At 32.2% G+C, this 236813-nt stretch overlaps 30 protein-coding genes, 1 long non-coding RNA gene, 1 other non-coding gene and 2 pseudogenes across 49 annotated transcripts; 16 read left to right on the forward strand and 18 right to left on the reverse strand.

Annotated features, from left to right (window-relative positions):
* Positions 1–2417: 2417 nt before the first annotated feature.
* Positions 2418–2501, forward strand: TRNAL-CAA (transfer RNA leucine (anticodon CAA)). The gene has a single exon. It is a non-coding gene; the product is annotated as a tRNA-Leu (tRNA).
* An 829-nt stretch (positions 2502–3330) lies between these two features.
* On the reverse strand, positions 3331–6832 carry LOC126655812 (uncharacterized). Of its 2 annotated transcripts, none has more exons than XM_050350131.2 (5): positions 6569–6832; positions 5528–5896; positions 4894–4925; positions 3826–4787; positions 3331–3724 (listed from the first exon to the last, which is right to left on the reverse strand). In XM_050350131.2, exons 2-4 carry the CDS (start codon positions 5856–5858, stop codon positions 3849–3851), a joined length of 1302 nt encoding a protein of 433 aa, XP_050206088.1. In that variant the 5' UTR covers positions 5859–5896; positions 6569–6832; the 3' UTR covers positions 3331–3724; positions 3826–3848. The 2 variants fall into 2 exon arrangements, with proteins under 2 accessions (XP_050206088.1, XP_050206083.1); XM_050350126.2 differs by having other exon boundaries at positions 5528–5951.
* A 1488-nt stretch (positions 6833–8320) lies between these two features.
* On the reverse strand, positions 8321–11886 carry LOC126655828 (uncharacterized). Of its 3 annotated transcripts, none has more exons than XM_050350143.2 (8): positions 11337–11886; positions 11143–11235; positions 10991–11060; positions 10826–10904; positions 10428–10467; positions 10216–10350; positions 9888–10025; positions 8321–8774 (listed from the first exon to the last, which is right to left on the reverse strand). In XM_050350143.2, exons 1-8 carry the CDS (start codon positions 11531–11533, stop codon positions 8702–8704), a joined length of 825 nt encoding a protein of 274 aa, XP_050206100.1. In that variant the 5' UTR covers positions 11534–11886; the 3' UTR covers positions 8321–8701. The 3 variants fall into 3 exon arrangements, with proteins under 3 accessions (XP_050206100.1, XP_050206106.1, XP_050206115.1); XM_050350149.2 differs by having other exon boundaries at positions 11139–11235; positions 11337–11498; XM_050350158.2 differs by lacking the exon at positions 8321–8774 and having other exon boundaries at positions 10223–10350; positions 11337–11885.
* LOC126655841 (uncharacterized) lies at positions 9047–9881 on the reverse strand. Its single transcript, XM_050350172.2, has one exon. The coding sequence runs from the start codon at positions 9495–9497 to the stop codon at positions 9159–9161; it is 339 nt and encodes a 112-aa protein (XP_050206129.1). The 5' UTR covers positions 9498–9881; the 3' UTR covers positions 9047–9158.
* A 382-nt stretch (positions 11887–12268) lies between the features above and the next one.
* On the forward strand, positions 12269–15537 carry LOC126665618 (anaphase-promoting complex subunit 1-like). Of its 7 annotated transcripts, none has more exons than XM_050358458.2 (7): positions 12269–13610; positions 13724–13787; positions 13882–13966; positions 14426–14515; positions 14658–14709; positions 14788–14893; positions 15149–15537. In XM_050358458.2, the coding sequence occupies exons 1-5, from the start codon at positions 13387–13389 to the stop codon at positions 14678–14680; spliced, it is 486 nt and encodes a 161-aa protein (XP_050214415.1). In that variant the 5' UTR covers positions 12269–13386; the 3' UTR covers positions 14681–14709; positions 14788–14893; positions 15149–15537. The 7 variants fall into 7 exon arrangements, with proteins under 7 accessions (XP_050214415.1, XP_050214416.1, XP_055960226.1 ...); XM_050358459.2 differs by having other exon boundaries at positions 12270–13610; positions 14804–14893; XM_056104252.1 differs by having other exon boundaries at positions 12278–13130; positions 13226–13610; positions 14426–14709; positions 14804–14893.
* Positions 15538–17326: 1789 nt separating this feature from the next.
* On the forward strand, positions 17327–17902 carry LOC126659227 (18.2 kDa class I heat shock protein-like; annotated as a pseudogene).
* A 70-nt stretch (positions 17903–17972) lies between these two features.
* Positions 17973–20708, forward strand: LOC126659211 (uncharacterized). Its single transcript, XM_050352721.2, has 5 exons — positions 17973–18340; positions 18426–18566; positions 20030–20149; positions 20230–20325; positions 20418–20708. The coding sequence occupies exons 1-5, from the start codon at positions 18122–18124 to the stop codon at positions 20544–20546; spliced, it is 705 nt and encodes a 234-aa protein (XP_050208678.1). The 5' UTR covers positions 17973–18121; the 3' UTR covers positions 20547–20708.
* A 612-nt stretch (positions 20709–21320) lies between these two features.
* On the reverse strand, positions 21321–24968 carry LOC126659243 (26S proteasome regulatory subunit S10B homolog B-like; annotated as a pseudogene).
* Positions 24969–27668: 2700 nt separating this feature from the next.
* Positions 27669–30673, reverse strand: LOC126665294 (uncharacterized). The gene is made up of 7 exons (XM_050358051.2): positions 30207–30673; positions 29966–30108; positions 29576–29847; positions 29336–29490; positions 28380–28642; positions 28240–28302; positions 27669–28136 (listed from the first exon to the last, which is right to left on the reverse strand). The coding sequence occupies exons 1-7, from the start codon at positions 30472–30474 to the stop codon at positions 27891–27893; spliced, it is 1410 nt and encodes a 469-aa protein (XP_050214008.1). The 5' UTR covers positions 30475–30673; the 3' UTR covers positions 27669–27890.
* Positions 30674–31423: 750 nt separating this feature from the next.
* Positions 31424–33607, reverse strand: LOC126666345 (peroxidase 9). Its single transcript, XM_050359370.2, has 4 exons — positions 32820–33607; positions 32278–32469; positions 32033–32198; positions 31424–31923 (listed from the first exon to the last, which is right to left on the reverse strand). The coding sequence occupies exons 1-4, from the start codon at positions 33069–33071 to the stop codon at positions 31511–31513; spliced, it is 1023 nt and encodes a 340-aa protein (XP_050215327.1). The 5' UTR covers positions 33072–33607; the 3' UTR covers positions 31424–31510.
* A 1051-nt stretch (positions 33608–34658) lies between these two features.
* On the reverse strand, positions 34659–39873 carry LOC126664622 (uncharacterized). Its single transcript, XM_050357117.2, has 13 exons — positions 39407–39873; positions 39155–39297; positions 38973–39089; positions 38702–38816; positions 38466–38603; positions 38225–38320; positions 38004–38117; positions 37642–37710; positions 37387–37457; positions 37225–37318; positions 36478–36606; positions 35338–35427; positions 34659–34991 (listed from the first exon to the last, which is right to left on the reverse strand). The coding sequence occupies exons 1-13, from the start codon at positions 39776–39778 to the stop codon at positions 34899–34901; spliced, it is 1641 nt and encodes a 546-aa protein (XP_050213074.1). The 5' UTR covers positions 39779–39873; the 3' UTR covers positions 34659–34898.
* A 3834-nt stretch (positions 39874–43707) lies between these two features.
* LOC126661607 (BEL1-like homeodomain protein 3) lies at positions 43708–48288 on the forward strand. Of its 2 annotated transcripts, none has more exons than XM_050355461.2 (5): positions 43708–44332; positions 44978–46066; positions 46674–47047; positions 47149–47209; positions 47352–48288. In XM_050355461.2, the coding sequence occupies exons 2-5, from the start codon at positions 45113–45115 to the stop codon at positions 48030–48032; spliced, it is 2070 nt and encodes a 689-aa protein (XP_050211418.1). In that variant the 5' UTR covers positions 43708–44332; positions 44978–45112; the 3' UTR covers positions 48033–48288. The 2 variants fall into 2 exon arrangements, with proteins under 2 accessions (XP_050211418.1, XP_050211425.1); XM_050355468.2 differs by lacking the exon at positions 43708–44332 and adding an exon at positions 44388–44534.
* Positions 48289–49716: 1428 nt separating this feature from the next.
* On the forward strand, positions 49717–52430 carry LOC126669595 (BEL1-like homeodomain protein 11). Its single transcript, XM_050363140.2, has 4 exons — positions 49717–51439; positions 51553–51929; positions 52001–52061; positions 52134–52430. Exons 1-4 carry the CDS (start codon positions 50726–50728, stop codon positions 52296–52298), a joined length of 1317 nt encoding a protein of 438 aa, XP_050219097.1. The 5' UTR covers positions 49717–50725; the 3' UTR covers positions 52299–52430.
* A 2013-nt stretch (positions 52431–54443) lies between these two features.
* On the forward strand, positions 54444–57178 carry LOC126666054 (probable ubiquitin-conjugating enzyme E2 16). Its single transcript, XM_050359011.1, has 6 exons — positions 54444–54737; positions 54849–54955; positions 55048–55150; positions 55277–55340; positions 56651–56739; positions 56837–57178. Exons 1-6 carry the CDS (start codon positions 54699–54701, stop codon positions 56930–56932), a joined length of 498 nt encoding a protein of 165 aa, XP_050214968.1. The 5' UTR covers positions 54444–54698; the 3' UTR covers positions 56933–57178.
* A 1522-nt stretch (positions 57179–58700) lies between these two features.
* Positions 58701–62666, forward strand: LOC126664547 (uncharacterized). Of its 2 annotated transcripts, none has more exons than XR_008789799.1 (9): positions 58701–59037; positions 59110–59177; positions 59291–59387; positions 59463–59591; positions 59869–59977; positions 60097–60241; positions 60468–60510; positions 61903–62093; positions 62458–62666. XR_008789799.1 is itself a non-coding variant. In XM_050356980.2 (9 exons), exons 1-9 carry the CDS (start codon positions 58834–58836, stop codon positions 62572–62574), a joined length of 1086 nt encoding a protein of 361 aa, XP_050212937.1. In that variant the 5' UTR covers positions 58717–58833; the 3' UTR covers positions 62575–62666. The 2 variants fall into 2 exon arrangements, 1 of the variants encoding a protein (XP_050212937.1); XM_050356980.2 differs by having other exon boundaries at positions 58717–59037; positions 61920–62093.
* Positions 62667–63006: 340 nt separating this feature from the next.
* On the reverse strand, positions 63007–68278 carry LOC126664467 (cytokinin dehydrogenase 5). Its single transcript, XM_050356859.1, has 5 exons — positions 67348–68278; positions 67049–67176; positions 65982–66251; positions 64583–64845; positions 63007–63819 (listed from the first exon to the last, which is right to left on the reverse strand). Exons 1-5 carry the CDS (start codon positions 67949–67951, stop codon positions 63462–63464), a joined length of 1623 nt encoding a protein of 540 aa, XP_050212816.1. The 5' UTR covers positions 67952–68278; the 3' UTR covers positions 63007–63461.
* Positions 68279–108898: 40620 nt separating this feature from the next.
* On the reverse strand, positions 108899–110148 carry LOC126665058 (uncharacterized). The gene has a single exon (XM_050357741.2). It carries the CDS (start codon positions 109974–109976, stop codon positions 109338–109340), a length of 639 nt encoding a protein of 212 aa, XP_050213698.1. The 5' UTR covers positions 109977–110148; the 3' UTR covers positions 108899–109337.
* A 1614-nt stretch (positions 110149–111762) lies between these two features.
* LOC126665336 (uncharacterized) lies at positions 111763–112925 on the reverse strand. Its single transcript, XM_050358107.2, has one exon. The coding sequence runs from the start codon at positions 112790–112792 to the stop codon at positions 112154–112156; it is 639 nt and encodes a 212-aa protein (XP_050214064.1). The 5' UTR covers positions 112793–112925; the 3' UTR covers positions 111763–112153.
* Positions 112926–127218: 14293 nt separating this feature from the next.
* Positions 127219–132442, forward strand: LOC126677733 (beta-galactosidase 5-like). The gene is made up of 20 exons (XM_050372508.2): positions 127219–127590; positions 127673–127768; positions 127867–127979; positions 128084–128150; positions 128266–128358; positions 128449–128592; positions 128702–128790; positions 128872–128977; positions 129066–129153; positions 129371–129489; positions 129588–129752; positions 129906–130084; positions 130264–130373; positions 130503–130612; positions 130747–130857; positions 130934–131047; positions 131132–131334; positions 131421–131757; positions 131887–131998; positions 132070–132442. The coding sequence occupies exons 1-20, from the start codon at positions 127417–127419 to the stop codon at positions 132090–132092; spliced, it is 2553 nt and encodes an 850-aa protein (XP_050228465.1). The 5' UTR covers positions 127219–127416; the 3' UTR covers positions 132093–132442.
* A 184-nt stretch (positions 132443–132626) lies between these two features.
* Positions 132627–133758, reverse strand: LOC126677744 (thioredoxin H1-like). The gene is made up of 3 exons (XM_050372514.2): positions 133588–133758; positions 133185–133307; positions 132627–132959 (listed from the first exon to the last, which is right to left on the reverse strand). Exons 1-3 carry the CDS (start codon positions 133741–133743, stop codon positions 132762–132764), a joined length of 477 nt encoding a protein of 158 aa, XP_050228471.1. The 5' UTR covers positions 133744–133758; the 3' UTR covers positions 132627–132761.
* Positions 133759–136362: 2604 nt separating this feature from the next.
* LOC126664991 (thioredoxin H-type-like) lies at positions 136363–137172 on the reverse strand. The gene is made up of 3 exons (XM_050357635.2): positions 136991–137172; positions 136712–136834; positions 136363–136617 (listed from the first exon to the last, which is right to left on the reverse strand). The coding sequence occupies exons 1-3, from the start codon at positions 137075–137077 to the stop codon at positions 136486–136488; spliced, it is 342 nt and encodes a 113-aa protein (XP_050213592.1). The 5' UTR covers positions 137078–137172; the 3' UTR covers positions 136363–136485.
* Positions 137173–140947: 3775 nt separating this feature from the next.
* Positions 140948–142144, forward strand: LOC126654646 (uncharacterized). The gene has a single exon (XM_050348583.2). It carries the CDS (start codon positions 141032–141034, stop codon positions 141863–141865), a length of 834 nt encoding a protein of 277 aa, XP_050204540.1. The 5' UTR covers positions 140948–141031; the 3' UTR covers positions 141866–142144.
* A 683-nt stretch (positions 142145–142827) lies between these two features.
* On the reverse strand, positions 142828–145953 carry LOC126654639 (low-temperature-induced cysteine proteinase). The gene is made up of 5 exons (XM_050348571.2): positions 145413–145953; positions 144237–144472; positions 144020–144160; positions 143487–143918; positions 142828–143242 (listed from the first exon to the last, which is right to left on the reverse strand). The coding sequence occupies exons 1-5, from the start codon at positions 145837–145839 to the stop codon at positions 143144–143146; spliced, it is 1335 nt and encodes a 444-aa protein (XP_050204528.1). The 5' UTR covers positions 145840–145953; the 3' UTR covers positions 142828–143143.
* Positions 145954–155427: 9474 nt separating this feature from the next.
* Positions 155428–158445, forward strand: LOC126669138 (uncharacterized). Its single transcript, XM_050362498.2, has 7 exons — positions 155428–155629; positions 155898–156039; positions 156500–156647; positions 156731–156806; positions 156908–157019; positions 157134–157225; positions 157993–158445. Exons 1-7 carry the CDS (start codon positions 155597–155599, stop codon positions 158035–158037), a joined length of 648 nt encoding a protein of 215 aa, XP_050218455.1. The 5' UTR covers positions 155428–155596; the 3' UTR covers positions 158038–158445.
* A 1722-nt stretch (positions 158446–160167) lies between these two features.
* LOC126665212 (probable GTP-binding protein OBGC2) lies at positions 160168–163711 on the forward strand. 2 transcript variants are annotated; one of them, XM_050357934.2, is made up of 11 exons: positions 160168–160307; positions 160394–160872; positions 160959–161050; positions 161270–161353; positions 161611–161688; positions 161864–162064; positions 162142–162249; positions 162447–162521; positions 162638–162694; positions 162763–162859; positions 163308–163711. In XM_050357934.2, the coding sequence occupies exons 1-10, from the start codon at positions 160207–160209 to the stop codon at positions 162814–162816; spliced, it is 1329 nt and encodes a 442-aa protein (XP_050213891.1). In that variant the 5' UTR covers positions 160168–160206; the 3' UTR covers positions 162817–162859; positions 163308–163711. The 2 variants fall into 2 exon arrangements, with proteins under 2 accessions (XP_050213891.1, XP_050213889.1); XM_050357932.2 differs by having other exon boundaries at positions 160169–160307; positions 162783–162859.
* Positions 163712–163865: 154 nt separating this feature from the next.
* LOC126677656 (dehydration-responsive element-binding protein 2D) lies at positions 163866–165803 on the forward strand. The gene has a single exon (XM_050372392.2). It carries the CDS (start codon positions 164774–164776, stop codon positions 165527–165529), a length of 756 nt encoding a protein of 251 aa, XP_050228349.1. The 5' UTR covers positions 163866–164773; the 3' UTR covers positions 165530–165803.
* A 2056-nt stretch (positions 165804–167859) lies between these two features.
* On the reverse strand, positions 167860–170661 carry LOC126677661 (uncharacterized). Its single transcript, XR_007640566.2, has 3 exons — positions 170494–170661; positions 169355–169440; positions 167860–168080 (listed from the first exon to the last, which is right to left on the reverse strand). It is a non-coding gene; the product is annotated as an uncharacterized LOC126677661 (long non-coding RNA).
* Positions 170662–173758: 3097 nt separating this feature from the next.
* Positions 173759–176765, reverse strand: LOC126679797 (purple acid phosphatase 2-like). Its single transcript, XM_050375136.2, has 8 exons — positions 176376–176765; positions 176100–176300; positions 175417–175528; positions 175071–175300; positions 174837–174975; positions 174524–174744; positions 174303–174424; positions 173759–174188 (listed from the first exon to the last, which is right to left on the reverse strand). The coding sequence occupies exons 1-8, from the start codon at positions 176550–176552 to the stop codon at positions 173990–173992; spliced, it is 1401 nt and encodes a 466-aa protein (XP_050231093.1). The 5' UTR covers positions 176553–176765; the 3' UTR covers positions 173759–173989.
* A 4559-nt stretch (positions 176766–181324) lies between these two features.
* LOC126680675 (protein NRT1/ PTR FAMILY 8.1-like) lies at positions 181325–184177 on the forward strand. Its single transcript, XM_050375841.2, has 3 exons — positions 181325–181526; positions 181984–182546; positions 183174–184177. Exons 1-3 carry the CDS (start codon positions 181356–181358, stop codon positions 184039–184041), a joined length of 1602 nt encoding a protein of 533 aa, XP_050231798.2. The 5' UTR covers positions 181325–181355; the 3' UTR covers positions 184042–184177.
* A 1641-nt stretch (positions 184178–185818) lies between these two features.
* Positions 185819–189226, reverse strand: LOC126661392 (protein WALLS ARE THIN 1). The gene is made up of 6 exons (XM_050355239.2): positions 188949–189226; positions 188774–188836; positions 188303–188419; positions 187800–188217; positions 186963–187114; positions 185819–186316 (listed from the first exon to the last, which is right to left on the reverse strand). The coding sequence occupies exons 1-6, from the start codon at positions 189161–189163 to the stop codon at positions 186121–186123; spliced, it is 1161 nt and encodes a 386-aa protein (XP_050211196.1). The 5' UTR covers positions 189164–189226; the 3' UTR covers positions 185819–186120.
* A 20930-nt stretch (positions 189227–210156) lies between these two features.
* Positions 210157–210987, forward strand: LOC126673781 (protein FAR1-RELATED SEQUENCE 5-like). Its single transcript, XM_050368045.1, has one exon. The coding sequence runs from the start codon at positions 210157–210159 to the stop codon at positions 210985–210987; it is 831 nt and encodes a 276-aa protein (XP_050224002.1).
* A 155-nt stretch (positions 210988–211142) lies between these two features.
* On the forward strand, positions 211143–211887 carry LOC126673794 (uncharacterized). Its single transcript, XM_050368069.1, has 2 exons — positions 211143–211349; positions 211462–211887. Exons 1-2 carry the CDS (start codon positions 211143–211145, stop codon positions 211885–211887), a joined length of 633 nt encoding a protein of 210 aa, XP_050224026.1.
* A 7976-nt stretch (positions 211888–219863) lies between these two features.
* Positions 219864–224172, reverse strand: LOC126661979 (uncharacterized). 6 transcript variants are annotated; one of them, XM_050355885.2, is made up of 7 exons: positions 223753–224172; positions 222776–222884; positions 221455–221585; positions 221293–221367; positions 220906–221055; positions 220460–220592; positions 219864–220011 (listed from the first exon to the last, which is right to left on the reverse strand). In XM_050355885.2, the coding sequence occupies exons 1-6, from the start codon at positions 224011–224013 to the stop codon at positions 220473–220475; spliced, it is 846 nt and encodes a 281-aa protein (XP_050211842.1). In that variant the 5' UTR covers positions 224014–224172; the 3' UTR covers positions 219864–220011; positions 220460–220472. The 6 variants fall into 6 exon arrangements, with proteins under 6 accessions (XP_050211842.1, XP_055960230.1, XP_050211838.1 ...); XM_056104255.1 differs by having other exon boundaries at positions 219864–220016; XM_050355881.2 differs by lacking the exon at positions 219864–220011 and adding an exon at positions 220185–220379.
* Positions 224173–232061: 7889 nt separating this feature from the next.
* Positions 232062–232576, reverse strand: LOC126673802 (histone H3.2-like). The gene has a single exon (XM_050368083.2). The coding sequence runs from the start codon at positions 232476–232478 to the stop codon at positions 232062–232064; it is 417 nt and encodes a 138-aa protein (XP_050224040.1). The 5' UTR covers positions 232479–232576.
* Positions 232577–236813: the final 4237 nt, after the last annotated feature.

The raw sequence follows: 236813 nt of genomic DNA on the forward strand, positions 1-236813 counted from the left end.
TTTAATATTTCTTTTACGTGAAATGTATTTGACAATTTATATAATCGAAAATCAACATGATGTGAACCTATATCAACTGAACTACGTCAAATCAATTTTTAATAAAAATTGTCTTACTACTCTTTACAATCTTAACTTACATTTTATATTGACAGAATTTTGAGATTCAATTTAATATACAAATTGAATATCTCTTTTAAGCGAATTGTATTTGACAGTCTATAAAACCGAAAATCAACCTGATGTGAACCTGATGTGAACTTATATCAACTGAATTACCTTAACTCAATTTTTAATAAAAATTGTCATGCTGTTTTACAATCTTAACTGACATTATATTGAAAAAATATTGAGATTTAGTGTCATATACAAATTGCATATCTTTTTTAAGTTATTTGTATTTGATAGTCTATAAAACCGAAAATCAACATGATGTCAACTTGATATAAATTTTATAAAAATTGTTAAAAATTAAATTGACTTGGTCTAATCAAATTAATTACAAATGTATAATGCTTAAAATATAATTATAAATAAAAAATTGAACACAATTTAGTAGTAAATAACAACAAAAACTTTATAGTACTTCAAGTTTCAACAAAAATTTAAAATAAAATTAACAAAAGATATAATCACAAAATAAAATAGAATAAAATTAAGTTATAACTAAAATTGCAATGACAAATTTGAAGAGAAGATATGCGTTTTTTCCAACAAATCACGTAGTAAAAAGATTCTACTATATCAATCGACATCAACTTATATGAAATGGCTAAGGGGTTTCACCCCAATTTGCTGCTACCGTTTTATCCCCTTATAAGAACAAAATTTAGAGCAGATTTAATAGCCTCTACATAGCTGATAATCAACACATTGCATTATAATGGACTCGCCTAAAATACATGTATCTATTTTTAGACTCCCTTTACAATTTCTTTTTTTGCCAAAAACTCAATTTACAATTAAATCTAGTGCATACAGCTCAACAGTCTAGCATTAGTCTCTTAATAAGCATAAACCCAGAAAAATAGTCACTTTTAGAATATGCTAAAAGTTACTGAACTAATTCATTTTTATTTTCCCATTCACCACTTTTACTCTGTAAACGATCCTCATCTCCTCCACCAACATTCAGTGGCCTTGAGCTATGGCTTTATTTCCTGAAAATAGCAGAAAACACTTCAAATAACGACCTGCAATTTGTGATACGGTCTCTCTCTTGTTAAAATCCTTTATTATCTTCTCAAAATCATCATTCAAAAAATTACCATTAATTTTACAACAAATAACTTTTCCGTCATGCTTAGAAACTCGCCGGATCTGTTATCGCAATGAACATCGTTCTTTTACATATTCAAATAAGATTCTCCATTATTGAAGCAGTTTTAACTCCACAGCGCTACTTATTTTTTTTCAAAATGATAGAGTGTGATGCGCACACAATAATTAAGTGTGAGTAGAAGTAGTGAGGGTTAAAAAAGGAAGAAATATATATTTGAGGTAGACATGCAAACAAATTTTTAAAAAAGAGAGATTGTTGCAAAATAATATTGTGTGAGTCACTAACATAAACTTTTTAGATTTTGGGTGATTTGGTGTAATTTTCTCCTCATTTTATACGGGATCCTTTAAAATATAGTACATATTTATGAGATTTTTAACTATATAAATTTATTAGATATTTTAGTAATAAATATTTCGTTTTTATTTTAAAGATTATTTAAATATTTTAATAATTAGAGCCGTAAATTTTAAAGGGCCCCATATTTATATAAAATCTTTTAAAAAATAAATATATGAATCTATTTAAAATATAAATAATTATTGGAGTTTTTTTAGTAATAAGTGTTGTAATTTTTATTTTTAAAAGCTAATTGGACCCGTTGATAAATTATGTTAGTTTTCGACTGATATAAATAAAATAATATATAGTTTATATAACTTTAGCTGTATAGGGAAAATCTCTCTTTATTTTTCTATTTAATAAAAAAAATTGTATACTTTCTTTATAATTCTTTAAACTTTTGCTGAAAAAATGTTTTAATATTTTTTGAAATAAAAAACATTTTTGAAAAATTTATCAAGATTTATCAAAAATCTACTAAAAATCTATTAGGAATAATAATCTACAAAAAGTGTATTTTTTAAGAAAAAAGTGAAAAAGTGTAGTTTATATTCGAAAAAGCTGAGCGTATATTTATAAAATATTCGCTCACGCCTAGAGCCTCATTTCATCTGAGGCCGGCCCTGGCTACAAATATATCCAAATTTCTCTAATCATAGGCATGAAAAGTTGTGTTCCTTTGTCCACAAACAATATTCAAGTTCAGATTATATAATATCTATTCATCAAAAAACGATTATATAATATCTTAACTGTTTATTGTATGTATATGTTCTTCACAAATAATACAATTGTCAGGATGGCCGAGTGGTCTAAGGCGCAAGACTCAAGTTCTGGTCTTCGAAAGAGGGCGTGGGTTCAAATCCCACTTCTGACAACTTTTTTATTTCTAATTTTCGTACCAGGTTGACCTAAAATCACTGTTTAATTAAGCAATTAAATCAGAATTCGAATTTCTGCAAATCCCAGTACTCTTTTTATTTTCTACATCCTGCAATTTTATGAACTAACCTCACGCGGAAGTCTCATTATTTTGCAGGTAGGAGTAGTGAACAAACCGAATTAATCATTCTGTTTCAATTAAATTCAATTAGAAGTCTCAATTAATTAATTTTGTTAGTTCACAGTTCAGTTTTACAATGAGGAATTTTAAATTTACTAACAAAAAAATTCAATTCAATTACAATTAAGAAGTTTGAAAAATGGTTTGACAAAATAAATAATTATTGTTTGCACATCCCTACCCGAAAGTCATCATTTGCAAAAATGGCTTAATCACCAAAAAAACAAGAACCCCACCTTTTAGCGCCTTTTCAAATGCACCCTGACGTTGCAATTTTGTCAGTTGCACCCTAATTCACACCTTTGGTTTTCAATTCCACCCTCAAATACTAAATTGATATCTTTTTCATTTGAAAAAAAGTTAAAATAAGTCATCCATTTTTAACTTTTTATGTGAAAAAGAGTTCAAACGAATACTTTATAAGGGTTTTTATGAATTTTTCCCGAATGAAAAAAGTCCAATTTGATTTTGAGAGTGAAATTAAACCCAAAGGTGCGAATTAGGGTGCAACTGACAAAATTGCAACGTCAAGGTGCAACTGAAAAAGGGCTAAAAGGTGAGAATTTTTTTGGTGATTAAGCCTGCAAAAATTCAATACCTTTAATGAAATCTTTTTCCAATTTTGGACAAGGACATCATATGGTGAGAGCCAAAACAAAACAATTATCTTGCAAATAAAATCAACTGATCCACAACTAATTGACAGCACAATGTGCTATACATTGTCAAAATTAATCAAATTCGAGTCTAGCCCGTGACAACCAAAAAGAAGGGCTACTGACTACTGTTGTCGGATGTATTTCGATAACTACATCTTCTAAGGCCATTGATCAAGTCTAGCTTAGGATTAAGTCTTCGTCCTACCGGCTGCTCAAGCTGCACTAGTTCCATAACCTCATTTTTTTCTATTTTCAAAAACTTACACCAGAACGATAAGTGAGCTCAGTGGAGAGTGGAGACTGCCTTTTTGCTGTCGGCTAAACATTAGCTCAAAGCCTCACCTTCAGGGAGTTCAGATGATTATATCCTCAGCGTTTCTGGTTATTCAAGAGGAAGTGAGGAACACAAAGAAAGCCACTTGGTTAAAAAGACTTCCAAAAATAGCCAATTAAAATGACTAAAAAGGCATTTTTCTGACCTTTTGAGCAGTTAAAAATCTCACTACTTCCGATATCTTGCCCAAAAACCTTTTTTTCTGGTGGAATCGTTCTCCGAGAGGGATCTACTCCACTTGGCCCCAAAAGGGAAGCGCCGCTTCAAAAATTGCTTTGTGGAGGAGCTTGTTGAACTACTACTAGGCTCCATCTTTGAAACTCGACGTGTGATAGCTTTTTGATAGTCACAATCATCGGAATCGGTATCGAGGTAACTGTCTACAACACGATTTCTTGAAATTTTATGACTTCTGGCCTTCAATGCTGCTTCAGATTTCAATGCTTTTGCGGATATCTTCGAGATTTTATTCTCTCCACCCATGCATATTGGGCAAGCTGGATCATACTTGTCAACCTCTAATGTCATGGTTTCCAAACAGTCAGCATGGTATACATGGCCACATACCAGCACAGCAACTGCCGCAAGTTCATTGCTTCTCCAAGAAGATCTCTCCATCAAGAGCTTTGAGCAAGCCCCACAACTTTGGGGATCTAATGAGGGAGAACATGAGAACCTGCTACTACATCCACTTAGTTTGCCAAAACCATAGCCGAAGTGCTCACTGTCAAAAGACCACCTCTCTCTTTGTGAAGAGGCCACTAGCTCGGAAAAGGTTCGCATGGACCAACCATCAGAAGACCCACCAATGGATCCCACTCTTAAACCATTGCTGCAAGTGGATAGCACAAACGATGACCTCCCTTCAGATAAAGAGTGATTGTTTGGCGACTTCAGTCCTAGGATTCGACTATCAGAAATCTGCCTAAACAACCGATGTCCAGGTGAGCGACAAGCCCGTCTTGATGGGGTTGAGTTAGGAGGAAGTGGAAGACCATGGATACGCAAAGGATCAGCAACTGGTGTAGAAAATGACGAATGTGTAGAGAATGAAAGCTTTGGGGCAGATATATCCACAATACCAGGGGATTCTGCTGAGTTCTTTTCCTGAATTAAAGCAGAAAACTTCTGAAGATTTACCTACCAAAGAAAATAAAATATACAGAAACTAAAGCTACAACCCGAAATTTTGTTTCAACTAGCCAAGAATTACCTGTGCAGGGGAATTGCTTTCCAGGGATAAACCTGCAGCAAGAAATATTAGAAAACTTTGCATACTAAATTCTTTTTACATACTAGAAGATCCAATATAATAAGACGAATGCAAACATATAAGGTACAGACACACTGGCCCTGGACATGTTCAATGTCTCCAATGATGAAAACTTAAGAGGTAAAATCTACTAACTACTTCCACCAATCCAAAAGCAAAGACTCCGAAATGTGATAAGATATCTAGTAGGAATCTTAACATTGATGTTTTCTTTTTTTTGTCTCTTACTGTTTTCCCAACTACAATTGTAACTAGACAAACATTCACCCAACATAAGGCCAGGACTTATCCTTAGATCAGGCTAACCGGCTGTAAACCTGTTATAAAACAAGAAAAAAAAAGGAAAAACAGTATCTCATGGATATAGGACTTCTACTTACCATAAATGTAGACAGGAACTAGACATCCAAAAAACGATAAACATCCATCAAAATATAATAAGCTCCATAACTTTATAGACAAGATACCAAACATATATTGCACATAGCTCCAGATAGGCCTAATTATCCCATGTTGTTGCATACGAATAAATTTCCTTAAGAAATGAAAGCAAGATAGTAGTAAAAGATTTCACCTGAAGGTTGAGCTATCAGATTAGTTCCACCCCTTTCGTGACTTGGAGACCTTAAAGAGAATGGTGTGCCAAAACTCTCATGCAAACTTCCTTCATCAGAAAGATTATCTCTATCAGATCCTAGAGGATCCTTCACCTCGACACTAATATCTCTGCTAAGTGCCTGAGACGTTTGGTACGGGGAATCCTCAATTTCACCAGCAACGCGCCTTCGATTTTCCCAACGAAAGCTCCATGTCGGAGAGCATCTTGCATTTCTATGAAAAATGTTACCTCCAGTTGTGTCTGGAAGGTCTTTTTCTCTTGCAGCAATACAGCAAGCAGCTCCCATTATCTCTCAAACACAATAGAAACTACTTAACAATTACACTGCATAGAGAACTTGAGAAGAATTCACTTAGCAGAGAGCAAAACACTAGATGTCCTGCTCAAAATTTAAAGATAACACAAGGCATTATTATCAAAAACTAAGCCAAATCCAAATAACATCACAAATTATCAATATTTCAAAGCCATTTATCAACCTCGAATTACTCCGGGTAGCAATTAGAATCAAAACTAACCAAAAACATAACATTCAAAACTCTGTCATCGATAAAAAAAAAGCATTCAAAGAGATCCAACAAACACACAACTCAATCTCCAGGTAGTGAAGACATCACGTAAATAAATACATAGATTATCACTACTTTAAAGCATCTTTTCACACTAAACACGTTAATACTCACTCGACTACTCAATTCTACAGAAAATCGATAAATGAAGTTCTCATAAATAAATAAAGCAAATATAATACAATACAAGCCGGCAGACACAGAAAAATAAACTCATTAAAATATATAAATAACTCGAATGAGATTCACAAATAAAAATTAAAATTAAATTAAAAGTAACAAATCACACTTAAAATCTATAAAACTTTGACCACTACAGATTTCTAATATGCATCAAGCTAGGGTTTATAGACATTTTAGGCATAATATAAAAAATCAAAAGCACCAGAGCAACAAAACTTACAGAACGGGAATAAGAAATACGCACCGTTTTAAAAGAATTGGATTTAGTGTTAACGAAACCACCGTGCTTCTGCTTCTGCTTCTGCTTCTTCTCCGCTTTAACGAGTGATGGAAAGGAAAAGGAACAGAGGGAGAGGAAATACAAGGATTTATACGGTGTCAACAATAACGGCACAAGGAGGTGCTTCCCCGTTTAATTTGGCGGCCAGATAAAGAAGGATGACGGCCGTTATATATGACGGAGTTATAGAAAAAGAAAACGAAAAGGAAGAGGAAAATGTGTTGGAGTGTGACTGAATTATAGTGAAAGCCCACATGGGGAATTGCGCCACGTCTGAATTTCTGCTTTTTGCCCTTTTCTTTTTCTTTTTTTAATTTTTTCCTCTTTTTCATTTTGTTTTTATGCTTTTGCTTTTGAGTTTGTATTTTATCTCCTGAATACATAAAGGGCACAACAGTAAATGACAGTAAAAGGTTAGCAATACTAAATAAAATAAAATATAAAAATGGCTAACATATTGTACATTTTTTTCTTCTAAAAAAATGTCTTAATAGAAAAAGTTGAGTTAAAAATTTAAACTAACTTAAAATCAGTTAAATTATTAAAATCTACTTTGAAAATTTAAAAAAATATTTAATTATCACAAAATAATGCACAATTATTTAATATTTTAAATTAAATTTAAATCATCATCCTAGTAATAAATTTAATTCAGTTGCAGTGGTTATTCAATAGTTTGAATGCAAAGTATGGAAGGCAATTTTGGCTGTAAGGGCTTATGGGCTTGAATTTGTCATCCTACTGAGCCTAACAGTCCTACATAGGTGCATGAGTAATCTGTTTAAAGTAAGATCAAGCTCAGAAGTTGAAATAAGAGTCTCTGTGTATCGATATTGCATCTGCGGAGATAGGATAGACGATGAGACCTGAAGTTTCAATTTAAGGTAAATCCCCCATTTCTGTCTGCATATTGACTATTTAGTTCTGTTGGTAATTAGACCAGCATTTTCTGTAGCCTACCCGTAATGCTTTTTGCAAGTAATTTCCCCCTTTTAAGCTCAATGTTTTCTTTAGGGATCCAAAACCTACAAATTCACACAAACAGTGAGCTTAATGATAATGCTACGATTTTACTTTCTAGAGAGCGACGTGATATAATAAGCTGTTACTTAATTTAAAATTCGTAAGTAGCTGCTCTTCTTTTTTGTTTTAGTTTTCTCGGCAGTTCAGTTTTAAGTTTTCTCTTGATTTTCATTTTGAAATTGTTTTATTAATTCTATTGGTAAACAGGTATTTCGCTATGATTCTTAATGGATGCACCCTAGCGGCTAAGCCTAGGCCAAACGGTCTGGTTTCTGCAAATGTTCCTCTTGTCAGTGCTAAGCCCGCCCTCTTAAATATCAGGAATTCATGGACTCCAGTGCCGAATCCGGAGTCCAAATCATGGCTATCTAGAGGTATTAGCTATCGAAATTTCTGTTCTTTTGATATACATTGGAAGAGTAATTATTCAAGCATTTGTTGTGTCATGTTATTTGTATAATAAATCAGTAGTTATTCATTGTAGAATATATCTCACTGATGATCCTAATCTTGAATTTATTTTCGATAAAATAGGGTTGCTGTTTCCAAATCTTGCTGCTGCATCAACCACGCTCTTAAGCGGGGATCACGGTAGAATTTGGCACACTGTTCCATTATTACCTAGGCAAAACAAATCTTATATTTGCCCTCGAGCATCGAAAGATGTCCCATACAGTTACCGCTTCCCCCCAATGACCGAGAAGCCAAAATGGTGGTGGAGGACATTAGCTTGTCTCCCATATTTAATGCCGCTTCACGAGACTTGGATGTATGCTGAGACAGCATATCATCTACATCCATTCCTCGAAGACTTTGAATTTCTTACATACCCATTTCTCGGTGCCATCGGGAGGTTGCCGAGCTGGTTCTTGATGGCATATTTTTTTGTTGCATATCTTGGAGTTGTAAGAAGAAAGGAATGGCCTCATTTCTTTAGGTTTCATGTGGTGATGGGGATGTTGTTGGAGATTGCTCTTCAAGTGATCGGAACTGTGAGTCGGTGGATGCCGCTTGCCATCTACTGGGGTAAAGTAGGGATGCATTTTTGGACAGCCATTGCGTTTGCTTATCTCTTCACCGTCTTGGAAAGCATAAGATGTGCTCTTGCTGGTATGTATGCTGATGTACCTTTTGCCTGTGATGCAGCCTACATCCAAATCCCTTATGATTAACATTCAAATAGTGCAAAGATTGAGATTAGTGTTGTCTTTTCAATTTATATTTTGTATCAGCAGCTTCTTTTTATCAAAAATTAATGGCATTATGCCACTTTTAGATAAAAAAAATATAACTGGCTTTATGTTGAAAATAATCCATTCTTGTACTTTTATGACTGTTAATTTGTATAGACTTGAGGTTTCAGTTTCAAGATAAACTAGCTGTATGTTAGAGCATAGACTATGACCATGACCATGACCATGAATGAAATTTTAAATTTCCAAATTATCAATAATATGCATTCCTAAAGATGAAGGCAACTCTTTGATTGCGGAAACCAGTATACTTCCAATTTATCTACAACATAAACAGTCTACTTCTCTGATGATGATGGATATTCCATCTGATCTATAATATTTAGCAAGCCTGATCTGTAACTTGAATGGAGAAGCCTCACTCCTAGTTCTTTTTTAATTCGTTCATTAGAAACACGCTTCTCGCCTCTTTGGTTATATGATATAGCTTTCTCAGTAGATGTATTATGCTCGGCCCAATTTGGCCACTTCTTCTCAACCAATTCTCTAGCATAGGCAAACACCTCGTCACGAGGAGCTGGGTCGTCGTCCACAATATTGTAAATTCTCATGCATTGGCATAATTGAGGAGAATTTGGGATTTTATAATCATTCATAGCACAACAAACAAGAAACATTTTGCAGAAACGAAATTAAGAGAATGAGTAATTGTAAACATGTAGCCACAGCTATGCTCGACATCATCAAACATTCACCAAGAGGCCATTGTCCATATTTACATGCATAAAACAATTCCATTGATTGATGGTTAGGGTAGAGCTTCCTTTTCTTCCCACCAAGCATTGCCTTATTTTACTATCATTAGAGTTCATTAATTTTTGCAAAATCGGAATTTCATTTAAATAAAACTAAAATGTTAGGGGATAACATTGATTTTCAAAATGTAAGACCTAGGTCGGGGGGTTATAGCAATTAACCCTAATTATTATTATTCTGTCATCTTTGTCTCACGACTTTAAAACATACATAAAATGTTAATATCGAGAGACGGCAGGGAGATAGCCTACCGGAAGGGTTGTCGGTTGATGCTAGCCTTTAGTGCTTGACAAATATCGTCAACATGAACTCTGGATGTGTACTTTTTGGATATCCTCATCTTCTGGCTTCTCGAAAAGGGTTCCTGCTTAATTGTTGTGTCAACAGCACTGCAACAAATTGTCATAAACTCGAACTTTGTTACATCATACAGATTAGCCAGAAGTAAAAGATTAACAGCCAAAGCACAATGCATCAAGACTCGGAGACTTTTACAAATCATAAAATGAACAGTCAATCAAGAAAGGGTATTGCTATTAAGACATATGCATACGAGAAAACAGAGAGCACAACCACAACCTCCTACCAGGACCATAGATACCACCAAGTCGAAATACTTGCGTTGAAATCCCAAGACTAGCGCCCAGCTTTAACCATCCTGCCTCAGCAGCTAACCTTGATTTAGCCGACTCACTTGTAGGGCTTGTTGGATAACTGCCATGCCATAACACATCTAGTTAGTAGCATTTGCAAAAGTTGAACAGCAATTCACATCCAAAATGGTTGCTTACTCTTCATCCACCCAAGCACCACCATAGTCACCATAAACACCTACCAATAAGAAGTAGAATCACATAGCTGAAATCAACTGTTTTCAAACATACGAGTGGCAGAGTGTTTAGATTATTGTGAAATCAGTGTACTAGCACTTGATACTTCCCTATCACAGGGTAAGAAGATATTGGAGAACCAAAAATGGAATACAATATGCAGGCTAGCGGAGTTACAATCACAGCATTGCATGATCAAAACTGCCAAAATTCAGCTCGAAGTAATCGTATGCACTGTTTATTTCATAACATGTCCTTATTGATACTGAACCAAAAACCTTATATGCGATTCCAGTATGAATAGCATCATTTATAGCAAAAAGAAATATGTGCAGTAAAAGGAAGAGCAAAAGACATACTAGTGGACGACAGATAGCAGAGCCATTGAAGATTTCCATCCATTAGAGTACTTCTCAATAGTTCTTCATGCTGAAGCAACTAAAAATGACAACATGAAAAAGCAATAATTAAACTATCACACTACCAGGCATTTGACAATGATGAGAAATAAATGGAAAACATACCGGATCGCCAACGCCTACCACAGAAGGGATAGACACTAGTAAGTGTGTATAGCTCTTCAATGTGCTCAATCTGGTGGGCATTTTATAAAATTATACATTCTGATGACATTGGAATAATTGTAGAAATAGCAGAAACGGATTCACTCACTCACTGAGGCTCATTGGTATGGAAAAGGCTAATATGAAATCCTCTCTCCTCAAGCGCCTCCTTTTTGGCCGTGCTTGTGCTCGTTCCAGCAACAGTCCTGATTGTTTATCAACAGAACAATAAAACGACGTCGCATTACTCACTGTTTCAGCGTTACATTTAATCTTGTTTTCGCGAGTTAAAGAGTTAAATAGTTACCAGCCTTCGTTTCTGAGGTTTCTTGCAAAGAATTGACCGACATACCCCATCCCCAGAATAAACATTCGATTGCCATCCTCCGATTCAGTTTTATATCTTGAATTGGTAACCGTAAAGGAAAATGACGGCGACTTTCTCGGCGAAGGATGTATTACCCGAACAGGAAAGGTCTTCGGTAATTGATGGTAGATCTCCATCACGAAACAGCAGGCTTGCCGCTTGCAGATGAAGTATCGGCTCGATCGCTGGTTTGAACGGAAAATGTTAGGTCTGAATTAACGTCGACGGTGTCTCGAACGGGAGATTTAACGTTGACAATATCGTGGTACAGATGGGCCGGGCTGATTTGAACAATTGGATTTGGGCTGATCCTTTTTTATAGGGTAATCCAGGAAGACGTGGCTTATGCCAATAAACCAAAATGAAATGGCGTGTAATCTCCAGGTTGTCACCGTCAAATCACATACTACTATTTGCGATCATTTTGGCAAAATGATTTTGCTGATTGAACATGCCTATCAACTAAAAAAAATGATACAATTTGAAAAGGCAAATATTGGTTAACAAATTGTGCAGTAGAGAGTGGATTTATAAAATGATTCCTACTCCTCAAGATCAGGATTGAGAAGCTTGAAAGTTAAGGGTGAATTATTTATAGTATTTCGTGTACAGTAAATACGTGTTGAATAGTATTTCTCTTAGTAAAATACTAGTATCATATAGTATTATGTAAAATACTAGTATCATATAGTATTATGTAAAATACTACTATTCCGAAATAGATATGAGCTGCTATACCAAACCATTAAGATATGGTGAGTAAATTGATTACTAGTATTATTTTAGGGTCATTCTAGAGTACCACTGAAGTTTAGGTACCACTGACTATGATAACCGTTAGATCATTTTTTGATTAGTTTCCTCCGTTGATTATTTATCAGCTACTTATTCAGTGGGTGACATAATTAAATCACAGTCGTCTCTTATATGCTCAGCACAATTATCTCTAACCTGTTCCACCACCAACAAGAGTTCCACGCCACCACCAACAGCTTCTCCACTTCCACCTCCTCCACTCCTCACCCAACCACCACCACCACTGCAACCGCTCCCTCTCTTCTCTTCTCCCATCAGATCCTCACTTTCCCTTCTCCCTCTATTCACTAGCCGACTCTGATCGTCCCGCCCTCTCATTCCGCTCTTCAATCGACGCTTCGTTTTTAGCTCTCTCAAACCCCGGTTCTGACCCACTCTTCAAATGGCTTTACGAAACGTTTTGTAGATAGGATACCCATCCTCGTTTCATTTTCTTTCTTTTATCCTCTGTTTTTGGGTTTGTTTCCGCCGAGAATTCACTCCTCGGATTCTGCCTCAAGTCCTTCACTTGTTAGGTTTGAAGCTGTTCTTCTTGCTTTTTACTTATCTGAAGCTAAATCCTGCAGCAGTCAGGCGGTTCTTGTGCAAATTCCTGATCTTTCTCAACCTTTTCTTCATCATACTCCTCGTACTAAGGTTAGTTCAACTTGTTGTCAAGTATTAGTCTGTCTGTAGGAGTTTTGTCTCCTCTTAAGCCTCAAATTACTGATAAGTCGACTAAACGCCCCATCATTGTTGGTGTTATTCTTGATTGTTATTTTTTTGGGAGCTCGAAGAACTCTGTACCCATTTGCCAAATTCCTCAGTGTGCTCTCGTGGGTGCGTGGGAAATGTCCATGTATATCGGTCAGTTAGAGTTCTATAACGGGGAAGCACCGGACCGTATGAATAGCTTATGAGGAAGTTCATATTGTGATGGTAAACAATACTTCTATGTCTCTGAGTAAAATATTATGGCTGTTTTAACCGGAATGTAGTAGCGAGTGAGGGAACTGATATATTTCTTGTGTCAGGTTTGGAAGGCATAGTTGGTATTAACTGATTTTTTGTTGCATAAGATGTTTACTTCATCTAAATTTGATGGGATTAGTTCGTTGGAACTCGGTACTGGAACTGTTATGTATCTTTAGACTACATGGTTAATTTATAGCAGAAGTTCTCAATCACCGATTACATGCTTCGCGAACTCACAGTACTCGGAGAATTCAAGCCGTACGGCTTAATAGCTGAAGCTCTCGACGACAAGCCTGAATATAACAATGTCGCCGCTGATAAGTACGACTACTTCCTTTTTGACCCCGAAATCGTCCGAGACCCATGCGAACTCAACGATTCTGATATTTCCGAGTCTCCTTTTGGTGATCAGTGTGATCACGAGCTCTTCATTCGAGGAAACACGTAAGTTACTCTGTGTAGTCTGTATTGATTTGAATTTTATTTAGTTTGCTTGAAATTTAGAATTATTATTTGAGGATTTCATTTTTATGATTTATTATTGTTGGGTGTAACAGGATAATATGGTCGATAGGCTCGCGAGTTTTCAAGAGATTCACGTCTCCCACTCCGGTTAAAATGGTAAGTGTCTTCTATGTTACTTGCGACATGTGCATTATGCTTAATACTTTTTTAATTAATGATATTGAGATTCTATTATTAATTGCTATATTAGGCGTGCTGGTGTCGCCTGGGCGATACATCTGAGGCTTTGCTATGCGTCTTGCAAATTGATTCTCTAACGGTATGCAGCATATCAGGTAAGCTTAGAAGGAAGAATTTGTTGATTATTGAGTTAAGTGATCAAAGTTGTTCTTATTTATTCTCCGGAGACTTGAATTTTTTCCAAATTATATATTGCAATAATGTGTTATTAGGGTAAATTACTGATAGTTTTTTTATATGTGTAATCAAAGTTTTAAATGTAGTGTTATGTTGGTTGTTTGGTATACCATTGTGTGCATGAACTTTCTTCATTTGGACATCAGCTAACTGAGAGCAGCAAATTCTGTGTGATGATCTTGTTATTTTTTGCCTGCTATGCTGTTTATTTTATTTGTATGTTCATTGAAGCAACGTAATTGTTGTTTTTTTAATTCTGGAACTTAGTTCAATTATTTTATTCGTCATTCGGTTTCATGGGGTTGTGCTTGATTCATTTCTGAACTTACCATGCAATCTTCTTAATTTTATTTCTTTTCTTTTTTAACTTTTACCAGGTGAATTAATATCCATTCCCCTTCCCTGTACTATTACTTCGATGTGGCCTCTTCCATTTGATTTGTTACTTCAGTCAGTAGCTGAAGGAGGTACATCAACCCAACCTACATTTTTATCAACAAGTCCTTTATCAGATACGCGTGATATTTTCCGCTCTCGGAAAGATATTAGTCAGAGTCCATAACATAATGTCGCTTTTATGGGTACAATTGATAATTTTAATCAAAGCAGAAACAGCTACATCTCGCATCTGATTCTGAAGGATTTGCTGGAAGAGCCGCAGGTATTTATATGTTCTGCATATCTGGCTTTTAGTAAATTTTAGAGTCAGAAACAATCCATGTTACTAAAACATTGTCAGTCTATTTATATTGAAGAAAGAGGAAAATTGAGCATAATGAAGGATTTTGATGAAAGAACAATTTGAACAAGTGATCAAGCTTCTCTAATGGCTTCATATAACAAAGGTATCTTTTTTTTTGACTTGATACATTACGTATTTTGTTTTCCTCACCTTGCAAAGTATAAAGTTATTCGGATGGTAATTATTGGTGGGATTCTGCTCCAATTTTTTGCAATAGAGAAATTTGTAATGATTTAGATAATCTTTCAAGATATAGATTTGTCTAATGTGGGAAGGGTTTTTTTGATTTTATGTGGTTTGTTGGAATCATCTGTCGGCAGGGCTCTGATATTCTGCATTTTCTATTTTGGGTTCATAGTTGGTGCGTATTTGCTTGGTTTTGGACAGTGCATTGGTGGTTAAAGCTTGGACCTGGTTGCTGCAAATCTGATTTGTCTCTTCATTATTGGTTCATGAAGTGTTTGTTGCTTTCAAAGAAGTCTTCTCAGATTTTGCTCCTTACATGTGTTTTTGGCTCTACAGTTCTTATTGGTTCGTGACGTATTCTAGCTCGTCGAACAAAAGTTGAAATCGATATTTCTGAGAGTTAAATTAAACAAGTAAACCTTATCGTTGTAAATTTTGAAAAGTTAGGTAGTTGAAGCCTTCTACTTGCTTGCAACTACATTTCTGTTGGGAATGTTTCATACAGCAAGACATATATAAATCATTTTTTTATTATTAAATAATTAGTGAATCTTGGAGCAATGAGTTTTTTATATTTATTTTTAAAAATGTATTGAGAAAATAAAGCCATTTAATATAAAATAATATCAATATTTAAATTATATGATATTGTTTAACTCGACCAAATAATCTTTTTTTGAAAATTTATATAAACCGTATTATTTTAGATTTTTTATTGAAAGAAGTAAACTACTAAATAGCTAAACAATTAAAAAAATGAAAAGAAGTATTAAAATAAAGCTAATTAAAATACCAAGAATTAATTATATGTAAAAGGATTAGTTTGTATTATTAATTCTCTGTCAAAGGTTTTTGTATTATCAACTTTGTAATTAATTCATAAAAAAAAACTTAGTGATTAAAAGTAAGACCCACTATTATAAAACTAGGGGTGTAACCGAGTCGAGTCGAAACAAAATGCAAATTTTTGTACATTTCTACATGATTGACAGAGAGTGAAATGCCGAGATCAAACAATTAAATTTGTTATGAAGTGGTAAAAACTAAAAACAAGATGCGGAAAACAACACTCAGAATGTCTTGAACCCCAATATGTCCCATACATCAATCTCTCACAGAACGAGCCTTTTGCCAATGCAATGCACCAACATCCATGATCTTATGCTCCTACAAAAACAGAAGGATTAACCAGGAGTTAGAATTCGATCTTCCAAGACTCCAACATCGATTTTTATTATTTAATCACTCTCTATCTATCTAGCACCAAAACAGAAACGAATATGGGAGATGCCAAATTGATAAACATAAAACAATAATAAGAATATGTTATAAATATAGAATTTGGAAGTTTCACAATCGCTTTTGGAAAAAAAATCAAATACGAAAACGTAGCACCCAAGATTTTATTGTAGCATGACAAGCGCTGCAAGATCAATGTTGAGAAAGTTCATAGCATGACAAGCACCCTCTAATAAAACGACCCAGTAAAATAGAACATTAGAATAAGGAAGAAAGAAAAGCTCCAAATTATTTTAAGAAACCAGCACAAACTAACCTTATGATTATTGACTGGTATTTTCCATATGCATATCATTATGACCAAAGAAACAAAATGAGGAAGAAGGACCTTTGAAAGATAACATACTGAAATGCACAATAAAGAATGCTAAGAATCTGTTACCTTTCATCATCTTATTGTAAGCAGTGTCTGCTATGGCATAAATATGAGGATTGTCCATAAGTTTCTGTTTGTAAGCCTCGATAATTTTACTTCCAAAGAGTGGCACAGGTTTAAAGGGATGGACAGGGATCAATACAGGCCCTGCTTTACTCTGCATGATTAAACACGAGAACGGTTGAGAGGAGTGTAAAGAGATTTATAGCTTACTAACAAGAGCAATAGTAATCTATTGTATAATATCCTCAGAATAACGGTGCTTAAGATTGTAATGAACTCTATGTCAATGGAACCAAATTCTTTGAAAGCAAAATTTGCCAATTTTTGCACATCAGAGGGTTGGCAAACATCACATGCTATTCCAAATCCTTAAACCAACAGCAACTCTATACCCGTAAAACAATTACAATAACCTCATAAGCAACCTAACAAACGACATAATTCAATTTCAACAAAAATAAAGCAAACCTTACGAATGAGGCAGTCCAAGACTGAACTCTTGAGTTCGTCAGTAGTAATACTAGTAGCTCCTGCTGTATAAACTGCTGCTACCACTATTTGGCTTCTCCTCAAACGTTGCTCTTGTCACGAACTTACCAAATTTTGCTGAAAAATACATTTTTCAAATTAGTATAAATTCTTTCAAACTAAAAAGGAAAAGCGAAGAAAACAAATAGAAGAAATGATAACCTAGGGTTTCGATTTCGTAAAAATACAAAGCTCCTCCACCGTCACCTGCATCACAACGAAGAAGAAAACACAATATAATCAACATCTACTAATAACACCAGTTTTAAATTTTACTACAGAGAAAAATGGCAATGATTCCAAGTTTTTTGGGCAATGCACGAAGCAGTATCTTCTATCCTTTCTCATCTTTTGACTTTTCAGATCCATTCAAAGGCTTTCCTTCCTCTTCTTCGCTAATGTCCGGTGAAAATTCGGCCTTCGTTAACAACCGCGTCGACCGGAAGGAGACACTGAAGCCCATGTTTTCAAAGCTGAACTTCCAAGGCTAAAAAAAGAGGAAGTGAAAGTGGAGGTTGAGGATGATAGAGCAGCAGAGAAAGGAGTGTAAAGAAGGAAGACAAGAATGATAAGTGGCAATTAGAAATGGAAACCTAGGGCAGAAAAATAAAATTAACTGGAAAAAAATAAAATTACCTGCTATAGCAGGTTAAAACAGATGAATGACACAAGTGGTACCACAGCCTAAGTGGTACCGTATAACTAGCCATTATTTTAAAAGTAATTTTAAAAAAAAAGTGTGGATGAATTGAAAGGGGGAGGTCACACAATAAATATGCTCAACAAAAAACAGCGAATAATCGGAAATAACGACCAAATCCCAATGCACACTTCACTGCCAAACAAAAAACCCTTAATTTCCCATTTCACTAAACTTTATCAACAAACTTTCACCCAGTTCTTCTTCTCTTCCATATTTTTCTTTAATCGCTACTTATAATGGAAAGCTACGTATGGCAAATATTAATTTTAGGAGTGATTTCATGGACAACGCTATTTCTCTTCATGCGAAAGATTTTACCCAATCGTTCTTTTGATTTCTGCAATCGTCTCGTTTCTACGATCCATGCTATATCCGCTGTCACGTTAGCTTCTCTTTCTGTTCAAAATTGGAGGCGTCCGATTACTCCCTTGGCTTCAGAATGTTCCCCGAGTCAGGTAATTTTGTAAATTCAGCTTCAAATTCCGGAAAAATGATAATGAATTTTATGTAATTTAATTGAATAAGAAAACATATGAGCAGGTTATAACAGTAGCAGTGAGCGTTTCTTATCTGATATATGATCTGGTGTGCTGCCAATTCGACGTGCGATTCAGTTTTGATAATACGCTTCATCATTTGGTTAGCATTCTTGGTTTAGGAGCTGGCCTTGTATATCGAAAGGTAATTTTGGAATTTTAGCTTCATTATTGGATCAGTTAATTGTAAAATTAATTATGATTCCTGATTATTTTTCAAGTTCTTAACTGAGATTTGATACTTATCTTATTTTTAGTTCAAATTCAATTGATTTTAGAATAGAATTATTTAATCTTATCAAAAGTTGAAGTCAATACAACTTTATAAGAGTACAGTCTAATACTAAAAAAAACTAATATAAAAAGAGCTTTTGATTTATGGAGAAATAAATATGTACAGCACACGTTAGATGAACTAATTTTCTACTTTTGGTAGGTCAAACTTGAATGTCAAACTTGAATGTCAATTGATGTTTGTTTTCGAAACAATTATTCAATACAAGTTGTGCAACAGACCAATGAGATATTAGCAATGTTAGGATATTTAATGCTAAATTGATACTCCAGTAATTAATTATTTCAATATCACAAATGCTTATTACTTGTTATAAAAGTGACGTGGCACAACTATTACGTGAAATAAACACTCTTGTTTTCGTTTTTTTTTAATGGAAATTTGGATGAACTTTTAACTGTTCTTTTTTAAATCAGACTAAATTATTGCCCCCAACAATAAGTTGCAGTATGGTTGAATTATGTTCTGTGAATAAAACATAGAGAACGCCAAATATTTCAAATTCAAAGTTCTCTATCTATCAAAATTAAAAAATTCCACTTTTTTATAAGAAGCAAGAACTACTAAAAAGAAAAGAAGTATTTCTTTTATGGAGTCGAATACAATTACTTGTCCCTTTGAATCATTCAAAATAAAAACTCAATATGTTCTTCTATTTGTATAATTTATGAATGGCCGTAAGCATTTGCTGGTGATAAATCTTAAATTACATTCTATATTGTATTAATTGCAGGCAGCACAATATTCTTTTAATAAAATTGGTAATTTGTATTTTAAATTGTCAAAATTTGAAAAGTCGTATCAAAATTTTAATGAATGCTAAAATTTATGATTTATTTTACAATTAGCTCTATAGTATATTATAATTATGAAATTTATAATCCTTTTGTTTTTGAACAAAGGGTCATTGTTGTTTCCAAATTTGTGTATCAAAGTTAATTAATTCGCACTTAGCCATTTTAATCAGTTAAATGTAGTAATATTTTTTTATTTTTAGATCAATTAGGGATAATAATCTATAACTTATGTCAAGTAACTCCCATAATTGGTTATAGTGTTTCTTGAACTCGTTAATTTTGTACAATTTAGGAGTTAATTAAATCTAGAAATAGAGAGTATCATCTTTGATTGATTAAAATGGTTAAGCGTGAGTTAACAGACTCACGCACAAGTCAAGGGACCAAAATGACTTTTTTATATTGTATTATTGTTTACTAGAATAGCTTAAAAAACTAATGAAACAGATACATAGATATGACTAATTTACATCTCCTAATTAAGATAATGAATTTATAAATATGTGCTCAATTTAGAGTGGGACAGAACTAGTTTCAGCTCTGTGGCTAACAGAAATTTCAAGCCCTTTCCTGCACCTAAGGGAACTTCTCAAGGAACTTGGTTACAGGAATACTGACCTTAATTTGGCAGCCGATGTAAGTTAACTTAATCTACTCTTAATTACAGTATGTTAAATGAATTCAGATTTAGTAATTGAACTTCCAATGTTGTACAGATAGCATTTGCCATGATATTCACATTTGGACGAATGATAGTCGGCCCTTATCTCACATATGCCACACTAAGCGCTGATAATCCACTAATTATTCAGGTACTTCATTCATAAACATCACCTTTATGGCGTAATTAATAAAGTGTGATTTTGCGGCGTTACTAATGCACCAAAATGACTACTTTTACTAGGTAATGTCATTTGGATTACAGATGGTGAGTGCTTTCTGGTTCTACAAGATTGTAAGGATGGTGAATTACAAGCTAGCCAGTAGTAAAACCACATCAAAAAAGGTTATGCTTGCTCAAAAGTTGAATTAAGCCGATGATAAATTTCAGGTGGGAAGTGTGCTGGCACAATGTTCATTGCGATTGATCTGCAAGAAACTTATTGTACAGATTTGACCATCTTTTAAGCTTAAATTTCTCTGTACCCTTTATTTTATTTTAATAATTAGTAGTAATAGATTAGCGTGACCATAATTTTCTAGCATTCTCCAATATTCTTTATCAACAAAATATAATAAAATCTTTCAAAATCCATATACTCTATCAAATCTAATTATCAAAAGTACAATAATTAGTAGAAATACAACATGAACAAAGAGTATGAGTTATATCTTCTTAAGCCCTCTGTAAACTAATAAAAAAATCGAAATGGGATAGGAGTATTTATATCAGTCTTGTTCTTAACTTGCTCTAAACCTTATTTTTATCAAAATTTAACGACCTAACAGCCAGCTAGAATATTAAAACAATTTCAAGTGAAACCAATTTATACGCATAGCAAAAATAAAAATAAAAATTCCCACTAACTGAAATGTTTATCATCTCTTTATGATCAAAATCATAAAAGTGGCTGGGCCTAGCTTGAATAGTTAAGCTCTAAGTGCATTAAGAGGTTGTGGTTCGAACCACGCCTCCGTAACTAACAAACTAACAATTGAGACTTGAAAGAGTCGATTTCCATCTTTGACAAAAAAAAATTATAAAAGCAAGCACGGAGTTGGCAACTTGTAGTGGAAATTTCATATGCCATACTTCAAAATCACAACTAGAGGAAAAGACTGGGGATTGATAAGATTTCCAGGTAGATTAATGTGGATAATTAGGCATGCTATTCATTAACAAATGGAACTCACTTTCTACATGTTCAAAGACTCGAGAGGTACAATATTTTTAAAAATTTAAGAGTTAAAATCCATGGATTCAAAGTTTGTAAACTGTGATATATGTCCTCATGATTAAAATGAAAACAATGCATCATAAATATTTGCAAGAAATATAACGCACTGCCCCACATTCCATGGCAACAAAAGAAAGCGTTTCTACTCCTTCCCAAAATCTGCATTATAGTGCGCGCTAGATTCAAGTTTCTTTGCCTCATTCAGCTTCCTCACAGCCTGCAAAATTGGAAAGAAAATGAGTATTTAAGAACATCCAGCAACTTTATAGCAGAAAGCATGTAATCTGAACTCAGTTCCTTGTTTGTACCAATCACAATGTCACACAATGCAATTATTAAACTTTAGAAAGCACATAAACTAAACTTAGGTTCTTGTTCCTACTAATATTGTTGTGAGATACCACATTTAAAAATTAGCATATAGAGAGAGATGAGATCCCATTTGATAATAGAAATCATAGAATTACCTTCATAAAGTCTTCATGAATGACATAATCCCATTCTGCACGAATTGCTGACATTCCAGCTTCCGTGCAAACATTGCGAAGATCGGCTCCGTTAAAACCCTGTGATAGTTGTAAAAATATTATAAGCAATAACTAATAAGGATTAGTAAATCTATAAAACATGCAAAACAATTATTTGGTTTACCTCTGCAAGTTTCACAACAGCTTCATAGTCGATCTCCCCATGCTTTGCGATTCCAGCAGCATGAATCTTAAGAATTTCCATTCTCGATTGTTCATTTGGCAATGGAATCTCTATTTTTCTGTTGCCATTATCATTTTAACCTAATATTCATAAACAAACATAAAATTTAATCATAAAGATTACCATATGGAAGTTGCCAAAAGAGGGGGAAAAAGAGGTTTTACATGGAGAGTAGTCACATGACATGCAGAAAATAACACTTCAATGTACTTAAATAGTCTACTTTAAGAAGCTGCAAAGCTTAACCAATAGTCATGAATACACATTTATTAGCAGGAAGAAATGCTTTTTCTGGAGGCCCAAGAGAATGCAGTTTATTGAAGCTACAGATTTCCAAGTATCAGAAAATGAAAAACATGCAAATTTAATCGCATATATAGCCGAATGTATTCTTCCATTCACAACCAGACCATTCTTAACTTGCCCATCAAAATACTGAACAATGAAATCGTATTGTGGAATATGAATTACCAATGAAGAAAATTCATTAACGTAATCTTTTTTTTTTTTTTTTTTTTGCCTTTTGCTAAATAACTGGGCTTCAATTTAACAGAAAAAACAGACCCTGTACTGCATCATGTATAAGCAAAATGATGGGAAGTAGACAAACACGCACCTACTTTAAAAGAGTAGACTACAAGAATGAAAATGTTCCAAGTGTAAAAAATGTTAGATAAGGTTAAATTTATAGACTAAAGTACCTTCCCAAGCTGATCAAACCCATCGAGCTGATTCAGTAACTCCATTAGTGTTCTCTGAATTTCACGATCAGCACTTGTTCCTTCACTAAATCGGCGTCCACCAATGGCATCAATTTCATCCATGAAAATAATGCAGGGCTGGGCAAACAGAAGCAATCAGTAGCATTATTGGTGGAATCAGGTATGAATGCCACAGAAAATCAAGTCCAAGTTCCATTACTCTTACCTAATGATCACGTGCATATCCAAACATTTCCCTTATCAACCTAGCACTTTCTCCAATATACTTATCAATAATGGCACTTGAAACAACCTTCACAAAAATAAAAGCATGTGTCAAACTAGAGAACCACTCGCAGTCAACAGAATTCAGGAGACATAAAGGATGAGTCAGTAAGATAATAATTTACCTTCAAAAAGTTAGCGTCTATATTACTCGCAATAGCCCTAGCCAATAATGTCTTTCCAGTACCAGGAGGTCCATATAAAAGGACACCATGAAACACAGAGCATATGCAATTGTGAGGAGCACATTAACTAACATCATCGACTTTGGACAAGTTAATGCTGATATGTTTATACGATTAGACAAATGACAAAAAAAAGGGAAAAGAAAACAAGAAATACAAAATAAATGGAATGACCAAATAATCACCTTGGGAGGTTTAATTCCCACTTATGAAAAGCTCAGGGTTCATAAGAGGTAGCTCAATAGATTCCCTCAATTCTCTAATTTGATCAGATAGACCACCCACAGCTGAATAGCTGACATTATCAGGATCTTCATGCAGCATATTATAAACAACTGGATCTACCTGTAAGCCCATGGCACAAAAAGATAAGACCTCGTGAGTTATATAACCAGCATGAACCTCAAGTTGAAAAAGAAAATTGTAAATAAGTGACAGCAGCCTGAAAGCAAATAACTCGCCTCGCGTGGAAGAGCACGCATAATTGTAAGTGTTGTCATATCAAGAACGACTCTAGTTCCTTGAACTAGTTTTTCCTTATCCACCTCGCTGCGGCAACCAACCACATATCGAGGTCCACTGCTTGCTTTAACAATCACTGAAACATAATGCAAATACCTATATTATGCTTTGCTCATCCATTATGCCTTAAAAACAGGTTCCAGAGCAAGAAATTGGGAATCAAGAGAAAAAGTTGAAATCAAAAGAAGCAAGTGCCACATTTACAAAGCTAAGAAAAAAGATATACATGCATTCATAAACCACACCTAATTATAACATGCAATTGAAACAGACATGTAAAAATTAATAAGAAAAAAATAAAAGAATTTTGATAAACTTACAGCGTTCATTGTCAAGAGATCGGAGAACTTCTCCAATGATCTAACCAACACTTTGAAGAGATTTCAAATCATCCTCGGTCTTGTTAAACTCTTTTCTTTGCAGATCTCAAATTTTCCCTCACTGCAACAACATAGCCTCAAAATTAAAGCTTCAATTTTTCAAAACAACAGAACAAAAAAAATTACATACAATTCAAGAGTCCGAAAGCTGACAGTTTTAACCGATGAGCAAAACAAGTTACAAAAACCAGCCATTTGAGTATAAACATAAAAAAGGTACAAAAGTATTGTGATTATCGATCATAATCATAATTAAATATATAAAAGCCAATCTAACAAGCATACAGAACGACTACTGATACAATTTAATTCCAAATTGAGAACCCTAATTTTCAATCTCGAAATCTCCTGTTAACAGCGTGTCAGCTTGACTATAAAACCTAAAATCTATTGAAGCTACCAGAAAAGATCGATTAAACAATAAAAAGCATAACCGAAGCTCGAATTAACTAACCAGTGCGTACTCTAGACTCAAATTCTTTGTGCTGGAGTAGCTTTTTGCGGGAATCGGCAATCGCAGTTCTACGCCGTGCGACATCTTCTTCAGTGCTCATGGTTCAAGTTCTGAGGTAGTTTTCCCCCTCTTTTTCCCTTTTCTTATTACCAAATCTAAAAGTTTTATGAACTACCGATGCTGACTTGCGAGTTGGGTCACCTGCAAGTGGTCGGAATTTTGCAATTACTATAATGAGTATAAACAAATACGTTGTCCTATTTTGTTTAGCTTAGGAAACGACAGCGCCCTCTACCGCGAGGAGGAATGACTACTTACACGATTTAACTCAAACCAAAAATCTGAACTCTTAAGACTTAAGTGGCGATTTGCCACTTCAATTTGTAAGCAGTGGACAATTAATATAGAAATTAATTTTATGGTAAATTAGTTGCAAAATTTGTAAATTATGGACAATTAATTCTATTTTAATAATTTGTCCCTTCAACTTATAAGCTAATTGTTCTATAAATTGTCAATTTACCCATTCAACTTGTAAGCTAATTTTTCCAAACGGAATTAATTGTCATAATTATTAAGTTCGTGATAAATTTACCTAAAAAGTTAATTTATGTATTAATTGTCAATTGCTTATAAGTTGAGGGAGACAAATTGTCATTTAATTCGAACTCTTAATATATCAATGATATCTTAAAAGTTATATTTACCAACCATATGGTGTGAGTGTGAATATCTTTAGGGAAAGAATAAGCCTTGTCCTAAAATATCTCACTATTTCTACTGTTTTTATTTGCGGTTCCACCTCTTAAAATTTCAATTTTAGCCTATATTTCAATTTTCAGTTTAAATAGAGTTGAAAAAGATTTAAATGTATCATTTAATATCGTTTCAATTCGGTACGGTTCTCGGTACGGTTATCTACCTAAGATCCAGAACCGTACCAATAAAATTTTCGGTACTGTTTGATTCGGGAAAAGTCAATGGTAAACGGATATTTTTCGGTCCTGGATATTTTCGGTCCAGTTTTCGGTTCGGTTTTGAGATATTTAGGAACCGTGCACACCCCTACTTGCAACAATAAAAGTTTCATTTGCGAATACATATAAATTAGCCATATAAGTGAATTCATGAAGGTATTATTTGGCTCAACTTTTTTGCTTTTGCTAAAGGATTTCGCTTTAACAGGGACAACAGATGTATTATCTGTATATGCAAAATGATGGCAAGTAGACAAATAAGGATATACTTCCGAAAGAACAACCAACCAAAATGAAAAATCTCCATTGCTTATGTGTGAAACTATGAATGAAATAAAAATGTCAGGCTGGGTTATAATGTGTAAACTAAAAAATACCTTTCCAAGCTGATCAAACCCGTCAAGTTGATTCAGTAACTCCATTAGAGTTCTTTGAATTTCACGATCTGCACTTGTACCCTCACTAAAACGGCGTCCACCAATGACATCAATCTCATCCATAAAAATGATGCAGGGCTAGAAAAAAAAGGAAAATTAATTTAAAAGACCAATGGAGCCATGAACCACACAGAAATAGCAAGTCTAGAAAAAAACCAGGATATGCTTACTTGGTGATCACGTGCATATCCAAACATTTCTCGAATCAACCTAGCACTTTCGCCAATGTATTTATCAATAATGGCACTTGAAACAACCTTCATTCAAATGTAAAGTACATATTAACAAGAGCCAAAAATAAGGGAAGGATGCTTGTTAAAGGAAAAAATATCGACCTTTAAGAAGTTGGCATCTATGTTACTTGCGATAGCCCTATCCAATAGCGTCTTTTCTGTATCAGTAGAATTAGTTTAAAAAGCTGGGTTTGCACTAACTTTTTTATACATTATATAGAATTCAAGAATACATCAAAACTTTATTTTTTTCTATCCAAAATTTAAAAAATTAATTTTTTAATTTTTATTAAGTGGAATTGATTCTTTTACCTTTAGATTATAATAAGAAGATATTATTTTTGAATCTATTTAAGCTAAATAAAAAAATATCTTACTCCATATTTGATCTAAATTAATTTAGTATATAAAATCTTTTAAAAGAATATTATTTATAAACAAAAAGTACTTCAAACAGTTTAAAAAATATATTTTATGTATGACACATATGAGAAATATTTTTGAAAAAAATAATATTTTATCTAAAATAGATTTATTAAAATATAATATCTAGTTAATTTATTTCATTTGAAATAACTCTATATTTATTATTTAGAATACTATATATAAAATTCAATTTGTTAAAAAAATCATTGATAAATTAAATTAGTTAAAACCTATATGTTTGGTAAAATCTGTAATTTGTAAGAAAATTAACTGAAAATATAAGAGAGAAACATAATTTTGTTCTCACAAAACAATCATCTTATTATAGTTTTAATTAAGGTAGATAAACTATAGTCTATATGTGTTCTTAATCTGAAAGACAAGAAAAAAGGAGATTTATGAATTTACGATTTTGACATGGAGTAGAAGATATTGAACATTCTCGAAATTTGTCTAAAAAATATCTTAATATATAAACTTGAACATGATACAGTTAGGCCCTTGAACTTTAAAAAAAAAATGGTGCATATTAGTCGTTTAGACTATTTAGTATTTCCATTACTCTTACCTTTTAAAAATTTGGAGTTGCAACTAAATTTATTTTTAGGAAGTTAGTAGTATTTTTTGAACCAAATTTGAGAATATATCAATTCGTTTTTGCCTTCTCAATTAGTCTGCAACAAAATCTAAATTGACAGTAATTACGACTTCGTAGCTAGCTGAATTGATAATCCTTAACATATACCGTAGTCCCTAAAAACCAATTACAAGGACGAGATTTCAAGCCCCTCCTAGATTTCATTCTGCACCAAGAAACTTTTCAAATAAAATCAAGATTACTGTAAAAAAAAAGTACATTAAAATTGAATTGAAAAAGTTCAAGATTTGAAAAGAAAGTAAACTTATATCTTATATGTACACAAGAAGAATCAAACATTCACCACGAAAAAAAAAAATGATACTGAGCTTCCAAAATAAGCCATTTACATTCCCGCACAGCCACTGTGGTTAGGATCAAAACTAATAAAAAAATCAGAACTCTTTTTGAAGATCTAATAACAACAATATTTGCTGCTTCCGAGCCGAGAAACCTAGATTTTGCCTATGTATAGTACACAGAGTTAGCAAACACATGATATGTGATCAAGAAATACACTGCAATTACAGGCTAAGACTTGGCTTTCCGTAAAACTTCCTTCAAAACCGACGCGATTCTACTCGACATGTGATCTTCCAAAAACCGTTCTTTCACCCGCTTGTATCCTTTCTTTCCCATCGTCAACCTCCTTTCAACGTGCGTGGCTAGTTTCACAATGTTATTTGCAAGCGGAATGACACCTTCTTTACCAGCAGGATGTAACAAACCTGTTGTCCCGTTCACAACAATCTCCATTGTTCCTCCAGCTGCAGTGCCCTGTGTAATTATTAAAGCTGATAATGTGAATCGGAAACAGAAAATAGCAAATTGGTAAACATGTGTTTGCTTACGCAACGTTTAACTATATACTAAGGCTTACCAAAACAGGTAATTGAAAGGCCATTGCTTCAATTGTTATCCGCCCAAAGCACTCACCCCGGGCCTGCACATGTGTAAGTTAATAAATCACGAGGTTACTTACTTCCCGTAAAAATGAAAAGTTCGTTACGCATAACTAACCTGAGAGTTCTGAACAAGAACATCGATGGAAGCCAAATATGGAGCAACAGTCAGAGTTTTGTTTACGAAGTGAACTCTATCTTGAATCTTTTTTTCCTGAACAAATTTACGCAGCTCGGTTTCAAACTTAGTTTGCGCGTTCATGTCACTTCCCACGACAACGGCATGCAATGATGGCACCTCCAGTTTTTTCTGTTGGAACAGTTGCAGACTCTCGTAAAATGAACGAAGAAAGAGATCCTGGCCTTTTCCTCGTGAAACACCTGCAATTACATGAGTCAAATCAAATGCAAAATAAATGGGATGAGTCATAATAGTTGCACATTTACTCTGGGAACATTATAGGTATTATTACAGCCTACCAAAAACCAAATCAAACTTGCAACAGGCACCATTCCACATTATAAGGAATATGAAGTGCATGAAAAATAAATTTACCAGTAAAGGGGTTATCAGCGTCAAATACTTAAAGAAAGAAATTGCACTAAAGGTGTTAAAGAACAAAATACATTGCACATAACATACACTATTCAGGGCAATTTCGCCACTGAAAACTGGATATTCAAAATGAGGATTGAGCTAAATGATAGACTCAATAGTTTGCATTAAGTAAATTATGTCGAACAATACTCAAAAGACTATCAACTGCTATTTGTAGCAGGCTGCATCCTCTAAGAGATGCTTGGAACCAAAGATTAAATTATAAATAAGCAAATTTTGATTTTTGTGAAATTTGACATGTCAGCTTCGGTGCTAATAGCAAGATTGTTAAACAGGCTGCTTTTGTTTAGAGTTCCCAACTACGACATCATAAATGCCAATTTCATTTTTTTCCTAAACATTTAGTTAAATTAAAGAGGGCTATGCTAGCAAAGAAGACGACACACAAGATAACTTATAATTGCTAAAAAATGGTCCAAATGAAATAATTTATCTTAACAACAAGAGGAGCATACTATTTATGATAGCAAAGAGGAGATCGTCATTTCTCACTCCAAGAGACTCCCGAACATGTTCACGGAGAACCCGTTTAGCCACAGTATCTTCGGCCACTTCCATGAGGTCCTTGCTATTTCCAAGGTGCACGACAAAAGTTTCAGGCATTTTAATCCTGCAGAGCAAAGCCAGTGATATTTTAGGTTTAGTATCAACTCCTGTGCATTTAATAAATAAGCTACTGAGACACACAAGAATACCCTAAACGCTCTCGAGTTCTGTTCTTCCAGTATTCAGCAGTTGTATGTGAATCAATCATAGCACCTGCAACAAAAGGGAGGTGCTTAACATACTCTAGTTTGAAATAATGCCCTCGCATTTCATGTATCCACCAAAGAACCTTGGGTAGAACTTGCTTAACATTCTCCTTCAAGACAGCATCCAACCACTTCCCAGCCACAGCCGTATTTAGAACGACCAAGTCAGCCTTAAGAGCTGTATCAATTGCTTTCTGACCTTTCGCAGATAATACCTAACAATGATGCAAAAATACCTAATCATTGTGTGCAGCTGCACAATTTACAATCTGTTTATACTTAATTTTTTATTGCTACGAAATAATAAAAAACACAGTTGAATTTTTTTTTTACCTGAACTCCACGATCCAACATTTTATTTTCCAAACTGTAAATAACCTCATCAGGTTCCGTAGTTTTCTGATTAGTAATCCAAACAACGTGAGCACCAACACCTCTTAACAAAAAAGCCAGCTCCATTAACAGCAATGGTCCACCTGAACATATTTAAAAAAAAAACTCATTTTCACGAGAAACAAACAGAAAACAAGAAAAATAACTAAATTTCAGCAGAGAGAGTTGTTAAGAGAGTTACCAGAAAGAGAAAGCTCGTGAGAAACAAGGAGAACGAGCTTAGACTTCATGAAATCAAGAGGATTTGGAGGTAAACGAGGATGAAATTGAGGGTTTTCAGATTCTTTAGATTCTCCAAAATTGTTTCTAGTAGTAGAGGCTGAATGACAAGAATCGAAGGCGGATCTTATAAAAAACACCATTAGAGTTGATAAAGTGAAGAATGCGAGAATCATCACTGGCCATCTCTTCTTGTGCTTTGTAAGCCATGCGCCTGATTGTTTCGCCATTCTATTTTGCCCTTTTTCTTTTAGGGCTTACGATATGATTCTGAGCTTCTTTGATGGTGAAATGAGTGTTTAGGAACGGAACAACGACGACCGGTAGAGAACCATTGCCGGAATTAACCAAAAACTTACAACTTCACTTCATTCGTCACTGTCATTGCCATTGGCACATGAGAAGAAATGATCTCTGGTTCGATTTAGGTTTACCATCTACTTTTGGGCCTATAATCATTGGGCTTCATTGGGTTACAAAGGGCTTAATAAATTAAACTTTTTTCTTGGAAACTTAATCAATCAGACTCAAATGCCCCTCAATTTGCTTGATTTGTACAATTTAAACATAAATTAATTTTACTTCCTCCCGGTCAGGGTTTAAAAGAGTTGAACTAGTCGTTAGTTAGTCGAGATCGAGTTAAAAAAAACTCAAAATCGATTCGAAAAATTTGAGATGAGCTCGAGTTTCATCTCGAGCCGAGTTCGAGTATCAACTACACTTTCGAGGCTCGCTAGCCAAAGCAGTCTTTCTGTAAATAAATAATAATTATTATTTTTACTATGCTAACTTTTATACTTTTTAAATCTAGGTGTCTATAAGTATAAATTGATTAAACTATATAAAAATACATTTATTTTGAATATTTTTTAAATAATTATCTTTATTTTTATTAAACTCAAACCACTATCAAGTATCACGAATAACAAATTTAATCCTATAAAAGTAACTATTTATAATTTAGATTCCCAAAATTAAAAGCTCGTGTTAAAATTATAAATACGCTAAAATTTATTTTACAAATATATCAAAATTCAAGTATGATAATGTAAATTTTAGGAGTCAAATTAATATTTGAGTTGGAATAGTGAATGAGCTTTCCTAAATTAAGTGCTCAAGTCATTTTCAACATATGAGATGTGGAGTTGGACACCTCCAGCTGAAGTCATCAAGAAAAAATAAACAAACTTCTACAGGATTCGCCATAATTAGAAGTGGCATTACATAATAATTAAGCACATTAACCCGGTTTTACACGTAATGACTTCAGTTAACAGAGCGACAGTTCTTTCTAACTTCACCACTATAACCAGTAAGAGGACGAATGTTGCTCATCTTAATCATGGACTTAGCAAATTGGTCAAAGAAAAGCTGTTCGTCCTCAGCGTAAGTCTTAACCAGATTCATAGTCTTGTCGGCGTTTCCCGTATAAAGAACTTCATCTGATGTAAGCAGCCCTTTTCCCCACAAAATGAGCTTGAAGTAGGTGTTGTCAAATCTCACCGGTGACCCAAAATCTAATGGTGAGATGTTATTGTCGCCGCCGGATTTTGGACACGCTGATTTTAGTCCTCTGTAGTATGTTTTCTCTAGTGTCTCGTCTGGCTCATTGTTTCCGTTTTGGTTGTATAGTCTTTGCTTGAATGTCACGCACCTTGCTACTCCAATTGTGTGCGCTCCTGTAACCATAAAGGAAAAAAGTAATTTAAATCGGTCGGATTTGAACCAAACCGACTGTTTTGTTCACCCTTGGGTCTAATGATGGATAAAAATTGAAATTTTGTTTACCTGAGAGAGCAACAAGATCAACCACGTTAAGGCCTTGACGCTTGAAAAAGGCTATGAGGTTTCCGATGGTGGAGTTGGGCGGTGGAATAAGTTTGTTTGAGCCGCTCAGACTTGCAGTCTTCGAGTCCCTCCTTCCAAGTGGCAGTTCCCAATTGGGTCCGCCGCTCTGAGAAAATGGATCTTTAGTTTCATCAGCAATAAGAACTTGTAGTAATAATACCAATAGATTCTGTTATTATGCTTACGAGTAGAGTTGATCCACGCGCCGCCAAGGCAAGAATATCAGCACAAGAGACAGTCTGAGGGCAAACTTCTTCTAACTTGTTCTTCATCTCATCAATCACATCGAATCCTCTGAGGGAGTTTTTGTTTGGTCCAGAATTCTTTTCACTCACTACTGTTGCACTGTCATCCAGCAATACTGATGCATCACAGCCCTGTAAGATGAGTAGCATTTAAGCTCATTTAAGTCAGAATCCATAAATATGGCAAGAATTGAAGTAAGGGTGTGCGAGGATAAAAAGAAGTAAAGAACCAAACCGACGAATCCCGTTCAGTTTTATTTGACATTATAATAATAGTTGATTTCTGATTCGGTTTAAAACAAAAGAAATTCAGAAAAGTCTTAGTATAAATGAAGCTGAAATAACTGAACCGGACCAAAAATCAACTAAACCGCCTAGCTAGTTCAATCATACCCGCTTTGGAACATTTTAATTTCTTGATCATTTAACTCGGTTTGATTAAAAATAAAATAAAATCTCGGTTCAAACCGAACATATAATACCTGGACAAAGCAATCATGGAAATGGAGCCTAAGCAAAGAAGCAGCCATCCTGGGTTCTCTGGAAATAGCCTCTTGCAGAACAGACATGACTATGTCATTGGCTTGAGGACATGAAAATTCATAAAATGCAGGAAATAAACCAAAAGCACCATTGCCACCCCAGCCAATACCTGGGTGAGCTACAGATATTGTAGCCGATGATGACAGAACTGTAATTATAAATAAACAGAAAGTAATTTTTGATAGAGCCATTGATGCTATACTATACTCAAATTACAAATCTCTGTTATTTATACGATGAATCCAGCCCAACCACTCTTTCTCCAACGCACCTAATATGAACAGTTACGACCTTGTCAACTTGCTGTCTTTTACCCTCTTTTGGCTTCGAACTTGTTCTCAAACATGTGCAACCATTGCCTGTTTCAATGGATTTGGTGGCGAGAGTGTTTCTGGTATTACCTGCTCTCTGTACTTACGTCTAATTTTTCTAGCTTCCTTTGCGTCATAATATTCATATTTTTTACATGTATAGAATAACAAGACCAATAAGGCACTACTGCAACATTTTAGTCAAAAGATTTGTAGGACAGGACAGTCCTGTTAAACAGGTGAGCTTCAAAATTACAATTTTCAGCTTCTCTTCGTCCCCCGTCTTTAATTCCTACTCTAGCAATGAGCTCGTTCCAAAAACAGATTCTGTTATTTACCCCAATTTTCAAGCAACTCGGGTATTCACTGGCTAATAGTGCAAAACAAGGAATAATTATACAACACAACTGTTACGCTATGTCATTCGTGCAACAAATCAATAATACGTTAGCCACATAAAAAAATGAATAATAAAAAAAATCTCTATCGCAAATGCTCATTAACTTGTTGTAAAAATGACGTGGCGCAACAATTGTATGGAATAAACACTCAGCAAAAACAATGAATATGTTTGTCTTTAGCACAACTCCCATAAAAATAAGGATTAATTAGTCCCACTACTAATATTATATTGACATTATTATTTCTCGTTAAATTAAAAATCACTTTTTTCTAATATTGTTATACAGTCGACCCTCTGATAATTAATACATATGGTGGATCAAAAATATATTAATTATTAGAATTATTAATTTATTGAATTTATGTAAATAAAATTAAAAATATTATTTTCAAACATCTACATTAATAGACCTAATATTAATATTATATTATAAAAAAACTAACTAAATACACTTTACAATCACTCAATTTAAAATAACTAATTTTATATTCAATTTAAGAAATATCAATTGATATCAAACTAAAAAATAATTATTAAGAAGTTATATTCATAAAGTAAAATAATTTTTAATATTTTTTATACTAGAGATACTTTACTTATTTTAATTTGTTTATCTAATAACTTCTTATAAAATTTCTCAAAAGAATAAGAAAGTTATAATTTGATGGTATTTTAACTTCCACTTTATGAATTAAGGTTAGTATCGCCTCAAATAAATCATCAATTGTTATATATTTCTTTAAAAAAATCTTTCTAATAATTAATATTCATTTAGAATATATTTTAAATTTTATTAATTATTAAATAATAGAATTATTAATTATCCGACGTGGAACGAAGTTGGTTCTCTCAATTTTTTATTAATTATTAGAATTATTAATTTATAGAATATTAATTATTAGAGGGTCGACTGTATAACTAAAACTCCCTTGGCCTCTTATAAGAAAATTTTAGTTAAAGACAATTAAAATGTTAGAATAACCAATAAAAATTGAAAGGGCCAAAAATTCAGAAGTGACAGTAAGTCACCCTAAAAATAATCAGAACATACAACTATGACCAGGTAAAAAGTAAATAATTATATATCAATTATGGCAAGTTTTCAATTTTTGTTACATTTCAGGAGCTGTTTTATGTACAAAAGGCCTTCGATAGACAAACAATATAACATCTATCCCAATCACTGATCTCTCTCTTTCTGTTTTTTAAGAGAGGGAGAATTAATGTATGAAAAAAGAAGCTCTAATTTTGCTGTTAGATGATACATACAAGATGATAAATGGTAGACATAAGTAGTTGAAAAGTTAAGCTTTACAGAGATGCCTCATAGGAGTAAGGAGTCTTGCAAAACGAAGAGGAACATGTGCCTTGATCAATGTCCCATTCTCCATGTATTCCTGTTCATTGAGGTTTACAACAATTAAAAATGAATCCTAATAATCAGCAACAAATGTTTATTTCGCCCTCCAACTGAGTTAATATTTCGTGCTTTTAGACCGATAAAAAACAACAAAAATTGTCAATTTTTGGTCAGTTCCACCCTAATCTGACGTCAGTCTTGATAGTCAAAGGTGTAAACTGACCCAAAATTTATCAAATGTGGGTGTTTTTGTCCAAAACAACGAACTATACTTTTTGATCTTTTGGGCTAAGTTGGAGGAGAGAAATGAAACTGAATTGTAACAATCGGTTACCATTAGAATAGAGGAAAGTAAAGTCAACCAAAATCTGAATGATACTCACAGTTCTCTCTACCATTCCAACTTGATGTATGGTACTGAGAAGATCTCCTTTGTCAAAAGGTACCAAAGCTTCTATCCATACCATAGAATCCTGTGATAATGCAACTTTTCACTCACTGGTTGTTTGATTTACTAATTTTTGGGGGGAATACCGGAACAGAAACGGGGATATAAATAATTTCAATGAAATTCCCACATCAATTAGAATTTTCCATTCTCACTCTTTCCATGAAAATCAACATCATTCCATTTTTTTTCTTTTATGTTATTATTCTCATTTTATACCAACCAAACATATAAAAATCGACAGATAATTACTAAAAAATCTGAGATTAAAGCAAACTATTGCCCCGACTTACAAAAAGTTAATTATTTCTCGCACAACATTTGAACAAATCCACTACTGCCCCCACCATCAATTAACTATTTTAGTCACTTGCTAAAAGGATTTGATTATCAAAAAAAAATTAATTGAATCCCATACGTATAGTTCTTTCAAAATAACCATAGAATCATGAAAGTATTCAAATGAAATTTAAGTATTAAAAAATAGTTCATAAAATCTTACGTGTATATATAAATTACATTTTTTAATTAAATAAATGAGTATAATATTTTAATTTAAATCTCAGAATAAATGTTACAAAACTTCTTTAGTAATAATAATGATTTTTAAAAATAATACTAAAAATTAGTACAATAATTATTAAAGAATTTTCATTATAAAATAAAAATAATAATAACCATAAACAAATTATGATTTATAAATAATAAATTATTTTTAAATTTATTTGATTATGATGATTTTATAGATTTTTATGAAAGAAAAATAAATTCAGATATCAAACTGAGACCAAGTCAACCAACTGAGTTCTGGGACCTGTTCAAACATAAGAAGAAAATAATTGGACTTTTTAAAAGTTATGGGACCTGGTTATTTCGATCTAACCTCAAATATTTTTTAGCAATTAAACTAAAATCAATCATTCATATTCTCATTCTTATTTTCTTTAGATTCCTGATCTTGAATCAATTGGACCCTTGAAATTTTAAGAACTATGAAATTCAAAGTTAAAAGTTAACAGTAAGAAGAAATCAAGATCTTCATGATCTCAAAAAACAATTTAAAAGCAACATGTACCTTCAGCCTTTCCTGGACTGCAATGCAAAATTCTTGTAAGCCATCACCACTCAAAGCAGATAAGCAAACAACATCTTGTCTTTTCTCTGCTTCCAATTTTATTTTTGAAGGATCACTAACCCTATCAACCTGCCATAAGAAGTAACCGTCATGCTATTATCAACTTTCAGTTCATGTTGCAAATGACAAACATTCAAAGTATAATGCAAGTATATTAAATCATCGGCATGATGCTCAAGCCTAAAACATAAACTGAAAGTCTCCTTTTTTTTCTGGGAAAGCCAGTCTTGGGCAACAACATCATTACAACACTCATTCGCACATTATTCAGGAATTGGGGTTTTGACATAGGCATACTGAATTTATTTCATCACCGTCAAGTTGATTATTGAAAGAGCATAACATGTACTTGCAATTGTGTCTTAATTCCTTCTTGTAGTCAATTGAAATGGTCCGAAATCGGTATGTGGGAAGTGGATTTATTAATTACTGATTTGTTCATCCTCCACCAAATGACCAGAGTAAAATGGAACAAGAAGAAAAGATTTAAATGAAATATAAACCATTTAAAAACAGCAATTATCAACACAGTGATTAGCTTCTAGAAAGTAAAAAAAATGTGAAAATATCCTATGAAGAGAATCTAGTGCGACACTGATATATGGTGGATGAAAGGACATCTATTTTGATGGGTTATTGAAAAGTATAAAATGGCATCACCAACTATCAAAGAAAAATGTCGCATACCTTGTTCCAAACCATTAACTGCGGAATTGATGAGACATCTAATTCTGACAGAACTCTGTCAACTGCATCAATTTGTTGTTGTGCTAGTGGATGGCTGAACTTCACATAGCACAAAGTAAGATATCATACGGAGTGGAAGTTAGATGAATGCCAATGTTATACCTGATGTCTACCACATGAACTAAAAGGCATGACTCTGATATCTCCTCCAATGTTGCTCTGAATGCAGCAACCTGTTAAAATTCATTAATTAGACATGCTGAATAGAACTTGTTTAGCATAACCCAGGGGTGCATACGTGTATTGAAATTCATTCAAAATTGTTCCTTGAGAGTTAGAAGATCAGCAAAACATGAACAAGACATTACGAAAAGTTATCATAACAGGTTCATTTCTAAGCCAGTAAATGAGCCTCACCAGGGTAGTTGGCAACTTCTGAATGAAACCAACAGTATCTGTGAGAAGAAACTCATTTCCATTTTTCATCTGAACAGCAAATAAATGACAAATTAATTCATGTAACCGTGAGTTTAGGAAGGTATTTTGCATATGAACTCATTCAAATACATAGGGAGAAAAAACAAAACATCGTCTAACTAGCATATCAGTTGATCTTACAAGCACAGAATTAATATTTGTAATTACTGAGAGCATATATACTAAGATAGTAAGATTAATTCTGCAAGTACGCAAAAAGTGCGAAAAGTAAAAAGGACCACAAGTATGGTGGCAAACCCACTCTATCTATTAACATAAATTATTTAATACACATGACTGACCTGAACCCTTCTTGTAGTCGGATCAAGGGTTGCAAATAACCGATCTTCAGCCAAGACATTAGCACCAGTCAACTGATTTAGAAGTGTACTTTTTCCAGCATTTGTGTAGCCAACCTAAAAGATCACATACTAAAGATATCAATATCTGCTATAAGCACATCCTTATGCTTTTCCTTTCCTTAAAATTAATCCAAATTTTCAACTTTTAGGCATTTACTTACCAAGGATACTACAGGGACGGGAACAGAGACACGCCTGTTTCTATACTGCTTTCTATGTTTTCTAACAGATTCTAGCTCTTTTTTAAGAACACCAATCTAGCAAAACAAATAGGTCAGAAGAAGGTGGAGCTACTAAAAGCAATAAGCAGCTTTCTCTCACTACTGAAAGAGGAAGCAAGTTTCTGGTGCACAAATAGGGTTTTAAACAAGGAGACATGTAAGTATGAAGAACATAATGTACCTGAGTGCGTAAAATACGCTTGTCAACTTCAATTTGTTTCTCACCCATACCCTTCACCTGTCCTCCAGCCTGACGCTCAAGATGAGTCCACATTCTAGTTAACCGAGGCAATTGATACTCCATTTGAGCCAATGCAACCTATAAAGACCTCATAATTGTCAACACAAATGCATTCCTGAATTCCCCTCCTAAAAAATTAAACATGAGTGTCTCAATAGTTTTATTAGCAAACTTGCCTGCAAAGATGCTTCATGAGTAGCTGCTCGCTGGTTAAAGATATCAAGGATAAGGGCAGTGCGATCACAAACTCTAACATCACCACCAAAAGCCTTTTCCAAGTTGCGCAGTTGCCTGTATTTATTTATTTATTTCATAATGAACACCAAAAAAAAAAGCAAGCAACATATGAAGAAGCATGAGAAGACCCGAGTGGAGATAATACGAAAAACAATCAACATAAATCATTTTTTATACAGATGGTTGTAACAGAAGTTGTGCCAGTCTTACCCTGGAGAGAGCTCATCATCAAATATTACAGTCTCAACATCCAACGCATGTATTGCGCTCTTAATTTCCGCAGCCTTACCAGATCCGATATACGTCCTTGGGTTTGGAGAAGCCAGTCTGCATATTAAAAAGTGAGAAATTCTATCATTGCCAACAAAAGACATGATACGTTAGTATCTCACTTTTGATATGTGGAACCAGCAACCATAAGGCCAGCAGTGTCAGCAAGCTGAGCCAATTCCTTAAGTGATTCTTCAATTCCAAAAGAATCCACCGTATCACTTTTCCGCTCAACACCTACCAGGTAAGCTTTTTCTTCATATATCTACATTATAATTAAATCACAAGTCATTAATTTTAACATTATATACAAATTAAACAACAAAAGCAAATCATCATTCTGATAAAAACTGCCAATTAATTATAAAACAGACCTCTCTTCCATTTCGAAGTTTGAATCTGTTCTCGAAGTTATCCTCGTCGTCTTGTTTCTTCTTCTTAACTTTTGGTGCAGAAACCGCGGCCTTATCCTCTGATACAGTGTCTGCGACTCCATTGACAGGTACGTGAAGCTCCTCTGTAAAATCAATGGTATCGGCGGGAGTTTCTGGAAAAGGAGTATTTACAGGAGATGAAACTTCAACTCCTGGCTGAATAACTCTGGTGGCGAGTCTTGATTTGTTTTTGGTATGAGTGAGAGTGAGAAGGTAATTTGGCCTACTGCTGTTAGGGTTTGAACTCCATGGAAAGTGGTGTTCCTGAAGAAACGAAGGTGGAGTTGGAGAATAGTTATAGCAGGTGATCATGGCGCGATTACAATGATTATCTCTTCTATGGGCTCTTCTCTGCTGAACGCTTTGAATGTTGTTGCATTGGATTCTCGAAGGCTAATACGGGGGCGTTTAAGGGTGATGTATGTCGTTTTGACTGTCGATCTGCTGTTGATATTTTACGCCAAAATGCTTTGGAAGCGTTACACGTGGAACGTTCACAATCTGCCTTCATCCCAGTTAACTGGGAGCGCTCAAATTGTAACTAACCCATGTTATAAATTTAGGTATTTACAAAACAATTCCACCGTTTATTTTTGTAGCCATTTAATCCCAACGTTTAAAACGTTATAAAATAAATGTCAATTATTCTTATTTTTACAATTTGTAGCCTCAACCGTTTTCCGGAAACTTTATACATACGTGGCAGTCTTATTATATACATATATGGGCATATTAAATCCCAATATTTTTAAAAAAATTTAAATAAAATTTTAATTTTTTATGTTTTTGCACTTTATTGCCTAAAAAAGAGATAAAATTGTCAAAAACTGTTTGGAGCTACAAAACAAAAATAAAAAAAGTTGAAATTTGTTTCGTATCGTTTTAAACGTTAGGATTAAATCGCTAAAAAGTGAAATGTTGGAATTTGTTTTGTCAATACTGTAAATTTAATACTAACATGGATGATATTTATTAGCTAAACTAATTAATAATTAATGAGTATTTAGAATAAATCAAACTATAAAGTAAATATTTGAGAAGATTTCATTTTTTATTAGTATTTTTCACTTGCAAAATTTATAAAGATTGAAATCTATTTATAAACAATTTCACCCATCATATAATTAATATATTTTGATGCATGTCAAAAATAAAGAGTTGAGATCTATCACATAAATTAAATAGGTAGTTTTGAATAATTTGTCATCCATAATATTCACACACTATCCATAACACTTCTCTTTAGATGACAAAATATCAATTCTGAATTATGTCATGTCGAACTGCCTCATTAAAAACCTCACTAAAGAAAAATCCAATGAGACAAAAACTTTAGTTGGAAAAAAAAAAGTGTAGTATTTTGCAGATGACGCACTCTAATATTTATGAACATGTTTTTTAAATCTTATTGCGGGAAGTGTCTTGGTGAAGAGATCAAATGAATTATCATTTGATTAACCATATTGGATGTTAATTTTTTACTTTTTTATGAGTTCTTTAGTGTGCGAAAAGAATCTTGGTTCTGTCACTATTGACGTAAACTTCCTTTGTTTGTGCTATACATATAACATTATCTCCATATAAGACAGTTGGACTTACGGACTGAACGACCACATTTTTTTGAATATGTTGTTATTGATTTGAGCCGTACACATTCACTACTTGCTTCATATAATGCAAAAAGTTCAACATGTTTTTAGGAAATGGCTATAAGTGTTTGTTTTTGAGATCGTCAAAAAATTACATTACCTCCGTTTGTAAATACATATTCAATATGAGACATGTAATCTTATGAGAATCAAACAAATAACCTACATTTGTATAACTGTTAGCAAAAACTGCAAGTGACTGTATCACACAAGTGATATAATTTGGAAGACAAAATATCGTTCTTATAGAGACAATCGGCCTAATCACCGATTTCGTTAATTTTTTTATTGGTTAACAATTAAAGATTTTGATTGTAACTAAATTAAACAACTGATTAGAACCAAACTAGCAACTAATTAAGAATGAAATCAATTAACAATGAAAAAATAAATAAATATTAAAGTGTAAAAATAAATAAATATTAATGTAAAAATAAATAAATATTTAATGTAATTTCAAATAATTAATAAAATCATGGACAACAAATTTCTTAATGATATTATCGAGAATCGAACTTTTTCAAACCATTGAATCCCGCTATCTGAAGTCATAGGAACGATAAAACTATAATCTAATTAATTAACTAATTAATAACTCGCTCCCATACTATATCTAGTCCTTTAAAAATGACCTAACTCATTCTCAAGTTCCTATACTTTTCACTTTTTATTTACTTGGTTTTTGGTCTATTTCATTTTTTAGTTAGTCTTTGTTTTTTTCACTTTTTGTTTATCCCTATACAATCAAATTTTGCAGTTATTTAGTCCTTAAAAATTAAACTAGAGATGAAGTAAACAAAAAAATAAAACTTAAAAAAAAAACTAAATAAATAACAAATTTACAAATAAATTAGATGAAAATAAAAATATATAGACTAAATAAATAAAAAGTAAAAAATATAGGGACTATCTAAAAAAAATAAAGTAGAATATGGAACAAGTAAATAAAAAGTGAAAGGGATAATTTTTTTTTTATAAGACTATGAGGTGTCATGAAAAAAGTACAAAAATTTGAGGATGAATTATGTCTTTAAAAATTGCCAACCTATGTAGGACTATCCAAAAACTTAATACATTCAGTTTAATGCCATTTAAAAGTTAATAATCTCATATGATTCATAACCTTATAGGATATAAAAGGAAGCTAATCAACTATCTATTGTTCGAACGATATAAACGTTGGACAGTAAACTGTTAGATTGTGGTTTAAATTTTTCTTAAAAAAAAATTTTAAAAAAATTAGCAATCCAGTAAAACTAGTCAATTATAAATTTAAATCAGTTTTTATTTTTTTAATTAGAATAAAAAATAAATTATCTCTATTTTTTTAGTATTCATTATGATTGAAATGATTTCAATTTTGGACAATAAATCAAGATGTTTCAATAATTAAAACAAAATTATTTAGCGGGAGATACATTAAAGTTTGTACAACAAATTTATTTTCTATTGAATTTTTTATTAAATATTATGAGTGTTTTTTTTAAAAATATTCATCTTTCTGTGTAGAAGTATGTTTTTTTCCCATAAAAATTAAGATGAGCTTAATTTAGATTTACAAAGTATCAAACTCATTGCAAAAACTTAAATATTTTTTTGAAAAATGATTGCAAGTTATACATGTTGCTGTTCCACACCTATATCCTCTACGATGGAATTCAAATTCATAATTTGGTATTAAATTCAAACATTTTAAATTTAATTGTTTTTAATAATCGGAAAGGGGGAGTGCTAGTGGGAGAAAATGAACCCATGATTTTAACACTTTATGTCCAGCGTTTATACTATTTAAGCTACAGCGTTGGTTAAATTTAAATATTTTAAGAACGAAAAATATCAAATTCAAACATTTTAAATTTTCATATTCAAATGCTACCTAATATGCCAAGAAAATAAACAAAATTAGTATTAAAAATTAAAGATATTAAAAAAAGGAAAGAAACTATAGCAACCGTCAGCAGCTAGTAACGTGTAAAACCAGCCACTTGTTAACGCGTGAATTAGTCACTAGCAACTACCCCCGAGCACAGCTAACACAAACAAGCTACCACCACCCAATAAATATTTCTTCCTTCTTCTCCATTAACATTAGTATTAAATAAATAAATAAAAAACATATTGTACTAAAAATTCATTTAAATTTTTATATATATAAACACTTTTTTAAAAATATAAGTTTTTATTGATTTATTTTTATTAATAATTGTCATGTAAAAATACTTTCTCCGTTCTAAAATAATTATTCTCTTTATATTTTCACACATTTAAAAAATACAATTAATATTTTAATTTTTTATTTTTTATTAAATCTTATCAAATATTATAACAAATTTTATTTCCTGTAAATAATAACAATAAATAGTAAATTTTAAATAAAGACAATATTTAATTTAAAAAATTGTGATTTAAAGTATTATAAATGGATAAGTGTTTGAGAAAAAGAAAGTGACAATTTTATTGCGAATGAGGGAGTAATATTTGTTATATTAATAATTTATTTAATAGGAGATGAATTCAATTTTAAATGTTACTACTAAAATAAAAATCCATGGAAGAAATATAATTTAAAAAACCACCAATCAGAAAACGTTTCAGATGCTTCTCAATTCCAATTCAGAAATCAGAGCATCTCTCATTACCAAACACCAAAAACATAGACCAACAAAGGCATAATTATTAGTAGTATGAATATGCATTGAAGGTTGGCTGAAGAGTGAAGCTGTATACCAACTGGTAGTTAGGGTTTTTTAAACTCACTTAAGCAATAAAATTCAAACAACCATCGCAACAAAGTTCAGTTAGTTTCAAATTCAATTCATGTTCCTTGACTTTTTTGTGTCACACGTGAGAAATCTGAAATCAGTACCAGACAAATATTCTTCTTAATTATTCCAACTCTTGCTTTTGGTAATCGGATTCTATTATTATATTATCACCTGTTGCTGTTGCCTGTTGGTCCATTTTTTAAGTTAACAATTTAATGTTTTATTACATAGTCTAAAATTAATAAACTATGGTCTTATAATTAATTAATTAAATTGGGTTGGCGTCGATGTTCCAATGATAAGGGGGTTGGTTGGCTGTGCTTAGTATTAGAGAGTATCTGTATCTCTTGGGATTTGTTTTCTTAATTAAAATAATCCTTTTGTCTTTGGTGAATTTCTACTTCTTTCTTGTTCCCTGTCCTAAGCTCATCATTTCTTCGGGGGGTTTTCAGGTATTTTACTCTCCTTTTTCTTTTTGTCCTTTTTGTCTTTTGAATTGTTGGTAATCATTCATTGCTGGTACTTTGTGTTTTACATGCTGATCATTATCAGAAGCTACAGCAAACTGTTTCTTGAGCTTAATTCTTGAAATTTAAGGATGGTCTTAACCATTCAAGACTTTTTATGTTCATGGGACTTTTAGTTGTTTTGACTGTGAGTATGATTTTTAATGATTTGATGGTGTTTCAGATTTGGGTATTCATGAGGCTGAATTGCTCGTCATAGATGATAATTGTAGCTAAATTCGTTTTATTGGGTTGCTGTAGCTTTGACTTGTTTTTAGTTTTCTTCTTTACAAATTTGGAATTATTTTTTGGATTTTCTTTTGAATTACTGGCCTTTTTGTCTTCATTAATGCAATTTTGACATGGTTCTGATGCAAGTCGAACACTACTGCTGTTGATTTCTTTATGGTTTTATTTCGATTTATAGTTTCCTAGCTAGGGTTCTGGATGTTCATGTATGTGGTTGCACCGTTGTTGATGTTGTCCATGGTTATTTAATGTATTAATGTTTAGAAACCTAGTTCAAACTTGTAAAAGATTCGTATGAATGCAAATTGAGGAATTTGAAAGATCCGGGTTTTCTTTTGCCAGGATTTGTTCGGTAATCACGTTTTTGTTGGGGCATCACATCATTGGCGGTCAGCCCGTTCATGAAGAAGGCTTGGTTGTTTTCTGCTTCATCTTAGAACATTTGACCCGAGGTTTGCCAAAACAATATAAGATACTATGGCTGCTTATTTTGCCGATTTAGGCAGCCAGAGAGAGAATTCGCGAAGTCCATATCCAGGAGACCACAAACTTGCTTCATATTCAGAATTTCCCTCCCACGACAACATGACAGTTTATATGAACCATAATTCTGGCGCTGGATCATATTCAGAATTTTTATCTGGTGGTTCTTTGTCTTCTCACAACTGTGCTGAATTTCCTTCTGCTGGAGACAGAAATGAGATGGTGTTCATTCCACCTACCAATGACGCGATAAATCTGCAATCTATAGATGAACAATTGGACACATCATCAACTAATCCACGGGTGATGTCCAGTACCCAACTTGGGATTGTAGATAATGATCTGACTTTTCAGAGTCAAGGGTTATCTCTGAGCCTTGGTACCGAGATGCAGTCTTCAGCGTCTGTGCCTTCATTCCAATATCAGAATCCAAACTTATTCATGTCTTCGTTCTTAAATCCTCATCAACCTATGCTCGGAAAGTGGACAGTATCCCCTGAAGGTGATGAATGTAATCAGAGTAAGGGGCTGAGGAATTCTCCGTGCATGCTTGCATTTGGTGGAGGCAACCGTGGCTCTATCAAAGCAGAGGTGTATCGGGATCCTCAGTGCCTAGATAACAATAAAGATAATCATTCTGATGCATATACGTATCAACCTTCACCTTATGTTAATCCTATAGTAAACTCTAAATTTCTCAAGGCAACGCAGCAACTGCTTGATGAAGTGGTTAGTCTCAGACAAGCCCTAACGCATCATCAATCTGACAAATGCGATGACACAAGGGAGACTGATGGAAAAGCTAGCAGCCAATCTATACCTCCCTCATCTAGTGGGATGTCAACCGGTCCTAGTGAGTCAATTGCAATTTCCTCTGCTGAGCTATCTCCTGCAGAACGACATGATTTACAAAACAAGAAGACAAAGCTTTTGTCCATGTTAAATGAGGTAACCCCAATTCATGCTGATTCGGTTGTGCTATGTTTTTGTTTTGATGGTCATGTAGAACTAAAATTTTGATCCCTTTATTTGTTCCTGCAATTCACTATATCGATATATATTAGACATTATACTGATGAAAAAGCAGACAGAATTTAGCATATCTATTAGGCGCTTTGAGTTTAAACACTTTGAAAAAAAGCAATTGAAGCAGCATTTATGGTAGCCGGTAGGAGAGTCGATTTTTAAATCGAAGATATGATAAACAAATTGCTACTAATGGTTCTGGTCAGGCCCCTTCCCAGATTATTCCCCTCGAGAACAAAAGAAAGCACGATTCCGACCCGCAGCATACAAGTATTCAGCCTTTGGAAAATACATCATCACATATTTGATTTGGTAGTAGAAACGATCAAATAACTATGGTTCGAGGCATTGAAAAAGGACAAAGAATTTCATCTGTGAATTCAACTTTTTAATCAACAGAAGCTCTTAATCCTTTTTGTTATGCATATCTGTGACTCTTTGCATCATGGAGTTTGCTATTCTTAATTGTGCTCTTATCTTTAGCTGGTTGTGCTTTGTGAAAAACATTCTCTGTTGCCTTTTGCTATAGGTAGATAGAAGATACAGGCAGTATTTCAACCAAATGCAAATGGTGGTGGCATCTTTTGACATGATAGCAGGGCATGGAGCAGCGAAATCATACACGGCACTTGCTCTCCAAACGATTTCTCGTCACTTCCGCTGTTTGCGTGATGCTATCAGCAACCAGATAGAAACAGTGAGGAAAAGACTTGGGGAGGAAGATACTTCAGCTAATGGACAAGGAAGCATACCACGTCTTCGCTATGTGGATCAGAAACTCAGGCAACATAGGGCTCTTCTGCATATTGGTGCAATGCGACATGCCTGGAGACCTCAAAGGGGACTTCCTGAGAGCTCTGTTACGATCCTTCGAGCCTGGCTTTTTGAACATTTCCTTCATCCGTATGTTCATGGAAGCTCCTTTTGTCAGTTGTCTTTTTTCTAATTTAATATTTACTATAGATCATTTAAGGTTTTTCCTTTTCTCTGTATGTCAACAACAGCTACCCTAATGATTCAGAGAAAATAATGCTAGCAAAGCAGACAGGCTTGAGCAGAAACCAGGTAGAGAATTTTTCTTTTCTTCATTTGCCATTCTCTATAGGAACCTCTGAGTCAGTGCTTTATAAGTGTCAAGATCCATATGAGGGGTGGATCTCTTTTTTATTTTTATGTGCCTTAATTATTGATATTTATTTTGAATCAGGTTGCAAATTGGTTCATAAATGCACGTGTTCGGCTTTGGAAACCCATGGTTGAGGAAATATATAAAGAAGAATTTGGTGATTTAGAAGCAAATTCCAAATCTTTTCAGGATGACGATGCAACCAAACCGCGTGGAGAGAATCATTTGGCATCCGACAATCGATTAGATGAGTTGCAGGATAGCTTGACATCTGCAGCTACTGATGGCACCTTCACAGGACAAGTTCATAACTTGAAATCTGATCATAATCAGCTTATAGAAATCAGAAGACCTATAGCCAAAACAATGCTTCAGAATTGCTCTGTTTTTGATACCATAACAGATTCTGGATTTATGAAATTTCAGCATGAATTGAGATATAACATGGATGACTGTAGCTCTTATCAAGACAAGAACATCCCTGAGGATACACATGCTGACGGGAGTCTTATGCCTGGCGCTATTAGGTATGATATATCAGCATTGGATGAATTTGCAATTGGCAGCCAGGTATCACTTGCACTGGGATTACAGCAACACGAAAGTGATGATTTTTCCATGACCGGTGGGAACCATATCCGAAGTAGCAATATAGCAAATTCCTCTATGGGAACCGACTCGGTGGATTATCATTGCATGGATCCTGGAAAGCAACAGGACAGGTTCGGCAACCCCCATCTCTTACATGATTTTGTAGTTTGAAAAAGGACTCCTGGATGTATGTCTCAATAATCAGTCTAGTCGAGAGAGAATTTATTCAATGTTTTGAACAACCGGACACAAAACATAACATGCTATATGTGTGATGTTGCTCTGGTTTCAACATTCGACTCATTTGTGGTTTGAATATAGGAAAACCAGTCCAGGTATAGCTGTACATATGTTTCACTTGTAATATACAGATGGATTGGTGGAATTGTCGATATATTTTATACAATAAAGATGCTTTTCCTCTCTATTTGAAGAAGGAATTTTGTATTATAAAATGTATCTTATGATTCGGAATTCCTAAATAAATGTGACATGAAAATAATCTATGCTTGTGTTTATTAAATGATTTTGCTGAATGAGATTTTGCAGGTTTTGCCTAATTAATGAGACTTAAATGAGAATTACATGGTTCTCATGTTTTGATTTGATTTCAGATGGCATAGTTTTTCTTGTATGTGGTCCTACATTTTAATGCTTCTATTTCCTTGGATTCTATCTTCTGAATCCACTGATGTTTCAGCAGTTTGTCCTTTCCATGACCCACATTGCTCATTGTTGGTTAGATTTATGCATTCTGCTTCCTGTTCTGCATTTACATGCCTTTTGTTTATGCTTCAAGCATTTTAGCTTTCAATTTCTGATGCCATTTTTCTGTATGGCAATAACTTTCTTGATTTTCACGGCGATATGCATATTTGGCCCCTATACTATCACTTAGTTTTGATTTAGACCCCCTACTTTTATACTTTTTGAGGTTTCCTTGCATGTTTATAAGATTAGGGTATTAAGGTGAATGACTAAAAAATATTTTATTCTAAATTTCTCATTGGCAGCTAATCTATCATTACAACCAATAACGGTTAGTTGATGATAAAGTAAGGCACAACAACCAAACAACGAAAAAGAAAACAGCAAAATGATATTTAAAAAAATGTATAGTTTAGAAATTTCAAAAGTAATTTCAGAAATAGAAAGGAAACTTAGGATTACACAAGTTTGCCTGGTATGGTATTGAAAGGCAAAAGGCAGATTTTGGTCTATGTATTTGTCGGTTTTTTAGCATTGAATCCCTACACTTTTATTTATCAATATTAAGTGCTTATAATTTTAATTTTGGAGTCATTAGGTCATTTCGTCCTGGTCTGAACTGATATAGTTTTATGTGACGGATGGGATTTAATGTCCACAAAAGTAAAAATGGAAGGACAAAGAAGTAATGCCAAAAAAAAGGACAAATGTATCTATAAATGTGCTGTGCCGTTTTGAGATGGACTGTTTCATGCATTACAATTAGTGTGAAATTGACTATGTCCAGTCCAAATCAAACATGATTTAGTGATGATTTCTCTGTTAAATGTTAGTAACCAGAAGATATTAATTGATGTAGAGAGAAAAAGAGAGAGGAAGAGCAGAATTTATCTGGTTGAAATTTACTGTGGATAGTTCAGACAAAACAGAGCAGACGCCTTTAATCTTATAAAGGTAGGGCCTCTAAATTTCCTTTCAGATTCTCCTAAAACAACAGGCAACAGCAAACGTTACGGAACCAAAGATAGCAATCATTACTTACTTAACCTATCCAAAAAAATTAACTTAGAATCAGTCCCATCAGCACACAAACTACACCCACAAGACAAAACAGCCTTATTTTTCTGAAGAGTCAAGAAAAAAGGAATCATTTTTTGTTACTGATTCTTTAAAGATTGTGATATTCAGTGTCCTTTCAACATCTCTGTTGTATGATTACAAAACCTAACAGCAAAAAGTTAGATGGTTTTTACAGTCTCATCATAAACAGGCAATCTTAAAACTGGGAGTGCGCAAAAGAAAAGAAAAGATAGCCCACTTTTTATCTTCCTTTTTACTACAGATTACAGCAATCCAAATCCAATGAACAAAGCAAATACAGTTTCACTGTTTTTGAGCTGAATTTCACTTTTGAGTCTCCCAAAGAAATGTTAACTGCACGAACTAAAGCTGAAGGATTGATGCTTTTTGTTCTTGTTTTTTTATATTCAGGCAAAATTTGGGGACCATTTTTTGCTGTCACTTTCTGCTTCTTTGAATAAATATATCACAAGCCTATGTTTTAGCCATTTTTATAGCTTCTGCCTGCTTAATCTTTAGACCTGCTACTTTCTTCTGCTGAATTATTTTATTATAGTATACGCAGAAAACAGTCATGCAGCTATCACAGATTGGTGGGTTTGGTTTCATTTTTTGATTTTTGAAAATTTATGTACAAAAGTTAAAACTTTTACATTGTAGTTTCTAGTGTGTCTTATGAACTTTGTTAGTTCAATCAGGGTTGGAGTTAAGGGCAAAGACTAATTTACATACTATCTTGTCTTGTATTCTGTTCTCCTGGTCTTGTACTTTTACCTCCTTTTTTATGCTTTTCATAAATTCAAACTCTTTGTTTTTCACCTCTTTTCATTTTTTCATCATTTCAATTATCCACTGAACTGGGTTCGTTTTGTTTGAGCAATCAATGAATTATGTGTACAAAAAGCTAGTTGCTTTACATTTGTAGATCACTTTTTCATTGTAGCTTCTTTCTGGGTTTTAGTTTCTTCAATGCTTCATGCATTTTCTTGGACTAATCTTTTAATATTCCTAATGGAGTTATAACGTCTGTTAATTAAATCAGAAATCAAAGCTTAATTTCTTGAAAAGTGGGTGCTATGGTTTCACAAGATTCTCCTCCAAATCCAGCTTCTAGCATGGTCCAACAATTCTTTGTCTCAGAATCTTTTACCAGTCAAAACCAATTTCAAAACCAGAATTTCAATGCTTATGGTTCAGATTGGAGAGGCAACAACAATTCATTCCACCATAACATACAATCATTTGATGGATCTTCATTAATTCCACAAGAATCTGAGATTAGCCACACCAGACATTTGATGGACCTTCTCGGAGCTGCAAATGCAAATAATCATCAAGCTCAAAGTCTGTCTCTGTCTCTCGGTTGTCACATGCTCGTTCCTCAAGTTCATTACAGACAGAGATCAATGAATTCCGATTTCTTCAGTTCCGGAAACCCGGGAATCGAACAAGTAAACGACGACGAATCTTTCTCCGGAAATGCATTTGGTTTGAGTAGATCTTCTTCGACTTCTTACGGAACGGAATCTTTTGGTCTTACTGTCAAGAATTCAAGATATTTGAAACCTGCTCAAATGCTGTTAGAAGAAATTGTTAGTGTAGGGGGCAAGGCAGTTGAAATGAACAATGAAAAGTTTATGGCTAAGTTATTTCCTGGTGGCAGAAGAGGAGCTTCAGGGTTTTCTTCTGAATTGAAAGCACAATTATGCAGTAACAATAATAATAATCTCCCACCTGATAAACAACATCTCCAGGTTAAAATTGCTAAGCTCATAGCTTTACTAGAAGAGGTGGGTTAAAATTTTAATTCTAGAACTTCAAAATTTAAACCGTATAGTTACCAAAAAAATAAATAAAATTAAAACCGTATGGAATTTAATTTTTTCTGTCATGAATTTTTCAGATTGAGGGGAGATATGAAAAATACTGCAATCAAATGGAAGAAGCAGTGTCATCATTTGAGGAGATAGCAGGATTTGGAGCAGCTAAATCTTATACTGCATTAGCACTTCAAGCTATGTCCAGACATTTCTGCAACTTAAGAGATGCTATAGTTTCTCAAATAAACGCAACAAGAAGAAAATTTTCACAGGATTTACCAAAAATCAACACAGGATTGTCGCGACTCAGCTTGTTCGAGGGAGAAAATTCCCACACTCGATCTCTTCAGCAGCTTGGAATGATACAAAGCCAAAGACAAGCTTGGAGACCCATCAGAGGCTTGCCGGAAAACTCCGTCACCATCCTTCGTTCTTGGCTTTTTGAACACTTCTTGCACCCGTAAGTAATTTTACGTTATAGCAATCTGACATATATTTTAGTCTAAATCTGACTGGAACGTCGCCGCTTAGGTATCCGAATGATTCTGAGAAGCTAATGCTGGCATCACAGACGGGGTTGACCAAGAATCAGGTTAGTGCTGCAGAACTTTTCAATATTTCTTTTAAAATTCATGATATTGATTTGATTGATTGATAAGTTCAGGTATCAAATTGGTTTATAAATGCTCGAGTGAGGCTATGGAAGCCAATGATAGAAGAAATGTACAAAGAGGAATTTGCAGGAGATTCATCTGAAGATTCAAATCCATTATTAGGGAGCAGTTCTAAAGCAAGAGGAGGAGGCGATCCAGATCATTCAGAGGATTGATTGAACAACAACTATTCATAGGCTTATTATTATTACTGTATAACTAGATGATTTTTCCTCTGCTGTTTCTTTGATATGGAGAAACTGAAAGAAAAAAAAAATCATTTCTTGAATCAAAGCTGAGGTTTCTTATTTCCAAGTTCTTTTTTCTTCAATTAGTATTAGATTTTTTTTAAAACTGCTATTTTTTTCATTTAATTTTTTCAAAGGTAATATTATAATTTCATAAAAATAGCTCAAATAAGTGATATTAATCATTCTTTTTTGGCCTAATGTCTTAAAAAAACCCGACCTTTTAGCCCCTTTTCAATCATAACCTGATGTTGATAATTTGTCAATTTTACCCTATTTTGCATTTTTGTGTTTCAATTGTACCCTGAAAAATTAAATTAACGTCTTTTGCGTTTGGAAATTTGTTTAAAACATTCTCCATGTCTCGCATATATTGATTGTATATTTTTAAAATTTATTTAAATTTAGTTAAATTAATTAAGAATTTAAATTAGTGTTAATTTGATTATGGTTTTTAGTTAGTTTTTAAAAATAAAGGACTTATTTGTACTTTTTTGAATAAAAAAGAATTTAATTTCATGTTTAAACTTAATTAATTGAATGATTTCATCATTTAAGTAAAAAAATTAACAAAAATTAAAATATTGGGGTACAATTGAAAACGGAAAATTCAAAAGTGGGTAAAATTGACAAATTTTCAATGTCGGGGTGGAATTGAAAAAACGTTTAAAGGTGAGGGGTTTTTGAGTGATTAGGCCTTCTTTTTTTAATAGTCAATCATTGAGCTAAATAATATAATAATTAAGTGTTGATGTTATGTGAAATTAAAATGTCCAATTATTTAAAATTTATTTTCTACTTTAATAATATCTCATGATCGAAAAATAATTAATATATATTAGATATATTTTCAACAAACTAAAATTAATAAAATTAAAAATTCACACATTAAAAAAAAACAATTTTAAGAAGTTCTAATGCTAGCGATATTATATATTGAAATAAAATTCAGCTTCCAGTAGAAGATATTTAGCCCCTCTAGATATAAAAATCAATAGAGTTTTGAGTTTGTAGTTTTGGATAAAAACACCAATAACTTATTAATTTAGGATCAATTTAAACCTTTAATCATATAAACTAGGGGTGTAAATGAACCGAGCCGAGCCGAGCTTTTGAGTGTTCATGTTCGGCTCGTTTAGCGAACAAGGTGTTCATGTTCGTTCGGTTCGTTTAATTTTTATAGTGTTCATGTTCGGTTCGTGTTCAGCTCGTGTTCGTTCGTTTAGCCGCTAAACGAACAAGTTCGCGAACGAGCTCGATAAGTACTAAACAAGCTCGCGAACGAACTTGATAAGTACCAAACGAGCTCGTTCGTGAGCTCGCTCGCTTAGCGGATAAACGAACGAACACGAACTTTTAAACGAACAAACACGAATATAAGCTGAATAAATTAAAAACAATCTAATCGAACTCGTTCACAAATATGAGTTGAATAAATTAGAAACATAATTATACAAATTAATCTAAATATGAATTAGTTCGCGAACACCTAATCGAGTTTCTAAACAAGCTTGTTCGTGAACTAGATACGAGCTCGTTCACGAACTTGTTTACGAACTCTTAATCGAGTTCGTTCACGAGCTTGTTCATGAACTCTTATTCGAGCTGTTCGCGAACATAAACGAGCCGAACACCCCTATGTTCATGTTCGGCTCGTTTATCTAAACGAACATAAAATCAAGTTCGAGCTTGGTTCGTTTAGAATACGAACGAACATGAACCGAGCTCTTATCGAGCCGAACACCGAGCTGCTCGCGAACGGCTCGGTTCATTTACACCCCTAATATAAACTGACCTACAAATACAATCAGGCGTAAATTGGCTCAAAATTAACAGATTGTGAGTTGTTTGCTCAAATTTATGATTTTGAACTCTTTTGATATTTTGTATAAAGTTGAAGGTTCGAAATAAACATTTGTTGATTCAGCCACCGACTGTGATTACTGATTAGGCATCATTATTCGACTATGGATTTACTTTGACCGAAACAAGAAGAAAATCTATGGATTAGGAAATTAAATAACAAAATAAAACGACATTGGTGGTGAAAGAAAACGACGTATGGATTATTTAACTATTGTTGGGGTGAGGTCTGGGGATAATGTACAGATGCAAACGTGTCAAAATCAAGCCGGAGAAGAATTATCCATTAGAAGCCTGCAATTTGATCTTCACGAAACTTTCTCCAATCAATTGATTTATTTTGAAACCCTAGATTTTATTTTGTTGTTTTTTGCTTTCAAATTTCTCACGCAAAATAACTAGATTTTTTTTATTATAAACAAAAACCTCCACCGCCTGATTACACACACAGAGAATAAACGTACGATGGATACCATCACAAGCTCTTCCTCTCCTTCACGCAAGGTCTTAGTCTCGTTTCATGCCCTAATTTTTTGTTTTTTTTATGATTGGGTTTCATGATCAAATTTTTTAACTGTCTTTGACTTTTTTGTTGACTTTTATTCTCTGGCATAGGTAACTTTAGGGAAGATTGCTATTGGCAGACTGCAAAAGGAGCTAGCGGAATGGCAGATGAGTCCTCCACCAGAGTTTAATCACAAATTCACTGATAATCTTCAACGGTATAACTTTACTTAGATTTTATTTCCGTTTGTTTAGTGAAGTTTGTTTGTTAATTCTAGATTATGATGTAAAAATTATTGTGTTGTTTTAGATGGGTGATTGAATTCGATGGAGCCCCTGGAACTTTATATGCCAATGAAAAGTTTCAGCTTCAAGCTGATTTCCCTGAAAATTATCCTATGGAAGCACCTCAAGTTAGTAGTAGTAGTAGTAGTAGTAGTAGTAGAGGTTTCCATTTCAATTCTATCCGACTCACTAACCAAACATTTTTTTTTCTATTTTTACGAATGAATTAAAACATTTCATGATTTGTTGAGCAGGTGATCTTTATTCCACCCGCGCCTATGCATCCTCACATCTATAGCAATGGACATATCTGTTTAGGTATTGCCTTAGCTTTTTGTTTAGTTATTGTTTTTACATTACCTGCTGTAATTTGTAGTTCTGTTCAACTTTGCCATCTTCTTCCACTCGAAATTTGAAATCTATGATAGATATTTCTCTTGGGTTTGGTGATATTCTCATCATTAGGGCGGGCTTTTGAAATAACCTGAACTGAGAAGACAGAGAGATAACATTTCTTAAGGAAAAAACTTTCTCTGTCAAGCATCCTGTACTTTTGCATCTATAATAAGTATAGTTTGATTCATGTGTTGGTGCTTTTGGTGGGGCTGGTGATATCATTTGCTGAAACTTGGACTTCAATATCTTTCCTCATTTCCAGTACTTACGTTTTTTAGTTAATCCTTATTTCTTGCACTTTCAAATGATGTCTTTGTAGCATTTGTGTAAGTGGAATGCTTCCATATGATAATTTCAGGTGCAAAACTAAACAGCTTTTAGCTCTTGCATGCCTAGGGGCGACTTCTCTTGTGTGAAAAGTACAATAAAAAACCACTCAATCTTTCTTAAACCACATTATATATTATGTCTTTAGTCATGTCCATTACCAAATTGTGTTTAGAATAGGTTAACGAACCATGTTATAGAGCTTGGAGTCATTATTTGAAATCTGTCATGGTTTTGAACAAGCAGATTTCTGTATCAGTAACAAATATATATATGGAGAGATGCTGAAAAGTGTAATGTTCTGCAACTAAAATTTGAGCTTAATGATATGTGTAAACCCGCAAAGTGTATATGCCTCTTGTCATGTGCTTACTATAAACAATTTTTTTTATGATGTGATGGGTTCTATATCCTGCTCAGTGTTTGATCTACTTACCCTTCAGAGAATATGCTTAGCAAACATATATTGTGTATCCAGGTTAAATTTCTGGAGAGCATTGCACTTGATCAATCTCTGCCCTTGATTTTTTTTTTGAAACAGCATAATTCTGGTTTATGCTGTTTGATATTTTACTTTAGACATGTTCAATTTTGTCCACAGTTGCATACCACATCTCTTAGCTCTCAAATTATATTGACTGATGTTTGTTGCAAATCCAACAAAATTTGTTGGTTATTTGTCATATTATTATTATATTCAATTGTATGTTCTGCCCAATTGCTTATCAGTTATGTTAAATATTGAGCTTTCCAAGCCAGTGTAACAAGAGTAAATTAATTTACACCAAAAACTGCCATGACAGGGAGTAAAGTTTTTAGTTACTTCTTGCATATGTCAAAGAATTTCGGGCATTTGTCATGTAACAGACATTTTAACATTCTACTTTTGTCATATGTGATTGCAGATATTCTGTACGATTCGTGGTCCCCTGCAATGACGGTCAGTTCTATCTGCATCAGCATCCTCTCCATGTTATCGAGCGCTACTGTGAAGGTTTGTTTCAAATTTTTGAGGAGTTCAAGATTTCTGTTGCTATTTTTCTATACATCCTGAAATCATTTTTCACATGTATACCCTTGTCATTATGCAGCAACGCCCTGCTGATGATGATCGGTACGTGAGGAACTGTAAGAGTGGCAGGTCCCCAAAGGAGACAAGATGGTGGTTCCATGATGATAAAGTGTAATTATCTAACAAGCAATCATCTGTGTACAAAAACGACGTGTCCTATTTTATCATGGGTACCAGATAAAGGGGCATGCAGGACGATGAGCCCAGAAGCTCCGTCAGCCCATTTTACATTGAATGATGAACTCTGCTAGTTTACTTTGAACTTTGTCACCCGCTTTGTTTAGAGATCTGTGTTTATCAATAGGATTATAAAAGATTTCTTCCGCTCTGATAGATGAAAAGGCAATTCAAATTTTAAGTACATACATGCTTACTTAGAGCAACCATTGTCCCAACTGGGCCAGTATTTTAGTGCCGCACGGATTTGTGAAGTTAATTTTGTGTCCTGGAGGCCGGGTATTTAACTCCTCATTTTAATGGACGGACAAGACAATAAACCTCTGCACCGATAATTATATTGACGGAATTATTATTTTGTGGCTAGTGGGAAGGCCGATTTCAAGTGATAAAGGCTTGAATCTTAGGATCATGGCGGCAAGATTATTACCCTACTTGAAATTTTCCGTTGGATATCTAAGTCGTCTCATAATTTATGACTTTTTTGTGGAAAGAGAAAAAATTAGCTTCATAGATTGAATATGTGTTATGGTTACATGGAGAGACGGATTAGAGCAACAAAAGGCTATAACATAGTGAATTGTGGCAGCAAAATTACTCTACCACCTACAATTATCATTTTGTCTATTTAATCCGTCTGCAAAGAATCTAATCCTTCTTCCTATGAAAATTGTATTTTATAGCGGCTCTCGTGGGTGCTTTGAATAATGATATGTGCCTTTGGAGGGCTTAATGGCTTGGTAAGAGAGAGACAAGCGTGTCGTTTTAGGTCCAAATATTGATACATTTAATCGTAATCTAACACTCGGCAACTTCACGTCATTGGTTTTTCAACCAAATGCGATGACAGATTGTGTGAATTAACAAGTCCTCTCGTACGAGATTGAATTACCAATATGACAATGTTGGTAATCTCAGTTCTAGTACTTTTTTATGTAACTGTTGTATTGTATCTAAATTCAGAAATGCACTCTCTTTTAATGAATTTCTCTCACAACGGTTTAAATCGCGTTTAAATTTTCTATTAGGGTTTATTTATTTAATAGATAAAGTTTGAAGGATGGATTGCATGTATTGATTTGCATATATGTTGCTCCGTCCATTTCATAAAAAAATTGACAAATTTTTTATTTTAAGCATCTCTTTGGAATATTTTAAGCATTTTAAAATATAAATAATTACATAATTTTAATTTTAATTTGAATAATCAATAATCAATATTGATATTTTTTTCAATAATATCAACTACTTCTATTATATTTTTTAATTTTTTCAAAAGGGCAAATGACCAAAAAAGGTCAAACCTTTCGTGAAAATTTCACAAAACTCCAAACGTTTCAATCTTATACAATTTGTCATGAAACACATGATTTCATTTCAATTATGTCCAATTATATAATTTTACTCATGTGGCCACATCAACGCCACATAAGCAAAATTATATAGTTAGACAAAATTGAAACGAAATAATGTGTTTCAAGACAAATTGGATAAAATTGAAAGGTTTATACATTTGTGAAACTTTCACGAAAGGTTTGACCTTTTTTAGTCATTTGGCCTTTTCAAAATTTATTTTTAATTTTCTGCTTCTAAAATAATATTGAATATATAATTTATTGACTCAATAAAATTTTAGAAAATTAAAAATTATCATCTGCCAAGAGTAATTACCTTGTGGCTACAGTGCGATTTTTGTTTTGACCGACGGTAGAAAAGAGCCTTTGTTTCATCCTGTTCAACTGTACTCTTTTTCCCTGAGAAGTGAAAACCAAAGGAAGTACTTATTGTGTCCTGTATACTCTTCCATAGTTAAGCTGCCCCCCCTTTCCATTTCTGCAAATGTTACTCCGACGAGTACCTACACTCACAGCAGCTCTTTCATGGCGCTTTCCACCGTACATCTTCTTCCATACTCCACCACACCTCCTCATCTCCTTAAAATCACAATCTTCTTACCCTAAAATTAATTCTCATCTCTTCTGCTCCACCGCTCAGTTATCTTCCTATATCACCGATCCAGTTCCTGAAGAGTCCTCGAAACGTGTATGATAATTTCACTCTTAACAACAATTATTTGCTTATTTTTATACCCTCATTATGTGATTATTTGTGCAGGGTCCTTTAAAACCTGGTTTATATCTAGTAGGAACTCCAATTGGAAACCTTGAAGACATTACATTGAGGTAGTATTATAAACTTTCTCAGCTTCAACAATTTATTTATTTAATTTAATTTTAATTTCTTACGTAGTGTTTGGCTTTGATATTGAGGTAATTGAACCATTTGGCTAATGCAGGGCTCTTCGTGTTCTAAAATCTGCACACGTTATTCTTGCAGAAGACACTAGGCACTCCGGGAAGTTACTTCACCATTATAATATTAAGACTTCCCTTGTGAGTTTCTTTCTTTAACCTAATTCGTTTTATGTTATTATAAATGCATCTGATTTTATTTCTTTAGATTTTCAGCTGAGTTATCATAAATTCAATGAATCTCAAAGAGAATTGTTGGTGTTAAGGAGGTTGAAACAGGGTGAAATTGTTGCTCTGATTAGCGATGCTGGCACGCCTGGCATTAGTGATCCTGGTTCAGAATTGGTAATCTCAGTTCTAGTACTTTTTTATGTAACTGTTGTACTGTATCTAAATCCAGAAATGCACTCTCTTTTAATGAATTTTATCTCCATTTTTGTTGGTTTTGTTTAGTATGTTTCTTGTAATTAGACTATTAGACAATATTTTTCTTTCCCAAATTTATTTTAAAACTGTCTTGAATTTTTAAAGGTTGCAATCCATGTCCCTAGTTCATTGTAACAATGCAAATCTTCTTGTTATCTCAAGTTCCATCAATGCACATTCTGACTTCCGGCTGCAGGCAAAATTATGCGTGGATGAAAATATTCCTGTCGTTCCTATTCCTGGACCTTCAGCTGCAGTAGCTGCTCTTTCTGCTTCAGGACTGCCTACCGATGAGTTTACATTTGGTACTAAATTTTATATATTTTAATACCAAATATGCTTTTAGTTATGCTAAATAGATTAGGCTGTGTTAGCACTTAGCAGCTGCAAGACTTCCATACTTGATACGTTTAAACTGCTGCAGTTGGATTTCTTTCTAACCATAGTAGAACCCGGAGAGAGAGGCTGATGGTGTCCGCAGATGAGGCAAGAACACAAATATTTTATGTTCCGCCACACAAACTCTCCAAGTTTCTTGAAGAGACTTCATCACTCTTTGGTGACTCAAGGTGGATGTTTTTATATTTATTTTTAGTAGTATTTGTTCTAAATATTTCACTTGTGTTGGTCAATAAAGGCGAGCTTTGTGGAGCTATATCACTGTACTATCTCGTCTCTGTTCTAGTATAACTACAGTAGCAATACTTTTCTCCACCATCCTCATTCCCCCATTTTTCTTTACTTTATTGTCGTCCGTTAGGGTTGGCTATGACAATTAAGTTGATTGTCTTGCAGACGTTGTGTAATGGCTCGGGAGGTCACAAAAGTACACGAGGAGGTACGTTGTAACTTATTAGTTTCGCTATTTATGTCGCTCTAGATGGTTGACAATTTAATGATGCTGAGTAGGAAACCTTGAGCTAAGGGCATCATTTCATCTATCACATTTATTAGTGTTAGAATTAAAAAGTAATAAACCATAGTGAAGTTTCACGGAATAGCTTAAGTTCTTGGTTTGTTCAGGTAATTAAAATTCTAACTTTGGCAACCTCCATTTGGCTAACTAAATATTTGAGCGCATGTATAGGAGAATATGTGTTTGTCCACGTTTTTAGTCCGATGGGTATTTGCTTGCAGAGGGGTGTTAGAGATAATAAAACTATAGTTAGAGTCTCACCAAACATTTTAACCTTTTGGTTTGATTAATTATTTCATAATTAGAATTCAGCTATTACTAAGCCTCGGAATCTATTGTTCTACATGTTAATCCATCAGGTCGCTGAATATTGCTTGGCATAATTTTTCACTTTTAAGGACGAAAATCTATTCTCTTGGTCAAAGTACACGAAGAATTAGATAATGTAACAGGTACCAAATTTCTAGGAATTTTCCACAGTAGTATGCCATCACTCACTCTCTTCCGAGGTCATTCTTTGGGTCCTTCCTATCTTGTCTTTGCTTATAGAAAGAAAAAAGAAGTGTCTTACTACTAGGATGTTTATGAAAGGCAGTAGTCTTCTGTTAAAGTCAATCTCAGCAGATCCATTAACTACAGAAAACTTTTGAGTCTCAGCTACATACTCTAAATCATATTGCCATGGCTCAATTGCCTAAGTTAAAGCCTAGAGCTATATTGCTGTAGTAGTTTTTCTTAGTTGACTTCTTCTGTGACAATGCTTTGTTTTCCTCCATAGGAAAAACCTCTAGAATATGTTGACAGATTTACCAAGCTGCCCCGGAAATTGAAAAAATGTGCTCTCATTCCATAGGGAAAACCTCTAGACATGTTAAAATGACGGTGTTTTATCAGCTATATCTTTCACGTTGGCATACCTACAGGGAAACGAAAATTTAAACCAGTAATTGATTAACAGAACTGTTTTAGACAAGAGGAAGATACCTTCACCTATATGAATTATTTAGTAAATTCATGATTTGTGTTATGATTTGATTCCAATGTCTAAGATCAAGATATACTGGTGGGAAAAAAGAGGCCCATTGGCCCTGTAGGTATGCTCGTGATTATAACCACTGTGTGTAATGTACATTTAATACTTAGTAGGGGTTGATTTCATAAATTTTAGGAACCACGCTTACAGTTTTCTAAGAATTCTGGCATATAAAGTGAAAGTAGAATATAGGAGTCTACGTGAGTTCTTATATTGTTAGCATGTGACCAGTTTACATACGGATAGCCTATACATGATTTTTATGTCAATGATTATTATAGTATATGCATATTACCAGTTTTGGCGAGGTACTTTGGGGAAAGCAAAAGATACGTTTTCAGATCACCAACCAAAGGGAGAGATCACACTGTTAATTGAAGGCAAAGCAAATGATATGGTTGAAACTCCTTCAGATAGTCTGCTGGAGGATGAATTGAGACACCTAATCTCTAGTGGGCAAAGTCTATCTATGGTAATGACTTCTTTGATTAGAGCTAAGGTTTTCTTCTAAAAAAAGATTTGTTTACATGCGTGCGGACCTATATAGAGCATATGGTCGGTAATTTCCTACCTTATAAATTTAAATTCTAAAATACTATTAAGATAGGATTTGATATCATAATTTTGCGCGCCTTTATAAAAACATTTTAAAATATGTATTTCATTATATACTTTTGTCCACTTGATAACAAAATTTTGATCCGGCACAATATCTTTTTTCACTTGTACGAACATTTGAGAAATCATTTGTAATGTGCTATATTACTATTATTTTGTTATGCGTTTGGAGGTATACAAACAGTACTGATTGTTGTTTATGTTGAATGTGAATTTAGGCAGTCAAATTGGTAGCTGAAGAAATGTCGGTGAAGAAGAAAACAGTTTATTCACTAGCATTGAAGAAATTTGGGAAGCAATTTGAAGTAGATGATAATTCATCAACATCTGTCTAGAACAATTTTAACTCTTAGAGATGTGTTGTATATTGACGTGTGGCATTGGATAATTGCTCAGTTACATAATGAGACGTTAGATTTAACTGTAAGATTCGTTCTAGTTTAACCGTCCAGAAATATTTTGTTGTAGTCCAGTAGGTGTTGGAATCATGCCTTTTGTAGTCAATCACCTAATTTGATTTATATACTGAAACTTAACAATGCACTTGACCAACTCTGTTTTGCCAAAAGGTAAAGGAAAAAAAATTAAGGCACCATTCACTTATAATGGAATTTATAAATTTAATCATTTAGTAAAAAAAAAAATGAGAAGTTAAAATTTTATTATCTTTTAAAAGAAGTTTAGCTTTTTTTTGTTGAAAATTTTGCTTATTAAATAAGAAAATTAAAATCTATAAGTTTAATTTTATATCCAAATTAAACTATGGATTTAATAAACCAATATTTTTACCAAATTCATAAATTTACAAATGGTGCTAAAAATCTAACACTGATAAACATACTCACGAGTCACAACAAAGCAAATTACATGGTTGTTATTAGATAGCTATTAAACCTAACTTACGGTTAAACCCCCAAAGCAAAATTCTGGCTGTAGGTAAGACGACGGATTGCAGTCTTGAGCAGATGACGGAGCTGCTCTGCTGTCAACATCCTGACATGACATGTGGTCTCCATTGTACCGCGGAACCCAACCCGAACCGGGCCCATCCTACTCCTACCCGCCGTTGGATTATAATCGCACCAAAATTCCCACCAGATGGAATAAGAATAAAGGAAAAACTCCATAGCCAAGAGGACATGGTATGTACAAGAATATTCCTAAATCAGTGCTATTCTATTACTCTGTGGTGTAAAGTATGATATCTACTGTATGCCCGTCATCACGAAGACCCCATTAATGCACTAATTGAAGAAGCAGCAGGATGAGAAAAGGCAGGCGTGAAAATACGTTGGCCAGTTGCTAAAATACGGCGGGGATCAAATTCCATTTTGTTGTGATAAAATGTGGACCACTTATCTCCAAAGTGGTCCATCCAATCTTGTTGAGTGGCGTAATGAGGCAAGTACTGTTTCACTTTGATCCCAGAATCGTCACAGAATCTGAGAATCTGGCGGTTCTGATTGGTCAGATATTGGAGTGTTTGTGTGTGCTCTCCATTATCCAATGCTGATCTTAGCAACGCCACAAGATAAAAGACCTCCTCGTCGGGCGTCACGGCTGAGCTCCTCTGCTCCCACCTGCACAATAATTAAATTAGAATCCCCACCACTTGTTATTGGGTACAGTTGCGACATGATGGTTAAGAAGGAATCAAAAGGGTCCCGTCAAAAGGTGAAGATGATTACTTCATCCAAAGGGACCCGCTTGGAAGATCTCCTGACATGAGAATCTTCCCACTTTGTTTGCTTCATCTTTATCGTCTATTTCTTCAACTAACCCTATGCAAAACTCTTATTCAATCCTACCTGGCATGCTCCTTTTTCTTTTAATTTACTAATTCAGTGCTTAGACTTCTATTTCTTTCAATCTACCTTTTTACAGACAAAAAAAAAAAGTAAAAGAATTACTCCCTCCGTTCTTTTTAGTTGTCCATTTAGCCAAAGATGGTGCTCCTTTGTCTTAACTTATAAAAAAAAATACTAATGTAGCCCTATTAGTTAATAAATGCTTTTTAAATGAAAACATGGAATCATTTATTAGGAATGGGTAAATTTAGAAGATAATAGCTAAAATCACATTGAAATCCTAAATGGACAACTAATTACAGACAAATATATTTTGCTAAATGGACAACTAAAAAAGAACGGAGGGAGTATTACATTATGAGCGAATAATATACTTGTCTAACATCAATCCAAAAGCTTATGTTTGGTCTTAATAGTAGTCCAGAGATCGAAATTTCTACTAGTTAACTTGACATTTTCTTACTATCAATTTCTTCATGATATGTAAGTAAAAGACTAAACATTTAAGAGGTAAATAATTAAGAAAAAGGCTTACTTGTTTCTGTTCATGGGATAAATAAGAATGGGGCCACTAGTTTTATTGCCCAAAATGCCCTTGAAGACAGCTTTATCAAAATCAGCAATTCTTGATTTAGGAACAAAAAGATTGAGCCAAGGGTGAGGCACCTCCCATAAACCCTTTGATCTAAGCTTTAATTCTGCTTTATGAACCCTATCCAAGAAATCCACATACGCCAGATCTGTCGTAAACACTGATGATGGAATATAATTCAGCTTCTTTAACAACCATTCTATTTCCTGACATAATCAAATCAACTCAATCATTAATTAATTCATTAGAATTAAACATCTAATTAGAATATGCTATCAAAGTACACACCCAAAAAAGCAGCTACACGACAGTTGCTTTAGGCAGGATAAGTTTGATTCCAATCAATTTTTTTTAAAATTCTTAATTAATTATTAGAAGATAGATCTTTATTTGATTAAATGGAATAATAAGGTGGGTATGCTATGGTTGGCTTAGATTTACTCATTTCTAATTGAAATATAAATTAATAACCTATATGCCCAGTCTTTAGTTAGGATTAGATGGAGACCATAGATTACACAAGATCTTCCATGTTTTTTTGCATTTATCTTTTAGCAATCTATAGGATAAAATATTTTCTTAGTGTGTAATGTGAGTTATTTAATTGTGGTCCACAATCTATTTGGACTAAATTGTCTAAAAAACAAATTAAAGAAGCTTCTAACTTGCTATAGTAACATATTTTAACTAAATTATGTCATGTAAATTCGGAAAAAAAAGGTTAAGACATATAGGACAAGATGACAGATTGTGAGTAGAGTGTCATAGAGATCAATTGGCTAATTTGTCTCAAACCCTGTTTAACATGTTGGATAGAATTGTGTAGCCAGCTACTTCTAAACAAAAACAAACAATAATAATTATAATACGTAATTGTCGAATATGAGTTGATGTTATCATTATTTATGCTATGTACTTATCCAACAGCACATAATTCATAACCTCCAAAACATTTCTATTATAGCATAATTACACGATTAATGAGGTTGTTGGGGCTGAACTATTAGGTTTGGAAATGGCAATTAGGGGGCACACACAAAAATTAATAGAAAAATCCAAAAATATAGAGCTGAAGATTTTTGGAATAATTATTTAACGCAAGAGTTGTGTCATTGCCATTCGTTCAGTGAATCAATGAGATTTGCAGTATTAGGATATCCAATGATAATATTAAAGAAACATTAAATTCTCCAATATTGCAACATCGCATTGGGTTTGTTGTATAAATGACGTGCGAGAGAATAATTGGACACTTCACACGTTTAGTTAAACATCTTTAATAGATAGGGTGTGTTAAAAACGTATCGTGATTGAATTTTATAAGTTGTGTTCAAATTAATACCTTATCGACGGTATCTACAGTAGAATCATCGTAGTTCTTGGTGATCTCCAAGCAGTAAAGAACACCAGTACCGGAGGCTCCAACAGAAGAAATTTTAACAGGGTTTGATGGAGAAAAGAAAGAGGATCGCCAGTTATTAATAAGGCCTTCATCAGCAATAACAAAACCCTCAACATAGTCGAATTTAGGGTTTTCATGCAACGAGATTAGATATTCTTGGTCTCTAGTAAATGACGAAAAGCTGGAGTAGAGTACTCTGATCCACCTCACCTACAATTATTAAAAATGACTACGTTAATTATGACCGAGACGTCAACATTGCCAGCTTTTGAACAGCCGTTTTAAATTGTTCAAAATAACTTATATGGAATGGACCCGACCCTTTATGGGTCCTGAATAATGATACTAGCTTTTTAGTTTTGTCATTCACTGTGAAGTAATAGACTACTCTTCATATTCAAGAGCATTTTCTATTTTAATTTAAGAGATATTTTATATTATAGGCCTTTTATACTTCGAATACCATTATTTCATAACCAAAGGCCGCTATAGCAATTCCGGTCAATAATTACTCATAACAAAAAAAGTTGGATGCTACATAATTTTCCTTTGGATAAGCGATAATTTGTCGGAATTCTCTAAATAATCCCCTATTATTGAGAAAGTTGAAGTTCGCTTATTTAAACATAAACAATAAAACGATGATAACTGAAATATAAAAAATCTATAGTTCAGTAAACACAAATTTTTTTAAGATTATTTTGCTAAAGCTTCTTGTCTAAATTCCTAGGTTCACAATCGAGCCTTAATAATAAAAAATTATGAAGTAAACTCAGTTTATCGCGTAAAATTATGAACTATAGATTATGACGGACGCATAATATAATTAACTTAAAGTAATCAATTAATATAAACCATATACTATCGATTATGACGGACGCATAATATAATTAACTTAAAGTAACCAATTAATATAAACCATAATAATTAGTGGTACCCAACATATATAATAATAATAATAATAATAATAATAATAATAATAATATAATGAAGATCAAAATTAATACTCTTTGAGGAGCTGGTTCAAGTGCAATTCTAGCTCTAGTGATGATGCCAAATTGACCTAAACCACCAAGAACTGCATGAAACAGCTCTGGATTTTGCTGTTCCGAACATGTCAAAATCTCACCCTTGCCTGACATCAGCAAATAGGTAAATAGTTAGTTACACTATTAATATGAAAAACAAATACGTCAATAATATAAATTTTGAAAATCTAAAAAAAATAAAAAAAATCAACATAACCAAAAATGAGGACGCGTAAAATCAAATAAAAATGAATGCAGTGGAAGAAATTAAATTAAACCTGTAACAACGTCAAGTTCATCAATATTTGTAATCTGAGGACCATGATCAAAAGCTTGTCCACTAATCCCTGCATTAGATAAGGTTCCGCCGACTGAAAGATACAAGTAGTCGGTCCATGATTTTGGTGCGAGTCCATATTCTAGCGTGCTCCTCAGCACATCTATCCATAACTCTCCACCCCAAACGTCGACGTTCATCTCTTTCACCGATACTTTCGGTGAAGCCGGCTTCCCCAAGCCGAGCTGATTTCTCCTCGAGCTGCTACTGCTCATCTCAATCACAACGCCGTTATCATTCGTCTGAGATTGCCCATTTATGGAATGTCCATGACCCCTAGCTGACACCGTGAATCCACGAGCTGAATTGTAAGCAGCTCGAACAAGCCGAGCTATGTCTTGTGCAGAAGTTGGATAGAATACGGCCATAGGCTCGGCTCGGCTAAGTAAGCCAAAATCTAGAGAAGCCATTTCGACGTCTGATGGGTCAACACTGAGATGACCGTCGAGTCCAAGGCGGAGAAGCTCCGCTGGTTCGACGGTGAAGCCAACGGTTATAATTAACCGACAGATAACAAACGTTAAGAGAAGCTTATTAGTTGCCATTTTTTCCTGTTCTTCTACTTATGACTCAATTTTTTAGCGTTTTATAAAAAGAAAAGAAGCGGCGATAGGTCACCGGAATAGAGGCGGTGGAAGATAGAATTATTAAAATTTAAAGAAGAGAAAAGAACAAAATCAGATAAAGATTGATGATTAGAAGATGCAAACAGAGATTTTGTTATTGATTTACGAACAGATTCGATGCTCACTGTAATCTCTTTGTGGTAGCTTTATTTCTTTAGTGTGTTAATTTTGACGCTGTAGAGAGAGAATATGACAAATGTTTAAAGACCAAAGAGCGTTGAGGTTAGAGGTGATTCGTGTCTGGGATATAACATACAGACAGCTTCTCTATTTATAGGACAAAGAGGTTCTACGAGTGAGTGAGGGATGAGAATACGTGCAGCTCACGTGCTTCGGGGTGAGGAGACACGTGCGCAAGTGAGGCCATCTGTGAGAGAGGTTATGGGACCCACTTCTGGATACGGAAAATCTATGTGGGGACTGAGCCAAGGGAAGCATCACGTGGGTGCACCCACTGGACTATGTTTTTCATCTTCTATGCACCCCAACCTTTTTTCTCAATACTACTAACTCTTTTCTCTCTCTCTCTCTCTTTCTCTATCTTCTTTTTTTTAGAAAATTTGCTTTCTATTAATCAGCCAATAGAATTAATAAATTTATCAACCGGAAACAGAATTTCACCAAAAAAATAGATAGTTACGACCAAAAAAACACACTCCACCTAGCAAGGGTATGCGCAGCGCAGCTTAATTACAAACTCTATTATATGCTAAAAGCAAATTGAACGACCACCAACTAACGCCGAACAATCATCAATAATAATTTGTATAGAATCAATAGCAGCTCTAGGTTGCTGCAGCTTGTGAATAACACCAACATAATTAGATTCTACAACTAGATCCGAACGAAAAATGGAGGTTGCAAGGTTCAGACCGAAACACATAGCTAAAACTTCTGCTAACTCTTTTCTTATTACAATGTGTGATTTGGAAAAATATCTCACACTTTATTAATTGCATAAGCTGAGTTTATATACAAGGAAGTAGAACAGTTACAATAACAGAAATGCTAACAAACTATTAACTGTTATCTAACTAACTATTTACACGTGCAAAATACACTAACACACTAAATACATGAAGAAAAGAGAAATACATAAATTAGTGTTGAGTATGTATTCTGTTAGCCCCCCTCAAGGTGGCGTATACAAGCTTTGTATACCCAACTTGATTATAGAAGACTGAAATGCTGGTGCTGGAAGTGGCTTTGTGAAGCAATCAGCAAGCTGCTTTGCTGATGGAACTGGAAATAGCCTGATCAAGTCCTCCTGAATTTTCTGTCGAATCAAGTGACAGTCGATCTCGATGTGCTTTGTTCGTTCATGGAAAACGGGGTTTTCTGCTATCTTGATAGCAGATAAGTTATCACAGTATAGCTTTGCTTTGAATGATTCCAAATGTAGGTCATGTAGGAGATATTGAAGCCATTGAATCTCACATGTGACTGAGGCAATAGCTCTATACTCAGCCTCTGACGAAGAACGAGATATAGTCTGTTGCTTTTTTGATTTCCAGGAGATCAATGCTGGACCAAGAAACACACAGAATCCTGTGACTGATTTGCGTGTGTCTGGACATGAAGCCCAGTCAGAGTCTGAAAATGCTGTGAGCTGCAAATTGTTCTGTGCTGGGAAATATAAGCCTTGACCTGGATTGCCTTTTATGTATCTTAGGACACGATGAACAGCAGAAAGATGATCAGTTGTGGGGCAGTCCAAGTATTGGGAAAGCTGTTGAACAGCAAATGAAATGTCTGGCCTTGTTGTGGTTAAGTAAAGCAGCTTTCCTACAAGCTTTCTGTAGACTTGTATATCTGGTAATGGATCACCAGATGTTTTTGTTAATTTGGTAGATGGGACCATTGGAGTTTGAACAGACTTGGCTCCCAAGAAGTCTGTTTCTGTGAGTAAATCTAGAGTGTATTTACGTTGGCAAAGATTTATACCTGATTTAGATCGTGCAATCTCTAAACCAAGAAAAAACTTTAGTGGTCCCAGGTCTTTTATTTTGAATGCATTATTTAGAAAATGTTTGATGGATGTAATACTGGACATGCAGTTGCCAGTAAGTATTACATCATCAACATAAACTAATAAAACTGTAACAACTGCATTATGTTTCTTGATGAACATAGATGAATCTGAGTTAGCATTTAAAAAACCTTGACTGAGTAATGCAGCTGTTAATTTTGCGTGCCATTGACGGCTAGCCTGCTTCAACCCATATAAGCTTTTATTCAATCTGCACACTTGTTTGGGGTTGCTGCTTTCAAAACCAGGTGGGAGACTCATGTATACCTCCTCTGTCAAATCTCCATGTAAGAACGCGTTGTTGATGTCTAGCTGGTGCAAAAACCAGTTCTGAGAAGCTGCAATGGCTAGGATAGCTCTTATTGTAGTCATCTTTACAACTGGTGAAAAGGTGTCTGTGAAATCAATGCCAGATTTTTGTGTATACCCCTTCGCCACAAGACGAGCTTTATATCTTTCTATTGAGCCATCTGAGTTGTGTTTAACTTTGAAAATCCATTTGCACCCAATGGCTTTCTTGGTAGGAGGAAGAGTAGTTAAACTCCATGTGTTATTGTTTTGAAGTGCTTGAATTTCTGCTTGCATTGCTTGTTTCCAGCAAGAGTGTTGAATTGCTTCAGTGTAGCTTCTGGGTTCAGAAGTTTGAGAAATGGCCAAAGCATAATGTTTATGGTTTTTAGAGATGTTCTTATATGTAAGAACTTGAGAAATGGTATGGGGTGAGGTGTTTCTGGTTAGAGGTTTAGAAAGAACATAATCTTTAAGATGGGTAGGTTGTTGAATTGTCCTAGTTGAGTGTCTGATGGGATTGAAAGTAGGTATGGTGCTTGAACTGGGTGAATTTGTTGGTAAGACTTCATCATCTGGAAGATTAATTGGTATAGTTGAATTTGAATGGTTTGTATCAGTATGCAAACCTGCAGAAAAATCTGTTTCATAATCATAATAAGATGGAACAGTGACATTTGGAAAAACAATGGGAGATGTATTAGGAAAATTGTTATTTTCAGCAAAAGGAAAGATATTTTCTGTAAAAACAACATTTCTAGAAATTATGATGGATTTATTCAATATGTCAAAGACTCTAAAACCTTTGACATTGGAAGGATAACCTAAAAAAATGCATTTAAGAGCTTTAGAATCAAGTTTATGTCTATGAGGACCTACTTTCGAAACAAAACATTGACAACCTAAGATCTTAAGATTATCAAAGCTTGGCTGAGAATTATAGAGCATGAAATAAGGGCTGTGATTATCAAGAATGGGAGTTGGAATCCTATTGATCAAATAGGCTGCATGAAGTATGCAATCTATCCAGAATTTTAGAGGAAGAGAAGCTTGAATCCTTAAAGAGCGAGCTACGTTAAGGATATGTTGATGTTTTCGTTCAACAACACTGTTTTGTTGAGGTGTGTAAACACATGATGTTTGGTGAATTATTCCTTTTGAAGCAAAAAATTCAGTCATGTCAAATTCTTTCCCATTGTCAGATCTTATACACTTTATTTTCTGGGAAAACTGAGTTTCAATGAGGGTTGCAAAATTTTGTATAATGGTTCTTACTTCTGATTTTTGCTTCATTGGATATATCCACAAATATCTGCTTTTATCATCCACTATGGTTAGAAAATAGTGATGTCCATAGATAGAAGGAATTGAGAAAGGACCCCAAATGTCCATATGTACTAAGTCAAAACAGGATTTGCTTACAGTTGAGCTTGTAGGAAATGGAAGTTTTCTTTGTTTTGATAAGTGACATACATCACAATCAAAATCATTGTTTATGCTAATTTGACTATCTAGTCTATGCAAAACACGCATTCTTGGAAATGAAGGGTGGCCAAGCCTACAATGCCACAAATTGGAAGCTGAAACTTTACAAGAATTGACAGCAGAAGACTTTCTAGGTTTTGACACACATTGTGCAGAAATATTATTTGAATTAAAAACAGACTCAACAACAGGTTGAACTAACTGATATAAACCATTGCAAAGCTCAGCTATACCAATCCTCCTCCATCTGATAATATCCTGGATAAAACAGACATTAGATAGAACAATTAAGCAACATTTGTTATTGTGCAGAAGTTTACTGGCAGAAATCAGATTGAAAGTAAATCCTGGAACATATAATGCATTGTGCAGAATGAGTGTGGAGGATAAATGTACATCTCCAATATGAGTTACTTTAACATTTTGTGAATTGGGAAGTTTGATGTGAATATGTGAAACAGGTTTATAATGTTTAAATGAATCAAGAGAGCAGATCACATGATCAGTTGCTCCTGTGTCTATGATCCAAGCATTCTCTGCAATATTATTTCCAGCAACTTTAGAGTTTAAAATGATACCTGAATCCTCAGTGTTATTAAACCTTGCAGAGAGTGTATTGACTTGAGGAGAGTTGTCAATAGCATGAGAATTGTTATAAAATCCATGAGACTGCTGTCCATGAGACTGCTGTCCAGGCATAGCAGTATTGTTGCAGATTCCTTGAGGTTGCTGAGCAGAACTTTGTATCAAGGATATCAATTGATTGTATTGGTCTTTTGTGAGGACCATTGGTGACTCATTCTCTTCAGCATGAATGTAAGACTCATTTGTACTGTTTCCAGTCTCTTGTTGAGAATAGTTGCTGTCCATCTGATTTACAGCTCCATTGAAATTTCTGTTTGGTATTTTGTAACCAGGGGGGTAGCCATGCTTCTTAAAGCATTTCTCCACAGGATGACCATATCCACCACAATATGTACAAGTTGGTTTCTTATTACTGCTATTATTGTATCTTCTAGGAGCATACTGAGTATTCTGATTAAATCCTTGGTTATTAGGTTTACTGTTGTTTGGCTGATTGAAATTTCCTCTACCAGCATAGAGTACATTAGATTCAATCACCTGAGGTTGAACATAACTGCTACCAGTTGCAGTTTCACGTTCTTGTTGTACAACAAGAGCAAAAGCACGGTTGATTGTAGGTAAAGGTTCCATTAACAGAATTTGAGACTTGATCACAGCAAAATTTTCATTCAAACCTTTTAAAAATCTAATCACTAGATCTTGTTCATGATATTTTCTGATTGTTTCAATCAATCCACATTCACACATTGACTGACAGTGACAAGAAGGTATTGGCCTTAAATTGCTCAATTCATCCCAAATTGTTCTCAAATGAGTGAAATAATCATTGATAGAAGAAGTACCTTGTTTCAATGAGTATATTTCATTCTGTAAATCAGAAATACGTATTGCATCTCCTTGAGTAAACCGTTCATGAAGATCATCCCAGATATCTCTTGCGTTGTCAATCCAGATCACACTCTGAGCTATTGTAGGAGACAGAGTCCTCATCAGCCATGACATCACAAGTGTATTGCATCGTTCCCAAACACTGAAGCCAGTATCATCTTTCTTTGGTACCGGGATCGTACCATCTACAAATTTGATTTTGTTTTTAGAAATCAACGCCATGCGCATTGATCTTGACCATGAATGGAAGTTATTTCCAGTTAAGTGACAGGTAGTGAGAACCAGAGATGGATTCTCATTAGGATGCATGTAATAGGGACTTGAAGGCAAATCTTCTGATCTGCTAGTGTTCGCCATTGTTGCAGCAAACTAAAGAACTGAAAATCAGTGAAAAATATCAAGAAATGAGAGAGTTATTGACTGTTTGGCTACTGAGAAAGAGCCAAGAAAGTGGTGAGAAAATTTTTAGAATCAGAGAAACAAAACACGAGCTACTTGCTCTGATACCATATTACAATGTGTGATTTGGAAAAATATCTCACACTTTATTAATTGCATAAGCTGAGTTTATATACAAGGAAGTAGAACAGTTACAATAACAGAAATGCTAACAAACTATTAACTGCTATCTAACTAACTATTTACACGTGCAAAATACACTAACACACTAAATACATGAAGAAAAGAGAAATACATAAATTAGTGTTGAGTATGTATTCTGTTATTTCTCTATTGAGTTCCTTTAATAATTAATATAAATTAAAAATTAAAAATTTAAGAATTAGAATGTTCTTATTCTATTACTTCATCTATTCTAAAATAATAATTTTACTTGTTATTTTTATTTGTTATATAATAATTTTATTTATTTTTTTATTAATTTTATTTATAATTTTTTTTGGTTGCCCATCCGGTTTTTAGGGTTTCGCCCTGAATAATACGGATCTCACCCGTGTCGCGCACCTGGCATGGTGGGTGAATCTGTCAGCGCAGATTTTCTGCATCACAAGACTCGAACCCCAGACCTTATTTAAGGGATATCAAGCCACTTACCACTTGCACCAACCCCGTTGATGTAAATTATTTTTATTTAATTATGGTTATATAAAATATTTAGAAAATTGATTTACATTTTAAACTATGATTAATTTTTCAATCATTAATATAATCTTGTACGTCCTAGTCATCATTTATTTATTTTAATTTTTTATAAAGTCACATTTAATAACAATTAGGAATATAGTAATTATATACTATTTTAATATGTGTTCCAGAAGACTAGAGACGAAATGAGTATTAATTTTATAAAGATATAAAAATAAAGATGGTAAATTACATCACTTAATGACGTGAAATATAATTACTCCCTCCGTTCCAAAACAATAGTCTATTTTCCTTTTTTCACATAGTTTAAGAAATACAATTAATATTTTAAATTTTTACAATTTTCACAATTTTATCTTCATTTTTTCTTATTATTATCCTTATTAAACATTATGGCTAATTTACTTTTTAGGCAAATGACATTAAATGTTACAGTTTAAATAAAAGTTATATGAAATCAACACTCTAAATTGTGATTTACTAACAATATGGACAACTATTTGAGACAAAAAGAAAATATAATCATGGTTAAACATGTCTATTGAAAAAGTATATTAATTTAAAATTATACTTAATTTTTAACTTGTTTGTAAACTGTTTAGCCATTAAAATAAAATAAAAAAACAAATTTAAAATATACTAAAATTATAAATAAGGTTTAATAAATGATTATTGTGAAAATGACAGTATAGTTTTTAAACGGATGAAATGGAGTATTATATTGGTCCATCCATATCTTCTATAGTATGGAAACATCAACGTAAGCAAATACTCGAGTTCATTCAGTTTCTAATTTGTCAATTACTATATAAATATATTTTCGATGAGAAGCCCATCTACTATATATATATAAAGCAGGATGTTTTTTCCCATGCTTTGAAAAATTGACATTTGGCATATTTCTATTCGTCTAGAAAATATTATTTTAATTTCTTTTATTATTCTTCTTGCAATTTGATAGTACTATATTAATTAATTTATTAATTACGTTACCTTATACTTTCTATACTAATTACGTTATAAAATTTCCATAACTAAATACAGAGAAATTCTTATCTATAGATTTTGAATGATTCTGTAGCATTTCCACATGATATCAATTTTGATATAAATGCTATTTATGATTCCTCAATTAATTTAAGATATATGTAATGGTTTTAAGAAAAATCGTTATAAGAGTTTATGTGGCACATTTCTTTTAAATTACTATAATTATAAAAATTAAATGATTCTGAAAATTTATTTTAATTATACTATAATCTATATTTTAAGATTTAAATATCTATTGTTAAAAGCAAAAAATAGAATTATAGAATTAAAAATATTATGTATTGAGCAAAATAAGACAATATTTTATTTATTTTTGTTAACATTAACCTTATTTGTAACGTTTGCATTAATCTTATTATTTATTGCATTTCTATAAATGCAAATTCTAAATAAGCATCTTAATGATATAAAAATTTCTTAAGAATTACGTCACTCAAAATTAAATTCTGAATATTTCTTTTGATGTGAATGACCATAAATTCTCAGTGTCAACTAAAATAAAATACAAATGGCAAATTATTTACAATTTATAATGGTAAAGAAGGAAAGTTAAACTCTGAAATGGCAAAAATCATGCAATTAAATGAGTTTGTAAATTGATTATAAACGGAAGGCAATTTCTTTTTAAATGGAAGGTTACATGTTTTCACAATTATTAGTCTTTATAAATACCCGTATGTTACACTCATATATTTATTTCTTTACATCTATATAACCAGGTATTGTTTTTAAATTATTATTTTTATAGTTTTATTATGTGTTTTTTTTTTTGATAATTTAGGGAGGGGGAGCGCTTGTGGAAGAATTCTAACCCACGACCTCGTAATTTACAGTTTAGCGCTTATACCATTGAGTTATAGCTCATTGGTTGTTTATATTTTTTATTATTTGTTTATTTTATTTTAAACTTTTGTTAATCCGGTCATCCACAAAAGATGGAGTATATAATTTAATTGATAATTAAGTCTAGACATTTCATCGTTTCACAATTTGTTTTTTGATTTAATTTGTAGTGTGCACAAGGAAAAAACTTTGAAGATTTTATTGAGGTTGGCTGTTGAGTGAATGGTAAGTTTGTTCTTTTCCTCTTAATTATATTTTTTCTTTTTAATATTTTTTTTTTGAATATCATCAATTTACATAAATTGCAGCGGAAGAGAAAAAATATGAAGAAATAACGGCGGGACTAAAGAAAAATATTGTTGAGAAACAATAAGAAATTGATAAAAAAAAAATTGTAAATTTTATAGCTAATCAATTAGTGATTCATGATGAAATTCACTGCAAATTTTAGGATTTGTTCATTATTCGTTTTTTGTATAGGTTGATAATTGTTTACTATTGTTTTGTTGTTATTTTAAACTTCATAAAACAGAACTAAAGGAGATAAGTGTAGAATGAGAAAGTGAAGTTTTTCCAAAACAAGCAAGAGTTCCTGAACTAAATAAACAATTAGCAATTGTGGTGGTTCTTCTAAAAAAGATTTGTAGTTTATAAAGTATCATTTTCAATTTAAAGGACAAAGAGAAAGATGAAAAAAAATTCTATAATTGAGTTTAAAGGTTATGGTACTAATTAAAAATGTATGTTTATTGTTTATGTGCATGTTAGAGATTATAGACTAATAGTCTGATTTTTTTTTACCATTTAGCCATTTTCATTTGCATCCTAATATTGTAAATTATCATTTTAGTCAAATGCGCAACTTTCATTTTCAATTGCGCCCTCAAGTGACCTCTTTTCACTTGAAAGAAATTTCAAATCAATATTTTAAAATTTAATTTACATTTTAAATACCACTTATTGTTACATTTAAAATCTATATTAAAGTAAATGTTAAGTAAACATACCTAAGGATCAAAGGACTATATAAAGGTTTTCACAAAGTACAATTGATAAATTTTAAGGTCAAGTTTTTTTATTTTTCTCTTATTCACTATAATTTTTTTGTAATGTTCTTTAGTTGTTTAATTTTTTTAGTTCTATTATTCAAATGATATATTTTAATTAATAATTTTTATGTAGAAATTGAGAAGTTTTTCTCATGGTAGAGAATTATATCATAAAATTTTACCATCAACGCTCTTTCTTAATCTCTAAATTTTAACTTTAATTTTCTATTTTTTATTTTATTTTTTTTCACTGTCAATTTTCTCACAATCGCATTCATATTCGTCTTTTTTACATTCATATTCTATTTTCTTGTTAAATTACTATGGTAAGTCTTACTTGGTTGTTTATCTATTTTTTTTAATTAGTATGGTATAATTTGATAAAATTATTCCATTTTAATTTCTATAACATTTCCTTTTAATTTAAATGGTAAGATTGGTAAATTTAGTGTATTAATTGACCTGCTAATCAAATTTTTAACCTTTTTTTCTTTAAAATTTGTATACTATTTTAGTAACAATTTTTTTAAAATAAAATTCAACGACATATTATTTTCAAATGATATGGTAAAATAGGTGGATTTAAAGTACTACTAATTGATTATCTAATGTAATTTGATAAATTATTTTAATTTTTAATTCCTACATAGTTTTTTTTAATTTGATATGGTAAATTTGGTCATATTTAATGTATTATTGGTTTGTGAATCTTATTTGATAAAATTACTAACATTATTTTTATTTGGTTTCCTTAGCATGATTGCATTATATTAATAAAGTGATAAAATTGAATAATAAAATTTGATAGGAGATAATAATGAAAATCTAGAAATTTATTTATTACAAATTTAATAAAGAAAATTAGTGAAAAAATCAAATAAACACCATGCAGCGCATGGGCCTAATCGCTAGTCTATTTTGAATTTGAACTGAAAAGTAGAATAAATATGCATATTTATATGTTACCGTGCAATTATTGGCTAAACTTGTTAACTCTTGCTCTTCCTTCTCTCTAAAAAAAACCTTCTTCTCATCTTCTTCCTTTAAAGGGTGGGAGGAGGTGATTATTCGGTTTCGATCGAAACTCACATCCTCTCCGCCCATAAATACTAAATAATTTCTAGATCTACTTTTTATTTCAATAAAAGTTCTTCGCTAGGTAGTTTTTCCGAGATGGATCTTATCGTTCTTTCATTGAAATTTTATGTTTTTGTGTTTTTTTATGGTTGTCTTCTTAGATCTATCAAGAATCTATAGCGATTGTTCGGGCTTTATAGTCAATTTCTTGTAGATTTAAGATCTTGAAAGGTTATCTATCTAACTTCGTAGAATTTCATTGACAAGATGATCGGAAATACTAAACTTCAACGGATCTAGCGGTTTGAAGGTGTAATCGGAAGTGTTTCATAATCAAGATCCTCGCACACAACGGGACTTTGTTCATCGTTTGTGTACGAAGTTGGCAACCTTAGCGAGATCCACGGCTTGAATCTTCTCATTTTCGATTAATTTTGCTTGATTCCTTTGTTATTTATTAAATATTTGATAAAAATAGAGTGGAAAGATCATATTGTTAAAGTTTGTCATATGACTTTCTTAATTGTACTTTGATCTTGTTTTAATGGATTCTAATTTAAAAAAAAAAAAAAAGAGAGAGAGAAAGAAATTGTTAAAATATGCTAGTAGTACCTATTAGCAACTACCTTTTTGGTGCCTAATTATATTCCATTTCCCACATTATGAATTACTTTTGCAATGCACCAATTTGACTTATCGAGCTTAGCTTTCCGTAAACAAATTTGTATCCATAGTTTGCTATTGGATACCTAAATTTTAACTCATATATTTAAATTTATGGCCATGTTTGTTTTATGAAATGGACTAGCCATTCTTTACTTTTTAAGAGGAGTACTTAATCCACAAAATAATGGGATAGCAATTCTATGGAATACCTATTTCATGAACCAAAGCAAAGAATTATTATTCTATACGGAATAGTTATTCCATTCCGCACCTATTTCATGAACCAAACATGACCTATATCCAATCTTTAATATTGTTTGGGATATTTTTAGATCAAGTAATCTCTAATTTGTATCTCAACTGATCTGAAACACAAGTTGATATCTAATTGACTAAAAAAGTTGAAAGTGACTTATTTGACTATGAGACATAATTTTTATGATCTAATTAATTAACTAAAAAAAAAATTGACCTTCGAATTGATCATAAAAAATAGGAAATTGGTAAAAAAATTGGACGAAATGACGACTTAGACAATTCGAAAATCTTAAGGGGATTTAGAAATAGGAAATTGGTAAATACCTAAATCTAAGCTGGGGGATTTGAATTGATACTTGTTTGAGATATTTTTCATTTCAAAATCACATCAATATTTGAAAATAACAATCAATTTTTTTATTTATTTCAATATTTTAAGTTTCAAATTGAAAAATCCTCTTGTATTGGGAGGCTAACAAATTTCAGTTAGAAACATGAAGTTAGGTTTCAATAATTCAAATTCTGGGGACAATTGAAAAACCAATTGTTTGATGTGTTCTAAATGAAGAAGAAATAAACATGTAGGGACGTAGATATTAATAATAGACGTGACTTAAAAATTTAATTGGTTGTAGTTCGATTCGACCCTGAGTTTAGCTACTGATCATGTGAATACCCAATAACTCAATTTTCCGGGAGACATGCTCACGTTTTATATTTATATTCATGCATTTTGGAATTAACAGTTGAAATTTCCTTTTCAAGTGCAATTAGTTTTGCAATGATGTTTTAAAAAATCTCATTTTTTTATTCTCTTTTTAATTTTATTAGGACGTTGAAAATCAGTTAAATTTACTTTATTTTATATTTTTTTCATTTTAATTATATTCTAAAACATAAAATTGACTTTTTTTTATTTAACAAAAGTTTAATCAGGAGAAAATCCTGCAGACCCATCTTTTATTAAACAAATGGTTCTATACTTGGACAGAATGTCTTGGCCTAAATAGTTTAATTTGATCTTTACATTAATTTATATAGTGAATTTTGTTTTAATTAACAAGCGGAATTCATAAATTTGAGGCCTAATTACTTAAAAACCACTCAACTTGTAACTTTTTTTCATTTATACCACGACCTAGGAAAATTTTCAATTGTACCCTCTTTTTGATTTTTATGTTTCGTTTGTACCCCAAGAGTAATTTTTTTGATAATTTAATCAATTTAAAAATGAAAATATTAAAAATAAGATACATAAATGATTAACATTAACGTTTTATTAGAATATAAGTTAAAAATGAAGGATTAATTTAAACTTTTTTTTAAAAGAAAATAGGTCAATTCAACTTATTAGTGTAGAGATGAAACATAAAAATCAAAAATATGGTACAATTGAAAATTTTCCTAGGTTATAGTATAAATGAAAAAAAAGTTATAAGATGAGTGGTTTTTAAGTAATTAAGCCTAAATTTAAGATGAAAAGATAGATGGAAAACAACCACAGCCTTTACCTCTAAAAGAAACAAAATTTTACCAATGAACTACGGCCTTACTTGGTTGGGGGTAAATAGACTAGCGAAGTTGTACTTTCCGGAAAGTAGCAATTTTTTTTTGCTTGGTTCAATTTTTACATTTTACTTCCCGGAAAGTTGTATGTTTGACTTTCTTTTGACTAGGGAAGTAACTTCCCTAGCAAAATCCAAGGAAGTAGCACTTGCCTAGCACTTTTGTTGATTTTTCCTAATTTACCTTTAATTCTTTTCTTTTTTTCTTTTAAAATTCATATAAAAATATTTTTATTTATTTCAAAAAATATACGTATATTATTTTATAATTGTTATTTATAATAAATAAATATTTTTATTAAATATTTTATATTATGTAAAATTCAAATAAGAAAATATAATTTTTAAATTTTAATATTTAAAAACTATCCTAAATAGTACTTGAATCGTAAAATAAGAGATAATAAGTAAAAATTAAATTATTTATTGCTCGATTTTTTAATTAAAATTATTTGTTTAACAATATAAAAATTATCAAAGAACATTTATGTCTTTTAGTTAAAAATATACTATATTATATTAAAATTAATTTTGTACTTCCCGGGAAGTAAAAATTGAAACAAGTAATATTTATCAAACTTCCTGGGAAGTTAACTTCCCAGGAACTACACTTCTCGGAAAGTTACTTTCCAGGAATTGCTATAAAACGAATCAAGCGAGGCCTACACATCTTATTTGTAAAAAAAAAATATATATTAGGAGAGATTCTTAATTAGACTTATTCTACCACGTCATCCGTAAACTAGCCTATCATATTATGACACGTCATTAAAATAGTGGCACTATTGTAATTTTATTTGTTATCTTTTTATATTTTTAAATAGTAATATTATAATAGTGCCATTATTTTAATAACATGTCATAATGTGATAGGTTCAGTCCATAGATAACGTGATGAACTGAGTCTACCTTAATAATTTCTCTACATCTTAGATGATATATGTTGGCTAATATGTTTATGTCAGATTTATGGACAATACTCGAATCTAATTGATTAAATTTTAGCAAATTTACATATTTTTATTTAATAGTTTCCGATTAAACTTTTTTATTTAGATTGTACATCTTCCATAAATTAAATTAGAAAAATACATATAGTATATCTAAAAAGAAAAATCTAAAAGTTTGTTATATATATCTGCAAGGCCATAAAAAAAATACCCCTCAATATTTTTTATATTTTTTTATCAAGTATATCACTTTGAAACCTCTCACATATGTTGTAATTTACAGTTTGATACTTTTTTTTTTAAAATTAAATGACTTGATATCTCACTCTCTATTCCATTAATAATAAAAAAAAAAATAATTCCGTTAGCAATTTAGTACTCACTTTTAAACAATTTGACACATTACTTTCAATTTCGTTAACGCTTTTGTACTCCATTTTTAAACGATTTGATACCTCACTTTCAATTTCGTTAACGATTTAGTATAAAAAAAAATCTAACAGAAAGTTGTAATGGTTTGCATGATTGAAAGTGAGATACCAAATCGTTCCTTTTTTAAACATAATGTGTCAAATTGTGAATTATAACATATATGAGGGTCTCACGTAAATTTTTTATTTTTTTATTTACAGACCATCATTTCAATTTTAGCTGTTGTACTCTAATTTTGATAAGTTGTTTATGTTAAATAGTTTTCATTTGCAGATAATTAGTCATATTTATCTATAATAATTTTTTTTAATTACAATTTTTATTTTATTTTTCAATCTAAAAATGCTTATTAAAATTAGACAATTGACAAAATTAAAATATTTGATATTAATAAACAGAAGAGAAGTTGAACAATGATGGTATTTTTAATTATTATGAACATATTTTAAAATTGAAATACATTTATCAAAATTAAACTATAATTTGCAAAATCGAATTGGACGAGTCATAGATGAAAAAACTAAAAGAAAATCAATTTTTTTAAATAATGAAACCTATTTTTAAAAATATGACCAAACCCTCAAAATATGCAAATATAACCCGTTTTTATATATTATGTTTTCCCATTTTTTAATTGATTTGGCTTTTTATTGTGATTAAACCTTTTATTATGACATAACACGCGAATGTTTGATATTCTATTGTGATTAATTTTTTTTAATTTTATATAAATGGCTGTCATATTGATAAAAAAATTAGGTTGATTCGAATTTGACTATAAAAGAAATATAATTTGTCAAAACGAATTATATTTGCAGATTTAATCATAATTAAAAAAATAATAAAGTTTGATACTCCTTCCGTTCTTTTTTAGTTGTCCATTTAGTAAATATTACACATACCAAGATAATGCTCCTTTTATCTTAAATTATGAAAAAAAATACTAATATAGCCCTATTAGTTAATAAATGCTTTTTAAATGAAAACATGGAGTCATTTATTAGGGATGGATAAATTTGGAAGATAATAGCTAAAATTACATTGAAATCTCAAATGGACAACTAATTGAAGACAAATATATTTTCGCTAAATAGACAACTAAAAAAGAATGGAGGGAGTATTTTTTACGAGTTTGGCCTAAAAATATTTATTCTTACTTATTTTGGACACCAGGATGAAATCATTTTTGAATGGCTAAAAGATTGAATTTGGTGAGTCCTTTTTATCGAAGTTGGGGTGCAGTCTGAGTTCCATCTTTTTCCTTTAAGAAAAGGGAGCTGTTATGGTTATTCCACACCTACCTATCTTGCTCTACATTCAGGTGTTATTATTCCATCTTTTTCCTATAATAAATTAAGGCCAAATGTTATAATAAGGTCAAATCTTTTATGAAAGTTTCACAAAAATTCGAACCTTTCAATTTTGTTGATTTTGGCCAAAAACAATTTATTTAGTTTCAATTGTGGCCAACTCTCAATTTGATTTCAATTTGCCTATGTGACGCCTATGTGGCATGCCAAATATTGAAAGGTCAGAATTTTTGTGAAACCAAATAATTCATTTTTGACCAAAATCGATAAAATTAAAAGGTCAGACTTTTGTGAAATTTTTGTGAAAGATTTCGCCTTTTTATAACATTTGGCCATAAATTAATCATCATCTTCTTTTTCAAATTCGCTAATTGATTTGATAATCTTGCATTATTATATACCTGCCTTCATAGTTTATGCATTAATTTTGCTGTTTAATAAAGTTTCCAACAAAATCTATTGGTCGCTACTGCCAAAATTGACATGGGCATTATTTTTTTGGCCAAATATCGTAAAAAGGCCAAACATTTTATAAAAGTTTCACAAAAGTTATGATCTTTCAATTTTGTCGATTTTGACCAAAAATAGATTATTTGGTTTTACAAAAGTCCCGACCTTTCAATAAATGTGTATGCCACATAATGACATATATGCCAAGTCAGCTTCCTTATCCATTCTTGCCACAGAAGATTCAGCTACTGCAACATGAAGGAGCATGCAGATTGTATGTGCAAGCTGTCATCTGCAAGCTGTCATCAAGCTGTCACTCCTGAAGGTTAAGGTTGTTAAAGGTGGTTAGCATGATGCTCTGCGTGTTGGTGAAGTCACTGTTAGGACTGTTAGCTAGAGACAGTTATTATAGCAGTGATAGCATATTCTGTTAAGTATTAGAATATTCTGTTAGGTAGTTATTTTACTTAACTTGATGATTGCTGTGTATATAAAGCATCATCAGTCACAATTGTAATCAATTGATTTCTGTGATTAATAAAGAAGCTGAGATTTTCCTCTCAACATGGTATCAAAGCAGTAGAGAAAATCTCACTGTTTCTTCTTCTTCTTCTTCTTTCTTCATCTTCTTGTTGCTCTCAGTTCTTCATTGATCAACTGAAGTTGCAGAGATCAATCAATGGCAAATCATGCTAATCGAGATATGAGACCAGAGGAGTCTTTATCCAGTCCTTTCTTCCTTCATCCAGGTGAAAACCCTTCCTTAATCTTAGTTTCCAATTTACTGAGTGATGGAAACTATCATTCATGGTTTAGATCCATGCGTATGGCTTTATTGTCAAAGAACAAGTATAAATTTGTAGATGGCACTATACCTGTCATGTCAAGAACAAATCCTATGTATGAAGTGTGGGAGAGATGCAATACAATGGTAGTTTCTTGGTTGACTAGATCTTTGTCACCTACCATTGCTCAGAGCATTTCGTGCTTAGATAATGCATTTGACATCTGGAGAGATCTCAGGGAGAGGTTTTCTCAAGGAGATGCTACCAGAATAGGAGATCTCTATGAAGAGATTTATGCTTTGAAACAGAATAACATGTCTGTAACTGAGTATTTCACATTGCTGAAAACTCTTTGGGATGAATTAACAAATTTGAGGCCTATACCTAGTTGTGTATGCTTAGCAAAATGTGCATGTGGAGTGGGAGATATAGTCAAAAGATATTTTGAGAATGATCATGTAATCAAGTTCATGAAAGGACTTAATGAAAACTTTGCACAAGTTAGATCACAGATCACTATGATGGAGCCATTACCTCCTATAAACAAAGTTTTTTCAATGGTTGCTCAATGTGAGAGACAGCTTGGTTTGAAGCAAGGGAATATGACTGAGTCCAATGCTTTTATGACCAGAGGGAATAACACAGATGATCAGAGTGATAATTACTCAATGATGAATGAAGCAAGTGCTTTCTTTGTTAAGGGAAAGGGAGTTTTAGGAGCTGGACCTAATTTTCAGAAGAAAAACAATTTTATGAACAACAAGAAACAAATGTGTTCTTTCTGTGGTTTTCACAACCATACAGTGGATATATGCTATAAGAAGCATGGATATCCACCTGGATATCAATTCAGGAACAAACAAGTTAATTGTGTGAATCAAGCTGATAATTCGAATTTTCAGTCTTATGGAGGAAATAATAAGATTCAATCTTATTCTGATAACACTCAGTCAGAATACAACAAAGCAGAACACAACAATGTGCCTTTCTCATTCACAGCAGAACAGTATGCTAAGATTCTGTCTATGATACAACTCAATGGAGATAGTAATAATGGTGCTTCATCATCACATGTGAACACAATTTCAGCATCTTTCAAACCAGATTATGAAACAGGTAACACAATACATACTTGTTTTCATACTGCAACTAGTTTGCATAATAATTGGATTGTGGACACTGGTGCCACAGATCATATAATCTGTTCCTTTGATATGTTTACAACTTATAAAACTGTCATTGGATTGATGGTAAATTTACCAAATGGTCAACAAGTTGCTGTTAGTCACATTGGAACTGTTCAATTGACAGATTCCTTGTTACTAGAAAATGTCCTATATGTGCCTGCATTTAGCTTCAACCTGATCTCAGCAAGTCAGCTTACTAATAATCATAAAATTTTCCTTTTATTCCACTCTTCTCTTTGCTACATCCAGGACATATCCAAGTGGAGGATGATTGGACTAGCTAAGAAGAAGAATGGCCTATATCAGTTAGAGATCAAGAACATCCCTCATAGTCATTCTGTTCAAGTCCATAATGTTTCTGTCAAAAACATATGGCATCTGAGATTAGGTCATTTGTCTAATGATAGACTTAGAATGTTGCAGAAAATAGAACCTTTAATCAATAGTTCTATTTCTGATCCTTGTGAAACTTGTCATTTCTCAAAGCAAAAGAGGTTATCTTTCCCTTTAAGTGAATCTGTCACTTCTTGTATTTTTGACCTAATCCATATTGATCTATGGGGTCCATGTCAGTCTACTTCTCTTAAAGGTTTTAGATATTTTTTGACAATAGTTGATGATCACAGTAGATTCACTTGGATATTTCTGTTGAAATCCAAATCTGATGCAAGAGCTCAAATTCAAAGTTTTTGTAAATTTGTTGCCACACAGTTTCAAAAGCAAGTAAAAATTATCAGATCAGACAATGGTTTAGAGTTTGAAATGCCTGTTTTTTATCAAGAACATGGCATAATTCATCAAAAATCTTGTGTTTACACACCTCAGCAAAATAGTATTGTTGAAAGAAAGCATCAACACATACTAAATGTTGCTAGAGCTTTATACTTTCAATCTTCTCTTCCCCTTTATTTGTGGCCAGAATGCATCATGCATGCTGTCTACTTAATTAACAGGACTCCTTCTCCTGTTATTCAAAACAATACTCCTTTTTATAAGTTGCATAATACAAACTGCTCATACTCTCATATTAAAGTATTTGGCTGTCTTACTTTTGCTGCTAATGTTTTATCTCATAAAACCAAGTTTGACACTAGAGCCATTAAAGCAGTCTTTGTAGGATTTCAAACAGGAGTTAAAGGGTACAAACTTTTTAACATCCAAACTAAGACTTTCTTCTTATCTAGGGATGTTCATTTCTATGAAAATGTCTTTCCTTTCTCTGCATCTACAACTGATATAGCTCATTCCTCTTTTCATCCATCTGCATCCACTAATCCTTCTATTTTTGATGATTTTTTATACCATACACAACAACATGCTGAGCCTACAACACTATCACCTGCTACCCCTACACACAATCATTGGTCTCCAGTACCAACTCATACTACACCACTTACATCTCCTGAATCTGTGTTCCAAGAACAGGATTTTCCTGTTTTGAGAAGGTCAACTAGACAAACCACTCTCCCAGTTCACTTCAGAGACTATAACATGTCTTTACCAAAAACAACCACTTCTAAATTTGCTTCCCCTTGCAAATCTTTCAGAACATCACCAGGCTTTTGCTACAGCTATAACCAATATCACAGAACCTTCCACATACAATGAAGCTATCCAACATGACTGTTGGAAAAATGCAATGCAGGTTGAATTTGATGCTTTGGATAAAAATCATACTTGGAAAGTTACAGATTTACCACCTGGCAAACACACAATAGGCTGTAAATGGGTGTATAAAGTCAAATATAAGGCTGATGGCTCAATTGAAAGGTGTAAGGCAAGATTGATAGCAAAGGGCTTTACACAGCAAGCAGGTATTGATTTTTTGGACACCTTCAGTCCAGTAGCAAAGATGACAACAATTAGAACCTTACTTGCTGTTGCAGCTATCAAGAAATGGCATTTGTTCCAGTTAGACATTAATAATGCTTTTCTTCATGGAGACTTGAATGAAGAAGTCTACATGAAACTCCCTCCTGGTTTTGAATCTTCTGATCCAAAGAAAGTATGCAGATTGCAGAAGTCCTTGTATGGTTTAAAACAAGCTAGTAGGCAATGGAATGCCAAGTTAACACAGGCTCTTTTGCAGAAGGGATTCATTACAGCAGATTCTGATCCATCTTTATTCATAAAGCACTCAGGAGACAGTTTTCTTGCTCTGCTCATCTATGTAGATGATGTCATTATAGCCAGTAATGACTTAGATGCTGTACAAGATATCAAGCTTTATCTGGATAAAACTTTCTCTATCAAAGACTTAGGCAATCTCAAATATTTCTTGGGTTTTGAGGTAGCTAGATCTTCATCTGGTATAAACCTATGTCAGAGAAAATATGCTATGGATCTTTTACAAGATACAGGCTTCATTGATGCTAAGCCAGCTCCCACTCCCATGCTCAAGTCCTCAAAATTATCCAAGACTGACAGTGAACTCTTGCCTGACAACACTCTCTATAGAAAGTTGGTTGGCAAACTGCTTTATCTATGCAATACAAGACCAGATCTGTCATTTGCTGTTCAACAGCTTTCTCAATATCTTGATAAGCCTACTCAAGCTCATCTTCTAGCAGTTCACAGAGTATTGAAGTATCTTAAGGGTACTCATGGTCAAGGTCTATTCTTTTCTGCTTCCAGTTCTATTCAGCTTAAAGGATTTACAGATTCAGACTGGGCAGCTTGTGTTGACAGCAGAAAATCCATCTCAGGCATGTGTGTTTTTCTTGGCTCTTCCTTAATTTCTTGGAGGTCCAAGAAGCAAACTACTATTGCTAGATCCAGTTCAGAGGCAGAGTATAGAGCCTTAGCCTCACTGACTTGTGAAATTCAATGGCTGCTCTATCTGCTCAAGGATTTACATTTGTCTCATTCACAATCAGTTTTGGTTTACAGTGATAGTCAATCTGCCATTCAGTTGGCTCACAATCCTGTCTACCATGAAAGAACTAAACATATTGAGATAGATTGTCATCTTATTAGAGACAAGATCACTGCTGGCATTATACATCTTCTCCCTGTGCCCTCTGCTCTTCAATTAGCAGATTGTTTTACCAAACCACTTTCTCCTCTCATGTTTGGTTCTGCTATTTCTAAGCTTGGCATGCATAATATTTACAGTGCCAGCTTACGGGGGGCTAATGACATATATGCCAAGTCAGCTTCCTTATCCATTCTTGCCACAGAAGATTCAGCTACTGCAACATGAAGGAGCATGCAGATTGTATGTGCAAGCTGTCATCTGCAAGCTGTCATCAAGCTGTCACTCCTGAAGGTTAAGGTTGTTAAAGGTGGTTAGCATGATGCTCTGCGTGTTGGTGAAGTCACTGTTAGGACTGTTAGCTAGAGACAGTTATTATAGCAGTGATAGCATATTCTGTTAAGTATTAGAATATTCTGTTAGGTAGTTATTTTACTTAACTTGATGATTGCTGTGTATATAAAGCATCATCAGTCACAATTGTAATCAATTGATTTCTGTGATTAATAAAGAAGCTGAGATTTTCCTCTCAACACCACATAGACGACACATAGACAAATTGAAATAAAATTGAGAGTTGGCCACAATTGAAATCAAATAATTTGTTTTTGGCCAAAATCGACAAAATTGAAAGATCGGGACTTTTGTGAAACTTTTGTGAAAGGTTTGGCCTTTTTATAACATTTGGCCTTATTTTTTCTATTCTAACGGAGTCTAAAATCCCTCCATTTTTCTTAAATCTAGTTAAATGAATAATACGTAAATAAATTTTAATTTAACGTAACCGTTTTTTTATTATTTAGATGCCATTCATCTAAATGGACTTGAAAAAAATAAAGGGGATATTGAATTTAAGGGGAGTCACTCCCATTTTAATATATACTCCCTCCGTACCATTTAAGAAGGGACAAATGAGTTTTGCACAAATATTAATAAAATAAGACAATATTTTATTTTGTCATGTCTATCCCTATTAAATTGTATGGTTTCTCCTAATAATAGAATAAATATATTGTAAATTGAGTTGCATTTAATGCATATTGAAATAACTAAATGGATAAAAGTGGAAGTTCAATATAAATTGGCACAAAAAACACGATATGGCCTTCTTAGATGGGACCAAAAAAAATGGAATATTCCCCCTTTTTAAACGGGATGGAAGGAGTATTATCTTGATCTTAATTAAACTATCATTAAAACCACTAAATTAGGATATATAAATTTGATTTCCTTTCTGTAATAGATGATAGAGTTTTTGTTTTTTTTTATACAAAAAAACTCAATTAAGTGATAAAATCATAATTATAAATTTATTGCAATCATTTAAAAATTGCATTTTCTTTATAGTTGGAGGAATTGCAATTTGCAGGCAGAACTATCATTAAGATCTGAATATCTAATTCCTTTGTTTTTATTAATTGGGTGCCAATCAGCATCGCTAAGGTATTTTGAAATTATAAGTATATGACAATTGGGTATACGTTGTTGATAATTGTGGCAATTATTATATGAAGTACATGACCCATCAACGACCAATTATTTAACCATTCAATCAACCTTCTACCTATGAATTGACACAACAAATGTTGATAGACAAATTTTCATTAATTGCATGTGAATTGGTACATTTTAGGTATTTGTAATTACACATCACCGCAAATTGGATATCTTTTACAAATTTTATTTGATAATTATAAAATATATAAAATATAATATTTTAATTTTAGTTTATTTTTATGATGAATTAGTCCATATAGATAAATTTTTCATAAAATAATCTAGATAATAACATAAAAATGGATATATTAATTCTTATATATTTTATGAGTTATTTCGCAATTAAGAACTAATTTATCATTAATATAAATTAACAAATTAAAAAATATTTTATTTTTATCAATTATACTCTTTAATCTTCAATATCTTTTTTAATATGATTGATACAAGTTATAAAATTATATGGTCAAACCGTCATAATTGTAGATTCATATTTATTAATTTCCTTACAATTGTAGATTTATTTATTTGTTATGAAATGATTATTATTTTTAATCAATTGAAAAATGGTATGATTGATAATTCCATATTTTGAGAATTATGTTTCGAATTTGAGTCTTCAAATTGCCAAATTCCTCCACTTAAATAACATTTATCATTTTATAGTGAGAGTAAGGAAATGACTATACTCATTGTGTAGTTCCATTAAATCTCCGATGAATCAAAAGATTATTCTTTTAATTTTTTTATCGATAAAATATAAGGGATATATAATTATACATGTCAAGACGATCTATAAATTTTTGGTAATTTTTTCTAGTATAGGTTTTGGCATAGTCATAGATAAGATAATTTATGTGCATCACATTTCCACGATTGACCTATATATATATGAATTATTGGCCATGTTTCAATAAGAAACCTGAATAAGAACAAAAAAATTAGGCAATGGTATTGAATTATTCACTCGAAACAACTACCCCAAAGTCAAAAATATGGCCATGCTTTAAAACGTACCACATATTTTATAGTGAATATGTATGAGAATTCAGTGGGTAAGCTACAAAGCGGACATATAAACGTTTGTGTATATTAATTAAAAGGATTATTGTGTTTAAAAAAATCCGACCTTTTAACTTCTTTTTAATCCTATCCTGACGTTAAAAACTGGTTAATTTTATCTTATTTAATATTTTATTATTTCAATTGTCTTAATTTTTGTCAAATTTTTTATTTAAATAATGAAATTATGCAATTAATAAAGTCTAAAAATAAAAATAATTTCATTTTCATTCAAAAAAGTATAAACAAATTCTTTATTTTTAAAAACTAACTAAATACGATAATTAAATTTTTAATTAATTTAACTAAATCGAAATAAATTTTAAACACATATAATTAATATATGCTAAACATGGAGAACGTTTTTGAATTTTTTTTCTAAATAAATAAAATGATCAATTTAATATTTCAGGGTACAATTGAAACGATAAAATGTAAAATAGGGTAAAATTGACCAACTGTCAACGTTAGTGTAGGATAGAAAAGGGGCTAAAAGGTCGGCATTTTTTAAAGCATTAGGTCTAATTTAAATTAGCTATTATATAGCCACTAAAAACATCAATATAGCCTTTTTTCTATTATTTTTTTGTTTGTATCCTCATAATTGTTTTTTAAATTTTAGGGTTGATATTTGAAAGATTATATGTTTAAACCTTGTTATTTGTCTTTTAATTATTTATATTTTAATCATTATCAATGAATTTTATCTTTGGAAGAAAACAAATATTATGAATAGGATGAGAATAAAAAATAATAGACATGTAGTTTAAATCTCACCGAAAGATATATTTGTAGTTTAATTTTGCCGTAAGTATAATTTTTGTCTCAAAAGATAATTCAAGTCTAATCGGACCTATCAATTTGGGCAATGATGATGATCATAAGGGTTTTGCCATGATAGCTTTAAATTATGTTTTAATTTCGCTAACATAATAATTAATTAATTAAACTAACAAAAAGACCGAAGAATTATGCTTTTGGTGTGTCTTCTTTTTTCTCTTTACACCTAATAATATCCAAAGTAGTTAGATTCCTTCTTCCCAAAAAATAATAATTATTGTTGGGATCCTTCTTGCGAAAATATTTTGCTGCATCTTTTTCCATCATCAAAACATCATTTTGTGTTGAAACCCTTCTTTTACTACAAAAAGTTGTGCCTCTCTTCTTTTCTTCTCCAAGTGCAAAAAAGCAGTAGGAAGTAGGGACCTACACAAGTGTCAATTTCTACAAAAGAATAATAATCAATATCCCTAATTTTATTATATTAATTTTAAAAAATCAATTTTTTTTTAATTTTTGATCAAAATTATTACTATATCTTCTATTAGTTAAAGAGCCTGATTATTAAAAATAGATTTAATTTGGCCTTTAAATTAATTAATTTTTTAAATGATTTTGATGATTTTATGGAATAAATAAATACATTTAGAAGTCAAATTAAACTTTATTTTTAATAATTAAACTCTTAATTATATCAACTACTTTTGAAAGTTAGGAACAAAAACTACTAGTTATAATCTAAAGTTACACTTTTGTAATAATTATATCTTCTATAAATTACACAAAGGCAAAACATAACCCACTTTTTGCTACTATATATACAAGAAAGAAATGACCCGCTAATTTTGTACTCGACATATATCAATTATTCCTCAAGTTTAGATTCTTGTTCAATTTCATCCATTTTATAAGATAGTCTTCATCGTTTTTATATAATTTTGTTGCAAGTAATCATTAGTCGATCCAATATATTTGGGCTTTTGAGAAAGGATAGATATAGTGCATTATATGGAATCTGAAAACATAGAAAGATGTATTTAAAAAAAAACATAGAAAGATGTTTTACCTTAATATTTTTGCAGCTCAGCCCTATCTTTAATATTATCATTTTATTTTGAACGATAGTCAATTAACTTTGCAAATTCAGCGTTTTCCCTTTCGGTTAAAGGCTTTTTATAATTATTTTGTGTTTTTTATTACTTGATTAACTCTATCACAATTCTGTAATACCCCATATTTATTCGGCTAGTTTCGTTAAGTTTATTGTTCACTTTGGACTCGTTAGTCTACGTGAAATCGAGGTTGGAGGATTCTATACCTTTTATATGATGTTTTGAGATCTCTTGATTGTGGCCTCGAGTTTCGTAGCGGTTCCGGTCTCATTTTCAAATTTTAAATTTTTCAGAGGCATTAGCTTTTCGCGGGCGCGACAAGCTTGAGTCGCGGCGCAACTTACATATTGTTCAATTCGCTGATTTCTATTTAAATCTAACCTTATTCGACCTAATTCATTTTTTTTTTTAAAATCCTAAAACGACTGTTACTCTTTGATTTTCATTTCCTATTGGTTCCTTATCCTATTTTGATCTTTGGTAAGCCTTTTTCATCATTTCTTTGTGGTTAAATATAAATTTATCATTTCTATCGATTGCAGATTCAATAGCTATTTGTTCATTTATGATTGTAGGCTGATTTGGATTATATTTCTAGGTTTTGTTGTTTTTAATCTATTCAAGAGCTATGTACTCTTAATCTCTTGTATTTTTGCTTTAAGGTTGGGTTGCGGTGCTTGTGGATTCATACTTTGGATATTATTAGTTAAATTATTATTTTGCTTTGATTTAAAAATCTAAAAATGTTGATTTAGTATTGTATTTGACTTATGGATGTAATTGTACTTTGGGTGGATTGAAATATTCGTTTATATTAATGAGTGTACCGAATTGTTGTTATTTTTAAATTGAAATTCTGTTTTATGCTAGATATCAATTATACATTGGGTGAATTATAATATTGAGTTAGATCCAATTGTTATATCAAATTGTGGGTTTGTTGAGATTAATTCGCTATTTTTTTAAGATTATAAAGGTGGCCGGAAATATTATTGAATGACTGATTTTAAATAATTAAATTGTTACTTTAAGTGTCTAATTGATTGTTGGTACAATTGTTGGATTTAGGATGTATTGCCTAAATCGTGTTGTTCACTTTGGGTGGTTTGATAAAGTTTGTATATGGCTGGAAATGGATGGTATAAAACTGTTCTGATGAATGTAGGATGTTAGTTTTAGGGTTAATTACATATAAAATCATGACCTTTGCGCCAATTTTTAAAATAACATAATTTTTGAAACGTGTCAATTATAGACATCACCTTTCATTTTTTTTCAAAAATAACATCGGCGATTTTTAGTGGCATTTTTGCTGACGTGACATGACACGTGGCAAACCCATCAGGCGTCCAAGTTAGCAAAATTTTACCAAAAAATATGCCCATGATGAAATTGAGAAAAAAATGAAAGGTAGTGTCTATAATTGACACGTTTTAAAGGTAATGTTATTTTTGAAACTTGATGCAAATGTCATGATTTTATATGTAATTAACCCTTAGTTTTATTATAGGGTGTTGGTATCGGTGGAATTGTTTACAAGGTATGCTAGCTTTTGCCTTTGTTTTGATTATTATTTTAAAAGGATATTCAGACCTAAATTTAAATTTTTAAAAGGGTTAAATGCAAATTCATACACCAACTTTGACCTAATTTGCAATTACAACATAAACTTTTAAACTTGGCAATGTCGGTAACCAACTTTCATTTCTTGGCAAATTGGTACACCGCCAATCATAAAACGACAAATGGCGGTTTATTACAATATCCACGTTAGTGTTTTTTGAGTTTGGTGTATCGATTTGTCAAAAGTGTAAAGTTGGTTACTGACATTGCCAAGTTTCAAAGTTTATGTTGTAATTGCAAATTAGGTCAAAGTTGGTGTATAAATTTGTATTTAACCCTTTTTAAAAATGATTAAATTCTATTTGGTTTCTTGTTAAGTGACTTATACACGTTGTATATACTTTGGGTGAGATTGCTAAATGTTGGCAATCACTTGACTTGTTATTGGTATTGAACTTTGGTTGAGTTAAGCTTATAATGAGTTCTTCGTTTTCAAATAAATATTGGTTTTGTATTTAAAGACTGTGATTTTACTTTAGATTATACTTGGGTATACGTTTTATTCGGGTTAGACTTGTGTCGACCAACACGTTGTGTTGAGCTATAATGTGGTTAATGCTAACACACTACTTTCAGAAACTCATTTGGTTTTAGAGAATTATATAAGTTATGTAAGAACTCCGGATTTGTTTTAAAAAATAAGAACTCACCTAAACTTAATTTGTTTGTTTGGTTTGTATGGATGTTTACCTTACTTTGACTTGTACATTGGTTGTGATTAAAATATTAGTCCTATATGATGCTTAGTATTCTTAGAGTTAGGGGTTGTATGAATTTTAACTTGTGCCTTATTTTTAGACCCCTCGTCTGCTCGTGTTTCGAAGTCTGCACAGGGTTAGCTTGCTTGCTAATATTTTCACGTGGGTACGCAAGCAGTGAGTTTGTAGTGCTATTACCGCTTTATTAAGTAACACATATTATTTTATAAATATTCTCGAATTGTTTTAATGATTATGGATCTGGATTGGAACGAGTTACTCGATAGGCTTGTATCGAGACTGTGTGCACCGGTAAGTACTATGAGTTCGGCTGACAATATGTCTAGCCTACTTTGAAATTGATGAGGATTTGTTCCCATCTATTTTGAGATTATATTTTGGGTTTCATTTTAATACTGTTATTCCATAATTGAAAGTATATATATTAGTATGAAAGGATTTCATGTTTTAAAGGTTTTTAACTTAATAAATGTAAATAGCATTATGAACTCATCTCAGTATGTTTGACCCCGTTATTTTCCCAATTTTCCAGGTTTATGATTTGAGAGCGTTGGTCAATCTCCGATTTCTTGATTCCTTGAAGGTTCTTTTCTTTTCTTAATAAAACTAGTCAACTGTTTTACACTCTTAGACCGCAGTAGAACTAGTCAGTCTTTATGATTATTATATGTTGGATTACCGGATTGGTCCGACTGTTTTATTATATTGTTGGCATGTCATACTTTGAATTAATTATATATAGGGTATGTTGTTTGAGTCTCGGATTTGAGCCGAGCATTTTGGTTATATTAATTGTTATATAAACTATTAGATTTATGTTGAAGTCTCGGTTGCCCCCGTGCAATAGTTTTTGTGCAGATTTATGTAATTATATATTTATCCACAGATTTTGATATAACTATATCCGTATCCTAGCGCCGGTCGCGATATTTGAATTTGGATCGTGACATAGTGATTCTTTGAGTGATGATAAGTGGACAAAACAATATTATTTTACAAAAAATAAAGTAATTTTAGACTAGTAGTCTTGTGGAATGGCACATTGCTTCACTAATTAACACATAAAAATATTAAAATAATAATAAATATTACTATATTTGATAATAATAAATATATTTTTCTAAATTAATTAATTTTATTTCGATAAATTAGATTTTTTAATATTTATATTTATCCAAATTGCCATTCAATAAACTGTTAGATGATTTACCAAGCCCAATTATACTGAAAGTACACAATTGAGGAATATTTTAAATTACAAATAAGGGAAAATCAAGTAAATTGTAAGTATTGAGTTTCAACCTAAATGGAAGTTGTTTAAACCATTTCTCCTTGGTTTTGATTGAATTCATCTTATTAGCTCTAGATATGATGACCATGCATCAATTATTGATCAGAAGTTTGCGTGCTCAATGGTATAGTATGAAAATTACTCTAACCGCGTCTTATTTGAAAATGATTATTATATATTGACATTCAATAATAATACAAATTAACTTTATATACTATGTAGTACAACTACCTCGGTGAGGACCAGTTTGCATACGTGACTTTTGAGAGTCTACACGTCTCTTCTTATAGGTTTCGGATGATCATCGGTCGGTTCGCAGTCGTCTCGGGGATTCTTCGCACCCGAATATCAATTCGGTTGAATTTTTTTTAGTTTTTTTGGTTTTCGGTTTAGAAAAATTTCAAATCAAACCGTTCTTTACTTAACCAAACACCAAAAAAATTTAGTCGAAAAATTTCAGTCGGTCCGATCGGTCTCTATAATTTTTATCGGTCTGCATTTTTAAAAGCTCATAACTTTTAGTAAAAAAAGTTAAAGTAAAGTTCATAATTTTTAATAAAAAAATTAAAATAAATTTCATAATTTTTAATAAAAAGTTAAAATAAAGCCCATAAATTTAAATTACAAATAAATTATAACATAACAAAACAAAAACTCCATTAACAATTACAAATATCAGAGTTTGTGAGTTAAAAAAGTATACATATATGTTCTTGTCTCTCTACTTAGACGATGTAGTTTTAGTATTTTCGGTTGGTTTGGTTTTTTTGGTCAGTTTGATTTATGAAAGCTACAAACCAAACCAAACACCAAACTCCATACTTTCTCATATTTAACAGCGAAACAAACCATTTTGACCGAAAAACCCACCGAACAATAAATTTCAGTTCGGGTCCGGTTTTTCAGTTTAGTTCGATTTTTATTCACCCCTACTTATAGGTATAGAATTGAGAAATAATTACTATCACTTTTCTAAAATTACATCAAAATTGTTATAAGAGTGATAATACTTAAACATTTAGAAACAAGTTAATAAATTAAAAGACATAAAAGAAGAAATCATAAATTATGACTAGTAATGATAGTAATTTTATTCTAAAATTAATCTTTTGACTTTATTAAATGTTATAGTAACTACTCCCTCCGTCCCGTTTAAGAAGTCCCATATTCTATTTTGGGATGTCCCATTTAAAAAGTCCCATTACTATTTTTAGAATATTTTTGCATTGAATATCCTATTTTACCCTTATTTTAGTTATCTTAAAAGAACTCTATGGAAAATTCCACTATCATTAATAGGGGCAAAACATGAAAAAACATGAAAAGACAAGAATAATTAATGTTTTCTTAATCTGTGTGTAAAGTTAAATGGGACTTTTAAAATGGGACGGAGGGAGTATATATGTTCATGGCCAGATCTAGTTTGGGCTGGATCCAACCGAGTTTTGACTCTTTGAAATACAAATTCAATTCACTCCGAGCTCGGATTGAACCTAATACTCCCTCCATTTCTTTTAGTTGTCCATTTAAAAAAAATTACACATATCAAAACAATGCTCATTTTGTCTTAAATTACAAAGAAAAATACTGATATAACCCCACTAGTTAATAAATGCTTTCTAAAGTAAAATATAGAGTTATTTATTAGGTATGGGTAAATTTGGAAAATTAAAATTAAAATCATCTTAAATCTTTAAATGGACAACTATTGGTGGAAAAATACATTTGCCTAAAGTGACAACTAAAAAAAAAATAGAGGGAGTATTTCTTAATATATTAAATTTACCCCGGATAGAGTCGGATTTTATTAAAATTACATCCAAATACAACTAATGATATAGCCTAAATTTGAATGTAAATAAATAAATGTAATATGGATTTGAATTACAATAATGGCTCCACTTGATATAAAAAAGAGATTTTTAGACAAATACATGTAAAACGCATAAATATTCTCACAGCTACTATAAGAATTTAATTATAACCATAACACCGTTTGACATAAGTTTATTTTGAAAAATACGATTCTTTCTGGCTAACTAAACTGAACACACCACCAGAGGAGACTGTTGCCTAACCACCAACTGGTGCGGCGGAAGCATCTCACCGTCACCTTCCTCCTCGTCCTCATCTATCTAATCAAACTTATTATGCAGTGGAGGAAGGAGGGCCGTTGTGGAGGTGATTTTAGTCCAGCGGAATATGTCGAAGGCGAGATCGGGGTCTGATTGTGCTCGGAGGGCGGTGTTGACGTCGGCTGGAGTAAAGTCTGGTTTGAGATTTTGGGTCCAGGTTTCGGTTGGGTTTTGAGTGGTCTGCTGGGGAGAGTTGGGGGTTTTGGGTGGTAGGTGAAGAGGAGATAATGCGTAATCATCCTTCTCAATGTATTATTGAAATTTCTATTTGCTTAATTTGTTTGATTTTGGTTGTTCACTTACTGGATCGATTGTCGAGTTATTGATGTAGTGATTGTTTGAATGTGTTATATGAATTGGAGAGTGCACACTATGTGTTCGATATAATTACTCAACTAATCTAAATTATATTTAACATTCAGACACTACCAAACTCATATACCTTGCTTTTAGTCAATTCAAATGTCCAGTTGCTTGCTTTGCCAATTAGTGTCATTATATGGAGTTAATTGATAGCCAAAAGTTTCTAATTTCATTGCTCTGTAATTTTGACTAATCATGGACAGAGTAAGAGAATGTGCCTAATGACTTAATAGCTAGCCTTCTTATTGATGTTATGCTTGTTCTAACTCTTTTTGTATTTGCATTTACTGAGTAATTTGTTCTTTTATAACTCAAATTCAGGATCAAATTTTGCTTTGCGCTATTACTCGAACTCGAGATCCAACACATTTCACTTTATATTTAAACAATTTTAAACTTATGATTTATATCGGTTTACTAAATATAAGTTTACCAACGGTTGACTATCAGTTTACTTAAAAAGCAATTTACAATACATAAACTTTTACTTAAAAATGGTCATTACAACTAGTTGCTAATCATCATCCTCCTTGCTTCCCTTCCTCCACTACAAAAAACACTACTCAACAACTTGTTTTATAAATCTTAATTAATTTCATAATCTAATTAGTTCGCTAACGGTTTACTGAATATTTATTCACTATAAGTTCACTAACAATTTACCAACAGTCTATTAACGGTTTACTTAAAAATCAAATTACTATTTTTTATTTTACTAAAATTAAAATGAATTATTACTTAATTTATTAAAATTATTGGTGTTACATTAGTAAACAATTGGATAACCAACAACAAAACCATTATAAATACACAAGTGAAAAAAAATACATACAAAATTAAGAGCATCATCAAAAAATAATTTTAAATTTACCAACAGCTAACTCAAGGTTTACTTATAGTATTATTAAAATTAAATTTATTGCTATATTATTAGTAAACTATTGGTATAACAAAATTATTACAATCCTAAATTAAGACAAAATCACAAAACATAACGGGTTTGACATTTCTCTTTCAGGTGGAGACTCCATTTTTCTTCAAAAATTCAAATATTCTAATAGTTTACCTAAAAGTTTACTTAAAATTCTATTAACAAATAGTAAAAATATCCTTACACAATTTGATTTACTAGTTTAGTTTTTATAAATTCAGTAGTTGTTTAGTAATCTGTTAGTGAACTTGTAGTAAACTACATGTATTTTTCTTTATAGAAAATTATTGGTAACTATTTGGTAACCTGATAGTAAATTTTTAATAAATCTTTATATAATATACTAACAATAGTAGTATCTATTTACTTCAATTTGTTAAATTTACCAATGGTTTACTATTAGTTTATTTAAAAAAAACAATTTACTATTGTTTATTTTTTAAAAATTATAAAATATTAAACTTATGGTTTATATCGGTTTACTAAATATAAGTTTACCAACGGTTGACTATCGGTTTAGTAATGGTTTACTAAATATAAATTTACCAGCGGTTTACTACCAGTTTACTTAAAGAACAATTTACTGTTGCTAATTTTTTTAAAATTATAAAATATTAAACTTATGGTTTATATCTGTTTACTAAATATAAAGTTACCAACGGTTTACTATCAGTTTACTTAAAAAACAATTTATTATTGTTTATTTTTTAAAATTATAAAGTATTAAATTTATGGTTTATCGGTTTATTAAATATAAGTTTACCAACGGTTGACTATGGATTTACTAATGATTACTAAAAAAGATAAACGGTTTACTCATGGTTCACTAACGGTATTCTAAATTATTAAATTACAAAATTAATTAAAATAGACATAGCAATTTTGAAATAAACAAATAAAATAATTAATATTAATTTTCATTCATGAAATTGTAATTTGGACTATTTAACATTAACTGAAAAAAGAAACTAAACAATTAATTTTAATATTAATTGTTCTTTATGTGTCAAGAGTAAATTAAAGGGTCAAGAATGTGCTGCACTTGTGAATTTGAATAGAACTGTTTCCCAAACATGGATGACTAATGCTTTGTAGTACCAAATAAATGAAAATACGTTTTAAATTTCTCCACAAATTTTATAAGATAAACACTAATAAATCAATTATAAATTTGCCATTTCTTACATAAAATATATGCTAAAAACAAAAGCTTGGTCATGATCTGCTGAATTGCATCACTGTCCAATATGCATTTTGTGATAAGAAAAGCCAGCGTGAAATTGGTTAGTTAGTGGCCTAACCACCGCAAACAGTGTGAAAGTGGATCCTTTATTTGCTTCATTTTTGTTATTGTTGCTGCTCCGCAACCTTATATTGTTAGAGGCATTTTCACAAACAGCTGGAGTGCAAGAATAAAATAAATGAATCTAATTGAATATAGAAAAGCATAAGAGTCAATATGAAACATAGGTACACAGACCTCATAAATTACACACATACAAACTAGGCAAAAATGGATGATCAAGCATACCCAGAATTTCCTTCTCCATTTCAGCTCTCTGCAATTTATTCCTTATAACAAGTGCTTCTTTATCAAAAACTTTCATTGCATAAAAACATTGACCTATACCCACTACTGGATTCCTTACTTGGCACAGATACACTCCTTATTTTCGATTTCCTTCTCTTTAATTCAATCACCGGAGCAGTGGCTTCTGCAATCTCTCCTGCGTCACCGGCATTGTTCCAACCTCCCATTCTTTCTCTAGACCATCAATTTCATCAATCGGACGCTGAATCTCGCCGTTAGTATCTCTAGAAATCTTCTCTTGAACAACAAGAATAGGATTAGCATCTTTAGCGGTAGTATTACTGTTATTTTCGTTAACATTAAAAATCCAACAACAAGGTGTGGTGATTGTTGATGGAGAATCGAAGAAAAGAATAATCATATTTTTCAATATAGAACATCAAATAAAAACATAAATAAAGAAAGAAAGATGGAGAATGATGTATCTTTGCAAAGAGATAACGTGTCCGTATGAACGAGAATATTTTGGCTTTTGATAGTGCTGAGTCTAATTTCCACTATTTCATATGGTGATTTTGCAATGAAAGAAATATGGTGGTACGCGTGAGAATATTTTGGCCTATTGTAGTGCTGGGCCTAATTTCCACTATAAAAAATATTGTTCAAGTTGAATGGGCTTGCACATGCCACTGGACAAATATCCGGACCAAGCCGGATCCAGTTCAAGTTCAAGTTCGAGTATGTTATACAGATTATAAACTCAAATGAGTTCAAATTTTTAAATTCGAGTTCGAATAATATCCGAACTATTCGAAATTGAGCATAAAAACAATAAAAATAATTATTAAAAAAATAAACAAATTTAATATATTTTAATTTTTTTATTATAAAATACTCCATATATTTTAACCAATATATATGAAACATGCCTAAATTTGAAGGTATTAAAAATAAATTATTGACATTGATATTGAGTTTCAGCTCAGTAGAGTGAGTCCTCGTCACCAAAAAAAAAAGCTCGTTTAGGTTCGTTTAGGTATGCGAGTTTCACGAGTCTCATTAATTGGTACTCGAGCTCGATTCGAGATGAAACTCGAATAGCTTGAGCTGGATCTCATTCAGATTTTTATCCGGTTTTGAATTATTATTTTTGAGCCAATTTTGAATAAGTCACAATTAGTCTTACACTAATTCCCCTCTAACGAGATCCAGTCCCCCTAATTAGAATATTACTAGCTTAAACAAAAATAGACAACATACTAACAGAGTGCATATGCAGTTTAAACTCATCTAAAGATCGCAACATGACATCATCAGGCAACCCCATTACAGTGGTTTGGTTTGAGGACCATCCATTATACAATCAACTACCTATATGTGTTGCAATAGCCTGCTTTAGTCATATGCCGCTGGAAATTGGCTGTAAGTTGCAATAAACAAAAAATTAAAGCTCCCATTATTTTTATTCAAATTTAGAATGATTTCTATTCGAGCATGATAATTTCTTTTCAAAAATTAAAATTTGACTTTGTGAATATAAATACGGTTTGAATTCGTATTCTCATTTAAGAGTTCCTTTACTAATTCAATTGCGTTTTAGAAAAGGGTGCTATTGCCAAAAAAAATTCCAACGTTTCACATTTTTAGCTATTTAAGTCTAATGTTTAAAATTTTATGAAGCAAATCCTAGTCTTTTCAATTTTTGCATTTTATAGCTCAAACCGTTTTCCAGCAATTATTTGCATACATGGCAGCCATATTATTGGCATATTAAATCTCAATGTTTTAAATTTGGCCAAATCACTCAAAAACCCCTCACCTTTAAACTTTTTTTCAATTCCACCCTTACGTTGAAAATTTGTCAATTTTACCCACTTTTGAATATTCCGTTTTCAATTGTACCCCAATATTTTAATCTAAACATGAAATTAAATTCTTTTTTATTCAAAAAAGTACAAATAAGTCCTTTATTTTTAAAAACTAACTAAAAATCATAATCAAATTAATACTAATTTAAACTCTTAATTAATTTAACTAAATTTAAATAAATTTTAAAAATATACAATTATTATATGCGAGACATTGAGAATGTTTTAAACAAATTTTCAAACGCAAAAGACGTTAATTTGATTTTTCAGGTACAATTGAAACACAAAAATACAAAATAGGGTAAAATTGACAAATTTTCAACGTCAGGGTATGATTGAAAAGGGGCTAAAAGGTCGGGGTTTTTTTAAAGACATTAGACCTTTAAATTTTGCAAATAATATTTCAAAGTTTCGTATTTTTGCACTATATCTTAAAAAAAATATGATAAAATGATTGGAATTTCAAATGAGGTTAGAAAATGCAAAAGTTCAAAATGTGAGAATTGTTTCATAACGTTTTAAACTTTAAGTTTAAATAGCTAGAAAATGCAGAAGTTTAAAAAGTTAGAATTGTTTCGTAACGTTTTAAACGTTAGGTTTAAATAGCTAAAGAAATGAAACGTTTAAATTTATTTTGCGGATACCATTTTTTAGAATTGTTCATACATATTTTTATGAATGATTTTATTACGGAACATATCCCAATCTATATTATAAACATGTCGTTCTAAGAAACAAAAGAAACCCTAGATGAAGACGTGAAAATAGTGGTCACTGGAATGTGGTATGTTTCTCCACGCAAATGGTAGGCCATAAGAATAAAATCTAACACAAAATCTGTAAGGAGATGGTAATGCTATTAATTAATTTGCAATTATCAGTCCTACACATATATTTTATATAGTCTGATTAATACATTATAACAATTTATTTGTATTTTTTTGGATATTTTAAATGATTTTTTCTCCTTTGAAGGCCAACATACCCATCAATTTCCACTCATTACTGTCATAATTATATCAACTTCGAATCAACTAATTTTGCAAATAATCAATTGAGGCTTTCTACAAAAACAAATACTCAAATAGTGTAATTTTTGTATGACTCTATTAACAAAATACAAATATATTTTTATAAAATCTCAACCACTCAATTTTGAAGTACATAAAAATATTATTTTCCATGAAAGTGAAGGAGACAAAAATTCTTCAAAAATAGAAAATATTAAATATATATAGCATCTTTACATATTATTTGAACACCAGCTTACAACAATCAGGGACGGACCTAGAAAGAACTTATAATAAACAGTTGACTGTTTTATTATTTTAAATCTTTAAAAAAATATAAATATATGTGTTAAGTATAGTTTTTTCGCCTTAAAATTTATAGCACTACCCACCTTAAAATTTATATTTTGTCAATTTTGTCTATCTTATAAACTTTCGGTCAAATATTGCATGTTTTATGAAATATTTCAGAGTCCATCACTGACAACAATTAAATAATATCGAGTGGCTAATGACTGTGACCGTCTGTATCGCATGTATAATTTTTTTAATTATTATAGTTTGTTGTTTCTAGTTTTTCAGCCTAATTTTTAAATCAGAGATAATAATGTTACTGAAATCTCATCTAACAATTTAAATAGATTAATTGTTTGAGTACGGAAATTTTCATGATTAAAATTCTTATTATTCTCTGTTTGATTAAAAATGTACAAGTTAAAGTGGATACATTTCAAGATGAAGATGATAATAATAATAATAATAATAATAATAATAATAATAATAATAATAATAAAATTGTTCTTTCACAATTTTAAACTATGAGAATCCTTGCAATTCTTCTTTTTGTTATTTTACTTGTTTTGTTTAGTACATTTGGTGGTTCACCCTATGTTTTTAATCAGTTTGTTGATGGATTTTAAAAAGGCAAACGATCTGAAAAACTACCGACCTTTCAATTTTTTTTAATAGCATCCTCATCTTATAATTTTATCAATAGCACCCTATTTCGTATTTTTCGATTTCAATAGCACCCTAAATTTAAAAAAAAAAGATGATTTTATTATTATAAGCATTAAACTTTTTAAAACAATTAAATTTAAAGGTCATTTTATACTTTTTTCTATTTGGACAAATTGAAATAAGTCTCTTAACTTAAAAATCTTTCAAATAAATCCAAAAAAATAAATAAATATATATTAATAATTTAATTTAAAGAAAAAAAAAAACGAACCCGCTCCGGAGGAAGCCGAGCAGCTTATCTTCCTCGGAAGACCGCTGGTGGTCTTCCTCCATGGAAGACCAGATCTGCTGGTCTTCCATGTGGAAAGACCAGCATCTCGATGGTCTTCCATGAGGGAAGACCAGCAGCTTTAAGCTGTTGGTCTTCCTCCATGGAAGACCAACAAATCTGGTCTTCCGCTATGGAAGACCAGCAGACGCTGGTCTTGGTCTTTCTCCATGAAATACGAGCAGCTCGTCTTCGGATTCGGTCACGGGTTCCGCCACGGGTCTAATTTAATTAAATATTTATTCATATTTTTTTTATTTTGTGAAGAAGAGGGCGTTTATGTATAATTGAAAATATTGTAGAATATTTAGAACTTATGATATATATGAAGGATTTTTTTAACATTAACCAAATGAAAAAAGTTCAATTTGATGCTTTAGGGTGCTATTGAAACTGAAAAATACAAAATAGGGTGCTATTTAAAAAATTATAAGATCAAGGTGCTATTGAAAAATTAAATAAAAAGTGGATAGTTTTTGAGCCCTTTTGCCTTTTAAAAATATGTTTATTGCAGTTCAATGGGTGACAGCCTTCATTTTAACCTATATATGCAAGCTGACTTTGATAATAAGTACTCCCTCCATCCCATTTAAGAAGAGACATATTCTATTTTTATTTGTCCCATTTAAAAAAGTCATATCATGTTTTTTGTATCAATTTATATGAATTTTCTTTTTTTATCCCTTTTTCTTTTTCCATAATTAATGTCTATTAGTCTATGCACAAAATACAACACTATCATAAATAAAGGTAAAATAAGAAAACACTATAATAGTTAATGCTTTCTTAATATGTGTGAAAAACTTATTTGTCCCTTTTTTTACGGGACGGAGGGAGTAATAATTAATTAGGCTCTATGATTATAGTAGTCCAAAATTACACAATAATTGCAGATTATTCAACGTTTGTATGGCTGTATATATCAAACCGAAAAACAGAAAAGGGAAAATAATAGGCCACCCGAACCATATTCCGGACCTATATATTATGTTCATATCTCCAAAAAAAAATTAAAATTAAAATACGTATTTTTTTATATAATTAAAGAAGGAAAAGTGAGGCTCGAACATGAGATCTCTTACCAAAATGCCTGTGACTATTACCACTGTGCTACGAGAGCACTGGCTAGCACACTTATTATATGGTTATATTTCGTTATATTTCTAAATTAAATTAAACTTTGACATTTTTAATAGTTTGCGCGCTATACGATAGTATGCTAAAATTCTGAGATCAAATCCATCCACAAAAACTAAAAACATTTAATGTTCAAATAATAAAGAAAAAATCTTTTTGACTATGCCCGACGTGTATTGTGAAATTTAGATCATTATTGCATGTATGGACATATTTATGAGCCGGGTTCAATCGAACTTGACCCTATTATATGCCAACTGAAATCCTATCTAAATATATATTCCGACCAGTATTTTCTTTAAAATTAAATAAATTATCAAAGTCTAACGCTGCACACAAAAAACTAACTTATTACTACAAATTTGAGCTACAATCCGACTTGAGGTAAAATAAAAAGGTATCCACCAGGCTTAGATGGTTTGGGGTGTGTTTTAAAAACCGGACCGGACCGGCCGGTCGGACCAGTTGAACCATGAACCAGTCAGCGGTTTGGTCTGAAACTGCAAAAATTCGGATTTTTTTGTTGGATTGGGTTGAACCGGGTTGGATCAGATTAAACCGGTAAAAAATCGGACGTTGAACTGGATTGAACCGGTAAAAAAACCGGTGAACCATAATGTTTTTAAATCCCTATGAGAGTGAAATACAGATGAGTTCAAATGGAGAAACAAATATGAAAATAATAGAATCAGAAACCAAAGCATTTACTCTTGAACAAAGGATAAAAAAACTCCCTGAATTTATCATGAAAGATCAAATAGGCCGAAATTTATGAAACCGGATCAAAAAAAATCTATACCTATATCAAACCGGGTCAAACACACCTTTTACGCACCCTCGCCCACTCGCACACCGCGTGTGAAACGCACTCTCCTAATATAAAATCCAAAATAGTTCTTTTTATTTTTTTTAAATTTTCAAATTGGTACCTAAAGTTAAAAAAACAATTCTTTTTTTTTTGGAGGAGGATCCTCCTCCGGCAGCTCCTCGTTGAGGAGTAGTCAGTAGATCTACTCCTCAGGTGAGGAGCACCTGTTCTTCTAGAATTTTAAAATAATAAAAAAAAGAATTATTAGCGGTTTCCGATGGGATACGGCGGTTTCCGATGAATTTGTGGTGGTCGGTGGACGGAATTGAGTGGTTTCCAGTGAATGGAGGGGGTTATTTGATTCGGTTTTTGTATAGTTTAGGGGGGTGGTTTCCCCACTTTCTTTGGTATTTTTGACCCATTTTCGCAACTATTGAACGTTTTTGACCCATTTTTATGATTTTGGACGTATTTGATCATTCGTGCCAAGTTGAGGATTTTTTTTATCCTTTGTTCATTTAATCTCAGGAAAAAAAAAGGCATTGTCAGAAACAGATCAATTGTAGCTCGAATAAAAAAATTTAAATGATCACCATACCATTGAGACAAATACGATCTGTCAGACCATCAAAAACATTGCAAAAACATAAACATGAACAAGTAATGCCGATACAGAAGATAATGTGATAGATGAACAAAAAGAAGTTGGAAAAAGGAAGAGCCATCAAAACCCATATAGCAAATATAAAACGACATCGTTTCTGTTTTTTCTTTTTTCTCCGTTGCTTATAGAAACTGTTCCTGTTAAATGCTGATTTTAACGAAACCCAGTTTCTCCAGATTGCGTAACAGAAACACCAAGCAACACATCAGAAGAAAAAATAGACAATTTCATAACGAAACAAACAAACGTCAATAATTAAACCCCATAAAAGAAGACAAAATTGTAAACCCTAACAGACATCAAATACTGAAATTGAAACTAAAATTACGGTCATTTCTAAACGGATTTTCAAAACCATCCATCTTCTTCCTTCCTAACGTACGTACTTACATCTCCAAAATGGCTAAACCTGCTTCATAATCACAATTCAATTACCTAAAAAAGAAGTTAAAAGTTGTTGTTTTGTGATGATCCATTTCAGAACAAAAAGCTTCACTCAACTGCTTAATCTTCAGAGATTCCAGGCACGCAAGTTCTTACCGATCCTGAAAGCAACATGAGCTTTCACACAAGCTTGGAAAACCTGATCATCAGAAAGAATGTAATCCTCCCATTCACTCGTACTTATGTAAGGATTCAATCTGACTCCCACATACCCCAAACACTCCTCTACAATCCTTTCCACTGAAGCTTGAACAAGACTCTCACCCTCCTCACTCACCACATACCTCCTCAAATCCAACAGCCTGTGGACGCGCAGCTCATGATCACTCCTCATCAACATTATCTCATCAGAACCATTATGTATTCCCACAAACGTGTTCCTCCTATCCGTCAAAAACCTCCGGAGAAGAAGCGGCGACCTCGCGGCTGTAGAGAGCTGGAAGATTAAGCAGCGACAGCCGACGCAGAGCTGGAGAGTGTCGGCACCGGGAGCATCATTTCTATCTTTGTAAGGATTCCATTGGACGCCGACGCCGACGACAAGTCGACCGACATTGCTTCGACGGAGGAAGATAGTGGTGCTAAGCCATTTCTTCACGATATAAGCAGAGGAAGTGACGGTGACGGAGATATGTTTGCCGAAGAAGTTGACCGTATACACACGGTGGTTGCTTGCGTATCCTTCGCAGGTGATTTCTGGTGCCATTGTTCTGTTTGGTGTGTACTGTGTGAGTAGTGCAGGGCAAGCTGCCTGTGTGCACTGTGTGTTTGTGTCTCTCTTCCACCTAAAATAAAGGCCGCATGTGGGGTAGGGTTGGAGGGGGATTCTGCTGCTTTACTTGTATAAATGATGGAGTGGATTTGGACCGTTGGATGAACTGATGTATCATAGACTTGGATGAGTAGACATGTAGTTTTTTGAGCTATAAATTGTAGATCATCATTAGCAGCCTGAAATCCCTGCTCCAAGAACTGCATCGTGCAAACGTGGAAGCATTTGGTGAGGTATATTTCCGCAACAAATACTCCATGGGAACTCTGTTAAAAGAAAAGTAATTTTCCAATTAAATTATATATAGTAGTAGTATAATTTTTTTAGAAATCATCAAATTATAATTTATAGAGTTAAAGTGAATTAAATATTTTTACCCTATTCGCATAAAACTTATACACTATTTTACTTTACAATATTTCAAATTTTTTGTTCACTTTTATAAAATATTATGTATTTAATATTAATTTCTTAATTTTTATCTTTAATTAATTCTCAAATGATGCGATAATCTTATAAAAATAAATTTTTCAATAAAATGGTGATTTTATTAGCTCATCTATAAGAAAGTGGATGGTAAAAATCCTTAAAAAGATTACATATAAATTTATTATGAAAGCAATTTTATAAGTTTACATTAAAAAGAAAAATCTAAAATATAGTTCATATTTTCTGATTTTTTTTAATTATATTTCATACTTTCAAAATTGTCAATTTTATTTCAATCTCAATTTTCAATTTCAATTGTACGCATTTTTTTAAAACAAAATTATTTTCATATCAAAAAAGATTCAGGTAAGTTATTTTTATTTGGCATTAAGACTAACAAATAGCTATTGTGAAAATAGCTAGCCGTTGTAAAATATCAGCTAAGGTAAGTGGAAAATGTACACATTAACTTATAAGCGTAAAAATACAAACACTTTTTTTTTGATACAAGAGAAGAGACAAACGCCTAAACAAAACTACGCACAAATATGCCTACAATAAGAAACGCCATGAAGATCATGCAAAATCCATGGCTCAAGACTCCTTGGCACACTTTCATGCACCATAAACCCTATCGATTCACCATTACCAATAGACGCTAGATGATCCGCTGCGAAATTTCCCTCTCGATAGACATGAGACACTTGAACTACCCAATCTTTAGCTATTAAAGCACGAATAGACATGAGCAGATTAGAATACTGATACAGATATTCATAAAAAACGCCCATTTAGAATGAGCTTGTTAGTTACAGTTTTGACGGTAATGCATGCTACAAATAGCAATTTAGCGACAAATGGTAGCTCAATGCGTTAGTGCAGGATTGCTAACGAAATTTCCCCTCACAAAAAACCTTGATGCTAATCATTAGCGACAGAATGTTGAATATGTTGCTACTCCCGACGAAATTTATGTCCAATGGAAAATGCTAGTTTTTTTCAATAGTCCAATGAATTGGCAACGGAATTTCCAATTTTAAATTTTCAAATTTATCGGAACTAGTCTGCAACTAATTTAAAACCGGTCAATTTCAGTTTTAGTCGGTTGCAAATGAAAAACCAAAATACTAAAATGCCATTGATTTGTGAACTTAAATTTCAAAAAAAAATTAAAATAAACGTAAAGTTTAATACCAATTGACTCACTTTATCACATTAATGACAAATGAGATACTAAAATACCAATATGAATATTGATCACATGCAAGTCACAATAAGCCCATGGATTTGGAGCGAGTGAGTGGGATATGGAAGATTTTTTTAAGTTAGAATTTCCAGTTTGGGATTAGGAAAAACAGGGCTAAAAAGAAACTTTTGCCACTAAAATTCATCGAAAAAGACAAGTTATAAACCCTAACGGAAGTCTAATACTGAAACTGATGCTATAAACCCTAACGGAAGACTAACACTGAAACTGAAGCTAAAATGTAGTGTTAATTTCTAAATTGATTTTCAAAATCATCCATCTTCTTCCTTCCCAACGTACTCACATCTCCAAAAATGGCTAAACCTGCTTCATAATCACAACTGTACCAAAAAAAAAAACATTACCGGATCCAAAAAAGTTAGAGTTGTTGTTTAGTTATGATTCATTCCAAAAGCTTGTGTTATCTTCTTCTTCTTCAGAGATTCCAAGCACGCAAGTCCTTACCAATCCTGAAAGCAACATGAGCTTTCACACAAGCCTGCAAAACCTGATCATCAGAAAGAACATTGTTATCCCATTCACTCATACTTATATCATGATCCAATCCAACTCCATAGTACCCCAAACGCTCCTCTACAATCCTCTCCACAGAAGCTTGAACAAGACTCTCACCGTCCTCACTCTCCACATACCTCCTCAAGTCCAACAGCCTATGGATCTGCAGCGCATGATCACTCCTCATCAACATTACCTCGTCAGAACCGTTATGTATTCCAACAAACGTGTTCCTCCTGTCCATCAAGAACCTCCGGAGAAAACGCGGCACGGTCGTAGCTGCAGTGAGCTGGAAGATTAAGCAACGACATCCGACGCAGAGCTGGAGTGTGTCGGCGCCGGCAGAATCTCTGTTATCTTTGTATGGATACCATTGGACGCCAACGCCGACAACAAGTTTACCGACGTAGCTTCGACGGTGGAAGATAGTGGCGCTAAGCCATTTCCTGACGACAGAAGCAGAGGAAGTGACGGTGACAGAGATATTGTGGCCGAAAAAGTTGACCGTATGCATACGGCGGTTGCCTGCATATTCTTCGTAGGTGATTTCTGGTGCCATTGTTGTGCTTGGCTGTTTCGTTTCTGATTTTACAGTACAGAATGGTTTCTACTGTGTACTGTATGTTTGTCTCTCTCTTCCACCTAATATAAAGGATGCTGGAGCCTGGAGTGGTGGGTAGGGTGGGAGGAGGATTCTAGTGTGTTACTTGTATGTGTAATTGAGAGTACGTGGACCGTTGGATGAGTTGATGTGTCATAGATTTGGATGAGTAGACATGTAGCTTTTGAAGCTATGAATTGTAGATCATCAGCAGCAGCCCGAAATCCCTTCTCCAAGAACTGCATCGTGCAAACGTGGAAACATCTGATGGGGTGTATTTCCACAGCAAATATTGGACCTTCATGGGATAAAATAGTGTACTAAATGTATTTGCGCAACTGCTTTACTGTCTTAAATCATTTTATTTTATTATATAGGAATCAAAAATTATGTGAGTAATTTTTTACATGTTTTTTCCTCATGAGATATACTAGTATTGGAATTAGTGATGGATTTTATTAAAAATTAGCAAAAGTAATAATATTTCATTAGGAATTTTGATTATGTATAAAAAATTGTACATTGTTTATGAAAAATATTGAGAAAATTAGTATCTTTAAAATTCGTTTAAAAAGTGTATGAAAAATGATTCTGATCGATTGCGTAAAGAACGTGACAGCAATGGAACCGGAAAAATAAAAGACAATTCTTTTTTATTCTACTACTTTCTCTGATCCATAATATTTGTCACATTTAAAAATTTCTTTTGGTCTATATTTGTCACTTAGAATTTAAAAAAAATATTAATTACTATTTTACCCCTAATAATAAATAACTTAATAGGGTTAAAATGATTAGTTAAACATAAAAATAGTAGTAAATAATATGAAATTTAATAAAAATATATATAAATCAAAACATATTTATTAGTTTTTTAATTTATGTGAAATGGTCAAATGCAAAAAATATCATGGATAAGAGGGAGTAGTATTTTCTATCGTTCAATTAATTTTGTAATGGTTATAATTAATTATATAACAAATTTTAATAGATTTTACAATGGGTTTGTCTCCTTATAAAAGAAGAATTATTATTAATCAATTCCGCAACAATTTTGTCTCCTAATTAAGGACTAGGAGGGGATTACGATTAATGATTATCGTAATAATTTTATCTCCTAATTAATTAGGGGAGTACGGTTTTATTGGCTATATATAGGCGTGGTTTCCAATACTTTGAGCTAAGGAAAATTTTACTCAATTCCACTTTAATTTTTCTTTATTGATAGATAACCAAATATTTGATTCGTTGCGAACAATATTACTTCCTCCGATTTGATAAATTTTTTGGTCGATAATATTTTTTTTTAACAAAGATAATATTAAAAAAGTATTAATTTTTAAATTTTCATATTTACCTCCCCCAATTAATTTATTGAAAAAATACAATAAACATATACAAATAGTAATTATAAATGTAAACAAATTTTAATGTAAATTAATTTAGTAAAAATATTTACAAATTAAGACATATTAATTGTTTTTTTAATTTTTTTTTCAAAACTAAATGCGATAAATATTATGGACCAGTGGAAGTACGATATTGTGTAGCTCGATCTATCTTGAAAAGCAGTTGCACTTTACAAACCGATGATAAAAGCTATATGACTTGAATTTATTTTATGATTCACAATTATTTTTAATTATTCTTTTATTTAATTAAAATTATTTTATTTTTATTTACGTATTATTTTGACTAACTATTTTAATTGAACATATATAAATATGTAATTCTTTATAAAATTAAAAGAAAACAACTTATTTTAAATAAAATAGATCACACTGCTTATTGTAATGAATAAATTTATTCTTAAATTAAATCAACTGTAGTAATTGGAGATAGAAAAACACTAAATTTTAAAGTTGTTTTAATAAAATTAAATTATGTCAAAAACAATTAAAATTATAGTTAATATTGAAGGATAAATCCTCATAAAAAAATCTAATAATGTACACTTTTTTATTTAAATAAATACTAACTAAATAAAATATTTAAATAAAAATTAAAGTTTTTTGAAATTAAAATTCTAATTAGTCTATGAAATTTTTTTGGGTCGGTGTAGACAAATAGTAAAAAAAATATTTATTGTAAAGTACTATATTAAATCAGAGCAAATTACTTTAAAACCTCTCAAATATGTCAAATCACACTTTAATCTTGAAAATCAAACGATATGGCACTTCATTTTGTTTTCATCAACAGCCAAATGACTTAAAAATAAACTAACTTGTAAATTCGAAGGACGAAATCGTTGACAAAAATAAAATTTAGGGATCACATCGTTGTTTTAAAATCCACTTTTTTAAAAAAAATTAATCCTTTAACTTGGTTGACTAACACAAAAAATGGAATGGATGACTAAATCGTTGACGAAAACAAACACGAGAGACCACATCATTTGATTTTCAAATTGTAGAGACGAAAGTGTAAGTTATGATATATATGAAGGACTCATAGTAATTCCTCGTTAAACCACATAAAAAAATTATTAGGCAAAACTCGCTTTTATACTATATCATTTTTGTTGAGGAGGTTCCTATTCTAAATTTGTTTACGTTCGAGTCCTTATATTTAGTAAAATCCTATTTTGACACCCTCAGTTGGATGTAAATTAGCAAGTGTGTCAAATTCACATTATGTGAAAGTGTGCCTGGCTTTTTAACTTTAATCCTCGTAAATAATATATTAATACGTATAAAGTATAAGGACCTCCAATTATATTTTATCATCATCTTCTTCCTCTAAACCTCTAACTATATTTTACCATCATCTTTCTCCCGTAAAAGTTTTTCTTGAGAAACTTAATTACGCATAAACAGGGGTAATTGATCCTGACAGCCACTGTACTTTAAAAAAAAATTCATTTCAGTCATTAAAGAATTTTTGTTTCATTTCGATCACTCAACTTCAGAAAAATTTCACCGAGAGGTCTTATGTCCTCTTTTTACAGACGTGGCTCTCTTTTCTCAATCGGAATTTACCATGTCATTAATTTTGACACATCTGCAAGCCATGTCAATTAACCCTTCTACCTTAAAATAACAGGTTACTATTTTTTACATTTAATCTTCTTATTTTCTTTTACTTTCTTCACCTCATGCCGTCAACCCTAATTCTACACCCTTTTTTCATATCAAACCAATTCATGGTAGCGGTGAAGTAGATGTAAAAATTTATTGTCCCAGTGAATCAAAGGTTGTCTAGCTTTGGAGGAAAGGAAAATTTGCGATCTTTTTGACGAAAAAATTTGAAGCATAAATTACTCTATGATTATAGACTCGAACTCATAAGAACACATCCTACCTCAACTATTATGTTCAAGCAAGAGAATGGTGTTTTTCAAGGGGTGTATGTTTGCCTTTCACCCCTGCGAGATGGCCCAAGAACGGTTGTAAATCAGTGATTTCTATAGATGGTTGCTGGTTGAAAGGCTTGTACGGAGGTCAACTACTTGCCGTTGTTAGGATGAAAAATCTGGTGCTCCATGGTTTGGACGGTTTGAAGTCTGAAAGTAAAGAAAGATGAAGAAATTAATGACGATAATGAAAGATGAAGCAGGATTAAGAACCTTAAAGAAGAATTAAGGGAAGTCTTGGCGAAATTAAAAGTTTCATCATCTGAATTTATACTTTTGAAAATTAGGGTTATATTTTAGAAAAGAAGAAGAGAATTGGGGAAGTAATATATTTATCCGTTAGTCACCTTCAGAGAGTAGGACCCACGGTGGAAAAAAATTCTAATAGAATATTAGACTGACATGGGTTGTTGATGTGTCAAAAATAATGACATGGCAAATTCCGATTGAGAAAAGAGGGCCACGTTTGCAAAAACAGGACATAAGACCTCTCAGTGAAATTTTTCTGAAGTTGAGTGATCGAAATGAAAAAAAAAAATTAGTGACTGAAATGAATTTTTTTGAAAGTACAGTGACTGTCATGATCAATTATCCCATAAACAGTTAACAATATGACTTCAAGAATCTCCTTTCTCCTCTTTAGTAGTTTCTTAGCTTTTAAATTGTTGTAAATTCAAGCTCACTTCTCGACAGTCTATAATACAAATAAAAATTGAGTCCTCGAAGTCACATATATTTCCATGAAACAAATTTGTTTATGCTATTAATTTAATCTTTTATAATCAGTCATAATTTAGAAACTTTTGAACTCTACCCAATCTTTCATTAAATGAAACTTCTACATATAAAGTAAATTCAAAGATTCAGTCTTTATCACCAATGAGTATCGCCCCTATCTCCAAAATAGCATCCCACTCCTATACTTAACAAAACTACAAAAATAACAAAATTCTTGTAATACCCAAAAACCGGTAATCAACAAAACAAATCGAAAACAAGTAAGAAAGTGATGAATCTAACCTATAATCGCATTGCTTAGTGTCACCATTAAGCCTAATCACTCAAAAAACCCTCACCTTTAATTTTTTTTTCAATTCCACCCCGACGTTGAAAATTTATCAATTTTACCCACTTTTGAATTTTCCGTTTTCAATTGTACCCCAATTTTTTAATTTTTGTTAATTTTTTAACTTAAATGATGAAATCATTCAATTAACTAAGTTTAAACATGAAATTAAATTCTTTTTTATTCAAAAAAGTACAAATAAGTCCTTTATTTTTAAAAACTAACTAAAACCATAATCATATTAACACTAACTTAAATTCTTAATTAATTTAACTAAATTTAAATAAATTTTAAAAACGTACAATTAATATATGCTAGACGTGGAGAATGTTTTAAACAAATTTTCAAACAAAAAAGACGTTAATTTAATTTTTCAGGGTACAATTGAAACACAAAAATGAAAAATAGGGTAAAATTGACAAATTTTCAACGTCAGGGTATGATTGAAAAGGGGCTAAAAGGTCGGATTTTTTTAAGACATTAGACCTCACCATTAATCAATTACAAACCAATGCATCGAATATTAAAGCCTCGAATATAATCGAATGTGGGTTAAGATTAATTACTTTTTCATTCTAGATTTCATTTTCACTATATTGGTTTCTCTTGTTCCCTCTATTTCATGTTGCTCGATTCAAGCGAGGCCTTGGCTTCTCTAGCAACAAAGACGGGAATTTGGCGTCATGGAGAGGAATCGTTGTCGCTTCGACCTCATTTCTCAGCAAGAACAAACTGAAAAACGACCCGCCATTAAAGAAGTGGTGAGGACCAAAACGAAGCAGCGCTTGTTAGACCATCTCCAAGGGGAGTCATCAAAATGGGAATTGATGACTCCCCATCTCCAAAGAAGTAACCAAAATGCATTTTGGTGACTTTCTCACACTCTCTTTCATCAAAAATGGTGAAAGAATTTTTCCTTCACCATTTCACTTTTTGAATATAATAATGTGGTTAATTTACACTTTAATACATATAATTTGTAGTCGTATTTAATTAATTACTTACTTGTTAAATAATTTAACGAGACAATGACATAAAAATATTACATGAATACTTTTGTAAAACAATAACATAAAAATCTTACATTAAAATTTTACGAGACAATTAAAAAAATATTACATAATTAATTGTACGAGACAATAATATAAAACATCATATAGATAATTTTACGATATAATAATCTAAAAACGAAACATACTACGACATTACATAGTAAATAAATAGAACACATTCTATCAATAATCTGGTAGATTGGTATCAGATTCACCAATATTAGTAAAATAGTCACCAAAATTATTTGAAGTAGAGGAAGATTGTTGAGCTCTTTTTTATTGTGTTAATTTAAATAAATTAATGTAATGTTTATTTTGAATAATTTTAATATAAATTAAATTTTATAAGATATTCATAATTAAAAAAATTAATAGCAATTTATTTTTTATAATATGAATAATACTATAATTCGGACAAATATGAGCATAAATAAATTTGTGGGTAATTGGTAAAAAGTGTATAAAATGTTAAGAATTAAAAATGATTATTATATTAAAAAGTAAAAAAGTATGTTTTTTGGTGAAGAATTTGGTGATAATCATTGGAGTGAATTTGGTGAAAATCCACCAAATTAAAAAATGGTGAGGGAAAAATGGTGACTTCCCCTGGAGATGCCCTTAAAGAAGAAGAAGATGGCAAAGTTACCATTTTTTACCATTAAAATTATCCCATTTTACCTTTTTTTAGCAAACAGTAATTTTATATAAGATAGCTCCTTAAGTTGTGATGCCATATACCTCAATAGATTTAAGTAGCAATTTGCCCCTTCAATTTATAGGTGATGGGCTAACACATAAATTAATTTTGTTGGCAAATCAATATACGAACTTGATGATTATGGGCAATTAGCCCATTTTGGCAAATTTATTTACAAGTTAAGGGGGCAAATTGCCAATTTAAAAGACAATTAACTTACAAATTGAGGGGGCAAATTGTCAAAATGGGTCAAATTGCCCATAATCACCAAGTTCGTGTACTGATGCACAAAAAGTTAATTTATGTGTTAATTGCCCATTATTTACAAATTTAGGGGGCATATTGCCACTTAAGTCTACCTCAATATATAGAAAGGACGCTAAGTAATATTATTGTGTTAATTAATGGAGAGTGAGAAGAAAGAAGAGAAGTTACGGAACGGAACTTGTTAAAAGTGCGAGAATCCCAAACCACGCTTCAGGAAACCTTTTTTATGCATCCACTTACTATATTTTTTTATTTTATTTTAAAAAAATCAAAAATAAGACACACTTGTTAAATTCAGTCCAATTATGGATGTCAAAATTAGATTTTGCCAAATATAAAAATCTGAATGTGAACAAATTTAGAGTAGGGGTTTGCTGAACAAAAATAGTATAGAATAAATGCTTTAATATGGGGTTTGCCGAATTACAATGTTCGATTGAAAAAGTATAATATGCTTTGAAGGAGAATCTTAGGGTTCCTTTGCATTGCAGTGGACAAATTCTTTAAAATTATATGGAATTCATTTTTGATTCCAAATTTTTGTGTTTGAAATAAATGATTGTATTAATATATTTTTGAAATTAAAATTCTGAAATTGTATTTAATTATAATTTGAGAAATTATAAATCCAACTAAAATAGGTGGAACTTATGAATAAATTTTAAAATAACAATTATATTTAACTAAATTATCCTTACTATACAAAACTATTTAATTTTTTCTCTTTCTCTTTACTTTTATGACTAATATCTTATTTTTATTTTTTCTTTCTACCTTCTTCTTAATTTCCATCTCCATCTTTTTTTATATATATTTTTAAATTTAATTTTCAAAAGTCATTAAAACAATTTTATATAACTTACATATTATTAATTTTAAATATTTTTATATGCATGGTATTCGATAAATTTATAATATAATATAAAATAAATATAATTATTATTTCTATTCTTTAAATATTTTTAATAAAAATGTTTAATTCCAACACATTTCCTTTCTGATAGAGTCCAAATACAAATAGAACTTTAAACATTATTCCACCACATTCTTTTTTTTATTATACGATCTAAATCTATAATCTTGATATTGGTTATTATTTTAATTTTTTTAATTGTAATTATTTTTATGTAATATAGTACATACTAAATTTATATTATGGAGTAAGTACAGTTGGTTACTTTTAATATAAAAAAGTTTATAGTTGGTTACTTTTAATATAAAAAAGTTTAGCAGTATTAATTTAATTTGATTTTATTTTAAATTTTTAGTTAAATGGGTATAAAATTAATTTAGAAATAGAGTTAATAGGAATTGAATTATAAATTCATTCCAAATACAAATATCCAGAATTTATTTAATTTTATAATTTCTAATTTTTCATTTCAAATAACGTAATTCATTTGCAAATGAATTTTGATGAAATTCATTTATAAAAGATTTTTAGTGATTAAGAAGAATTGTTGTAAAGGGGGCTTAGAATACACCTCAAGTCATGTTGTAGCACACCAAAACGAATCAAAAGTGATCTTAAAGCTGATATGTATTCAAAGAGGCCCATAATAGCATGGACTGGCTTCAAATGCAAGCAGCAATCCTTTTTATTATTGATGCCCACCTTTTATTTTGGCACAAAAAAGGAGATCTTAGAGCTGTTTTGTATTAAAGAAGCCCCATAATAGCCCGACCCAGCCCCAAATGTAATTAGGATTTTATGAATAAAAATCTTAAAAAACACTCCATTATTTAACAATATTTATAATTCTTACCTCATCACAACAAAAATAGAAAAAAATATTTTTATGTTTTTACTCTACACCTATTAATTATTATTAACCTCATTAGTTCATAACAAATGCTCATTTCAAAGATTATTTTCTTACTCTCTTTCTTTTCTTTCACTTTCATTTATTTCTAAACACGTACAACCACTGTCTTACTCCTTTCAATATTTATCATTCATTCCAGCGATGTTCATTGGCGTTCCTTTTTCAAATTTTTGTCATCCTCCTTTACCGCTCCTCTGCATCATCTTCCTCTTCTGTGAGTACAACAACTGTCTTTCCATTTTTAATATCTATCATTTGTTGCAGCGCTATTCACTACCATTTCTCCTCCTCTGAAGCTTTGGTTTTTCCTAATAATAGTTTGTTGATGATTGCTCCCGTTAGAAATCAAGCAGATACCTTTTTGCACTAGATTAATTTTTGTATGATCAGTGAATTCTCTGTTGTTGATTGTAAGTTTAATTTTAACATACATATGTCATTGTATAATGTGTAATTATTCTTCTACAGTAATTCTCTGTTGTTTTTTTGTTGATGAAAATTCTCTGTTGTTGATTGTACGTTTAATTTTAATATACATATGTCAATTTTTTCCCGTTAAATTTTAGAACTCACCACTACGCTGAAGTATGTTTAGATTTGAATTGAAAACCTGCAATCCATGTGCCTGCCGTGAGTTGTAATAATTGGAATTCAGTAGTTTTGTCCAATCTACAAGTTTTATATCTTCCTACTTTTCATGCATGTCATCAATGATAAGTTAAAAGATGTGTTTGTGTTGACGTATTCTAGAGGATAATGGTACAAAAACTGAGTCGAATTGAATAATCTAACTGAATTTAACAAATTTTATGGCTCTAGCAGCAGGAGGATTATTGAAAACCACAATAACAAGAGAATGATCAGAAATATCTTGATTGAGAATTCGAGCTTCAAAATTTTCAAACATATTAAACCATTCTTCACTCACCAACGCCAACTTCCAAATTCTACTAGCAGGTGAACAAATTCCCCTCCAATTTAACTCAAGTATATTACAATAATTCAAGCAATCATTAAACTCCTGGTAGTCACTCTTAATAACAGTATTACCCCTAGTTCTTTCACTGTCTCTCAAAACTGAATTAAAGTCCCCTATTATTAACCATGATCAGTTATACGAACTAACTATTTCAATTAAATTCTTCCATAAAACTTTTCTGGATAAGCTATCATTGACATCATATATAAATGAAAGTGCAATCAAACACTCTCTCCTCTTTCTTGACTTCAAAGTGGATCATTTGATCTGTTTTAGAAATACAACTCACAGAAACATACCACTCTTCCTTATTAAAAATTACCCAAGTTCTGCGAAGAGTACTGTACCCATGTTATTGATTAGCCTCCAACTCTTTAACTTCAAATTATTAAATGCCAACTTGATAAATAAAATAAATTTTAGGTCTTTCAAATTTTAGACCACTCTGCCAACTTGAAATTGTGAATAGGGGATCAATTTTTTTGATTCGGTTTAGCAAAGTTTTGGATTTTTTATCCATTTTTTTATAATTGATTTTTTTAATACTTCGTGCTAATTTGAGAGAGTGAATTGATCCTTTATTCATTAGCAATTATCTCCTTCATCTATGTACAAAGTATATTTTTTTAAAGGAGACATGAACAACATATTTTTCATATATTTAACTCATTGTTATATAACATATTGTCCACTTTATAGCTAATGTGAGAATTTCTTTATCATTTTTTAAGTATATATGGCTTAGTCTTATATTTTTTTTGGTTGCTACACAAGGGACAATGATACTCCAGATCGATCATATGCAAATGCCAAATGCTTGTTTTTCTCTCCAATTCAGCTTACGTCCGATCCAAGCTCACTGATGCGCCTAGAGTAGACTTGATGATCGGGCCAAATATTCATTTGATCTGCTCAAATTATGTCTGCTTGGGCTGTATTTGAATATTTATTTTTTATTTTATGTTTGATTCAAACTATATTTTTTTTATAAAATTGGAGAGAGGGAAGCGTTTGTGGGAGGATTTGAACCCACGACCTTAGACAGTTTATTGTCCATCTTTTATATCATCTGAACTACAGCTCGTTGGTTCAAACTAGATTTGATAGCAAATCTTTTTTAATAAGAATTTAAACTCTATAAATATAAAAAAAAGAACGATCAGAATTTGGACAAATATTATATATGGCTTGAGGTTGAAATAACTATACTAAACCCGAATCGAATATAAATTTGAAGAGAAAACTGTATCCTAACTTTTCTTCGAATCAACATCGATAGTGCCTAATGCCTGTCGCTTCCGCTATTTCTATCTGAGCCCTTTCCTCTCTTTTGTCGTCTTCTCTTTTGTCGTCTTCTCTTTTGTCCTCGTCTTTTTTCTTACTTTCTTTTGTTTTTTTATCTGTATAAGTATAATTTAAAATTGCCACTTCTACGTTTTTACACATCCAATTTATAAAAATTGTTTTTATTAATTCGGAAATGTCCAAAGAAAAAAAAGATTTGTTTATTCTGTCAAAATAATAATAATTATAAACATATTTAGTCGAATATTGTTTTTGAAGATAATTTTTGTTTGACCAAAAATACTGGTAAAATAAAATACTTATTTAAGTTTAAATATATATAAACATGCTAATATTACTTTGTTTACTTAAATTTAGGGTTTTAGTTTTAAGAGTTTAGCTTTTAGAATGGCGGTGACCGATCGTGGGGTGGTGGCCGACGGTGGAGAGCAGTGGTTAATGATGACTAGCGATTTCTGTTGCAGATTGTTGGCGGTGGTCATCAGAGGTAGAAGTGGATGGACGGAGACGGCCGGTGGTCGATGAACGTGGGTTGGTTTAATTTTAGTTTGATTATATTGTGTTGGTTTACGTGTAATTATTTTTACAGTTATTTTTATTTTTTAAAATATCTTCACAAATTTTTCGGTCAAACATGTATTCAAAAAAAGAAAAGGTAAATCCGGATTTTTCTATTATTTTCATTATTTGGGTAATATTTTAGATAAAATCTCAAATTTAGGATTGAGATTCCCGGGTCAAATTCATTAAATTTACACCATTAAATTGATTTACACCAGTTACTTTATGAACGGTGTAAATCGTGAACTTAACCTCTCAAATTGATTTGATTGGAGAAAATTCTAATCCCTAAATTTAAATTCAGACATGGTTCAAATTTCAAACTCAGCCTATAGAGAAGTATTGCCAATTGTGAGCAATGTGCCACCCTGATACATGCTCAATAAAAATTAGGCTAAACTCATCTAAAGGCCTCTATACTATATTATTTTTGTTAAAAAATTCTTTATACTATTTTTTTTTCTTCAGATCCCTATACTTAGCAAACTTCCGATTTTCAGGTCCTTTTAAGGGACTGGAGGAACAAAAAAATTATAAGAAGAGAGATTGGAGAAAATTAAAAAAAAAAATCTGAAAATCAAAAATTATATAAATAGAGGGATCTGAAGAATAAAAAAATAGTATAAGCGTTTTTTGAATAAAAATAATACCCCCTCCGTCCCATTTAAGAAGGGACATATCCCATTTTTATTTGTCCAACTTAAAAAGGCCATATCGTGTTTTTTGTGCCAATTTATATGAATTTTCCTTTTTTACCCCCTTTTCTCTTTCCATAATTAAATACTACTCCCTCCGGTCCATAATATTTGTCGCATTTGAAAATTTCTTTTGGTCCATAATATTTGTCTCATTAGAGTTTCAAGAAAGCATTAATTGTTATTTTTCCAAAAGTATCCCTAGCAATAAATACTTTATAAGGTTAAAAGAACTAGTCAAACATAAAACAAGTGGTAATTAATATGGACAATTTAGTAAAACTATACATAAATCAAGACATATTTATTATTTTCTTAATCGATGTGAAATGGCCAAATGCGACAAATATTATGGACCGGAGAGAGTATTAGTCTATACATAAAATACAACACTATCATAAATTGGGGTAAAATAAAAAAACACTATAATAGTTAATGTTTTTTTAATATATGTGAAAAAGTCATTTTTCCCTTCTTAAACGGGACGGAGGGAGTATAATATAAGAGCAATAGATTGGTTTAGCCATAAAATTACGAAAAAAAGAGAGAATTCAAATGTCAACATCCGTGGATCCACGTGGAGTGTTAATGCTAATTTAGCATCTGTAGTGACATTTTACTATTCATAGAACAGCTTATTAAAAAACCGACCCGCACCGACGTAAACGGAACGGAGATCTAGCTAGCGGCACAAAAACTCCCATCACGTGCACTTTGTTAATTTATTCATTCAGCTATTGGAGGGACAGAGAAACAAACGGCAGCTTGAACGGTGCTTAACGGCGGATACTTAATCAAATTTTTTCTTAGACATTTAGGACCGGTTTGCTTTGCGCTCGAAATCAGAAAGGAACGAAAAACAATAATGTAAAAAACTCGAAAATTGGTTCATGATATTCTTTATTTAGGACCGGAGTATCATATTTTCCTAATAGTATTTATGAGCTAATATTACAATTTATTTATAAACTAATAATGCACCTTTTTCAAATCATTTGTCATTTCATCGTAATTAATAATAATTTGCAACTTTAATTTCGTTTTAGGTGAAGAGATGAATGAACCCAAACGTGTCAGCACAAAATTGGGTGAAAAGGGACACATAATCATGATTATTTTTTCTTTTACTGATCAACACACGTTATCAAGAAGATTCATTGACAATAACTTTGCTTATTCAAATATAAAAGGGATAAAAGAAGGAGATGGCTCATAAAATATCATTTCAGAAACTGGAGATGATGGGTGTTACTTTATGTCTATAACTTAATACTGATCGTTGCAATTAAGATGCAGAAAAAGGATTAGTTTTATAAAATGTAGTATTCTCTTAATTTGATGTGCATTAAATTTTTGTTATCAAAGAGGAGATAAATTAAACAAGATCCGAAGATTACTCGTCCACATGTTAGAGTTTGAGGTGATAAATTCAAGCGAGAACCAGACCAGCTGCCTTAGGGTTTGAGCCCAACCTTCCTTGCTTGTGTTTTAAAGAGAAACACCAATACAAAGATACACTCACCATTAAATTGTCACCATGTATGGCGGTGTTTCACATGGCTACCATACATACATATATTAGTAATTCTTTTGTATATCAAAGACCAACTATTTTAAAACAATAATTGAACTAGATATACAACTGTTCCATAAATGTACTAAAACGAAAAGTTTTCAGATTGACTATATAGATCTATCTTGAGTTATAAAATGAAAACAAATATTTTTTTATCAATAATAATAGTAATAATTTTAAAATAAATAAATATAATTATATAAAAATTTATGTTTAATATTTTTTATAAAACAAACATTTGCATGTACCATCGCCATCACACAAAAACGTGGCCAATGGAGAAATTGAAAATGAGCAAGAGAGATAGTACTAATTTTTTTGTCACATATAGAAGAGCTTAAAATTGAAGAACTGAAGTGGGCACCAGGCACTCATGAGTCATGATGCCACCCAATATAAAAATAAATATATTTATAAATTTATATAATATAATTAATTTTATATAAGGTACTTTCAAAGAATTATGGTAATAAAAAAGATATAACTAGACTATATAAAATTTTAAAATAAAAAAAAAGAATAAATTATAGTTAAATTTATGAAACTGGCCCGATTTTTTTGATTCAACCGGTTTAATAGTGCATAGTAGTAGGTACATATATTTTCTGATTTAAACCATCTGAACCACATCTTTGATTCTTGAAAAAAACTGAATTGGACAGACTTTCAGTTTTCTGTTGAACCGACCAGTCCGGTCCAGTTGTTAAAACACTGATTGAACATAATGCCCCAGGTTACTTGCAATGCAATAGTGAAATGTGTGTGCTCCACCATCGGCTTTATTTATTAGGATTACCGGTCCACCGTTTTTCTGTTCATCATGAATGTTTGATGTTATCCACCACCCTATTTTTATTTTTGCAATTTTATTAAGCTACCATTACAGTTCAAAAATAATTTTAGCTTGACGGTGGTCCATTTTCCATTATTTTTTGGTAATCTTAAAAAATAATAAAAATTACATGATATTTAAAATATTTCAAAATTGAAAAAAAAGAAGAGAGTCAATAATAGGAGCATGTTATAAAGGGCAGCAGCTGAGTTGAGTGAATGGCGTGGGCAGTGGTCAGTAGAGTTGAAGAAATTGGAAGGTGGATAAATGTTGTGTAGCAGAGAAGTAGTACTGAACCAGTAGATCAGACCACTTCATTTACTCCTCTGTTTTCAAATTTTCCCTCCAACGTCTACAATTTGAATTAAAAGATGGAAACTAACTCAGTTTCCAAGATTATAACCATCTTCTTGATGGCCCTGTTAGTGAGTGGTTTTAAATTGATCCACTGTAGTGTAACCTATGATAACAAAGCCATTATCATCAATGGGCAAAGGAGAATCCTCATCTCTGGCTCCATTCACTATCCCAGAAGTACCCCTGAAGTATTTCTCTTTGTTTTTCATAAACCTTTCATTTCAGTAATGTTTGTTTTAATGGCTGATTATTGTATTTTGTTTGGTGTAGATGTGGGAAGATCTTATAAAGAAGGCAAAAGATGGAGGCTTAGATGTTATCGACACTTATGTTTTCTGGAATGTTCATGAGCCTTCTCCTGGCAATGTACTCTCTTGGATCTTCTCTTTCGCTTTGCTTTTATTTTGTTACTGAGCTTTTTCCACTAATCTTTATGTTTCTTAATTTATTTCGGGTTTTTGCAGTATAATTTTAATGGAAGATATGATCTGGTTCGGTTTATTAAAACAATCCAGAAACTGGGGCTGTATGTTCATCTCCGTATTGGACCTTATGTTTGTGCAGAGTGGAATTTTGGGTACCTGCAAAATTTTTCCTTTTGTGATTCCCAAATTTGTTATTTTATCTGCCTTGAATTTAAATGATTTTGTTGAGCTTCTAACTTGGTGTGACACTGTGTAGTGGATTTCCTGTTTGGTTGAAGTATGTCCCTGGCATCAGCTTCAGAACAGATAATCAGCCTTTTAAGGTTTCATACTAATTCTATTAATGTTTTTCGAGTTTCATTTACTGAAAATGAGAACTTTTAATATAATCAAATCTTTGAATATTATTGATCTTTGTGATTTTTGTTAATTTTGAAGGCAGCAATGCAAGAGTTCACCCAAAAAATTGTGCAAATGATGAAAAAAGAGAAGCTGTTTGCATCACAAGGCGGTCCTATCATCCTTTCTCAGGTATCTGATCTGTATAGTTAAATGTGCTGGATGAGTATTGTGATCTTTAGCAATTTCATTGTATAACTTGTTCAATGTTAATTTGTGTAGATCGAAAATGAGTATGGTTCAGAGAGCAATGCGCTTGGGGCTGCTGGTCATTCCTATATGAACTGGGCTGCAAAGATGGCAGTTGGATTAAACACAGGAGTTCCATGGGTTATGTGCAAGGAAGATGATGCTCCGGATCCTGTGGTCAGACAACTCGATCTTTCCTCGTATCTTCTTCCTATGATTTTATCATTTTCTTAGCAGCAGTGTCAGGAGACTTCTCTTTAATGCTGAACCTGAATTTGTGCAACAGATCAATTCATGTAATGGTTTTTACTGTGATGCTTTTTCTCCAAACAAACCTTACAAACCGACATTGTGGACCGAGGCTTGGAGTGGCTGGTAAGTACTAAATGGAAACTTGACTGTTTGGATGCATTTTACTCTTCTGATTTCGATATTGTGCTTCTTGCCATCATAAAGGTTTACTGAATTTGGCGGCCCCATTCACGAAAGACCAGTTGAAGATTTGGCATTTGCAGTTGGTCGTTTCTTACAAAAGGGTGGTTCATATTTTAACTACTACATGGTTGGTTTCAGTGCATGATAATGTTCATGATATAAAGTAAGGAATTAATCCTAGCTAATTGGCTTTATGCTTTGTGTACTCCTGATAGTACCATGGAGGAACCAACTTCGGACGATCTGCAGGAGGGCCATTTATTACAACAAGTTATGACTATGATGCTCCAATAGACGAATATGGTAAGGGAACTGAACTCATTTTCATTGCAATAGAGAACATGTTCAGTATGAGTTGTAGTTCATTAGTCGAAGATTTACTCTTCCTTGTAATATATTCACATAAAGATAACCAACACTATTATTTTCAAGAACTGAAGTTTCTTGAATGTTGAGTTCTCTGCAAGTAAGGATTTTAAACTTTAAAATCCAGATCTGAACAAACTTTTCTTTTATTAAGGTTTGATCAGGGAACCTAAATACGGTCATCTGAAAGCACTTCATAAAGCTATCAAGTTATGTGAATATGCTTTAGTATCATCAGATCCCAGCATAACATCACTTGGGACTTACCAACAGGTTCGCTATTTCTGATGGAAATCCATATCATTTTTAAGATTAGACAATCTATATCAGAATTAATGTGTTGACCATTCTAATTAATAGCCATCTTACAGGCTCATGTATTTTCTTCTGGACCAAGAAACTGTGCAGCTTTTCTTGCCAATTACAATCCCAAATCTACAGCTAGGGTGGTTTTCAAAAATATGCACTATGATTTGCCTCCATGGTCCATAAGTATCCTTCCTGATTGCAGGAATGTGGTATTTAACACTGCTAAGGTAAGAAGGCTTCTAGAGACTCTCGCTGCAATATGCTTCAAGTTGGAATATGAGTCGCAAAGTGAAAATTCCCCATGTTTTGTAATTATTAAATTAAGTTGTTGACGAATCACTTAGCTTTTTGTGGACTTATAACCTACGATGATATACTAGGTTGGAGTTCAAACTTCACGTATGCAGATGCTGCCAACTGGTTCTGGGTTGTTCTCTTGGGAGACTTATGGTGAAGATATTTCTTCTCTAGGGGACACTTCGAGAATGACAGCTCTTGGACTTTTGGAGCAGATAAATGTCACTAGAGATACCAGTGATTATTTGTGGTATTTGACCAGGTGAGCTAAACGCAATATTTTATCTAGTTTGTAGTGCCTCTGCAGTCTTTTTTTTTTCCAGTCCCAGTGTGAGACGATCTCCGGCTTTTACATTTCACCCATGATATAGTGATCGCTTAATAATACTTGTTACATATGGCATCATGTATTTAACGTTTTCAGTTCCAATTTCTTCGCAGTGTGGACATTAGCTCCTCAGAAGCATTTCTTCGAAACGGACAAAAGCCTAGTCTCACTGTGCAGTCAGCAGGTCACGGTGTTCATGTGTTCATCAATGGGCAGTATGCAGGTATACTGTTGAATCTGAAATCTTTTAGCACCTAAACGGAATTACTTTTCTGGTTTGACAAGTGTTATAAACTAAATATTTTCTATTGCATTGAAAAACTAAGTTTGCAATGCTTCGTTATAACAACAGGATCAGCATTTGGAACCAGAGAGAATAGGCAATTTACATTTACAGGACCAGTCAACCTACGTGCAGGATCAAATAGAATCGCATTGCTCAGCGTAGCAGTTGGATTACCGGTTGGTTCCTTCTCGTGTCTATCATTCATAAAAAAAGTCAACTTGACTTGACCTATAATTGATCTAAATTGTAGAAACATTTAGCAGGTCCCTTGATATATTGCGTATACTAACCAATTTCTGCTATTATCTAGAACATCGGCCTGCACTACGAGACATGGAAAACTGGGGTACTAGGTCCAGTATTGCTACAAGGTCTTAATCAGGGAAAGAAAGACTTAGCAAGTCAAAAGTGGTCCTATCAGGTTCGGCATTTTTTCTGCTTGTGAAACTCCATTAGTGAATGTGACAGAGTTTAAGTCATGAAGTAACATTGAACAGGTTGGTCTAAAAGGAGAGGCAATGAATCTGGTCTCTCCAAATGGCGCCTCATCGGTTGATTGGATCCAAGGGTCCCTAGTTTCGAACCAAGGGCAGGCACTGAAGTGGCATAAGGTAAGGAAGCAAAATAGTGGAAATTGTAGTTCTAAGAGGCTAGTTAAAACTTACGAGGTTGCTTTGTCTCGTTGGAATTTTAAGGCCTATTTTGATGCACCTGGAGGAAATGAGCCATTAGCTTTGGATATGCAAAGCATGGGAAAGGGTCAAATGTGGATCAATGGCCAAAGTATTGGGAGATACTGGATGGCTTATGCAAAAGGTGACTGCAGTAGTTGCAGTTACACTTTTACATTCCGGCCTTCAAAGTGTCAACACGGTTGCGGCCAACCAACTCAACGATGGTATACCAGTAGAAGAATTAACTTTAAGCTGCAGCTGCAATCATTATATCATAAAACTAAAGTAATTTTCCGATTTAAATTTTCAGGTACCATGTTCCAAGGTCATGGTTAAAGCCAACAAAAAATTTGCTTGTAGTTTTTGAAGAGCTTGGTGGGGATGCATCAAAGATATCTCTCGTCAAGAAATCAATCACAAGTGTTTGTGCTGATATACATGAACATCACCCTGCCATCGAGAATTATAGTACAGATAGTAGTTCTGAATCATCAATGCTTCATCAGGCCAATGTTCACCTGCGGTGTGCACATGGGGAATCAATAGCAGCTATAAAATTTGCCAGTTTTGGTACGCCTTTGGGAACTTGTGGAAGTTTTCAGCAAGGACATTGTCATGCACCGAATACTCAATCAGTTATAGAAAAAGTAAGCTCTCTTCACATTATGTTCTTGTCGTCTTTATATATGTGCATCTGAACAGAGTTTCAAATTTGTTCTTTCCATTTTATTTGGTAGTTTACTGATACATTTCCATTGAAATATTCTACTTTATAGAAATGCGTTGGACAGGAGAGCTGCATGGTTATCATATCGAACAGTAACTTTGGCGCTGATCCGTGTCCAAATGTATTGAAGAAGCTATCAGTTGAAGCTGTCTGTTCCACAGGTACCATGACTACCTAATTCATCAAAGAGTTGGCGATTTCCCAATTAATTGTGATTAATTAGAAGCTGCAGGCAGCTCCGAGAGAACAGTATAAAGATGCAAACAACAATTGTTCAAAATGGAACGTAACATCGGATGTCAGATGCTTGGTCATAACTACCTACAATGTATAGCTATGTGTAGTAGATTTTTGGATATGGAACGTGCCGCCTGCAGCATTTAGTATTTTCATAAGAGTTTGGAGATAAAGCAATTGGTTCTACAAAGGTAAATTCATTGGTGGAAAATAGGAATAAGGAAATTATTGGTGCCCCACGAACAAGTTGATTCATTAGTGGAAAATACAGGCAGTGATTCTTGTGTAAACAAAGGATATGTAATAGATTGTAGTTTATGATTCTTCTCAGTTATTGAGCAATGCAATCATCTGGGTCTTTGATCTTAGCACTCTATCAACTGTGATTTTTTACAGTTTTAAGAGTCTAGACAGTTGATGATGATGTTGCAGAACAGCCATTTCTGTTATGTATAAAATAACTTAATTGGGACTTCTATTGAAAACCATGGATCATTGTGATTTTTTTTTTATATAATTGATTAATTTTATTAAAAACTAAAGCACAAGAAGTTAATTAAGTACTATAAATTAAAGGCAAGCATCTCTCCTGGACTAACCAAAGAGAGAGGATGAACGAGATCCCCTGGCACAAGGGGAAACAAACGAAGTTCATAACATACATAAACACCGGCAGTAAAACATCAGTCATTTAGACTCTACTTGAGCACTGGAAATAGCACCGGGGGTATTAGCACCAGAAATAATAACACTGGGGGTATCATGCAGTAAGATGGTCTTCTCCAGCTCAGCTTTCTGGGCACCCACAACTCTGTCCACAATTTTACCTCCTCTCAAGAAGGCAAATGTTGGCATTGCATCCACATCCCAGTCTTGAGCAACAGTCTGGAAAACACAAAAGCAAATTTATCATTTTTTGTGAATCTTAATTTTACGTTTCTACAAAATTCAGTATTATCTAGTGTGCATTTGGTTCATTGAATTCATTTGGAACAAATGTAGTATACATATCTATTATGTTTTGACTGAATTACGTAATTCATTTGCAAATGAAACAGATTCTATAGTAGAATTGAATCAAACAAAGGGTTAAAAGGAATTGAAGACTACCTTCAATTCATCAACATCCACTTTCAAGAATGTTATATGGGGCAACTTCTTGGCCATCTCTGCAAAAATTGGTGCAATGAATTTGCAAGGCCCGCACCAAGTAGCCGTAAAATCAACAACAACCTGAACTCAAAAACAAGCTTTTGGTTAGCAAGTTTCGGAACTTAACCACCTAATTCAATTCAAGCGGCGATAACACTATCGAAGCACCGACTTCGATTCAATTACAGTATTAAACCAGAATTAATATGACAATAAGATAATCTAAGATGAGCTTGAACCTGTAGTTAAAATTAAGTAAATCACTATAAAAAAAATGGCAGTTTTCAAAGATCTGCCATATAATCCACCAGAGACCGTTCAATTCGTCATAGATTGAAAAAAAAAAAAGCACGAGATGTACCAATTTGCCGGTGTCCTGTGCCTTATTGAGCTGCTCAGTCCAGGCCTCAATGGTGTGGCAGGCAATCACTTGACCTTCTTGTTCAGCCATTTTCTTTTCTTCTTTCAAATTCTGAAAATCTTCAAGCAAAGTGTTTCTTTTTCTTCTAATGTTCATCTCGTAGCATACTACTATTTATATAACCGCTTTGCTATCTTTTTCTCTTACCGGTATCGGTGTTGTATTTTGGATATTATTACGAATTTTGCCATTTAGCTTATTGTGGACGCGATAGCGCGCTTTAGGAGAATAATTGTGAGGTATGCTTACACGTCGTCACTAGGAATCTTAGAAAATTCTCCCTCCTTTAATTACTACTTCCGTTCTTTTTTAGTTGTACATTTAGCCAATATTACACATACCAAGATAGTACTTCTTTTGTCTTAATTTATAAAAAAAAATACTAATATAACTCTATTAGTTAATAAATACCTTTTAAATTAAAAAATAAGGTCATTTATTAGGGATGGGTAAACTTGGAAGATAAGTAGCTAATATCACATAAAATTACTAAATGGACAACTATTTGTAGACAAATAAAATTGACTAAATGGACAACTAAAAAAGAGTGGAGGGAGTAACATTTTTAAAAATTTAATTTTATTTCAAAATATCCGTTCCTCACATTTTGATACCCTATTGATTTTTTATTTATTTTTTGTTATTTTTAAACAAATGTAATTATATAATTTTTTTAATTATACATCCTTAATTATATAAGTAGTATTAAAAGTGCATTGAAAGATAATTTATTAATTATACATCCTTGATTATATAAATATAATTATATATTTGTTACTATAACGTTATAAAAGACTTAAACTATTATTATTACTGTAAATTTTAACTAAATTTCTTTTCTCTCTAAAAAAAGTATTAACCGCCTTTAGTTTTTTTTATTTCTTCAGAATTCTTACGGTAACCAATTTTTTTTATGGTTTTTAATTTCAATAAACACAATAAATAACTAATATTTTTATTTTGTCTTTTATAATTAAAAATTTATTAAAGAGAACACATGTCAAATTCAATTTATTGCCAATCAAAAATCAAAGGTAGATAAAAGACTTATTAACAATAAATGTACAACTGTTTATGTGCCAAACTAATTTTTTAAAAGTATTGTATTTTATTGTTTGTTGCCTTTTTTAGTGAAATGGTTGATAATTTAATTTCTAATTTTATAAATATATTTTCGAATCAGTTATAACGTGTTAGCGTAAGTTACTTGTTAGATTTATTTGAGATTCGATTTAATAAAATTAATAATTTATTTTTAATATGAATCTATTTCGATTGTTTATCTCATGCAACGGTTATGATACATAATTTTTACACCAATAATATTTATAATAAAAAATCTTTAATTATTATTAATTTTTTATCATTAAATATTAGCAATAAATAACATCGATTTTGTTATATGATTGACGTGATACAACCATCGTTATCTATCGATTTCACACCATAATAGTTTAATTAGTTTAAATTTAAAGAAATTTAGGGAGAAAAGAAATTTAGTACTACTTATATAATTAAGTTTAAGAACAGAAATTTAGTACTTTTTTTCTTGAAGAACAGATCCGCCCTTTTCGATGACCGGAAAATTTTCCGGTCAACGTTAACTTGGGGAAGTTGATCGAAAATTTTTCTGATGGTGTCGGGTGGCGGCGGTGTCCAGGTTGGCGGTTGATAGGTTGGCCGAATAATTTTCCGGTCAACGTTAACTTGGGGAAGTTGATCGAAAATATTTCTGATGGTGTCGGGGGCGGTGTTCAGGTTGGCGGTTGATAGGTTGGCCGAATAGTTTAGGTTAGATTGAGCTGGATTGGATTGAGTTGGGGTATTTTGCGTATTTTGATTTTTTATTTTATTTTTTAATGACGTGTCAGATGATGTGGTGCCGTCAGATATTTTTTTTAAGATTGTCAGTTGACCAGAAAAGACGGCGCCAGGGGTATTTTCGTCTTAGGAGTTTTAGAGCCCGTTATTAAACATCAGGGGGGTTTTACACATTTAACCCTAAAAATCAAGAGCCATGGGTGATTATTAGCCCAGACTTACTCTCCACCCTCTCTAGTTTTTTAGTAATTCGTATATTTAGAATTTGTTAGTCATTAGGAAAATCCTAGAAGCAATATCACTGACCTAAAAAGCCTATATATATGGCTTGTCACTTCATTTTGTATATATGCATGAGAGAAAGCATAGTGGTGGGTGCATCATAGTGTAATTAACGTGAGTGAAGTGTTATAAGGAGAAATAGCAAGTGAGTATTGTCCTAATTACATCTTAGTACAAATAAATAAAAATTATTTCAGTTAAAAGGCCTCCATAATTTCTAACAAAACGTAGGTTTTTTTTGTTGATTTTGTCGTTGGTTGAATTTCCAGAAATCTGAGAATTTATTTCCTGAGATTCTCCTCGCGCTTTGATGTGTTTGATTTTTTGCTGATTTGGATTATTTCAAATGTGAAATTTGTTCACTCGATATTCAAATCATGATGCAATCTGTAAGAGATAAAGCTAAGTTACGTATGGTTACAATAAAGTTTCTACAGTCTTAATAAAGTTTCTACGTATTCAAATCATGATAAAATCGATTTCACACCAATTTTATTAAGACTGTAAGAGATAAAGCTAATGACCCACAATTTTATTAAGACTGTAGAAGCACTTTATTGTTCATAAATTGGAAAGCAAGCATACATGGAGGATGAACGACGGCTCACATGAGGCAAAACAAACGAAAGTTGACAACAGACATAAACAACGGCAAAACAAACAAAAGAAATAAACAACCGAAAGTTGACAACAAAGATATATAAACACAAAGCAATCAGACAATAACTGAGCGGCCTAGCTAGTATGCTTTCCGATGGCCATCAACAGCTCCTCTTTCTTGGCACCCACAACTTTGTCCACTATTTTATCTCCTTTCAAGAACATAAATGTTGGCATTGACTGCACACCCCAAGCTTCAGCAACAGACTGCACATCACATCAAAGTGTTATTTCTTCATAAATCTTATTAATTTTACGTTTCTTTAAAATATTAGGGTTTATCTTTAAATTAAATATATACCTTCAGTTCATCAACATCCACCTTCAAGAATGTAATATGGGTGAAGGTCCTGGCAATCTCTTCAAAAATGGGTGCAATGAAACGGCAAGGCCCGCACCATGAAGCAGTAAAATCAACAACAACCTGAACTCAAAAACAATATAAGAGACTTTCAGATAAGCTTTTAAATTGAAAGAATCATTAATTATGATAACACTTTAAATTCAAGATCTGCCTTCAAAAAATCCACCAGAATATATGATTCAAACATAAAAAGAAAAACAAGACATATATATATACCAATTTGTTGGGTTGCTGTAGCTTGGCGAGCTGCTCAGTCCAGGCCTCAACGGTGTGGCAGGCAATCACTTGTCCAACTTCAGCCATTTCTTTTCTTCTTTCAAACTCTGAAAATCTCAAAACCAAAAACTGTTTCTTTTTCTTCTTTCTCGTTTTAAGATTTGGTGTGCATATTCACCTCGTACCCTACTACTTATATAATAGCTTCCATTTTTTTCTCTTACCCAAATCGGCCTTGTATTTTCGATTTTATTACCAATACCATTTAGAGGTTTGCTTACACGTAATCAGTAGGATTAGGAAAATACTATTTCAATTCAACGACTTCTCACATTTCATAACCTTTAGAAATTGAACCAAGCTTCTCTTTGAATTACGTAGCAATTTTAAAACAAATACGGCGTATACATTATTCAAATTTTCTCCACTAACCGAACATAATCATTTTCCCTTGATTTTTAAAATCTTCGCCGGATTATACAAAAATTTAAAGGTAATAATTAATATTTTAAAATAAAAAAATTGAAGGGGTTTTTGAATAAAAACAAGTTGAGGGGACAAGTGTATAAAAATTCAAGGTTAATAGTGTATCCTTTTGTAAAAAAAAAATTAAAAGTTAAGGTATTTTTTGGTTTTAAAAAAATAAAGTTGGGGGTCCTGGGCAAGCCCTGGTTCCGCCCCTGCACGAGCCTCCCAGTTCGTATAGAGCAAAAAAAGGGCTGGACGACCTTCTTTACGCTTACGATTTCAAACCAATGAGAAACTAGATTGTTTAATTATTTCTTTTATTCCTCACTTAAAAGACAAACAGTATCGTATTTGTTTATTATATACTAAGTAATTTAATGAGCAATTTTCTTACTTCTTTAATTTCTAAGAAAATATTAATAAGGCGTTGAAATGTGAGACTCATTGTAATTAAATAAATTTTTACTATTTATATGCAGTAATATTTGCTTCATTTTGGTATGAAAGGGAAATTTTAATTATCTAACTACCAAGGGTGACCTACTGCACATCATTAGTTGGAATAAAATTATATTAATCAAATTACTATTATGTGAAGAAAAATTTATTCATTAGCAACGGAAAAGTACTACATTCTATTTAGATGAGAATAGGGGAATATCTAACCTGAACCTGATATATAAAATTTCATGAATTTATCTAATAAAATGTTAAAAAATGTAACATAATTTTTTTTTCTTAATGTTTTATCTCTCTTTTCATTTTTTTTTTCATTTTCTTAACATTTCATTGAATAGATTTATAAATTTTTCATGAACCGGGTCTAGATAAGAATTAAAAATAGTACTTTCTCTATTACTTTCCTCATGCAATGCATATATATCATATATTATTTTATTTCAAAGTATACGCCAAATTTTCAAACATATCAAACAAGTATATGTGTTATATAAGTATGAACAAATTAAGCAGGAATTAAAATAAAAAATAAAAAATTAAGCAGCAGGAATAGAAACATGTATACTCCCTCTAGTCTTTAATAAATATTTTTTTTACAAAAGATTATATTTTTGCAATGACTTCTCACATTTCACCACCTTATAGTATTTTATTAGAAGTTGAACACAATTTCCTTTGGAATTGCGTAGTAATTTTAAAACTATTATGATACTGCTGTTCTATGCTAGCGGAGAAAATTCAGAAATACACTATATTTTTTAGGGTATTAGTAAAACAAATTAAGCCTAACGTTTAAAACAATATAAAAAAAATTCCAACCTCTCCAGTTTTTGTATTTTGTGGCCTCATCTAAAATTCATTCTGACCATTTTATAATCTTTTTAGCCTACAAAGTGTAAAAATGCGAAAGGTTGAGATTTTATTTGCAAAAATTTTAAACGTTAAAATTTAATATGCCAATAATATGGCTGCCACATCTGCAAATAATGGCCGAAAAACGATTTAGGCTACAAATTGCAAAAATTGAAAAGAGTAGAATTTGGTTCGTAATGTTTTAAACGTTAGACTTAAATCGCAAATGTTAGGATTTGTTTTGCCAATACCATTTTTTATTTATTTTTATTATTGTTGTAGTTCGTCACACGGTAGAAAAACGAAAAGATTAAAGCTTGAGGCGTGTTTATGTGCACTGCCCTTAAGAATATTCAGCAATAAAGCGTATTCACCAAACAACAAGCTCATCCAATATATCGTATTGGGAGCAGAAGCAACAATGTTTTGATATTTGATACCATTCATAAATATCTAAACTAATCAAGCGTTTAAAGTTTAAGTAAAAGACATATGAGATATTTCGATAACTGGAAATCAAAGTGGAAGGGATAGTAAATGCTAATAAGCAAACGTGTTACAACGTGTTAAAAGACTAACACTACTAGAAATTTGTCGTTTATCTGTCGTAGCACAAATCCGTCGCTAAATGGTTCGTAACAAAATCATTTAGCTACAGATAAATAAATTACCAACGAATTTTTAAAAATTTAGCTACATATTTTTTAACATTTAGTGACGAAGTTTAATCCGTCACTATTTTTTTTAAAAAAAAAATTTAAAAAAGTAATTTAATATTTTTATTAAATCGTTAAATGAAATATTATTTAATCTATAGCTCACAGTCCCACCCACCCACAATAGATCACCCATAGTTATCCATCCGCGATTTTTGCAAACTTTCCAGTAGATTAGCCGTTTTTCTATTGCTCCTACCCAATACTCTTTAAACCTAAATTTTCCCCGCGCATAACAACATCATAACACAAATTTTTATTATATATCTATGTATATTATATATAAATATAACTAAAATGAACAAATATTTATTCCCGCATTCTAAAATAATAATTTTTCCATATTAATTATTTTGTAAATAAATAAATAATAGATAATTTTCTTTTTAATAAATTTTTAATAAAAAAAAAATTAACTTTTGCACTTTACTATTGCATTTTTATATAATTAGTTTTTTAGAATATGTTACTATATCATGGGTATTTGTCAAAAAAATGCCAAAAAAAATTACGAGCTACTAATAAAACATGGCAAAATAGATAGATGCTCTATTATATTTTTTGATTGGGTTCCTTTAATTTAATTTATCAGTTTTTATGTTTTTGATTTTATAAATATTAGATTCTTTTATCACGAAAATAGAATGTGTATATTCTACGCGTTGTTAGTGAAATTGTATAAATTTTTATTCATTTTTTTACATTACTATTTTTTTTTGAATCGGATTCTTACACAATTATTTTTATTGAAAGTAAATTTTTCCGTCTAATTTTTCAGTCTGACCGAACATTGTGAATAATTTGTGAACGACAGATCGACCTAATATTTATTAAATCATAAGTGTATTGAGTCAATACATATAAATTATTGCTCAGGGATCCAATTCATATAAAGATATAAATATATAGAGACCAAATATGTGTTTTAAAACATGTTGTAAAGTTCACTGATCATTTTTTGTTCAATCGTAGGTTCAGGAGGTTTTGGTTAGATGTTAAGTTGGTTAATACTAGGTGTGTAAACGAGCCGAGCGCGATTTAGGTTAAAATAGAGTTTAAATTTGAATTCAAATGTATTATATAAGTGCGAGCTTGAATTAGCCGAAATTTTAAAATTTTGAGTTTGAATAATAACCGAGCTATTCGAATTCGAATTCGAATTCGACTCAAATTTAATAAAAAATACAATTAATAATTAAAATTTATCATATTTGATGTATTTTAATTTTTTTACTATAAAATATAATTTTTAATCAATTAGGATGATACACTTAAATGACTCCGTGAAGATATTTTTGCGATGGATTTAAAAGAATACAGCCATCTGTGATCCTACATAAGCAAATGTGTGCTCCACGTGGGAATTTCCAAACCACACCTCCTATAAATTTCTCACATTATCCACATCCTTATTTCCTTTTCTTCAAACCACCAGATCATCAAATTTTCCACGTGGCAAGTCATTTCAATAGCTGAACAAAAAGAAGATGCCCTCATTCTATCTATTTGTAATTGTATCTCTGAATTTTTAAATTTGTTTCTAAAAATGGCTCTGCTTCAGCTAATTTCTACTCACAAACCCTCGTTAAACCCCAACACTACAATATTAAACCCTAATTACTCCAATTCACAACCTTCCGTTCTCAACTTCCTTAACAAGCGCCGCCGCCGACGACACGGCGGCACCTCTCTAAAATGCTCCGCCTCATCTTTCTCAGAGAAGCACCACACTAACCATCCGAAATCAGACGACGTCGTTGAGCTCCCTATCTTCCCTCTCCCTCTCGTTTTATTCCCCGGAGCTATCCTCCCTCTCCAGATCTTCGAATTCCGCTACCGCATTATGATGCACACTCTCCTCCACACCGACCTCCGTTTCGGCGTCATCTACTCCGACGCCGCCACAGGGACCGCCGAAGTCGGCTGCGTAGGTGAGATCGTGAAACACGAGCGTCTCGTCGATGACCGATTCTTTTTAATCTGCAAAGGACAAGAGAGGTTCCGGATAACAAATCTCATCCGTACAAAGCCTTATCTTGTAGCGGAGGTGACGTGGCTGGAGGACCGTCCGTCAGGAGATGAGGACGTGGATGCTTTATCGACGGAAGTGGAAACTTATATGAAAGACGTTATTAGATTATCGAATAGATTAAACGGAAAGCCTGAAAAAGAAGCGCCGGATTTGCGTAAGAATCTTTTCCCGACGCTGTTTTCATTTTTCGTCGGGAGTACTTTTGAAGGCGCGCCTCGTGAGCAGCAGGCGTTACTTGAATTGGAGGATACAGCGGCCAGATTGAAGCGAGAGAAGGAGACTTTGAGGAATACGCTTAATTATCTGACGGCTGCTTCCGCCGTTAAAGACGTTTTTCCGTCATCGTGATAAGGGAACAATTTATGAAAGGGGAGGAATAGTAATATACAGTTGAATGAAGCACAGAAGAATTATATAGCGAAGGGATCCTGTATAACCATCATTCAGGTAATTTGCTATACATTAGTGTAATACAGGCAAATGGACTTATATAAGTTGTAAATTTTGATTATATTATTTGTTTCTGCGCTTCTCCAATTGATGACCTTCATAAACTGATGAATGGGATTTTGTATATAATGGATACTTGTTGATTATGTTGGGAGAATTCTTGATTTTGATTGATCATTTCGAATCAAATTCATATGATATGCACTGTTTGGCTTTGCTTGTGGTTCTGTTCGGGTCAATCCGATTATTGCTGGATTAGCCTAGTTATAGTTTTTCCAGCAGAAAAGGAGTGTTCTTTTGAAAATGTTACTGCAGAAATAGGCATTTCATTCATTTGCTGATTGTCTCTCTATGTTTACAATGAACATTCATGTGAATGTTAAATTATAGTATTTCAGACTTGTACAATTTAATAATGTTGTCTTTGTACTTGTTGCCTGTAGTAAGTGCATCACATCATTTGGAAGGCATTTAGATTCCATATCATTTGACCCAAAGCCGACGATTACTTGTTTGATGATGAAGTTCCTAGTAAACTCGTGTGCAGCAGTACAGTGTTTTTTGTAGGAAGTATGATAATTTATTTAGCAAATCAAGCTGATACTGCTGTGCTGGGTATAACTCTTATGGAACAGTAGATGTGAATAGTTTTGCTTTATCAAATTTCCTCTGATGCATCACCTTAGGAATTTAGATTAAGGGGTTACATGCGGTTGATTATGTTCATACATAGACTTGGTTTAAGTTCATTTTGGTTCTCTTAGCTACTCATTACATACTAAAGAGTTTCTTTATCTAACATTTAAGTACTCGATACATAAAGAAGCAAATATGCTAGTTCATAGTACAGATGCAAGAGATGCCAAAAGCAATTTTATGTCTAAGCTAAAAAGACCTACTTCAATTTCCAGATCTCAACACTTCGTGGTTATGGACTACAGAGAGATGAAATAGTACAAGCCTCACTGTGTGGTTCTTTGTAAAAAAACAAAACTATGCTATGTAGCACCCAAATGTCACCGTCTGAGAGACACGGCTTTATAGCTAAACCGATTGCCTGCTGGGTGTTCGGAAAATTTAAGTCTAAAACTAGAAACCTCGTTACAACGGTGAAGCATACAATGTTTACGGGAGCTTTATATAGAAAACTTATAGGCAAAATTAATAGAGAAGGCTTTACAGAATCCATCCTTCGAGAAGGGAATTCCAGCTACCAAATTTTGCTTGGGAGTTTTTCTTTGCGACTGTCTCCATTCTTGTACCATTACCAGGAAACTGCAAGCATAAGATAGTTTTAGTCTACAGTTCAAAAAGTATGAAAAGAAACTAAATGTCAAGCCCTAGCCACAATATTAGATTAATTTTAAGCCAAAAATCATACAAGATTTGTACATTTTGTGGGCTTGAGATCTCATAGAATCAACAAAATCACATAAATCGCGCAGTTCAATCACTTACATTACAATCGGAAAGCTTCTATGATTTAAAATAGCAAAGAGAAAGCAGAGAAAATTCTGACCTTGAGGCATGCATTTCTTTGTGTGTCGCAAACTGGATAATCATGTGGGCAGCAATGAAGTCCGTCCTTGCAACAGACAGCTGAATCCAATTCACAACATTTCCACGAAAAGCATATTCCAAAAATATGGTGAGCACAACAGCATGTTTCTCCTCCTCCACACCGACTGAAAAAATCACATTTAGTTGGTCCTGGTGGAGCCGGAGGAGGTGGATTAGGGCTCGTCTTAACCGGGAACGAAGCCAGCATGTTGATACCGCAGAGCCCTTGAGAACCCCCTTTATTACGCAACATGTATATAAAACCATTCATTCCCCAACGCGTTCCCCATGAGTTCTTCGCAATCCAGTAATCTACTCCATTTTCCGATCCGTATCCCACAATCAGTACAGCATGATCTAACGATGTTGCACATGGCCCAGTGAAAATCCCCTATCACACAGATAATCAGACGTTTCAACAATCAACCATATCAATACTCCTGAAGTGGTTCTCAGCTACCAAGTTGATAAAATTAGTCATCAAAAACTAACCTTCGAGTACAACTGAAATGCCCTTTCACTGCCACATATACCAACACTTACAGGTTGATTTGCAACAGCTTTCATCAGCGCGTTCTCGTTTTCTCGTGGCACATCTGTGTATCCATCAATGGTTACCACACGCCTTTTCAACTGCCATATGTATAAATTTTACGACTATGAGAAAGGCTAAGATGAAAGAACGAAATGGGGGAAGAAAAGTTGTAACCTTTTCCTTATTGCAGGGTTTTTCCTTAGCTTGATATGGATAGTCATCCTCGGTGTCGATCCCGTGGTTGTTTACGACAAACTGGAATGCATAATCCATAAGTCCACCCTCACAGCCGTTATTGTAAGCTTTATCACAATCAACCAACTCTTGTTCGGAGAGGCTAACAAGAGATCCGCTAACAATCTTATTTATGCCTTCAATTGCTCCTGTGGCTGAGAAAGACCAACAAGCACCTACAAGATACAGTGAACATTTTTACAAGACTGAGGACAATTATGGTTATATATATCATTTCGAGATAGTAGGATGAACTAACCAGATTGCACTCTATATAATACATAGAACTTGATGATTTCAATCAAGGAAAGTGAAAATTGCAAATAATATAGGCAGATATGATACTAACTTGATGATTTTAGTCAAATTCTAAGTCTTGATAGCTTATGACATTACAAAGATAATATACTCTTTTGTTGAGAGGAACCTCAATCCACAAAAATAATATACGTACTACATTGAACAAAATTACAAGGAATTGGTTAGAAAATAAAATGGTACCAAATCTTTGTCCTATATTTAAATTTGGTACAAAAACTTCAATTTGTATTACAAAATATTTAATTTTCATTTCAAGATAAAATACTTAAAAATTCCAAATTCAAATTAGTCTCTGTGATCAGTGGTGGTTGCAACATATTCTATAAATATTCTGCTATAGGTGACACATTAGATTGTACTCCCTCCATTCCATTTAAAAAGTCATATTATTTACTTTTACAATTTTACAATGTTCCACATAAGAAGTTCTAGTTGAACTTCTAACTATTTTTAGCTTAAAATAATATTTTGTTAATCTTAACGATTGGGTACAATTTATAAGATAATTGATGAGACAATATCACTAGAAACTAAAATTAAAAATTTAATATTTTGATAAGAACTGAAGTTTAAGTACCAAATTGAAAAAAGGCTAAAATTTGGTACCATTCAGATATTTAACCCACAAAGAATGAACAGACAGAAACATCACTGGAATCACTCAGAAATAAGCTGGCACAGAAATTTACAGTTTATTGACAAAACAAACATCAAATGCTATAACATACGGTCATCAGCAAGCCACGAAAAATATAAAACCAGATAATTAAAAAGCCAAATTAGAAATTAACTCACCGCAATTGCTTTGATCTTTAACCTCAGTAACAGCTCCTTTTTTTCTCCAATCAATCGACAAAGGAGGATCACCAACGAAATCAGGAAACGGTAATTTGGTCCCATGAAGATTGGCAGAAGCAGAAGCAGGAGAAAGACCCAATCGAGAAGCTTTAAACTCAGGGTGGGTGAGATCAGCAAAGGCATTAAGAGAAAGGGTATACGAAGAATTAGCCCTACTGTTATGTTTCTTGACAAAATCAAAATTGTCCTCCAACACTTGGAGCCTAAACAGCTTCTCTTGGGGTGATGCGTATGTTTTACCATGTTGTTGGGACCAGGTTTCGAAGAGTTTAGAAATGTCCGAAGAAGAAGAAGAAGCAATGGATAAGTAAGAGCAAAGGAGAGTGATGGAGCACAGGGTAGAAGGAAGGAAGTGAGAGTTCATTTTTTGTTGGAGGCCTTTCTTTTTGGTCGTTGGCCTTTTTGGTTATGTTGGATTGGTCGGATCACTACAAAAGTGGAGAGCCAAGAAAAACAACAGGAACTTTCTTTATACTTTCCCCGAATCATCACTCCTGCTTTAACCCAATCTCTATGGACCCATCCTGTATAGATTTATTTAATGATTTTTTCATTTATTTATTTATTGATTTTTTTACAGGGTTTATACTAAAATTATCCAATTTTTAAAAGGTAATTTTAAAAATTTGCATCATAAATTTCTAATCACATTCTATATCCAATTTTATAAAATATTTACAACAATGCTTTTCTTATTCGGCATTTATTCACCGTAAATACACTATAAAACCACTATCAGTACACTATAAAATACAACATAAATACACTATAATTACACCATAAAAACACCAACGGAAATAAAAAAATACACCAAAAAGATTATTTTTGAAATTAAAAAGGTAATTTGAAAAATAAATAAGATATGCAAAGTAATTATTTTTAAAAAGTGGGTACCGCTGTAATTAAAGATTTAAAAAAGTTTCCCTTGAAAATTTTCTCTTTTTTTGCATAGTATTTTAGAAATTTCTTTAGGTAAACTGAGTTTATGACATCATCACATGCATGATATTGAAATAGTATAAAAATATCTAAACTATAAAAAAAATCAAACGTCAGAAGAGCAATAATAATATAATAAATGTGGTTGCTAAAAGTGCGAACATAGTTTATTTGTTGAAATATTACATAATGTTTTTACACTTTTTTTTATTAAATATATAAATATATTTTTATTGAAATTTTAGAAAATATTTTTATTTTATTATCTAATTTATTATTATTTAAAGATAATAATTAATTAATTTAATTTTTCAAAATAAAATTAATAATTTTTGGATGAAATTGGACAAAAAATAAGTTTAAGGGTCAACTCTAACCCTTTAATCAAGTTAACTAATGGAAAAATTATCAGATAGGTGTAATAATATAATATATCTAAATATGAGGGGTGTCATAGTGGATTTATAAAAATCAGAGGATGAGTTAGTGTATTTCATTAAAGTACAAGGAATTTTAGTAATTTATCATAATTTAAAAGAAATTTTCTTTTTGTTAATAATTATTGAGAAATTTTTAGGTAGACTCAGTCCACCACGTCATCCGTGGACTAGCCTATCACATAATGACACGTCATTAAAATGATGACAATCTTAAAAATTCGTTTATTACTTATTTACACATTTGAATAGTAATATTACAAAATTGCCATCATTTTAATGACGTGTCATTATGTGATAGGCTTAGTCCACGGATGACGTGGTGGACTGAGTCTACCTAAAAATTTCTCAATAATTATATACATTTATAAAAACAATACATCAATGGATAAAAACTATAATCTAGTATAAAAAAATGTGAAAGAAAAAACATAAATAAAAGAGTTTTTATTTTGATAAAAACATATAAAAAGATATATGCATAGCTAAAAAATTAGAAAGAAAAAATCAATATATATATATATATATATATATATATATATATATATATATATATATTCACTTATAAAATTTAATTATTAATTAAAAACTATTAAGATAATTATTAAAATTAGAATAATAACTAAAATAAACTATTATGTTAAGATAAGTTAGAGTAGTAACCAAAATAAACTATTGTGTTGAGATAATTATATAGAGTATTAATTAAAATAGACTACTTTATGTGAAGGAAGAGCAGATCTTCATATGAAGAAGGAGTAGATCTGTGCTCCTCTTTCATGGAGGAGGAGCAGCGGACTCCTCCTCCGGACGGAAAATACGATTTTTTTTTACAATATATCTAAACATGAGGGGTGTTATAGTAGATTTATAAAAATCAGAGGATGAGTTAGTGTATTTCACTAAAGTACAAGGAGTTTTAGTAATTTATCATAATTTAAAAGAAATTTTCTTTTTGTTAATAATTATATACATTTATAAAAAAAAATACATCAATGGATAAAAACTATAATCTAGTATAAAAAAATGTGAAAGAAAAAATATAAATAAAAGAGTTTTTATCTATACTATATATAAAAGTACGGAGGGGGGACAGACAAATTTACTGAATAATCCTTTTAGTTTACTACTAAATAAAGGTTTTATGGTCATTAACTAATTAGTTATTTAATTGATCACTATTGTAATTAAAGTCTTAATTAGAATAGGTAGCTAAATTATCTTCAATTTAATTTTTAGTATGTAAAAAATAGCTAAATTGTCTCCAAAATATTAGGAATATCTATCTTTTAGTTTGATTGAACTACAAAATTAAAATACTGTATTTGGTCAATGTATTATTATTTAAATTTCTATTTTATTATTTTTAAAGATATTATTAATAAAATTAAGTTAACTATTTAATTATGGTTATTATAAAACCAAAAAAAGAAAATTTAATAACCGAATATATTATATTTACTTTTACAAAAATTCTTAACTAATTTAATATTAATTATAAATAAAAAATTGATATAATTATAGTAAATTTACTAATATGTTCATTGAGGAATTACGTTACGAGCCACGTGCATAGCACGTAATGCGAAACTAGTTTTGATAAAGACATATAAAAAGATATATGCATAGCTAAAAATTTAGAAAGAAAAAATTAATATATATATATATATTCACTTATAAAATTTAATTATTAATTAAAAACTATTAAGATAATTATTAAAATTAGAATAATAATTAAAATAAACTACTATGTTAAGATAAGTTAGAGTAGTAACCAAAATAAACTATTATGTTGAGATAATTATATAGAATATTAATTAAAATAGACTACTTTATGTGAAGGAGTAGATCTTCATATGAAGAAGGAGTAGATCTGTGCTCCTCTTTTATGGAGGAGGAGCAGCGGGCTCCTCCTCCGGACGGATACGATTTTTTTAAAAAAAATTTATATAATTTTACGGTTTTGTATTTAAAAATTATTCATAGTTAATATAAATTAAATAATTATTATAAGTTTAATTTTGTAAAAAAGAAAGTATTTTTATACTATTAATAACATTAAATTAAAAAATAAAAAACTATTTTAATTTATTTTTTAAATAAAAAAGTTCAATTTAGTGCTATAGAGTAGGCGAAAAATTAAAAAAAGGGTACAAATAAATTTTTCCTATGTCATGGTATAAACGAAAAAATATTATAAGGTGGGATTTTTTTAAATAATTAAGCCTATTTATTAAAATTATTTAAACATTTTTAATTGATCACTATAAACAGTGTGAGTTTAATTTAATTGGTTAATGCGTCTCCAAATATATTTAGATATTGTGAAGTCAAATTCCATCTCTATAAATATTTAATAAAATGATGCTACTAGTCGGAACCTTGTCTATGTTAAAAGAAAATGATCCCTATAAATGATTAAGAAAATTTCTCCATCCGAACTAAGAATAACTACACAACACAATAGTTGCGCCACGTCATTCGTGTAACAAACTAATGAAGCGTTAACCATTTTATAAATACTGAGTAATGCTATATAATTCAACACTTTTAACCCATTTTTTTGTACCACCTTACGTGGCAATCAAAGAGTGAATTGATTAAATTCTGTTTTTTGAGATATACACTTTTGGATGGGGATTAGACCAATAAAACCTTGCCACGTAAGGTGGAGAGTTGGGTTAAATATGTGGATTATGAAGCATTTTTCGTAAATATTTAATGATAAAAAATAAGTAATAAATAAAGATTGCCTATCGCAAATACTTATTGACTTGTTGTAAAAATGACGTGTCACGTCCGTTGTGTGGGATAATTTTGAACTAAATACGTTCATATAAGTATTTTTCCCTTTTTATTAAATAAAGAGATAAATAATACTTCAACTCGGATAAGGCAAATGTGTTGGTGGTTTGAATGGATGGTGGAAGTAAATCCTATATTTGAAAACATTTTTGATGAGAACAGATTAAAAATTAAAGAGAACACAAAAAATTTATCCACCTTTTGCTTAAAGCCTTAAACTATTATATATATAAAAAAAAGATAATGAATTATTTAGGATGTTTTTAATACAATAAAAATATATATTTATGATTATTTTATAAATTATAAATTTTTGAGCTTCATACATATTTTACAGTTTATTTTACTCTCATAGTCTATTTTTATTATTTTTTTGTTCTCTTTCCAATATTAAAAAATAGAATATTTAAATAATTATTCATATTTTTTGAAATTTACTACTTTGCACCTGTGAATAGAAGATATTGTCAGTTTTATCTTATTTTAGAGGAAAAATAGGACACATATCTAACACTCATTCCGTACTAAGTAGAATTGTCCATTTTCATATTATCATACAGTTTAAAAAACACAATTTGTACTATAAATTTCTATAAAAAATCTACTTTTATACTCTTATTTAATATAGTCACTAAAAACTTCATTTACTTATATATAACAATAAATATTAGCTCATTAGTGAGTTTTAAATAGAGACAATATCAAAAATTTAACTTCAAAAATTATTACTTCCTCCAATCCGTAATATTATCACATTTGAAATATATTTTTTAGTTCATAATATTTGTCACATTAGAATACCAAAATAGCATTAATTGATATTTTTCCAAATTTATTCCTTATTAATTTATTGAAAGAATATGATTATACAAATAAAAATAATAATCATAAATGTCAACAAATTTTATAATAGGATTAATTTACTAAAAATATTTATAAATTAATATATATTAATTATTTGTTTAATTTTTATGTCGAAATTAAATGTAATAAATATTATCGGAAAAATATTTATTAGAAGTGAACAAAAAACTTAAAAATTTAAAATAAAAAAATGGACCACTCTGTCTCTATTAGAATCAAGGAAATATTTATCTTCAATTATCCGTGTTTGAGTTGTATGGCTGGGGAGACGCTTAGGGGATATCCCCTTATCCTAACAAACAGTTACTACGGGCCTGGTATAAGGCTAGTACACTTCAATTATTTGTTGAGATAATTATTTTTAGAGATAATGACAATTTATCCCCAACGTTATATTCTCTTACGATTTTTTTAAAGGTCTAATACATTAAAAAAAAATCCGACCTTTTAGCCTCTTCTCAATCCTACCCTAACGTTAAAAACTAGTCAATTTTATTCTATTTTATATTTTATCGTTTCAATTATATCCTGCAATATTAAATTAACGTCCTTTTCATTTAGAAAAAATTCAAAAATGTTCTCCATTTCAAGCATATATTAATTATATGTGTTTAAAATTTAATTAGCTTTAGTTAAATTGATTAAAATTTTAAATTAGTTTTAATTTGATTGTATTTTTTAGTTAGTTTTTAAAAACAAAGGACTTATTTATACTTTTTAGAATGAAAATGAATTTGATTTTATCTTTATACTTAGTTAATTGAATAATTTATTTAAGTAAAAATTGACAAAAATTTTAAAATTAGGATACAATTGAAACGATACAATGCAAATTAGGATAAAATTGATCAGTTTACAACGTCAATGTGGGATTTAAAAGGGGCTGAAAGGTCGGATTTTTTTAAGGCATTGGGCCATTTTTAAACTAGCACCTTCTTTCGCTATTTAAGGGCTTTTTATCAAAATTAAATTTTTATTTAATCTATAAATTTATTTAAAAGATAAACATTTATAAATTCATTAAAAGAATTGAATAAATTATATAATTTATTTATTATATTTTGATAAACAAATAAATATTAAAATAATTATATTAAAATAAATTATTTTTTAAAATTAATTAGACATATTTTATTTATAAATTTTAAAATATAATATGATTTTGATATTACTTGATTTTGAACCATACATATTTCAAATATTTAACTAAATAAAATATTAAACTCTAAATTTTTAATTAAAATCAATCGTTATTAATTTAATTAATTTATTTTTTTTTAATTTTTTAAAAATTATTTTATTAAAAAAATGGTTTTATCTGGTTTTAATAAATTAAAATATTTATAAAAATATTATTTGATAAGTAATTCAAAATTATTTTAAAAAATTATTTAAATTTTAAATTTTTTTTTTAAAAAAATAAGTTTAAAGTTCAAATTGAACTTTATATTTGATAGTAATCCTTTTGTTAAGTTAAATAACATATTTTATTAACAGAAAGTGGTAGTAGTTAATTCAATAAAATTTCTAAAATAAAAAATTGAATTTTTAAAAATCATGCGAGAACTAGTATTTATGATCTTATAATGTTAGAGAAGAATATTGTTATCCCTCACTTTTAAGTTTCATCTCTCTTTTTTTATTTTATTAATTGAAAAAACAATTTAACGATTATAAATAAATAGAAATTTACAAACTATAAAAAAATTCTACAAACTATGAAATTTACCAACTATATAATAAATTAATTAATTAATTACAAAATATAAAAATGATTACATAGTAGAAAATAATATAAATTTATAAAAATTATTTATGAAGTATATAAAAAATAAATTTACAAGGTATATAAAAATAAACAAGATAATGAAGATTCAAACCAAAAGCTGTCATTAGTAGAAAATAAAACGCAAATTACAAAATTTGGAAATTTCTTCAAGAACACTAAAAACTATAATGATTCTGTCCTAAAATAGAGAGAGCAATAAGAACATAAAATCTAAAGAATATATGATTCTTACAATAATGAGTGATGCCCTAAAAATAAGATAAAATTGTTTATAGTTACATGAGTGTTTGGCCAAATAAAAAAATGGGCCCAAGTCTTGAGCCTTTGAAATTAGAAATCTGAGAATTGCCTTTTGCCTAGTTTAGATTGTGACCCTCAGCATAAGTGAGAGTCACGATCGTGACCTCCTTTGCTTGGGTTACCTCGGTACAAATTGCATGCCTTGTCTAGATCGTGACCTTCCTCCAGCTTTAGGGTCACGATCGTGACATGAGTAGTTAGTTCTTTAATGCATAACCATTAACTTCATAATTCAATATAGAAACCTCCAAATGAGTTGATTCTTGAACCTCTGGAAAGTTTAGGATGTCTACTTTATTACTTATGAAGGACACAAACTCGTTAGAAGTCTCTAACCACTCCATAATTGTCAAATAGTTCAACAGGGTCAGATTCTCATGTATGTAAATATGCTTTCGGCGTCTCTAAGACTTTGCCCCATCGTTTCTTTGTCAATTCTTCCTACTTTTAAGCCAAATACGCTCCATAACGCTCCAATATTCCTGAAACACACACACATACGATAAGACACACAAATACCTCGAAATACGTGATAAAATACACTAAAGTGCACGGAAACGACTCGAGTACATAGGAGTATTTTACTCCTATTAGTGGCCATTTGGCGAGCATGGTATTCGATGTATTTTTGTATCTATTGGTATGTGGGGCTCTGCTCAGTAGGGAGTTCTGATGTGGTGACCGCGGTAGTGTTTGTTTGGAATTGTAGTTGAGTTGGGGTGATTTGTTGGCCTAGCAAAAAAATCTGCTAGATCTGAGGTGTTGGGGTGACGAAAACGCCGGGATGTTGAGAGTTTCTTGCTACCTCTCGTAGGATTGTGAGTGAGTTCGAGGGGGCTGTTCTGGGAAAAGGCATTCCCCACGGGTATCTATTGATGTACGTACTGGGTATGGTTTGGGTGGAAGTTACCGGACAAGAGTGGTTGTCTCTAGTGCTTTTTGTTGCGGGCATCGTATATGCTCCTCCTACGATTCCCGTTGTGTTTCTGGTGAGGTCTTCCTCTACTATTTCTCCGATTTTTGAAATTCTATGAGTTAGAAAGGGGGAAACTTTCTTGTTTTTCTTTCCCACAGATGGCACCAAATGATAAACTGTATCTAAGTCGGTTCGGCTCTACTCCATTGGGTCCTGAATAATCACAAAGAAATCCGTCAAAAGGATCCTGGAGGGTGATTCCGACAAACTATTCCGACGGTCAAGTTAGTATGAGTTATAGAAAGAAAAGAGAAGTGAAAGGAAGTATGAGTTGAGAGAAAAAAAAAGGTATTTAACCTTTCCTAATTTTGTGTGTTATAGTTGAAGGTTTGTTATGGCCTTTGATTGGTAGGAGACCATGCTGACCAATTATGTCCTATGTTCCCTTTGTTTCTGTCTTCTGCAGGGTTTATCGGTGACTAGTTTGTGTACTAATGTACTTTCGTATCAGATCGTGTCTTTTGGCGTATTTGGATATTATCTCAGGGAGATTATGCTCGGATCGTTAACTGGACTTGATCTGGTTACTTGAGTTATATGCTTTTTATGGTCATCTCGGTCACTTAAGTTATATCTTGTGTTGTGGTCGCCTTGGCTTTTTTGCCTTTTTGATCATCTTGGTTATCTCGTTACGTATTTGGTTATGACTTGGGCTTTGAGTATTTTTTGGAGATTGTTCCATCTATCTTCGTATAAGTTATCCATTTTTTTTTGTAGATATTCCATTTTATTTGCAGCTGATACCCCGCAATCTCTTGAGACTATCACTAATATTTTAACTACACGTGCTTTTATCGGTGGCTAGCTGCTATCTTCTTCAGTGCCAATATGTCCATTTTGCAATAGGAGAATGTTTCCCAAGTTCTCAATGTCAATGGTAATCAATCTCAATTTCTTTTTATTTAGCATCACCTATTTTTTTCCCAAGTCTAAACACCAGGTTTTCGTCCATCTTTTGAATAAGATTCAACAAAATAAGAATATTGATTATTCATGTGATAAATGAATAAATAATATGTATTTTGTAAAGAAATAAAATAATTATAAAAAACACCATAAGTTAATATTATTTATAAATAAAAAAACAAATTTTCTTTTAGTTATAATCAGTTCAGTAAGAGCAAAAATACTATTTAATTTAAATAAAATCTTTTATAAATTATATTTTCACTTAAATAAATTTAAATTTAAATATATATACTTATATATTTCTATTTTAAGTGTTATTAATTTGATAGGGAAGGAGCATTTAATTTATTTTGTGTGGACTATAAAAATAAAATGAACAAAGAGTCAACGCGCCCCTTAAACTTGTGACACGGGGTAAGCTAATTCAATTTATACTTGTTTGAGCAACTAACCCCAAAACTCTTCATTTTTGGGTTAAATAACCTATAATTATATTTTTAAAACGCGTAAAATACAAATCGGGAGGAAGGGATGCAAAAAAATAATTAGATACTTCTCTTTTTGTTGCGATATAATTATTTTAAATTTATTTTTTGAAATAAAAATATAAATTATGGGGTTATTTGACCTAAAAATGAAGAGTTTCGGGGTTAATTGCTCAAACAAATATAAATTGGGTTACATGACCCCGTGTTACAAGTTCAGGGGGCGCGTTGACCTTTGTTCAAAATAAAATTCAAAGATAAACAACTATATGTACAGTAAAAATAAATCAAGTGAAAAATTAAGATAAACACTAAACAGGCAAGAGGAATCGCACGTGTAGAAGCACAAGGACAAGCAAGCAAAATATAGAAAAACAGCAGCAGGGATCCATTTACTCAAACAAAAAAAGTAAGGATCCATTTGTAAAACAAAAAAAGAGTAGGGATTCAATCCAAAAGTGTTCGTCTTCTGCTTATTAAAATATTACTAAAATACAAACTCTACCTACACTCTCCGATCACCTGAGACTTCTACAAAAAAATATCCCAAGCAGCCGACTTTTAGCTTAATTTTTTCTCATCTGAACTTATAATTTTATTTTCAGATTCCTTCAATCATGGACGTTGATCCTCGTCAATATGAACAAGTCGTAAGTATTAATTTTCAATTTTTGCGCCTCTTCACTACTTATCTTAATTAAATTTAGGATTCTATAAGCTATTTACAGTTTTTAAACTTCATACTGATTATCTTTGCTCGCATTGCAATGGTGATGAAGCTGTTGACGTATTTAGCTTGATTTTTTTTTCGAAACCCTAATGAAGTTCTAACCTTAAGGTGTTTTTTGTGTTTCTACTGGTTATTTATGCTGTCAATTAGGTTGTTTTTCAATATTTTGTTTACCTTTTTGTTTACAGGTCATCAAAGATAATGATATTCACAGCATTGTTCTGTCATATTTGGTGCATAACTGCTATAAAGAAACTGTGGAATCTTTCATTGCGAGTACGGGGATGAAACAGCCTGCAGATTGTCTTGATGACATGGAGAAAAGAAAAAGTATGTTGAGATATTTAATTTTGGTAGGAAAGAGTATGATTTGCTAATTTCTTTTAAAAATATAAGCTTATTTTAGATGTGAAGGAAGTCGGAAACAGAAATTATGAAAATTTCGTAGCATATGAGATGCAAATTAGTTCCAATTTGGCTTAAAAACACTTGCTTTTCCATATCCTAAGTTGCTGTAATTTGCTTTTTCCCTCGACCTATTCGTCGTTATAAGTTACGGAAGAAATAAATATTAATTGCTTCGGAACTTTGTGTTTCATGGTTGTTATTGGCACGATGAGCCAAAGCCCTGTTCTTATAGTTTTCTCATGCTATTTCAGCTATTATGGTGCTTTTCTTTTATGAAGTAAATGTTTATACATTTTCACTGGCAGAATGGCACTGTTTTTAGTTTCATTGCTATTTCAACCGCATGTCCTTTATTATATGGTGATCTTATTTGCTTGATCAGGTATTTTTCATTATGCATTGGAGGGGAATGCACTGAAGGCTATTGAGCTTACAGAAGAGCTTGCACATGACTTGCTAGAAAATGATAAAGACTTGCATTTTGATCTCTTAAGCCTTCATTTTGTTGAGCTTATCTGCACTCGGAAGTGGTGAGTAATATATGACTGATATATTCAAAATGACGTGTTCCACATTTTCTCTGTAACTTTTTTTTACAAAATTTATATGGCAGCACGGAAGCATTGGAATTTGCTCAAACGAAGTTGACTCCATTTGGAAAAGTCCAGAAGTATGTTGAAAAGCTTGAAGTATGTTCTTTTCAAAGTCAAAACCTTTTAGCCATATTTGCTGCATTTCTTTAGCTATTCTTTTGTTAGAGATTAAAGGACACACTTTTCTATTGCTGTAGGACTTTATGGCTCTGCTGGCTTATGAAGAACCAGAAAAATCTCCAATGTTCCATCTTCTTAGCTTGGAGTATCGGCAACAAGTTGCAGATAATTTGAATCGAGCTATTCTTGGTTTGTTTCCTTTGTTTCTTCTCATGCGAACATTTATTTTTCGAATGCAATGCAATTAAATGTTGATGATATTGTTGAACTTGCTGCTAACTCATTGATCTTCAATAATTTAAGCGCATGCAAGCCGCCCAAACTACACCGCCATGGAGAGATTGCTACAGCAGACAACAGTAGTGAGACATTCCTTAAATCAAGATCATGGCAGGGTAAGGCTTCAGTAGTACTTTTTTTTGTCTAAAGTGACAGTAACTAAGTGTTTTTTCTAATGTTGCTGTCTTGCTGATATGTGAATTATCAAAGAGTGTCTTCTGGAGTGTTTCTTTATTGGTTATTCTTAGTCTTATACTTTTAGGCTTAATCACTCAAAAGTACCCAACCTTTTCGATCTTTTTTAATTTATGTCTCAACCTTTCAAAAACGTCAATTTCAACCTAATTTCAATTGTAGCCAACTAGGCATATTAAAAAAAACGCAACCCTTTTCCATTTTAATTCATCTATAACCAAATCTATCCTTTTCGTAATCGAAAAATACTACTCAAAATTAGACTACAATTGACAAAATTATAATGTTTCTCATAAATTTAAAAAAAAAATCAAAAAGGTTTCTCCTTTTTTTATAAAAATTGAGTAGCTTGCTACAATTGAAATGTACTTATTGAATTTTTGACGAAATTGGTGTTTTTGAAAGGTTGTATAAATGAAAAAAGTCAAGAATGTTGGATATTTTTGAGTGATTAGAATTAGATTTTACTTATATATTATATATTTTCTTTGCTGTGATCTTTCATTGGACAGGTTCATGGAAAATTCATGGACCAGGTCTAGGATTGAATTTCCCGTGATCTTTTATGATTCATATTCTCATAGATCAAAATTAGTTGTGTTTGATTGCTTGGATCAGCTGTATTCATCATATGTTTCAGAGGACTCTTCAAATCTAACATTTTTTCCTTTCCAAAATCCAATTGCAGGAAGGGATTTCGCCTTTTTCTTTGAAAGATTTTCTAAGGAGCTAGAGTGAGGACATGCTCCAAATACTAGTGGCAAGGGGTAACCAAAGTCACCTCGCTGCCACCATAAATATTAGTTTTGTGCAAGTCTCAACATTAAAACTGTTAAGGGTTCTGCACAGATTGGATTTTAGTTTTGGTGATTTTGGTGATTTTGATGATTCAATGGTGTATAAATTTTTTTCATGAAAACAAGACCTTAGGAACTCTGATTATTCCATAGCGTAGTATCAGATATTGATTTGGCGTAACTAGGACTCTGATTATTCGAAGCAAGGTCGAGATGGAATATGTCTCATAATATTTCTCATTTGGATATGGGAATTACCTTTACAATATTTTTCATGAGGCAAAAGCTGCCAGTACGGTTGTATATATATTTTTCATATTCAAGTAACATCATTCCATCTGAAACTATGTCTTTCTTTAGCTAACCGTGTTTCGTGATAGCTGAAGATTAGTTAGTCTGATGTTACAATTTTCTGATTGAATTGTTTCTAACCAGCGAAGTTGTTTGGGTAAATTATTTCTACCGCTATTTGTGTATCCTTTCACGTTATTAGCAAATGTAAAATTAACAGAGTGATGGAAGACCAAATTTCCGGATAATTTTCAGCCTTCCTTCCATACTAAAGTTTCTAAACTGGAATTCATAATTAAAATTTTTCTCTACTTTTATTTTATATCAGTATCGTCTTTAGTGTCCTATCTATATGAAATAATTTTAGATGAAAATTTGTCGGTCCGAATAGGATCCTAATTAGCTGTCATGTCATTAATGTTTAACGAGAATAGAGATAGAGTACGTTAGGGATAACATTAATAAAAAATAAAAAAATTGAGATATAATTATGTATTAAAATTTAAGGACTATGATAGGGAACTGTCAGTGTCAACAAATATTACCCCAAATTTTGCCTTACTGAAACTTTTTCATGTATCAAGCTGTTGTAACTAAGTTTTCATGTTTTTCTGGTTTAGCAAAAAAAAAGATTTAATTAAATAACTAAAAGGAATTTTAGAAAATGCAAACGAATTGCCAAGAGGCATTTTCACATGCTGAGTTCGGCCCAGCTCGTGCTATAGCAGCCCTAGCCCAGCTTAAGCAGGTATCTTCACTATTTTAATGTTTTTTTTTACTCTAACTTATTTATATTATAATTATACATATTTTTTATTATTATTTACCCTAAACATATTTTTTTATACTTCACTTATCATTTTTTTCTCTTTCTCTTTTTTTTCTCCAATAGCTTTCCTTCTTCTTCCCTATTACTTTTTATCTATTCTTTTTTTTTTCAATTTCTTCTTCATTTTTGTTCTCTTCTTCTTCATCGTTAATTCATCGCTCCGCCGTCGCTCCGCCATTATTCTACCGTTGCTCCGCTGTTTTTCATATTTGTTTTTAGGGATTTTTTCTCAATTCGTGATGATTAATATGATTTATTTTAACTTTCATATTTAAATAAATAACTCTTAAATTTTCTCAATTTTAAAACGGTTTTCTGCAAAAAAAAAAAACAACTTTTGATTATCATATGAGTATCATCACTGCATTATTATGTAAAGTATCATAACACTGCAGAGAAAATCGATTTTTTATTAAAAAAAAAATAGTGTTTGATTATCATATGAATATCACTGTATTATCATATCGTTATTATAATATTATATGATTATGATAAATTTATGATAATATAATATACGATAATGATAATAGTATGATAAATACCTACATGGAAAAAAAAAATTACAGAATAATTATGATAACGATATGATTATATGAAAATAATAGAGTGATAAGGTTTTATGATAATAAAATGATAATAGTATAATAATATGATATCTGCATGAAAAAAATATTACAGAAAAATTATGATAACGAGATGATAATGTGATGATAACTATATGATAACAGAATATAATCATAATTATTTTTAATTGAGAGTAAAAATATAAATTTTAAAAAAAATTGAAGTATTTTCTATAACTTTTCCGTTTTAAGATAAAAAAAACAATTATTTTTATTGTTTTAAAGTAAATACGTAAACAGCCCTCTGAGAAATTGAGTCCATTTTGGGCCTGAAACCCATCACTGAAATATCTGACATCTATCCCCTACTTAAACCCTGAGCCCGCCATTCTTCTTTCCTCTTCCTTGTCCCTGAGAAGATAATGGGGTTTACAGTAACTACTCTTCCTTCTTCTTCATTTCTCAACCTTCAATTTCGCGACAGTAAGCTATTCTCCGCTCACATTCTTCTTCCTCATTCAAGGTATATTATTCTAACTATTCTCTTCAATTTCCATTTCAGTTCAATTCTTTCACGCATTCGGCTCTATAATTCTCCACTTCTTTCAGGTTTTGTCAGCGTACTTCGGATACCTTCAAACGCTACACAGTTAATTGCAGAGTCACTACTAAACTGAAAGAATCTCCGAATTCTGATTCTTTCATAAGAGAACCTCACAAGTACTTCGATCAAGTGATAATCACCGTTCGATCAGGAGATGGAGGTCACGGTGCTATTCTTAATATGCCACAGCAACTACAGCAGCAGAAATCAGATAATTATAGTAAGTCGAAGGGAAAGCAGGAAAAGTCAAGGTGGAAGAGTTCGTATAAAAGAGATTTCGATGGATCACTTATACTGCCAATGGGTGGGGCCGGTGGGGATGTAGTTATTTACGCCGATGAAGGAAGAGATACGTTGTTGGAACTTCACTCCAAAAGCCGGTTCAGCGCGAAACGAGGTGGGAATGTTGATGCAATGGGTGTTTTAAACTCTCAGTCGCATAATGGATTTGCTGCTCCTACTTTGCGTATTCCTGTTCCTTTAGGTTTGTACATTTTGTTATAATCAAACGTATTAACTGAGTAGAAATCTTGCATCTGCTTATTGATTTGTTGTTTGATCATGTGACAGGTACAGTGGTGAAGCTCAAAAGAGGGAAGTTACTGGCTGATCTAAAGCAACCGGGGGACGAAATACTTGTTGCCAGGGGTGGCCAAGGAGGAGTGAGATATCTTATGTTCATGCTTCGTCTTTATTTATTGAAGGGAATTTCATTTTCTTGATTTTATTTCAAGCATTATGCTGATAGATTGAATATGATGTCTGTTAAATTTATCTAGATTTATTGAATTGGAGAGTAGGCTGAGCAATAGTTACTGTATTTTGCTCAATTTTTGAAATGCAACTTACAAGCCTGTTTTTTTTTTCCCTTTTTCTGGCAGATTAGTTTGTTAGACGCACCAGAGCATAGAAAGAAAAAATTGATGGCTTTAACCACAAATGTGTTGCGAGATGACAGTGATAAGGTGAAGACTAGTGCTCTTGATTTATTAAGCTTTAGTCTTTGAATTATTTTTATAGATATATCTATGGTTCCCTTGCCAGATATAATGATTTAATTAGTCACCATCTTTTAGGCTTTTCGTTGTTGTTATGTGAATCAAATACGTATAAGTTAGCGGTTGGAATCATGCATAAATATTGAATGGTATGACCTCTGGGTTGTAAGCATGAATGGCTAATATTGGTAACATGAATGCTGAAGTTTCATGATCTTATGCAGGTTTTACTTCACGGTCAGCCTGGAGAGGAGATTAACCTGGAGTTGATTCTACGAGTTGTTGCTGATGTTGGTTTAGTTGTGCGTGTTCCTTGCTCCCTTTTTAGTGCTTTTGTCTTGTTTGAGCCTTTAAAAGCTTCTAATTATATTTGAATAGCTGTTTTGAACGAATCCTAATGGCTTGAAACTTGATGAATTTATAAAATTCAAGTACCAAAAGCTATACGTCTTCTGATTGCTAGAGATTTGTTTATAGGGTCTTCCAAATGCTGGAAAATCCACCCTTCTGGCAGCGATAACACATGCCAAACCTGATATTGCTGACTATCCTTTCACAACATTGATGCCAAATCTTGGGCGCCTGGATGGTGATCCTACTTTGGGGGCAGCTATGTATTCATCTGAAGCAACACTGGCAGATTTGCCTGGTCTTATTGAAGGTGCTCATTTGGGAAAGGTAGTATATTTCAAACTTGTTTCGGCAGTTTATTCAAAGCTTCTAGTCTATAAATCTGAAACCTTTCCTTCCGCTAGGGTCTCGGTCGCAATTTCTTGAGGCATCTTCGGAGGACCCGGCTATTAGTTCATGTTGTTGATGCGGCTGCTGAGGATCCTGTGAATGATTATAGAACTGTCAAAGAAGTACATGTTCTGCTACTTATTTGCTCAATTTGTTTGATCAGAAATTAAATGAAACATGCGATCAGTGTGGCTTTCCTTAAAGAGATATCCCTCCCCCAACAGATATCCTGGAATTTATCAGTTGCCGTCTTTTATTGCACTATGCTCTTCTTTTCTGATGCAAGCTATAAAACTGATTTCGCTCTATGAATTTGTAGGAATTGAGGATGTACAATCCTGAGTACCTTGAAAGACCTTATATTGTGGTGTTAAATAAGGTTGACCTTCCTGAGGTATGTATTTTCACATTGTTGTAGTAATCAATTTTTCTGTGCTGCTTTATAAAGAATAACCCTGCGTTCTGGGCTCTTAGCTTTAATTTTAAGATGCTCGTTAATTTCTCTTTTAGGCAATGGACAGGCTTTCTTCTTTGACTGAAGAAATATCAAAAATTGGCAGTGATGAGGTAATTTAGACCCAGATATAATGTCTGTTCATACATTTTTAACATTATTCATGGGGTGACAGTCACAGGACATACATTGTCTTCTCAGATGTTTAATGGAGATAAAAATGATAAAGAGATAGAGGACTATCCAGCACCTCTTGCTGTTGTTGGTGTTAGTGTTCTGTAAGTTAAATAATTTGTTTCCTCGCTTCTTCCTATACATTTGCAAGTTTTTAGTTGGATTCATACTATACATTCTAAGTCTTGGGGTCAATGACCACTACCAGCTATAGAATTAAGGCTTGGCTGAGTAAACGCTGCTCCCTGTGTTCAAATTATTATTGTCGCTGTTCATAATGAACTCCGTTTTTTCTTTAAACATTGAAGTTATTTCTTCTCCTCATATATTCGTAATTCACGTCACACACTTAACATGCTTTATCTTAATCTTGGTTTCTGCTGTTGGGAGATAAAACAGAGTGATACCATTTCAAATTGTCAATCATCTCTTATTATTATTGTTACTTTTTTATTATTACCCGGGTTGTTCACTAGTCTACATTTAGTAATATATGTTCTTGGTACATGTATAGTTATTTAAAAAATAATAATCTGTTGGTATATTTTTCAGGACAGGAATCAGGGTAGGTGACATGTTGAAGGAGATAAGAGCTGGCTTAAAGAAGTGCAGAGATTCTAATGAGGTATTAGAACCAAGTAACATGCCATGAGAGCATCCAAGCTGCAGAGATGTCTACAAAACATAATCGGGTAACCACATGAAGCATACAAGATGAGCTCAATTTTGGTCTAGAACTGCGAGAGTGCAGATTTGCAAAATTTACTAATGGCCCAAATCCTAACCTAGCTGGAGCATTTGTGTACAATCAGATCATACCATAATCTTGTTTCCAAATCTTTGTAACTGTAATATAGATTAGACCCATAAGATTTAGCTAGTTTCGTATAGCTGCTGTATACAATATAACAATCTATGTCCACAAAATTTGAATTTGTATAGACTCCTGTTCTCAACTCCATGTCTCTAATTTATCTGTTTGCTTGCTGACTTGTATGGCTACTGCTGACTGTTAATCTTGACAGTAATTTATCAGTATTTAAATTGACGAGTTCTAGAGTATTATATGAAAATAGACCAAAAGGAAACGAATTTATACTGTTCTCTTAGATAAATTGAATTCGTGTATAATTTGTATTCATGGTTCATGATGATGTCTAGCATGAATTTTTCCAGGTGTAGAGAAGAGCGGAGAATTCATTGAAGGCCTCCGATGCAATGGAGGTGAACAATAACGAGAAGAGCGGCAAATACAATGGCAAAAATGGATTTGGCTTTTGAATAGCAAAACGTGCGTAAATAATAATAATAATAAAACAGAAGAAAACCAAAAGGAGTAATCTGAAGGTGACAGACAGAAATAGGATGCAAATGATTCTCTCTCTACTGGTTGATGAATTGAAGATTCAGTGTACAGTTTCAAGTAACAAGATGGTCAAAACAAAAAAAGGCACAAGGTAGGAAAAAACACTTCATTTTTTATTGAAATACCACTTAAGTCCTTATATTCATAGAAGCCCTAGTAAGAATAGTGTGCATGAATACTCTGAAACTCAAGCTCAGAAGAAGCGGGAGGCGCCACGTATCAAGCAACCGTTTATAAGTTGTCAGTATTTAGTTAGTTTTTTGAGAGGATCGATATGGTCTTATCGCTAACACTTTAACCCCAAAGACGCCGCCTCCAATAATAAGTAACCGTTATCCAACCAAACTTAACACTCTTCACTGACTTATCCTTCCTGCTTGCCACCTGAGCTTGTGTGCCGACAAACTTGTTTGGCCAAGTGTTGTTTATGTTGCAAATTTCTTTGGACACGATCGATCTTGTTCTTTTCGCCATCTATCACCTCAAACCGATTTCCAGACACGTTTTCCTTTACTTCACCTTCTATAAATACCATTCTTCCTTTTCTTGAAGGTTGTTCTTATCACCATCAATCAATTTTATTCTGCTCTCTATTCCTGGATATTTTAATACAATTCAAAAAAAGAAACAAAAAGAACAGGAAATTATAATCATGTCTAAATCGAACACGAGTGTTCTTGGCGAAAAAAAACAACGAAAGCCTGCACAGGCTAGCTCAAGAAAAGGGTGCATGAGAGGTAAAGGAGGCCCGGAAAACGCTCTCTGTACTTTTAAGGGTGTTCGTCAGAGAACTTGGGGCAAATGGGTTGCTGAGATTAGAGAACCTAACCGTGGTGCTCGTCTCTGGCTCGGTACCTTTGACACCTCCCATGAAGCTGCCATGGCTTATGATTCCGCTGCTCAGAAGCTTTATGGTCCTGAAGCCAAGCTCAACCTTCCGCCAGCTCATCTCATGCACTCCGGCAATAACAGACCGCCGCCTGTTTGTGCAAATTCCCAAATGGGAAATCAATACCAAGTGCTGCATAATTCAGGTGCCACCACTGCCACGTGCTCATCGAGTAGCCCCATCACGAGGGCGGATGACCATGTAACACCAGCGTACAGCTATGACTCAGTCGTGGCTTTCTCTAATGAAAACGTGGAGTTTTGCAATGAAAAGGTGGCAGAAAGCTGCGAAGCTAATAGTTACAGTTACGGTCAAAGTCAAAGCAGTGACGGAGCTGGAATAGATGAGGTGTGGGGAAATCTGAAGGTGAATCTGCCATTATTTGATGATTCAATATGGGCAGAAGCAACAATGTCAATCGGTAATTTTATTCCAGCCATGGAAGAAGCTGGAATTTTCGCCAGCAATCTCATGGATGGAACAAACTGGGACGCGTTGCAGACTCCATGGTGCATGTAGAACACCCAGTCTCTATGTGCTATAGCCATTAGCCACCTCGCGTGATCAGTCACGTGCTTGCTTCTGCTTCTCAGCTTATACTTTTCTTTTTTTATATATAAACTTGTTTTCTTTCTAATAATCTTTACTATTGGTGGTGAGAATTAAGATAAAGCTTTGTAATGTATAGAATCTAGAAGATGAAAAAAAATCAATAATATATAATGAAAAAGTAGTGTATTTGTGTATAAACACACATTTGTGTTGGCGGCAAGGGGCATTGACGGTTACTAAATGAAGTACATAATTTTATCGTATTGGGCGGGGGCTCGGTGATCGAGTAATCGCTAATTTTATTAAAAAAAGATTAATCACTTAAAAATCTCCCAATTTGTTGGGATGGGTGGCATGACGGAAGATTTTTTATTTAACAAACTTTCAAATTTATTATAATCTTTTTTTATAAAATCGTTAATAATGCTTACCCTTCTGACATGGTAACATCTCGCCCATATCTGGAAAACTTTGAAATTAGCTGAAAAGGAATCAATTGTTTCTCAAAATTGTGTAGAATTTTAACTGTGAAATATCTGCCTGCATGGATACGGTTAAATATAAAATCACCGCCGTCTCATGTGGATACTGGGTTACCCATGATGATGTGTAGAATCAGCTAGTACTGTCAATGTTTTTGGATTTCATATTTTCTCGTAAGCTATGTTTGGAATAGGTCCGAAATAAAAAGCTAATCGAATTACTTTTTACTTTGGGTTTTTTTTTTTTTTCTAAAGTTAAAAATGACTACTATTACATTACTTAAAGTTAGCTATTTCATTATGTGAATCTAGCTTTACTAATACCTGATACCTGTTAGGTGGACTTTTTGCATTATGTTCGAGCTGAATCAAACCAAACTATTTTTTTTCCCAAAATTAAATAGAACATAAAAATTTAAAATATTTTAAAGCAAACCTAATTGAATTAGTCAGTTCGACTAATATTTATGATTTAATTTTTAATTTCGATCTGCACTAAAACTGAAGTGAAGTTTTATTAATTTCAAAGCCTAATTAAATTAAAGATTGAAAAAGTTTATAGTTAAATCGAACCGAACTAAATAAGTGAGTTTATTCAATTATTTGGTTTAGTTCCGGTTTTTCACACCCCTAAGTAACTGTTGTATCCCCTATTATGACCAACTACAATAGACCTTCTAATTTAATAAATTAACAATTCTAATAATTAATAAAATTTCAGGAAACCAAATTTGTTTCATGTTGGATAATTAGTAATTTTATTATTCAATAATTTATAAAATTTAAATGTTTTTCATATAAATATTAATTATTCGAGAGATTTTTTTAAGATATATATAAGATTAGTTTATATGTTAATTAATGTATCCAACACTTATTTTATTATGTGATGAATCACAAAATGGATCTGAGCTAAGGGGTACCTGCGTACACCAAAAGCAGAGATCAGAAAGAATGTTGGAGGGGGGTCTCCGGGCGTTCGCTCTGACGCTCAATTCAGACTTTTTTAATAGGGAAAAGAAGAAGAAGAGAAAGAAGTAGTATTGAGTGACTAGAAAGAAGCACCTTAGGATTTTCAAGTGACTTATATAGACCATGTTTGGTGGTCCTTTTTCCCTTGTTAAGTAGGTCTCGTGTTATATCTCGGTATTTATATCTCGGAATCTAGGTGCGAACGTTGGAGAGTAAGTCACGTTCTCATAGCGGTGATGCTAGGTACGGGTAGTTCATAACTCGATATTTGTATCTCGGAATCTAAGATCTTTGTAAGATATATGTGTTTGTATCTCGTCCATTGGTATCTTGGTTATCGATCTGGCATAGTTAAGAGCTCGGTTTGCTGGACTTAGTGTCCTCTCATGTCGAGGTTGCTTCGCTTCTATGATCGTACATTATCCATACGTTATCAGTATCCGACACTTATTTTATTATGCACTACATATAAATTAAGCTATTTTACTTTGTGAATAATGTATCTTGATAATATATTTTTTTGTTGAATGTCAAGTTGATATACATTTTTTGAACTAAATTATAATATTATTCTTTTTGGACTGAAAATAGAAATAACATTTTTTTGAGTAATTGTGAAGTGCATTTAGTTGATGTTTTTATAATACTAGTTTCGCATTACGTGCTATGCACGTGGCTCGTAACGTAACTCGTCAATGAACATATTAGTAAATTTAGTATAATTATATCAATTTTTTATTTATAATTAATATTAAATTTGTCACGACCCAAATTTATGAGTCGCGACCGGCGCTAGGGAATGGGAGTTGTAGCTCCAAATCCCGTAGCAAGCCTAAAAACCTATGTAAATTTTTCGCAAATCAAAACATATTTCATATAGTAAAATACATATGACCCCATTTACAAATAATATCAGAGTTAAAACGCGTTATACAAAATTCTAGTTAAAATATCTAGACTACTGCGGACTGCTAGAATGAAAACCTTCTTTTTCTTCTTGTACAAATGACTTCCGAGAATTAAAACTTCGGAAGCTTGACTCTTCAAATCATATCATACTATCCCTGAAAAATGGGAGGAGCAACGGGGTCAGTATAAAACTGAGTGAGTTCACCAAATTACACGCAATATCACATAAAGGGTTAAAATCCATTGAAAATCCATTCTATATATCAAAAATAATCTTTTGACATCATATTGCGTATCTTCTTTACTTTCCTTCATAATTCTTTGTTTATTTCATAAACTTATAGTTTATAGGTATTTGTCGTCCTTGATTTCTTATTATGATATTGATATTTTTCATTTTCATTTTGTTGCATTAGTTTTCGACCGAATCTTAAATCTAAGTTTATATTATCATGATTCTAAGTCGAACTAAATCATTGGCAAGTCTCTTGTGACTTGATCCTTATGGTTGGGTCCCGAGATAGTTCAACCGAGTTACCCATAACCATATGGTACAGTCCCGAGATAATTCAACCGAGTTACTTGTACCATTTCTCAATCCCAAACGATCGATAGGAGTCCCGAGATAATTCAACCGAGTTACTCCTTAGACACGGGTCCCGAGATAGTTCAACCGAGTTACCTTCGTGTCTGCATTCGGACTCTGCACCCTGCAGGTCTTTTGAACTTAACTGTCGATTCATATGATTCCTATTGACATTTAATAGGAGTATTTGTTCACATTGTGTCTCGAACTTGTTTCGTATTGATTCTCGATGTATCACACTTACTTTTTATTTCGTATGAGTTCCGAGGATTATCATCGAGAATGGATGAGATACATGTCCCGGGATAATTCTACCGAGTTCAACCTTTTATCTCAGTTCTTCATATTTAGTGCACCATAGTACAAATCTCATTTTACGTTTTTGTATTTTTCGTTCGGTTGTATTGATCCTTTATGGACCATGGCATGCACATTACAATCTACAAGCATACATCTATAACACACGCACGTATGGGTATTTATTATGTTTGATAGTACATATCGGAATGTACTATATTTTCTTATTCATATTTGATCTGATACTTGTATATTATTCGATATTCGATTTATTAGTACATATAGGAATGTACTGTACTTTTCTTATTTATATTTGGTTCAATTCACATTTTATTACTTTACCCATCCCCGGTGTTTAAATATATATACTCTTTTCATTTACTTGTATTATTATCAAAATAGCACAATACGATAAAACATCATTTTCAAAACATACATATATATGCATTTTAAGAACATACATTTAAACATAAAAATATTCATATAGCTTTCGTATTAAAATACGCAGCTTTACGAATATTAGCGAGTAATTTAAAGTGTACTCACCACTTGCTATCCATAATCTTTAAAACGGCTAAGCGATATCACGATCTTTCAAATTCCGTGCCTTGTCGATAATTGCCTCATCGAGTCTATACAAACATAATTATAGCAAGAATTAATAAACTTCAAGCTATATCTATATAACTAAAAAGTTGGTTTACTAGCCAACTTCGGCTATTAAAAACGCTCACTTAAAATAGTTCAATTCCTAAACAAAATCAACATTCTTAAAGTTTAAAACGTCTCCTACGACTTTCGTTTAGGGCTCGGAATGAAAATCGCACCCGAAGGTGTCGGAATCTAGCCCATAAGTGTTTTTTACATAGGGCTGTCCTAAAACTGCAGACCTGCTCCGAGCAATAAAATGTTCTGATCAATTTGATCATCTTAGAGGCAGAACTAGGGAAAACTTAAAGCTAGACAATTGTAGTTAACATCTCAAAGTTTCCGTATCAACAAACGGAACTTGATTTGGAGCTATACAGCTCGAGATATTGCTATTGCAATATGGATGTTTTGCAGGACATTTTCTGCAAAAACGTATGCATTCGGATCACAACTTTTACGCATCATAGTTAACCTATCGATACCACATTCTAACAACAACACAATCCAGCCCCTAAACGTATCCTAATCATACACATTCCAAGACCTAATCATCATTAAAACACTTAGATACGAATTCCATACAAGGGCCGAATTATCATTTCATTTTTATTCAAAACTTAACAATCACCATCAACTTCAATTCAGTCATAATTATTCAAGCATATAACAATCAAATGATCCTTACATCCTTGACCTAGCTTCATGGCCGAACCCTTCATAAATTTTCATCCAAAAATTTAATTAACAACAACACAATTCCTATGACTGTAATCATCAATTTCAATTCATCAATTCATCATGATTTTGCCAAAATCCTAAGCCTAATTTCTCTTTCAATTTATCATTCAAAATCAATAATTTCCAAAAACAATATACCACAACACATCAGCCCTAATTCAACCTCAATTCATCCATTATAACACTTAATTCATAGCTCATAATCATCATACATAATCAAACAACCATTATCATCAAACTTTAACAAAAACCGAAATATTAAACCTGAAACCCTAACTGTAATTTGAGTTTATTACCTCAAATTGAAGCCATAGATCTGTAGATAATCACTTTCTCGTTCCGTGGCCGCAAGAATCGCTCAATTCGGACTTAAAACGAAAGAGATATGGTGTTTTGAAGATTTATGAGAAATTGGGGAGGAGAGTTACGAGATTCTTTCTCTCTTGCTGAAAAATATGTGATAAATGAATGAATATTCATTTTGAAAGTGATGATAATAAGTGGGCAAAGAGTCCACTTTGGTCCTTGAAGTTGCCACCTCCATATCTTTAAATTTTTAACTTTTCTTTCGTTCAATTTAGTCCGTCTAACGTAAATTCTTTAGGCCCGATTAATTTCATATTATTTATTTCCAAATAAATAGTATTACTCCATATCTTATTATCTCACTTTCCAACAATTTATTTTGGCAATTTTGGCCAAAAACGCTCAAATTTCCTTTTTGAGCGAACTTGCACTTTTTTTCACTTTTTCGTCCAATATTTCATTTTAATAAATATCGATACCAATAATCGATATTATTTTCCTACCTTATGAAAATATATTAATGACAACTTCCTTCGGAAGTTTGTGGCTAAAAGTCCATTTTAGTCCCGACTAAAACCAATTGCTCGCATAATAATTTTCAATTAAAATTATTATTTTACGATAATTCCAATAGACCCGCTTCGGTCTAAGTCCTTATTATCCAGTCTTAATCTGATAGTCTCATTCTTAATCCTTACGATTATGCCTCGTGGCGCTACACGTAATACCTCAAAAATTTAGGTTATTACAAAATTAGTTAAGAATTTTTGTAAAAATAAATATAATATATTCGGTTATAAATTTTTTTTCATATTGAATTTCTTTTGATTTTATAAAAACCATAATTAAATAATTAATTTAATTTTATTAATTTATATCTTTAAAAATAATAAAATAGAAATTTAAATAATAATATATTGACAAAATACAGTATTTTAATTTTGTATTTCAATCAAACTAAAAGATAGGTATTCCTACTAATTTGGAGACAATTTAGTTATTTTTTACATACTAAATATTAAATTGGAGATAATTTAGCTACCTATTCTAATTATAATTTTAATTATAATAGTGATTAATTAAATAACTAATTAGTTAATGACTATAAAACCTTTATTTAGTAGTAAACTGAAAAGTATTATTCGGTAAATTTGTCTCCTCCCCCCATCCGTGCTTTTATATATATTATAGATATATTATAAATGTGCGACTTAAAATATATTTTATAATTTTTAAATATAAATTCAATAAATTAATAATCATAATAATTAATTAATTTTTGGTCCATCATGTATATTAATTATTAGAGGTCGACTGTAGTCGATTTTCGTAGCTGTTCAAGTCCAATTGAAAATAAATTGCATAACCCACTTCCACGTCCCTCAACTTTCATATTTTTTGACAATTTTTTTTTTTTGAGAATTTGACTATATTATTTGAATATGTTAAATACATAGAAATCTTTAATAATTTTTTTACACTATACTTAGTTTTATTATATATTATTTATTAAATAATAAATTTAGATTTTATTTTTAAGATGGCTAATGGTCTGAAAAACCCTCCACCTTTTAGCCCGTTTTCGTTTGCACCCTCATGTTGTAAAATTGCAATGTTACCCAAATTCACACATTTCGTTTTCAATTCCACCCACAAATATCAAAATTCACATCTTTTGGTTTCAATTACACCCTCAAGCATCAAATTGATTTCTTTTTCAATACTTCATATTTTAATAAATATTTTAAATAATCCCTAATGTTTAATTAAAACAAAAAACTCATCTTGCTCGAAATTTTAAAAAATCCATCATATTTATTGATAAAAAAACTAAATTAAAAATATTTTTCTCGAAATTTTATATTTGTCCCAAATAAAATAAATTCCAAAATTTTAGATTTATAATTAATATTTTTTAATTAGTCCTAATTATTTATATATAATTTTTTATGATTATATATCTATTTAACTAATTTTAAATGTTACTAAAAACATTAAATTAAATAATCTAAACATTTTTTTTGACAATTATTAAATAATCTAAGCTCATCCACCGCCTCCGCTATACCCTGCCGGCAGCCCCTCTACCACCACTCCGGCAGTTGCCGGAGTGTCAGAGTTCGTCTGAGAAAACGAACCCATCTGGGTTCGTCTTTCTCAGAAAAACCCAGATCTGGGGTTCGTCCTCAGATGAACTTGGCGGTTTCTGCGGTTTGCTTGCACTTTTCTGTTACATATCAAAATTGCAAGTAATGTCGTTAGGGCAGGTGGTGTTATTATTTTGTAAACCTAAGAATGTCTTCCTGTATGATTCATTAGTTGTATTGTTATTATGGTTTGAAAAGCTTTTTGATGTTAAATTGGTATTGATCTGTGCAATTAATGAAACCAGTTTGGAATGAGTAAGGATTAGAGAGTTAATTTTGGACTAAAATCATTAATTTTATTCAAACTTACACTTGTGATTTTTAGAACATACACTAATGAGAGATTTAACCCAACTGATGAGAATTAGTGAGCAATTATCTATTTATGAAAACCAACCACCCACCTAACTGATATAGAAGATGCCTCTTGTTCATGTTTCTGATTTGTACGGCCACCAAGATCCATGGGAATTGTGGATTCATTTTGCTGGAAATCGTGTTCTTTATCTGGGAGACATTTTTTTCTTACCAAATTAAAGAAGAAAAAGACCAACAGTTTGAAAAAATGTCGGAGATAAGCTTTGATTTTTTTGGGAAAAAATTCTTTTTGTTTTAAATATAACATTAAGCGCCATTTAAAATATATACTAAAATATAAAGTATTGATCTAAATCTTTTTCAAGTGAAAAGAGGTCAATATAATGCTTAAGGGTGGAATTGAAAACGAAAGGTGTGGATTTGGGTAAAATTGGTGATTTTACAACGTGAGGGTGCAAACGAAAAGGGGCTAAAAGGTGGAGGTTTTTTTTCAGACCATTAGCCTTTTAAGATCTATTAAAATATGTAATAAAAATTTATTAAAATAAATGAGATTTTTTTATTAATAGAATTTAAATGACAAAATAAACTTTAAGAATGTAATAGATGAAAAAAATACAAGGATTGAAGTATTCGTTTTTTCACAATGCACTAATGCCGTCACCACCTTCTTTAATAGAAGGACTTGCGATTAAAAAAAAAGTGCAGGAATTTAAAATATAAATTTTGTAATGCAGGGATCCAAAGTTAAAAAAATGGAAGAGAAGGGACTTGGGAATGAATTATGTCAGAATAAAAAGTGTATGTTGTCATAAACGGCATAACAATAACATACATTTGTACAATATTTGAACAGAATACACATATTACAACATATTGTAAATCATACAGGAAAATTTTAACTTTTTTAGCGGAATGGCTAAGCAACTGATGGAACATAAGAAATGATATGCAGGATGAGAAGAGTTGCTGCAGTCTCTCAGTTCTTCATTTGTTCTAATGGTACAAAGTAAATCATTTTTCACAGTTCAGCAAAGGATGATTGTTGTAAAAAGTACCAATATCTATTGATCAACCACGCAGAATCAGCTTCCACAGCATCTCCATCTTGATTGCGATGCCAACTGAAATATGCGTGAGTCCTGTTCTTTATATCAAGAATCCCATGCCCGAAGCTGGCTTCACGAAAAGATGAGTAGCCTGGTTGTGGATCTTTCATTCTGAACAATCAACAAAAGTAATCACTATAAGCAAAACCACAATTCTAACGAACTGCGTAAGCTTAACCATATATAAAAGCAATAATTAGCAGAAACCACAAATATATTAATTACGCGGTCACTAATCCTTCTAGATTTCCTCCGTCTCCAATAGTTATGTAAACCGGAGCAGATTGATCGTTTACAGGAGTGCACATCCCATTTACGACATTGTATGCTATATTCGACACACGTTTCTGCAATGCAACAGTATCCATGTGTCAGAAGGGAAACACGCTTGTGGATGTAAAGCTTTCTAAGAACTTGACAGGAGCAAAACTACTGCATAAGCTTACAGATCGTTCATAGGCATGAACATGGCCAGCAAAGACAACATCGACTTTGTACTCAACGAACCATTTCTCATACATCACTCTCATGGTTTCGCCTTCCATAAAATGACCTACATAACTGTTGTACATCGGACAATGCATCAGTATGATAAGCCACGGTGTCTCAGTTCTATTCACTTTAGGAAGTTCCTGTTCTAGCCATTTGTATTGAGGAGTGTATTTCCCTGCAAATACATATAAGTTTCAATCCCACTTTCAATATTCTCCACATCATAGCATTAAACATCTAATAATTATGTAACAGGATGCTAATTACCAAAAGCTGAATAAGAGGACATGACAATAATGTACGCCGAAGCTCTCTTGATGGAATACCAAAGAGGAGACGTGCTACCAGAAGCTCGATATGGAACATGAAAACGGTGCAAATAAGGCTTAAATGGTACAGATTCACCCTGCAACAATGTGAGCCCTCGTTTTAATCAAAAATCAGTGCCAGTTAATAGGTTTTCGAAGATTCAAACTTATGAAAAGGAGACAAGAAACATACAATTTTAGGAGCAAAGTCAATTTCATGATTCCCTGCAGTCCAAATCCAAGGTTGATAGGCAGCAATTCGTTCTACAAACCGCCCCCATGTATCCCATCTTACATTGTCATGAAATGGATAGTCATCTGCATAGGACAGGTCCCCAACAAACAAAATTGCCTGCCCTTTTATCGGATTAAATTCGTAATGCGTAAGTGTTCGGTTCGAGTCATGAGTTTGACCAAGATCCCCTGCTCAAAATGCGAGCCTAGATTTAGAAGTAAGATGACAAAATCATACAAATAAAGCCTATATCAATGATTCTCTCAAAAAAAAAAAAAAGCCTATATCAATGAAGCTAAAGTACCTATAAGGCCAAAAGTGTAAGGAACATCTGGACCGGGTTTAGGAGGAGTTGTAAACCATAATTTTCTCTTAACATTTCCACTTCCAAGCTCATAAAAATATTTAATATCAAACTGTAATCATATATTAATAAAATTGGATGACAAAATTGATTAATTTTGCTTCATACAAACTGCAACTAATCAAAATGAAACTCAAAATTTGGATTGAATGTGATTCACTTGTTATTGTTAATGCAATTAAAGGAGGCAATTTAGCTGTGCCTTGGAAGTGGAAATTAGCTTGGCAAACTTGTTTGTTTTATTTGTCTAAGATGAATTGGGTAGTCACTCATATTTTTCGAGAAGGAAATGAAGCTGCAGACATTCTTTCTAAAAAAGCAGTGCACATTGGGACCTCTTTATGGTGGAGTTCATCTCCTGATTTCTTGGCTAATGTTATCGCCTATAACAGTTTGGGTCAACCAAATTTTCGATTTTGTAATTAATTTTGTGACTGTTTTTCTAGACTTTGTTCCTATTTGTATTGGTTATTTTTATTAATGATATTTTTTAGGAAGTTTACTGTGATGTGGGTGCTAAGGAGGTGCCAGCCTAGCTGGGATGTCCAGGTGCACCTCTGAGTTTTCTTTCCTAACTTTATTCAAAAAAAAAAATGAAACTCAAAATAACAGCACATATATACCTCTAAATTCTGAATAGTGCAGTGATGAATATATCCAGAAGTATAATTATAATACTTGTATCTAACAACAAACCCCTCAGCAGAATTCTTCATCTCACTATTCTCAGCCCAGTAATCGACTGTGCTTGAACCCGGTTCATCTTGAGTAACCCAAGAAACAGTTACACTATTACCTTGATGATCTCCTTGTGTTATATGCACCTTTGTCCGTAAGAATCAATTAAAGACCAAAAGATGAAGAACCGAATTATTTGAAGTAATTTAAAATGCATTTACCTGTTGAGGGGAATTATAACCAGGCGGCGTTTTAAAGACATCACTGTGTAGTGGCATATCTAGCGAGAAGTTTTCACTTCTTACAAAACTACTTGTTATTCTACCCATGGAAACCTTCGACAAACTCAGAACAAATACGACAACAGAAACAAGAACAGTGATCCATTTCAGTCCCATCTCTAATTTTTACGGTCCCAAAATTCTCGCTCTAAAATATTCATCAATCCATACTTAGATGCGATTTTTTTCTTTATGAGAATGATTAGTTGATACAGTTTTTAAACAATAATTTACTTTGAAATGGATTGATGAGTTGATGATCATCTGAAATACAGGCTACTAATTACATTATAGATATTCACAATTTTAATTATTTAGTGACGACACGGAATATTCACCGTCTTAAAGGAATATGCATGATTTTCCAATTTTTCCTTTCCGACGATGGAAATGAGAACAGAGTCTCTAAAAAGCAGCAAAAACAAGATCCAGCCCAAGCTCATATTTGGCCTATAATCGATTACCTCGAAATTTGATGGATCTGGTCGCAGCCCATTAAGAAAAAATCTAAACCAAATAGAACCAACTTTGATGATTTACGATTTAAACTTAGATAGCAATTTATAATTCAGGCAAAATGATGTTCGGTTTGACAGAAAATGACAGTCACCCACGTTTTGTGGATTAATTAGCAGATTTTTATGGTTTGTAGTTAAAGGCTTCACATGGGGTTTTTATTGTTAGAAATAGAAAAGTTGGGTACACAAAACAATAGCAATGTATTGAGTAACAGTATACTCTAGTTTAATTTATCATAAGTTTATAGTTATAACTTATAACTACAAAATACTTAATATCATTTACAGATGTGTTTATATAATGCCAAGTAATTAGATAGTTCTAACTAATTTAAATAATGCTGGACACAAGTGGATGAAAAGCTAAACTTGTAGATTTACAATATCTCTTGAAATTCAATAATTAAATCATCTTGTAGTTGATTTCTCAGAAAAAAAAAAAGAGAATTATAAAATGCAGAAATTGCCGAAAGCAAGATCATCATCAACATTCGTAAGCAGTAATGGCCTGCTTGACATTAAAGGCAGAATTGCAGATAAAAAATCTACGGGACGATGGAAAGCTTCTCCATTTATCATAGGTTCGTTTCCGTTTCTAAAAACGCTTTTGAGATTCTGAAATTTATTTTATATTTGTATCTGTTTGCACCAAAATTAAAAATATTGTCAGAAAGCCATAAAAGCCCATATCTATACTATATATAAAAGCACGGATGGGGGAGGGTGACAAGCAAATTTACGAAATAACCCTTTTTAATTTATATTAAATAATGGTTTTATAGTCATTAACAAATTAGTCATTTAACGAATCACTAAAAATTTATTATAATTAGAGTTTTAATTAAAGTAAACTTATATCATAATGTAATTTATCTATATAGTTTTAAGCGGAGATATACTAATTTAGTATGGAAAATAGCTAAACTTATCTAAATTTAGAGGGATAATAAAACCTTTAGTTTGACTAAACTAGCTACAATATAATTTTAGGCGGAGATAAACTAATTTATTTAGTATGAAAAATAGCTAAACTTTCCCAAATTAATAGGGATAATAAACCTTTGATTTGACTAAACTAGCTACAACATTAAAACTGTCCAACTCTTATTACTCGATACTAATTATCTAACTTTTTATCAAAAAAAAAATTATCTAACTTAAAATATTTACTTATTTTATAGTAATGTCTATCATAGGTAGCTTATAAAAATTTATAATTTTAATAATTTTACACATTCTTCAGTTTAATGTTACTTAAATGTCTATTTAAAAGGGTTGAACTACTTATATTACCTGTGTATTTTAATATGGCTTAATTACTTAAAAACCACTCACCTTGAATTTTTTTTTCGTTTATACTCTGACCTAAGAAAAAAAAGGTTAAAATAGTCCTTCATTTAGAGAAAAATTTATTTTTAATTAAACTCTAATTAGTTTAGGTTAAAAATAAAGAACTATTTTAAACTTTTTTTTAATTAAAAAAGGTTAATTTAGTGCCTCGGGTAGAGGTGAAACATAAATACATACGTCAGGGTATAAATGAATTTTTTCCTAAATCAGGGTATAAACGAAAAAAAAAAAGTTCAAGGTGAGTGATTTTTAAGAATTAAGCCTTTTAATATTATATAACTACTATTATTTTCATCTTCATTGGAAAATAAAAAAATGTCATTATTTTCAATTGTTAATATAATATTGTCATTTTTAAACAATAAACATGCATATTACGATTTCTTCTCACTATGTTATGTTTTTTCTAAATTATTTTGTATTTTTATAATAAAATTTATAAAATATAAACTAATAAATCACATGACGAGCCATGTGAAAAAATATAAAAATAAATTAATATGATTTTTTTAAAATTTTATTAAAAAACGATGTATGAATTGACGAGTCACATTACGAGCCACGTGCGTAGCACGTAAAGTAAGACTAGTTCTTTAAAAAGATAGAAAAAGCTACGTGGATAATTCCAAAGATTTCAGAGGTTGATTTCAGAAGATTTGACCTTTGAGAAGTTTAATTTCAGAAATTGATTTCAGAGGTTTGACCATTAATTTCAGAGGTTTGACAAAGATTTGACCTTTGAGAAGATTAATTTCAGAAATTGATTTCAGAGATTTGACCATTAATTTCAGAGATTTGACCAAGATTTGACCTTTGAGAAGATTAATTTCAGAAGTTGATTTCAGAGGTTTGGCCAAAATCTGACTTTTTTGACCAGAAGATGATTTCAGAGGTTAAATTTTAGAGGTTCAAACAATATAACTTGGGAAGCAGAAGCTGGAGCTCAAAAGGCGAGAAGCTCAAGGGTATATTTTGTCAGAAGTTTAATTTGGCCAAAGTCCAGGAAGTCATGTGCTTTTTGTAAAGTGATAGTTCAGGAGCAGTTTTTAGAGGTGGGAAGTGCGGTGAAGACGTGGGCAGTCAAAGAAGCAGTTATCACCTAAGACACTTTAAAAGGGAGAAGAAGGCAACGATTTGAAGCCCCAGCCAAATTCAACAAAAACCCAATACTCTCAGGAGATTATCACCACCAAAAACTTTTATTTTATGAAATCCTTTGTAAACACTTTACAGTTTTCGCATTTTCAATCTTTTGTTTTGACATTATATTCAGCAGTAGTAGTTTCATTTATAGTGTTGAATTCTAGATTTAATTGCAGAAGTTTATTCTTGTTTTTAAAGTTTCTTCAGGAGTTTTTCTTTACGAACCGTTTAGATTTTTTTACGTCTTTTGAAAATCTGTCACAATCGCTTGATCAATTTTTAATTTTTAATTTGAGGTTCGACCTCCGGCACGCTTGCACACACTTTAAAGGCACCAACCGTTTTCTTAAAAAATAGGGAAACAATATCTTATTTTTATAAAAAGTATTGTTTTTAGAATTTGCATTTCCGTGGTAGATAGCTAGAACTTAGAAGGGTAAATACCAAAACTAACTTTTTTTTATCAATTAGTAGTCCCTTGAACTTTTTAATTGTGTCAATTAGACGAAATGTAGTAATTTTAAAAACGATTATAAAGGGTTAATTGACAACAGATTTGAATAAATTTAACATAATTTGGGCCATTTATAAATTAATAACTTTATGAGGAGGAAAAATAATAATTTTGGTGTTAATTACTCATTACGTACAAGTTTGGGAGGCAAGTTGAAATTTAAATCATTTTATTAGCTATAGTTTATTATCCAAAAGATACAGTGAATGAAATTATATTTTTCTAATTTACTTAATCTCAAATTGACTAAATCAGCTAACACCACAAAACAAAAGTGATGATATCAAATATTTAAGTTTTGGATCCAAATGAATTAGGCGGCAGTTTGAATAGGTCCTAAATGATAGAGTATACCAAGACGTTTTGCAAGTATTTTATCCGACTGTACATCTTCTCTGCATCCCAAGTGTGAGACTCTGCTAATCAAAAACAAAATTAACATAAGCTATCTCTGTGGCCGGCAATTTATGCCTCCAAGCAGAAATTTGAAAGAAACGTCCAAAAACTAGGTTGAAACGTGACATCAACACAAAAAGCAAGCTCAAATTTACCATATAAATATGATGCACCACATTTTATCACTGATAAAAGACGACCCTCATCTCATCAGCTTGTTACTTGAAGAGAGAATAGAAACCAAGTGAAGTAGCTAATTGGAATTAAAAAACTTGATTATCAATGGGTATAAATCAAACCTCTGTTGATCCATTTGACAAGTCCTTTATGCAACCTTCCATGGAGAAATTTGTAGAAGACCCGTTTGAGATCAAAAAGGTAAGCAACTTTTGGGTGGTACCTAAACTCTAAGTCGTGTTTCAAACTCATACTTATACTTTAATTTACGTCTTTCTGATACCATATTATTAGCTTTTAATTCACGTGAAAGTAATTTCATAATTTTGGATCAAATTGAACTGATATGTCAAAATGTGCCATATATTCCAAGAATAAATTTTTACTAGTTTCCCGCGTCAATTTAATTTTATCTAATAAATACATTTAGATACTTTCACCTGAAATAAATTAATGATCATGTGCTAAAATGATACAAATTTAAAGTTTAGTTATCAATTTAAAATACTATATGGTAAACTTACCTTTCTAATACTTAACCCATTAGTTTTCACATATGATCCGTATTTTGAGTTAATGCAGGAAAAAACATTGGGAAACACATTAGTGAGCAATGGTTGTGTGGATATTAGAGGCAACATTGCAGACAAGAGATATACTGGAGGATGGAAGGCCTCTCCATTTATCATAGGTAAATAGTTAGTCATGATCAGCACTTAATTAAATATACTTAGTTGCAAATTTTTTAATTTAGTGGAAGTGTTTTAAATTGCAGTGAATGAGGTGGCAGAAAGGCTAGCATTTTTTGCAATAGCGGTGAATATGGTAGCATATTTGGTGCTTGAAATGCGACAGTCATTACCAGATGCAGCTACTCATGTCACCAATTGGATAGGAGCTGCTTATGTGCTCACTCTTTTTGGTGCTTTTTTGGCTGATGCTTATCTTGGCCGATTCAAGACCATCATTCTCTTCTCTTGCGTTTATGCAGTTGTAAGATCCACTCCTCCCAATTTTATTTTATTTGTATACTATTTTGATACAAATTGAAAGCTTGTTACCAAATTGAAATATAAAGTTCAATTTTTGTACTACGTACTCGGACCTTCAACCCAGAAAAAACAACCAAACAAATTATTCAAAAAAGTAAAAATTAGGTCAATTAAATCAATTGAGATTGATTTTGCTCACGTGACAGCCATTGAATGATTATATATTATTATATTTGTTTTTTTTTAAATTCATTTTGTCATTTAAATTCTAATGGTTGTCCCATGAACAAAGTTATACTTAATTTATTCAATTAAGAATTGGCTGCAACTGAAACAAAATCCATTAAATTAGATTATAATTGAAACAACTACAAAATTAGTTTAAATCGATAAGCAATAAAAATTTGAATTTTTGGAATCATTAGGCCAAATTTACTTAGCTCCATCTTTGATATCAGGGAATGGTGTTATTGACACTATCAGCCTCCATAGACGGTCTACATCCTGCACCATGCTATACAAAAGAATTATGTCCAAAACCAACAACCAACCAAAACGCATATCTTATAGTTGCATTAGCCCTCATAGCCGTTAGCACAGGCGGAATCAAGCCCTGCGTTTCATCATTTGGTGCAGACCAATTCGACGAGGCAGACGAGAAAGAAGTCCCCAAAAAATTCGCATTCTTTAACTGGTTCTTCTTTGCCATAAACATGGGAGCATTACTGGGTATAACACTTATGGTATATGTTAAAGAAGAGAAAGGTTGGGGGTGGGGATTTGGTGTGCCCACTGGTGCTATGATTGTTTCAATCTTTGTATTGGCTGCTGGAATACCTTTTTATCGCTATCAAAAGCCTATGGGAAGCCCTTTTACTAGGTTTGCTCAAGTGATTGTTGCGTCTTTGAAAAATCATTTTAGAGGAGTTGAGGTTGAAAGTGAACTTCAGCTTTACGAGGTTCAGACTATGGAGTCTGATATTAAGCGTGCCCGAAAGCTCCAACACACCAGACAATTCAAGTGAGTTTATCGTATCCTTCACATTTTCTTTTTACATTATCATTGATCATCATTCATTTGATTTCTCAATTTCTGTTATGCAATTTTCAGAAAAATGTTTGAGGGTTTATTTGTGGGTTAGAGACTAGAAGGTACTAAATTTTTATCATATATTTCAATTTGATATTACAACTTTAATTTATATCCAATAAATTCTTTAAGGAAATGTAAATCAAAATGAATAGATAGCAATATATCTAAGAGTAAATTGTTTATGAGTTGTCATGTTATTTAGCGACTGACATAATGACCAATACGGGAAATGGCTTGGCAAAACATTCTAAGAATGTGATTCAAATCAAGTCAGATCGAAAGGTGATGAGCTTTTACGTTTAAAAATTGAAATTTGGATTTCAGTTGAACTATAGCCAAAAATTTGGTACCACTCAGATATTTAACCCATACCATAAATCTGTTCTTAATTTAACTAAGCTGCAGCTCAAACCTAAAGTCATATTCATAATCTCAGAGTCTTTTTGACAATTCTCATAATCATTAGATCATCAATTAGCTAATCAAGTATGCAATTCTTTGTTATCAATTCTACAAATTAGGGAAATTAACTTATTTTTCATATCACTGGTTCAGATTCTTGGACAAGGCAGCAGTTATAACAGACCCAGAAACAAGCACACAGAACAGATGGAAACTTTGCACGATTACACAAGTTGAAGAATTCAAATCCATAATCAGAATCCTCCCAATATGGGCATCAACAATTGCCCTCTCCATCTCTTTTGCACAACTCGCAACATTCTTCACCAGCCAAGCCTTAATCATGGACCGAAAACTCGGCTCCAATTTCATAATCCCAGCAGGATCCGTCACCGTTTTCAGCGCCATCAATCCCCTAATTTTAATACCCATTTACGAAAAATTCATAGTCCCAATCCTCCGTAGACACACAGGCCACTACCGTGGGATCACATCGCTGCAACGAATGGGCGTCGGCCTTTTCGTTTCAATCTTTGCCCTAGCATCAGCTGCATTGGTCGAAAAAAAGAGACTCGACAGTTTAACCCCATCAAAAATGAGCGTTTTCTGGTTGTTTCCGCAATATTTCTTGATCGGAACAGCAGAAGTTTTCACTTACGTTGGCCAATTAGAATTTTTCTACGATGAAGCAACCGATGGGACCAGAAGTATCAGTAGTGCATTATTTCTTACTGAAATTGGAATTGGAAGCTGGTTGAGTACTGCAATTGTTAAGATTATTGAAAGTGCAACGGGCGGACAAGAAAAAGGATGGTTAAGGAATAATCTTAATAAAAGTAGACTTGATTATTTCTACTGGATATTGAGCGGCATCAATGGGTTGAATTTCTTGGTTTATTTATGGGTGTCGAGGCGTTATAAGGGTCGGAGGAGTGGTGCAGTAAGTGGTAGCATAAGAGATGAGTCTCTGATTGAGATGAGTGTTCATGATCAAGAATTTAAAAAAGGAGATGAGAAATAGTTTCAAAGTGTGGCGTTCTAAAATTATTTGCATTTTAATACGTACTTATCTCAGAATGATTCAGTTTATGGCAGGTCATTTTTCTCTACGGTAAATAAGTAAAAATATCGAATCGAGCGTGATCAAATTTTTTTAATTCTTGGAGTAATTTATATATGTATTTGCGATTTATATGTGTGTGCACGATTATCTTTCATCTTTTTGTAATTAATTGATTGTTTTTAAGGAAAAGAAAAAGAAAAAAATTCAAATGGAATAACTAAAAACTTTTCTTTGATCGAATTGAATATGTTAATTGATATAATTTCTTGAGACGTTGATTGAGACTCCTAAAATGGTAATTCATTGTATTGGGTGATTATTGTTGTTTGCTAGTGTTTTTACCTTTTGTGATTAAGATTAAGATCAAGAAGTCTAATTAAACAGGAAAGCATTAACATCAAAGAAAGGATTTCACTACAAAAGGAAGAGTAAGATGGATTCCACTCACATCACATCGTTAAAGTAAAAGCTAGCACTGGTTTTGTTCTGAATTTATAACACAAACTGTATTGATAATTGCAAATGGTGATTAATTTATTTCTTTAATGATTTGATTTCGTGATCCGTTAATCGGACTGTAATCTTAACAAGCACATTGTCTGTTTGTGTAATTTGTCATTTAGCAACCGATCAGATAGAAATTGTAGGGCAAGTAATTAACGGCTAAGGATTCTAATCTAAATTGCGTATGGATTTTATAAATAAATAAAAAAGAAAACATAATACCTGAATTTAGACTTCATTTTTTTTAATTAAAATTATAGCAAAAGTTTGCTAAAATTATATAGCAAATTTTTTTATGTTCACCTGGTTATGGATATAGGAAAACGTAAATAAACTGAATTTATTAAAGAATCTTTCCAATATTTAACGCAAGGAAAAACAAGTAAAGAAGTAAATTATTTCTAAAAATTCAGGAGATTAGAGTAGTTGTCCATACTTTTTTATCGTGTTGGCTGGCTCTCTTTGTCCATACGGATTTTTGTAATGTTATCAATGGAACTTTTCCTTTATAAAAGTATAGGCCAAATCGTGGCCGACCATTTCCAGAATTTGGTCTAGTATTTATGTACATATTGATATTTCATCACGAAATCTAAGAAAAAATATAGTATGATTTTTCTAACGAATAATCAAACTAATCGCCACTTCAGAAATGTACGATTAGTAGCTATGATGTCTGTAATATAACTACTTAATTATCGGTGGGCGCTCCAATTGAGAGAGCTTCAATCGGTTGAACCATGAATCAATAATACACCAGTCCGGCCGGCTGTCCAATTTTTAAAATACTGCTTGAACCAAGCTTTGTAATGGCTTGTATAAATTGGTTTTATATTTAAACCCAAATGCGAATTATATGTTAAATTAGCAAGTAGCAAAGTCGTCTGGACATGCAATGAACATGTCAGAGTCGCACTCATAAATATATGTTAAATAATGAATTATAACACAAGAAAATAATGAATAACGAAATAAGGTTTCAGGTAACGTTTCATGTTTAGAGTTTTTATATATATATATTTATAAAGGGCGTGCTTCATTTTTGACGTACATGTCATTATAATTTTTTACACAATATGATGATCAAATCTCATCAAATGCCGACCAAAATCATTTTAGAAGAAAAAGCCTATGATGGCAGTATATGAAAATGAGCATGGTTGCTCCATTTCCATATATATTAAATTTGTGGGTCCATTTCTTTTACTTCAAAGTTCAAAACCATGATAACTTGGAGCATAATCTACATATTCATTCTTTTTTTTTTCTTTTTGGGTAAAAACAATCCATAATTTAATTTAACACATAAGGGGCCACACAATCATTTTCATTCCCTCAAAATCTGCCCTTCATTGAACCTCCTACTAACCCAAAAGGGAAAAAAAATAAAATAGAACACTACCCAAAAATAAAAGAAAAGAAACACAACTTAATTAATTATGCGTACACACACAAGCCTTGATTCTTCAAATCTTCTGGCTGCTGATCACCAGCTAAATAGTAGTGTTGTTAAAGAGTTAGGGTTTTGTGGGGCTAAACACTTTCGGTGGATGAAGGAAGCAACGGCTGAGATAGGGTAGTCTTGATGTGGGATTGTGCTCTGATGATGGTACTGTGGTCTGGAGTGGACTGGATCATTGCACTTTCCTTTAATGCAAACTTCTTTTCTTCACTTTTGCCCCAGAGAACAAGGTATAATCCTACTATAATCAGCACAGCCCCAACAATCCTGTTCATCCACAGTCATCACAGTCATGTTAGTCCCATATATATGTTAAAAAAACTTTAAAAAATTGTTCATTGATACCTCCTCGCCAATTTTATGCACACACTAATACTTTGTATTTTAATTAAGTGATGTTTTAATTAATATTAGTACTTTAATTAATGAGAATATGTAAGATTTAATTACTTAAATATTACTAATTGGGTGTCTGTTCTTTAGGATAAAGTAACATAATATAGTGCCAATAAATATCTGAGGAAGGGAGTAATAGAGATGTTTTGCTAATTTTGATTGCATGAAAATAATTAAAAATCCCAAATCAATCCTATGGTTGAGGATGCATGTGGAGCGCTAGAAATTGCATTATTAAATACTGGTAATAATTCATTTCATATACTATATATGAAAGGTTCTTTTTTTTTAAATGAACCGCAAATTAAAAACCTTCGTCCATTTTTAAGAAACAAAGGGATCATCAAGTTTTTGAAGAAAAAAATTAGTACGATTTCATTTCTAAATTTCCTATGGTTCAAATTAACTTTTCTTTTTTATAGATAATAATCTCAATTTTCAAGTAAAAATAAGCTACATAAAGGCAGATTGATGAGGACAAATGAGCAAAGATAAAAAAAGAGAAGGACCCACGTACCCTCCAAGATAGAACTCTTCACCTAAAGCAATGGAAGCCATAATGGCGACAACAAGAGTTTGAACAGGTTGATAAACAGCGACGAACACAGGGCCACCTCTGTCAATGCACCATATCTGTACAGCGAAGGCAATCCCAGATGCCACCACTCCCTACATTCACAAACATACAATTATAATTAAAAATCTCAAATAGAAGCTTCTCCCTCACTTTCTTTTCAAATCAACCCACCACCCTGCATTATTGCCTAACCACTTTTGGAACATACTATCATTTTATCCATATAACAACTCACAACAAGCTTACAAACTTGTATCAAATATATATTTAATTCAACTTTTTTTAATATATATAAAACGTTATTCTGTTAGATATGCAAAGCAAACAAAGTAACCCTTTTAACAGTCTTTAAAATACATGCACAGTCCTAACTCTTCCTTCTTTGACTACCCATCTTTTCATCAACTTCCTTTTACTTGTTTTTTCCATTTCAAAAAAGAGTAACTAAAAAAAATCATAGCACAATGACAAAAATAAGAGGGTTAAAGAACGATAGATTTTTTACACTTCAATTACTATCGTTTCATTTGTACATTTAATAATCCGGTATCTATTTCTCAACAACGGTAGATTAATCAGCAATCTCGAGTGAATTATAGCTTACATGACAAGAAATATGGTCTATTAAGATATTATTATAATAAATTATCAAAAAAGAAGATATAACGGAAATATAGAAATTAAGCTTATAATTCACTAACCACAAATTTTTATAACACCTAAAAAGGACATTAATCAATAAAAGAAAATAAATATGTGTAAAAAAGTAGTAATTACCGCATAGAGGATGGTGAAAAGTTCGCCACCAGAGTGAAACATCCAAGCTTGTGGATCCCTTTCAGCAAATGAAGCAATGATCAAGAACTGAATAAGTCCAAAAAAGCAAGTGTAAGAGGTGACAGATAGTCTGGCCGGATATTTCTTGAGAACTGGTGCTTGAAGAACAAGCCAACCGGACCAAGATAAGCAATGGCCAATGAGATAGATACAGCCGAGGGTCCAGTTTTTTCCCTTTGCATCTCCAAGAGAATCAAACAATGGTACTATGGGAGTGGGTATTCTGTTCAGCGGTGGAACTGGACTGTATATAACGGGACCCTTGTATAATGTTATGACTGAGGCCCCTGCTACACAGCATATTGTTCCTACTACTTTTCCTATTCCATCTTTTCTGTCTATTCTCACTTTTTCTATCCTGCAATTGTTTAGAATAAACTATAAGATACTTATATTAGGGTTATGTTAAAAGCTTTGACTGGAAAAGAGAATCAGAAACTTGCCGGAGCAAGGCTGCCATGAGAAAAGTAATTGCCGGGACGGAGTTTTGTATAGCTGATGCAAAGGTCGGTGACGTGTTGTCTAATCCCAGCAAGTAGAATCCTTGGTTTGCAGTTATTCTGGTCAAGTTAAACAACACAAAAATCAATTTAGATAACGGTTACTATCGTCTCAACTCGCAGAAAATTACTATAGTAATTCACGTTAAAAATTACTTATCTGACAATAAAATTAATATATAGTAATCCAACATGTTCATTGCCACATAAATAATTTTTTTTTACCAGAATTGCCATAGTAATATTTTGATAATGTTGAAACAAAAATAAAAGTTCAGTTATCAAAATATAATAAATGAAAAAATGATAAAGGTTTTGTAAGAAAAACGTATGTTCAGTAACCATGAAAAAAAAACTTTAACCTTGAACATGTGTTTAATTATGTTAATTATTTTGGTGTGTTTATAATCATACCCTATTAAAGCAAGGAAAAAGAACTGAATGACGAAGTTAAGTGTAAGAGCTGGCCTCTCTTTCCTGAAGAAAAGAAAATGAAAAAAAACACGTCACATCTGCGAATAATATCATGTGACTATAAAAAAAATGAAGAGTGGTTAATTAATTAATGGATGATACGAAGGAGATATACTTTTCAAGAAAATAAGCAAAAGGAAGAAGCAGAAGCAAAGCGATGATGTTCCTATAAACTGGGAACACAAGCTTGCTGACTCCCATATTAAGGGCAGCCCTAGAAACAACATGAAAACCTGCATAACCAAACTGCAAGGCCCCCATGGCCAAGTGCAGCTGAAGCCTTTCAGGAACTGAACACCACATTCTTCTCGAACCGCCGGTATCCGCCATTGAAACACGCAACAAATTATCGAAAAGAAAATATATGAAGAAGAAGGATATGGAAGTTGTGGAGATGAGAGGATGAGAATGATGGTATAAATATAGTTGGGAAGGAGTGCAAGATTACAGGGAGTGTAATTATGTGGAGGGTGCGGCCCACAAATGTGAAGGGACCTACCTAGTTAGTATTGAATTTAGAGGACCCACAAAAGGAGATTTAAAAGAAGTAGTGTGACTGTGAGGTGATAATAGAGTAGAAAATGTTTGAGGGTTGTCTCCCACATTCTTGACCCTGTTCATCAGCTGACAAGACAACCTCACAAAATAATAATGGTTGATATATGGTAGCTGTGGAGGGAGTGAGTATGAACCAGAGAGTACTGTTTTGGCACCATGCCATTAATCATTATCATCAATGAGGCAACCAAACAAGGGTTCGATGAGCCGCAATCGATAAATAACGCGCACGAGTGGTGGTGGTGGGTGCCCCATGCGTAGTAGCTCCTTCAAACCCTTCAACCCCATTTTACCTACACTATTATAGTATTACTTTGCTTGCTTTTCTTTCTTTTGTATTTTCCATCTACCATTTTAGTTTTCTTTTAGCTTTTTTGTAATAACAAATGAATTTAATATTTTGATTATATATTAATTGTATTTGTGTTGTCTATAAATTGCATCTCCAAAAAATTAATTAAAGAATGCAAATAAGTTTGTATGTCCACGACTATATGACAAAATATTGAGGTTTAATGTTTTAAAAATATCAAACCTTTTCGAGTGAGGTCAATTTTAATTAAAAGTTTAAAAAAAAAAATTAGCCAATTTTATATAAGAATATTTCAATTTTACCCATTCTTTTATTAAAGAGACACCAAAAAAATTTGATAATTGTGACCATTTCATATTTTATATCCTAATTTTGATAAGTATTTTTTAAATAGAAAAAGGGTAGATTTGGTTATAATTAAAAATATTATAAAAAATTGTACTTTTTTAAAAGAATGAATGATGGGTTAAAAATCAAATATAATTATTGAAATTTGATAAAATTGGTGTTTTTAAAAGTTTTGATTACTTTTAAGATATTAGGCCTAAAATTGACATGTATATTATGTATAAAAGAAAAGTAATAGTTTGATCTAGCAATTTCATATATTTACTTAATTATATCCAAGAAAAAAATTAAAAAAGATGGAAAGTCTAAATAAATTAAATTAATAAGATACTGTTCATTTTAACTTATTTTTGTGATAAATTAATCAACATATGTTAAAAAACATTTATGAAATTTTCTATAATAACAAAAGTATTTTGATAGTATGTAATATCCCGGATTTTTTTTTAAAATGTTCTAAATTTGTTTTCGGTATTAAAATAAATTTTCGGGGGCGGTTCGGTTCATTTTCAAATTTGGTTCGGTTCAAATTTTGGTTCGGTTCATTTTCAAATTTGGGTTTGGTTCCTTTGGGTCTTGGTTCAACCAAATGGTTGAACCAAGGAGGAAAAACCCAGGTCTCGTAAGAGACCTGGGAATTTCACGCACAGTCCCGTACGGGACTGTGCCTGTCCCGTACGGGACTGTGGATTTTCTCCTCTGGTTGTTAAGGGCAGTTTTGCCCTTTCACCAACCCTACTTCCACCTCGTTTTTAACCTAATTCCTACGTCTAAACGCTTAATATTTTTGACCTAAAACGTTCACCACGCTGCAAACAATTCATAGCAACCTTTCCTTTCCGTTTTCGCTGAGAAATCGCTAGCCGTAATCTCTTCCGAAGTTGACTGAAAATTTCGGTAAACATTCTTTCATAATTTCAGTTTTTTTAGTTTGGACGACTTTCAGTGTTTTGATCCGTGTGTATTCGTTTCTAGATCGAAACTGAAACCGATTGATCTCAGGCGTTCTAGACTCGTATACCTTCGATTCTACTCATTCGCTTCGCTTAACGGTACGCCGTTGATCTCATTCTATTGCCGTTCGGTTTATCGTTTTGAATTGTGTATAATCTGTTCTTGGTTGGGTGTTTGCTGCCGATTTCTTTTGGGTTTTTGCCATCAATTTTACTTGCCATATCTTGTTAGTGAGTTATAGTTAATCTTTGGCTTTTACTTGTGAGCGTTTTACACCGCCGTTTGGCAAAGTCTCAATGCCGACGTGAATTGCAATGGTTTCTGTTAACTAATTCTTGAATTTTTACTCTTGATTAGTTAAGTTTTTGCTGTTCAAATTCATGTATGATGCTCGGGATTATTGCTTCTTGTAGTTTAGGTCTAGGGTTGATTTGTTGTTGGATTTCAAATCCCAGAAACTTCATGGCCATGGTTTGAACTTCCTTTGGTTTGCTAATGGAGTTGGCGGGGAGGAGTCCTTTTGATTTAAGGAAGATGATGGCTTTTTAGCCACTTTAATCACCAAATTGTTTTGTTTGAAATAAATTGATCCTTTAAGTTAATTTCTTTTGTTTCGATAATAACCTTGATTTTAATTGGACAATTTGTATGCGTAATTGTTATAAGTTAAATTAATATAATTACTCGGGTAATTATAGGTAATTTTTATTGAAATGTCTATTTTGGCTAATTGGCGATTTAGTCCCTAAAAGTTTCTAAAAACTTATTTTGGTTAAGTTATAACTTTTGGACTTCTAATTGATTTATTATTTAGTAAATTAAGAATGGGAAATTAATTTGATTTTATAATTGACTAAAGTACCATTTAGTCCTTAGTTGGCTAAAGTACAGTTTAGTCCCTATTTGGCTAAAGTACAGTTTAGTCCCTAAACTTTTATAGACTTAAAGTAATTAAGTTTTGGTTGTAACTTGGGTTACTTGAATTATAAGATATTAAATTCTATTTAATATAGATAATTGTTTTATTAAAGTATTTTAAATTATAAACTCGGGTTTATAAATTTAATAAAGTTTGGTTTTGGGTTAGACTGTGGTCGCCCAACAAGTGGGAAGAAACTTGGTAGTTTTTAATAACTCGGCTGACTCACTGATATGGATTTTAACTTGGGTAAATTTAAATTATTTTTATGAATTATTCTAATATGTTTATATGATGTGTACTCTATAACTTGGGTTATATTTGAAATGCATTTAATCTAAGTGTCTATTAAATGTGGCTTAGTATTGTGTTGTGCTAGTCTTATGTGGTGTCTAGTACTCTTTAGAGTTAGGGTCTGGTTTTAATTATGATTTTAATATTTTATTTAGACCCGTCGACTGTTCGTACTTCAGAGGCGAACCAGAGTTAGATTGCTTGTCAAGTTTCACGTGGAATAGCAAGCAGTGAGTTTATATCTCTATTTACCTCTTTATTAAGCAACTATTATATTTTGTATATATATATATGTATAAGCAGCTTTTGAACTGTTTTCGGCATTGTGGATTTGATTTGGAACGTGCTACTCGATGGGCATCATCGGGACTGCGTGCGCACCGGTAATGATTATGGTATTGAGGTAGGTTTGAGATACGTCTCACCTTAGTGAGGGCACCGGTGGAAGATACGTCTCCTGGGCTCACTATTTATTAAGTGATGGTCGGGGATCGGTTATTGAGATACGTCTCACCGACACGACAATGGATTTAGAATTGTGGTTTAGGGTTTCATTGATAATCCATAATGAAAATGTTTTATTAAACGTTTTAAAGGTTTTTAACTTAATAAATGTAAATGGTTATATAAACTCTACTCAGTAAATCTGACCTCGTTGTTTTCCCAAATTTTCCAGGTTTATGATTTGAGCGTTTGGTCGATCTCCGTTTCTTCATTCTCGGAGGTTCTTTATTTTATTTCAGAATAAATGAGTCGAACTATTTTTGAACTCTTAGACCGCAGTAGTAGGATTGGTATTATGTCTTAGTCTTATACGTTTATATTTTAGACTATTGTTTGTTGGATTGGTCCAACTATTACCTTATCGCTTTTGGCATGATTACAGTGTTTATGGCATTTATATTATATTGCCATGTTGGAGTTTAATTGAGATTAAGCGTACTTTAAATATATGTTGTTTATATGTACTGCTAGACTAGGTTGGAGTCTCGGTTGCCCCCGAGCATGTGGTTTTATGCAGGTACATTGTTGTGTATGGTATTTATCTGTTATCCGCAAGACTTGCTACGGGTTTTGGTACGACCATACCCATACCCTAGCGCCGGTCACGATTCATGAAAATGGGTCGTGACATAGTAGCATTATTTTTTAATAAAATTAATACATAATTTTATAATATTTATAAAAAAATTCTTAAATTATGCATTAATTTATCATAATAAATTAAAATATTAAAATACATATATATTTATCAATTTGATTTTTTATTTTTGTTGATAATGAAATGATAAAATCACATAGAACAAATGGTATAAGTGTTGGACTGCAAACTGTTAGGTCGTGAGTTCAAATCCTTCCACAAGCGCTTCCCATCCCCATTTATCAAAAAGAAATGTAATATTATACTTTTAATTTTTTTCATTATTCTTTATAAGTCCTTGGTTTTTTCAGTTTAACTTTCATTGCGTTTGTACATTTTTTACTTTTTTCCTATCTTTCATCGGGAAAAAAAGAGAGGAAATGTTTAAAAAAATGTAGATATTTTTTTGTAATGTAATATTTCAGACTTTTTTTAAATTTTTATTCTTATAATGGATGCCCAAATTATTAATATTATACATTATAAGTAATATAATAAAAATTGAATATTACATATATTTAAAACATTATACCCATATATAAAATTTATTTATATTGTAAATATACATATTGTATACCAAATTTCTATTATGTAGTGGTTGGCTGTATTTGAAAAATATTGTCTATAATTCAAAGTTTATATATACATTTAAACAACTTTTTAAAGACGGTATATTGATAGGAGTAGAAATACCTTATATTTTAGTGTGTATTTGGTTCGATATTTGCACATTTTATATATTTATCGGTTTATTTAGTATACTTGAGCTTTTCAGATTAATTGTGCATTTATGACAAAAATCAAAAATTCAGAATTGATGGTGTTGGAATATGCCTAGAATTCTAATTCCTATTTGTATTAGGACTCTATTAATGAAGTGTTTGGGAGAAAGATAACTTTATTATCATTGGCTAACTAGGAAGTATAAATCCAATTAGGATTAATATTCCTAATGTCATATAGACTATTTATTCACTATATATACACTACCTTATTCACCTTTTAGAAGACACCAAAACCGAACACACAATGTAGACATTGATGTGAATAAGGGGAAAAAGGGGTGTGTGTGATGTGAGGAATATAACTTAATTCTTACCCTTTCGGGTTGCTTCTTGTAGAGAGAGAAACACTTGTGGGTTTTTCTTCTAAAGGCATATTTATTAGAGATTTTCTCTATTTGGTGATTCTCCACCAATTTTGTACTCCTTTTGATGATCAGTGGATGGCTCGAATCTTTCGCACGTGGATGTACGCTTTAAAGCAGAACCACGTAAATCTCTTGTGTTATTTATTTTTTTGCTATATTGTTTGTTGATCAAATTCATAATTAAATACCTACCAATGGTTTCGATTCCGCTGCGCATACCAATTCGGTCACGAACCGGTCACGACAATTGGTGCCAAAGATTCAACATCGGTATCAATGTTACAACAATTGGTATCGGAGCCAATTTGGTTTTCAGATTCAATTTTGGATTATGATTATGATGGCAAAGTATTATTTGGAGGATTTCGCAAGGCGCAATTACTTGACACAAATAAGATTATTTGGAGATAGAGAAGCCACCAAATTTGGAAGTGCCGAAAGTCGTCAATTGAAGACGGACTTGGGTATTAAAATTCTTAAGGAGATTTTTGTGATGGAGATTAATATGCTACTTTAAACTACAAAGAAAAAGGTATGACTTTTCTAAACACACAACTATTTGAGGATTTTATAGAGCCTTTGTAAGATGAATGATTGGGGTAATCTTTTTATACTCTCATAAAATTCTATTAGTAATATAAAAATTGCTTTTAAGAGTTTGTTGAATGAAGAGTTCGTTTGGGCATAATCAGATTTTGATAAAATCATGATATTGCAAAAGAAATTTTGTTTTAAATAAGTAGCAATCTTAGACACAAGATGGATTACAACGTTTGTAATTTGGAATAGCGTCATTATTGAATCGCTCATAAGCCAATTTGTTTGGAGATAGGCAGAATATTTTTTATCCAAAATTTATGCAGATTCAGGTTGTTCATATCACATATGTGCCAATTTCGATTGGTTTTCCGTCTACAACTGAGTTGATAGTGGAGTGTAGTTATGGATAACGGTCAATACATGCAGAATTTTGGGATATTGGTTCAGTTAAGGGCAAGATGCATAATGAGACGGTTAGAGCAATAATGAATGTTCAACATGATTTCTATATGCACATGTCTGGTATCTCAATATATAAACTACGAGTTTTATGGGTTATTTGGCGATGAAGTGAGATTGGATGCTGCACTTGTGATGTATGCTCATTGGGTTGGTCGACTTATGAAGATTAAGGGATATGCTACGACCTCAACATTTGTTTTTTGATTTAATCATTATAGGCTACTAATGACGTTTGTTTTTGGTATCAGTTTTAATACCAACAAAATTCGAAACTTCGTGAAATTTTGATTGATACACCCGAAGATAGTAAATCTTCAGTCATTTTGGTTTCAGCAAGTTCAAGACGTTCTTGAAACTTGTATGGTCCTCCTCAAAGAACCTCTTTTGGAATAAGTTCAGTTTGAACTTAAATGGAGAAGGTGGAGCACAACAATAATCACAGTTTATTGGAGAATTCAAGTCAAGGTGGAGATTGTTGGAATATGCCTAGAATTCTAATTCCTATTTGTATTAGGACTCTATTAATGAAGTGTTTGGGAGAAGGATAACTTTGTTATCATTGGCTAATTAGGAAGTATAAATCCAATTAGGATTAATATTCCTAATACTATATAGACTATTTATTCACTATATATACACTACCTTATTCACCTTTTACAAGACACCAAAATCGAACACACAATGTAGACATTGATGTGAATAAGGGGAAAAGGGGGTGTGTGTGATGTGAGGAATATAAGTTAATTCTTACCCTTTCGGGTTGCTTCTTGTAGAGAGAGAAACACTTGTGGGTTTTTCTTCTAAAGGCATATTTATTAGAGATTTTCTCTATTTGGTGATTCTCCACCAATTTTGTACTCCTTTTGATGATTAGTGGATGGCTCGAATCTTTTGCCCGTGGATGTACGCTTTAAAGCAGAACCACGTAAATCTCTTGTGTTATTTATTTTTTTGCTATATTGTTTGTTGATCAAATCCATAATTAAATACCTACCAATGGTTTCGATTCCGCTGCGCATACCAATCCGGTCACGAACCGGTCACGACAATTGGTGCCAAAGATTCAACATCGGTATCAATGTTACAACAATTGGTATCGGAGTGGATTGGAACTAAGTTGGAGAATTGAAATCAGAACTAGCAAAAAATGGAAGTGCACAAACGCACTCTTATTGCTAGAGGGAAAGTGCACGAGCTTGCATTTTCAGTGTACGAGCCAACAAGTTCCCGAGCCATTTTGACTTGAATCATAACAAGGTGCACGTTCGCGCAGCTCGAGAAAGATAAAGTGCACCAACTCACATCCAAGACAAATAAGAAAAGTGCACGAACGTGCACTTCGGCAGCATTACAGAAAAAATTACAGGCAAATCGTCGTGCCACGTCAGTTGATCACCATCAAATTCAAGAGTATTTCTGGATTTTCATTTGGGCTCAACCTATAGTTATTTTCTAAGCCGAAAGACGTATAAATACCACTTTTTATATCCAAGAAAGGGTTCGACGATTCATTATAAGACATAAACCCTAGTTTAGCGTAGATTAGTTATTCTTCATTGGATTACTTGCATTTTTTAAGATTGCTCACTGAGATTGAAGACGGAATCAAGTGACGAAGACACTGCGATATACAATTGTTTGTATTTTCAAAACTATGAATTCCATTTTTATTATTAATGTGTTTTCTTGGATTATGAGTAGTTAAACCCTTTATTCACTACTACAAAATAGGTGTTTAGTGACGGAAATTTCTGTCGCTAAACACCTTCATTCTGTCGCTAATGGCAGTTAGCGACAGATTACTGACGGATCCAGTCCGTCGGTAAATCTATGGTCGTTAATTGATTGCCGACACAAAAAAAAACAACATGTTGCTAACTTATCGACGGAATATTTCGTCGATAACCTAATAAAAATTTCCGTCGTTAAATTGGTAGGGCTGACCGACCAAAGCCCGACCAATTTAGCGACAGAAATAGTTCGTCGCTAAGTCCGTCGCTAAATTGGCCGGGCTTTGCTTGGTCAACCCGACCAATTTATATAATTTGTATAAATATGAAGGTTTTTCTCCGTGTATCATAATTTGTAGAGTTAAAAAGGCACCGTATAAATGTAAATAGTTTGAAAAACTTGGTTATTTATTAAAAAATCTCTTTAAAAGAATCAAATATGACCAAGGTATGATTAGACTTGTTCATGGACTGGACTTGGACAATTTGATTTTTTTAAAGATATTTTTTCATAACCTCAACCTCAATTAGAAATATTATTGATTAATAGTACGTATTAACCATTTGATTATAAATGTATTAGAATGTAACAATCATCATGCATATGAATGTGTTTAGGTTTAAATATGACCTAATAACTAGTATTAGTTACTTTAACAATATGTGATTATTTTAACACTCCCTTTCAAGTACATTCAGGATTGGACATTCAATTGTCACTTGAAATTGAAATTTTCTCTAAAATTAAAATTTTGATTACGCAATGACAACACCGGACCGGACAGTTGAAAACAAAAATTCAAGCAAACAACCGGAAAATTAGAATATGAGCCAGCCCCGCTCTAATGCTATATTAGAAGTATCATTAATTAATAGATAAGAGTATTTGATTATAGATAGAATAGAATATAAAAGCATATTAATGTGTTTAAGGTCAATCATAACGTAATAGCTAGTACTGTCAATAAATAGTTGAAACATCGCATATTAGACTCTTTATATTTATGTTATTTTAGCCATATGAGATCATCTTAACATCCTGCTCTCTTATCCTTCTTAATTTATTTTTTTCTTGCCACTGAAATGTATTGGCAGGTAGGATTGTGCAACTTAAGTCCCATAATCGAAAAAGAATAGATTGATTTCTTGATTATCGAATTTAACATTAAATCAAATGGATGATATATATATTAAGTTAATATGTGTAGAGCTTTATATTTAGAGAAGATGGTAGGGCTCGCCACTAAAACCGGAAAATGGGAAAAGATGAAAAGGATCTCACTCCCACCATTAATAGTTCAAGAAAAAGAAAGAAAAAAATTGTACCATAGAGTATTTATCAAAAAGAAAAGGTAGGAGACAACAAGAGGAATCCATCTTTTTTTCTTATGGTCCTTTAATTTACGGAGCAATAGTAATATACTTACAAAAGAAAAGATGAGGGGTCTTTTCTAAACTTTTTTGCAAAAGTATATTTTTCCGAGGAAATAAATATTGTTAATTGGAAATATCTAAATAAAGATAAAAGAATATAAAACATCCGACCCTCAAATTGAAACATCAAATATAGAATCTGACTGCCTTATCAAGAGTATATGCTATTTGCTTATCCCTTGACATACCACTATGATTCTTAAAAACATTCTTACACTCTTCGACCACCACTTCAACATATGAACAATCCTCCATAATAAAGAGATAAATTAAAAAAAAAGCATTTAATAATAAAAAGTTGTGATTAATGTATTGATGGTGCTCCTAAGGGACCAAATAAATTGTTTCCACTAAGGTTTTCCACTCTTTCAGTCTGCTCAAATATAAAACATTTGAAATGAAGTAAGTTTATTTTAAGAGAATAATTAATTTACAGAGTTGCTAAATTTTGATGTTAGTTTTATTTTTGGTCAGAAAATTTCAAAGTATTTTAACTCAGATATTGGATTCTAATATTACAAGCGACATGTTTTTTTATTAATTTTAGATCAAGTTTAGTTTATATAGAAATCAAATCTTACCAGCATCAATAAGAACAAAATTGTCAAAATGAAACTCAATTTAACATGAGATTGTTATTATCTTTTGATTTTAACTTTAGAAAATTTATTGAAAATTTAATATCAGCTTTAAGAAACATGATGCCCCAGCAATTGAGACCATCATCATTCTAAAATTCAATAGAAGAATATTTCCTAGCCTTTTTCATTTCCAGAAAGTATTTTTATCTGACAGCCAAATTGCTTTCTTAGTACAAACATTGCAAAGCAAAACATATTTTAATAATGATATTAAATTAATAATAATTGGTAATGAATTTGGGTCTGACCCGGCCTGCATGAACCGGTCGGACATCGCCCTGACCAATCCAGTTGGGATGTTAATTGCATATGCAAAGCTTTGTTCTCTATTGGGTCACATAATTAGATGCCTGACAGCTATTTTCTAGATTTTCTTTGCACGTGAGAATCTTCAAACCCTGTGTTTTGGTCTACTCCTTTGACTATGAGTTTTCATAATCTAATTTATTCATTTTTTTTTATTCTCCTTAATTTTAAGAATAATTATACTCCTTTCGTCCCAATAGAATTGTTCAATTTACATTTATCACACAGTTTAAAAAAAGCAATTATTTATTTATAGATTTTGCAAAATTTTCTTTACTTTTCTTATCATACCCCTATTTAATATATGGTCCACTTGCAATTTACTTTCAATTGACTCATTAGTGGATTTTAAATAGGGGTAATATAGAAAATTTGAGTGTAAAAGTTGGTTACTTTTTGAAAGTGGATAAGAATTTTGGGACAAAAAAAAATTATCAAAATGGACAACTCTATTGGGACGGAGGGAGTACAATACAACGGTTGCGCCACGTCATTCGTGCAGCAAACCAATGAGGCATTAGTCATGTGCAAATGTTTAATAATAAAAAAATAAGTAATAAATAAAGATTCTCTATCGCAAATGATTATTGGTTTGTTGTAAAAATGACGTGTCACATCCGTTGTGTGAGATAAACACTCTAATTTTAAACATTAATCTTCAATTATTCTTTGTAAAAAAAGTGAACAAGCATTTTTTATTTTGACTTTACTAATTATACATATCAATAATTATTTTAAAAAATTATACTAAACACTACTATAAAACTTCTTAATACAAGACATAAAAATAATGATAAAGTGACGTTTTAAGTAGAACAGAGAAAATATTTTATAACTATCATTTAAATTTTTTAGGCAAAATATATATTTAAATATGTGCAATTACACTATTTTTATATTGAATCCTTGTACTTTTATTTAGGCTTAATTACTTAAAAACCACCCACCTTAAACTTTTTTTTCGTTTATACCCTGACATAGGAAAACATTCATTTATACTCTGACGTATGTGTTTATGTTTCAACTCTACCCCGAAGCACTATATTAACCTCTTTTCAATTAGAAAAAAATTTAAAATAGTCCTTCATTTAGAGAAAAGTTCATTTCTAATTAAAGTCTAATTAGCTTAGGTTAAAAATGAAGAACTATTTTAAACTTTTTTCTGAATGAAAAGAGGTTAATTTAGTGCATCGGGGTAGAGGTGAAACATATATATATACGTCAGGGTATAAATGAATTTTTTTCCTAATTCAGGGTATAAACGAAAAAAAAGTTCAAGATGAGTGGTTTTTAAGAAATTAAGCCTTTTATTTATTATCATTGAATTTTTAAACTTTTATTTATAGATATTAAATTCTTTCATTAGGGAAACTAAACACATGTATTTCACGCGTTGTCAGTTCGAATACAATAAGATTTTTATTTATTTACATACTTTAATTTTATCAAAAATTAATCCATGTATGTTTACTTTTGTCAACATTAGGTCTTATCAATAATTTTATATATTCATCAGATGTTAATTCTTTTAAACAATTAAAAAAATTCTTTTTAAGGTTATTGTCATAAAATGATTTCCAATTTTTGTACTTTTTTTTGATTTGAGCACATTTTATCAAACGTAACACATCACATCCTAATTTTTTTCAAATTTTCCATCATGTAGTTCAGCGCTGTTTTAGGTTTTTTTCTGCAAAAAAAATAATAATATCGTTTTGACCATTTGGAATGACTTAAACAATATTGGATAAAGTATTTGGATTGCCAAAAACAAAAGGTGAAATTAAATTTTTTTGTCTGAATTAATACCGAGGGATTTAAATTCTATAAAACTAAGAATATATGGTTCAATATTGACAAATAATAGTACATGCATTTAATGCTGAAATCAATAGAAATACAAGACCCAAATATATATTTCGCCTTCTTTTTATATATATTTTAATTTTGACGTATCATATCGAGTCATATCAATTTATAAAAAGAAATTGAATTTTCTTTAAAATATATTTATAAAATTTATAAAATTCGAAGATAAATTCTTAAATAAAATATGAACAAATTTCTTATTATTTTGATAAACATGTGTTAGTTATACATTTGAATTGTTTTGCATATAAGATGATAAATTATTAATAAATACTCTCTCGGTCTCATTTTATTTGTCACTTTTTACACATTTTGATTCTAAAAAGAATGTTATTTTTCTATCATCAACACAAATTTCCTTCTTGACCCTTAACATTAATGAGTTTTTTTAGATAGATCTATGGGTAATATTATGATGTATTTGATTGTTTTATATTTTTAAGGTAAAAGCAAAAGGTATCAAAAAAACTGTACCTATTATATTTTAAATATATATATATATATATATATATATATATATATATATATATAAAAAAATGAAAAAATGGAAAATAAAATTGGAGGGATGTAGTATTTAAATATTATAGATTTGGTTAGAATTGATATTTGGCAAGGGGCTAGCTAGTAAAAGGTTAAGATTATCCCATCATGTCAAATATAGAAAAGTATGGAATATTTCCATTTAATACATGATTCTATGAGAAGAAAGATACCGCCTTCAAATGTTGTTTGCTCCATATTCACTTTACCAACCCTAAAATTCGTATACAAACTCAAAAAGCTAATTCTTTCCCTTTAACCCTTAAAGATATTGCTATTGGTGACACCAACATTGCATGTGCAAATTAACACGTGGCATATTAACGGTGAGTGGGTATGGTCCCTCAATCGTACCATTGGAATATCTCATATCATATCCCTTGTGGCTTGTCCATTACCGGTTTTACGAATCCAATTGGACCGGCCCGTTTAACCGGTTTAACTGTAAATTAAAAGATAGTTCAATTTCGTTTTTTTGTAAAAATTGAATTTTAATTCAATTGCGTTGAGCTAAAAATTCGTTAGAATTCGTGAACCAATAAACTAATAAAATCATAGAAATCAGATGATTTTAATAAATTTGATTAATTCAATTTTTTTTAATGGATTATAATTCAGTTAATTTTCTTTTATAAAGCTACAAAAAGCTATTATAAGATTAATTATTTTATTATTATTTTAAGTGACTTGTATGTATATGATACATCATACATATATAGACTTCGAAAATATATTTAAGATTAACTATCGTAATATACAAATTATTTTAATTTCTATTCAAGTTATTCAATCGATAATTGAAGCAATTTAATCGGCTGAACTGTAAACCGGTAATTAATACCGATCTAGACACCGATTTCAAAACACTGTACATTAGGCCTCAGTTTGCGCTTGTGGGCATCCCTTAAAATTTATGCTTATGATGGAAACTGATTAGTTAAGCAATTCGAATTAAGAATCTTTTTAGCTATGTATAAATACTTTAAAATGATTATTATCGAGGTTATTACTGTTAATTTATGCAATGCAATTAAGTTCTAATATGCTTAGTGTATGCTGGACATGGATTATTCATTCTCATGCGAAATAATGACAGCTTAATTATGAGTCAAGGCACGCAGGTATGCAACTTATCTTCCTTATATTGCCAGTTAATTATACTGTTCTTTTTTATATCTGCTACAGATTAATTATAATGTTTATAATAATTTCTTTTTGCTGTTTACAAAATACTTTTTTGTGCTATATGTTTGTAAAAATACGCTCTTTTAATAAATTATCAGTAGATCATTGATAGATTATTGGTAGATCATTAGTAGACGCGTAATTTTGTAAAAAAATTAAAAAAAATGTATTTTTGCAATAGCAAAAAGTTGGGCAATAGACACTTGAAATATCCAAACTATCGCTATATTTTAATTTGGTTGCCGAACTTTAATTTTTTTTATTTTGCTTACATAACTTTAAAATTATTTCAACTAAGGTTTTTACGTAAAAAGATGATATGCCAACTCAATTTTGTAATCAATTTGGAAAGAAAAAAAGTTTAGTACTCAAATTGAAAAGAAATCTCAATTTGGTAACCCATATTGAAAAAAAAATTAAAATTTAGTAACCAAAATGAAAAAAAAAAGTTCGGTAACCAAAATAAAATATAGCGATAGTTTGGATACCTTTAGTGTCTATTACCGCAAAAAAAGTTAGAGCTTAATTTTGTAAAAATTTCAACAACCAAAAAGCGTGCAGGGTGTAATTTTCTCATTTTTTTATATAGTTAATTGGTTAACATTTCTTTCACTTTCCGCAATATCTATAATACTTAGTAAAGAAAATGAGGGATTAATTTATAGATGAAGATGAACATTCATAATTAAAATTTAAACTAATTATTATCATTCCTTAAAATTAGATTAAAGTTATTATTTTTTTCTTAAACTTTATATAGAATTATTTTTCTCTTATTTTTTACTTTTATTTAACTGAAACCGGAAAGTTTTAATTATCTCAAACTAAAATATCTAGAATGGCAGTAAATTTTTAAAATTGAAGAAAAAGATAATAATTTAATTTAATATCAAAAAACTATAGTAATTATTTTAAATTTTATTATAATGAGCGGTGACGTTTGAAGCCGAAGTTATTATTATTATTATTATTACTATTAATAATAATAATTGTAAATAGTATAATGTTGATATGAGTGGCGACTATAAGTGAGGGAGATGGTGCTTGAAAAAATGTGAAAAAGATTGATGAATAAGTTGAAGGATATAGAGAATAATTATGGGTCACGCCCTAAGAGGATGTTGAGCACTTAAAGAACAAGGTGAGTTTCCATTATAATTTACATGGACAAAGCCTGCCTTTTGCTTTCCTATCACATTAATCACTTTGCTTTCTTCTCTTCACTCGTCCTCAATTCTTTAACTCCCTATATTTACATGCATCTCACCATTTTTAGTCACATTAAGAGTTAGGCCTATTACTACTACAAACTCACATTTTTTCATCTTTTTATCAATTAATACAAAATCTAAAATTTGTGTCAAATTAATAATTTCACTAGCAATCTATTTAACTTTTTTTATTTTTCACCAAAATAAAAATTTATTTGCCTTTTATATCCATTTTGAGCTCCAAATCTACTTATTTTTTTGTTTCAACCACTGAAAAATAAAGAATTTAAAATCAAATTTTGCTATTGTTTTTTATTTTTTTGGATTATGTGTTAAATTTTATAATTCAAAAAAAATAAATTTTGCTAACTGATGAGTTGGTATAGAAATTCAACTGAAAAATCAGAGAATTGAATTAATTTAAAAAAAATAGGATAAATTTATTATCAAACTAAAATAAACTTATAAAATTTAAAAGCTTTAATATATTTGCAAAATGTCGATAAATTTAGATTCTTTAAACTGTTAAACTTAAAAGTTATAAATATCCTCTTCCTTTTTGTTGCCAGTTTATTTTACTTTGCAAGGCTTAATTAAAGATACCGCATATGCTTCTTCAATTCGATAGTCAGTGAATCCCCCATTTTCTTTCTTTTAGGCACTATTAGCTAGGAGTTATTATAAAATTTTCTAAAATAACAAAATTATCTTAATAATTGATAATGTAATAGTAATACCACATATTAGGAGTGAAGCAACCTCGGCGGAGTGAACTATCACTAAGTGAAATAATGAAGCAGGCGACCTAGTTAAGACGACCATAACCGGGAAACACTGAAAGCTCTAGTAACACTTGAATCTCGGAAGATGAGTAGCTCGGAGCTCGCGTAATAGCTCGGAACTTATAAAATAGACCTACTATCTGCTCATCTGAAATATCGAAGACACGAGATTATCCTAGAGAATGGGCCGAGCTCCCATCATTCGGCTAACATTCGTACATATCAGATTTCGAGGGGACCACAAGATATCCTCTAGCATACAGGAATGCTCCCCGCATAGCACACACTTAACATACCGCTCTAGTTATAACTGAATTGGCCACCTAAGATAAAACAGAAAAATAGGGACCAATGAGAAAGAAGAGTAGAAAATTTGCATGGGTGACCATATAAACCACCTTATGTGCGAATCCTAAGGTACTACTATCTTTCACACTTAAGCAATTTTCTTCTTTCTATCCTCTCTTTTTTCCCCTACTCAAACTGACTTGAGTGTCAGAGCGGATAGCCTGTGAACTCCACCGGTGTTTTTCTTAACCTCTATTTGCTCATTTTCTCCAGGTTTTAGAGAGCAGTTTAGAGCGTGATTTATCAATAATAATATAAACAAATTATATTTTAGATAAAAAGAATTTAATATTTTATATTAATCCTTCGTGATGTTATTTACTGTAAAAATATAATCATTTAGAAGTTATTAAATTGACGGACAGGACAATCAACATTATCTTTTAAAAGTTTTTTTGTCAAATTTAATCATAATTATAGATAGATAAAAATAATGTATCCATATTATGTTAGATCAATAGGTTACTGTTAATTTTAGGGTTATTTGAACATTAAATTTCAATGTTTCATGTTTGTAGTGATTTAATCTCATTCTTTAAAATTTTGTGTGGCACATTTTAATCTTTCGCGCTTTTATATTATATAACCTATAGTTATTGTTTTACCAAAAATAAAGTTAAAAAGTGTGTACAAAAACAATGTCTCTTTCTATAAAACAACATTACATAATGGAAATATGCTACAGAGTGCTTAAAAAGGAAGATTGAAACGTAAGATGAATATTTTAAAAATAGGACTAAATTTTTATAAACGTAAAACGTTGAAATTTAATATGAAAATAACCCTCAATACCATAGAAACATAACATATGACTTGACAAAAATAAATATATTTGACTCTTAAAAAACTCAAATGAAAATTCTCAAATTTAAACAACTCGTAGTTGTTTTTTACATTTATATTGCATGGATATTATTGTTAGGAATAATAACAATTTATAATTGTGTCTCTTTCTAATAATTTAACTTTTTGGTATTATAACGATCTATAACTAAATAAAGGTAAAATAAATTTATCTATCCACAATTTCAGCATTTTTGGTAAATATATCACAATCTTTAAATCTTGTCAGTTTAATCCATTATTTTTTTAATCTTTACCGAATATACTCATGACTCGTTTTGAGTTGATGTGGCGCAATGTTGTATAAAATTTATTCTATATGGCATAAAAAAAAACTAGCATGTCTTTCTTTGTATCACTATAATAGGTTAGGTTTGGGAATTTTAATGAAATCATACTTCCAGAAAGAAGCTAACTAAAGCTAGCATATGTCCTTCTTTGTTGCTATAAAAATTAGTTTTGGGAAGGAAAAGAGAAGCACCAGGAGTTAGGAAACTCTTATCTTGTTTAAATAAAGTGAGATTGAGATTTTAGAAGCAAAGCAAGAGACAAAGAGCTAAATGTATATACCTTTGGAAAGATGCCTCTAACTTTATGCGCAATTTGATATTTTCTTTTCAACAAAAACGCACTACTGCCTTCTTTATTGCTTTTCTTTAGCTCTTCTCTTTCATAAAGTGATTCCATTCACCACACTCAACTCAACAAGAGACCACGTTAACCCCAAGGCGTAGATGAATTGGTAAAGCGTTCTTTTAATTTAAGTGAGGTTGTGGGTTCGAACCGTATTCATGTATGCAGCCGTTTAAAATTTGGATTTAGAGTTTGCTCCCTGTAAAGGACCTACACAGCTCGAGTGGGGATTCGTCTGAATGTGAAAATTTTAAAGGTGCCGTCTTATAGTTAAACCCGTTCAGAAAAACTCATAGACCCTGTACTAAAAAAAACAAGAGACGATGTTTAAACTTTGATATTTAATTAATTTCAATATTTTTCTTTAACATGATTAGTGCTGGAGTCGAAAATTCTACTTAAAAGTAAAATTTTATTTAGCCGAAGAACATATTGTTGACTATTTCTTTCCAATTTTAAAGCGAAACAATATTTGTTTGGCCTAAAAAAATTAAAAGGAGTTATTCGGCTCTTTTAAAATTTAAAAGAATTATAGCTCGCTTCAATTTATTAAGTACAGGTTACGTATTATAATAAAAAGTATTGGTTATGGCAAAGGAAAGAAAAATAATAGTAGAAAAGGGAAAGAAAAATTATATGTTGTATTGGCAAAGAATTTATGTGATTCATTTTTTTCTACTTTAAGGATTTAATAGTTCAGAATTTATTTTGAACGATTAAATAATTTTTTTATAGTACATAAAGGGTTTATTTGTATTCTTTTTTACTGAAAAAACAGTTGCAACACATCTATGGCTGATATACTGCATATAATGGGAGGGGCGAAGCTCTCTCGCTAGGATCAGCCCAGCCAGCAGCCTATACATACTCCTATAATTATTTAGTCTGCAAAAGGAGATGGTGCTCATCCTTTCCCTTGGACATAATTAGATCAGTTCATTAATTATTTACATTTCAAAATAATTTTTATCTGGAACGAAATAATATTTTCACATAGAATTTATTATGTATTATAAATGAAAGTCGGTATAAATATATGAACTTATAAAGATTAGGATCAATAAAAAATGAATGTTCTTTATCAAATTTATTGTGCATCCATCATCCCTATCAGTTTTTTCCTTTTTGACTGAATAAAATAAGATATAACATTTTTATTTTTACTATGATTACATCTTAAGTGTTAGAGTCATCTAAACAGACTATCTTGATATAATGTGTTTGTTTTTTTCTTTCTTTTCGGCTTATGTTTATCTTTTACCTTTTAGAGTTTTTTTTAGACAAATACCCCTCAAACACATAAATAATCTCACGGCTACTACAGGAAATTAATTATAACCATATTACCGATAACCTTAATTTCTTATAATAAATAAACTTCTTAAATTGCCAAATTACGATTCTCTTCCATTCCATTCCTTCTCGCGATTTTCTGTCAAACTAAAATTCTCTCAATCTCCATCTCGCAAAGATTCTCTGAAGCTCAAAATCGGAAATTCAGAGAAGATTGAAGAAAACTAATTGCAGTTCATTACATCGAAGATGTTTCGATCAAATACAGAAGACATTAATCAGTCAAATTTGAAGAAAACTCGAGGAATCGCATATGATAATAAGCGATTCAGGTTAGAAACTGATCAATCGCGACTCATATTCAATTGTTTGATTTTAAAATTAAATTGACTAAATCACTTAGTTAGGTAACTGTTATATCAGATCAATCGCGTAGTTAGGTAACTAGATTCATTGATAATCATTCAAAATTGAATACGTTGATAGTTTTGCTGCTGTTTTTTGTTGATAATTACTTAAAATTTGTGATAATTATTGTATTTTGAATTTACTGAAGCTGTTATAGAGGTTTTAATAATTAGTGATGTGTTGATGGTTTACTAAATGGTTAATAAGTCTTTACTGATAACTTGAAAGATTATTCAATTTGCTTTATGTTTTATTGTTGATAATTACTTTAAATTGTGATAATTAGTGTATATTTTCAATGTACTGAAGCAGTTATAGAATTTTTATTGATTTATTGATTTGTTGATGGTTTACTAAATGGTTAATAAGTCTTTACTGATAACTTGAAAGATTATTCAATTTCTTTAAGTTTTATAGTTGATAATTAGTGTATTTAGAGTGTGCTGATGCAGTTTTAGAATTTTTAATGATTATTGATCTGCTGATGGTTTACTAAATGGTTAATAAGCCTTTACTGATACCTTCAATTCAATTTCTTTAAGTTTTATAGTTGATAGTTAATTAAATTTTGTAGTAATTAGTGTATTTTGACTGTACTGTGAAAACAAACCATATTACATAATAACATTATGTATTTTGACTATACTAATGTTAAATCATTAAAATGCAGCAAAAGGAACACTGAAGGCTCTTGTGCACTATGATGGAGTATGGGATGAGCATTTTAATTACTCCAACTACAAGATGAAAGGAATACTGATAAGGGAAGACACAACATTTGAAGAAATTAAGGAATTGATAGCAGGTATACTAGAGGTAAACAGTTGGGAAACCAAAATGGAAATTAGATTTCAGTTAGAAAGCAACTACCAAACTTTAAAAATTGAAGATAATGTCAGCCTGCAATTCTACATTGAAATGAAAAAAGATGAACCGCGAGTAACCAGTTTTCCATTATGTGTTACAACAAGAAAATTTGAAGATCAGCCACAAATACAAAATATCAACAGTGAAGCTTCTATTGGAATTATTAAAGAACAATTTGTGGATACAACATCTAGTAGTGGCACTGCAATTGATATTATAAAATATGCAGAAATCTTATACAACCAGACAAGAAAAGAAGATGAGGAAGCTGAAAGTAAACCACAAGAAATCAACATCGTCATTGATCCAAAAGTAACAGAAATCTATGTTGGACAGATCTTCAAAGACAAAAAAATTATGAAGACAAGTTTCTGTTTCTACACAATTGCTAACCAATTTCAGTATAAAGTTAGTAAGTCTTGCAAAAGAGAATATATAGTCAATTGCATTGATGAAGATTGCAGGGGACAGTGAGAGCTTCAAGAGATGGAAAGACAAATATGTTTGTGATTAGAAGAATGATAAACATCCACACATGCCCACTAAATATAAGAATGGATGACAAAAGGCAAGCAACAGCTTCAATAATAGGGGAACATATAAAAATGAAGTTCTTGGATATAAAAACAATCTATACTCCAGCTGATATTATTGCAGATATTCAGAGAGATTTTGGGATTGTTTTGAGTTACAATAGGGCATGGAGGTCAAAAGTAAAGGCACTAAACCAAATTAGAGGCAGTCCGCGCGACTCGTATTCAATTTTGCCTGGATATTTGCACATGCTTCTACAAACTAATCCAGGGTCAGTTGTGGATCTTCATACAACTGATGAAAACAAATTTGTATATATGTTTATGGCTCTAGATGCTTCTATTAAAGGTTGGAGATACTGTAGACCAATAATTGTAGTAGATGGAACATTTTTGAAGTCAAACTACGGTGGAACATTAATAACAGCAAGTACACAAGACGGAAATGGTAAGATTTTCCCCCTTGCTTTTGCAATTGTTGATTCCGAAAACGATGATTCCTGGGAATATTTTTTTTTAAAATTGAAAGAAGCATTTGGTGGAAGAAATGGGCTGTGTATTGTTTCAGATAGGCATTTGAGTATATTGAATGGGGTCAAAAAGGTTTTTCCTGAAGCAAGTCATGCAATATGTATGTACCATTTGCTAAGTAACATCAAATCAAAGTTCAAACACGATCCGGATACATTGAGAGACTGTTTCTATGGAGCTGCAAGATCATACACAACTAAGGGATTTGACTACTACATGAAAGAGCTTGATGCCATTAATGCCGGAATTCAAAAGTACCTAACAGATATTGGGATCGAGAAGTGGGCAAGAGCACATTGTAAAGCTAATAGGTATGACTAACAAAAAATAATATTAGTTAACTGATAATTCTTTATAAGTTTGATATGACTATTCTTTATATAGTTAACTGACAGTTTCCTTTATATTTACTGTAAGTTTGTTATATAAATTACAACAAGTTTGATCATAATTTACAAAATATTAGGTACTCGACAATGACATCGAATATCGCCGAGTCTTTGAATGCAGCAATCAAGGCAGCTAGGGAATTACCAATAACAACGCTCCTGGAAAGTTTGAGACGTTTGATGCAAGAATGGAGTTATGCTAACAGAAATATTGCAATTTGTACATTTACTAAGCTTACAAACAAAGCAGAACATGAACTCAGAAATCACTATGCATCATCTTTAAGAATGAAGGTAAATTTTCAATTACTGTACATTTTAATTTCAACTATACTATATTAGCTAACTGTTATCTAAGAGTTGTCTAATGGTAAGTTAACTGTCAAATATATGTTTTCCACAACAGGCTTCAACATCTGTTAGAGGTTTGCACAGTGTGGAAGATGGTGATAAAACCTTTATAGTAAAACTTAATGAAAGAACATGCACATGCTGCAGATTTCAATTGGATGAAATGCCATGTCCACATGCTATTGCTATATTGAGCAAACTACACCAAGAACCATATCAATACTGCTCAGACTTTTTCACTAAAGAAAATATGCTTGCCACATATGAAGGAGTTGTCTATCCAATGCCTAGCCAAAATAATTGGGATTTACCTGCCAGTGTTGAAAGTATGGAAGTTCTTCCGCCAATAGGAGCAATTCCAGCAGGAAGACCAAAGAAAAGAAGAATCACAGGACCAAATGAAATAAAGAAGACAAATCAGTGTGGAAGATGCAAACAAAGAGGACATAATAAGAAGACATGTAAAAATATACCAAAATAATAAAATTTAGTTTTCAAATACATTTCCTAAATACATTGATTAAATGATTTGTAATTCATTGAATTTTGGCTCAATTAAAGGATTTCCTTCTTTTTTTTATTTGTTTCTTATAATTTTAACCATTTACCAATTATTTATTACTGTGTTACCAGAGATATATCAAAAAATTATATGTCACTACATATTAAGACAGTGATAAATAATAAATTACTAAACTATTACTACATATTTTATAATTTAAAATAAGAAAATTATTAGAGGTTTAATAATATGTTGCTTAACATATATTTATAAAGTTACTATAGGTTTCCTAATAGATTACTAATAAGTTACATAGCATCTATTTATAAAGTTTTATTAAAAAATTTTATTTATAATTTATTTTCTTTACTTAAATATTTTTAATCTCATTTAAATCTATCAACTTTTTTAATAGATTTAATTTGATATTTAAAATGATATAATCTTAAAAGTTTCTGTATAGGCTACTTACTATAAAGCACTATCTTACTATTAATTTACCAAAACAATATCAAAAGTATACTACAACATACAACTGATAAAGGAAATTTAGTCAATATCTATAAAATTATAAAAAATATTATAAGTTTACTAACTAGTTACCAAAACATTACTAACAGTATAAGTCAATTACCATTTACTAAAACTAAAACAGTAGCCATTACAAACAAAGTCATACACAAACAAAGTCATACAAACAAAGTCATAATAGGAAAAAAAACAATATTGTTCAGATCTTGTTCAGATAAAACACTAAAAAACTTAAAAGTACTAAGCTAAAATGATAAACTTCAGATCTTGTTCTTCCCTTTCCTCTTTGGATTTGGGACCTCCTCTTCAACCTATTCATCGCTAACAATATTGCTCTCTATCTTCATATTGTCATAGCGGTACAGAAGAAATGCAACACGCTCGCGATAATTCTCAATATTAAATTCAGAAGGTATTTCTTTACGCAGACACAAAAACTCCGCAAAAGCAAGCAAAAACGCACCACAATCGCTGAATAAAAAAACATAAAAATGAATTATTCAACAAAATTTCATAATTTTAGAAATAGTAAATTTGAAAACATACCTATCCTTTTGACTTGGAAGATCATCCACAGTTTCAATACGGAAAGCATCAGTTGAATTCTTATTCAAGTAAGGCTGAGAAGTCAGATCAATGTCACTGCGCAACTCATAAAAATTCATCTGAGATAAAAAAAAGTGGAATTAGAACAGAATATTTTGTAGTTGCTTCAACTGCAGACTTCTTCGCCACATTTGAACTCATAGAGTTATACACATATATGCATCTTTCTTTGAAGACCAAACGCCCCAAAATCCAGTGCTTCTGCTTCTTCATGTTCATTGGAAACAACACCTCATCTACATTCTCCCAATGTGTATTGCAAAGCATCTTGTATCCACAAATATACTTTGCAATAAGACTACGATCAGTAACTGAAGTAGATTCAGGCTTCTTCCTCTTCAAGTATGCCACATAGTATGAAGTCATTCTATCATCGAAGAGGCAGTCAGTTGTCGTAATTCGCACACCACTAACAGGTCTATACTTGGCTCTTTTACGAATGTAGTACATAACAATGTTGATATGCTGTAAGAAAGTAGAATTATAAATAACTATAACAGTTAGTAAACATTTAGTAGACAAGTAGAACATAACATCAAATGGTAAAAATAGAAATACTTACACGACACTGTAATAATTCACCCGAGTAATTAAGCGAATGAAACCAATTTTTGTTATCCACCTGATCCACGCCATAATTGAATGGAGTTTCGATAATGTCGAAACCTGCTTCATAAGCATTTCGACTACAAAAAAAGAACAAATAGGAGGTAAAAAAAACATTCAAGCAATCCTTCTAGCAAAAAATGGTAAATATAACATATCACAATTATAGTCTTACTTAAACTTTTCGTCAACCCAGTCATTAAACTCCATTTGTCCCGCATAACCTATATCTCTACAAATATCATCATCAAGAGGAAACAATCCCTTCTTAAGAACCACATCCGGCTTAGCCTTAACAAATGCTAGAGGCACCACATCAGCAACTTTGAATTTAGAGGCAATCTTTTCAATTTGCTGTAATTGAGAAGAAAAAGAAAAAATGCAATGAATAAATATCCTGACACCTTAATCCACAACTCATATTTAAGAAACTTTCCTGACACCTTAATCCACAACTCATATTCGTCGATTGAAAATTTAAGAAACTTTCCTGACACCTTAATCCACAACTCATATTTAACAGGCTGTTTAACTTCTCTAAGCAGTAAACAGTGAATCAACTGCCCTTGAAGTTTATACTCTTTCATGCGTAAAAAATATCCAAAAACAGATTTTGAAAACCTTTCTAAAGTTTCAGGTTGTAAAAGATTTTTGATATTTGAAATGACAGAAACACCAGCATTATGAATAATCTTGTGCGGAAAATGCTCATGAGGCCTAATGAAATAGTCTCAATCCTGAAAAGTAAAATTAAAACTGATAAACATATGAATAGTAAAATATATAATATAGCAAAAAGAAAAAACATCATTAGAAAACATATAGAAAACCATATAGATATTACAATAATATAAAGTAAAAAGCTAGATTCCCATTAACAACCATTAGGTAAACTATGATTAAAACTAAATTTGAACAGAAACATTTGTAATAAAAAAATGAATGAAAAACAAGCTCTTAACTAACACATAGTAACATAAAAACAAACCTATATACAAATATATGTATATTATAACAAAATAAGAAAACAAAACTAAAAACAGATAACCATTAGAAACTAGTAAGATAATTATAATATAAATTAACAATCCTAAATAAACGAGTAAATTAACCACATAAGCATTCATAAACTGATTAAAAATTCCAAATCACACAATATTCACATTATTAACTAATAAATAACAAATAAAATGCAATTAATAAAAAAATGTAACAAACAAAATAATTAAAATACCTTAACATTTCTAATAGGCTAATAATCACCCATGGCCCCTGACTTTAAGGGGTACGGGCGCTAAACCCCCCTGATGTTTAAAAACGGGCGCTAAACCCCCTGATCTTTGTGGCGGCGCTCACTAAACCCCCTAAGCCCAAAATATGACCAAAATATCCCTGACGCCGTTTTTTCTGGTCAACTGACATTCTTAAAAAAATAATCTCACACTGTCACATCATCTGCCACATCAGCAAAATACCCTGAAAATTTTAAACCCCCAAAATACCCCTAATTTAATTTAGAAAAAGACAAAAAAAACCAACCCAATCTGATCTAAACCATTCGAGTAACCCAACAACCCACCCAACCACCACCCCCACCCAACCACCGCCGACAAATTTTCCGGTCATCTTCTCCGATTTGAAGATGACCGGAAAATTTTCCGGCCCTCAATTTTTTTTTCTCGAAAACGTTGTTCTTCATGGATCTGAACTCAGATCCATGAAGAATGAAGATCTGTTCTTCATGGCTCCATGAAGAACAAATCTGTTGTTCTTCATGGACAGCCATGAAGAACAGCAGATTTGTTCTTCATGGCTGTCCATGAAGAACAGCGTGTTCTTCATGGGTCTGAACCCATGAAGAACATCGTTCTTCATGGGTCTGAACCCATGAAGAACATCGTTCTTCATGGGTTCAGATCCATGAAGAACGAAGATCTGTTCTTCATGGCTCCATGAAGAACAGATCTGCTGTTCTTCATGACTCTATGAAGAACAGATCTGCTGTTCTTCATGGATAGCCGTGAAGAACAGAATATTTTTTTCATGGAGCCATCGGCGGGTGGCGGCTCTTGCTGGAGAAGATGATCGGCAGACGGCGGCGGCGGCGAGTGTTTGGGTTGTTGGTGGATGGGTTGGCCGAATAGTTTAGGTTAGATTGAGTTGGGTTGGATTGAGTTGGGGTATTTTCGGTATTTTTATTTTTATTTTTTGATGACGTGTCAGATGATGTGGCGCTGTCAGATTTTTTTATTTTTTTTTTAAGAATGTCAGTTGACCAGAAAAAACGGCGCCAGGGGTATTTTGGTCCTCAGGGGGTTTAGTGAGCGCCGCCACAAAGATCAGGGGGTTTAGCGCCCGTTTTTAAACATCAGGGGGTTTAGCGCCCGTACCCCTTAAAGTCAGGGGCCATGGGTGATTATTAGCCTTTCTAATAGCTTTAGAACTTTCACCAACAGAAAAGTTTGATTTCATTTTTTTCTTAACTTGCATCGGAACTTCCTGGAAATCGTCGTCATCGTCATCATGATCATCCGAAACTCTCATTTCAGTAGTTGCAGTCTCTACAAAATCAATCTTCCGTTTCATCGCTGGATTCTTTCGTTTAGGGATTTTAGCGGGAGATTTAGGATTTTTTTTCGAAACTGAGCGAGTAGTACGTAACCATTTTGTAAAGAGTATGAAATTAAAAAACTGAACGCAAAGAACACTAAGTAATCGTGGATGAGCAGTTAAGAAAACACAAAATCAGTAAGGAAATGGAGCGGTTAAAAGAGAAAAAGAAGGAAATTTAAACATGCAATGACAGACAAAACACCTAGATTATAGCGAAAGATTAATAGCTGTGAGATAATTGAAATGAGATTAACGGTAAAATAAGAAACGAAAAGTACTAATCTGCAATACAAAAACAATAAGGTCGTAAAAAAGATGGAGGCTGGGCCGCGCGGTGCTGATGAGAATATTTAGGCCTTTTAACGTGCTGGGCCTAATTTCCACTACCTTTTATATGTTGGTATTATGGCAGAAAACATTCCTAAACAGAGATGAGTGTGAGGCATTAAATTATTATTTTATTTAGTCACTATTTTACTTGAATTAAAGTTGTCTAATCTATAGGATATTATAAAAATATGTAGAAGCGTTGTTGTTGTTGTTGTTGTTGTTGTTGAGAGATTAAAATCATAAATTATTTAATAACTAGTATAAAGTTTGAATTGTGACAGAAACAAAAATAATACATAATCAACTATATCAGTCACTAAGCTACGGGATGCATGGTGGCGATGGCGTTTTTGCATAAAACTGACTGGTGAATCTTCACTTCAAACACATAGCTAGGAGATTTCCATCAGATGTGGAACATGTAAAATTCCTGGATGAAGTTTTGTCCGAGTATTGATTCTTGTAGCATTAACCATACTGCAAATGATTTCTGAGCCTTAGCATACAAGAACATAAAAAATGAAGGCCTAATGATTTTAAAAAGTCAAATCTTTTTCGACTTTTTGAAAATATATTCAAATCTTTCAAAAGTTGTAAATCTATCCCAATGTAGCTAATTCATTAAAAATTTATCCAATTTTTTAAAATCGATTTAGTACTTCTCAAAATTAATTTATCCAGATCATATGGCATCCCAATTGAGAATTCTTTTTCTTTTCAATTTTGAAAACTTCACGTATTTAAGTGCTATTGTAGGCATAGTTAAATTAATGGTAAAATGGATAAACTTACAAAAAAAAGTCAAATTTGGATATAGATTTTAAAACTTTTAAAAGGTTTGGATATATTATCAAAAAGTCGAAAAGGTTTGGCCTTTTCATATATATGATTAAGAACAGTTAAAACCGCCTCTACATATATTCCTATAAATAATTATATCTGGAATTTATAAAAATTGTTTTTGCTATAATGTAGTGGCGTTCTAACAAAGTTTCAGGGCGGTTCGAAAACCCATAACTAACACTTATAGAGACGGGTAAAACCGCTCCTACATACTAAATGAATTCTCCTCGTAGATGTTTTTTTTGTTGTAGTGGTGTTCAGAGGCGGACACAGCCCTTTGGAGTCTGGACTGAGGTAGTCCCTGGACCCCAAAAAAATTATAAAAAGTTACCCCTTTAACTTTTAAATTTTTTAAAATATATAGTTATTAAATTTTAATTTTTATACAATCAGCCATCTTATAAAATTATTGAAATTAACCCCTCCATACTAGAATTTCTAATTATGCCTCTGGTGGTGCTCTCTAGCCATAACAATAACGATCCAGAAAGATAATATATATTGTCCAAAATATTGGAAAATTTCAAATTCAAACATTATTCCTAAGGCCAAAAAGATAGTTAATAAACATCATGTTTGATATACAGATACTAACTTGATATATGTAGATGTTGACCCATCACCATAGTATTCATTAAATTTGCACCATTTATAAAAGAAGGGACCCTTGAGAAAATTAAACCAATCCCGAAATACCAAGTTAAAAATGTGTCAAATCCAACTTGATAATATGAATTCCATATTTATATTCAACTGAACTTTCATCTACGTTGAGAAGATAATATTGGAATCTTTATAAAAAAAGATGGTAAGTGAATGAAGAAAAATCATGCAAAGCTGACAAAGAAGATTCCTAGTTGGTCATTTTCAAGAATCGTTTCGTCAACTATTTCCATTAGAGTGGGTCTGACAGGGCAGCATCAGTGGACGACACATCAGTGGCCATTCGTAGTAGACAAGAGCTCATTTTTCTTGCCTTGAAAATCGATGCTGTTGCTTAATAATTCAGCAAAATACTCAATGAGGCACGCACATTTTTACATTATTATTGTTATGGTTTCCTGCGGGAAACATGTTATTATCAATAAGAAAGGATCAAGTTGCTTGGCATATTTGTAGTCATCTCATCACGAAGGTCATTCATCTAGGCTAATTTCAGATTATCACAAAATATATTTAAGTTTGTCTTTACCTATAAGTTTCGTCGACTATTTTTTATCGGTAGTCTCTCAACTTTTGTCTCTCTCACCGTAGTGCATAAATTTTACTTTGTAACTATATTATCGTTTCTATCAAAATTTAATAACATGACGGCCAATTGGAGTCCTATTTGAACAAAAAAAATTCACCATACAACGCTACTTATTTCAATCTAAATAGAATTCCAACTAGCGACATTATTAAATTTTAAAAATAAACTGAAATAATGTCAAGGACAATACATATAGAAATTGGAAGTTCAAGATAATATAATAATGAATTGAAAGTTAGGGACTATAATGGAAGAAATACAAAAACTGAAGGACTGTCAATGGAAATTACCCCCCAAGTTATTTCTCTTCATATATGTGTGACTGTGAGTATGGTTTGTTTAATTGAAAGCAATTTTGTTGAAAGCAATTAATATACCGTGTAGATCTAAGATCCCTAGAATGTTAATCAAGATCTTCATTTGCAATTAATGAAGAAGCGTATAGAAAGATGGTTATTTTGTCATGGGTGTGGGTCTAAATGGACTATAACGGTATATGTTTTGAAAGGAATTGACATTGACATTGATTTAACATGGAAATATATAGTGAAGATATTCAAGGAAATAGTGGCAATAGCATTATAACATTATGAATGTATTGCTCAAGTGGCCAGCTGTATACTCGTCTTTTGCATCAGTGCACAGCTTACATGATAATATCATAAGCTTTATGCAACTATGCATACATCTGCGGCGTGCACTAGTTTCACGCTCTAACTAATTACTTAAATCTTCATATGAAATTAAAGATACTTTAATTTTAGAAAATATTTATAGTTATTGTAGATTTTATATAAAAATAAGTTGGCTAAAGATTATAATTTACACCTTCAAACATAGCTCAATTTATCTTTTGGAAATATTTTTTATTTTTTCTCCAAAAGACGTTTATAGGACGTGATTGAGCCGGCTGTACTACATCTACGACTTGTCAAGTTTCATCTTCTATGGGTTTCGTACACTTATCTAACTTAAAGCTCTTCATCAATCCATCCTGAAATCGCCCAATGGAAAGATCTCACACCCCATAATCACACAGCGTAGCGTATACTTCATCAAGCTTGTGACTCGTTGATAAAATCTCAGTGATTGTGGATCGTAAAATATGTTTGAATAAAACTAATACCATAGTAGCCATGTAATTTAAAATTTCTTGCGATTGAAAGCAGAGAAATTTAAAAATATCAAAAAACAATATCATTAATTTACTGTGACCCATATTTTCTTCCAAATAAAAAATAACTAATTTCAGAATTTAATAGGCCTTGCAAAGAGGCCAGTCCCGGGCCAGCCATGCTCCCGATTTAAACTCCTCGGACCAGCTGCTCTAGATCCAGAAACAATCAGCATGTCAAAATTTGAACTCAGAAACAATGAGCTAGCATTAAACTAATGCTGCCTTGTAAGAGGGATCCAGTTCTCAGCTGTTATGAGCAGATAAAGTCCAGGCAAACGACTATCTTCTTTTTTTTTTCAATAAGAAGCATAACCAGAATTAACAGTTTAAAAGCTGATAATTAATATGATATCAAAGGTTAAACAAATTCTTAGAAAAAGGAGCACTGAGAATAAATTCTGCCCATCTTCATTGGTTGAATCGCGATGCCTCTGCTGCTGAAGAAACTTTAACGTATATCAAGAATCCAGGCCGCTAGCTGGGAATTTAACAAACCTGTTGCTATCTTTTTTTCTTTTTCCATCTCTTTTAAAAAATTTATCAGACGTGTCTAAATTAAAAAAAATGTAAATGTTTTATAATCATACTCTTACCGAGATCAGAAGATTATTCAGCACCAGTATCCTCAACAGATTTCTTGTATTCTGGCTTAAGCTCATAAGTTCCTTGATTCGTGCCCCGCTTATTATACACGCAAAGCTCATTTAGTATCTCCTTCAAGAATTGCTGGATAAACAAAAACACCAAAATCAGGAATGTGAATATCCTGTAACAATTTTTCCAATTCTTTATATCCAACAAGCATCCTTATTAGCAGTAAAACTACTATATATCACAAGTCCGAGCAGGGAAACTGAGAAAGAAGGTTCCAGTGCCACCAGATCAAGTAGTCAGCTAAGATGGACAATTGACAACCATATAATTAAACTTCTTTGATGCCTATTGTAAGTTTAAAATCAGGACAGAAGCTTCAACAAATGACAAGCACATAAAATAATTAATGAACGAGCGACTTGAAACAAACAAAGGAAAAGCGCACCGCAGGTTGATCAGTTTCTTGTACAAGTTGCTTCAATGCCCAATTTGGTTGTCTTTCAAATAGCTTGAACATGATATCCTCCAATTCCCCACGATCCCTCCTGGTTCTCTTCACATCTGACTGTTTAACTGGTGCTGTTTTCTTTTTATCCTGTTCATTAATAATTGAAATTGTTTGATACAGGTAGCCATTGTTATCCAGAAAACAGAAAATATACTTCAAAAGATAAATGCGCAGGCATAAAAACTTTTTAAAAAATGAAGATGAAAATAAAATTTTCTTCTAATGGACAAAACATTCCGATTACTTCCGCAAGTTAATGCCAATCCAGAAAGTAACTACAGTACACAATTTCTATCGAGAAGAGAGAACAGCAATAGCCGATACCTTAGAGCCAGATGAAATGAAGCCAATCATTGCAGCCATGGGTCTCATGTGCACTCCTCGGTCATTGTCGATCACCTTGTTAGAAAATCAAACACGCGATATTTATTATCACAATCATAGGCAGCCAGACATACAATGCAAAAAGAGGACCGTAGTAGTTACTTGTATTTGCCTATTCTTAATCATGGACTTGTTCGTTCTTTCACGGCACAATCTGCCATACTCCTCAATGTTTTCCTCATGGGGCTTCATGTCAAATTTATGTTCCACTTTTCCTTCTGTAGCAACTTTTCCTGTATAGTCAAAGTTTACACATGTTTCAGAAAAGTCAAGTAAAGGATTATAAAAGAACAGAATCATAGAGTAGTAGATATAACCGAGCAGAAAATAGCATAAAAGTCGGATACATATATGCAAGGGGAATCTGTTTAGAGGATCCAATTAGCGCATCTAGGGGAAACTATAAATGAGATACTGCATGCTACTAGAGGCTACAAATATATTTAACAGTTGAGGGGTTAACCAGAGCTACGAAAAACAAAGATTAACAAAAACACTGAGAAATATTAAAGATGGAAATTTAAGTACAGCAGGTAACCACTAAGCTAACAAAAGATATCTGGAAAAATCACTACAACACTCAAATCATTACACTGATCAGAGTATCTATAGATTTCACAGTTGCATTTTACTCATCTTCCCATAAGTAACATATTGGGCTTCAAATCACTTTTAAATTGTTAACACATAGTACGTATTTGATGAGGCTTTAACTGACATTAGTAATTAGCAGTGAGTAAGGAACATCATGGGAAAAGTGAAATTAATGACTCCCCGAAACTTACCAAACACCCATATGCATCTGTTGCTAAATTCAAACAAATACGAAACTAACCCTATCTTTCAAGCCAGTCACCACCACAGACCCTCTATCTTTAATTGCTATCTAAGTACTAGCTCAGAGACATTATGCTGTCATTTTTATTTTGAAACTCTTTTGTTTTATCAATAAAATAAGCGATATAAAGTGAGTAAATAGGTTTCTAGGAACTTCTTGTTCAAGAACTTTGGCATCAAAAGGTGAGGAGCCAAGGTTGAAAATCACCAGTGCTCAAATCTTGTACAAACAGCTATATGAGAACTTGCTGTCAATTACCAGACAATATAATTGCAGTGCTTGAAGTGTGTGGTTAATGAATTTATACGTAAAAAAGAAAAATGAAATGTTTATTATTTTACTTCTGGATGTCGCAAAATCTAACAGTGGTGTCATTGTTAAACTACAAAATGCCAATTTCAACATATGATAAACACACCAGAACATCATAATATGAGAATAAATTGTAGTCTTCTCATAGTGAAATATGTGAGTCAATATGATAAAAGTAAAACAAAAACTTCATCATATAAAATATTTTGGATTTGAAACCGGAATGCATCATAAGAATTATAGAAATTCAGAAAAAACGAAGCAAAAACTTACCTTGAGTTGTCTCGGAAAAGACAGACATAGGAACAAAGTCTTTAAACATGTTTAGAGAATAACTCTTGGGTATATTGCTATTCTCACTCTGTGCCATCTCCATAGTGAACTGATGTCCATTAAAGAAACATGAAAGAGCCATCAAATAACGAACTAGTAGCATCTCCATTCATCAAAACAACAAATATGCAGGAAGCAGTTGCTGGCAGATAAAGCTTTAATGCCTGATAAACATACACGTCCCTTTTCTAAACCATTAAACTATGTTATTTTTAGGACCTAAAATAGTACAGGGCTGTATCATAGCTCATATATTATATGTAAACGTATCAGCCAATAGAACATTTGAAAGGAAAGATGAAATGAAAAATTAACATGAAACTCCTGTTATCACAAGAACAGTCAAATGATAAATCAGTAATGAAAATGTAAGCTTCATTTTAACATAGATCAATACATTTGCAGCATTCCCTTCACAAAAGTAAATGTAAAACTTCGATAATAATTTAAATACTACCCTGAGCTTAAGTCGTTACAACACAAAATTTCTTGCAAATAGCAGGTAAATCACATATTTATGCAAGAAAAAGAACATAGCACGAGTGAACGCAAAATCAACTGCTTAGATGCAATTGATTTACTAGATTACAATTTACATCTCACTTGCACTATAAAAATTTAAGCTATCAACTTCACTCAAGTAAAAAAAAATCATACAGCCAACAAAAAAAATTAGAAACAAAAACCTACTAAAAATGCAAGTAAACTTCAATTCATATATGATTTTTCCGGAAATACCATAAATAATTAGGGTTTTAGCAAATCGGAATCATTTAATTAGCAGTTCAGCGATAAACGCCTCTACTTGAGGCAGTCAAGACTCGAATTAACTGAAGTATGAAACAAGTAAGAATTGCTCCCAAAGAAAATGACTAGAATTGAAGCTGAAAAGAAATAAAAAAAAAAAAAAAGAGTACCTGAAGAGAAGAGGAATCATCAGAGCTGAGTGGATCAAGGGAGAGAACAACCTTAGCGACAGGGAGAGAATCTGAGGAAGAGGATTGACTTTTCCATGACTTTGCTACTACTACTGGACACTTCATCAGCCACACCGATCTATCCGCCTTCGTCGTTTCCAGTACGCCGCCGCCGCCACTGTTACCGTTATCTTCCTCCCCATCTGGACTTCCTTTTCTCTTTTTGTTTCTTTCTTTGTCTTTGGACTTCGCACCATCCATTTTTTTTATTACTATTGTTTCTCTGATTCGTTGATATTTCTGGTGACGCTACACTTGTCTCTGGTCTTTGCCCTTTTCTCGGACGGTGTTCTGTAGATAAATATTAACGGAGGTAGCTGGACCGGACACACTCACAAAACCAAACACTGAACCGCTTTTTGAAGCTTTGTCCACAAGTATGTTTAAAATACGTGGCTAAGTGTGATTGGTTTTCCAATTCTCTAAATTACGAACCCCGTTCCAATTACTTTTACACCAATATATTCTGCAGATGCAACCACGAATAATCAGTTGATTGAATTAATAATTATTAGTTTAATAAATTACCAATTCTCTAAAATTATTTGATAATACTAAGATTATCAATTTGTTTCAATCTTCCTTAGATTTAGCAAATAATCGCTGAAATTCTCTACTTGTTCCTGTAACATTCAACCCATTTGAACAAAAACGCAATACAAATCCAAAATATTGGTTAAAAAAAAAAAACTGCTCGATTAGAAAAAACATAGTTTTCTCATTAGATTTACTAAACGGTTACAACTTAATCTGTTAATCACAAACCATTAACACAAAAGAACAATTAAGCAGCCTACTAGAGATAAACAAAGAGATGAAGATCAAACATTTATGAAACCCTAAGCCCTTTCACCCTGATAAATCACCAAAATGGATCCGATCCGCTAAAGCCTGCAAACACCAATAAACAGAGGTCAGAAAGAATGCCGGAGGGGGGTCTCCGGGCGTTCGCTCCGACGCTCAAATCAAACTTTGTCGTAGGGGAAAGAAGAAGAAAAGAAAGAGTAATATTGAGTGAATAGAAAAAGAAGTACCTTAGGGTTTCCCCATAATGTGACTTATATAGACCGTGTCTAGTGGTTCTTTCTCCTGTACGTAGGTCCCCTGTTATATATCGGCCTTTGTCTCTTGGAATCTCGGTGTTAACCTATTAAGTAGGTCCCGCGTTATATCTCGGTATTTGTATCTCGGGATCTAAGTGCGAACGCCGGAGAGCAAGTCATGTTATCATTGTGGTGATGCTAGGTACGGTTTATTCATAGCTCGATATTGGCATCTCGGAATTTAGGATCTTTGTAAGGTACATGTTTATGTATCTCGCCCAATGGTATCTCGGTTACCGATCTGGCATAGCTAAGAACTCGGTTAGCTGGACTTAGTGTCCTCTCATTTTGTCGAGGTTGCTTCGCCCCTATGATCATATATTATCCGTATGTTATCACTAGTCCCCCTCCTGTGTATCGGATATTTATGTCCGTGTTGCCTTTGTTGAGGTCATGCCAATATCTAAGCATGGAGCTGTTAGCTCGACGTTAACATATATCTCGGTGTTAAGTCCGTAGCTCGGTGCTATGTTGGTGTCTAGGTATTAAGCTCGTGTTTCAGCATTAAGTCGGTAGCTCGGTGTAACGTTGTATCTAGGCGTTAAGCCCGTGTCTCAGCGTTACTTTGTATCTTGGCATTTAAACTGGTAGCTCGGCGTCATGTTGTATCTTAGCGTTAAGCCGGTGTCTCGGCGTTACTTTGGTATCTCGGCGCTAAGCCGATAGCTCGGCATCACGTTGTATCTCAGAGTTACCTGGTATCTCGGTATTGGACCCGTCTCTCGGCGTTACTTTGGTATCTCAGCGTTAAGCTGATGGCTCGGCGTTACGTTGTATCTCGGAGTTACCTTATATCTTGGTGTTACGTTGTATCTCGGCATCAAACTGGTATCTCGGTGTCACGTTTTATCTCAGCGTTAAGCCGGTGTCTCGGCATTTAGACCCGTGTCTCGGTGTTACTTTGGTATCTCGGCGCTAAGCCGATAGCTCGGTATCACGTTGTATCTCAGAGTTACCCGGTATCTCGGTATTGGACCCGTCTCTTGGCGTTACTTTGGTATCTCGGCGTTAAGCTGGTAGTTCGACGTTAACAATGCTTCTTTCAAAAATTCAAGGCTAACAATGTCTGATTCCTCGGCTATTTATCAGTTTTCTAGCTATAATGTCTTTTTTTCCTTGGTGATACAACCAGGTTACTTGTTTTTTTCATTTTTGAAATTTGTTTCTCGTTTTCTCGGAGCTGTTTTTGTTGGGTTTAGTGATCTTTTATCTTGTCGAGGTTGCTTCGCCCCTATGATGACACGTTACCACTAGTCCCCCTCCTGTGTATCGGACATTTATGTCCGTGTTGATCTTATCTCGACATTAAGGCGGTATCTAGTTCTCGGTGATGTAGTCGGTTTGCTGGTTTATTTTGCCCTTTTATTTGACTTTGTTCGTTTGTTCTAGCAACTTTGCTTGATTGTTTAGCTTAGCCCGCGGAATGGCGCATAGTCCGTGGATTGCGAATAGCCTGTGGATTTGGCACATAACCCGTGAATTTAACACATAGCCTGTGAATTTGGCACATAGCCCGTGGATGGCACATAGCCCGTGGATTTGGCACATAACCCGTGGATGGCAATTAGCCCGTGAATGGCACATAGCCCGTGGATTTGGCACATAGCCCGTGGATTTGGCACATAGCCCGTGGATTTGGCACATAGCCCGTGGATTTAACACATAGCCCGTGAATTTGGCACATAGCCCGTGGATGGCACATAGCCCGTGGATTTGGCACATAACCCGTGGATGGCAATTAGCCCGTGAATGGCACATAGCCCGTGGATTTGGCACATAGCCCGTGGATGGCACATAGCCCGTGGATTTGGCACATAGCCCGTGGATTTGGCACATAGCCCGTGGATGCCACATAGCCCGTGGATTTGGCACATAGCCCGTGGATTTGGCACATAGCCCGTGGATTTGGCACATAGCCCGTGGATTTGGCACATAGCCCGTGGATTTGGCACATAGCCCGTGGATTTGGCACATAGCCCGTGGATTTGGCACATAGCCCGTGGATTTGGCACATAGCCCGTGGATTTGGCACATAGCCCGTGGATGGCACATAGCCCGTGGATTTGGCACATAGCCCGTGGATTTGGCACATAGCCCGTGGATGGCACATAGCCCGTGGATGGCACATAGCCCGTGGATGGCACATAGCCCGTGGATTTGGCACATAGCCCGTGGATTTGGCACATAGCCCGTGGATGGCACATAGCCCGTGAATTTGGCACATAGCCCGTGGATGGCACATAGCCCGTGGATTTGGCGCATAGGCCGTAATATTGGCGCATAGGCCGTATATTGGCGCATAGCCCGTCGCCCGAGGTCTTGGTCTTATATCGATGCCGTACCCTTAGGTCTTGGTCTTACTCTAATGCCGTACCTTTATACCGGGGTCTTGATCTTATATAGATGTTACTTCGCCCCTATGATTACACATTGTAGAAGAGTTTAAGTCAAAGCAAATGTTCATAGTATTATTCTAATCATGTACCATTTAAATCATCTGTAGCTATAATTTTTGAACAATGTACTCGGAATTAATCAGCATGGCAAGTTCTATTGAGTTACTACATAATAAATTAAGCTCATCGTCTTGTCATATGCCACCATGCAAATTAAAATAGTCATGGCAAGAAAGATTGATACAACATGATATTTTAATAATCTTTGAATCAATTTATTAATACGTGTGGACTCTACTTCCAACATGCTCATTTGAATAGTATATATGTGCAGCCATAATTAGCAAGACAACACAAATTTCCTATGTAAAACATGTCCAACTGAAAAGGTACCAGTTATGTAAACCATGAACCAATCAGCTTGCTCCAAACCATGTGAACACACAACTTCTTAAACTATGCAGCAAAATATATCACGGTTGAACTACCTTTAGGAATTCTTTGAAAATAAACCAGTGAATTATTTGAAATAACAAGTAACCTGATAATTATATGCCGTGTAAAACGGATAGCAATAAAACAAGTTGCGCTTTCCACTCTTTAAGCACTTTTGCCGGTTTTATTTTTAGGCATTACTGCTTTTCACATGTGCTCAAGCAATTTAAAAGACCAAAATATCATCCAAATGAACAAATGGTTTCTACATGCTCGTGAAAATAACATACTTCGAACATTTGTTTCACCAGTTAGCATAATCAAATCTTTCTATAATGCTCCTTGAACTTGACACGAATATAATGCAAAAGAGGGATTTTAGATTCAATGCATGGAACATGTAGCCACAAAGAATCAACTCAAGCCATGGGTTCACTGTTATCAAAATGCCTGCCATTGATTGCCTTCAAGTGGACATGAGAAGTAACAAAACCAACTTTGTTTTATTCTGCCTAATGGAGTCAAATTTGCCTTGTAAAGAGATGCAGTATTAAATGCATTAACATAGAGTTAGAAACTTGAACCGTGCCTAGCTTTTATCTCATGTTCAAGTTGGTGCCAAAGTTTCAATTCATGTCATGATTTACATATTTAATTCCATTTTGCTACAAGTTAATATTTCGGTGCGTAACTAAAGTATATTCAAATAGCTTCACTGTCTCAAGGCATGCATATTTTTGTGTATAACTGAACTACTGCTTCTAATAATCACTTGACCAAATTTGAAAATACTCAATTGTTCGCTTACTCATTTAAAATATATACCAGTAATAGCTCCAGGGTCTCATTATTTTGCAATCCAAACTATGAATTTTCAAAAATTATCAAAGGTCCAAGAAAGTTTTACTTCAACATAATTTGTATAAACCAAGAAAATAGACCAGAACATTGCCGATAAACAGCAAACTCAGTGAAAATATTCAAATGAAACTCATCTACGTCAAAAACATTAAGATAACATGAACAAAAAGGTCCCAATAGCATTTTATACTTGTCTAAGCACTAACAATGAACAACTGACATTAAAACAGGAGCAAGAGAACAAGTTTGTCATACTTTCCAAGTCTTGTAATGTCTGTAAACTCAATTTCCCCTAGGAACATGTCAATCAAGGCAAATAATTTCAGGTTAGAAATTATCTAGGAGCTAAACACCCAATTACTGTATAGTCGCTCAACACTGGTAATGGGTTGTACCTCAGGTCCAACATACGTACTGACAAATAAAACAAATTGTGCCACTGAGTAGCTCTGTTCGGTTACGTATTGCACTAGAAAATTCAAACCATGTAGAAAATATTGAACACCTTAAATTGAGTGCTAGCAAAGCGGAAATTAGCGAGATTTGTTCTTCTTAGACGTAACAATTGTTTCCCGTGGTGGCTAGTCAAGTAGATACAAAGTTCAACCATAGGTTATACTATATAGTTAGGGAGCAACATCCTTAGACACCAAGTCCAAGCTGGTCAAGTTAAGTTATTTATACTTATTGTGTATAGCCAAAATCATGTCTCTCAAAGATTATATGCTTTTAAATGAAAACTTATTCATGTTTAAAGATTGAGCAAAGTTCTATAAAGCAGTATATTGTAATTGGCTTTGCTGGGCTGGGTAATTATCAGGCTAGTTCAAAATGTCATTTATAAAATGCACTGAGCAAAGTCTAAATGGAGAATGGTTCAGAGTATGTGTCAATGAAGTTTGTCTTCAAGTCATTTCCATATTAAAATGTTCACTCACAGCATTATTGATTCAATTATCTACTATGTCAACTACCTGATAAAGCATTTAAATAAAGATAATCCATATTGATAAACTTACTTGCTTAAGTTAGCACATGGACCAACAGGAGAGTAAAGAAGTAGCCATATGGAAAATTGAAACTTCCATACATGCATAACTAGCCCCCAAGAGAAATCATGGTAATAAATGCTCTTGTAAATAAAAACAACTAACCAAATGTTGATTAAAAGTCATTATGCATAAATTGCTATTCAAGAATCATGCTATTTCCTTTTCCAACCGGGCATAGATCCGCTGAAGTATCCATGCTAAGCTCTTCTAACCCGGGTAAACCTCTCATCTGAGGTCAATACTCATAACAAATCTTAGGAAACAAAGCAGGTACAGAAGCTATTTATCCCTTAGGAAGAACAATTTCCAGTCCAATTTTGTTTATAGTTATTTGGTTGAACTTGATTGGTTCTATCATCCATGCTCTGATTATCAAGACATTACACTCTTAAATTAGAGAACACGACATCCGTTCAAGACTTGGCTATGCTCAAGTGGCAATTAATCATTCAATATATATTTCACAGGTAAAGCGGACGGATGCACGTACCCTTAATCGTCAATGGTATCTCTATAAACAATTAGTGTCCCTTGATCATGACTTTACTTTAAACGACATGTATTTAGACACCCCATGAGAATTAAACACTGTATCGAAAATGATTACACACAGACTCACCGATTAAACATTTGGTTACCTTTTATTTTTTACCACTGTTCAAAGCAGAAATTGTAGGTTATCAAGCATCTTTGTGCCAAGGTTGGCGTGAAGTCAGTTGTCATGTTGCTAAAAACATTCAACTAACTAAACACAATGGCTCCCCAAACAGATTGCAAAGAATCACAGCTTTTTCACAATAATTTGAAACTGTACATGCCAAGTTGAAGAGAAACTTATGCAAACAGGAAGAAAGGTGCCCAATCAAGACTATCAAACAACACCCAAGTTTCATATAATTAGGTTCTGATTGGAACGGTACCTTTGGAGAATCACGTTTGAAAAATCAAGCTCAAAGGCCTGAGTACATGAAGCAGCCACTCCGAATCAGTTGCCGCCTTTAAAGGATTCCTCCTTTTGAGATAACTGCCGCCATTCAAGGACTCCCAGGAGACCTAGGGTCTTCTCGGTTCATTATCGTATTGCTCCGGTTCTCTGATTCTTGCATCAACCTCCTCGTACTCGATTGTTCTTACTCTCTCTGGAGCTCCGTAGGCATTGTGATGTTGATTGCACTATTCATTTTTCTCTGAGACATTTCATCAAACAAGTGAACTGCGCTATTCTGAATCTCACAAATACATTGCACGGCGATGGAAGTTTTCATCTCTCTTTGGAATTTTAACCATGAGAAGCCAATCAAGAAATCTGATTAAGATCAAGGACGAGAGCAGGCCAAATCGTTTTCCTGGATGCTTGAAACAGCAACACGAGATTTGAGCTCCTTCCCAATAGCAGGTTCATCCGTTGTTCTTAGAAACATCCCTTCCCTTTTCCAGTGATACCCAGTGATACCCATTAAAAGCATTCCGGATCTCCCTTCTTAGCACAGCAGATCAGGAGATCAGCACCAGCCAGGGCTTTCAAGTGCTCTTTTAGAATTTTATCTCAACCATGTTTTCTAACGATCTTTGTGGCCATTATTTCGTCAACTACCGCCACCGGAGGATGGAGGATCAAGAGCGAAATGAGCATCTTCTCACCGACGATCCCAGGATCGAAAGAGATCTCCGATGCATAACGTTTTTTCATTTTCCAGAAACTAGCTTCAACCATTTCTTCCACTTCGTAACATCTCTTAGCCCCATAGATTTGTTTCTGAGTCGATGATCCGTAGCTCTTGACAGTAACAAAAAAAGGGAATCTAAAATCGAATTCCCACAGACGGCGCCAAGTGATAAATCACCAAAATGGATCCGATCCGCTAAAGCCTGCAAACACCAATAAACAGAGGTCAGAAAGAATGCCGGAGGGGGGTCTCCGGGCGTTCGCTCCGACGCTCAAATCAAACTTTGTCGTAGGGGAAAGAAGAAGAAAAGAAAGAGTAATATTGAGTGAATAGAAAAAGAAGTACCTTAGGGTTTCCCCATAATGTGACTTATATAGACCGTGTCTAGTGGTTCTTTCTCCTGTACGTAGGTCCCCTGTTATATATCGGCCTTTGTCTCTTGGAATCTCGGTGTTAACCTATTAAGTAGGTCCCGCGTTATATCTCGGTATTTGTATCTCGGGATCTAAGTGCGAACGCCGGAGAGCAAGTCATGTTATCATTGTGGTGATGCTAGGTACGGTTTATTCATAGCTCGATATTGGCATCTCGGAATTTAGGATCTTTGTAAGGTACATGTTTATGTATCTCGCCCAATGGTATCTCGGTTACCGATCTGGCATAGCTAAGAACTCGGTTAGCTGGACTTAGTGTCCTCTCATTTTGTCGAGGTTGCTTCGCCCCTATGATCATATATTATCCGTATGTTATCACACCCCTAATTCTACGAGCCAACTGGATATCTTTGGGCATGATGGTAACCCTCTTGGCATGAATAGCGCACAGATTAGTGTCCTCAAAGAGCCCAACTAGGTAAGCCTCAGCGGCCTCCTGTAGAGCTGCAACAGCGCTGCTCTGGAATCGCAGATCGGTTTTAAAATCCTGAGCGATTTCTCTAACCAGCCTCTGGAAAGGGAGCTTGCGGATCAAGAGTTCGGTGCTCTTCTGATACTTCCTGATCTCTCTGAGTGCAACAGTTCCTGGCCTAAATCTGTGAGGCTTCTTCACTCCTCCGGTGGCTGGTGCAGATTTGCGAGCTGCTTTTGTTGCCAGCTGCTTCCTTGGGGCTTTGCCTCCGGTTGATTTCCTTGCTGTTTGCTTTGTGCGAGCCATTTGTGATTAATTTGTTGGAAGGATGAATAATCACTGAAGATTTGATTTTTGATTGCTGATAGGGTTGTGGAGATTGTGGGGAGGTTGGGGGTTTATTAAATAATGCGGAGAGGGTGGGGGTGCAAAAGCGCGAACTGGCCAAGTTTTCGAATTTCGTGATTTGCTTGAAAATTTGTTGGCGAGGGAGAAAAATCAGAAGAGTTTAGCCGTGGATTGAATGACCTATCCACGGCTAGGATTAGTTTAGAAAAGTATGACACGGATTGGGATCCGTTTGAAGTTGAAATGGCCAATTGGAATGGCTTTCTCAGCGGGGTCTTGAAGGGATGATCCAACGGTTTAGATTTTGCGCTCAAGTATTACGCGGATTGCCCCTGTGGCATGTAAATCATACACTAAATCAGTTGCTGTCCGTCTATCCCCAAAGAATGATGAATTTGTAATTTATAAGTATTTTATAGAGAAATGAAATCAACACAGGTTTATTTAGATTTTCAAAATAATTTGTATTATATCAAACAGTTAGTTTTATTTAAATTATGGCTACAAGATTTATAGGTTTTATTAATTTAAAATTCATCAATTAAGTCTCTTAAAAAATTTAAGGGGAAGTGAAGCTCTATTCAATGAGGAAAGTATTATTTAATTGTTGAGTTGAGGTAACCAATGCTACTAAGATTCAAATGCCCGATGTTTTTAAGATCGGCTCAACCAGTGGCGGAAGGAGGGGGTCGAGGAGGTAGGCTAACCCTCCTCGCCGGTAGGTACAAGAAAGAAACTATTGTTGCACCATCATCCGTTCTTTTACATTTTGCCTTTCCTCTTGCCGAAATGGTGCCCCGCTGTTCAAATTAGTTTGTAGCACTGCTGCAACCGGTGAATTTTTGTAAATTGAAAGAAAAAAGTCAAATGGCTTGTCGTTTGGCAGCAGCTTCAAATAGAAACAGACTTAAGTCTGTTTTCGTTTTAACGGGACAATATTGTGAAATATTCTCTCTTGTTCTTTCTTCCCTCTTTTTTTTCTCTCTTTATTTTTTTTTTTTAAAAAAAAAAGCATGACCCTATATTAAATATTTCGCTTAATTCATCAATTTATTCAACTTAATTCTTATCTTTTCTACTCAATAGTCTAAGGTAATATAATTTCATCCTATTTTTAGTTAGTTTTTTATATAGTTTATATTTTTAAGTAAATCAATTTAGTTTATATAATTGTCTGGTAATGATATTAAATTTCATTTTTAGGCTATAGATATTGATTTAGTAATGTAAGGTGATGGATTTGTACAATACTTCAACATTTGTAATTTTATTTTATTTTTTATATAAATTACTAATTTAAATTATTATGTCAATGAATTGATTGAATTGATTTTTTATATGTTAGTTATTGTATGCATGAATTGATTGAATTATATAAACGAAATGATTTAATTATTATTTTTTGATGTTATGTCTATAGTAGCAAATTGATGAATTAATACTTGGTCAAATTAATTACATAATTAACTTAATAAATTATATAAATAAATTGATAGTCATTTTTGATAATTTGTGTCGATATATCAAAAAAGACAATTGAATTTTTCAAACATGCGATTAAGAATCTCGATTTGAGCATACCTTCGGCTTTTGAGACATCTAATATTCCACATCTTTTTGAGACTCGATGTGATTTAACCATCAGTGTGATTAAAATCGGGTTTTGGCAGAATATGGAAGTTCTTCTTCTCATCAATAAGGATTCAATGGTTCAAACCACGGTTGATTTTGAATTCAGACGAACCCGAAATTCCTTCTGGAAGTTTTTGGTTTTGTCGAATGTGGGCTTCAAGGGCCGGTTTGTTTCACAGATTACAAGTTTGGGCTTCGAGGCCAAAAAATAAATAGAAACATGCCCTATACAGCATGTATGATAAGACTACATCTGAAACATTATACGTGGGCTCAAACGGGGCCCGATTTTGAGTTCAAACAAGCCCGGAAACATAAAACCAAAGTTGGATCGATCTGTAATCGCATGGAATCAATTTTTGGGAAAGAGGGAGTGAAGAACTCGGTGCCACTATGAGTGGCGGCGTCGGCAATGTGAACCGGCAGCTTCGCCGATTCTAGATGGGTTCATGGGGCACTTTTTCGGGTTTCATGAACATGTAAAAACAGCTCCAAACACATCAAAACGCACAAAAAAACATTTTAACACGTAGTGGGATATAATGATTACACATGCAATAATTATCCTAAATCATTCTTTTCTAAACTGATTATGAAGTTAAGATGGCAAAAACATAAAAAACGCATAAATATGGCAATTATGGCAATTTGATTCTAACATGCATCCTAAGCAACATAATTAAATGGATTTGAGTATATTGCATAAAATATAACAAAATAGCCCTAAACATGTTCCTAATCAGTTTTTCATGGCAATTATAATAAAACCATTAAAAATAACAATTATGGTAAAAGTAGAAAAAATAAACTAGCATGCATCCTAAACACAGTACATTCAACAGTTATGATCAAGATGACATAAAAAATGATGAAAGATGATATTAGGTCCTCAAAAGTACCGTTATGAGTTCTTGGCTTGTTTTCTGCTGATTTATATGTGGAATCCAGCTTCGAATCGATACACGACACTACGTTCTTGAGTGATTAAAGCGTTTAAATTTATTTTTAGGACCGGAATTGACTATTTTTGATGTGTGTGTGTAATAATTCACCGATGACCGGTCGGTCGGATCGAAACTTGGACAATGGTCGATAGCGGTTGGTTAGTTTAACTAAAACCCACATTTGCCACGTGTTAATATTTTATTGACTCAAATATAGACTAATGAGATGTTGACACATACTAAGGGTAATATTGTCTCGTTTTATTTATTTTGGGTTATGAGAGATTTTGTCAAAATCAAAATGATAAAGTAAAAATATAACACTATAACACTTTTAGAGATTATCCTTTAATTTTGAGCTCAAATTTGAGTTTGAGCTCAAAATGGGTTGGAGTTTGGAAGAACTATGACTCAGGTCGACTCATTTACATGGATTATGATGGATAGTTGTTCAGTATTATCTGCATTATTTATGTTGGCCTAATTACTTAAAAACCCTCACCTTATAACTTTTCTGTATTTATACCCTGACTTGTTTTGAGTTTTCATGTTTCACCTCTACTTCGAAGCACTAAATTGATCTCTTTTCATTTGAAAAAAAAAAGTTAAAACAATCCTTCATTTTCAGTTTATATTCTAATTAGATGTTAATATTATTAATTGTAAAAAACACCTTTTTCCTTCAAAAATTCAACTAATAATAATTATTTAATTTATATAAATTATTAATAATTTTTTCAAATCAGAAGTTATAAAAAGAGCAGATCTGGAAAAGGAGCAAATTTACTCCTCCTTCAAAGGAAGGAGGAGTTCGAGCAGCTCCTCCTTCAATGGAAGAATGAGTTCGAGCAGCTCCTCCTTTCATGGAAAGAAAGAGCAAATTAATTTATATTAATTATCAATAATTTTTTTAAATCAGAAATTATAAAAAGAACAGATCTGAAAAAATGACCAAATCTACTACTCCTTCCATGGAAAAGGAGCAGATATGCTCCTCCTTTCATGGAAGGAATAACATGAGAACCGAAAAAATAAAAAAATATTTTTTTTTATAAAAGAATTTAGTGGTGAGTCCGTAAATCAGAAGAGTACTGTGGAAGGTCGAAATATTTTTTTTAAATAATTTAATTTTTAATAAAAAAATTAAAAATAGTTAATTATTAGGATTTATTTGAACATTTTTGAAGCTGAAGGACTTAATTGTATTTTTTAAAATAAAAAAACATGGTAATAATCCGTTTATTTAGTTGTTATTAATGTTTTTTTTCTTAAATTATTTAAATCGTTAATTGTAAACTTGATCGGGACAGAGGTGAAACATGAAAATCTAAAATAGGATACTTTGAACTTTGTTTTAGGTGTATAAATGCAAAAACAATACAAGGTGAGGGGTTTTAAGTCATGAACAAAATTTTCAGGCTGCCTAGGCAGCAGGAATTTCCTGCAGTATGTACACATGGCACCTTCTAAGAGGCTGCCACGCATACTTTATTCCCTTTTCTATATTAAGTGGTTAATTAACCAATATTGTTGGCTAATCTATATCTAACTTCTAAAAGGGAAGTAGAATTACACTGTACACTGAACAGTATTTTCTACTTCCCCTTTAGTCTTTGCTGATGGAATAGGTGTGCTATTTAAAAAAGTGGTTTTGCTGTTGTAAGTTCAATAATTTAATACTACAGAGTCTTTTTATATTTTCTTTACATATATACCC

This window comes from Mercurialis annua, linkage group LG1-X (genome assembly GCF_937616625.2).
Source record: "Mercurialis annua linkage group LG1-X, ddMerAnnu1.2, whole genome shotgun sequence".
Classification (NCBI taxonomy): Eukaryota; Viridiplantae; Streptophyta; class Magnoliopsida; order Malpighiales; family Euphorbiaceae; genus Mercurialis; species Mercurialis annua.

Excerpts from the sequence above, each read along its gene's own strand:
- LOC126661979 (XM_050355885.2), bottom strand. The coding sequence starts at position 224,013 with ATGGATGGTGCGAAGTCCAAAGACAAAGAAAGAAACAAAAAGAGAAAA. Across the intron at positions 221,586-222,775 it reads CTTTTCCGAGACAACTCAAG|GAAAAGTTGCTACAGAAGGA; the intron begins GTAAGTTTTTGC and ends TTGACTATACAG. Across the intron at positions 220,593-220,905 it reads AAGAAACTGATCAACCTGCG|CAATTCTTGAAGGAGATACT; the intron begins GTGCGCTTTTCC and ends TTGTTTATCCAG.
- LOC126654646 (XM_050348583.2), top strand. The coding sequence starts at position 141,032 with ATGGCTCTGCTTCAGCTAATTTCTACTCACAAACCCTCGTTAAACCCC.
- LOC126669138 (XM_050362498.2), top strand. The coding sequence starts at position 155,597 with ATGGACGTTGATCCTCGTCAATATGAACAAGTC. Across the intron at positions 156,040-156,499 it reads TGACATGGAGAAAAGAAAAA|GTATTTTTCATTATGCATTG; the intron begins GTATGTTGAGAT and ends TTGCTTGATCAG. Across the intron at positions 156,807-156,907 it reads AGTATGTTGAAAAGCTTGAA|GACTTTATGGCTCTGCTGGC; the intron begins GTATGTTCTTTT and ends CTATTGCTGTAG.
- LOC126677733 (XM_050372508.2), top strand. The coding sequence starts at position 127,417 with ATGGAAACTAACTCAGTTTCCAAGATTATAACCATCTTCTTGATGGCC. Across the intron at positions 128,359-128,448 it reads GTCCTATCATCCTTTCTCAG|ATCGAAAATGAGTATGGTTC; the intron begins GTATCTGATCTG and ends TAATTTGTGTAG. Across the intron at positions 130,374-130,502 it reads CATCAATGGGCAGTATGCAG|GATCAGCATTTGGAACCAGA; the intron begins GTATACTGTTGA and ends TTATAACAACAG.
- LOC126659211 (XM_050352721.2), top strand. The coding sequence starts at position 18,122 with ATGGAAAGCTACGTATGGCAAATATTAATTTTAGGAGTGATTTCATGG. Across the intron at positions 18,567-20,029 it reads CTGGCCTTGTATATCGAAAG|AGTGGGACAGAACTAGTTTC; the intron begins GTAATTTTGGAA and ends TGCTCAATTTAG. Across the intron at positions 20,326-20,417 it reads ATAATCCACTAATTATTCAG|GTAATGTCATTTGGATTACA; the intron begins GTACTTCATTCA and ends TACTTTTACTAG.
- LOC126661607 (XM_050355461.2), top strand. The coding sequence starts at position 45,113 with ATGGCTGCTTATTTTGCCGATTTAGGCAGCCAGAGAGAGAATTCGCGA. Across the intron at positions 47,048-47,148 it reads TTTGAACATTTCCTTCATCC|CTACCCTAATGATTCAGAGA; the intron begins GTATGTTCATGG and ends TGTCAACAACAG. Across the intron at positions 47,210-47,351 it reads CAGGCTTGAGCAGAAACCAG|GTTGCAAATTGGTTCATAAA; the intron begins GTAGAGAATTTT and ends ATTTTGAATCAG.
- LOC126666345 (XM_050359370.2), bottom strand. The coding sequence starts at position 33,071 with ATGGCTCTATCAAAAATTACTTTCTGTTTATTTATAATTACAGTTCTG. Across the intron at positions 32,199-32,277 it reads CGCGTGGATCAACTCTACTC|AGCGGCGGACCCAATTGGGA; the intron begins GTAAGCATAATA and ends CCATTTTCTCAG. Across the intron at positions 31,924-32,032 it reads TGATCTTGTTGCTCTCTCAG|GAGCGCACACAATTGGAGTA; the intron begins GTAAACAAAATT and ends TTATGGTTACAG.
- LOC126665294 (XM_050358051.2), bottom strand. The coding sequence starts at position 30,474 with ATGGCGAAACAATCAGGCGCATGGCTTACAAAGCACAAGAAGAGATGG. Across the intron at positions 30,109-30,206 it reads TCACGAGCTTTCTCTTTCTG|GTGGACCATTGCTGTTAATG; the intron begins GTAACTCTCTTA and ends AAATATGTTCAG. Across the intron at positions 29,848-29,965 it reads TGTTGGATCGTGGAGTTCAG|GTATTATCTGCGAAAGGTCA; the intron begins GTAAAAAAAAAA and ends CATCATTGTTAG.
- LOC126665058 (XM_050357741.2), bottom strand. The coding sequence starts at position 109,976 with ATGGCACCAGAAATCACCTGCGAAGGATACGCAAGCAACCACCGTGTG.
- LOC126673794 (XM_050368069.1), top strand. The coding sequence starts at position 211,143 with ATGACATCGAATATCGCCGAGTCTTTGAATGCAGCAATCAAGGCAGCT. Across the intron at positions 211,350-211,461 it reads CATCATCTTTAAGAATGAAG|GCTTCAACATCTGTTAGAGG; the intron begins GTAAATTTTCAA and ends TTTCCACAACAG.
- LOC126665618 (XM_056104251.1), top strand. The coding sequence starts at position 13,387 with ATGCTTCGCGAACTCACAGTACTCGGAGAATTCAAGCCGTACGGCTTA. Across the intron at positions 13,788-13,881 it reads CTCCCACTCCGGTTAAAATG|GCGTGCTGGTGTCGCCTGGG; the intron begins GTAAGTGTCTTC and ends TTGCTATATTAG. Across the intron at positions 13,967-14,425 it reads AACGGTATGCAGCATATCAG|GTGAATTAATATCCATTCCC; the intron begins GTAAGCTTAGAA and ends AACTTTTACCAG.
- LOC126680675 (XM_050375841.2), top strand. The coding sequence starts at position 181,356 with ATGGTAGCATATTTGGTGCTTGAAATGCGACAGTCATTACCAGATGCA. Across the intron at positions 181,527-181,983 it reads TCTCTTGCGTTTATGCAGTT|GGAATGGTGTTATTGACACT; the intron begins GTAAGATCCACT and ends CTTTGATATCAG. Across the intron at positions 182,547-183,173 it reads CAACACACCAGACAATTCAA|ATTCTTGGACAAGGCAGCAG; the intron begins GTGAGTTTATCG and ends TCACTGGTTCAG.
- LOC126669595 (XM_050363140.2), top strand. The coding sequence starts at position 50,726 with ATGGTTTCACAAGATTCTCCTCCAAATCCAGCTTCTAGCATGGTCCAA. Across the intron at positions 51,440-51,552 it reads TCATAGCTTTACTAGAAGAG|ATTGAGGGGAGATATGAAAA; the intron begins GTGGGTTAAAAT and ends TGAATTTTTCAG. Across the intron at positions 52,062-52,133 it reads CGGGGTTGACCAAGAATCAG|GTATCAAATTGGTTTATAAA; the intron begins GTTAGTGCTGCA and ends TGATAAGTTCAG.
- LOC126664467 (XM_050356859.1), bottom strand. The coding sequence starts at position 67,951 with ATGGCAACTAATAAGCTTCTCTTAACGTTTGTTATCTGTCGGTTAATT. Across the intron at positions 64,846-65,981 it reads CTGTAGATACCGTCGATAAG|GAAATAGAATGGTTGTTAAA; the intron begins GTATTAATTTGA and ends TGATTATGTCAG. Across the intron at positions 63,820-64,582 it reads TATCCCATGAACAGAAACAA|GTGGGAGCAGAGGAGCTCAG; the intron begins GTAAGCCTTTTT and ends ATTATTGTGCAG.
- LOC126655828 (XM_050350143.2), bottom strand. The coding sequence starts at position 11,533 with ATGGAGATCTACCATCAATTACCGAAGACCTTTCCTGTTCGGGTAATA. Across the intron at positions 10,905-10,990 it reads TGGTAGGCGTTGGCGATCCG|TTGCTTCAGCATGAAGAACT; the intron begins GTATGTTTTCCA and ends TGTCATTTTTAG. Across the intron at positions 8,775-9,887 it reads ATCAACCGACAACCCTTCCG|GCTGCATCACAGGCAAAAGG; the intron begins GTAGGCTATCTC and ends ATTTGGATGTAG.
- LOC126677656 (XM_050372392.2), top strand. The coding sequence starts at position 164,774 with ATGTCTAAATCGAACACGAGTGTTCTTGGCGAAAAAAAACAACGAAAG.
- LOC126673781 (XM_050368045.1), top strand. The coding sequence starts at position 210,157 with ATGGATGACAAAAGGCAAGCAACAGCTTCAATAATAGGGGAACATATA.
- LOC126665212 (XM_050357932.2), top strand. The coding sequence starts at position 160,207 with ATGGGGTTTACAGTAACTACTCTTCCTTCTTCTTCATTTCTCAACCTT. Across the intron at positions 161,689-161,863 it reads TTGCTGATGTTGGTTTAGTT|GGTCTTCCAAATGCTGGAAA; the intron begins GTGCGTGTTCCT and ends ATTTGTTTATAG. Across the intron at positions 162,695-162,782 it reads CAAAAATTGGCAGTGATGAG|ATGTTTAATGGAGATAAAAA; the intron begins GTAATTTAGACC and ends TTGTCTTCTCAG.
- LOC126666054 (XM_050359011.1), top strand. The coding sequence starts at position 54,699 with ATGGATACCATCACAAGCTCTTCCTCTCCTTCACGCAAG. Across the intron at positions 54,738-54,848 it reads CTTCCTCTCCTTCACGCAAG|GTAACTTTAGGGAAGATTGC; the intron begins GTCTTAGTCTCG and ends TCTCTGGCATAG. Across the intron at positions 55,341-56,650 it reads CAATGGACATATCTGTTTAG|ATATTCTGTACGATTCGTGG; the intron begins GTATTGCCTTAG and ends ATGTGATTGCAG.
- LOC126677744 (XM_050372514.2), bottom strand. The coding sequence starts at position 133,743 with ATGAACATTAGAAGAAAAAGAAACACTTTGCTTGAAGATTTTCAGAAT. Across the intron at positions 133,308-133,587 it reads CACAGGACACCGGCAAATTG|GTTGTTGTTGATTTTACGGC; the intron begins GTACATCTCGTG and ends TTTTGAGTTCAG. Across the intron at positions 132,960-133,184 it reads TGGATGTTGATGAATTGAAG|ACTGTTGCTCAAGACTGGGA; the intron begins GTAGTCTTCAAT and ends TGTGTTTTCCAG.
- LOC126673802 (XM_050368083.2), bottom strand. The coding sequence starts at position 232,478 with ATGGCTCGCACAAAGCAAACAGCAAGGAAATCAACCGGAGGCAAAGCC.
- LOC126655841 (XM_050350172.2), bottom strand. The coding sequence starts at position 9,497 with ATGTTTCTTGTTTGTTGTGCTATGAATGATTATAAAATCCCAAATTCT.
- LOC126665336 (XM_050358107.2), bottom strand. The coding sequence starts at position 112,792 with ATGGCACCAGAAATCACCTACGAAGAATATGCAGGCAACCGCCGTATG.
- LOC126664991 (XM_050357635.2), bottom strand. The coding sequence starts at position 137,077 with ATGGCTGAAGTTGGACAAGTGATTGCCTGCCACACCGTTGAGGCCTGG. Across the intron at positions 136,835-136,990 it reads TACAGCAACCCAACAAATTG|GTTGTTGTTGATTTTACTGC; the intron begins GTATATATATAT and ends TTTTGAGTTCAG. Across the intron at positions 136,618-136,711 it reads TGGATGTTGATGAACTGAAG|TCTGTTGCTGAAGCTTGGGG; the intron begins GTATATATTTAA and ends TGTGATGTGCAG.
- LOC126654639 (XM_050348571.2), bottom strand. The coding sequence starts at position 145,839 with ATGAACTCTCACTTCCTTCCTTCTACCCTGTGCTCCATCACTCTCCTT. Across the intron at positions 144,473-145,412 it reads TAAAGATCAAAGCAATTGCG|GTGCTTGTTGGTCTTTCTCA; the intron begins GTGAGTTAATTT and ends TGTATCTTGTAG. Across the intron at positions 144,161-144,236 it reads AACCCTGCAATAAGGAAAAG|TTGAAAAGGCGTGTGGTAAC; the intron begins GTTACAACTTTT and ends TACATATGGCAG.
- LOC126664622 (XM_050357117.2), bottom strand. The coding sequence starts at position 39,778 with ATGATCACCTGCTATAACTATTCTCCAACTCCACCTTCGTTTCTTCAG. Across the intron at positions 39,090-39,154 it reads GCTGGTTCCACATATCAAAA|ACTGGCTTCTCCAAACCCAA; the intron begins GTGAGATACTAA and ends TTTAATATGCAG. Across the intron at positions 38,321-38,465 it reads AGCGTATTTTACGCACTCAG|ATTGGTGTTCTTAAAAAAGA; the intron begins GTACATTATGTT and ends TTGTTTTGCTAG.
- LOC126661392 (XM_050355239.2), bottom strand. The coding sequence starts at position 189,163 with ATGGCGGATACCGGCGGTTCGAGAAGAATGTGGTGTTCAGTTCCTGAA. Across the intron at positions 188,837-188,948 it reads TTTGCTTATTTTCTTGAAAA|GAAAGAGAGGCCAGCTCTTA; the intron begins GTATATCTCCTT and ends TCTTTTCTTCAG. Across the intron at positions 188,420-188,773 it reads TTTTTCCTTGCTTTAATAGG|AATAACTGCAAACCAAGGAT; the intron begins GTATGATTATAA and ends TAACTTGACCAG.
- LOC126664547 (XM_050356980.2), top strand. The coding sequence starts at position 58,834 with ATGTTACTCCGACGAGTACCTACACTCACAGCAGCTCTTTCATGGCGC. Across the intron at positions 59,038-59,109 it reads CTGAAGAGTCCTCGAAACGT|GGTCCTTTAAAACCTGGTTT; the intron begins GTATGATAATTT and ends TTATTTGTGCAG. Across the intron at positions 59,388-59,462 it reads ATAATATTAAGACTTCCCTT|CTGAGTTATCATAAATTCAA; the intron begins GTGAGTTTCTTT and ends TTAGATTTTCAG.
- LOC126679797 (XM_050375136.2), bottom strand. The coding sequence starts at position 176,552 with ATGGGACTGAAATGGATCACTGTTCTTGTTTCTGTTGTCGTATTTGTT. Across the intron at positions 174,976-175,070 it reads TTGACTTTGCTCCTAAAATT|GGTGAATCTGTACCATTTAA; the intron begins GTATGTTTCTTG and ends ACATTGTTGCAG. Across the intron at positions 174,745-174,836 it reads GTCCTCTTATTCAGCTTTTG|GGAAATACACTCCTCAATAC; the intron begins GTAATTAGCATC and ends ATGTATTTGCAG.
- LOC126655812 (XM_050350131.2), bottom strand. The coding sequence starts at position 5,858 with ATGGGAGCTGCTTGCTGTATTGCTGCAAGAGAAAAAGACCTTCCAGAC. Across the intron at positions 4,926-5,527 it reads TCTGATAGCTCAACCTTCAG|GTTTATCCCTGGAAAGCAAT; the intron begins GTGAAATCTTTT and ends TTCTTGCTGCAG. Across the intron at positions 4,788-4,893 it reads AAAGCAATTCCCCTGCACAG|GAAAAGAACTCAGCAGAATC; the intron begins GTAATTCTTGGC and ends GCTTTAATTCAG.